We start from the raw sequence: 257,807 nt of genomic DNA, 5'->3' as shown, positions 1-257,807 counted from the left end.
CCAGTTCCGTGTTTCCCAGCTCTCCGGTCCATACACTCTCCCCTCCTCTCAGGATCCAGTTCCATGTTTCCCGGCTCTCCGGTCCATACACTCTCCCCTCCTCTCAGGATCCAGTTCCGTGTTTCCCGGCTCTCCGGTCCATACACTCTCCCCTCCTCTCAGGATCCAGTTCCGTGTTTCCCAGCTCTCCGGTCCATACACTCTCCCCTCCTCTCAGGATCCAGTTCCGTGTTTCCCAGCTCTCCGGTCCATACACTCTCCCCTCCTCTCAGGATCCAGTTCCATGTTTCCCGGCTCTCCGGTCCATACACTCTCCCCTCCTCTCAGGATCCAGTTCCGTGTTTCCCGGCTCTCCGGTCCATACACTCTCCCCTCCTCTCAGGATCCAGTTCCGTGTTTCCCGGCTCTCCGGTCCATACACTCTCCCCTCCTCTCAGGATCCAGTTCCGTGTTTCCCGGCTCTCCGGTCCATACACTCTCCCCTCCTCTCAGGATCCAGTTCCGTGTTTCCCAGCTCTCCGGTCCATACACTCTCCTCTGCTCTCAGGATCCAGATCCGTGTTCCCTGGCTCTCCGGTCCATACACTCTCCCCTCCTCTCAGGATCCAGATCCATGTTTCCCAGCTCTCTGGTCCATACACTTTCCCCTCCCCTTGGGATCCAGATCCATGTTTCCCAGTACTCCAGTCCATATATTCCCTCCTCCACTTGGGATCTGGGACCTCTGGTCTCTATATTCTTCCCTGGCCCCAGAGGGGAGGAAGCCAAACAATAGGGCTGCCTTCCTGTCTCCCTGCAGCAGGAAGTCACACCTCCCTCTGCCCCACTGCCCCTTACAAGCCCAGCTGGGGCGGGCAGAGCTTAGACAGGGAAGGGGGGGAGTAAAGACCAGGACATACCAGACCCCCTATCACAGAGGGGAATGGGAGCAACCTCAGATAGCAAAAGATGTCGGGAAGGGCCTGTGGAACTCCTTGCTACTGGGTCTCTGAACCTGAGGGGCCCTGGCGAGGAGGGCCCAGGGATGCGCCGGGAGGGGAGATTTCCTGCTGAGGCAGGAGATGGGGGCGTGGGGTGCAGCTCTCTGCTGAGGAAGGCTCCAGGGGGGTGGGGCTGAGAGATGACGAGGCCCAGGCAGGAGTTGGGGTGTCCCAGGAAAATAGCTTTATTTCTGGGGCCAAAGGCCCCACAGTGCAGAACAGCAGCCGCCACCTTTCCCAGAGCAGGCCGTGTGCCGGGGGGGGGGGGGGCGGGCAGCAGGGGAGGCATGGGGAAAGCAGGCCAAGAGGGGCAGGGGGAGCAGCAGGGGAGGCGGCTGCATGGTGAGGGAGGATGGGGGTGGGGCCTGGCGGCACAGCGGGCATAGGGGAAAGGAAATTGCCCTTCACTGTCCATTGAGCCCCACAACACTGGTTCCTGTCCTGGGGTCACAGTCTTGTTTTGGGGGTCACAGATCAGGCCCCAAAATCTCCGCTGCCCTTGGCATGTCTCACTCTGATTTCTGTGGGGAGAAGCGTCATGTAAGAATCACACCACAAAATCCAGGGGACACTGTGGGTCAGGAACTAACTGTGGGGGGAGCTCCTGGCCTTGCCCAGCAGGGGGTGCTGTGGGGCAGGGCACTTGGCTGGGGGAGAGAGCCCAGAGTCGCCCAGCAGGGGGTGCTGAGGGGCAGGACACTGGCTGTGGAGGGGGAGCTCCCAGTGTCGCCTAGCAGGGGGCGCTGTGGGGCAGGACACTGGCTGTGGGGGATAGGGGGAGGGGAGCTCCCCGCCTCATCCAGCAGGGGGTGCTGTGGGGCAGGACACTGGCTGTGGGGGATAGGGGGAAGGGAGCTCCGCGCCTCATCCAGCAGGGGGTGCTGAGGGGCAGGACACTGGCTGTGGAGGGGGAGCTCCCAGTGTCGCCCAGCAGGGGGCGCTGTGGGGCAGGACACTGGCTGTGGGGGATAGGGAGAGGGGAGCTCCCCACCTCATCCAGCAGGGGGTGCTGAGGGGCAGGACACTGGCTGTGGAGGGGGAGCTCCCAGTGTCGCCCAGCAGGGGGCGCTGTGGGGCAGGACACTGGCTGTGGGGGATAGGGAGAGGGGAGCTCCCCACCTCATCCAGCAGGGGGTGCTGAGGGGCAGGACACTGGCTGTGGAGGGGGAGCTCCCAGTGTCGCCTAGCAGGGGGCGCTGTGGGGCAGGACACTGGCTGTGGGGGATAGGGGGAGGGGAGCTCCCCGCCTCATCCAGCAGGGGGTGCTGTGGGGCAGGACACTGGCTGTGGGGGATAGGGGGAAGGGAGCTCCGTGCCTCATCCAGCAGGGGGTGCTGAGGGGCAGGACACTGGCTGTGGAGGGGGAGCTCCCAGTGTCGCCCAGCAGGGGGCGCTGTGGGGCAGGACACTGGCTGTGGGGGATAGGGGGAGGGGAGCTCCCCGCCTCATCCAGCAGGGGGTGCTGAGGGGCAAGACACTGGCTGTGGAGGGGGAGCTCCCAGTGTCGCCTAGCAGGGGGCGCTGTGGGGCAGGAGCGCCCAGCCTCGCCCAGCAGGGGGGCGCTGTGGGGCAAGGGGCAGGAGCGCTGTGGGGCACAGGCTGGGGGGTATTTACCTTGGTTTTCTCTTCAGCTCCGGCTGGGCAGACTGAAAAAGGAAGGGAGACAGGAGTGAGCCACCCCCGGCAGGAGCAGTGAGAACGGGGGGCAGGTGCTCTATAGCCCTGTCCATGGGGGTACAGGCGAGGCTGGGGGGTCTGAGGGACATTGGGACACAGCAGCTCTGGTGGAGAGAGGTGCAGGGGGCGGACTGGGATGCAGTGGGCAGGCCGGGGGTAGCTGGGGGAGAGGCAGGCACAGGGAGTCAGAGGGGGGGATATTGCAGAGGAGGCTGGCTGGTTGGGGGTGCAGTGGAAGATGGCAGGGGGCTGCTAGGAGGTGGGGCGGGTGAATGAGGCCAGGGAAGCACTGACCTTTGTAGCAGAGGATTTGCATGGGGGGAAGGGTGATGCTGGGGGGGACACCCTTGTTTTCGAGGAGGTGGGGGGCGTAGGTGGGACCTGGGGGGGCGTGACACTGGGGGGAGACGCACCCTTGTTTCCGAGGAAGCGGAAGAGCCCGTAGAGCAGGAACGCAGCCAGGAACATCCCGATGGCGTCCTCCAGGGAGGGGCCCGTGGCACCTGGGGCAGGTGCGTGTGTGAGACTGAGACACCCCCCCACGGCAGCCCTCCCCCCATGCCCTGTGCTACCCCCTCCATCCCCCCGATCCCCCAGCACCCACCTCCAGCGTCACCCCCTCCCTGCTCTCCCCTCCATCCCCCCGATCCCCCAGCACCCACCTCCAGCGTCACCCCCTCCCCGCTCTCCCCTCCATCCCCCCTGAGCCCCCAGCACCCACCTCCAGCGTCACCCCCTCCCCGCTCTCCCCTCCATCCCCCCTGAGCCCCCAGCACCCACCTCCAGAGTCACCCCCTCCCTGCTCTCTCCTCAGCCCGCCCATTGCCTGCCATGGCCCCTGGCCCCGGCCCCACCTGCCACACGGAGCTGGACACTCTTCCGGACAGGCGTGGCCAGGGCAGTGTGGGTCACGTGGCAGCTGTAGGTGGCTCCATGGTCGCTGGTCCGGATGGGCGCCAGGCGGGCAAAGCTGCTCAGGCTGTAGGTGCCGTCGGGGCCACGCCGATGCCCGGACTCCCAGGTCTCAGTCACGTACTCTAGGAGGTCGCCCCCCGTCTCGCCTGGGCCCCGGCGCAGCCAGCTCACCGCCACGTCCAAGGGGAAATAGCCCGAGATCTCGCAGGACAGCTCAGCCGGCGCCCCAGGGCTCACCATCAGGGGGTCAGGGCGCAGCGTCACCACAGGGGGCTCTGAGGGGAAAGCAGCTTAGAAACTGGTCCCGTACCGGCCTCCGCGGACCAGCCTTGTGCCCCTCTTCCCCTGGCAGGCCCAGACAGGGCTGGGGTGCAGGGTGACCTGGAGGGGGAGAGGAGCTACGCCCTCATGGGGGGCACAGGGTCCAGTGCCACCACAGGCAGCTCTGGGAGGAAGGAGGAATTCGCGATCAGTCCCATTCAACCCTGTCCAGCATCCTCAGCGCCTGTGTGTCTAGGGGTACTTGGGCCAATGTGGGTAGCTCTGGGACCCCTCCACCTCAGGGGTAAATATTGGGGTTCACAGCACAGGATGTGGGAGCATCGGCACAGAGTCAGACGTGTGTCACCAGGCTGGGGGGGCAGGAGACGCCCCGGGGCACAGAGGCAGGAGCGTGAGGCCCCCCAGACTCACCAGCGATGCGCAGCTCCAAGGCCTGCTGGGCGTGCAAGTGGGGCAGGTAGATGGTGCAGATGTAGGTGCCTTCGTGCCGCACCCCGACCTGGTGCAGCCGCAGGGAGACGTTGGTGTCCGTGCCCGCCTGCCCCTCCTCCAGGAACAGCTGCGCCCCTTCCTCGGCCACATGGGCCCGGGCTGCCCGCCCATCATAGGCCAGCACCACGCGCCCGGCCCCCCGGTACTGGTAGCGCCACTCCACCGAGAAGGGGCCGGGCGGGGCCGCAAAGCCACAGTCCAGCAGCACGTCGCGGCCCAGGCGGGAGCGCAGCTGGGGGGTGCGGGAGAACACGGAGAGCACTGCTGAGGGGAGAGATGGGGGGTTACCGCTGTGAGCACCACGGGAACAGTGCCACAGGGCAGAGGACCCTGCTGCGAGCTTCACGTAGTGCCCCAGGGGAGGGCAGGGCTGTGAGCACCATGTGGACAGTGCCCTGGGGATGCGCTGTGAGCCCCACGGCAGGAAGTGGAGCCCCAAGGAGACGGGAGGTGCCCACAGCAGGGTTCTGAGGGGCTCCCCCTGCTCCCCACCCTAGTTCCCCTGGTTACCAGTTGCCATGGTGACTGCTGGTGGCTGGGCCCCCGCTGCCTCCTCAGCCTTGAGGACGGTGCTGACCCCATAGCCCCGGGCGGGGGCCTGGACGCTGCTGATGAACCAGGGCCCCCCCAGGCCCGGGGGGCTGCGGTGCTCGGGGGTCAGGCCGGCTGCCCAGGGCACGTGGGCCTCCTGCGGCGCGTAGGCGTTGATCTCACAGGACGGCAGCTCCCCCTCCTTGGGGTGCCCCCCCGCTGGCAGGGGGACCCGGCGCAGGGCCCCTGCGGAGTCTGAGGGAGAGAGACAGAGACCCCAGTGCCCATCTCACCAGGGCACCGGACGCCGGGGGCGGGAGGCACTTGGGAGAATGGGAAAGACGGGGCTGTGAGAGGAGAGTGTGGAGGGGCAGAGGGGAGAAGCTGGGCGGTGTCAGGGGGCTGGCACTGGAGGAGCAGTGGGTGGGAGTACGGGGGGGCAGATGGGATGTGGGGGTATCCCGGGGGCAGTAGGGTGGTATCGGGGGGCTGGCACTGGAGGAGCAGGATGTGGGGATACGGGGGGGCAGATGGGATGTGGAGGTAACCTGGGGGCAGTAGGGTGGTATCGGGGGGCTGGCACTGGAGGAGCAGGATGTGGGGACACAGGTGGGGCAGATGGGATGTGGGGGTATCCCGGGGGCAGTAGGGTGGTATCGGGGGGCTGGCACTGGAGGAGCAGGATGTGGGGATATGGGGGGGCAGATGGGATGTGGAGGTACCCCAGGGGGCAGTAGGGTGGTATTGGGGGGCTGACACTGCAGGAGCAGGATGTGGGGACACAGGGGGGGCAGATGGGATGTGGGGGTAACCTGGGGGCAGTAGGGTGGTTTTGGGGGGCTGACACTGCAGGAGCATGATGTGGGGACACAGGGGGGACAGATGGGATGTGGGGGTAACCTGGGGGCAGTAGGGTGGTTTTGGGGGGCTGACACTGCAGGAGCATGATGTGGGGACACAGGGGGGACAGATGGGATGTGGGGGTAACCTGGGGGCAGTAGGGTGGTTTTGGGGGGCTGACACTGCAGGAGCAGGATGTGGGGACACGGGGGGGCAGATGGGATGTGGGGGTATCCCGGGGGCAGCAGGGCGATAGTGAGGGGGCTGGAACCGGGGGTACAGGAGAGGGCACATACCAGCAATATCGAACACCATGCCTGGCTCTAGGTCAGGGGGCAACTCGGGCTCCGTCTCAGGGTGCCCCGCTCTGGCCCCCCGCAGCATCAGCAGCGCCCGGCGCTGGGTCACAGCGCTTGGCATCACTCCCGCACCCCTGCCGGCCTCCTCCACGAACCAGCAGCTCAGCCGGGAAGGCCCCACTGCAGCCAGGCACAGAGCCAGCCCTGGGGGCCGGGAAGGGGGCGTTAGTGGGGATACACGGACCCTCCAGATGCCTCTCTCCAGCAGTGACTCCCCCGCCAATAAACAGCAGGCTCCCCACAAACAGCCCCCTTCTTCCCTGCCCCTTGGGAGCACAGCACCCCCTGCCCCCATGACCTATGGGGGGTGCAAGGCCAGGATAGGCAATGAGCTGGGCCCACGGGATGGGGCAGGACACCCGGCAGGTGGCCTCGCAGTGTCTCTCGGCAGGGGGGCGGGGGGAGCCGAGTTTCCGGACAGTAGGGTTGCCAGATACTTTCACAAAAAATACTGAACATGGCAGGGGAAAAAAATTGGTTGAGCAAAAAAACCCAAAAAAGCAACCAAGCCACAAAAGCAGCCCCCGTTAAATCCCCTGCGCCCCCCGCGACAGGGGAGACTGTCCCAAGCGGTTTTCTGTCCGAGAAAAGCAGAAAATACGGGACATGTAAAATGTACATTCTGGCTTTTTTACTGGACAGAGGCCACCAATATCGGACACCTGGCAGCCCTGCGGCTCAGGCTGCTCGGTGGAGGGGCGACCTGAGGCCAGACGGACAGAACTCCTGGCGGGGGCTGAGGCCAGACGGATGCAGCTACTGGGGGGGGGGGACTGAGGACAGACGGACACAGCTACCGGGGGGAGGGGGGACTGAGGACAGACGGACACAGCTACCGGGGGGAGGGGGGGCTGAGGACAGACGGACACAGCTACTGGGGGGCTGAGGACAGACGGACACAGCTACTGGGGGGCGCTGAGGACAGACGGACACAGCTACCGGGGGGAGGGGGGGCTGAGGACAGACGGACACAGCTACTGGGGGGAGGGGGGGCTGAGGACAGACGGACACAGCTACTGGGGGGAGGGGGGGCTGAGGACAGACGGACACAGCTACCGGGGGGCTGAGGACAGACGGACACAGCTACTGGGGGGCTGAGGACAGACGGACACAGCTACCGGGGGGCTGAGGACAGACGGACACAGCTACCGGGGGGGGGGGGGCTGAGGACAGACGGACACAGCTACCGGGGGGCTGAGGACAGACGGACACAGCTACTGGGGGGCTGAGGACAGCCGAGGGACGCTCCCGGACCGCACTCACCGGGCAGGAGCAGCAGGGCCGGGGCCAGGGGGCCGAGCGGAGCCATGGTGCGGGGTGAGGGGCGCAGCAGGGCTGGAAATACCCGTCCGGCTTCACTTTCGCTTTCGGGGAGCGGGCGGGACAGACAGACGGACACGCCCCGCCCCTCGCTCCTGCAGCCCCTCCCATCCCCCCCGCCCCTCCCCCGCAGCACCCCTCTCCCCGCCCCCCATCCCCCTGGTCCTCTCCCCTCTCCCCCGTGTGCTCCGCCCCAGTCGGGCTCCCGCTCTCTGCCCCCGGGGCAGACCCTTTGGGGCTCGGGGCTGCCATGCCCGCCCCCCTCCCGCCGCCCGGCTTTAGGGCCCCCCCAGAATTCACGCCTCGGACACAGGGCGGCCTCGGCCACTGGGCTTTATTGTGCAGGGGGGGGGGGGGCAGGCCGAGGGAGCTCGGACTTCGGCGCGTCTCGCTCCCCTTGGGTGACGGGGGGTGTCACTCTGGGGCGCAGCCCAGGGCCCCCAGCGCCAGGCGCCAGACCTCGTTGTGCCGGCCAAACAGCTTCATGGGGCTGCGGAGAGACATCGGAGCTGTCAGGACCCGGGGCGATCCCCCCAACCTGCCCCCCACTACCCCCTCCAACCCGCTGGAAGGGGAAACCGGCCCCCCACTAATCCCCCAGCTCCCGGGTAACAGGGAAACCAGCCCCCCCATTAATCCTCCAGAACCCACTGCCATGGGGAAACCAGCCCCCATTAATTCCCTAGTTCTGGGGGGGATCACAGGGAAACCTGCCCCCTCCCTAATAACACCCCCACCGGCTTGGGCAGCCACTCAGGAGAAATTCAACGGCACTGGACTGACGAGCAGAGAGCCAGCAGCAGCTGTTGCGGGGGTGGTACACATCACAGCTGCCTCGGTGCACAGAAAAAATGTATTCCACACAGGGATGGAAAAAAATGAGAGGGAACATTGCACACACAACATGTCCACCCAGGGAAACCCCCACCTCGTGAAGCGACAGGTAAATGTGCCCCCCCATCAACTTCCCCTCTGGTGTGATAGGTGAGTGTCCCTCCAGTAACCCTCCCTCCACCGACCCCAGTAACCATCCTTGGTGTGACAGTCCCCAGTGACTGTATCACACAAACAAGTCCCCCCCCCCAACCCTTTTCCTCCAGATCCTGATGTTAGAGCTGAGTCCTGAACACCCCCCTCCCCAGGTCCCAGTGACACCCACTACCCCCGCCCTGGGGTAACACATGCCCAGGGCCCAGGCAGCCCCAGCTCCCTTGTGGTGCAACGGGCCCCTCCCTGCCTGCTGCAGCTTGTACCCCGATGCTCCCCCCCACCGCGCCAGGGACCCTCAGCTGCTGGGGTTAGTGGCACCAGTGAATTGGAGCCCTTTGATTGGCTGCCTGCCCGCCCCACTAGCCCACCTTCTGGTGCAGAGCAACCAATCATAGCCACTGCAGGCCGAGCCCCCCCCCACACACACACACACCTCGCAACCCACCGCTTCAGACAGAGGATAACCCCCCCCCCACTTTGTGAGCAATGGGCCAGTGCACTCTTCCCCCCCCCCATGCCTCCTGTTATCAGTGGATCAGTCTGCTTTCTTCTCCCCATCTCCTGTGAGCAATGGGTCAGTCTGCTCTCCCCCCCCCCAGCAATGGATCCGTCTGTCCTCTTACCCTCACCCCCTCCCTGTGAGCAATGGGTCAGTCTGCTCTCCCCCCCCCAAGCAATGGATCCGTCTGTCCTATTACCCTCACCCCCTCCCTGTGAGCAATGGGTCAGTCTGCTCCCCCATAGCAATGGATCCGTCTGTCCTCTTACCCTCACCCCCTCCCTGTGAGCAATGGGTCAGTCTGCTCTCCCCCCCCCCAAGCAATGGATCCGTCTGTCCTATTACCCTCACCCCCTCCCTGTGAGCAATGGGTCAGTCTGCTCCCCCCCCATAGCAATGGATCCGTCTGTCCTATTACCCTCACCCCCTCTCTGTGAGCAATGGGTCAGTCTGCTCTCCCCCCCCCAAGCAATGGATCCGTCTGTCCTATTACCCTCACCCCCTCCCTGTGAGCAATGGGTCAAGCCTCTGCCCCCTCCCTAAGCAATGGATCCGTCTGTCCTATTACCCTCACCCCCTCCCTGTGAGCAATGGGTCAAGCCTCTGCCCCCTCCCTGCAGCTGCTCTGAGAAAGGGGGGGGCTAGAACCCCTGGAGCTGCCCCCACAGTCTGCCAGAGCAGAGGCAGGTTGGGGGCAGGCAGAAGGGGGCAAAGTCCCCCCCCGCTAGGTTTGAGGGGGTGGGGGTGGTAGCTCAGAGCAGCCCCCCACCCCCTACAGTGAGCAGATTGGGGGGAGGGGGAAAATAGGTGTCTATCAGAGACAGCCCCAAATCTGAGAACCCTCCCAGCCCCCAGCATGGGGCCATGCCCCAATGGTTTGGGCCTGACTCGGGGGTGCCCCCCCAGTGGCCCTGCAGCTGCACCTGGGGAGGGGGAGCTGGGGGGGAGGTGGCCCTGGCTCCAAGCGTTTCCATCCCCCACGGGGATCACTGGCTCTGCCTGGCCCAGCCTCCTGCCCCACCTGTTGTAGCCGGCCGCGTAGTGCCAGGTGCGCTCGAAGGGCCGGGCGTCCCGTTCCAGGGAGGCGTCCAGGGCCCGGACGTGGGCCCCACGGTTGGCATCTGTGAGCCACCCCCCAAAGGAGCGAACGTAGACAGGCAGAGCCGGGAACTGCTGGAGGAAAACCTGGGCCAGAGAGAGGCAGTGAGTCCCAGCCAGGCAGGGAGCTGTGGGGCAGCCCCCAGGTAGTGGGGTTGGGGCAACGAAGGGAACACGGGTTATTCACAGCAGCCTCCAAGGGTAGATGGGGCAGTCAGGGTCACAGAGCGAGTTTGGTGGGGAGCAGCGTGGGAGGGGGTCCCCGTGGGTAGCAGTGGGGGGGCTCCGTGAGGAGCTTGGGGAGGGTCACTTGGGGCAGGGCCTGTGGGGAGCAGTGGGGGGGGCTCCATAGGGAGTAGTGGGAGAGGGGCTCCATTGGGAGAGTGGGGGGGGGGGAGTCACTCGGGGCAGGGCCTGTGGGGAGCAGTGGGGGGGGCTCCATAGGGAGTAGTGGGAGAGGGGCTCCATTGGGAGAGTGGGGGGGGGGAGTCACTCGGGGCAGGGCCTGTGGGGAGCAGTGGGGGGGGCTCCATAGGGAGTAGTGGGAGAGGGGCTCCATTGGGAGAGTGGGGAGCAGCGTGGGAGGGGGTCCCCGTGGGTAGCAGTGGGGGGGCTCCGTGAGGAGCTTGCGGAGGGTCACTTGGGGCAGGGCCTGTGGGGAGCAGTGGGGGGGGCTCCATAGGGAGTAGTGGGAGAGGGGCTCCATTGGGAGAGTGGGGGGGTCACTTGGGGCAGGCCCGTGGGGAGCAGTGGGGAGCTCGGGGGGGTCACTTGGGGCAGGCCCGTGGGGAGCAGTGGGGAGCTCGGGGGGGTCACTTGGGGCAGGCCCGTGGGGAGCAGTGGGGAGCTCGGGGGGGTCACTTGGGGCAGGCCCGTGGGGAGCAGTGGGGAGCTCAGGGGGGGGTCACTTGGGGCAGGCCCGTGGGGAGCAGTGGGGAGCTCAGGGGGGGGTCACTTGGGGCAGGCCCGTGGGGAGCAGTGGGGAGCTCGGGGGGGGTCACTTGGGGCAGGCCCGTGGGGAGCAGTGGGGAGCTCGGGGGGGGGGGGGGGGCAGGCCCGTGGGGAGCAGTGGGGAGCTCGGGGGGGTCACTTGGGGCAGGCCCGTGGGGAGCAGTGGGGAGCTCGGGGGGGTCACTTGGGGCAGGCCCGTGGGGAGCAGTGGGGAGCTCGGGGGGGTCACTTGGGGCAGGCCCGTGGGGAGCAGTGGGGAGCTCGGGGGGGTCACTTGGGGCAGGCCCGTGGGGAGCAGTGGGGAGCTCGGGGGGGGTCACTTGGGGCAGGCCCGTGGGGAGCAGTGGGGAGCTCGGGGGGGTCACTTGGGGCAGGCCCGTGGGGAGCAGTGGGGAGCTCGGGGGGTCACTTGGGGCAGGCCCGTGGGGAGCAGTGGGGAGCTCGGGGGGTCACTTGGGGCAGGCCCGTGGGGAGCAGTGGGGAGCTCGGGGGGGGTCACTTGGGGCAGGCCCGTGGGGAGCAGTGGGGAGCTCGGGGGGGTCACTTGGGGCAGGCCCGTGGGGAGCAGTGGGGAGCTCGGGGGGGTCACTTGGGGCAGGCCCGTGGGGAGCAGTGGGGAGCTCGGGGGGTCACTTGGGGCAGGCCCGTGGGGAGCAGTGGGGAGCTCGGGGGGTCACTTGGGGCAGGCCCGTGGGGAGCAGTGGGGAGCTCGGGGGGGTCACTTGGGGCAGGCCCGTGGGGAGCAGTGGGGAGCTCGGGGGGGTCACTTGGGGCAGGCCCGTGGGGAGCAGTGGGGAGCTCGGGGGGGTCACTTGGGGCAGGCCCCGTGGGGAGCAGTGGGGAGCTCGGGGGGGTCACTTGGGGCAGGCCCGTGGGGAGCAGTGGGGAGCTCGGGGGGTCACTTGGGGCAGGCCCGTGGGGAGCAGTGGGGAGCTCGGGGGGGTCACTTGGGGCAGGCCCGTGGGGAGCAGTGGGGAGCTCGGGGGGGTCACTTGGGGCAGGCCCCGTGGGGAGCAGTGGGGAGCTCGGGAGGTCACTTGGGGCAGGCCCCGTGGGGAGCAGTGGGGAGCTCGGGGGGGTCACTTGGGGCAGGCCCGTGGGGAGCAGTGGGGAGCTCGGGGGGGTCACTTGGGGCAGGCCCGTGGGGAGCAGTGGGGAGCTCAGGGGGGGTCACTTGGGGCAGGCCCCGTGGGGAGCAGTGGGGAGCTCAGGGGGGGTCACTTGGGGCAGGCCCCGTGGGGAGCAGTGGGGAGCTCGGGAGGTCACTTGGGGCAGGCCCCGTGGGGAGCAGTGGGGAGCTCGGGGGGGTCACTTGGGGCAGGCCCGTGGGGAGCAGTGGGGAGCTCGGGGGGGGTCACTTGGGGCAGGCCCGTGGGGAGCAGTGGGGAGCTCGGGGGGGTCACTTGGGGCAGGCCCGTGGGGAGCAGTGGGGAGCTCGGGGGGGTCACTTGGGGCAGGCCCGTGGGGAGCAGTGGGGAGCTCGGGGGGGTCACTTGGGGCAGGCCCGTGGGGAGCAGTGGGGAGCTCGGGGGGGTCACTTGGGGCAGGCCCGTGGGGAGCAGTGGGGAGCTCGGGGGGTCACTTGGGGCAGGCCCGTGGGGAGCAGTGGGGAGCTCGGGGGGGTCACTTGGGGCAGGCCCGTGGGGAGCAGTGGGGAGCTCGGGGGGGTCACTTGGGGCAGGCCCGTGGGGAGCAGTGGGGAGCTCGGGGGGTCACTTGGGGCAGGCCCGTGGGGAGCAGTGGGGAGCTCGGGGGGTCACTTGGGGCAGGCCCGTGGGGAGCAGTGGGGAGCTCGGGGGGTCACTTGGGGCAGGCCCGTGGGGAGCAGTGGGGAGCTCGGGGGGGTCACTTGGGGCAGGCCCGTGGGGAGCAGTGGGGAGCTCGGGGGGTCACTTGGGGCAGGCCCGTGGGGCGCTCGGGGGGTCACTCACCGTGGGCTCGGTGGGCTGCGGGGGGTGGTCCCTCCGGGCTGCGGGCAGCAGGAAGGACACCGTGAACTCCTGCATCTCCCCAGCAGGCTGCTCCACGCGGGTCAGAACCGGGGCCGTCATGGGGATCTTCACTCCTGGGGGGGGGGGGGTTGGCACATTTGCTCGGATTCCACCCCCCCAGCCTGACCCCTTTTCCTCCTGGGCCTGCTCCACTCAACATGAAGCAGCCCGGGGGGGGAGGGGCGGCCCAGCCCCCAGCATTCCCCCCTTAACCTCGGGGGCCTCAGGTGGGAGGGGGAGGTTCTCGGGGTCATGGGGTCTCCGACACCTGGGTCATGGGGAGCAGTGGAGGCCTGGCAGATTCTTGGGCTTATTATGAGGGTGGGGGCCTGGAGGGTCTCCATGGGAGGTTGTGGGGCTTGGGGGAACCTGACAGGAATATGGGTGGGGACTGTGGGGGTCACAGAGGGGCATGTGGCTGGCCAGGGAATATGGGGGTTGGGGAGCTGTGGGCTCTCTGGGGGGGGTCAAACTGGGAGCAGAGGGGCATATGGCTGGGGCAATGGGGTGGGAATTACTTGGGGGGGTCAGGGAGCTGTTGGCTCTCGGGGGGGTCAGACAGGGAGGGGAGGGGCTGCAGGGCAGAGGGAGGGGCTACATGGGGGATCTCTCTGGGGGTGGGTCTGGGGCTGGCAGTGGGGGGCAGCAGGGGAGGGGCTACATGGGGGATCTCTCCGGGGGGCGGGGTCTGAGGCTGGCGGGGGAGGGGCGGCAGGGGAGGGGCTACATGGGGGATCTCTCGGGGGGGGGGGTCTGAGGCTGGCAGGGGAGGGGCTACATGGGGGATCTCTCCGGGGGGGGGTCTGAGGCTGGCAGGGGAGGGGCTGCAGTGGAGGGGCTACATGGGGGATCTCTCCGGGGGGGGGGGGGTCTGAGGCTGGCAGGGGAGGGGCTACATGGGGGATCTCTCCGGGGGGGGTCTGAGGCTGGCAGGGGAGGGGCAGCAGGGGAGGGGCTACATGGGGGATCTCTCCGGGGGGCGGGGTCTGAGGCTGGCGGGGGAGGGGCGGCAGGGGAGGGGCTACATGGGGGATCTCTCGGGGGGGGTCTGAGGCTGGCAGGGGAGGGGCTACATGGGGGATCTCTCCGGGGGGGGGTCTGAGGCTGGCAGGGGAGGGGCTGCAGTGGAGGGGCTACATGGGGGATCTCTCCGGGGGGGGGGGGGTCTGAGGCTGGCAGGGGAGGGGCTACATGGGGGATCTCTCCGGGGGGGGTCTGAGGCTGGCAGGGGAGGAGCGGCAGGGGAGGGGCTACATGGGGGATCTCTCCAGTGGGGGGGGGGGGTCTGAGGCTGGCAGGGGAGGGGCTGCAGTGGAGGGGCTACATGGGGGATCTCTGGGGGGGGGGTCTGAGGCTGGCAGGGGAGGGGCTGCAGGGCAGAGGGAGGGGCTACATGGGGAATCTCTTCGGGGGGGGGTCTGAGGCTGGCAGGGGAGGGGCGGCAGGGGAGGGGCTACATGGGGGATCTCTCCGGGGGGGGGGGGTCTGAGACTGGCAGGGGAGGGGCTGCAGGGGAGTGGCTACATGGGGGATCTCTCCGGGGGGGGTCTGAGGCTGGCGGGGGAGGGGCTGCAGGGGAGGGGCTACATGTGGGATCTCTCCGGGGGAGGGGGTCTGAGGCTGGCGGGGGAGGGGCTGCAGTGGAGGGGCTACATGGGGGATCTCTCCGGGGGGGGTCTGAGACTGGCGGGGGAGGGGCTGCAGTGGAGGGGCTACATGGGGGATCTCTCCGGGGGGGGTCTGAGACTGGCGGGGGAGGGGCTGCAGGGCAGAGGGAGGGGCTACATGGGGAATCTCTTCGGGGGGGGTCTGAGGCTGGCAGGGGAGGGGCGGCAGGGGAGGGGCTACATGGGGGATCTCTCGGGGGGGGGTCTGAGACTGGCGGGGGAGGGGCGGCAGGGGAGGGGCTACATGGGGGATCTCTCCGGGGGGGGGGTCTGAGACTGGCGGGGGAGGGGCTGCAGGGGAGTGGCTACATGGGGGATCTCTCCGGGGGGGGGGGGTCTGAGGCTGGCGGGGGAGGGGCTGCAGGGGAGGGTCTACATGTGGGATCTCTCCGGGGGAGGGGGTCTGAGGCTGGCGGGGGAGGGGCTGCAGTGGAGGGGCTACATGGGGGATCTCTCCAGGGGGGGTCTGAGACTGGCGGGGGAGGGGCTGCAGTGGAGGGGCTACATGGGGGATCTCTCCGGGGGGGGTCTGAGACTGGCGGGGGAGGGGCTGCAGTGGAGGTGCTACATGGGGGATCTCTCCGGGGGGGGGGGAGGGGGGGGGGGGCTGCAGTGGAGGGGCTACATGGGGGATCTCTCCGGGGGGGGTCTGAGACTGGCGGGGGAGGGGCTGCAGTGGAGGGGCTACATGGGGGATCTCTCCGGGGGGGGGGTCTGAGGCTGGCGGGGGAGGGGCGGCAGGGGAGGGGCTACATGGGGGATCTCTCCGGGGGAGGGTCTGAGGCTGGCAGGGGAGGGGCGGCAGGGGAGGGGCTACATGGGGGATCTCTCGGGGGGGGTCTGAGGCTGGCAGAGGAGGGGCTGCAGGGGGGATCTCTCCGGGGGGGGGGGGTCTGAGGCTGGCAGGGGAGGGGCTGCAGTGTAGGGGCTACATGGGGGATCTCTCGGGGGGGGTCTGGGGCTGGCAGGGGAGGGGCGGCAGGGGAGGGGCTACATGGGGGATCTCTCCGGGGGGGGGGTCTGAGACTGGCGGGGGAGGGGCTGCAGGGAAGGGGCTCCATGGAGGATCTCTCCGGGGGGGGGGTCTGACGCTGGCGGGGGTGGGGCTGCAGTGGAGGGGCTACATGGGGGATCTCTCCGGGGGGGGGGTCTGAGGCTGGCAGGGGAGGGGCGGCAGGGGAGGGGCTACATGGGGGATCTCTCGGGGGGGGTCTGAGACTGGCAGGGGAGGGGCGGCAGGGGAGGGGCTACATGGGGGATCTCTCGGGGGGGGTCTGGGGCTGGCAGGGGAGGGGCTGCAGGGGAGGGGCTACATGGGGGATCTCTCGGGGGGGGTCTGAGGCTGGCGGGGGAGGAGCTGCAGGGGGATCTCTCCGGGGGGGGTCTGAGGCTGGCAGGGGAGAGGCTACATGGGGGTTCTCTCCGGGGGGGGTCTGAGGCTGGCAGGGGAGGGGCGGCAGGGGAGGGGCTACATGGGGGATCTCTCCGGGGGGGGTCTGAGGCTGGCGGGGGGGAGCTGCGTGAGGGGCTCTGGGGGATCTTTCCGGGGGGGGGGGTCTGAGGCTGGCGGGGGAGGGGCTACATGGGGATCTCTCCGGGGGGGTCTGAGGCTGGTGGGGGAGGGGCTACATGGGGGATCTCTCGGGGGGGGTCTGAGGCTGGCGGGGGAGAGGCTACATGGGGGATCTCTCGGGGGGGGTCTGGGGCTGGCGGGGGGGGCTGCGTGAGGGGCTCTGGGGGATCTCTCGGGGGGGGTCTGAGGCTGGCGGGGGGGGCTGCAGGGCAGAGGGAGGGGCTGCAGGGGGGATCTCTCCGGGCGGGGGTCTGGGGCTGGCGGGGGAGGGGCTACATGGGGATCTCTCGGGGGGGTCTGAGGCTGGCGGGGGGGGGCTGCGTGAGGGGCTCTGGGGGATCTCTCGGGGGGGTCTGAGGCTGGCGGGGGGGGGGCTGCGTGAGGGGCTCTGGGGGATCTCTCGGGGGGGTCTGAGGCTGGCGGGGGGGGCTGCGTGAGGGGCTCTGGGGGATCTCTCGGGGGGGGTCTGAGGCTGGCGGGGGGGGGGCTGCGTGAGGGGCTCTGGGGGTCACCTTACCCAGCTGGTTCTGGCCCTGGATGTAGCGGAGGAGGCGCCAGAAGCCGGTCACCTTGGCCGCAGCGTAGGTGCTGTTCACGCGGGTGCTGACCCAGGCTGAGGGGGGGTAAAGCCGGCCCTGTGGGGCAGAGCATGGGGGAGTCCCTGCTCCCCCCCCAGAGATGGGGGGGGTCTCAGCAAGGTCTCCCTCTCCCCCGGGGCCTCACCTGGTAGTCAGGGCTGGTGCAGTTGAGGTCAAAGTTGAAACATTCAGCAACTTCCCTGCAGAATTCGGGCTTCTCCCTGCAAAGCCCCATAGGCAGAGTCAGGGCCCCCAGCCCCAGGACTGGCCCCGTGACCGCCCCTCCCTGTAACTGGTCCTGTTGCCCCTGGGGGTTGCGCAGGACTCGCTCTCCTGCCCCGTGGCATGGGGGGGGGAAGGAGTTTGGGGATTCCCCCCCCCACCCTGCTCACCTCTCTCCCCAGGCCTCCCATGCTAAGGCCAGGAGCAGTAGGGGGGCCATTCGCAGAGCCATCCTGAGGGGCGTCGTAACAGAAGCTGCAGGGAGAGACTCAGGCTGGTGAGAGCCGCCCCCCCCCGCACGCTCCCCATTGCACCCAAGGCCAGAGAACATGGGGTGCTACCACAAACCACGCAGCCTGTAGGCCCCTACACCCACTAGTCCCCCCAGCACCTGCCATCCAGTGGGATCAGCCCCCAGAGCCCCCCAAATCCAAACACCCAAGCTCTGACCCCACCAGTTCCCCCAGCCCAGTGGGATCAGCCCCCAGGGCCCCCCAACAGTCCCTCAGCCCAAAAGGATCAGCTTCCAGGACCCCTCCAAATCCAGAGACCGCAAGCTCTGAACCCCCACCCTCCTGCCGACTCACTGGGGTGGAGCGTTTGGAGTGTCACCCAGCTCTTCCCCTGCGTTTGGGCTCAAACCAGTTGTGGGGTTGCTTTTATCCTGTGCCCCACGGGGGGGGGGGGGTTATATAACCCCATGCCCAGCCCCTTTGGGCTGTGAATCTGGCTTGCTGTGCTGGTTGTGTAACGGGACCGGGTGTGTGTGATATAACCAGCAACAAGGACAGACAGGAACCTCAAAACAGCATGTGCCAGGGCGTTGGGGGGCCGGCTGCGTCCAGGGCCCCAGCTTGGCATAGAGGGGGACTTGGCCGGAGGGGATCCCAGCCGGGGGGACCTCATGCCATTTTGGGGTCCATTCCTGGAGGGGTGCTGCCCGTGGGTGACTATCCCCCTCGGGGGCACTGGAACAATAAGAGGCAGGAGCCAGGCGTCAACAGACCAATAAATATTTATAGACATTAAAAAACCAACAGAATCAAGTTACAAAAGGGACGAGACGGGAGCCACGGGGACGGGGACAGGGAACGGGGAGCCCTGCTCTGAGCACAGCAGACGTACCACACCCAGCTCCTCTGCACCAGGAGGGGGAGCCACGGGAACGGGGAGCCCTGCTCTGAGCACAGCAGACGTACCACACCCAGCTCCTCTGCACCAGGAGGGGGAGCCACGGGGACGGGGAACGGGGAGCCCTGCTCTGAGCACAGCAGACGCACCGCACCCAGCTCCTCTGCGCCAGGAGGGGGAGCCACGGGAACGGGGAGCCCTGCTCTGAGCACAGCAGACGCACCGCACCCAGCTCCTCTGCACCAGGAGGGGGAGCCACGGGAACGGGGAGCCCTGCTCTGAGCACAGCAGACGTACCACACCCAGCTCCTCTGCACCAGGAGGGGGAGCCACGGGGACGGGGAGCAGGGAGCCCTGCTCTGAGCACAGCAGACGCACCACACCCAGCTCCTCTGCGCCAGGAGGGGGAGCCACGGGGACGGGGAACGGGGAGCCCTGCTCTGAGCACAGCAGACGTACCACACCCAGCTCCTCTGCGCCAGGAGGGGGAGCCACGGGAACGGGGAGCCCTGCTCTGAGCACAGCAGACGCACCGCACCCAGCTCCTCTGCGCCAGGAGGGGGAGCCACGGGAACGGGGAGCCCTGCTCTGAGCACAGCAGACGCACCGCACCCAGCTCCTCTGCGCCAGGAGGGGGAGCCACGGGGACGGGGAGCAGGGAGCCCTGCTCTGAGCACAGCAGACGCACCGCACCCAGCTCCTCTGCGCCAGGAGGGGGAGCCACGGGAACGGGGAGCAGGGAGCCCTGCTCTGAGCACAGCAGACTTACCGCACCCAGCTCCTCTGCGCCAGGAGGGGGAGCCACGGGAACGGGGAGCCCTGCTCTGAGCACAGCAGACGCACCGCACCCAGCTCCTCTGCGCCAGGAGGGGGAGCCACGGGGACGGGGAGCAGGGAGCCCTGCTCTGAGCACAGCAGACGCACCGCACCGCACCCAGCTCCTCTGCGCCAGGAGGGGGAGCCACGGGGACGGGGAGCAGGGAGCCCTGCTCTGAGCACAGCAGACGCACCGCACCCAGCTCCTCTGCGCCAGGAGGGGGAGCCACGGGAACAGGGAGCCCTGCTCTGAGCACAGCAGACGCACCGCACCCAGCTCCTCTGCGCCAGGAGGGGGAGCCACGGGGACGGGGAGCAGGGAGCCCTGCTCTGAGCACAGCAGACGCACCACACCCAGCTCCTCTGCGCCAGGAGGGGGAGCCACGGGAACGGGGAGCCCTGCTCTGAGCACAGCAGACGCACCGCACCCAGCTCCTCTGCGCCAGGAGGGGGAGCCACGGGGACGGGGAGCAGGGAGCCCTGCTCTGAGCACAGCAGATGCACCGCACCCAGCTCCTCTGCGCCAGGAGGGGGAGCCACGGGAACGGGGAGCCCTGCTCTGAGCACAGCAGACGTACCACACCCAGCTCCTCTGCGCCAGGAGGGGGAGCCACGGGAACGGGGAGCAGGGAGCCCTGCTCTGAGCACAGCAGACGCACCGCACCCAGCTCCTCTGCGCCAGGAGGGGGAGCCATGGGGACGGGGAGCAGGGAGCCCTGCTCTGAGCACAGCAGACGCACCGCACCCAGCTCCTCTGCGCCAGGAGGGGGAGCAGCACCCCAGGCTGCAGCAGGGAAAACAGGCACAGAGGTACAACGGGGGGAGACTTACTCTGTAACGAGGAGAACCCAGGAGTCCTGGCTCCTCTCTCCCAGCCCCTTCACCCTACCGCACCCCACTGCTAACCCACGGCTAGGGAGAGAACCCAGGAGTCCTGGCTCCCCTCCCCCAACCCCTTCACCCTACCGCACCCCACTGCTAACCCACGGCTGGGGAGAGAACCCAGGAGTCCTGGCTCCCCTCCCCCAACCTCTTCACCCTACCGCACCCCACTGCTAACCCACGGCTGGGGAGAGAACCCAGGAGTCCTGGCTCCCCTCCCCCAACCCCTTCACCCTACCGCACCCCACAGCTGGGGAGAGAACCCAGGAGTCCTGGCTCCCCTCCCCCAACCCCTTCACCCTACCGGACCCCACTGCTAACCCATGGCTGGGGAGAGTCCTGGCTCCCCTCCCCGAACCCCTTCATCCTACCGCACCCCACTGCTAACCCACGGCTGGGGAGAGAACCTAGGAGTCCTGGCTCCCCTCCCCCAATCCCTTCACCCTACCGCACCCCACTGCTAACCCACGGCTGGGGAGAGAACCCAGGAGTCCTGGCTCCCCTCCCCCAACCCCTTCACCCTACCGCACCCCACTGCTAACCCACGGCTGGGGAGAGAACCTAGGAGTCCTGGCTCCCCTCCCCCAACCCCTTCACCCTACCGCACCCCACTGCTAACCCACGGCTGGGGAGAGAACCCAGGAGTCCTGGCTCCCCTCCCCCAACCCCTTCACCCTACCGCACCCCACTGCTAACCCACGGCTGGGGAGAGAACCTAGGAGTCCTGGCTCCCCTCCCCCAACCCCTTCACCCTACCGCACCCCACTGCTAACCCACGGCTGGGGAGAGAACCTAGGAGTCCTGGCTCCCCTCCCCCAATCCCTTCACCCTACCGGACCCCACTGCTAACCCACGGCTGGGGAGAGAACCCAGGGGTCCTGGCTTCCAGTCCTGCCCCTCAGGCCCCAGAGCTGGGGAGAGAACCCAGGAATCTGCAGGCCCAGAGCAGCAGCTTCCCCACTAGCCCAGCGCTGGGTGGGGGGGTGTTAGAGCCCCCCCTTATCCCTGCTCAGTTTGCTATGGGGGGATTACTAAAACAAATACCCGGGAACCAGCCCTTCCCCCTGGAATGCCCCGTGGGGCCGGGGAGGGTGTAGTACCAACCTGCAGCTTCTCTCTGTGGGAAGGGGGTGCGGGCCAGGCCAGCCCTGGAGGGGCTCTGGCCCCCAGGGAGGGAAGAGCTGGAGGGACGGGAGCAGGTCAGAAGGGGGCGCTGTTCCAGGGAGGGACAGAGGAACCCCCACTACAAAGTGAGGGGGACATGGGTCCTATCCCCCCCAGAGGCCAGCTCTGCTCTGGTCCCTGCCCCGAACTGACCCTGCTAATCCTGGTGAGCGCTCAGCCACCCACAGCCCACCTGGGCAGCTGCTCCTGGGCTGGGCGGGCTAGCGGGAGCACAGCAGCCCAGGGCGTCTCAGCGTGAGTCCCACAAGGCATTATACTTCTTCCCTGCCCTTCCAGCATGCTGCGGTCCATCTCCAGCGCCCCCTGCCCGCCTGCCGCTGGGCCCAGCCCCGGATCCCCCACGGCCAGGAGGCCCGGCTCCAGGGTGGAGGTGGGCTGGCCTGAGGGGAGATGGGGCCGGGCCCACGCTCAAGAAGGGACAGAGGAGTGGGTGGCAGATTCCATTACACAGACGAGAAAACGCAAGTAAATCACAGACGGCTGGATAGACAGGGACACAGACTCACCGACCCACAGGTCGGCCTGCTACATACAGCACAGAGGGGCACGCCCCATAAAGACCCCCCAGCTCCTTAGCCCATCATGTGCATGGGAGGAGTCCCCACCCAGCAAGGACGGGGTTAGTGTTACAAGTTCCTCAAGGACCCAGGAGTCCTAGCCTCCGCCCGGGCACACAGCTAGGGACCCACAAAGCCACAGGCCAAGGAATCCAGCCCCCTCCTAGCCCCAGAATGGCAGGGAAGGGTTCTTTCGGGGCCCGAGAGAGATTTCAGTCTGTACAATCATCACTGCTCCCGTCTCCCCCAGCTCCCCTCCCTGCCCCACAGCATAATGGGAAGAGGCGGCCAATGCGGGCAGGGGTCCATTCACTGGTAAGTCTGTGCAGCGGGTTCCAGGAGGCACCCTGGCAGCAGGAGGGGGCGTGTCTGCACCCCAGGGTCCGTTGGGGAGGGAGCTCCCCGCGGTCACATCTTGGCCCCAGTGCCCCCGCTAAAGCCCAGTTCGCTGCGGGGAGACCGCCCTGCAGCCTGGCCCTCCCGCAGCGCTGCCCAGTCGCCCTCCCCTGCCCCGCCAGCGTGCTCTTTCTTGGAGGGGGTGCCCGGGGCCGCCAGGCGGTGCCGCCGCTCGCAGTGCCCCTTGTGGCGCATGAAGCTGTCGCGCCACATGAACTTCTTGGCGCAGACGTCGCACTCGTAGGGCTTGAGACCAGTGTGGGTCTTCATGTGCTCCGTCAGGTGGTGCTTCATCTTGAACTTCTTGTTGCAGACGGGGCAGTCGAAGGGGCGCAGGTTGAGGTGCATGTTGACGTGCCGGTCCCGCATGCTCTTGTGGGAGAAGGCCTTGCCGCAGTGGCACATGAAGATCTTGTTGCCGTCACCCGAGCCAGCCGCCAGCTGCACGGCCCCATGCTCCACAGGCGCCTGCGGGGGGAAGACCAGGATCTGGTTGCCCTGCATGTCCATGGGCATGAGGGAGCGCTGGGCGAAGCTGCTGCCGGCCCCCGGCCCCTCCTCCAGGCCCTCGTAGGCCGAGGGGAAGTCCTCCGAGGACTCACAGAAGTTGACCTGCTCCTCCAGCTTGGCCCCGGAAGGCTGGGTCAGCGTGCGCACGTCACTGATGCTCAGGGGGGGCTCACCAGGGGCGGGCCCCACCTCCACCGGGTCCTCGTCCTCCTCGCAGGTCAGTACCAGGTCCTCCTGCGGCCGCTCCTTCTTGATGTACACCCACTGCTTTTGGGGCACGATGCTGGGCTGCACGTAGGCTGGGCGCCGCCCCCCGCCCCCACCGTCCCCGCCGCTGTCGCTCACGTCATCGTCTGTCTCCAGGAGGAACCGGCTGCCCCCAGAGAAGGGCTCAGGGCCGCGGGCAGGGCCCTTCTCGGCCTGGAAGATCACCTCCTCGTCTGGTCCCTCCGATCCGTCCCGTTCCACGCCGCCCGCCGCCCCCCGCAGAGGGTACTTTGCTGCCCCATGCTCTGGCCCCTCGCCCGTCTCCCGGGGGCTGAAGTAGTTGCTGCTGCTGGGGGACTGGTTCTCGCTTGTGCGACTGGAGTGGGCGCGGAAGGAGGAGGAGGGCGAGGGGCCGGCGGCGCCCCGCCCCTCCTTGAGCAGCTCCGTGCACTTGTCCACGATGTGCCACATCTGCAGCACGCTGCCCACGGTGAGGAAGTTGACGATCTCGTCCGAGGCCATGCTGAGCTTGCCGGTGTAGGCAGAGCCCAGCACGGTCTCGAAGGCACCCGGGTCCATGACATTGGGCAGCACGATGGACGTCATGTTCTTGAGCAGCACCTGGTCGTGGAAGTAGGGCGAGGAGGCGGCCAGCACGGCCCGGTGGGCCCGGAAGACCCGGCCCTGCACGTGGATGGAGATGTCACAGAGCTTGCCCTCCACCCGCTGCTGGTTCAGGTTCTCCAGCAGGGCGCTGGTGATCTCAGGGAAGTCTACGTGCACGATGGCCCCGCACGCCGGGTCCATGTTGCCGGCGATGCGCTGCCTGCAGGAGACAGAGGGGCAGAGCTGTGAAGTGCTGGGACACCCCCCCCCTTCCTCGATGCTGCACCCCACAGACCCCCCAGGGCCCGAGCGCTTGGCAGAAGTCAGCCTTGGCTTTCCACAGGCTGTTTGACAGGAACAGAGCAATGCCCCTGGACCTGGGAATGTGGAGGAGGGGTGCCACTGGCAGAGACGGGGTTTCTGGGTGGTGGGAGCAGGAGCAGGGTACTCTGATGGGAGACTCCAGTGCCCCTCTTCCCCATCTTGCCTTATTGCCAAATCACAATTCCCTCCCCATAGCTCCTGTCATAACCCTCCGCCCCACCCCACCAACAGCCATTCCTGCTCCCACGCCATCCCCAATGTGTGCCCCTCCTGCCAACACCTCTCCATACTCCCCCGCCCCGCCCGATTCCAATGGCTCCTAGTCCAGCCCACAACCCCTCCCCCGGGAAAGCAGCAAAACGTATGGCTGATGGAAAATGACTCCAGGTAAGTTAAACTCAAAGCTACCCAGAGACTGCACACAACTGGGTGAGCGGGTCCCAAACGGGCACCTGCAATTCAGCACCGCTACAAGCAGAACTCTACACACGGGAAACGTGATCCCCACTGGACCCCCAAACGAATGGGTCTCAGTTAGTTGGGACCACTCAGCGGAGGTGACTAGTGAGAGGACACCCAGGGCGGAGACAAGCTCCCTCCACCCCAGGCTCTGCCCCTCCTCGCAGACCAGAGGAACAACCGGCTGGGGGGCCAGTGGCGGCTGGGGGGCCAGTGGCGGCTGGGGGGCCACATTGCTCCGCTCCCCTGGGGAGTGAGGGACAAAGATCGCCTAGAACTGGAAGGGACCTCAGTCCAGCGCCCCCCCGCGGGACCAAGTACCATCCCTGGCAGATTCTGCCCAAAGCCCCAAAGGCCCCTCAAGCATCGAACTCCCAACCCTGCGTAGGCAGGCCCTGCTCCAACCCCTGAGCCACCCTCCCCGGGGGGGCACGTGCGGCGCCCACCCCGCAGCAGGGACCACGAGAGCCGCGCGCTCCTCGCTGGGCGGGGCCACTGGATCAGCCCCAGCGCCGGGCTGGGCGGACCATTGGTCTGACCCGGGGGCCGCTCCCAGCCCCCCCGCCTCCCCTCACCTACCCCCCAGCCCCCCCGGCCCGCCTCCCCCCACCCCCCAGGCCCCCTGCCTCCCAGCCCCCCCCCCCCTGCCAGCCACCCTGCCCCCCTGCCCCAGCCCCCCCGGCCCCCCCCAGCCCGCCCCCCCCTGCCCCCCTCCCAGCCCCCCCTACCCCCCACCCCCCCACCCCCCCGCCCCCCCCCCTGCCTCCCCTACCCCCCCCCCCCCTCCCCCCAGCCCCCCCCACCTACCCCCCCCCCCCTGCCTCCCCCCCTACCCCCCAGCCCCCCCGGCCCGCCTCCCAGCCCCCCCTGCCTCCCCTCACCTACCCCCCAGCCCCCCCCGGCCCCCTCCCGGCCCTGCCTCCCAGCCCCCCCTCACCTACCCCCAGCCCCCCTGCCTCCCCCACCTGCCCCCCCAGCCCCCCCTCCCTGCCCCCCCCCCCCCTCACCTCCCCCCCGGCCCCCCCGCTCTACCCCCCAGCCCCCCCCCCCCCCCCCCCCCCTCACCCCCCCGCCCCCCCTGCCTCACCCCCCCCCCCTCCCCCCCGGCACCTCCCACCCCCCAGCCCCCCCCGGCCCGCCTCCCCGCCCCCCCACCTCACCCCCCCGGCCCCCCCCGCCCCCCCCCCTACCCCCAGCCCCCCCCCCGGCCTGTCTCCCAGCCCCCCCTCACCTACCCCCCAGCCCCCCCTGCCTCCCCTCACCTACCCCCCAGCCTCCCCCGGCCTGTCTCCCAGCCCCCAGCCCCCCCCCGGCCTGTCTCCCAGCCCCCTCACCTACCCCCCCCGTCTCCCCCCCCCCTCCCCGTCCCCCCCCTCCCCCGCCCCCCGCCCACCCCCCCCCTCAGCCCCCCCCGGCCTGTCTCCCAGCCCCCAGCCCCCCCCAGCCCGTCTCCCAGCCCCCCCTCACCTACCCCCCCGTCTCCCCCCCGCCCCGTCTCCCCGCCCCCCTCACCTACCCCCCAGCCCCCCCCGGCCCCCGTTGCCCCGTCCCCGCTGCTCACCCGCCGCTCGCGCTCCGGGGCTCAGGCCGCCGCCGCCATCTTGTTAATCCCCCTCCGCCTCCGGCCCCGCCCCGACTTAAAGGGGCAGGCGCGGCGCCACGGGGACAGAGTCGGCCGACACCAAGACCTCCCCTTTAATGCGGCCCCCTCGCGGCGGCCCGGCCTCTTAAAGGCACAGGGGCGGGTGCCACCTAGGTTGGCCGACACCGCCGCCTCACCTTTAAATGCCGAGCCTGAGAGGCCTTAAAGCGCTGCGCAGGCGCCCTGGCGTCCCCGGGAAAGTGTCCTCCGACGGGCCCGCCCGCCCGGCCTTTAACGCTCGCCTCACTGACAGACAGGCAGCCTAGCCCCGCCCCCCTCCCACTGCCAGCCTAGCCCCGCCCCCACTGCCACCTGCCCTCCACTGCCAGCCTAGCCCCGCCCCCTCCCACTGCCAGCCTAGCCCCGCCCTGCCCCCACTCCCGCCCCCATCCCCTCCCTCAGCTACCTGCCCCCCACTGCCACCCCGTCACAGGCTAGCCCACTCCCCCCCCCCCCCCCGCGACACCAGCCCTTGCCCAGCCCCTCCCCAGGTCACTGCCCACTCCCCCCCCCCCCCAGAGACACCAGCCCTTGCCCAGCCCCTCCCCAGGTCACTGCCCACTCCCCCCCCCAGAGACACCAGCCCTTGCCCAGCCCCCCCATCACTGCCCACTCCCCTCCCCCCCAGAGACCCCAGCCCCCCCAGTCACAGCCTGACCCAGCCCCTCCCCCTCCCCGGGTCACTGCCCACTCCCCTCCCCCCCAGACACACCAGCCCTTGCCCCTCCCCGGGTCACTGCCCACTCCCCTCCCCCCCCAGAGACACCAGCCCTTACCCCTCCCCGGGTCACTGCCCACTCCCCTCCCCCCCCAGAGACACCAGCCCTTACCCCTCCCCAGGTCACTGCCCACTCCCCCCCCCCCAGAGACACCAGCCCTTGCCCAGCCCCCCCATCACTGCCCACTCCCCCCTCCCCCCCCCCAGAGACCCCAGCCCCCCCAGTCACAGCCTGACCCAGCCCCTCCCCCTCCCCGGGTCACTGCCCACTCCCCTCCCCCCCAGACACACCAGCCCTTGCCCCTCCCCGGGTCACTGCCCACTCCCCTCCCCCCCCAGAGACACCAGCCCCTCCCCCTCCCCGGGTCACTGCCCACTCCCCTCCCCCCCAGACACACCAGCCCTTGCCCCTCCCCGGGTCACTGCCCACTCCCCTCCCCCCCAGAGACACCAGCCCTTGCCCAGCCCCCCCCAGTCACAGCCTGACCCAGCCGCTGCACATAAGAAAAACAAGATTTTATTCCTTGCTGGGTTTTCACATTTCCTTTGTACAAATGCTCTCCGGGTGGGGGCCCCCCAGCCCCTCCGCACCCCTCCTTTCCCCAAGTCTGCAGCCCCCCCAGCAGAGGCAGGGTCTAGTCCGAATCTGACAGGATGATGATCTCCTCCGGGTCACACTGGGTTGCTACGCTGGCCTGCGGAGAGAGCAGGGCAAGGACACAGGGTCAGGCCACCTCTCCGCACCCCCGGACCTCCCGCCCCATCTGCCCCGCTGGCCCCTCACCTTGCAGGCCTTGGGCAGGTAGCGCTGACACTGCTGCGGACTGCCCTGGGAACTGCTGACCAGGCTCTGGAAGGGTGAGTCGGCCCGGGTGGAGTCAGGCAGGGAGCTGCCAGGTGGCCGGCCTGTGAGCAGCAGCTCTAAGTCCTCCTCCTCAGAGCCCACGCTGTGAACCTCCACACATCCACTGCCAAAGGCAGGAGAGAGGGTGTCAGGAAGAGAGGCAGCCTCTGGGACCCAGCCCCTTCTCCCAGCCCAATTCCTAGCAAGCCAAGAGGGAGGGGCCCTTGGAAGATGCTGGCACCCCCTTCACCCACAGGAGCTCGGATGGGGCCACCAGACGCCGACAGTGGCTGAGGCCCGTGGCTCTCCATCAGGAGCAGGACGAGAGGGAGGGACCCACCATGTTAGCTCTGCCTGGATGCACAGGGCGCCTGTTCACCTGCCACCCAGCGCACCCCCTTCCTCGCATGCTGCCTGGCCCCCACCTGTCACTGCAGGGCAGCTCCCGCCGTCCCCTCTTGCAGGCTGGGGGCCCAATGCTGCCGTTGAAGCTGGTGGAGCTGATGACGCTGCCCCCGTTCTCCAAGGGCTGGGCCAGGGGGCTTGCAGGGGCAGATGGCCGCCTTCTCTTGGCCGAGGGCCGAGTCCGAAGCCCCACGTCCCCCGTGCTGCCTCGCTCTTGTTTCACCCCCAGGCTCGCAGGCTCCGCCTGGGAAACCTGCTCAGTCCGGGAAGACCCCGTCTCGGGAGAGGGGGGACCCAGTGGGGTGGCCTCAGAGGGCTCTGGGGACAAAGGGACAGCCTTCGGGGTGGCCTCAGAGCCCCCAGGGATGTGGGGGGAGGGCGGAGGCGTCTCGCTGAGTTCCAGAGGCAGTGTCTCAATCTCCAGCACAAACAGCTCCTGTTCTGGGCTGGCCAGTGCCCTTTCCCCCTCCTGCTGTTTGTGGGGCAGAGGCCCATCGCCCTCTGCATGGGGCAGGGACTCCTCCTCCTCCTCCTCTTCTTCCTCCTCTTCTTCCTCCTCGTCGTCATCATCTTCATCCTCCCCGCCTGATGAGCAGGGCAGTGGCTCCACGCCCAACTCCATGCACTGGTCGTCCTGGTCTCGGGCCAGGTCCTCGTCTGCTGCTTCCGTGTCTAGGGGAGCGGTCACAGCATAGAACGAAGCTGGGAGAGAACCCAGGTGCCCTGGCTCCTAGCCCCCACCCCCGATCCTCCCAGTACCTAGATGCCCTGGCTCACAGCCCCCCGCGCTCATTATGACACCTCCCCCCCTCCCGATGATCCTCCCAGAACCCAGGTGCCCTGGCTCACAGCCCCCCCCACTCCTCCCAGAACCCAGGTGCCCTGGCTCACAGCCCCCCCCCCCCTCCTCCCAGAACCCAGGTGCCCTGGCTCACAGCCCCCCCCCCATGATCCTCCCAGAACCCAGGTGCCCTGGCTCACAGCTCCCCCCCCCATGATCCTCCCAGAACCCAGGTGCCCTGGCTCACAGCCCCCCCCCCACTCCTCCCAGAACCCAGGTGCCCTGGCTCACAGCCCCTCCCCCCACTCCTCCCAGAACCCAGGTGCCCTGGCTCACAGCTCCCCCCCCCCCATGATCCTCCCAGAACCCAGGTGCCCTGGCTCACAGCCCCCCCCCCCCACTCCTCCCAGAACCCAGGTGCCCTGGCTTTACTGGCAACATACCCTGCACAGCAGCATCCTCTTCCTCTTCCTCCCCCCCCTCTTGGCTCTGCTGCAGCTCCTTCTCGATGTCTGTGTCCGACGAGGGCTCTTCCTCCTCGGAGTCCGAGTCGTCGTTCTCAGGAGCCTGCTGGCTTGGTGTGCTGGTACTGCCCTGGGGAGGTGGAGAAGGGGGCGTCATGCCAGATGTGTCCCCACAGAGCTGCCGATCCGTGCCCTTTGCCTGCCCGCGCTGTGCAGCCGTGGGGCACAGCTGCGCTAGGAGCTGGAATACTGCCCACAGGAGGCTGAGTACAGCTTGGCAGCTTCCCCCCCATCCCATTCCTCTGGGCTGCAGGGCCAGATCCACTATCCCTTCACCTGCATGCAGGGTTGCCCCTCCCCTGGGTCAGATGCCATGGGGCAGGGTGGGGGCAGCAGTCCCTCCTGCTGCTGGGGGGTAGCGCTGCTCCGGGCCGCTCTCTTGCGCACACGCTCCTCCTCCTCGCTCTCGTCCTGCAGCTGGGCGTAGCGTGAAATGACGCTGTCCAACCGTGTCAGCGCCACCTCTCGGTTTTCCCGCAACCGCCGGGCCAGCGCAGTATCCCTCCGGGCAGGGTCCAGATCTGCACACACACAGGGGCGTCAGAGGGGCCCTGACCGAGACGTTCCCCTCCTGACCCCAGCTAAAAGAACCCCTCCCCTGCCATTCCCCTCAGGAACACCAGGCAGCTCTCCTCTGCCGTGCACGCCCTCCTGCACCAGTGCTCATCAGCCCAGTACGCCTCCGCCGCCCGGTCTTCTCACGGAGCCAGTACCAGTCAGTACCCCCTGCGGGCCCCCCGCGGGCTCTCACCGGGCCGGTACCGGTCAGTACCCCCTGCGGGCCCCCCGCAGGCTCTCACCGGGCCGGTACCGGTCAGTACCCCCTGCGGGCCGCCCGCGCGCTCTCACCGGGCCGGTACCGGTCAGTACCCCCTGCGGGCCCCCCGGGCGCTCTCACCGGGCCGGTACCGGTCAGTACCCCCTGCGGGCCCCCCGCGGGCTCTCACCGGGCCGGTACCGGTCAGTACCCCCTGCGGGCCCCCCGCGGGCTCTCACCGGGCCGGTACCGGTCAGTACCCCCTGCGGGCCCCCCGCGGGCTCTCACCGGGCCGGTACCGGTCAGTACCCCCTGCGGGCCCCCCGGGCGCTCTCACCGGGCCGGTACCGGTCAGTACCCCCTGCGGGCGCCCCGCGCGCTCTCACCGGGCCGGTACCAGTCAGTACCCCCTGCAGGGCCCCCCGCGGGCTCTCACCGGGCCGGTACCGGTCAGTACCCCCTGCAGGGCCCCCCGCGGGCTCTCACCGGGCCGGTACCGGTCAGTACCCCCTGCAGGGCCCCCCGCGGGCTCTCACCGGGCCGGTACCGGTCAGTACCCCCTGCGGGCCCCCCGCGCGCTCTCACCGGGCCGGTACCGGTCAGTACCCCCTGCAGGGCCCCCCGCGGGCTCTCACCGGGCCGGTACCGGTCAGTACCCCCTGCGGGCCCCCCGCGCGCTCTCACCGGGCCGGTACCGGTCAGTACCCCCTGCAGGGCCCCCCGCGCACTGTCACCAGGCCAATACCGGTCAATATGCCCCACAGGCCCCCTGTGAACTCACAGGGTGGGTCTCCCCTCCCTCCCCCCCACTGCGCTCTCATCGGGCTGGCAACTGTAAGCATGCCCCTGACCTCCCGCTGCTGTCACTATGCCAGTACCATTTGGTATGGCTCCCCTGCTCCATGGCTCTCACCAGGCCGGTACAGCTCTGTCCCTGTCCCTGCCCCCCGTGGCTCTCACCAGGCTGGTACGGCTCTGTCCCTGTCCCTGCCCCCCGTGGCTCTCACCAGGCTGGTACTGGTCAGTACAGCTCTGCCCCCACCCCCGCAACGGCTCTCACCAGGCCGGTACGGCTCTGTCCCTGCCCCCCCGTTCCCGTGGCTCTCACCAGGCTGGTACTGGTCGGTACAGCTCTGCCCCCCCCCCCCGCCACGGCTCTCACCAGGCCGGTACGGCTCTGTCCCTGCCCCCCCGTTCCCGTGGCTCTCACCAGGCCGGTACGGCTCTGTCCCTGCCCCCCCGTTCCCGTGGCTCTCACCAGCCCGGTACGGCTCTGTCCCTGCCCCCCCGTTCCCGTGGCTCTCACCAGCCCGGTACGGCTCTGTCCCTGCCCCCCCCCCCCCGTTCCCGTGGCTCTCACCAGGCCGGTACGGCTCTGTCCCTGCCCCCCCGTTCCCGTGGCTCTCACCAGCCCGGTACGGCTCTGTCCCTGTCCCCCCGTTCCCGTGGCTTTCACCAGCCCAGTACGGCTCTGTCCCTGCCCCCCCCCCCCCCCCCGTTCCCGTGGCTCTCACCAGCCCGGTATGGCTCTGTCCCTGCCCCCCGTTCCCGTGGCTCTCACCAGGCCGGTATGGTTCTGTCCCTGCCCCCCCGTTCCCGTGGCTCTCACCAGCCCGGTACGGCTCTGTCCCTGCCCCCCCCCCCCGTTCCCGTGGCTCTCACCAGGCCGGTATGGCTCTGTCCCTGCCCCCCCCGTTCCCGTGGCTCTCACCAGCCCGGTACGGCTCTGTCCCTGCCCCCCCGTTCCCGTGGCTCTCACCAGCCCAGTACGGCTCTGTCCCTGCCCCCCCGTTCCCGTGGCTCTCACCAGCCCGGTATGGCTCTGTCCCTGCCCCCCCGTTCCCGTGGCTCTCACCAGGCCGGTACGGCTCTGTCCCTGCCCCCCCCCCCCCGTTCCCGTGGCTCTCACCAGCCCGGTACGGCTCTGTCCCTGCCCCCCCCCCCCGTTCCCGTGGCTCTCACCAGCCCGGTACGGCTCTGTCCCTGCCCCCCCCCCCCGTTCCCGTGGCTCTCACCAGCCCGGTACGGCTCTGTCCCTGCCCCCCCCCCCCGTTCCCGTGGCTCTCACCAGCCCGGTACTGGTCGGTGAGGTGGCTCCCGAAGTTGTAAACCAGGTCGAGGTGGCGGCGCTCCTGCAGGCGGTTGCCCACCTCGCGGAAGGCATCCAGCGCCATGCTCTGCATCTGGCGCTTGGCCAGGCCCAGGCTGTGGCGGGTGCTGGCTTTCTGGATCACCTTGAGGATGTCGGTGTAGTCGGGGAAGGCGTCGGGCCGGTTGATGAAACGCTCGATGCGGCGGTTGACCTCGGGGTAGCGGGTGCCCCGGTAGGGGATGCGCTGCTCGATCACCCGGCCCGTCAGGCTGCTGCACTGCTTGAGCTGGCAGAGCCGCTCGAAGATGTGCATCATCTTGCGCTTCAGGCGGCTCTCCTGCAGGTAGGTGGAGTCCTCGTCGTCCAGCTCGGCCAGGTCCAGCTCCCGCTCCTGCAGCCGCCGGATCTCCCCCATGTAGACGCGCAGCAGGTTCTCCAGGTAACGGATCTGCCGCTTGGAGCCGGTGCCACGTGGCCCCGGGGACCCCTCCGCCTCAGCCTGCTCCAGGGCCGCTGCCGGCTCGGGCTGGCTGGGGGGGGCGGGGGCTGGGCCAAGCAGCAGCTTGCGGCGCTGGGTGTGGGCCTTCAGCACAGTGCATAGTTCGTTGATGTAGACGTAGACTTTGCTGCGCTTGCTCTGCACCCGTGTAAGGCAGCGCCCCAGCACGTTGCGGAACTCGGCCGAGGCCAGGAACTCGGCACTGGCCTTCTGGTGCCGGCTGGCTAGGAAGGGCATCACCTCGGGGTGCTCCTCCGTCAGCCGGCCGCAGCACTCCAGGAACTGGGGAGAGAGTCAGAGGCATGGGACTCAGGGCAAGGTGGAGACACCGACACGGTCACACAGACAACAAGGGGGGGCTCACAGGACAAACACTGTCACAGAGATGGCGGGGGGGCCCCAAAGGACACAGACACGTCACACAGACAACAAGGGGGGGCTCACAGGACAAACACTGTCACAGAGATGGCGGGGGGGGCCAAAGGACACAGACACGGTCACACACACAACAAGGGGGGCTCACAGGACAAACACTGTCACAGAGATGGCGGGGGGGGCCCAAAGGACACAGACACGGTCACACAGACAACAAGGGGGGGCTCACAGGACAAACACGGTCACAGAGATGGCGGGGGGGGCCCCAAAGGACACAGACACGGTCACACACACAACAAGGGGGGGCTCACAGGACAAACACGGTCACAGAGATGGCGGGGGGGCCCCAAAGGACACAGACACGGTCACACACACAACAAGGGGGGCTCACAGGACAAACACGGTCACAGAGATGGCGGGGGGCCCCAAAGGACACAGACACGGTCACACACACAACAAGGGGGGCTCACAGGACAAACACGGTCACAGAGATGGCGGGGGGGGGCCCAAAGGACACAGACACGGTCACACACACAACAAGGGGGGCTCACAGGACAAACACGGTCACAGAGATGGCGGGGGGGGGCCCAAAGGACACAGACACGTCACACAGACAACAAGGGGGGCTCACAGGACAAACACGGTCACAGAGATGGCGGGGGGGGGCAAAGGACACAGACACGGTCACACACACAACAAGGGGGGGCTCACAGGACAAACACGGTCACAGAGATGGCGGGGGGGGCCCAAAGGACACAGACACGGTCACACACACAACAAGGGGGGCTCACAGGACAAACACGGTCACAGAGATGGCGGGGGGGGGCCCAAAGGACACAGACACGTCACACAGACAACAAGGGGGGGCTCACAGGACAAACACGGTCACAGAGGTGGCGGGGGGGCCCCAAAGGACACAGACACGGTCACACACACAACAAGGGGGGCTCACAGGACAAACACGGTCACAGAGATGGCGGGGGGGCCCCAAAGGACACAGACACGGTCACACAGACAACAAGGGGGGGCTCACAGGACAAACACGGTCACAGAGGTGGCGGGGGGGGTTCCGCACAGACGGCAGGGGTGGGCCCCAAAGGGCACAGACACGGTCACATGGACAGTGGGGGTCCCGCAGGACACAGACATGGTCGGGGAGGCAGTGTCATAGCCCAGGGCAGCAAGGCCATGTCTCAGGGCTCTTTGGGGAGCAGACCCAGCTCCGGAGAGAGGGCTTGGCCCCATCCCATGAGGGGCTGGAGGGACAGGACCCTGCTTCACAGGCCCAGCTCCAGGCACTGGAGAAGAGCCCCCTCCCCACAGCTGCGTCAGCCCTGAAGAGCTGCTCTCAGTCCTCACAGAGGCCACAAGCGATGGACTGCCTGCGTCGTGGGCCCCATGCGCCTCCCTGCCAAGCCCTTTTCTCAAGAGTGAGGAGTGGGCCGGGCTCAGACTCACCGACCAGGCAGGGTCAGTCCAGCAGACTTAGGCCCGACAGACCATACACCCCAAGCCCCCCAGGCTGGCTGGCGAGGAAAATGGGGCACTCTAGGGGCATCAGTTCCCATACAGCCCCAGAGGCGGGGCCTGGCTGGCTGAGCTGGGCAGAGAATATGGAGAAGGGATACACGAGGACATGGCTGAGGAGTTAGGCGATACATGGAGGGTGGGGCCCTGCCAAGGGCTCTCACCTCCTCAAAGAGCCGCTCGTTCTCAGCCTTGAAGCTGCCACCATCCTGCGTCACAGGCTCTGGTCTCTTGTCTGAGGCCCCGCTGGGCTGGGGGGAGGCAGGGGTGGGCTCTGGAGACGTAGCTGGGGGCAGCCCCTCCTCCTCATCATCCAGGACAATGATGTTGCTTGCCACTGCAGTGGCCATGGGCGCAGGTACCTGGCCAAGTTGGGGCTCAGAGCTGCGGGGCAGGCCTGAGGGCTGGGCGCATCCTGGGGGCAGGTATGGGGAGTAACCCCCGGTGCAGGTGGTCTGAGTCACACGCCGCAGTGCCTATGTGGGGAGATGAATTGGTGAGTGCTGGTCCCTACATCTCTTCTTCACCCCATGCGCAGCACCCACCCCCAATGCCAATTCTACTCCCGTGTCCCAGCCAGGAACCAGAGTTTGTCCTAGAGCCACCATCCTGGAATCCAGCGCCTGCCTCTCCCTGCAGCCTCATACACAGCCTCTATCCTGTGCCATCCCAGATCCCAACCTCCCCCTGCCTGCCGAGTACTCTTCCTAAATCACCATCGGCAGACTTTACACCCCCCAGAGGCACAGGCATCCTACCCACCCCGTACAGAGTCCCAGCATGCAGACAAGGGTCCAAGATACCTGGCTTATGGAGGCTCTATCTTCCAAGCACTGCTCCTGGGATCTCTCTGATGACACCAAAGGGTGCCCCTCCCCCCCCCAGCAATCTCCTGCCTTGGGCCTCCAAACCAAAGGAAAACAGGGGTGGAAGAATAAGGACATACACAATATCTCCCACATGATGTATTATTTTGACAGCTGCAAGGTGGGGGACACACCTCAGAACTGAGCATGGACAAACCATCTGCCCAGGTCAAGAACAGCAAGACAGACTGGATACAGTCTCTCCCCACCCGAGTACCAAGGAAGTGTCTGCTCAGCTCCCCCCAGCCCTGCCCAGCACTGCCCCCAGTCTTGGCACTCACACACTGCCAAGAGGGACAGCTGTGATCCTCAGAACACAACTTCCCCCACACGGCTCCTGGGGCAGAGTTGTCAGCCAACATCCAATTCCGATCAAACACTGGCCCACGCCCAGGGAGACTACTCCCCTGGGTCTGGCCCTCAAGGTACAAACGTGTCCGTTACTGCCAACTGAATGGATCTCCCTTCAAGTCCCAGCCCTTTGGTCCTGGCAGATCTTCCTCCACTACACTGAAGACTCTATTGGCTTGTATGGAGGCACCCAGAGCCTGTTACCAAGACACTCCATTCATGGTCTCCTCCCAAAGCTAAACAGCTGGAACTCCTGGACCCTGGTTTTCCAGCCCTTCCTGTGGCTCCAGTTTTGCCACATCCATCCTGAACTGTGGGCTGCAGAGCTGGGCCCACGATGCTAGCAGCAGTGGCACCAGGGCTGGTGCAGAAGGAAAGTATCCCCTGTGCTCCTACCACACTCCCAGGTTTCCACATCCCAGGGGGCAGCCACCCTAAGAGCAAGTGTCAGGCTAGGAGCTCCAGGCCACTGATTATACACCCCCCCATCCCAGATTGATGGGCTGCCCCCCACTCCTGCCAGGCCCCCACCCCCATTTGCCCTGACCCTCCCTCAGTCCCACCACCATGCTTCCCCTCCCCCCTCTCCTTGCTCTGCCCCCCCCAGCCCTGATTCCCCTCCTTGCCCCGCCCCTCCCTCAGCCCCACCCCCACGCCAAGCCCCCAGCCCTGATTCCCCTCCTTGCCCCGCCCCTCCCCCACGCCAAGCCCCCAGCCCTGATTCCCCTCCTTGCCCCGCCCCGCCCCACGCCAAGCCCCCCAGCCCTGATTCCCCTCCCCCACTCCTTGCCCCGCCCCGCCCCACGCCAAGCCCCCAGCCCTGATTCCCCTCCTTGCCCCGCCCCTCCCCCACGCCAAGCCCCCAGCCCTGATTCCCCTCCTTGCCCCGCCCCTCCCCCACGCCAAGCCCCCAGCCCTGATTCCCCTCCTTGCCCCGCCCCGCCCCACGCCAAGCCCCCAGCCCTGATTCCCCTCCCCCACTCCTTGCCCCGCCCCGCCCCACGCCAAGCCCCCCAGCCCTGCCCCGCGCACCAGGCCCCCCCGCCCCCGCGCGCTCACCCGCCTCTTGGGCTGCTTTCTCCGCCGAAGCCCAGCACCGGAAAAACCGCCTTCCCCTGCCGCCCGGACTGCGCAGCGCCGGAAGTGGCCCTCTCACCACTGGGCGCCACCATTGCGGCGCACGGAGAAGGGTTCCGGATCTCGGGTCCAATCAGAACTGGGCGCTGCTTCCGGTCTGGCGTCACGCCCATGACGTGACGCCGTCCAGTCGTAGTTATCGCCTTCGTCTACGGCCCCTACGCTACACTCCCATGGTAGCGGCCATTTTCCTGTACGGAAAATACCTTCGCTCTCTTACGCCACGTGACCTTATTTCGCCAGCCAGAGGCCTGGAATCAATTAAAGAGCCCACCCCTGCAAGGAGCTGGTTGGCCTGTTCCATTCCATTTATAGGGGTGCTGAGTTATTCTATTCCCTCCGGGCGCCCCTGAAGGAGAGGCCGGGCTGAACCCGAGGGGAAGTCGCACAACACGGACAGCACAATTCTAGCACGCCACCCACTTAGTGCGCACGCGCGGTCTGAAGACAGCCGAGTGACAAGATGGCATCTGACAGTGGCGTTTGCGCATGTGCAGCAGACACCGAGATGGCACCCCGGCTCGGTAGCCTACGGCATGCCCCTTCCACGCATGCGTGGTTGTTCCGTACGCCACAAGTCTTCCCTCGTCGCTGCAGCTACTTCCGGGTTACCGTCAGCAGCCTGTATGCCGTACACGATGGCGGCCCCCAGAGGCCGCGTATGGAAGGGGAAGCGATCATCGATGCGCCCGTAGCAGATCGCTGGCGTGTAAGGGAAGGTGCGGAGAGTGGGTGGCTGGGTGGGCGGCCGGTGGCGTGAACATGAACAGCTGTTATTCCCCCACCCCCATCGTCGCTGGGGGAGGTAGAGAGGGGCTGACCACTGAGGCGCAGGAGGTGGGACAGGAGGCTCATGGTCTAGCTGCCAGCACTTCAGCCAAGGCCCAGCTGGCAACCACATCAGACAACCTTCCCCCCCACACACTGCCCCTCACCCTGTCCCCCACACAGCCAGCAGCTGCAAAACATGTTTTATTTACAAGACACTCCCCCCCACACTCCATACCACTATTAAAAACCAAGGGCATCTCCTCCCCCCCTCCGCTACAGCTTCCGGTGCTCACTTCCTGTTCACATGGGCTGTCCCGATGACACATTCATTCACCTGCAAAGGGAGAGAAGTGAAAGTGGGGGAGGGAACAGGGGATACACCACTGCCAGACAGCAGTGACACTGGGGGGGATGTAACACAAACAACCCCCTTCCCTTTGGTTCAGTTCTCCCCTCCTCTCCCCGCCCCACCACACAAACTCACTTTGCTGGCAAAGCGCAGAGAGTTGAGAGACTCTGAGAAGTTCTCCTCCAGGGGGGAGATGTTCACAAACATCAGCCTGGGGGCATGGGAAAGGCAGAAGTTAGAGCAGAAGCCCATTATCTGCTGTCCCAGCCCTGTTCTTCAACTCCCACCCCATCCTGCCCCATAGCCCTGCCCCTCACCCTATTATTCCCACTGCCCCCCCAATGTTACTCACATCTTAGAGTTTCCCCCCAGCGAGTTCTGCAGCAGGTAGGTGAGCTTACTGTTCCGGTAAGGTATATGGGGCTCCTGCAGAGTGGGAAGGGGCATGTTGGTCCTCTGGCCAGGGAGATTCCATAGCATGTACTTCAGACAGGCCTCCACCTCTCTGTGGCTCCCCTCTCCCAGTCAGGGAGAGAGCAGATACAGGGAGGACCAGTATTTGGATTGTGATGCACGTATGTGGTATGTGTCACTGTCTTCAACACTATGACTACTGGGCCAGGGAGGCTGCTGCTAATGGTGCATGGGATATCTGAGCTGTTACCTTGTTAGAAAGTGCCATGATGACCAATCCCAAGGTAGAGAGGCTAGTGTTGATGGCTTGGGTCTCCTTCAGCCGCTCCCCCTTGGAGAAGGACTTGTCCAGTCGCTCACTGCCTGCCAGATCCACCAGGCTTAGCACCGCTGCAATGAAAGATGAGGGACTGAACATGGGACAGGCGAAAGGGCACTCCATCCAGTAAGGCTGCTGACCCCAAGTGGTCCTGCCAACCAATCTCCTCAAGCTCTGCTTTTAAACAAGTTATTGTTTAGCTGCCCCAGCCTCCTCCTGCCCCACTCACAGCTACTGTGCAAGTCCCGGCTTGGGTTCCAGCCCTCGATGCGTAGCTGGAAAAGGCTGTGGCTGCGGGAGGAGTGGTCATTTAAAGCTGTCTTTGCCACAGAGCGGTTGGCCTTGGCTGTTCGCAGTAGCTTCAGCACCTGGGGGATACAGGATGTGTTTGCAGGGGTCAGAACTGCTCCCAAGCTCTCTGGCTCAAGCATAGCTACATCTTAGCTCACCTCATCCTCGGAGTTCACGGGCACATAGCGCAGGTTGGGCACATGCAGCTCTTCACTGCTCTGGCTGACCCGTTTGATCTCCAGTTCGGCACTCCGCTCCGGCCGTCCCACCAGTAGGTCCCGCAGCGACTCATTATAGATCTCCAAGAAGTTGGCTGTGAAATGGTACTGAGGTGTGGGTGGGAAACAAAATCCAGATCAGTGTCATGAGAACAGGTGTGGAACCAGGGATGCTGCCAGGATTCGGGGGGTAGACACAAAGGCCAGAGGATGCACAGCACTCACTTGCCAGCCCTTGGGCTCCAATTGCCGTGCCCCTTGGAAGACCTGCTGCACAGCCCGAGGAATCATACCTACAGTCTCTGGGTTCATGTCATCTGGCCCCTCCATGGTATAGGTCTTACCACTGCCTGTCTGCCCATAGGCAAAGATGCAAACGTGGTACCCATCCAGAGCGGACTGCAGGAAGGGAGGAGAAAGTGCTCACTGTGGGGGTAACCCCCAGATTCCCAGTCCCCCAGGCCTTGTGCCCCCCTCTGTACCTGCACCAACAGCGCGATCTCTTCAAACACCTCCTCCTGGGAGCAGGCAGGGGAGAACACCCGGTCAAAGCTGAAATCATATTTCACATCACCCTTGCGGTCACGCCCAATGTGGGACTGAGGGGAAAGAGACACAGAGGTCAAACTACAGGACTCCTTCCTAGGACCCAGGCCTACACTGGGGGAATTGACAGCCACCTCTGACAGAAGTCCCAAGGTGGTAATGAGAGCCACTGGTTGCAGAGGGTTCTTTAAGGCAAGAGATGGACTTGAGGGCCTCCAGAGGAGGAGCCATGCCAGGCAGTGGAGGGCTGGTTCAATGGCAGGAAAGTGCCCATGCGAATGGAACTACTTGAGGGATGGGCTGAGTTTGAGATTAACAAAGATTTTAGAGGAGGCCCCAGGTTTGTATGCACTGCCAGGGAACGGGGCAAGGGTATCACCTCTCCATGCATACCTGTGATTTATGGGATATGCTATATCAGTCTGGCAGCCACGCTACAAAAAGATGGGAACAAACTGCGAAAGGTTCAGAGAAAAGCTACAAGAGTCAAAGGCTGGAAACCCTGTCTCAAGTTTAAAGAGCTTGAAGGAACCCCCTCCTCCCAATCTGGCATACTGAAGGGCAAGTGAAGAGGAGACAATCGGGAGCATACGGTTCTGAACTAGTGACAAGAGGCAGAGGCCCCTAGACTCACCTCTTCCACTTTGGAAAGCACCAGGGCTTTGTTGTCCTGCACAGGGAAATGAAGGTGCTCCAGCCCCTTCTGCCGCTCCTTCTCCCAGGCCAGTAGGGGGCGCACACGACAGAACACACGGATGTTACCCTGGGAACAGGAGACATGTCAGTCCAGTGCTGGGAATGTTTGTCCTCACCCCCCCCCCAGGTGTTGTAACCTCTTCACCACACTTCTATGGCTTCCTGCCTCCCACCTTCTGCAGTGGGGAACAAATGAGAGCCTGTCACCTTGAGCTCCTGCACCAGGTTGTGTAGCCGCCTTCTCTCCATTTCCAGCTGGTGCAGCCGCTCCTCCTGCTGGGCCACGGTCTGCAACTGAGCTGCCACCTGGTCTCTTAGTTCCTTGTTCTCACACTCCCTCTGGGCCAGGTTCCCCTCCACCAGCTTCAGCTTCACCTGGAGTGGGATGGGGAGTTAAAGAGTTACTGCTAGTGGCTCACTGGGAGCTCTCCATGCTTGGAGGAGAGAGAACAGACTGTTGTCACACACCATGGGTCAAAGCTAGCATGTGAATCCCAGCTGAGAACTGACAGGGTTAGTAGGCAGAGTGGGGTTGATCACCTGGGCAAAGAAAAGTGGTTGTGGGAAATGCACACAGCGCTGCAAGAAAGCCATGCAATTGAAGCCAAGAGGCTGGGCTTTTCAAGGAGAGCTGAGTGCCTGAACACTGGGGAAATGCTCCTTGGAAGACCCTGGTGAGGCCAGCAGTTGCTTTTTGGGGACACAGTGACTAAAGCAGAACAGCCAGACACAGAAGTCAGTCTGAAAACAGGGTGGGCTTATGACACTGGCAGGGGAGGAATTTCCAGGAGACTGCAGAGCAGAACTGTGTCCCAGCAAATCTATGTAAAACCTTCTTAAGGCTTAACTGTTGCTATAGGAAACGCAGCTTTTGTCTAGGAGGTGCCAACGCATGGAAACTGCAGGGGCTGCTGCCTATGGCCTGGTTCCCCTCAGTAGGGCAGGCCAATGGCCCAAAGGGTGCATAACCTGTCCTCTGACCAGGAATTGGACAGGGAACGGCTGGGCTAATACAGCATGTTATGTGAGATCCAAAACATGCTGCTTTGTTTCCTGGCGCCCGCCACATGACCTGCATCAGTCAGGGCCCTCAGACTCCAGTGGGGAAGGTTAACATCACATCTCCCCCCTTCCCAGGCTCAAACCCACCTCTCTGGTCTCCAGCAGGGCTGACAAGTCCCGCTTGGTCCCCTCCAGCTCCCCAATGGTCCTGCTCTGGCAGGTGAGCTGGTCTTCCAGTTGCTTCTTCAGGCCTGACAGTTCCATTACCTCCTGGTGCCTCTGCCGTGCCTGCTCCTCAAATGTGTGCAGTGTGGAGCTCAGTGTGCTGCAGACAGTAGGGGCAGGGTGAGATGGGGCAGGGTCCATTCCCCTGAATCAGACCAACAGAGACACCACCCCTTCTGCCCCCAGGCTTCTCACCTGACCTGGCTGCTCAGTTCCTGGTTCTGAGCCACCTGCTCCTGCAGTTGCCTCTTGAGCTGCTGGTTCTCCTCATCCAGTCTCTGCACCTTCTCCTTGTAGCCGCTCATCTTGGCCCGCGTATCAGTCAGCTGGCCCTTCAGGTCCCAGGCTGCCCGCTTCTTCCCATCATTCCCTGCAGCTGGGGCAAGGGCTGCTGAGGGTACAAAGGGGAAAGAAGCTGAGGCTGGAGCCAGCAGGGCTATCCCTCTCCCCAAGGGCTTCACCCCTTCCCAACACCAGGTCCCCACTACTGCTGCCTTACCCCTCTTGGGAACTGCTGCCACAGGCACTGGCCTCCTGATGACCTCTGCAGAGGAAAAAGGGAGAGCATGTGTCATGGATCCACAGGACCAGTGCTCCTGAATGGCTTCAGCAGTCCCTGGAAGGCCCCCTTCAGCGTGGCAGCCCCCTCGGGGGGGGGGGGGGGGAAGAGTCCTCACTCACTGGGGCAGGTCTCTTGGCTTCACTGCATCCGGGGATCAACCCTGGGAGCCTTCAGCACCCACCCCTGCTTCACACTCTGAGAGTCTCTCTATGACTCCACCCAAACTGGACACCTGCCCTAGCCTTGCACCCCCAAAGGGAGCACTGCACTCCCAGCTCCCTTCATCTGGAATGCCTCTCAGCCAGTCATAGCAGAGAGATTTCTTAGATGGCTGAAATACGACATAGTTAGCCCTTAGTTAACACATGATGGAAAGTTAGTCAGGTCCACCTGGGTCAGTCCAGAGAGCTCTTTCTTCCCTACAGTCCCAGTCAGAAGCTGCTTTCCTGCCTCCAGTAGCCCACACCTAACAGGCCCCATCTGGCTCCTCCTGCGACAGCACGTCAGGGGGTCCACGACCCCTCTGCAGCCAGATGTGACTCTCAGATGGCCAGTAGAGTGGAAGGTTATATTGCCTCTCAGATACACATCGCAGCACAGGAGCAATGTTAACATAGGCACCGAGAGCGGACAGCCTTATTCCTCTTGGGGAAACAAAGGCATGCATAGGAATAAAAAAAAATAAGACAGCAAAAGCCCACTTCACTGGCAAACTCCTCCATTATTGGTCTTACTGGAGATACTCAAGGTGTAAGTTATTGGGAGGAGGAACAGATGAGCTGGGGTATTGTTATGCTAACAGGGATTCCTTAGTGCCCACAACCTGCAGTATGATATAGACAAATCCACAGGTGCTGGAAGATATGGCTGTGCCCCCCCCCCCCCCCGGCCAAGGAAAAAAAAAACAGCAGCAATTACATGAACCCTGCATTTCCACCCTCTTTTCCCCAAAGTTACTAGGGTTCTGGCCACTGCCACTTTGAACATTCCTCCAAGTTTTGAAACTGATCAGCTATGACATTCAGGAGTCCCGTGTTTGACAAAGAAACCCAGCTAAGCAGAGCACAAGGCCCATAGCTTTCTACAGACAGGGCCCAAAGAGGACTAAGCCTGGGGCTTCCAGCCAGCAGAGGCTGCTTAGCTCTTTAGTAAATACCACCTGCTAACATTCTTCCCAGCACTGGGTCCCACAGTGTGAGAGTGTGCTGAGTTTGACATGTAGCACCAGGTCACAAGGCCCTCCCCTCAAAGTGAAAGCCCAGTCCCACAAATACCTGCAACTGAGGCTGCTGGGAGGGCCAGTCCTGGTCGGAGTGAAGCCCGGCGACCTGTGGTGGACATGAAGGGTCATTATTAACAGTGGAACATCTGACCTCCTGTGCCAGCTCCCTGTTCTCATGCGTGCAAAGGGCCCTGCATCCTGTTGGCACACCTACCCTCCATTCCCTAACACAGACACCCTTCCCCTTGAGCTCACCTTCTCTTTGAGCCCTGGGCACTGCAGCTGCTGCCGAAACCCTGGAACAAGTGGTAGCAATGGAGGCTGCCACCCTCCTGGTGGGCATAGGGAGCCGTCGGGTACGTTTCTAGCGGGAGAGAGGAGAGTTACTTGGAGCAGAGCTCTGGAGAAATGGGCCAGGAAACAACCCCTTTCACATCTGCGTGCCACCACTCACTCACCTGTTCAATTGGAGGCTGGTTCTCATCACTGGCTCCTCTCTTGGCTCTCAAGCCAAGTACAGGCAGCTGGGAAAGGACCTTCCCTGAAGGCATGGCCTGCTGTCCATCAGCATTCCCCTTCTCCATGAGTGGGGCTTCTGGAAAGGAGAGAAGGGACTTGATCAGTCACATGTTATGCAGACATCTGGATACAGTGGTGAGCAACCTATGGCCCATCCGGGTTCGGTGTGTGACCTTCGAGACATTGGTACCCTTGTTCATGTACAGGATTGCAGATTCCACTAGTTTCCATTTTGCCCAACATTACTAAAATGACATGCAAGTAAAGCCAGGGAACATGAAATGAGGTTCATGCCTCACTAGTGACTGAGAGAGCCATGCACGCAATATGCATCCAACCAAAGCATTGCTCAATCCAACCAAAGCAGGTTCAATCAGCACACCTGCAAATTCTAAGTATATAAGCTCAGTAAGCACAACTACCCTAGCCGGGTACCCCCGCACAACTACCCCGCAGCCCTGCCCCCCCCCTGCAGGGATAACCCGCCCCGAGGCCTCTGCCCCATAGCCCTGCCTCCCCCCCTAGGAATAACCAGCCCCGGGGCCTCTACCCCACAGCCCTGCTCCCCCCCCCAGGGATAACCCACCCCGGGGCCTCTGCCCCACAGCCCTGCCTCCCCCCTAGGAATAACCAGCCCCACGGACTCTGCCCCACAGCCCTGCCCCCCAACAGGGATAACCCACCCCGGGGCCTCTACCCCACAGCCCTGCTCCCCCCCCCAGGGATAACCCACCCCGGGGCCTCTGCCCCACAGCCCTGCCCCGCCCCCCAGGGATAACCCGCCCCGGGGACTCTGCCCTGCAGCCCTGCCCCCCCGCAGGGATAACCCGCCCCGAGGCCTCTGTCCGCAGCCTTGCCCCCCCCACAGGGATAACCTGCCCCGGGGACCCTGCCCCACAGCCCTGCCCCCCTGCAGGGATAACCCGCCCTGGGGCCTCTGCCCCACCGCCCTGCCCCCCCCACAGGGATAATCCACCCCGGGGCCTCTACCCCACAGCCCTGCCCCCCCCCCCCCCCGCAGGGATAACCCACCCCAGGGCCTCTACCCCACAGCCCTGCCCCCCCCACAGGGATAACCCGCCCCGGGGCCTCTATCCCATAGCTCTGCCCCCCCGCAGGGATAACCCGCCCTGGAGCCTCTGTCCGCAGCCCTGCCCCCCCCCACAGGGATAACCCGCCCCGGGGACCCTGCCCCACAGCCCTGCCCCCCTGCAGGGATAACCCGCCCCGGGAACCCTGCCCCACAGCCCTGCCCCCCTGCAGGGATAACCCGCCCCGGGGACCCTGCCCCACAGCCCTGCCCACCTGCAGGGATAACCCGCCCCGGGGCCTCTGCCCCACAGCCCTGCCCCCCTGCAGGGATAACCCGCCCCGGGGACCCTGCCCCACAGCCCTGCCCCCCTGCAGGGATAACCCGCCCCGGAGCCTCTGCCCCACAGCCCTGCCCCCCCCCACAGGGATAACCCGCCCCGGGGTCTCTGCCCCGCAGCCCTGCCCGCCCCCCAGGGGTAACCCGCCCCGGGGACCCTGCCCCACAGCCCTGCCCCCTGCAGGGATAACCCGCCCCGGGGCCTCTACCCCACAGCCCTGCTCCCCCCCCCCAGGGATAACCCACCCCGGGGCCTCTGCCCCACAGCCCTGCCTCCCCCCCTAGGAATAACCAGCCCCACGGACTCTGCCCCACAGCCCTGCCCCCCAACAGGGATAACCCACCCCGGGGCCTCTACCCCACAGCCCTGCTCCCCCCCCCAGGGATAACCCACCCCGGGGCCTCTGCCCCACAGCCCTGCCCCGCCCCCCAGGGATAACCCGCCCCGGGGACTCTGCCCCGCAGCCCTGCCCCCCCGCAGGGATAACCCGCCCCGAGGCCTCTGTCCGCAGCCTTGCCCCCCCCACAGGGATAACCTGCCCCGGGGACCCTGCCCCACAGCCCCGCCCCCCTGCAGGGATAACCCGCCCTGGGGCCTCTGCCCCACCGCCCTGCCCCCCCCACAGGGATAACCCACCCCGGGGCCTCTACCCCACAGCCCTGCCCCCCCCCCCCCCCGCAGGGATAACCCACCCCAGGGCCTCTACCCCACAGCCCTGCCCCCCCCACAGGGATAACCCGCCCCGGGGCCTCTACCCCATAGCTCTGCCCCCCCGCAGGGATAACCCGCCCTGGGGCCTCTGTCCGCAGCCCTGCCCCCCCCCACAGGGATAACCCGCCCCGGGAACCCTGCCCCACAGCCCTGCCCCCCTGCAGGGATAACCCGCCCCGGGAACCCTGCCCCACAGCCCTGCCCCCCTGCAGGGATAACCCGCCCCGGGGACCCTGCCCCACAGCCCTGCTCCCCCCCACAGGGATAACCCGCCCCGGGGTCTCTGCCCCACAGCCCTGCCCGCCCCCCAGGGGTAACCCGCCCCGGGGACCCTGCCCCACAGCCCTGCCCCCCTGCAGGGATAACTCGCCCCGGGGCCTCTACCCCACAGCCCTGCTCCCCCCCACAGGGATAACCCGCCCCGGGAACCCTGCCCCACAGCCCTGCTCCCCCCCCAGGGGTAACCCGCCCCGGGAACCCTGCCCCACAGCCCTGCCCCCCCGCAGGGATAACCCGCCCCGGGGTCTCTGCCCTGCAGCCCTGCCCCCCCCGCAGGGATAACCCGCCCCAGGGACCCTGCCCCGCAGCCTTGCCCGCCCCCCAGGGGTGACCCGCCCCGGGGACCCTGCCCCACAGCCCTGCCCCCCTGCAGCGATAACCCGCCCCGGGGACCCTGCCCCACAGCTCTGCCCCCCTGCAGGGATAACCCGCCCCGGGGACCCTGCCCCACAGCCCTGCCCCCCTGCAGGGATAACCCGCCCCGGGGACCCTGCCCCACAGCCCTGCCCCCCTGAAGGGATAACCCGCCCCGTGGTCCCTGCCCCACAGCCCTGCTCCCCCCGCAGGGATAACCCACCCCGGGGTCTCTACCCCGCAGCCCTGCCCCCCCCGCAGGAATAACCTGCCCCGGGGTCTCTGCCCCCCCCGCAGGGATAACCCGCCCCGGGGTCCCTGCCCCGCAGCCCTGCCCCCCCTCAGGGATAACCCGCCCCGGGGTCTCTGCCCCGCAGGGATAACCCGCCCCGGGGTCCCTGCCCCGCAGCCCTGCCCCCCCCGCAGGGATAACCCGCCCCGGGGACCCTGCCCCGCAGCCCTGCCCCCCCCGCAGGGATAACCCGCCCCGGGGTCTCTGCCCCGCAGCCCTGCCCCCCCCCCGCAGGGATAACCCGCCCCGGGGTCTCTGCCCCGCAGCCCTGCCCCCCCCCCCCGCAGGGATAACCCGCCCCGGGGTCCCTGCCCCGCAGCCCTGCCCCCCCCCCCCCCGCAGGGATAACCCGCCCCGGGGTCTCTGCCCCGCAGCCCTGCCCCCCCCCCGCAGGGATAACCCGCCCCGGGGTCCCTGCCCCGCAGCCCTGCCCCCCCCCGCAGGGATAACCCGCCCCGGGGTCCCTGCCCCCCCGCAGGGATAACCCGCCCCGGGGTCCCTGCCCCGCAGCCCTGCCCCCCCGCAGGGATAACCCGCCCCGGGGTCCCTGCCCTCCAGCCCTGCCCCCCCCACAGGGATAACCCGCCCCGGGGTCTCTGCCCCGCAGCCCTGCCCCCCCCGCAGGGATAACCCGCCCCGGGGTCTCTGCCCCGCAGCCCTGCCCCCCCCGCAGGGATAACCCGCCCCGGGGTCCCTGCCCTCCAGCCCTGCCCCCCCCACAGGGATAACCCGCCCCGGGGTCCCTGCCCCGCAGCCCTGCCCCCCCCCCGCAGGGATAACCCGCCCCGCAGCCCTGCCCCCCCCCCGCAGGGATAACCCGCCCCGGGGACCCTGCCCCACAGCCCTGCCCCCCCCGCAGGGATAACCCGCCCCGGGGACCCTGCCCCGCAGCCCTGCCCCCCCCACAGGGATAACCCGCCCCGGGGTCCCTGCCCCGCAGCCCTGCCCCCCCCCCGCAGGGATAACCCGCCCCGGGGACCCTGCCCCGCAGCCCTGCCCCCCCCACAGGGATAACCCGCCCCGGGGTCCCTGCCCCGCAGCCCTGCCCCCCCCCCGCAGGGATAACCCGCCCCGGGGTCCCTGCCCTCCAGCCCTGCCCCCCCCACAGGGATAACCCGCCCCGGGGTCTCTGCCCCGCAGCCCTGCCCCCCCCGCAGGGATAACCCGCCCCGGGGTCCCTGCCCCGCAGCCCTGCCCCCCCCCCGCAGGGATAACCCGCCCCGGGGTCCCTGCCCTCCAGCCCTGCCCCCCCCACAGGGATAACCCGCCCCGGGGTCTCTGCCCCGCAGCCCTGCCCCCCCCGCAGGGATAACCCGCCCCGGGGTCTCTGCCCCGCAGCCCTGCCCCCCCCCCCGCAGGGATAACCCGCCCCGGGGTCCCTGCCCCGCAGCCCTGCCCCCCCCCCGCAGGGATAACCCGCCCCGGGGTCTCTGCCCCGCAGCCCTGCCCCCCCCGCAGGGATAACCCGCCCCGGGGTCCCTGCCCCGCAGCCCTGCCCCCCCCGCAGGGATAACCCGCCCCGGGGTCCCTGCCCTCCAGCCCTGCCCCCCCTCCCCCGCAGGGATAACCCGCCCCGGGGTCTCTGCCCCGCAGCCCTGCCCCCCCCGCAGGGATAACCCGCCCCGGGGTCTCCGCCCCGCAGCCCTGCCCCCCCCGCAGGGATAACCCCCCCCGGGGTCCCTGCCCCGCAGCCCTGCCCCCCCCGCAGGGATAACCCGCCCCGGGGTCTCCGCCCCGCAGCCCTGCCCCCCCGCAGGGATAACCCCCCCGGGGTCCCTGCCCCGCAGCCCTGCCCCCCCCCCGCAGGGATAACCCGCCCCGGGGTCCCTGCCCTCCAGCCCTGCCCCCCCCCCGCAGGGATAACCCCCCCGGGGTCCCTGCCCTCCAGCCCTGCCCCCCCCACAGGGATAACCCGCCCCGGGGTCCCTGCCCTCCAGCCCTGCCCCGCAGGGATAACCCGCCCCGGGGTCCCTGCCCTCCAGCCCTGCCCCCCCCACAGGGATAACCCGCCCCGGGGTCTCTGCCCCGCAGCCCTGCCCCCCCCGCAGGGATAACCCGCCCCGGGGTCCCTGCCCCGCAGCCCTGCCCCCCCCCCGCAGGGATAACCCGCCCCGGGGTCCCTGCCCTCCAGCCCTGCCCCCCCCACAGGGATAACCCGCCCCGGGGTCTCTGCCCCGCAGCCCTGCCCCCCCCGCAGGGATAACCCGCCCCGGGGTCTCTGCCCCGCAGCCCTGCCCCCCCCCGCAGGGATAACCCGCCCCGGGGTCCCTGCCCCGCAGCCCTGCCCCCCCCGCAGGGATAACCCGCCCCGGGGTCCCTGCCCTCCAGCCCTGCCCCCCCTCCCCCGCAGGGATAACCCGCCCCGGGGTCTCTGCCCCACAGCCCTGCCCCCCCCGCAGGGATAACCCGCCCCGGGGTCTCTGCCCCGCAGCCCTGCCCCCCCCGCAGGGATAACCCGCCCCGGGGTCTCCGCCCCGCAGCCCTGCCCCCCCCGCAGGGATAACCCCCCCCGGGGTCCCTGCCCCGCAGCCCTGCCCCCCCCCCGCAGGGATAACCCCCCCGGGGTCCCTGCCCTCCAGCCCTGCCCCCCGCAGGGATAACCCGCCCCGGGGTCTCCGCCCCGCCGCCCTTTAGGGGGCCCCTCACCGCGCGCCGTTCCCGTTCGACTCCTCTGGCGGCCCCGCCCCCGCTGGCCGTTCGAATTCAAACCGCCCGCCCCGACCCGCAGCGCGCGCCAGGCGCTCAGCCAATGGGCAGTGGCCGCTGCCCTCCGCCCCGCCCCCGTACGCGCGTCACCCCGAGGGCGGCCAGCAGGCGGTTACTAGTCGCGCGCCCAACTGGGCGAGGCAGGAGGAGGGGTGACAGGGGCAGTGGGGGAGGGGCAGGAGGAGGGGTGACGGGCAATGGGGGAGGGGCAAGAGGAGGGGTGACAGGGGCAGTGGGGGAGGGGCAGGAGGAGGGGTGACAGGGGCAGTGGGGGAGGGGGGCAGGAGGAGGGGTGACAGGGGCAGTGGGGGAGGGGCAGGAGGAGGGGTGACAGGGGCAGTGGGGGAGGGGCAGGAGGAGGGGTGACGGGCAATGGGGGAGGGGTAAGAGGAGGGGTGACAGGGGCAGTGGGGGCAGGGCAGGAGGAGGGGTGACAGGGGCAGTGGGGGAGGGGCAGGAGGAGGGGTGACAGGGGCAGTGGGGGAGGGGTAAGAGGAGGGGTGACAGGGGCAGTGGGGGAGGGGCAGGAGGAGGGGGGCAGTGGGGGAGGGGCAGGAGGAGGGGTGACAGGGGCAGTGGGGGAGGGGCAGGAGGAGGGGTGACAGGGGCACTGGGGGCGGGGCAGGAGGAGGGGTGACAGGGGCAGTGGGGGAGGGGCAGGAGGAGGGGTGACAGGGGCAGTGGGGAGGGGCAGGAGGAGGGGTGACAGGGGCACTGGGGGCAGGGCAGGAGGAGGGGTGACGGGCAATGGGGGAGGGGCAGGAGGAGGGCTGACAGGGGCAGTGGGGGAGGGGCAGGAGGAGGGTGATGGGCAGTGGGGGAGGGGCAGGAGGAGGGGTGACAGGGGCACTGGGGGCGGGGCAGGAGGAGGGGTGACGGGGCACTGGGGGCGGGGCAGGAGAAGGGGTGACAGGGGCAGTGGGGGAGGGGCAGGAGGAGGGGTGACAGGGGCAGTGGGGGAGGGGTAAGAGGAGGGGTGACAGGGGCAGTGGGGGAGGGGCTGGAGGAGGGGTGATGGGCACTGGGGGCGGGGCAGGAGGAGGGGTTACGGGGCAGTGGGGGAGGGGCAGGAGGAGGGGTGACAGGGGCACTGGGGGCAGGGCAGGAGGAGGGGTGACGGGCAATGGGGGAGGGGCAGGAGGAGGGGTTACAGGGGCAGTGGGGGAGGGGCAGGAGGAGGGGTGACAGGGGCAGTGGGGGAGGGGTAAGAGGAGGGGTGACAGGGGCAGTGGGGGAGGGGCAGGAGGAGGGGTGATGGGCACTGGGGGCGGGGCAGGAGGAGGGGTTACGGGGCAGTGGGGGAGGGGCAGGAGGAGGGGTGACAGGGGCACTGGGGGCAGGGCAGGAGGAGGGGTGACGGGCAATGGGGGAGGGGCAGGAGGAGGGGTGACGGGCAGTGGGGGCAGGACAGGAGGAGGGGTGACAGGGGCAGTGGGGGCGGGACAGGAGGAGGAGTGACGGGAAATGGGGGAGGGGCAAGAGGAGGGGTGACAGGGGCAGTGGGGGAGGGGCTGGAGGAGGGGTGACAGGGGCAGTGGGGGAGGAGCAGGAGGAGGGGTGACAGGGGCAGTGGGGGAGGGGCAGGAGGAGGAGTGACAGGGGCAGTGGGGGTGGGACAGGAGGAGGGGTGACAGTGGCAATGGGGGTGGGACAGGAGGAGGGGTGACAGGGGCAATTGGGGAGGGGCAAGAGGAGGGGTGACAGGGGCAGTGGGGGCGGGACAGGAGGAGTGGTGACAGGGTAATTGGGGAGGGGCAAGAGGAGGGGTGACGGGCAGTGGGGGCGGGACAGGAGGAGTGGTGACAGGGGAAGTGAGGGAGGGGCAGGAAGGGGGTGACGGGCAGTGGGGGAGGGGCAGGAGGAGGGGTAATGGGCAGTGGGGGTGGGACAGGAGGAGGGGTGACGGGCAGTGGGGGAGGGGCAGGTGGCGAGGTAATTGGGGCAGGAGCAGGGGTGATAGGGTCAGTGGAGGCGGGGCATGAGGAGGGCTGACAAGGGCAGTGGGGGCAAAGCAGGCGGAGGGTGACGGGCCGTGAGGAGGGGTGACAGGGGCAATGGGGGCAGGACAGGAGGAGGGGTGACGGGGCAGTGGTGGAGGGGTAGGAGGAGGGGTAACAGGGGCAATGGGGGAGGGGAGGAGCAGGAGTGAGAGGGGCAGTGGTGGAGGGGTAGGAGGAGGGGTAACGGGGCAATGGGGGCGGGACAGGAGGAGGGGTGACAGGCAGTGGGGAAGGGGCAGGAGGCGAGGTGACGGGGTAATGGGGGCTGGGCAGGAGCTGCGGTGACGGGCAGTGGGGGAAGGGCAGGAGGGGGGTAACGGGGCAATGGGGGCAGGAGCAGGGGTGATGGGGCAGTGGAGGCGGGGCATGAGGAGGGGTGACAAGGGCAGTGGGGGCAAAGCAGGCAGAGGGTGACGGGCAGTGAGGAGGGGTGACGGGCAACGGGGGCAGGACAGGAGGAGGGGTGATGGGGACAGTGGAGGAGGGGCAGGAGGAGGGATGAGGAGGCAGTGGGGGTGAAGCAGGAGCAGAGGTGACGGGCAGTGGGGGAGGGGCAGGAGAAGGGGTGACAGGGACTGTGGGGGAGGGGCAGCAGTAAAGTTGGCAGGGTGGGGAGGGGCAGCAATAGGGTGACAGCCGGGAAGAGGCAGAATAGGGAGGGAGAGTGTAGCAGGCTGAGGGGGAGAGGGAGGAGCTTGGCGCACTGGCGGGGCAGAAGGAGGGAAGCAGAAGGCGGGGCTGGGGGGCAGGAGTGACAAGGGAGAATGTGAATCCGGAGGGAAGGAGGCAATGGTGGGAGGGGCTGGGGGCAGTTAAGGGGGAGCCGGGCAGGGCAGTGGGTGGCTGAAGGGGAGGGCGGGCAGAAAGTCATTGAGGGATGCAGAATGGGCTCCGTGGACGTGGACGGGCAGTAGCGAGGAAAAGAGACAGAAGTGACCCTGCGCCTGGATGCAGAAGGAGACATGGGGCATTTCCCCTCCAAGGGATGTCGCTTGGGGGCTGGCTGGCTCCAGGGGGCCGGGAAGGGGCACAGGGCCTGGCCCCTCTCGTGGGGCTGGCTCTGAGCCCACCCAAAGGTGGGGCTGGCTCCCTGGGTAGGGAAGGGAGGCTTCCCCCTCCCTATCTGTCTAGTGCTGCACTCCACTGTCAGTGCAGATCCGGGGAAGCGGGGGATCCTGAGGGGGGTGCTGAGGGCCTGCTCTGCAGGCAGCGCCAGGAGGGGGGGTGTTAGGGGGGTCCCCTCCCCCCGGCGTCTCTCCGCATCCCCCCTCGTTCCTCCCCGCTCTGGCAGCCGCTGCTGCTGCGTCACTGGGCTCAGCTCTAGGATGGAGCCGCAGAGGGGCCTGCTCTTTACCCCCTGAGGGCCCGGGCAGCCTCCTCAGCCCTGAGACACCCCCCCCTCCCCAGACTGGGGAGGGGAGAGAGCCGGCCCCCACCCTCACAGGAGACTCGGAGACCTGGTAAGGGCAGGAGAGGCTGAGAGAGACGGAGCATTCCCTCCCCCATGCAGGGGAGAGAGATGGGTGCCCCAGCTACAGACAGCCCCTCCATCCTCCCAAAAGGAGACACCCCCAAATCAGACATCCTTCATGCCACATCTGAGAGCTCACACAACTGAGATGCCCTCAGTCTGAGCGAGACTTGATCCCAGACCCACCCCGGGGGCCCTCCTGAATCCGAGACACCCCTAGATCCCAGATTCTCCTCAGAGAATGCCCCCTGAATCTGAGATACTTCAGAAAGGGACCCTGAGTCCAGGATACCCCCAGATCCCTGGATTCTCTGAATCAGAGACTGTCTCAGAACCATCCCTGAGGGCCCTCGTGTGCCCCCAAACCTAGGCCCCCCCCATCCATGATTGTGAACTTCCAGAGAGGGCCTCTTGAATCCAAGACACCCCAAAATTCCAGAATCCCCTCAGACTCCCCAAATCTGGAACACCCCAGATTTTAGATCCTCCTGAGAGACCCCTTTTAAATCAGACACCCTCAGATCCCAAAGACGGTGCCCCCTGAACCTGCAACACCCCCAGCTTCTCCAAAGAGGCCCTCCAAATTAAATTCAAGACACCCCCAGATCTCAGACATGCCCAGAGAGGGCCTCCTAAATCTGGGACACTCACAGATTCTAGATCCTGCAGAGAAAGTACCCCAAATCCAAGACCTCCATGGCCCTAGACTCCCTGAAAGTGACCCCCACCTCCAAGACAATCCTGGATCCCAGACACCTTGGTGAACTCCCTGAATTTCAGATCCCCAAGACTGGACTCCTCAGACCTGAGAAACTGTCAGATGCCAGAGCAGGTCTGAAGCATCCCCAGATCCTCCCAGAGAAGACAGCCTAGGATGCCAGACACCCTAGCGTTAGGTCCATGAGATCTGAGACATCACAGAGAGGGACCCCTGAATTTGGAACACCCCCAGTTCAGGCCAATTAGGTCTGAGATGCTCCCAGAGAATCCCTTCCTGGTTCTGATCTCCCTCCAAGGACTGACTCCTAATAAATGGAACCCAATCCAAGGCTAGCTCCCAGACATGTGACCCTGGCCATGTACAGGAACCCCACAGGAAGGGAGAATCCTGGGATGACTAACTCTCTCCCCTCCCATGGCAGACTGGTCACAATGTGATGGCGAGCGAGCCAACTGCTCAGACTTCTCGGGTGACACGCACAACCTCCCGCTTGACCTCTGGCCCTTGGAAACGCCCAGCTGCCCCAGCCCCTGCTGCAGCTGCCAGTCGGCCCCGCTTCTGGGAGGGGCAGGATGTGCTGGCCCGCTGGACTGATGGCCTGCTCTACCTGGGTACCATCAAGAAGGTGAGTGAGCCCCCCCCCCACACACACACAAAGGCTCCCTTCACTCCCTATCCCTGCACTCACCCTCTCTCCTCTGGCAGGTGGATGCTTCACGGCAGGTTTGTCTGGTGCAGTTTGAGGACAATTCCCAGTTCCTGGTGCTCTGGAAGGACATTAACCCTGGTGAGCCTTGCAGTTCTGATATAGTCTCACTCTCCGCCTGCTACGCCCCCTGTGCTTGCCCAGCTCCACAGCTTTGCCAGTGATCCTCAGCCTTTACCCACAGACGCTCAGGTCTGCTGACACCCCTATTCCCAATCTACTGCCCCTCCCCACGCTATCCCTTCCTTGGGCTTCCTCCACACATATCTCTACTGGTACTGCCCAGTCCTGATTGACAGCCTCCTGCTCGCCCGGCCCTGGGCTTTACCAGTGCCCCTCCTGTCCCAGCCCTGGGCTTTGCCAGTGCCCCTCCTGTCCCAGCCCTGGGCTTTGCCGGTGCCCCTCCTGTCCCAGCCCTGGGCTTTGCCGGTGCCCCTCCTGTCCCAGCCCTGGGCTTTGCCAGTGCCCCTCACTCTCAGCCCACACCCCCTGCTCGCCCAGCCCTGGGCTTTGCCAGTGCCCCTCCTGTCCCAGCCCTGGGCTTTGCCGGTGCCCCTCCTGTCCCAGCCCTGGGCTTTGCCAGTGCCCCTCCTGTCCCAGCCCTGGGCTTTGCCGGTGCCCCTCCTGTCCCAGCCCTGGGCTTTGCCGGTGCCCCTCCTGTCCCAGCCCTGGGCTTTGCCGGTGCCCCTCCTGTCCCAGCCCTGGGCTTTGCCAGTGCCCCTCACTCTCAGCCCACACCCCCTGCTCGCCCAGCCCTGGGCTTTGCCAGTGCCCCTCACTCTCAGCCCTGGGCTTTGCCAGTGCCCCTCACTCTCAGCCCTGGGCTTTGCCAGTGCCCCTCCTGTCCCAGCCCTGGGCTTTGCCAGTGCCCCTCCTGTCCCAGCCCTGGGCTTTGCCGGTGCCCCTCCTGTCCCAGCCCTGGGCTTTGCCAGTGCCCCTCCTGTCCCAGCCCTGGGCTTTGCCAGTGCCCCTCCTGTCCCAGCCCTGGGCTTTGCCAGTGCCCCTCCTGTCCCAGCCCTGGGCTTTGCCAGTGCCCCTCACTCTCAGCCCACACCCCCTGCTCGCCTAGCCCTGGGCTTTGCCAGTGCCCCTCCTGTCCCAGCCCTGGGCTTTGCCAGTGCCCCTCACTCTCAGCCCTGGGCTTTGCCAGTGCCCCTCCTGTCCCAGCCCTGGGCTTTGCCAGTGCCCCTCACTCTCAGCCCACACCCCCTGCTCGCCTAGCCCTGGGCTTTGCCAGTGCCCCTCCTGTCCCAGCCCTGGGCTTTGCCAGTGCCCCTCCTGTCCCAGCCCTGGGCTTTGCCAGTGCCCCTCCTGTCCCAGCCCTGGGCTTTGCCAGTGCCCCTCACTCTCAGCCCACACCCCCTGCTCGCCCAGCCCTGGGCTTTGCCAGTGCCCCTCACTCTCAGCCCTGGGCTTTGCCAGTGCCCCTCACTCTCAGCCCTGGGCTTTGCCAGTGCCCCTCCTGTCCCAGCCCTGGGCTTTGCCAGTGCCCCTCCTGTCCCAGCCCTGGGCTTTGCCGGTGCCCCTCCTGTCCCAGCCCTGGGCTTTGCCAGTGCCCCTCCTGTCCCAGCCCTGGGCTTTGCCGGTGCCCCTCCTGTCCCAGCCCTGGGCTTTGCCGGTGCCCCTCCTGTCCCAGCCCTGGGCTTTGCCAGTGCCCCTCCTGTCCCAGCCCTGGGCTTTGCCAGTGCCCCTCCTGTCCCAGCCCTGGGCTTTGCCGGTGCCCCTCCTGTCCCAGCCCTGGGCTTTGCCGGTGCCCCTCCTGTCCCAGCCCTGGGCTTTGCCAGTGCCCCTCACTCTCAGCCCACACCCCCTGCTCACCTAGCCCTGGGCTTTGCCAGTGCCCCTCCTGTCCCAGCCCTGGGCTTTGCCAGTGCCCCTCACTCTCAGCCCTGGGCTTTGCCAGTGCCCCTCCTGTCCCAGCCCTGGGCTTTGCCGGTGCCCCTCCTGTCCCAGCCCTGGGCTTTGCCAGTGCCCCTCACTCTCAGCCCACACCCCCTGCTCGCCTAGCCCTGGGCTTTGCCAGTGCCCCTCCTGTCCCAGCCCTGGGCTTTGCCAGTGCCCCTCACTCTCAGCCCTGGGCTTTGCCAGTGCCCCTCCTGTCCCAGCCCTGGGCTTTGCCAGTGCCCCTCACTCTCAGCTCACACCCCCTGCTCGCCCAGCCCTGGGCTTTGCCGGTGCCCCTCCTGTCCCAGCCCTGTGCTTTGCCGGTGCCCCTCACTCTCAGCCCTGGGCTTTGCCAGTGCCCCTCCTGTCCCAGCCCTGTGCTTTGCCGGTGCCCCTCACTCTCAGCCCTGGGCTTTGCCGGTGCCCCTCCTGTCCCAGCCCTGTGCTTTGCCGGTGCCCCTCACTCTCAGCCCTGGGCTTTGCCGGTGCCCCTCCTATCCCAGCCCTGGGCTTTGCCGGTGCCCCTCCTGTCCCAGCCCTGGGCTTTGCCAGTGCCCCTCCTGTCCCAGCCCTGGGCTTTGCCAGTGCCCCTCCTGTCCCAGCCCTGGGCTTTGCCAGTGCCCCTCACTCTCAGCCCACACCCCCTGCTCGCCCAGCCCTGGGCTTTGCCAGTGCTCCTTCTGTCCCAGCCCTGGGCTTTGCCAGTGCCCCTCACTCTCAGCCCACACCCCCTGCTCGCCTAGCCCTGGGCTTTGCCAGTGCCCCTCACTCTCAGCCCTGGGCTTTGCCAGTGCCCCTCCTGTCCCAGCCCTGGGCTTTGCCAGTGCCCCTCACTCTCAGCTCACACCCCCTGCTCGCCCAGCCCTGGGCTTTGCCGGTGCCCCTCCTGTCCCAGCCCTGTGCTTTGCCGGTGCCCCTCCTATCCCAGCCCTGGGCTTTGCCGGTGTCCCTCCTGTCCCAGCCCTGGGCTTTGCCAGTGCCCCTCCTGTCCCAGCCCTGGGCTTTGCCAGTGCCCCTCACTCTCAGCCCACACCCCCTGCTCGCCCAGCCCTGGGCTTTGCCAGTGCCCCTCCTGTCCCAGCCCTGGGCTTTGCCGGTGCCCCTCCTGTCCCAGCCCTGGGCTTTGCCGGTGCCCCTCCTGTCCCAGCCCTGGGCTTTGCCAGTGCCCCTCACTCTCAGCCCACACCCCCTGCTCGCCTAGCCCTGGGCTTTGCCAGTGCCCCTCCTGTCCCAGCCCTGGGCTTTGCCAGTGCCCCTCACTCTCAGCCCTGGGCTTTGCCAGTGCCCCTCCTGTCCCAGCCCTGGGCTTTGCCAGTGCCCCTCACTCTCAGCTCACACCCCCTCCTATCCCAGCCCTGGGCTTTGCCGGTGCCCCTCCTGTCCCAGCCCTGGGCTTTGCCAGTGCCCCTCACTCTCAGCCCACACCCCCTGCTCGCCCAGCCCTGGGCTTTGCCAGTGCCCCTCCTGTCCCAGCCCTGGGCTTTGCCAGTGCCCCTCACTCTCAACCCACATCTCCTGCTCGCCCTGCCCTGGGCTTTGCCAGTGCCCCTCCTGTCCCAGCCCTGGGCTTTGCCAGTGCCCCTCACTCTCAACCCACACCCCCTGCTCGCCTAGCCCTGGGCTTTTCCAGTGCCCCTCACTCTCAGCCCACACCCCCTGCTCGCCCAGCCCTGGGCTTTTCCAGTGCCCCTCACTCTCAGCCCACACCCCCTGCTCGCCCAGCCCTGGGCTTTGCCAGTGCCCCTCCTATCCCAGCCCTGGGCTTTGCCGGTGCCCCTCCTGTCCCAGCCCTGGGCTTTGCCGGTGCCCCTCCTGTCCCAGCCCTGGGCTTTACCAGTGCCCCTCCTGTCCCAGCCCTGGGCTTTGCCAGTGCCCCTCACTCTCAGCCCACACCCCCTGCTTGCCCAGCCCTGGGCTTTGCCAGTGCCCCTCCTGTCCCAGCCCTGGGCTTTGCCAGTGCCCCTCACTCTCAGCCCACACCCCCTGCTCGCCCAGCCCTGGGCTTTGCCAGTGCCCCTCCTGTCCCAGCCCTGGGCTTTGCCAGAGCCCCTCACTCTCAGCCAACACCCCCTGCTCGCCCAGCCCTGGGCTTTGCCAGTGCCCCTCCTGTCCCAGCCCTGGGCTTTGCCGGTGCCCCTCCTGTCCCAGCCCTGGGCTTTGCCAGTGCCCCTCCTGTCCCAGCCCTGGGCTTTGCCAGTGCCCCTCACTCTCAGCCCACACCCTCTGCTCGCCCAGCCCTGGGCTTTGCCAGTGCCCCTTCTGTCCCAGCCCTGGGCTTTGCCAGAGCCCCTCACTCTCAGCCAACACCCCCTGCTCGCCCAGCCCTGGGCTTTGCCAGTGCCCCTCCTGTCCCAGCCCTGGGCTTTGCCGGTGCCCCTCCTGTCCCAGCCCTGGGCTTTGCCGGTGCCCCTCCTGTCCCAGCCCTGGGCTCTGCACAGGCACAGCAGCACCCTCAGGCCTTTCCTCCAGCCCCCTGCTGTCCCAGCCTTGGCCTGCCCCCACAAGGCATTCGTTGGACCAGTTGCATTCTTTCTCACAGCCGCCGTGCCTGGGGAGGAGCAGCTCTGCTGCGTGTGCTACTCCGAGTCCGTGAGCCCAGAGAACCAGTTGGTGCGGTGTGAGAAATGTGGGCACAGTAAGTGGTGCTGCCCTGTGCTGCCGTCCCCTGGCCTGTCTAGGCACTGCCTTCTCCTCTCTCACTAGCTCTCTCCCCTTGCAGCCTACCACCAGGAGTGCCACCTGCCCAGAGTGCTGGATGCCAGCAGCGAAGGAGCGGGGGGGCTCGCCGCATGGATGTGTCGGCAGTGCGTCTTTGCTGTGGCCACCAAGGTGAGCACGGGGCTGGCAGCTGCAACAGGCCAGACTGCAACAGCATCCCCTTGTGTCCCTAGGGATGTCTCTGATGTCCTCCCAGTTCCCATTGTCCTCCATCCACAGGTGTCCCACTACCTCCCACATCCCCCCAGCAGGTGTATCCCTCTGGCTCAAGCCCCTGTTCTCCTATAGTTGCATCTGATTTGTGTCCTCCTTCCCTCCCATCCTCACTCTCTGCCTCTCTTCCACAGAGGGGCGGTGCACTCAAGAAAGGCCCCTATGCCAAGGCCATGTTGAGCATGAAGCTGGTACTGCCCTATCAGCTCAAGGCTTTGGAGTGGGACCCTGCGCACCTGACCAATCGGCAGCAATGTTACTGCTACTGTGGAGGCCCTGGAGAGTAAGTTCCCCTGCAGATGCCTGAGGTCATTGCATCTGCTTCCTTGTGGTAAAGGGCAGGAATCAGGAATGTTCCTGCCCCTCCTAAAGTGAGTGCCTTGAGCAGCAGGAGGTCAGATCTGGATTGCAACTAGGCCCCTCAGTTTGGATCCCAAGAGAGCAGGCAAACCCGACCCCACTGCTTCTGCTTCAAAGGGGTTTCTAACTTTAGAGCTAAACTGATCTAGAGCCAGCAAGGCCATTTGGGTTTGAATGTCTTGAGCTAGTTCTGGACTGGGAGGAGGTTTGGAATTGGGAGAGGTATCCAGAGCAGCGTTCAGGCAAGGAGATCAATTTCCAGAGCCAGTGTGGAAGCCAGAGATTTCTACAGCAGGCTGAGAACAGGAAGGCTATGTCTACACTCGCGGCTCCTTGTGTGAGTAATAGGCAAATGAGGCTAAGCGTGGAATATCGCCGAGCCTCATTTGCATACCTAATGAGCCACCATTTTTTTCAGAAGAGGCTCTTGCACAAGAAGGAGCCTCTACACTGCCCCTCCTAGCGCAAGAAAAACCCAATGCCGTTATACCTATTACTTGACAGGAAGAACAGCATTGCGCAAGAAGGGGCCGTGTAGACGCTCCTTCTTGCGCAAGAGCCTCTTCTGAAAAAAATGGTGGCTCATTAGGTATGCAAATGAGGCTCGGCGATATTCCACGCTAAGCCTCATTTGCATATTACTCGCACAAGAAGCCGCGAGTGTAGACATAGCCGAAGTGTGTTTTTCAAAGTGGCTAAAGGAGGCCTCACAGCCATGTCCATAGTGGGGTGGGGGTTTTTCTATGGGTGAAACGTTTTTCTAGGGCCTGTTCTGGCTTAGGAGGATAGTTCTGAACAAGTGTGTTTCTCAATGGGGTTCTGACATTAGATGCAGTTTCAAGAAGAGTCTGGAACTGGATGTTGAGCATGGGAGTAGGACAGGGTTTATGAGGTCAGGTTTTCAGAGGCATCTGAAGCAGCTTGTGTTGAGCCAGGCTCTTTTTTAGAGCCATTTCCAGGCTGGGTGTTTCTAGAGCAGGCTGGTCTTTGTAAAACAAAGGCCCCAAATAACTTGCAGCATGAGATTGCTCCAATAAAAGTTCCAGATTGGGTGGTTGCAGACTGGGATGAGATTTGTACAGTGAGTTGTGTCTGGAGGCGCCGGGTTTCTACAAAGGCCTCCCTCAGGGAGGGAGATTTTTCTAGGCAGTCCCGGGCTGGATGAGATGGGGTTTCTGGAGCTGCTCATGGGGTGGAGAGGAGGGCAGTTCTAGAGCTGGCTGGGGCCTGTAGTGGGTTAGCAGCTGCCCCAGATGAACTCTTTTCTCTCCAGTTGGGAGGGTGCTGGGCCCCCTGCCCAGCCCAGGCTGCCCGCCTCAGATATGTTCTCACTCTCTGCCTCCCTTTGTCCCCCAGGTGGAACCTGAAGATGTTGCAGTGCTGCAGCTGTGCCCAGTGGTTCCATGAGGCATGTACCCAGTGTCTGAGCAAGCCACTGCTTTATGGAGATAGGTAAGGGGGTGTGGGAGGCTGAATTCCACCCTATCCCTTGTGGAGACAGGTGATGGGACATGCAGGAACTGGGGAGGGAAGCGAGATCCATCCCATTGCCCTGTGGATGCAGGTGAGGGGCACAGGGCAGATTTGGGGGTGGGGCTCAGAATGTCTCACTCCCCCACACAGAGAGGTGAGGGCGCAGGGGGAGAGGTCCCTGAGAGCCAGGATTAATCCCCCCCCCCACACACACACACCTTGAATCTCTTCCAGATTTTATGTCTTTGAGTGCTGTGTCTGCACTGGGGGCCCCGAGAGCGTACGGAGACTTCCTCTGAGATGGTGAGTCTGGTCCCCCCACCACATGTTCACGTCCCCACTGGGCCAGCCCTGAGCCTCTCTCCTCTCTCCACAGGGTGGATGTGGCCCATCTCATTCTCTATCATCTTAGCATCTGCTGCAAAAAGAAATACTTTGACTTTGAGCGGGAGATCCTGCCGTTTGCCAGCGAGAACTGGGACAACCTGCTCCTGGGAGAGGTGGGGCTGGACATGGTGGGGAAGGGGCTAGAGCTGAGCAAGGACTGGGATGGAAATGAAAGAGGGAAGGGGTGGTACCCAGGCAGAGAGTGGAGTGGGGTGGGAGGGAGCTGAGGATGCAGAGACATTGCGAAGGCAGGTGGAGAATTCAGTAGGCAATGAAGGGTCCCTAATCCTCATTGATCCCTCCTCTATTCTCATTGTTCCTTGTAGCTCTCGGATACACCCAAGAGGGACCGATACAGCCAATTGCTGAGTGCCCTGAGCAGCCACAAAGACAGGTGGGAAGAGCTTCTGTAACACTCTGCCACGTTCCACCAATGTCCCCACTTCTTGGAGCCACTCTGGCTCTCGCTTGTGCTGCCACGGCCTCGCCCCCATGCTGCATCCCAGTGCCCCGTCCTCCACCTGCCACGCCCTCGCCCCTACGCTGCATCCCAGTGCCCCGTCCTCCACCTGCCACGCCCTTGCCCCTACGCTGCATCCCAGTGCCCCGTCCTCCACCTGCCGCGCCCTCGCCCCTACGCTGCATCCCAGTGCCCCGTCCTCCACCTGCCGCGCCCTCGCCCCTACGCTGCATCCCAGTGCCCCGTCCTCCACCTGCCGCGCCCTCGCCCCTACGCTGCATCCCAGTGCCCCGTCCTCCACCTGCCGCGCCCTCGCCCCTACGCTGCATCCCAGTGCCCCGTCCTCCACCTGCCGCGCCCTCGCCCCTACGCTGCATCCCAGTGCCCCGTCCTCCACCTGCCGCGCCCTCGCCCCTACGCTGCATCCCAGTGCCCCGTCCTTCACCTGCCTCGCCCTCGCCCCTACGCTGCATCCCAGTGCCCCGTCCTCCACCTGCCACGCCCTCGCCCCTACGCTGCATCCCAGTGCCCCGTCCTCCACCTGCCTCGCCCTCGCCCCTACGCTGCATCCCAGTGCCCCGTCCTCCACCTGCCGCGCCCTCGCCCCTACGCTGCATCCCAGTGCCCCGTCCTCCACCTGCCACGCCCTCGCCCCTACGCTGCATCCCAGTGCCCCATCATGCCCTGGCATTCACCTGGACCCTCGCCAGTCCTTGCACATGCTGCCACCATCTCACCATGCTGCTTCCTCCCACATGGCTTGCTGGCCCATACATGCTCTGCCAGTCCCTCCCACTGCCCTGGACCCACGCAGCCCCCACTTGTGCTGCTGCTCCCTCGGCCCTTGCATACACTAGCACGCTGGCCCTCACATCCTGCAGCAGCCCTTGTATGCCCCTCCACCTGCCTGTGCTCTCAGCCACCCCTGCATTGCCACAGCTGGAGGCTGGAGCTTCTTCCTGCAGGGTTCAGGCTCGGCTCTCTGCTTCTCCAGGTTCATTTCAGGGAAGGAGATCAAGAAGCGGAAGGGTCTCTTTGGGCTCCACATGCGAGTGCCGCCTCCTGCACCTCAGTGCCCTGCCGATGCCACAGCCCAGCAGCCCCAGGGGCAGCCCTCACTTGCTGACAGTCGGTGAGCAGCCTCCCTGCCCCACACGTGCCCCCACCAGCAGGGGGGAAGGGCAACACAAGCGCAGGGACCCCCACGGAGGTGCTGTGCTGGGGGACTGAGGGAGAGGACAATGGAAGCACCTGCCACGTATTCTCCCTGGGGAAGTTTGGGGGCCACAGAAGCAGAAACAGTGTTGTCGGGAGGGGCTAGTCTCCACCCTCTCATGCTTACCAGGGGTCACTGACCCAGCCCCCTTGGGCTCCCAGTGGAGCCGGCCGGCGCGGCCCCCTGCGTGCTGTGCAGATAAGGAGGGTCTCTTACAGCTTCCTTTCAGGGCAGGGCAGCAGTGGGGCAGGGCGCCGGAGGCTACGGAGGCGGAAGGTCCCTCTGGAACCCGCAGACACCATGGAGCTGAGGAGCAGCAGGGAGAAGTGGCAGCTGGACAGAGCCCTCCCCCAGGTAGGCCAGACAGAGCCCCAGCCTCCCACATTGCCCCAGGAGGCCCCCTTTGGATGCCTTCCTGATGGCCTTTCCCTGCAGGAGGGGGTGGAGCCTCCCGTCAGTGCTAGCCAGACCTACTGTGGCTACAGTGGCACTTCCAGCACCTACAACTTCCGCCGCACAGACGCCCGCTGCCTGGAGAGGTGAGTGGGGAGCAGCAGGGTGTGTGGGGGGGGTGCCTTGCCAGCCCTGCATACACCTCATCTCTCACACTTCTTGCCCACAGTGCTCCCATCAGGATGTTCGCCTCCTTCCACCCCTCTGCCAACACCGCCCGGCCCCTGAGGTGAGAGGAGCAGAGCCCGGGGCATTGCTCTCTGGAGCCTGGGCTGCAGCGGGAGGTGCTTTCTGGGGGGCCGCCCCTCTCTTTTAAAGGCAGCTCAGAGGCCCTAAAGCAGGCCCCTAAGGGATGGGACGGTCTAGAACCAGGGCAGCCGATTCTGGGCTGTCAGCGGTTGTAGAGCAGGGGTGGGGAGGGAAAGGGGCTCTAACTGGGTTTGGAGGGGGATCTTTGCAGGTTCTTTCTGGAGCAGGCCATGGCTTGTGAGTCCGGGGGGGGGGGGGGAGGGAGAAGCCTTTCACGGTCCAGCCTCCCCTGACACTCCTTGTTTTGTAACAGGAGCACCACTGTCAGCCCGGACCCCAGAGAAGTACCTGCCCTGGAGAGCGAGAGCCCTGAGCAACCCCCTGCCCCATCTCCGCTGCCCCATGTCAACTGCCCAGCCCCGAGCACCAAGCACCAGCCAGAGCCCCTGGCCTCGCCCTCCTCCTGCAGCTCTTTGTGCCCAGGCCCTGCCCCCTCCACCAGTAGCTACTTTGGAGCCATGGGGCGCCTGGCCCGTGGGGAGGCTGTCCGCATCCTGGCCCGAAGAGTCACCCTGGATGGCACAGTCCAGTACCTGGTGGAATGGGGTGGAGGGAGCATGTTCTGAGGGGGGGTAGAAATGCCAGAGCAACACCTCCTCTCCTGGGGCTGCAGAGTTGTCAGCATCCCCCCTCTCCCTCCACTGAACAGAACGCACCTCCCGGGAGCCCCCAGGACAGTGCAGGGTCAGGCTTCTCCCGTGGAAGGGGGTGGATTTGCCCCTCTCTGATGGGGGGGGGTCTCACCTTCAGCTTGGATGTAAGGCAGGAACGGCTTAGTCCTGCTCAGAGAAGGGCCCCAGGGTGGAGAGGGGCGCCCCTCCCTCCCCAGGGCAAATGCTTCATTTTAGTCAAAGGGTTTATTTTCTTGTTGCATTTGTAGGGTTCTGTAAAAACTATTTAAACGAGGGGGAGAGCAGAGCATGGGGCACCCCCCGAGATGGGTCTGGCCAAGGCAGAATGGGCAGCTCAGCAAGGCCTGGGAGGAAAGGGGTGCCCCCCCGTCACCCATCCTGCTTTCCCTGCTGTATGGAGGGCACCGGTTCTGCTCCCCACAGGCCAGCTGTGCCCTCTCCCCCCAGCGTGCTGCTGCCGCCACACTGCCATTCTGACTGTAAAACCACACCTGCAATAAACAGCTTGCTGCAGCCAGACTCCGCCTGCTCATTGGGCAACGGGTGGCTCGAGCCGAGGCGGCCAACTCCTCCTCCCCAGGCCAGAAAGGGAACCGGCTTCCAGGCACCACCCCGGGGCTGGGCGTGACGCGAGCGAGACACGGACCCTGCCAGGTGATGCTCCGGGGCACTTTATTGGCTACAGCATGCGTGGGGCGAGGCGCGTTGCTGCGGGGTCTCACTCCGGCACCGTCTCCCCAACCCACTGCAGGTAGGGCGCATTTCCCTGCTGGATGGGCAGTGCAATCACTTCGGCCACTTCGTAGGGGTGCACCGACCTGTGGGGAGATGGGGGAAGGGCTTCTCAGCAACTCCCCGCTTTGCCCCTGCCCCCGCCCCAGGGACTGACTGACTGCTCTGCCCCTGCAGCCTCCTCCCCCTCCTGCCATGCCCCAGGAGGCAGGGAAGCAGACAGCGGACACTGGACTGACCGGACAAAGTCGGTCAGTGCTGGGATCCGGGAACTCCGGGTTTTGATCATCTGTGGAGAGACAGGTGGTAAGAGGTGAGGGCTGCCCACTCCGCTGGGGGAGACAATGCAGGGCAGACGGCAGGAGCCTCCCCTGGCCAGAACATGCGCGCACCCCCCCCCGCCCCGCCCCAGAACGTACGTGCACCCCCCCGCCACGCCCCGCCCCAGAACGTACGCGCACCCCCCCGCCCCTCGCCAGAACGTGCGCGCCCCCCCCCGCCCCGCTCCTGGCCAGGACGTATGCACCCCCTGTCCTGCCCCTCGCCAGAACGTGCGCGCACCCCCCCCCCGCCCCTGGCCAGAACATGCGCGCACCCCCCCCGCCCCGCCCCAGAACGTACGTGCACCCCCCCGCCACGCCCCGCCCCAGAACGTACGCGCACCCCCCCGCCCCTCGCCAGAACGTGCGCGCACCCCCCCCCGCCCCGCCCCAGAACGTACGTGCACCCCCCCGCCACGCCCCGCCCCAGAACGTACGCGCACCCCCCCGCCCCTCGCCAGAACGTGCGCGCCCCCCCCCCCCCCGCCCCGCTCCTGGCCAGGACGTATGCACCCCCTGTCCTGCCCCTCGCCAGAACGTGCGCGCACCCCCCCCCCGCCCCTGGCCAGAACATGCGCGCACCCCCCCCGCCCCGCCCCAGAACGTACGTGCACCCCCCCGCCACGCCCCACCCCAGAACGTACGCGCACCCCCCCGCCCCTCGCCAGAACGTGCGCGCACCCCCCCGCCCCGCCCCAGAACGTACGTGCACCCCCCCGCCACGCCCCGCCCCAGAACGTGCGCGCACCCCCCCGCCCCGCCCCAGAACGTACGTGCACCCCCCGCCACGCCCCGCCCCAGAACGTACGCGCACCCCCCCGCCCCTCGCCAGAACATACGCGCACCCCCCCCCCGCCCCGCCCCTCGCCAGAACGTGCGCGCACCCCCCCGCCCCGCCCCAGAACGTACGCGCACCCCCCCGCCCCTCGCCAGAACGTGCGCGCACCCCCCCGCCCCGCTCCTCACCAGAACTTACGCACCCCCCGCCCTGCTCCTCACCAGAACGTACACACCCCCCCGCCCCGCTCCTCACCAGAACGTACACACCCCCCCGCCCCGCTCCTTGCCAGAACGTACACCCCCCCCCCGCCCCGCTCCTCACCAGCAGCACCTCCCCGTCCTCTTCAATCTTCCCCTTCCACTCGTATCTGAAAGCAGCAGCAGAGGGAGTAGGTGAGAGGGAGGCAGAGGGAGCGGGTGAGAGGGAGGCAGAGGGAGCACCTGCCCCAGTTGGGGAGGCCAGGGGGCTCCCCCACCACCCCCCATCCAAGTCCAGCACGAGGCCTTTGCTCCTGCACTCACATGGACGTGACCTGAGGCACGATGTTGACACAGGCAGCAAGGTGCTTCTCTACCAGCGCCCTGCTCAGAACCAAGATACAGACGTCAGTGCGCTCCAGCTCCAGAACCAGCTCAGGCCATGGCCCCCACTACCCCCCAGAGCCGACCCCAGGAACTCGGGCACCCAGCCCCCTGCTCTGACCCCCAGCCCGACTCCCCTCCCAGAGTCGATCCCAGGAACTCGGGCTCCCAGCCCCCTGCTCTGACCCCCAGCCCGACTCCCCTCCCAGAATCGACCCCAGGAACTCGGGCTCCCAGCCCCCTGCTCTGACCCCCAGCCCGACTCCCCTCCCAGAGTCGACCCCAGGAACTCGGGCACCCAGCCCCCTGCTCTGACCCCCAGCCCGACTCCCCTCCCAGAGTCGATCCCAGGAACTCGGGCACCCAGCCCCCTGCTCTGACCCCCAGCCCGACTCCCCTCCCAGAGTCGATCCCAGGAACTCGGGCACCCAGCCCCCTGCTCTGACCCCCAGCCCGACTCCCCTCCCAGAGTCGATCCCAGGAACTCGGGCTCCCAGCCCCCTGCTCTGACCCCCAGCCCGACTCCCCTCCCAGAGTCGATCCCAGGAACTCGGGCTCCCAGCCCCCTGCTCTGACCCCCAGCCCCACTGCCCTCCCAGAGCCGACCCCAGGAACTCGGGCACCCAGCCCCCTGCTCTGACCCCCAGCCCGACTCCCCTCCCAGAGTCGACCCCAGGAACTTGGGCTCCCAGCCCCCTGCTCTGACCCCCAGCCCGACTCCCCTCCCAGAGTCGACCCCAGGAACTCGGGCTCCCAGCCCCCTGCTCTGACCCCCAGCCCGACTCCCCTCCCAGACTCGACCCCAGGTACTCGGGCTCCAAGCCCCCTGCTCTGACCCCCAGCCCGACTCCCCTCCCAGAGTCGACCCCAGGAACTCGGGCTCCCAGCCCCCTGCTCTGACCCCCAGCCCGACTCCCCTCCCAGAGTCGACCCCAGGTACTCGGGCTCTGAGCCCCCTGCTCTGACCCCCAGCCCGACTCCCCTCCCAGAGTCGACCCCAGGAACTCGGGCACCCAGCCCCCTGCTCTGACCCACAGCTCCACTGCCCTCCCAGAGCAGACCCCAGCTATCTGGGCTCCCGGCCCCCTGCTCTGACCCACAGCCCCACTGCCCTCCCAGAGCAGACCCCAGCTATCTGGGCTCCCGGCCCCCTGCTCTGACCCACAGCCCCACTGCCCTCCCAGAGCAGACCCCAGCTATCTGGGCTCCCGGCCCCCTGCTCTGACCCACAGCTCCACTGCCCTCCCAGAGCAGACCCCAGCTATCTGGGCTCCCGGCCCCCTGCTCTGACCCACAGCCCCACTGCCCTCCCAGAGCAGACCCCAGCTATCTGGGCTCCCGGCCCCCTGCTCTGACCCACAGCTCCACTGCCCTCCCAGAGCAGACCCCAGCTATCTGGGCTCCCGGCCCCCTGCTCTGACCCACAGCCCCACTGCCCTCCCAGAGCAGACCCCAGCTATCTGGGCTCCCGGCCCCCTGCTCGCGGCAGACCCGGGCCGGCCCCACCTGGCGATGTCCTTGGCCACGCTCTCGTTGGGGCAGGTGACGAAGGCCGCCGAGAGGGTGCCGGGGGCGCAGGGCGGGGCCGCCATGGAGCAGAGTCGCCGGATCCCGGCCCGGAGCAGCGGGACCATGCACAGGGACAGCGCGAGCACCTGGGGGCGGAGCCAGTCAGCCGGGCCGCGAGAGCCAGGGGGCGGGGCCGGGGGCCGCACGCAGCCGAACTCACCCCGAGAGCCGCTCTCATGTGCGCGGGGATCCCGGCCGGGCTGCGCAGCGCTCGCCCCGCCCCGCCCCGCCTCTGCACGTGACCCAGGCCGGGCGCCTACGCCCCGCCCCCTAGAGTGCCCGCCCCCGGCCCTTCGCCACGTGCCTCCGAGAGGGAGGAGCTCAGCCAGGGCCCCCATCCTGCCCCACAGCCCCCTGCTACTCTGTCCTGCCCCCCCCAGCTCAGCCAGGGCCCCCATCCTGCCCCACAGCCCCCTGCTACTCTGTCCTGCCCCCCCAGCTCAGCCAGGCCCCCATCCTGCCCCACAGCCCCCTGCTACTCTGTCCTGCCCCCCAGCTCAGCCAGGCCCCCATCCTGCCCCACAGCCCCCTGCTACTCTGTCCTGGCCCCCCCAGCTCAGCCAGGGCCCCCATCCTGCCCCACAGCCCCCTGCTACTCTGTCCTGCCCCCCCAGCTCAGCCAGGGCCCCCATCCTGCCCCACAGCCCCCTGCTACTCTGTCCTGCCCCCCAGCTCAGCCAGGCCCCCATCCTGCCCCACAGCCCCCTGCTACTCTGTCCTGCCCCCCAGCTCAGCCAGGGCCCCATCCTGCCCCACAGCCCCCTGCTACTCTGTCCTGCCCCCCCCAGCTCAGCCAGGGCCCCCATCCTGCCCCACAGCCCCCTGCTACTCTGTCCTGCCCCCCCCAGCTCAGCCAGGGCCCCCATCCTGCCCCACAGCCCCCTGCTACTCTGTCCTGCCCCCCAGCTCAGCCAGGGCCCCATCCTGCCCCACAGCCCCCTGCTACTCTGTCCTGCCCCCCAGCTCAGCCAGACCCCCATCCTGCCCCACAGCCCCCTGCTACTCTGTCCTGGCCCCCCAGCTCAGCCAGGGCCCCATCCTGCCCCACAGCCCCCTGCTACTCTGTCCTGCCCCCCCAGCTCAGCCAGACCCCCATCCTGCCCCACAGCCCCCTGCTACTCTGTCCTGCCCCCCAGCTCAGCCAGGGCCCCATCCTGCCCCACAGCCCCCTGCTACTCTGTCCTGCCCCCCCCAGCTCAGCCAGGGCCCCATCCTGCCCCACAGCCTCCTGCTACTCTGTCCTGCCCCCCAGCTCAGCCAGGGCCCCATCCTGCCCCACAGCCCCCTGCTACTCTGTCCTGCCCCCCAGCTCAGCCAGACCCCATCCTGCCCCACAGCCCCCTGCTACTCTGTCCTGCCCCCCCCCCAGCTCAGCCAGGGCCCCATCCTGCCCCACAGCCCCCTGCTACTCTGTCCTGCCCCCCAGCTCAGCCAGACCCCCATCCTGCCCCACAGCCCCCTGCTACTCTGTCCTGGCCCCCCAGCTCAGCCAGGGCCCCATCCTGCCCCACAGCCCCCTGCTACTCTGTCATGCACCCCCCAGCTCAGCCAGACCCCCATCCTGCCCCACAGCCCCCTGCTACTCTGTCCTGCCCCCCTGCTCAGCCAGGGCCCCATCCTGCCCCACAGCCCCCTGCTACTCTGTCCTGGCCCCCCAGCTCAGCCAGGGCCCCATCCTGCCCCACAGCCCCCTGCTACTCTGTCCTGCCCCCCAGCTCAGCCAGGGCCCCATCCTGCCCCACAGCCCCCTGCTACTCTGTCCTGCCCCCCCCCAGCTCAGCCAGACCCCCATCCTGCCCCACAGCCCCCTGCTACTCTGTCCTGCCCCCCAGCTCAGCCAGGGCCCCATCCTGCCCCACAGCCCCCTGCTACTCTGTCCTGCCCCCCAGCTCAGCCAGGGCCCCATCCTGCCCCACAGCCCCCTGCTACTCTGTCCTGGCCCCCCAGCTCAGCCAGGGCCCCATCCTGCCCCACAGCCCCCTGCTACTCTGTCCTGCCTCCCAGCTCAGCCAGGGCCCCATCCTGCCCCACAGCCCCCTGCTACTCTGTCCTGCCCCCCCAGCTCAGCCAGACCCCCATCCTGCCCCACAGCCCCCTGCTACTCTGTCCTGCCCCCCAGCTCAGCCAGGGCCCCATCCTGCCCCACAGCCCCCTGCTACTCTGTCCTGCCCCCCAGCTCAGCCAGGGCCCCATCCTGCCCCACAGCCCCCTGCTACTCTGTCCTGCCCCCCCAGCTCAGCCAGGGCCCCCATCCTGCCCCACAGCCCCCTGCTACTCTGTCCTGCCCCCCCAGCTCAGCCAGGGCCCCCATCCTGCCCCACAGCCCCCTGCTACTCTGTCTTGCACCCCCCAGCTCAGCCAGGGCCCCATCCTGCCCCACAGCCCCCTGCTTCTCTGTCATGCACCCCCCAGCTCAGCCAGGGCCCCCATCCTGCCCCACAGCCCCCTGCTACTCTGTCCTGCCCCCCCCAGCTCAGCCAGGGCCCCATCCTGCCCCACAGACCCCTGCTACTCTGTCCTGCCCCCCCAGCTCAGCCAGGGCCCCATCCTGCCCCACTGCCCCCTGCTACTCTGTCCTGCCCCCCAGGTCATCCAGGGCCCCATCCTGCCCCACAGCCCCCTGCTACTCAGTCCTGCCCACCCCAGCTCAGCCAGGGCCCCATCCTGCCCCACAGCCCCCTGCTACTCTGTCCTGCCCCCCCCAGCTCAGCCAGGGCCCCCATCCTGCCCCACAGCCCCCTGCTACTCTGTCCTGCCCCCCCCCCAGCTCAGCCAGGGCCCCATCCTGCCCCACAGCCCCCTGCTACTCTGTCCTGCCCCCCAGCTCAGCCAGGGCCCCATCCTGCCCCACAGCCCCCTGCTACTCTGTCCTGCCCCCCAGCTCAGCCAGGGCCCCATCCTGCCCCACAGCCCCCTGCTACTCTGTCCTGCCCCCCCAGCTCAGCCAGGGCCCCCATCCTGCCCCACAGCCCCCTGCTACTCTGTCCTGCCCCCCCAGCTCAGCCAGGGCCCCATCCTGCCCCACAGCCCCCTGCTTCTCTGTCATGCACCCCCCAGCTCAGCCAGGGCCCCCATCCTGCCCCACAGCCCCCTGCTACTCTGTCCTGCCCCCCCCAGCTCAGCCAGGGCCCCATCCTGCCCCACAGCCCCCTGCTACTCTGTCCTGCCCCCCCAGCTCAGCCAGGCCCCCATCCTGCCCCACAGCCCCCTGCTACTCTGTCCTGCCCCCCCCCCCCCAGCTCAGCCAGGGCCCCCATCCTGCCCCCCAGCCCCCCAGTCCTGCCCCACAGCCCCCTGCTACTCTGTCCTGGCCCCCCAGCTCAGCCAGGGCCCCATCCTGCCCCACAGCCCCCTGCTACTCTGTCCTGCCCCCCCCAGCTCAGCCAGGGCCCCCATCCTGCCCCACAGCCCCCTGCTACTCTGTCCTGCCCCCCCCAGCTCAGCCAGGGCCCCATCCTGCCCCACAGCTCCCTGCTACTCTGTCCTGCCCCCCCCAGCTCAGCCAGGGCCCCATCCTGCCCCACAGCCCCCTGCTACTCTGTCCTGGCCCCCCAGCTCAGCCAGGGCCCCATCCTGCCCCACAGCCCCCTGCTTCTCTGTCCTGGCCCCCCAGCTCAGCCAGGGCCCCCATCCTGCTCCACAGCCCCCTACTACTCTGTCCTGGCCCCCCAGCTCAGCCAGGGCCCCCATCCTGCCGCACAGCCCACTGCTACTCTGTCCTGGCCCCCCAGCTCAGCCAGGGCCCCCATCCTGCCGCACAGCCCACTGCTACTCTGTCCTGGCCCCCCCAGCTCAGCCAGGCCCCCATCCTGCCCCACAGCCCCCTGCTACTCTGTCCTGCCCCCCAGCTCAGCCAGGGCCCCCATCCTGCCCCACAGCCCCCTGCTACTCTGTCCTGCCCCCCAGCTCAGCCAGGGCCCCCATCCTGCCCCACAGCCCCTTGCTACTCTGTCCTGGCCCCCCCCCAGCTCAGCCAGGGCCCCATCCTGCCCCACAGCCCCCTGCTACTCTGTCCTGGCCCCCCCAGCTCAGCCAGGGCCCCCATCCTGCCCCACAGCCCCCTGCTACTCTGTCCTGCCCCTCAGCTCAGCCAGGGCCCCCATCCTGCCTCACAGCCCCCTGCTACTCTGTCCTGGCCCCCCCCCAGCTCAGCCAGGGCCCCCATCCTGCTCCACAGCCCCCTGCTACTCTGTCCTGGCCCCCCAGCTGAGCCAGGGCCCCCATCCTGCCCCACAGCCCCCTGGTACTGTGTCCTGCCCCCCCCAGCTCAGCCAGGGCCCCCATCCTGCCCCACAGCCCCCTGCTACTCTGTCCTGCCCCCGCCCCAGCTCAGCCAGGGCCCCCATCCTGCCCCACAGCCCCCTGCTACTCTGTCCTGGCCCCCCCAGCTCAGCCAGGGCCCCCATCCTGCCCCACAGCCCCCTGCTACTCTGTCCTGCCCCCCAGCTCAGCCAGGGCCCCATCCTGCCCCACAGCCCCCTGCTACTCTGTCCTGCCCCCCAGCTCAGCCAGGGCCCCCATTGTGCCCCAGAGCCCCCTGCTATTCTGTCCGGGCCCCCCCAGCTCAGCCAGGGCCCCCATCCTGCCCCCTCTGTCCTCACAGGTGTGGGGTTAACAGTGCATGAGCAGGATCTGTCCCTCCCCAGAAGCTGCTTGGAGCTGGGGCAGGAAAGGGAACCCCCATGTCCAGGTTCTGCCTATCCCTGGCAGCAGGGGGAAGAGGCTGAGGATCATTAGCATCATCCAAATACAGACCCCCTAGTATACAGCACAACTTAAGTGCCCCTGTCTAACCAACAGACACATCCAAACACACACGCCCCAACCAGGGCTGGTGAGGCGGGAAGAGGGGGGCAATTGTGCCAAGGCCTGAGCCCAGGAGGTTCCTAAAACATTGGCAATGGGGTGAAATGGGAGCAGGTGGGAACGTGCCACATTTCTCTTCATGGGTCCATGCACATGTCCCCAGTGCTGACCACTCAGTGCGCATCCCTAAACACACAGTAATGTGCCCCACACATGCCACCATAGCCACTCCCCTGCGGAACACCCATCACACTGCCCTGACACACGCACACCCCTTCGCACCATCCCCCCGCCCTGACCGTGTGTGCACGTCCCTCAAACATGCCCACAGGCCAAGCCCCATCGGACACATCTCTGTGCACCCATCCCCCACCCTACCTCATCCCCATGGGTCTCAGCACCCCACTCAGAGACCAACGTGCACACACACCCTGCCCGCAGGAGTCAGGCGCTGCCCTAGAAATACTCACCGTGCGCCAGAGTGACCCATTAATGGGGGAGGAGCTGTTACACAACCATACACCGAGGCGTGGTCACACCCTCAGCTCACAGAGCTGGGGAAAGCCAGCTGCCCTCCCACCCTTACCCTGCAAGAATATTTGTCTCTTTCACACTCATCTTGCACACTTGCTCCACACACGCCACTCTACACAAGCACCCCCCATTCCCACTAGCCCTGCACATGCCTGTCCAACGCACACAAACCCTACACACTGGCCTGCATTCTGCACGCACACTTCCTCCTTACACAGTCCCATGACTTATGTGTACACTTAGCCTGCCACCATACTTGTCCCAACTGCCGAGATGCTGCGGTCACACGCCCATTCCCCCTGCATACACACTGCCCCGTGCACTCACATCCACCCCAATCCCATTCCCCCTGCACAGACGCTCAGTCTCCTCGTGTCTTCACACGCCCATTCCCCCTGCATACACACTGCCCCGTGCACTCACACCCACTCCAATCCCATTCCCCCTGCACAGACGCTCAGTCTCCTCGTGTCTTCACACGCCCATTCCCCCTGCATACACACTGCCCCGTGCACTCACACCCACCCCAATCCCATTCCCCCTGCACAGACGCTCAGTCTCCTCGTGTCTTCACACGCCCATTCCCCCTGCATACACACTGCCCCGTGCACTCACATCCACCCCAATCCCATTCCCCCTGCACAGACGCTCAGTCTCCTCGTGTCTTCACACGCCCATTCCCCCTGCATACACACTGCCCCGTGCACTCACACCCACTCCAATCCCATTCCCCCTGCACAGACGCTCAGTCTCCTCGTGTCTTCACACGCCCATTCCCCCTGCATACACACTGCCCCGTGCACTCACACCCACCCCAATCCCATTCCCCCTGCACAGACGCTCAGTCTCCTCGTGTCTTCACACGCCCATTCCCCCTGCATACACACTGCCCCGTGCACTCACACCCACCCCAATCCCATTCCCCCTGCACAGACGCTCAGTCTCCTCGTGTCTTCACACGCCCATTCCCCCTGCATACACACTGCCCCGTGCACTCACACCCACCCCAATCCCATTCCCCCTGCACAGACGCTCAGTCTCCTCGTGTCTTCACACGCCCATTCCCCCTGCATACACACTGCCCCGTGCACTCACATCCACCCCAATCCCATTCCCCCTGCACAGACGCTCAGTCTCCTCGTGTCTTCACACGCCCATTCCCCCTGCATACACACTGCCCCGTGCACTCACACCCACCCCAATCCCATTCCCCCTGCACAGACGCTCAGTCTCCTCGTGTCTTCACACGCCCATTCCCCCTGCATACACACTGCCCCGTGCACTCACACCCACTCCAATCCCATTCCCCCTGCACAGACGCTCAGTCTCCTCGTGTCTTCACACGCCCATTCCCCCTGCATACACACTGCCCCGTGCACTCACACCCACTCCAATCCCATTCCCCCTGCACAGACGCTCAGTCTCCTCGTGTCTTCACACGCCCATTCCCCCTGCATACACACTGCCCCGTGCACTCACATCCACCCCAATCCCATTCCCCCTGCACAGACGCTCAGTCTCCTCGTGTCTTCACACGCCCATTCCCCCTGCATACACACTGCCCCGTGCACTCACACCCACTCCAATCCCATTCTCCCTGTACAGACGCTCAGTCTCCTCGTGTCTTCACACGCCCATTCCCCCTGCATACACACTGCCCCGTGCACTCACATCCACCCCAATCCCATTCCCCCTGCACAGACGCTCAGTCTCCTCGTGTCTTCACACGCCCATTCCCCCTGCATACACACTGCCCCGTGCACTCACATCCACCCCAATCCCATTCCCCCTGCACAGACGCTCAGTCTCCTCGTGTCTTCACACGCCCATTCCCCCTGCATACACACTGCCCCGTGCACTCACATCCACCCCAATCCCATTCCCCCTGCACAGACGCTCAGTCTCCTCGTGTCTTCACACGCCCATTCCCCCTGCATACACACTGCCCCGTGCACTCACACCCACTCCAATCCCATTCCCCCTGCACAGACGCTCAGTCTCCTCGTGTCTTCACACGCCCATTCCCCCTGCATACACACTGCCCCGTGCACTCACACCCACCCCAATCCCATTCCCCCTGCACAGACGCTCAGTCTCCTTGTGTCTTCACACGCCCATTCCCCCTGCATACACACTGCCCCGTGCACTCACACCCACCCCAATCCCATTCCCCCTGCACAGACGCTCAGTCTCCTCGTGTCTTCACACGCCCATTCCCCCTGCATACACACTGCCCCGTGCACTCACACCCACCCCAATCCCATTCCCCCTGCACAGACGCTCAGTCTCCTCGTGTCTTCACACGCCCATTCCCCCTGCATACACACTGCCCCGTGCACTCACACCCACTCCAATCCCATTCCCCCTGCACAGACGCTCAGTCTCCTTGTGTCTTCACACGCCCATTCCCCCTGCATACACACTGCCCCGTGCACTCACACCCACCCCAATCCCATTCCCCCTGCACAGACGCTCAGTCTCCTCGTGTCTTCACACGCCCATTCCCCCTGCATACACACTGCCCCGTGCACTCACACCCACTCCAATCCCATTCCCCCTGCACAGACGCTCAGTCTCCTCGTGTCTTCACACGCCCATTCCCCCTGCATACACACTGCCCCGTGCACTCACAACCACCCCAATCCCATTCCCCCTGTACACACGCTCAGTCTCCTCGTGTCTTCACACGCCCATTCCCCCTGCATACACACTGCCCCGTGCACTCACACCCACTCCAATCCCATTCCCCCTGCACAGACGCTCAGTCTCCTCGTGTCTTCACACGCCCATTCCCCCTGCATACACACTGCCCCGTGCACTCACACCCACTCCAATCCCATTCCCCCTGCACAGACGCTCAGTCTCCTCGTGTCTTCACACGCCCATTCCCCCTGCATACACACTGCCCCGTGCACTCACAACCACCCCAATCCCATTCCCCCTGCACAGACGCTCAGTCTCCTTGTGTCTTCACACGCCCATTCCCCCTGCATACACACTGCCCCGTGCACTCACATCCACCCCAATCCCATTCCCCCTGCACAGACGCTCAGTCTCCTCGTGTCTTCACACGCCCATTCCCCCTGCATACACACTGCCCCGTGCACTCACATCCACCCCAATCCCATTCCCCCTGCACAGACGCTCAGTCTCCTCGTGTCTTCACACGCCCATTCCCCCTGCATACACACTGCCCCGTGCACTCACACCCACTCCAATCCCATTCCCCCTGCACAGACGCTCAGTCTCCTCGTGTCTTCACACGCCCATTCCCCCTGCATACACACTGCCCCGTGCACTCACACCCACCCCAATCCCATTCCCCCTGCACAGACGCTCAGTCTCCTCGTGTCTTCACACGCCCATTCCCCCTGCATACACACTGCCCCGTGCACTCACACCCACCCCAATCCCATTCCCCCTGCACAGACGCTCAGTCTCCTCGTGTCTTCACACGCCCATTCCCCCTGCATACACACTGCCCCGTGCACTCACACCCACCCCAATCCCATTCCCCCTGCATACACACTGCCCCGTGCACTCACACCCACTCCAATCCCATTCCCCCTGCATACACACTGCCCCGTGCACTCACACCCACCCCAATCCCATTCCCCCTGCATACACACTGCCCCGTGCACTCACACCCACTCCAATCCCATTCCCCCTGTACACACGCTCAGTCTCCTCGTGTCTTCACACGCCCATTCCCCCTGCATACACACTGCCCCGTGCACTCACACCCACTCCAATCCCATTCCCCCTGTACACACGCTCAGTCTCCTCGTGTCTTCACACGCCCATTCCCCCTGCATACACACTGCCCCGTGCACTCACAACCACCCCAATCCCATTCCCCCTGTACAGACGCTCAGTCTCCTCGTGTCTTCACACGCCCATTCCCCCTGCATACACACTGCCCCGTGCACTCACACCCACTCCAATCCCATTCCCCCTGTACACACGCTCAGTCTCCTCGTGTCTTCACACGCCCATTCCCCCTGCATACACACTGCCCCGTGCACTCACACCCACCCCAATCCCATTCCCCCTGTACACACGCTCAGTCTCCTCGTGTCTTCACACGCCCATTCCCCCTGCATACACACTGCCCCGTGCACTCACACCCACTCCAATCCCATTCCCCCTGTACACACGCTCAGTCTCCTCGTGTCTTCACACGCCCATTCCCCCTGCATACACACTGCCCCGTGCACTCACACCCACTCCAATCCCATTCCCCCTGTACACACGCTCAGTCTCCTCGTGTCTTCACACGCCCATTCCCCCTGCATACACACTGCCCCGTGCACTCACAACCACCCCAATCCCATTCCCCCTGTACAGACGCTCAGTCTCCTCGTGTCTTCACACGCCCATTCCCCCTGCATATACACTGCCCCGTGCACTCACATCCACTCCAATCCCATTCCCCCTGCACAGACGCTCAGTCTCCTTGTGTCTTCACACGCCCATTCCCCCTGCATACACACTGCCCCGTGCACTCACATCCACCCCAATCCCATTCCCCCTGTACACACGCTCAGTCTCCTTGTGTCTTCACACGCCCATTCCCCCTGCATACACACTGCCCCGTGCACTCACACCCACTCCAATCCCATTCCCCCTGCACAGACGCTCAGTCTCCTTGTGTCTTCACACGCCCATTCGCCCTGCATACACACTGCCCCGTGCACTCACAACCACCCCAATCCCATTCCCCCTGCACAGACGCTCAGTCTCCTTGTGTCTTCACACGCCCATTCCCCCTGCATACACACTGCCCCGTGCACTCACACCCACTCCAATCCCATTCCCCCTGCACAGACGCTCAGTCTCCTCGTGTCTTCACACGCCCATTCCCCCTGCATACACACTGCCCCGTGCACTCACATCCACCCCAATCCCATTCCCCCTGCACAGACGCTCAGTCTCCTCGTGTCTTCACACGCCCATTCCCCCTGCATACACACTGCCCCGTGCACTCACACCCACTCCAATCCCATTCTCCCTGTACAGACGCTCAGTCTCCTCATGTCTTCACACGCCCATTCCCCCTGCATACACACTGCCCCGTGCACTCACATCCACCCCAATCCCATTCCCCCTGCACAGACGCTCAGTCTCCTCGTGTCTTCACACGCCCATTCCCCCTGCATACACACTGCCCCGTGCACTCACATCCACCCCAATCCCATTCCCCCTGCACAGACGCTCAGTCTCCTCGTGTCTTCACACGCCCATTCCCCCTGCATACACACTGCCCCGTGCACTCACATCCACCCCAATCCCATTCCCCCTGCACAGACGCTCAGTCTCCTCGTGTCTTCACACGCCCATTCCCCCTGCATACACACTGCCCCGTGCACTCACACCCACTCCAATCCCATTCCCCCTGCACAGACGCTCAGTCTCCTCGTGTCTTCACACGCCCATTCCCCCTGCATACACACTGCCCCGTGCACTCACACCCACCCCAATCCCATTCCCCCTGCACAGACGCTCAGTCTCCTTGTGTCTTCACACGCCCATTCCCCCTGCATACACACTGCCCCGTGCACTCACACCCACCCCAATCCCATTCCCCCTGCACAGACGCTCAGTCTCCTCGTGTCTTCACACGCCCATTCCCCCTGCATACACACTGCCCCGTGCACTCACACCCACCCCAATCCCATTCCCCCTGCACAGACGCTCAGTCTCCTCGTGTCTTCACACGCCCATTCCCCCTGCATACACACTGCCCCGTGCACTCACACCCACTCCAATCCCATTCCCCCTGCACAGACGCTCAGTCTCCTTGTGTCTTCACACGCCCATTCCCCCTGCATACACACTGCCCCGTGCACTCACACCCACCCCAATCCCATTCCCCCTGCACAGACGCTCAGTCTCCTCGTGTCTTCACACGCCCATTCCCCCTGCATACACACTGCCCCGTGCACTCACACCCACTCCAATCCCATTCCCCCTGCACAGACGCTCAGTCTCCTCCTGTCTTCACACGCCCATTCCCCCTGCATACACACTGCCCCGTGCACTCACATCCACCCCAATCCCATTCCCCCTGCACAGACGCTCAGTCTCCTCGTGTCTTCACACGCCCATTCCCCCTGCATACACACTGCCCCGTGCACTCACACCCACTCCAATCCCATTCCCCCTGCACAGACGCTCAGTCTCCTCGTGTCTTCACACGCCCATTCCCCCTGCATACACACTGCCCCGTGCACTCACAACCACCCCAATCCCATTCCCCCTGTACACACGCTCAGTCTCCTCGTGTCTTCACACGCCCATTCCCCCTGCATACACACTGCCCCGTGCACTCACACCCACTCCAATCCCATTCCCCCTGCACAGACGCTCAGTCTCCTCGTGTCTTCACACGCCCATTCCCCCTGCATACACACTGCCCCGTGCACTCACACCCACTCCAATCCCATTCCCCCTGCACAGACGCTCAGTCTCCTCGTGTCTTCACACGCCCATTCCCCCTGCATACACACTGCCCCGTGCACTCACAACCACCCCAATCCCATTCCCCCTGCACAGACGCTCAGTCTCCTTGTGTCTTCACACGCCCATTCCCCCTGCATACACACTGCCCCGTGCACTCACATCCACCCCAATCCCATTCCCCCTGCACAGACGCTCAGTCTCCTCGTGTCTTCACACGCCCATTCCCCCTGCATACACACTGCCCCGTGCACTCACATCCACCCCAATCCCATTCCCCCTGCACAGACGCTCAGTCTCCTCGTGTCTTCACACGCCCATTCCCCCTGCATACACACTGCCCCGTGCACTCACACCCACTCCAATCCCATTCCCCCTGCACAGACGCTCAGTCTCCTCGTGTCTTCACACGCCCATTCCCCCTGCATACACACTGCCCCGTGCACTCACACCCACCCCAATCCCATTCCCCCTGCACAGACGCTCAGTCTCCTCGTGTCTTCACACGCCCATTCCCCCTGCATACACACTGCCCCGTGCACTCACACCCACCCCAATCCCATTCCCCCTGCACAGACGCTCAGTCTCCTCGTGTCTTCACACGCCCATTCCCCCTGCATACACACTGCCCCGTGCACTCACACCCACCCCAATCCCATTCCCCCTGCATACACACTGCCCCGTGCACTCACACCCACTCCAATCCCATTCCCCCTGCATACACACTGCCCCGTGCACTCACACCCACCCCAATCCCATTCCCCCTGCATACACACTGCCCCGTGCACTCACACCCACTCCAATCCCATTCCCCCTGTACACACGCTCAGTCTCCTCGTGTCTTCACACGCCCATTCCCCCTGCATACACACTGCCCCGTGCACTCACACCCACTCCAATCCCATTCCCCCTGTACACACGCTCAGTCTCCTCGTGTCTTCACACGCCCATTCCCCCTGCATACACACTGCCCCGTGCACTCACAACCACCCCAATCCCATTCCCCCTGTACAGACGCTCAGTCTCCTCGTGTCTTCACACGCCCATTCCCCCTGCATACACACTGCCCCGTGCACTCACACCCACTCCAATCCCATTCCCCCTGTACACACGCTCAGTCTCCTCGTGTCTTCACACGCCCATTCCCCCTGCATACACACTGCCCCGTGCACTCACACCCACCCCAATCCCATTCCCCCTGTACACACGCTCAGTCTCCTCGTGTCTTCACACGCCCATTCCCCCTGCATACACACTGCCCCGTGCACTCACACCCACTCCAATCCCATTCCCCCTGTACACACGCTCAGTCTCCTCGTGTCTTCACACGCCCATTCCCCCTGCATACACACTGCCCCGTGCACTCACACCCACTCCAATCCCATTCCCCCTGTACACACGCTCAGTCTCCTCGTGTCTTCACACGCCCATTCCCCCTGCATACACACTGCCCCGTGCACTCACAACCACCCCAATCCCATTCCCCCTGTACAGACGCTCAGTCTCCTCGTGTCTTCACACGCCCATTCCCCCTGCATATACACTGCCCCGTGCACTCACATCCACTCCAATCCCATTCCCCCTGCACAGACGCTCAGTCTCCTCGTGTCTTCACACGCCCATTCCCCCTGCATATACACTGCCCCGTGCACTCACATCCACTCCAATCCCATTCCCCCTGCACAGACGCTCAGTCTCCTCGTGTCTTCACACGCCCATTCCCCCTGCATATACACTGCCCCGTGCACTCACATCCACTCCAATCCCATTCCCCCTGCACAGACGCTCAGTCTCCTTGTGTCTTCACACGCCCATTCCCCCTGCATACACACTGCCCCGTGCACTCACACCCACTCCAATCCCATTCCCCCTGCACAGACGCTCAGTCTCCTCGTGTCTTCACACGCCCATTCCCCCTGCATACACACTGCCCCGTGCACTCACATCCACTCCAATCCCATTCCCCCTGTACACACGCTCAGTCTCCTTGTGTCTTCACACGCCCATTCCCCCTGCATACACACTGCCCCGTGCACTCACATCCACCCCAATCCCATTCCCCCTGCACAGACGCTCAGTCTCCTCGTGTCTTCACACGCCCATTCCCCCTGCATACACACTGCCCCGTGCACTCACATCCACCCCAATCCCATTCCCCCTGCACACACGCTCAGTCTCCTTGTGTCTTCACACGCCCATTCCCCCTGCATACACACTGCCCCGTGCACTCACATCCACCCCAATCCCATTCCCCCTGCACAGACGCTCAGTCTCCTCCTGTCTTCACACGCCCATTCCCCCTGCATACACACTGCCCCGTGCACTCACACCCACTCCAATCCCATTCCCCCTGCACAGACGCTCAGTCTCCTCGTGTCTTCACACGCCCATTCCCCCTGCATACACACTGCCCCGTGCACTCACACCCACTCCAATCCCATTCCCCCTGCACAGACGCTCAGTCTCCTTGTGTCTTCACACGCCCATTCCCCCTGCATACACACTGCCCCGTGCACTCACACCCACTCCAATCCCATTCCCCCTGCACAGACGCTCAGTCTCCTCGTGTCTTCACACGCCCATTCCCCCTGCATACACACTGCCCCGTGCACTCACACCCACTCCAATCCCATTCCCCCTGCACAGACGCTCAGTCTCCTCGTGTCTTCACATGCCCATTCCCCCTGCATACACACTGCCCCGTGCACTCACATCCACCCCAATCCCATTCCCCCTGTACACACGCTCAGTCTCCTCGTGTCTTCACACGCCCATTCCCCCTGCATACACACTGCCCCGTGCACTCACACCCACCCCAATCCCATTCCCCCTGCATAGACGCTCAGTCTCCTCGTGTCTTCACACGCCCATTCCCCCTGCATACACACTGCCCCGTGCACTCACAACCACCCCAATCCCATTCCCCCTGCACAGACGCTCAGTCTCCTTGTGTCTTCACACGCCCATTCCCCCTGCATACACACTGCCCCGTGCACTCACACCCACTCCAATCCCATTCCCCCTGCACAGACGCTCAGTCTCCTCGTGTCTTCACACGCCCATTCCCCCTGCATACACACTGCCCCGTGCACTCACACCCACTCCAATCCCATTCCCCCTGCACAGACGCTCAGTCTCCTTGTGTCTTCACACGCCCATTCCCCCTGCATACACACTGCCCCGTGCACTCACACCCACTCCAATCCCATTCCCCCTGCACAGACACTCAGTCTCCTCGTGTCTTCACACGCCCATTCCCCCTGCATACACACTGCCCCGTGCACTCACACCCACTCCAATCCCATTCCCCCTGCACAGACGCTCAGTCTCCTCGTGTCTTCACACGCCCATTCCCCCTGCATACACACTGCCCCGTGCACTCACACCCACCCCAATCCCATTCCCCCTGTACACACGCTCAGTCTCCTCGTGTCTTCACACGCCCATTCCCCCTGCATACACACTGCCCCGTGCACTCACACCCACTCCAATCCCATTCCCCCTGTACACACGCTCAGTCTCCTCGTGTCTTCACACGCCCATTCCCCCTGCATACACACTGCCCCGTGCACTCACATCCACTCCAATCCCATTCCCCCTGTACACACGCTCAGTCTCCTCGTGTCTTCACACGCCCATTCCCCCTGCATACACACTGCCCCGTGCACTCACACCCACTCCAATCCCATTCCCCCTGCACAGACGCTCAGTCTCCTTGTGTCTTCACACGCCCATTCCCCCTGCATACACACTGCCCCGTGCACTCACATCCACCCCAATCCCATTCCCCCTGTACACACGCTCAGTCTCCTCGTGTCTTCACACGCCCATTCCCCCTGCATACACACTGCCCCGTGCACTCACATCCACCCCAATCCCATTCCCCCTGTACACACGCTCAGTCTCCTCGTGTCTTCACACGCCCATTCCCCCTGCATACACACTGCCCCGTGCACTCACATCCACCCCAATCCCATTCCCCCTGCACAGACGCTCAGTCTCCTCGTGTCTTCACACGCCCATTCCCCCTGCATACACACTGCCCCGTGCACTCACACCCACTCCAATCCCATTCCCCCTGTACACACGCTCAGTCTCCTCGTGTCTTCACACGCCCATTCCCCCTGCATACACACTGCCCCGTGCACTCACATCCACTCCAATCCCATTCCCCCTGCACAGACGCTCAGTCTCCTTGTGTCTTCACACGCCCATTCCCCCTGCATACACACTGCCCCGTGCACTCACACCCACCCCAATCCCATTCCCCCTGTACACACGCTCAGTCTCCTTGTGTCTTCACACGCCCATTCCCCCTGCATACACACTGCCCCGTGCACTCACACCCACCCCAATCCCATTCCCCCTGCACAGACGCTCAGTCTCCTCGTGTCTTCACACGCCCATTCCCCCTGCATACACACTGCCCCGTGCACTCACATCCACCCCAATCCCATTCCCCCTGCACAGACGCTCAGTCTCCTCGTGTCTTCACACGCCCATTCCCCCTGCATACACACTGCCCCGTGCACTCACACCCACCCCAATCCCATTCCCCCTGCACAGACGCTCAGTCTCCTCGTGTCTTCACACGCCCATTCCCCCTGCATACACACTGCCCCGTGCACTCACACCCACCCCAATCCCATTCCCCCTGCACAGACGCTCAGTCTCCTCGTGTCTTCACACGCCCATTCCCCCTGCATACACACTGCCCCGTGCACTCACACCCACTCCAATCCCATTCCCCCTGCACAGACGCTCAGTCTCCTCGTGTCTTCACACGCCCATTCCCCCTGCATACACACTGCCCCGTGCACTCACACCCACTCCAATCCCATTCCCCCTGTACAGACGCTCAGTCTCCTCGTGTCTTCACACGCCCATTCCCCCTGCATACACACTGCCCCGTGCACTCACACCCACTCCAATCCCATTCCCCCTGTACACACGCTCAGTCTCCTCGTGTCTTCACACGCCCATTCCCCCTGCATACACACTGCCCCGTGCACTCACAACCACCCCAATCCCATTCCCCCTGCACAGACGCTCAGTCTCCTCGTGTCTTCACACGCCCATTCCCCCTGCATACACACTGCCCCGTGCACTCACACCCACTCCAATCCCATTCCCCCTGCACAGACGCTCAGTCTCCTTGTGTCTTCACACGCCCATTCCCCCTGCATACACACTGCCCCGTGCACTCACACCCACTCCAATCCCATTCCCCCTGCACAGACGCTCAGTCTCCTCGTGTCTTCACACGCCCATTCCCCCTGCATACACACTGCCCCGTGCACTCACACCCACTCCAATCCCATTCCCCCTGCACAGACGCTCAGTCTCCTTGTGTCTTCACACGCCCATTCCCCCTGCATACACACTGCCCCGTGCACTCACACCCACCCCAATCCCATTCCCCCTGCATAGACACTGCCCCGTGCACTCACACCCACTCCAATCCCATTCCCCCTGCACAGACGCTCAGTCTCCTCGTGTCTTCACACGCCCATTCCCCCTACATACACACTGCCCCGTGCACTCACACCCACCCCAATCCCATTCCCCCTGCATACACACTGCCCCGTGCACTCACACCCACTCCAATCCCATTCCCCCTGCACAGACGCTCAGTCTCCTCGTGTCTTCACACGCCCATTCCCCCTGCATACACACTGCCCCGTGCACTCACAACCACTCCAATCCCATTCCCCCTGCACAGACGCTCAGTCTCCTCGTGTCTTCACACGCCCATTCCCCCTGCATACACACTGCCCCGTGCACTCACAACCACCCCAATCCCATTCCCCCTGCACAGACGCTCAGTCTCCTCGTGTCTTCACACTGGCTCTGGGCACACACCATTCACTCTGTGAACACACTGCCCCTCACCCTCCACTCTCATGCACTTGCTGCCCCATTAAAGGCAGGCAGCCCGGCTCCACACTCAGCACGCAGACAGCCACAGGGATGGCTCAGGGCAGTACCAGGGGCCAGGGATGGTGGCAGGGTCGGGGAACAAGACCCAGGGAGTTCTGGGGGGCAGGAGGGGATGGTAAAAGGGCAGGAGGCACCTGGGAGGCAGGCCAGGGCAATAAATCTGGAGAGGAGTCAGGATCCCTAGACGGGGGGGGGGGGGCAGTAGGGATGGTGATGCGGGGGCAGAAGGCTCTGGGAAGCAGGGGCCATGAGGCTGCTGAATGGGACAGGGTAGAGGGCTCTGGGCAGCAGTGGCTATGGGGCTGGGTGGGGGACACTGGTGGGGCAGGGTCTATAGCGCTGAGGGTTCTGGGGGGAGAAGGAGCCATGGGGCTGGGGGAGGTGGAGGACACTGGGGTCAGGGCCATAGGGCCAGTTCCGGGGCCCCGCAGCACCTGGATCGGGAGCCACGTGCCCCCGCCCCCAGGCTGAGGGGGACTGGGGTGGGTGAAGGGGGGAGCGATGTTTAAAGGGGACGTGGCCGCTCCCTTTTCTGTCGGCAGCACGCGGCGCCCACCCCCACTGCAGCTGCCGCGCGGCCGCCTTTAAGAGTGTGGGGGCAGCGCGGCCCGGGTGCGAGGCTGGAGCGGCCGCAGCTCCGGCACCGGCAGCAGCATCCTCCGGCGGCGGGGCCCGGTGGGGCCCAGCCCGGCAGCGTGGGAGGGAGGCGGCCGCTGCTGCGCCGCCCGCTGCTGCCGGGTCCCCGATCCCCTGCATCCCTCTGCGCCCGTTCCCCCGATCCCCTCTTCCCCCGACCCCCCTGCATCCCCAGCATCCCCGGTTCCCCCGACCCCCCTGCACCCCCGGTTCCCCCGAACCCCCTGCATCCCCGGTTCCCCCGACCCCCCTGCATCCCCAGCATCCCCGGTTCCCCCGACCCCCCTGCACCCCCGGTTCCCCCGACCCCCCTGCACCCCCGGTTCCCCCGAACCCCCTGCATCCCCAGCATCCCCGGTTCCCCCGACCCCCCTGCATCCCCCCCCCAGCATCCCCGGTTCCCCCGAACCCCCTGCATCCCCAGCATCCCCGGTTCCCCCGACCCCCCAGCATCCCCCGGTTCCCCCGAACCCCCTGCATCCCCCGGTTCCCCCGACCCCCCAGCATCCCCCGGTTCCCCCGACCCCCCTGCATCCCCCGGTTCCCCCGAACCCCCTGCATCCCCAGCATCCCCGGTTCCCCCGACCCCCCTGCATCCCCCGGTTCCCCCGAACCCCCTGCATCCCCAGCATCCCCGGTTCCCCCGACCCCCCTGCATCCCCCGGTTCCCCCGAACCCCCTGCATCCCCAGCATCCCCCTGCATCCGCCTGTTCTCCCGGCTCCCCGCATCCCCCTCTTCCCCCGACCCCCCTGCACCCCACTCTCCTGACCTCCTGGTTCCTCTTCTCTGGCTCCCCCTGGGGTCCTTGCCCCCTGCAGCAGCCCCCTGTCTTCCCCCTTTCTCTTGGGTCGACTTCTCCCCCCCTCGCTTCCTCCATGCCAAGCGCCAGGGACTAGGCGGCTGAAGGAACCATGTCCTATGTCCCCTTTCGAGGTAATGGATGGGGCGGGGGGGGCAGTGCCTGAATGCCCCCTGGGCGCGGGAGGACTGTGGTTCAGAGGTGATGGGACTCACCTAGAGCAGGGCAGGTGGGGGATACTGGAGCCTGGGCAGGAAAGGGAGGGGTCACCAGGGCAGGAGAGGGGGCTGGGAGGGCCAGGGCTCTGCAGGAGTTGTGGGGTGGCCATGAGGGTGGAAGGAGATGGGGCTGCACTGGGTGGTGACTGGGGCCTGTGGGAGCAGATGGGGGGCAGTTCTGGGGGGCACTGAGGCCCGTGGCTGTGGAGAGCTTCACTCAGGGCTGGGGGCTTGGGCCTGATTGGGGAAGGGGTCTCAGCTTGGCCCAGAGGGTTTGGGCCTGGGTGGGGCAGGGAAGCCTCCGGGTGCAGCCTGGGGCGGCAGTGAGAGGCTGTCTGGTCCATGGGGTGCTGGCGGTTGCCCTGCGGCCTGAGGAGCACTGGAGGGTCCCGGGGGGTCAGGTGTCTAGAGCAGGAGGTGGTGGTACTGCGCTGTGCTCCGGGCTGAGTGCAGGCCGGGGGCGGCAGTGAGGGGCTGTCTGGTCCATGGGGTGCTGGCGGTTGCCCTGCGGCCTGAGGAGCACTGGAGGGTCCCGGGGGGTCAGGTGTCTAGAGCAGGAGGTGGTGGTACTGCGCTGTGCTCCGGGCTGAGTGCAGGCCGGGGGCGGCAGTGAGGGGCTGTCTGGTCCATGGGGTGCTGGCGGTTGCCCTGCGGCCTGAGGAGCACTGGAGGGTCCCGGGGGGTCAGGTGTCTAGAGCAGGAGGTGGTGGTACTGCGCTGTGCTCCGGGCTGAGTGCAGGCCGGGGGCGGCAGTGAGGGGCTGTCTGGTCCATGGGGTGCTGGCGGTTGCCCTGCGGCCTGAGGAGCACTGGAGGGTCCCGGGGGGTCAGGTGTCTAGAGCAGGAGGTGGTGGTACTGCGCTGTGCTCCGGGCTGAGTGCAGGCCGGGGGCGGCAGTGAGGGGCTGTCTGGTCCATGGGGTGCTGGCGGTTGCCCTGCGGCCTGAGGAGCACTGGAGGGTCCCGGGGGGTCAGGTGTCTAGAGCAGGAGGTGGTGGTACTGCGCTGTGCTCCGGGCTGAGTGCAGGCCGGGGGCGGCAGTGAGGGGCTGTCTGGTCCATGGGGTGCTGGCGGTTGCCCTGCAGCCTGAGGAGCACTGGAGGGTCCCGGGGGGTCAGGTGTCTAGAGCAGGAGGTGGTGGTACTGCGCTGTGCTCCGGGCTGAGTGCAGGCCGGGGGCGGCAGTGGGGGGCTGTCTGGTCCATGGGGTGCTGGCGGTTGCCCTGCGGCCTGAGGAGCACTGGAGGGTCCCGGGGGGTCAGGTGTCTAGAGCAGGAGGTGGTGGTACTGCGCTGTGCTCCGGGCTGAGTGCAGGCTGGGGGCGGCAGTGAGGGGCTGTCTGGTCCATGGGGTGCTGGCGGTTGCCCTGCAGCCTGAGGAGCACTGGAGGGTCCCGGGGGGTCAGGTGTCTAGAGCAGGAGGTGGTGGTACTGCGCTGTGCTCCAGGCTGAGTGCAGGCCGGGGGCGGCAGTGGGGGGCTGTCTGGTCCATGGGGTGCTGGCGGTTGCCCTGCGGCCTGAGGAGCACTGGAGGGTCCCGGGGGGTCAGGTGTCTAGAGCAGGAGGTGGTGGTACTGCGCTGTGCTCCGGGCTGAGTGCAGGCCGGGGGCGGCAGTGAGGGGCTGTCTGGTCCATGGGGTGCTGGCGGTTGCCCTGCGGCCTGAGGAGCACTGGAGGGTCCCGGGGGGTCAGGTGTCTAGAGCAGGAGGTGGTGGTACTGCGCTGTGCTCCGGGCTGAGTGCAGGCCGGGGGCGGCAGTGAGGGGCTGTCTGGTCCATGGGGTGCTGGCGGTTGCCCTGTGGCCTGAGGAGCACTGGAGGGTCCCGGGGGGGGTCAGGTGTCTAGAGCAGGAGGTGGTGGTACTGCGCTGTGCTCCGGGCTGAGTGCAGGCCGGGGGCGGCAGTGGGGGGCTGTCTGGTCCATGGGGTGCTGGCGGTTGCCCTGCGGCCTGAGGAGCACTGGAGGGTCCAGGGGGGTCAGGTGTCTAGAGCAGGAGGTGGTGGTACTGCGCTGTGCTCCGGGCTGAGTGCAGGCCGGGGGCGGCAGTGGGGGGCTGTCTGGTCCATGGGGTGCTGGCGGTTGCCCTGCGGCCTGAGGAGCACTGGAGGGTCCCGGGGGGTCAGGTGTCTAGAGCAGGAGGTGGTGGTACTGCGCTGTGCTCCGGGCTGAGTGCAGGCCGGGGGCGGCAGTGAGGGGCTGTCTGGTCCATGGGGTGCTGGCGGTTGCCCTGTGGCCTGAGGAGCACTGGAGGGTCCCGGGGGGGGTCAGGTGTCTAGAGCAGGAGGTGGTGGTACTGCGCTGTGCTCCGGGCTGAGTGCAGGCCGGGGGCGGCAGTGGGGGGCTGTCTGGTCCATGGGATGCTGGCGGTTGCCCTGCGGCCTGAGGAGCACTGGAGGGTCCAGGGGGGTCAGGTGTCTAGAGCAGGAGGTGGTGGTACTGCGCTGTGCTCCGGGCTGAGTGCAGGCCGGGGGCGGCAGTGGGGGGCTGTCTGGTCCATGGGGTGCTGGCGGTTGCCCTGCGGCCTGAGGAGCACTGGAGGGTCCCGGGGGGTCAGGTGTCTAGAGCAGGAGGTGGTGGTACTGCGCTGTGCTCCGGGCTGAGTGCAGGCCGGGGGCGGCAGTGAGGGGCTGTCTGGTCCATGGGGTGCTGGCGGTTGCCCTGCGGCCTGAGGAGCACTGGAGGGTCCCGGGGGGTCAGGTGTCTAGAGCAGGAGGTGGTGGTACTGCGCTGTGCTCCGGGCTGAGTGCAGGCCGGGGGCGGCAGTGAGGGGCTGTCTGGTCCATGGGGTGCTGGCGGTTGCCCTGTGGCCTGAGGAGCACTGGAGGGTCCCGGGGGGTCAGGTGTCTAGAGCAGGAGGTGGTGGTACTGCGCTGTGCTCCGGGCTGAGTGCAGGCCGGGGGCGGCAGTGGGGGGCTGTCTGGTCCATGGGGTGCTGGCGGTTGCCCTGTGGCCTGAGGAGCACTGGAGGGTCCCGGGGGGTCAGGTGTCTAGAGCAGGAGGAGGTGGTACTGCGCTGTGCTCCGGGCTGAGTGCAGGCCGGGGGTGGCAGTGAGGGGCTGTCTGGTCCATGGGGTGCTGGCGGTTGCCCTGTGGCCTGAGGAGCACTGGAGGGTCCCGGGGGGTCAGGTGTCTAGAGCAGGAGGTGGTGGTACTGCGCTGTGCTCCAGGCTGAGTGCAGGCTGGGGCGGCAGTGAGGGGCTGTCTGGTCCATGGGGTGCTGGCGGTTGCCCTGTGGCCTGAGGAGCACTGGAGGGTCCCGGGGGGTCAGGTGTCTAGAGCAGGAGGTGGTGGTACTACGCTGTGCTCCAGGCTGAGTGCAGGCCGGGGGCGGCAGGAAGTGGGAGAGACTCAGGGTATCCTGGGAGCTGTGAGAAAGGGCCAAGCAAGCTGGCTCAGAGGCTGGGTACAGGGGCTCTGTGGGGTTGGAGCAGGGGGGCCATGTGGGTGTTGTCTGGGCAGACAATGGTGAGGGAGGGGTTCCCACTGCAGGGCTTGGGGGCTCAGAGCCCATCTGGGGTGGGGCATGGAGGGTCAGGCTCGGTTGGGGAGGGGATGTGCGTGGGGTGGGTTCCCCAGGAGTCAGTGGGGTGGGGGAAGTTTCAGGGCCTGTGGGGTCTGAAGAAGAAGGAAGTGGAAAGTCTGGGGGTGGAAATGGAAGGGGGTAGCCCAAGGCAGGTATTGGGGGTTGTTATGTGGTGGGCTGATTGGTGGCTGCAGAAGGGCTATACCTGGGGCTGGGGGGAGACGGAGGAGGTGCCAGGCCAAGCTGGGAACCTTCCTGTTGCCCTTGGGTTGAGGGTAGTAGAGGGTCGCAGGAGAGTTGCTGCTGGACCAATGAGAGGTGGACCATTGCCTGGGGCCTGTAGGTGAAAAGAGGGATTGGGTGTCGTAGAGGGTAGTGGAGACCTAGAGTAGGCCTGTGGGGCATTGAGGTCCTGAGGGTGTTTGGGGGGGTTCTGTAGAGGGCAGTGGGGCTGCTCGGGGGGATGTGCCGTAGAAGGCAATGGAGTTGCTGGGGAGGGTCCCATAGAGGGCAGTGGGGTCACTGGGGGGTGGTTCCATTATGGGGCAGTGGAGTTGCTGGGGAGGGTCCCATAGAGGGCAGTGGGGTCACTGGGGGGTGGTTCCATTATGGGGCAGTGGAGTTGCTGGGGAGGGTCCCATAGAGGGCAGAGGGGTCACTGGGGAGTGGTTCCATTATGGGGCAGTGGAGTTGCTGGGGAGGGTCCCTTTGAGAGCAGTGGGGTCACTGGGGGGTGGTTCCATTATGGGGCAGTGGAGTTGCTGGGGAGGGTCCCATAGAGGGCAGTGGGGTCACTGGGGGGTGGTTCCATTATGGGGCAGTGGAGTTGCTGGGGAGGGTCCCATAGAGGGCAGTGGGGTCACTGGGGGGTGGTTCCATTATGGGGCAGTGGAGTTGCTGGGGAGGGTCCCATAGAGAGCAGTGGGGTCACTGGGGGGTGGTTCCATTATGGGGCAGTGGAGTTGCTGGGGAGGGTCCCACAGAGGGCAGTGGGGTCACTGCGGGGTGGTTCCATTATGGGGCAGTGGAGTTGCTGGGGAGGGTCCCATAGAGGGCAGTGGGGTCACTGGGGGTGGTTCCATTATGGGGCAGTGGAGTTGCTGGGGAGGGTCCCATAGAGGGCAGAGGGGTCACTGGGGGGTGGTTCCATTATGGGGCAGTGGAGTTGCTGGGGAGGGTCCCATAGAGGGCAGTGGGGTCACTGGGGGGTGGTTCCATTATGGGGCAGTGGAGTTGCTGGGGAGGGTCCCATAGAGGGCAGTGGGGTCACTGGGGGGTGGTTCCATTATGGGGCAGTGGAGTTGCTGGGGAGGGTCCCATAGAGGGCAGTGGGGTCACTGGGGGGTGGTTCCATTATGGGGCAGTGGAGTTGCTCGGGAGGGTCCCATAGAGGGCAGTGGGGTCACTGGGGGGTGGTTCCATTATGGGGCAGTGGAGTTGCTGGGGAGGGTCCCATAGAGGGCAGTGGGGTCACTGCGGGGTGGTTCCATTAGGGGGCAGTGGAGTTGCTGGGGAGGGTCCCATAGAGAGCAGTGGGGTCACTGGGGGGTGGTTCCATTATGGGGCAGTGGAGTTGCTGGGGAGGGTCCCATAGAGGGCAGTGGGGTCACTGCGGGGTGGTTCCATTATGGGGCAGTGGAGTTGCTGGGGAGGGTCCCATAGAGAGCAGTGGGGTCACTGGGGGGTGGTTCCATTATGGGGCAGTGGAGTTGCTGGGGAGGGTCCCATAGAGAGCAGTGGGGTCACTGGGGGGTGGTTCCATTATGGGGCAGTGGAGTAGCTGGGGAGGGTCCCATAGAGAGCAGTGGGGTCACTGGGGGGTGGTTCCATTATGGGGCAGTGGAGTTGCTGGGGAGGGTCCCATAGAGGGCAGTGGGGTCACTGGGGGGTGGTTCCAATATGGGGCAGTGGAGTTGCTGGGGAGGGTCCCATAGAGGGCAGTGGGGTCACTGGGGGGTGGTTCCATTATGGGGCAGTGGAGTTGCTGGGGAGGGTCCCATAGAGGGCAGTGGGGTCACTGGGGGGTGGTTCCATTATGGGGCAGTGGAGTTGCTGGGGAGGGTCCCATAGAGGGCAGTGGGGTCACTGGGGGGTGGTTCCATTATGGGGCAGTGGAGTTGCTGGGGAGGGTCCCATAGAGGGCAGTGGGGTCACTGGGGGGTGGTTCCATTATGGGGCAGTGGAGTTGCTAGGGAGGGTCCCATAGAGAGCAGTGGGGTCACTGGGGGGTGGTTCCATTATGGGGCAGTGGAGTTGCTGGGGAGGGTCCCATAGAGGGCAGTGGGGTCACTGGGGGGTGGTTCCATTATGGGGCAGTGGAGTTGCTGGGGAGGGTCCCATAGAGGGCAGTGGGGTCACTGGGGGGTGGTTCCATTATGGGGCAGTGGAGTTGCTGGGGAGGGTCCCATAGAGAGCAGTGGGGTCACTGGGGGGTGGTTCCATTATGGGGCAGTGGAGTTGCTGGGGAGGGTCCCATAGAGAGCAGTGGGGTCACTGGGGGGTGGTTCCATTATGGGGCAGTGGAGTTGCTGGGGAGGGTCCCATAGAGAGCAGTGGGGTCACTGGGGGGTGGTTCCATTATGGGGCAGTGGAGTTGCTGGGGAGGGTCCCATAGAGAGCAGTGGGGTCACTGGGGGGTGGTTCCATTATGGGGCAGTGGAGTTGCTCGGGAGGGTCCCATAGAGGGCAGTGGGGTCACTGCGGGGTGGTTCCATTATGGGGCAGTGGAGTTGCTGGGGAGGGTCCCATAGAGGGCAGTGGGGTCACTGGGGGGTGGTTCCATTATGGGGCAGTGGAGTTGCTGGGGAGGGTCCCATAGAGAGCAGTGGGGTCACTGGGGAGTGGTTCCATTATGGGGCAGTGGAGTTGCTGGGGAGGGTCCCATAGAGGGCAGTGGGGTCACTGGGGGGTGGTTCCATTATGGGGCAGTGGAGTTGCTGGGGAGGGTCCCATAGAGAGCAATGGGGTCACTGGGGGGTGGTTCCATTATGGGGCAGTGGAGTTGCTGGGGAGGGTCCCACAGAGGGCAGTGGGGTCACTGCGGGGTGGTTCCATTATGGGGCAGTGGAGTTGCTGGGGAGGGTCCCATAGAGGGCAGTGGGGTCACTGGGGGGTGGTTCCATTATGGGGCAGTGGAGTTGCTGGGGAGGGTCCCATAGAGGGCAGTGGGGTCACTGGGGGGTGGTTCCATTATGGGGCAGTGGAGTTGCTGGGGAGGGTCCCATAGAGAGCAGTGGGGTCACTGGGGGGTGGTTCCATTATGGGGCAGTGGAGTTGCTGGGGAGGGTCCCATAGAGGGCAGTGGGGTCACTGGGGGGTGGTTCCATTATGGGGCAGTGGAGTTGCTGGGGAGGGTCCCATAGAGGGCAGTGGGGTCACTGGGGGGTGGTTCCATTATGGGGCAGTGGAGTTGCTGGGGAGGGTCCCATAGAGAGCAGTGGAGTCACTGGGGGGTGGTTCCATTATGGGGCAGTGGAGTTGCTGGGGAGGGTCCCATAGAGGGCAGTGGGGTCACTGGGGGGTGGTTCCATTATGGGGCAGTGGAGTTGCTGGGGAGGGTCCCATAGAGGGCAGTGGGGTCACTGGGGGGTGGTTCCATTATGGGGCAGTGGAGTTGCTGGGGAGGGTCCCATAGAGGGCAGTGGGGTCACTGGGGGGTGGTTCCATTATGGGGCAGTGGAGTTGCTGGGGAGGGTCCCATAGAGGGCAGTGGGGTCACTGGGGGTGGTTCCATTATGGGGCAGTGGAGTTGCTCGGGAGGGTCCCATAGAGGGCAGTGGGGTCACTGGGGGGTGGTTCCATTATGGGGCAGTGGAGTTGCTGGGGAGGGTCCCATAGAGAGCAGTGGGGTCACTGGGGGGTGGTTCCATTATGGGGCAGTGGAGTTGCTGGGGAGGGTCCCATAGAGGGCAGTGGGGTCACTGGGGGGTGGTTCCATTATGGGGCAGTGGAGTTGCTGGGGAGGGTCCCATAGAGGGCAGTGGGGTCACTGGGGGGTGGTTCCATTATGGGGCAGTGGAGTTGCTGGGGAGGGTCCCATAGAGGGCAGTGGGGTCACTGGGGGGTGGTTCCATTATGGGGCAGTGGAGTTGCTCGGGGGGGTCCCATAGAGAGCAGTGGGGTCACTGGGGGGTGGTTCCATTATGGGGCAGTGGAGTTGCTGGGGAGGGTCCCATAGAGGGCAGTGGGGTCACTGGGGGGTGGTTCCATTATGGGGCAGTGGAGTTGCTGGGGAGGGTCCCATAGAGAGCAGTGGGGTCACTGGGGGGTGGTTCCATTATGGGGCAGTGGAGTTGCTCGGGGGGGTCCCATAGAGAGCAGTGGGGTCACTGGGGGGTGGTTCCATTATGGGGCAGTGGAGTTGCTGGGGAGGGTCCCATAGAGGGCAGAGGGGTCACTGGGGGGTGGTTCCATTATGGGGCAGTGGAGTTGCTCGGGAGGGTCCCATAGAGAGCAATGGGGTCACTGGGGGGTGGTTCCATTATGGGGCAGTGGAGTTGCTGGGGAGGGTCCCATAGAGAGCAGTGGGGTCACTGGGGGGTGGTTCCATTATGGGGCAGTGGAGTTGCTGGGGAGGGTCCCATAGAGGGCAGAGGGGTCACTGGGGGGTGGTTCCATTATGGGGCAGTGGAGTTGCTGGGGAGGGTCCCATAGAGGGCAGTGGGGTCACTGGGGGTGGTTCCATTATGGGGCAGTGGAGTTGTTGGGGAGGGTCTCATAGAGGGCAGTGGGGTCACTGGGGGGTGGTTCCATTATGGGGCAGTGGAGTTGCTGGGGAGGGTCCCATAGAGGGCAGTGGGGTCACTGGGGGGTGGTTCCATTATGGGGCAGTGGAGTTGCTGGGGAGGGTCCCATAGAGAGCAGTGGGGTCACTGGGGGGTGGTTCCATTATGGGGCAGTGGAGTTGCTGGGGAGGGTCCCATAGAGGGCAGTGGGGTCACTGGGGGGTGGTTCCATTATGGGGCAGTGGAGTTGCTGGGGAGGGTCCCATAGAGGGCAGTGGGGTCACTGGGGGGTGGTTCCATTATGGGGCAGTGGAGTTGCTGGGGAGGGTCCCATAGAGAGCAGTGGGATCACTGGGGGGTGGTTCCATTATGGGGCAGTGGAGTTGCTCGGGAGGGTCCCATAGAGGGCAGTGGGGTCACTGGGGGGTGGTTCCATTATGGGGCAGTGGAGTTGCTGGGGAGGGTCCCATAGAGGGCAGTGGGGTCACTGGGGGGTGGTTCCATTATGGGGCAGTGGAGTTGCTGGGGAGGGTCCCATAGAGGGCAGTGGGGTCACTGGGGGGTGGTTCCATTATGGGGCAGTGGAGTTGCTGGGGAGGGTCCCATAGAGAGCAGTGGGGTCACTGCGGGGTGGTTCCATTATGGGGCAGTGGAGTTGCTGGGGAGGGTCCCATAGAGGGCAGTGGGGTCACTGGGGGGTGGTTCCATTATGGGGCAGTGGAGTTGCTGGGGAGGGTCCCATAGAGGGCAGTGGGGTCACTGGGGGGTGGTTCCATTATGGGGCAGTGGAGTTGCTGGGGAGGGTCCCATAGAGGGCGGTGGGGTCACTGGGGGGTGGTTCCATTATGGGGCAGTGGAGTTGCTCGGGGGGGTCCCATAGAGGGCAGTGGGGTCACTGGGGGGTGGTTCCATTATGGGGCAGTGGAGTTGCTCGGGGGGGTCCCATAGAGGGCAGTGGGGTCACTGGGGGGTGGTTCCATTATGGGGCAGTGGAGTTGCTGGGGAGGGTCCCATAGAGGGCAGTGGGGTCACTGGGGGGTGGTTCCATTATGGGGCAGTGGAGTTGCTCGGGAGGGTCCCATAGAGGGCAGTGGGGTCACTGGGGGGTGGTTCCATTATGGGGCAGTGGAGTTGCTGGGGAGGGTCCCGTAGAGGGCAGTGGGGTCACTGGGGGGTGGTTCCATTATGGGGCAGTGGAGTTGCTCGGGGGGTCCCATAGAGAGCAGTGGGGTCACTGGGGGGTGGTTCCATTATGGGACAGTGGAGTTGCTGGGGAGGGTCCCGTAGAGAGCAGTGGGGTCACTGGGGGGTGGTTCCATTATGGGGCAGTGGAGTTGCTCGGGGGGTCCCATAGAGGGCAGTGGGGCTCCTTACCCAGGCCTGTGGGGGCAGATGGGAGACAGACGCGCAGTGGGAGGGGAACAGCACATGCTGCCAGAGGGCTGCCTCTGTTGTCCGGGGGGTTCTTTGGGTCCTGGGACCCTGGCATCCAGGGAGGTTCCAGGGATTGCTCTGTGCAGTTCACCTCCTCCCACATGCTGACTGTCCCCTGGGCCTGCAAGGATGGCGCTGGCTCGTGGCCAGGGTGGACTCTCAGGGGAGCCCAGGTCCTTGGCATGAGGCTGGTGCGATCCCCAGAGGACCTGTGTGACCCACTTTCCCAGCCACTGGCCCAGAAAGGGTGGGGGTGGGGGTGAGGTTTGCATGCCACTTGTGCCGTCACAGGCATTGTTTGCCCAGAACCAGGGTCCAAACACCTTCTGTCCTCGTGTCCGTGAGCTCCTCTGAGCCCATCGCCCACACTTCTCATTATGGAGTGCACCTCGATCCCAAGCAGGGCTGGGATCCCCCAAGGCTAGCACAGCTGGGGCTGTGGGGGCGGAGAATCTCCTCTTAGTGCAGTGCCGGGGAGCAGGGCTGCAGGCTCCCATCTGAACTGCCCCATCATCTATTATGCTAATTTATTGTGGGCCCAAAATAGCAATATTAACGAGGCACTAAACGAAGCACCCTACTCACTAGTAAAAGGGGCCTTTAAACACACAAATGCTCTCCATGCTGGCACCAGCTACACCCTTCCCGCCGCTCACAGCCAAAGCCCTGCCCCCCACAGAGCCCCCTGCTGGGCAAGGCTGATCCCCTGTCCCATCCAAGGCTCTGCCCCCTATAGCGCCCCCTGCTGGGCAAGGCTGGATCCCCTGTCCCATCCAAGGCTCTGCCCCCTACAGCGCCCTCTGCTGGGCAAGGCTGGATCCCCTGTCCCATCCAAGGCTCTGTCCCCTACAGCGCCCCCTGCTGGGCAAGGCTGGATCCCCTGTCCCATCCAAGGCTCTGCCCCCTACAGCGCCCCCTGCTGGGCAAGGCTGGATCCCCTGTCCCATCCAAGGCTCTGCCCCCTACAGCGCCCCCTGCTGGGCAAGGCTGGATCCCCTGTCCCATCCAAGGCTCTGCCCCCTACAGCGCCCCCTGCTGGGCAAGGCTGGATCCCCTGTCCCATCCAAGGCTCTGCCCCCTACAGCGCCCCCTGCTGGGCAAGGCTGGATCCCCTGTCCCATCCAAGGCTCTGCCCCCTACAGCACCCCCAGCTGGGCAAGGCTGGATCCCCTGTCCCATCCAAGGCCCTGCCCCCCACAGAGCCCCCTGCTGGGCAAGGCTGGATCCCCTGTCCCATCCAAGGCCCTTTCCTGCTCCCCACAACACCCCATCTTGGGAGAAGCTGGGTCCCCCCTCATAGCTAATGCCCCGCCCTATCCCCCCACAGTGCCCCCTGCTGGGCAAGGCGGGATCTCCCCTCACAGCCAATGCCCTGCCCTCCCCTCACAGCGCCCCCTGCTGGGCAAGGCTGGATCTCCCCTCACAGCCAATGCCCTGTCCTATCCCCACAGCGCCCTCTGCTGGGCAAGGCTGGATCTCCCCTCACAGCCAATGCCCTGCCCCATCCCTCCACAGTGCCCCCTGCTGGGCAAGGCTGGATCTCCCCTCACAGCCAATGCCCTGCCCCATCCCCCCACAGTGCCCCCTGCTGGGCAAGGCTGGATCTCCCCTCACAGCCAATGCCCTGCCCTCCCCTCACAGCGCCCCCTGCTGGGCAAGGCTGGATCTCCCCTCACAGCCAATGCCCTGTCCTATCCCTCACAGCGCCCCCTGCTGGGCAAGGCTGGATCTCCCCTCACAGCCAATGCCGTGTCCTATCCCTCACAGCGCCCCCTGCTGGGCAAGGCTGGGTCTCCCCTCACAGCCAATGCCCTGCCCCATCCCTCCACAGTGCCCCCTGCTGGGCAAGGCTGGATCTTCCCTCACAGCCAATGCCCTGCCCCCGCCTCACAGCGCCCGCTGCTGGTCAAGGCTGGATCTCCCCTCACAGCCAATGCCCTGTCCCATCCCGCACAGCACCCCCTGCTGGGCAAGGCTGGGTCTTCCCTCACAGCCAATGCCCTGTCCTATCCCTCACAGCGCCCCCTGCTGGGCAAGGCTGGGTCTTCCCTCACAGCCAATGCCCTGTCCTATCCCTCACAGCGCCCCCTGCTGGGCAAGGCTGGGTCTTCCCTCACAGCCAATGCCCTGTCCTATCCCCACAGCGCCCTCTGCTGGGCAAGGCTGGGTCTCCCCTCACAGCCAATGCCCTGCCCCATCCCCTCACAGCACCCCCTGCTGGGCAAGGCTGGATCTCCCCTCACAGCCAATGCCCTGTCCTATCCCCACAGCGCCCTCTGCTGGGCAAGGCTGGGTCTCCCCTCACAGCCAATGCCCTGCCCCATCCCCTCACAGCACCCCCTGCTGGGCAAGGCTGGATCTCCCCTCACAGCCAATGCCCTGCCCTCCCCTCACAGCGCCCCCTGCTGGGCAAGGCTGGATCTCCCCTCACAGCCAATGCCCTGCCCCATCCCCTCACAGCACCCCCTGCTGGGCAAGCCTGGATCTCCCCTCACAGCCAATGCCCTGTCCTATCCCCACAGCGCCCTCTGCTGGGCAAGGCTGGGTCTCCCCTCACAGCCAATGCCCTGCCCTCCCCTCACAGCGCCCTCTGCTGGGCAAGGCTGGGTCTCCCCTCACAGCCAATGCCCTGCCCTCCCCTCACAGCGCCCTCTGCTGGGCAAGGCTGGGTCTCCCCTCACAGCCAATGCCCTGTCCTATCCCCACAGCGCCCTCTGCTGGGCAAGGCTGGGTCTCCCCTCACAGCCAATGCCCTGCCCCATCCCCTCACAGCACCCCCTGCTGGGCAAGGCTGGATCTCCCCTCACAGCCAATGCCCTGCCCCATCCCCTCACAGCACCCCCTGCTGGGCAAGGCTGGATCTCCCCTCACAGCCAATGCCCTGTCCTATCCCCACAGCGCCCTCTGCTGGGCAAGGCTGGGTCTCCCCTCACAGTCAATGCCCTGCCCCATCCCTCCACAGTGCCCCCTGCTGGGCAACGCTGGGGCTGCAGTAGCCGGGCATCCCTCCCTCCCACAGCCAGCTCCTGCCCCCCCACAGTGCCCCCTGCTGGGCAAGGCTGGGGCTGGAGTAGCTAGGAACCCCCCAGCCAGTGCCCTGCTCCCTACAGTGCCCTCTGCTGAGTGAGGCCAGAGCTGGAGTAATGAGGGGCTCCCCCCTGCTTTGGGGAATGCTGGGATGAAATACCCCCCCACAGTCTCTTCTCTCCATTCAGTGCGTGGAGGTGGCAGGATGCGGTTGCTAGGTAACCCCATTGGAGGATGCTCCTCCTCCCTCCCCATCCCAGGAGTGGGGGGACTGTCATGAATCGAATCCCCAGAGCGTGGTAGTGTCGTGAGCTGCAGGGGGTGCTGGGGTCCCTCCCCATTTCAGGATAGGGAACCCTCTGCCCAGCTCAGTCTGTGGAAGGACTTGTCACTGGTGAGAGAGATGGGGCAGGGACTGTAGCTGTATCTTTGTGGGGAGAGGGGTGGCTGTTCTCTCCACCAGTCAGGACCCCCCCCCCCCATGCTGTCACTTCCCAGCACGGTTCTTTAGGCTCCTTGGGATCTGAAGGGACAGTCACACACCACCCCCTCCCAGCAACGCCCACGCTGCAATGCCAGGGCTGGGGGGAGGGGGCCAGTGCTAAGGAAGTCCTTCCCCAGGATGGAGTGCTGCCTAACAAGGGTACCAGCTTGTAGGAGTGGCCAACGCCTTGGGATACTTGGATATGTTATGCAAATGAGCAGATTTGCATATCCACAGGCAGGTCAGCTGAAGCAAGGAAGCGTTGTGCATTTGCATATGATTTGCATGTCACTGTAATACCCGGCTTTGTGTGGGTTCAGCACTGGAGAAGCCAACTCTGTCTCTGCTGCCTGAAGCCCTGCACAGCATGACTGTCCCCCAGCTGGTTGGGCGCTGGGCTTGTGGGGCAGTCTGGGGCCCCCCAGAGAGCCTACCATGCCAGGCAGAGCTGAGTCCCAGCAGGCCCTAAGGCTAGAGGCCTGCTGCTTTGCTTGGTCTGGCCCTGCCCCATGGCTGGGCATGGAATCCCCTCCCCTTAGGGCTTGGGAAGAGCCGGCTCTCAGGAAATCAAGGCCTGGCCACAGCTGGCTGGACATGCTCTGCCAGCGGGTGCCCCCAGGTGCACCTTCATCACAACATGTGCAGCCCTGGAAACACAAAGGCAGGAATTTGGAGTCAGTGCCAGGATGGTGGGTGTGGGCAGGAGCTTGATGGTCTCCCACCCATTCATTTACAACCTTTCCTGGCCCTGGCCCTGGCCCTGGTCCTTTGTCCTGTACTCCCTTCTTTCCCTCCATCCTTCCCCATGGCCCGTCCGCCTGTCCAGCTCCACATGCGCCTCTCCCCACAGGCTGCTTCCTCCCGCTGCCTTGCAAAAGAAGAGCTGGGAATGGGGAGATGGCCAGGGTTGGGGTAACCCTACCCTTCCTTCCATCTCCATGTGCAAACGCAAGATGATATGGTCCAGACTGTTGTCTTCCCCCCTCCCAACCCACCGTCTGCTAGCGCCACAGCGTGGCCCTCGCCCAGGTGGCTGAAGGATTAATTGGCAGTAGTAGTAGGTTATTAGCCTCTGTGTGACCAGCTATGGAGAAGTGGCAGATGCTTTGCTGGAAGTTTGCACAGACATTAGCAAAATAGCAGCAGAAATCTGGGAGCCAGGACTCTTGGCATCTCTGCTCAGTGAGGGAGGGAAGTGGTGGCTAGTGGTTACAGCAGATGACTGGGAGCCAGACTCCTGGGTTCTCTCCCTGGCTCTTGGAGTGGGGTGGGGTCTGGTGGGTTACAGGGATGTGCGGAGGAGTTAGGACTCCAGCTGTGTGCTGCCCCCCATCCTATGTGATGCTGGCAGGCCTTAGGCTGCATTCCATTGGAGATGGAGGGGATGCAGAGGGGAATTCAATAGCCTGCTATGTCCAACAATGACCACTGGGTGGCAGCACTGCGCTACCACAGCCCTTTCTGCTTCTCCCTCTTTTGGGGCCTGGCCACTTCCCAGTGTGAAGGGACCCCCCAGTCCCCCCACATTGTCTGTGCTGGGATGGGGGTGGAAGTTGTACTCTGCCTGCAGGGCTGAATCCCCCTGGGGCTCAGGGTGGCTTGTTCTCCATGGGACCGGTCCTCTGCTCCCCACTAGTGTGAGGGCCTCCTGCCCTGTACTCTGGGCATGGGATCAACGGGGTGCCCTGCCCTTGCAGCCCCCGCCGGGAGCAGCACCATGTGCGCCCAGTGCCCTGTGGACACACCACCAGACAGCCTGTGGCCTGGCTCTGCAGGGGAGGGGTGTGTGGCTGACCAGAGCCCTGGGGCGGGCTCAGATGTGTTACAGCAGTGCAGCCCCTGGGAGCAAAGCGGGAATCGGTCAGACTGGACCCAAGCAAAGACCTGGCAGCTCTGAGCATTTCTGCCAGCAACGCTGGCGCCCCAGAGCCTGGAGTCACGGAGTGGCTTGTGCTGCTTAGAAATCAAACCCGTGTCTGGGCGTCGTGGCTGTGTGCTGAACCCCATGGCCATGCAGGCCCTAAGCCAACCCCCCAGTGAGTCAAACTAGGCAGATTTTAACCTCTCCAGGCTTTTTTTCAAGTCAATGAGGTGCCCTCGCAGGCCCTGGCATGTGGGGTCACAATGCGTGGCCGTGGCAATGTCCCCCACGGGTTCCCAGATGAGTAGGAAGATGGCCTTACCCTGTGGCCTGCCCTGAAGAGGAGGTGCCTGTTCTGGTGCCCATGTGGCTGAAGGGTGATGGAGGAATGGGCGAGGCTGAAGCAGCACTCTGCAAGGTTGGAGAGAATGCCTGGTTCAGCTGATTTAAGGGAGAGGACAGAGACATGACTTGATCCCTGGGTGGAAGGGCCACCCAGGCTCCCCAACTTAGTGGAGAAAGGCAGATGAGCCCCTGGCTGGGAGCAGAATCCAGATCAATTCCACTTGGAAATAAGGCCTACAATGGAGGTTAATGAGGGGAGGGGGTTTAATCCTGGGAGCAGGGAGGGGACTGGCATCTCCTGAGCGTGCCCAGCGCGATGCTATAGTCCAGTGGGTTCTTGGGCTCGGTCTTGGCTGGGGTGTTGTTCTCAGATGCATTGCATGAGAGGCTGGGCAGTAGGGCGCCTGGTGCTTTCTGGTCTCGCTGTCTCAGAACCAGTATGTGGGCAGTGATCCTACCCTGGCAAGGGCCGAGTGGGGTGAGGGCTTAGCCTGGGCAGGGGCAGGGGCAGGGAGAGAGGTGTAATCTGGCTGGGGATGGTCTAGGGCTTCCCTTCCTGGAGAAGGGTGTATCCAAGTTCTAGGTGCTGTCCTGGAATCTTCAGCATCTTGCTTGGGTTGTTGGGTCCTTGGGCCGCTCTGAAGCGCGAGCTGTTGGGGATTGGGGTGGAACATCTCTGGGAGTGAGTCTGTCCTAGGAGGGCCCTTCACGGGCCTGGGAAGGCTAGGCTGGGGCCAGGAGTGATGGGATGCAGGGGGAACGAGAGCTGCAAGGCCCAATGGGCCAGACTGGAAGTGGGGTATGGGAGGAGGGGCCCTTTTCTGAGGTATCAGTAGGGAAGTTGGGCCCATTTCTGAGCCCAGCCACAAGTCATTCTGAGCAAGCCATTTCTTGCCATAACCCCATGGGTCAGTTCCACAGGGTTTGTGGGGACCATGGGAAAGAGAGAGATGGGGGGGGGCAGGGGTGGAGGAAGTATCATGCTGAGGATGGATGGGGGGACTGAAGGGTGCATCAGGGCTGGGAGGGAGGGGCATGCTGGAGGAACAGGGGGTCATGCTGATGGGAGGAGTGCGCTGGGGAGGGACAGGGTGTGTGAAGGGTGTGGGGGAGAAGGGAGAGGCAGGGTGGGTGGATGAGGGGGAGCAGCATGCTGGGGGAATGGGGAGGGGTGTGCGGGTGGGAGGGGTGCCTGCGGGAGGAAGTGAAGGGAGGAGCGCACTGGGGGAACAGGGAGGGGGAGCTTGCTGGCTGGAGGGGTGCACATGGGGAGGGAGCGCATGTGTGGGGATGGAAGAAGGGTTCTGTGCATCTGGGAAGACTCCTCTCTCCATGGCCTCATCTCTAATCCTCCCCCCAGATGTGCGAGGAGCCCCGCTGCACCGCATGCCCTATATGCACTCTCCCTACGAACGCCCAGCCTGGAATCCCCGCTTCTGCATAATCTCGGGAAACCAGCTGCTTATGCTAGACGAGGACGAGGTGAGACCCACAGGGCAAGGGCAGGATGTTCGGGTGAGAGAGAGCATGGAGCTTGCAGGGAGGTCCTGGGGGCCCACCCACTCCACCAGGGCAGTGACCTCTGCCCTCTAGCACAGAGAGAAGCCCCTGTTCCCTCGACCAGGGGCCCAGACCTGCCCCAGCCATGAGGTCTCTCCTATGCCTGAGCATGGGCAGGGCTTGTCCGGAATCCATCAGGGGAGGCTGCAGGCCTGGTGCTGTACAGCCTGGTCCCCTGAGATCCCACTGCCTCCCATGCCTCCCACACAGGGCAAAGCCTCACCTTGGGGGTGGTAGATTGTCGATCTGACAGCTGGGGAGGGCGTGGAAGGGGGCAGTGCTAACCCCATCTCTCCTCCCCGACTCCACGCCTGGGGGGTGGCAGGTTGTGGATCTGACTCCTGCCTTGACACTGACCGTGGAGGAGGGTGGGAGAGGGGACAGCGGTAACCCCTCCTCTTCCCTGTCTGCAGATACACCCATTGCTGATGAGGGAACGGCGAAGCGAACCCTGCCGGACCAAGCTGCTACGACGCACGGTCAGCGTCCCTGTGGAGGGGCGGCCCCACCCTGAGCACGGTATGGCAAGGGGCAGAGACTGGAGGCTGGGGGTGCTGCATTGGGTGGGGCAGGGTTGTTGGGGTCCAGGGTGCAGATGTGGGGGCCATGGCACTGCACAGTGTGGGGGCAAGGGGAGGGAGCCCAGGTGCAGACGTGGAGGTCACGGGCATGGCATTGCATGGTGTGGGGTTGAGGGGAGCCCAGGTGCAGACATAGGGGTTGCAGCACTGCACGGAGTGGAGTGGTTAGGGGCTGGGGTGTGCTGCCCTAGGGACATGTGTCCAGTGGCACCCAGTGCCAAGCAGATCCCCAGAAATACACCCTGGCACTCTGGGCAAATACAGAAATAAGGGCCCAATCCCACAGATGAGTGATCCACAAATGCATCTGAATTGGCTTGCTTCCTAATGCCCCCAGATCCCACAAAAATAGTCCCCTTTCAGTGTCCCCCCCGGGTGCCCGATCCCCTAGAACTTCAGAACGGCCAAAGGTCCACCTCCCCCCGTGTCCTGTCTGCTGACGGGCCAGTGCTCTGTGGTCCAGAGGGAGGGGACAGAGCAGGGAACCACCCAGAGATCCCTCCCCCTCGCCCCTTCTCAGCCTCTGACCCACAGACGCCATGGACACCATTTCTACCTACCTGAGACCCACCATCCCCTGGAACCTCCAGGCACACGCGCCTCACGCCTCCGCCCCACAAGCTCCCACAGACCTCCTAAGTCCCACGTGATCCCACAGCCAGTATGCTGTGGCGTCCTACCCTGAGACACTCTCCCTTCACACATACAGAATGGGAAGCGACTGTCTGGGAAGGAGTACAGCAGAAAGGGATCTAGGGGTTATAGTGGACCACAAGCTGAATATGAGTCAGCAGTGTGATGCTGTTGCAAAAAAAGCAAACATGATTCTGGGATGTATTAACAGGTGTGTTGTGAGCAAGATACGAGAAGTCATTCTTCTGCTCTACTTTGCACTGGTTAGGCCTCAGCTGGAGTATTGTGTCCAGTTCTGGGCACCGCATTTCAAGAAAGATGTGGAGAAATTGGAGAGGGTCCAGAGAAAAGCAACAAGAATGATTAAAGGTCCAGAGAACATGAGCTATGAAGAAAGGCTGAAAGAATTGGGTTTGTTTAGTTTGGAAAAGAGAAGACTGAGGGGGGACATGAGAGCCGTTTTCAGGTATCTAAAAGGGTGTCATAAGGAGGAGGGAGAAAACTTGTTCATCTTGGCCTCTGAGGATACAACAAGAAGCAATGGGCTTAAACAGCAGCCAGGGAGGTTTAGGTTGGACATTAGGAAAAAGTTCCTAACTGTCAGGATGGTCAAACACTGGAATAAATTGCCCAGGGAGGTTGTGGAATCCCCATCTCTGGAGATATTTAAGAGTATGTTGGATAAAATGTCTATCAGGGATGGTCTAGACAGTGTTTGGTCCTAACATGAGGGCAGGGGACTGGACTCAATGACCTCTCGAGGTCCCTTCCAGTCCTAGTATTCTGTGATTCTATGATTCTTTGCCTGGTGCTTTGCCTGGAGATTCCACTGAGACCCAGGGCACCCAGTGACCCCAAAACTGCACAGCCCTATGGGATCCCAGCAGGCTGTGCAGCCTACAGATCCCATAAGGGATCCCTAATTCCCTATTGTCAGGGGTGAAAGTTATGTAAGTTCCTATTGCAAGCCCCTGAGGGGCAGGGCAGAAAGTGTGTGTGTGTGGGGGGGGGGGGGGAGGTTGTGATAGGACAATTCCATGCTAGTGGAAATGGAGTAGTTTTAGAAGTTGAAAGAATAAGTTAAAAATGACTTAGAAAAGTGAGATGTCTGCAAGTCACCAGGGCCTGATGAGATGCATCCTAGAATACTCAAGGAGCTGACAGAGGAGGTATCTGAGCCTTTAGCTATCAACTTTGAAAAGTCATGGAAGGCAGGTGAGATTGCAGAAGACTGGAAAAGGGCAAATCTAGTGCCCATCTATAAAAAGGGAAATAAGAACAACCCAGGCCCTACAGACCAGTCAGTTTAACTTCTGTGCCAGGGAAGGTAATGGAGCAAGTAATTAAGAAATCCATGTGCAAACATCTGGAAGACATATGATAAGTAACAGCCAGCATGGATTTGTAAAGAACAAATATATTTCTTAGATAGGATATCAAGCCTTGTGGATAAGGGAGAAGAGGTGGATGTGGGATACCTAGACTTTAGTAATGACCTTCTCAGTAAACTAGGGAAATGCAAGCTAGATGGGGCTACTATAAGGTGGATGCATAACTGGCTGGATAACCATTCTTAGAGAGTAGTTATTAACAGTTCACAATCCTGCTGGAAAGGCATAACAAGTGGGGTTCTGCAGGGGTCTGTTTTGGGACCAGTTCTGTTCAATATCTTCACCAACGATTTAGCTCTTGGCAAAGAGAGTATGCTTATTAAGCTTGCAGACGATACCAAGCTGGGAGGGGTTGCAAGTGTTTTGGAAGATAGGGTAAAAATGATCTGGACAAACTGGAGAAATGGTCAGAAGTAAGTAGGATGAAGTTGAATAAGGACAAATGCAAAGTACTCAGCTTAGGAAGGAACAGTTAGTTTCACATGTACAGAATGGGAAGTGATTTGTCTAGGAAGGAGGACTGCTGAAAGGGATCTAGGGGTCAGAGTGGACCACAAGTTAAACATGAGTCAACAGTGTGACACTTGCCAAAAAAGCAAACATGATTCTGGGCTGTATGAACAGGAGTGTTGTGAGCAAGACACGAGGTCTTAGGGGAGAGTGACCGCTTCTCTTCAGCCAGCAGCCTTCTGCTCTACTCTGCGCTGGTTAGGCCCCAAGTGGAGGAGTGTGTCCAGTTCAGGGCACCACATTTCAAGAAAGATGCGGAGAAATTGGAGAGGGTCCAGAGAAGAGCAACAAGAATGAGGAAAGGTCCAGAGAACAGGAGCTAGGAGGGAAGACTAAAAGAACTGGGCTTGTTCAGTTTAGAAAAGAAGAGGGAGAGGGGACATGACAGCAATTTTCAAGTATCTAAAAGGGTGTTATAAGGAGGAGGGAGAAAAATGGTTCTCCTTGGCCTCTGAGGACAGGACAAGCAGCAAGGGGCTTAAACTGCAGCAAGGGAGGTTTAGGCTGGACACTAGGAGAAACTTTCTAACTGTCAGGGGGGTGAAACACTGGAATAAATTGCCCAGGGGGGTTGTGGAATCCCCATCCCTGGAGATATTGAAGAGCAGGTTAGACAGGCACTTGTCAGGGATGATCTCCAGGGCTACTCAACTTTGGAAGCCCTGGGGGCCACAATGATATTCACAGCACATGCCAAAGGCTGCAACTTAAGTGTGGTTGCATGCAAGTATATATGCAAATTTATGCAAATAGTTTTTCACACTGACGGGCATGAATACACAGATTAAGGCAAGACCACACAACATGCAGGCCCCATTTAAGTCTGTTCTGTTGATATTAATAAAATGCAATATTTACCCGGTTTCCACCCGTAGGACAGCACTTTTAATGGGCAATGACAGTCCAGAAATTTAACTACTAAAATGCATATTAACAGAAGATCATTATATTGACCACTTTTTTGTTTTGGCTCCCACCTGAGGGCCACGTGTTGAGCCCTGCGTAAACCCAAACCACACTGTAGGCCACAAACAAACAGGCCACAGGCCACATGCGGCCCACGGGTTGTGTGTTGAGTATCCCTGATCTAGACAGTGCTTGATCCTGCCATGAGGGCAGGGGACTGGACTTGATGCCTCTTGCGGTCCCTTCCAGTTCTGTGATTCTGTAAGAAATGTTAAGTGTGGGATGGAGTGTGCTAGGGGGAGGAGCCAGGGCAGAGAGTTTTAGGGGGGTTCATGGCAGAGGATTGGGGTGTGTGGGGAGCTTGGGTGCAAGACTGCAACCACTGCTGCCTAGCCACTGGAACCTCAGGGCTGGCTGGAGAGGTGGGGATGGCATGGCACAGCTGCTCGAATACCAGGCTGGACTATCCAGAGCTGGCCAGTCTCTTACTGGTGCACTGTGCTGGCTTGTGTTGACCTTCGCTGCGGATCCTAACATGAGGCACAGCTATGGTGTCTGAATGCCAGCGGTGCCCATTGCAAAATGGTTCCCAGGGAATCTCAGGGACACACACCTCCTAGCTCCCCCATCCCAGAAGATGCTGAGAGGAAGAAAACTCACTGTGAGATCCAACAGCATCTCCTTGGTAGAGCCAGTAATGCAATTGCTCGCAATGCCTGATGCACAGCAGAGGTTGTAGTGAGATGCTCCTGGATTCCCGGTAGGTGCTAGCCTGATGCCCTGGTCCCCATGAGAGAGTTGTACTTTGAGATGGGATCTGTCTATTTTGTACTTTGTGAATGGTGTGCGTGCATGTGTGTTCTCCGAGGGAGACTGTCTTGGATGTTGCTAGCTCGGTTCTGCAGCGTCCTGGGACAGAGGGGGCGGAGGCCTCAGGACTCCTGGGTTCTATCCCCCTGTGCTGGGAGGAGTGTAGAAGCAGGGAGTCACGTACTGTGGTCCTGTACTGAGGAAGTGCAGGGTAAATTAATAGACCTCTGGGTGGAGCTCCTGCTTTCAGAACTCAGTAGCTCTGAGGTGGGGCAGCTGTGGGGAGTGTATGGCTGGGAGTCAGGCCTGTCCCCTCTGCACTCTCTCTACCCCATGCTCCCAATGTGTGCGCCCCCCCCAGTGCCATCTGGCTCCTGCCAGGAAAACCTGTTCCTTCTCCACACTCCAGACTGGGCTGCTCACCGGCCTGTGGGGAGATGACATGTGGTTGGGGAGGGTTGGGGGCTCTGTACAAGGGTCTTGGGGAGGAGGTGGTGACTGCCGTGGGAGGAGTGGGGGCTCTTGATGGGGGGGAGTGTCTGGCAGGATTGAGGTGGATGGGGGCAGGTACTAGCCAGGGTACCTGTACTGGTAGAGAAGGATTGGGGTCGCCATTGCCCATTTCTGCAGCCTGCTACATCCTAGTGGTCGCCCCCCCACTCTCCCGATGCTGCCTGGTGCCGTGCCAAGGAGGCAAAAAGAACCATCCCATAATAAGCAGCTCAACTGAGTTGCAGCCACGCATGGGTGCTTGGTTACAGTTGCTAGGGGAACCCTTTGGCAGAAATGCTGGCCGGTGGCGCTGTGAGATTCCCTGCCCCCAGGTGGCGCCAGCGGGCACCCAGCTGCAGGGTCCCCTCCCAGAGCTGGGACCCAGGAGTCCTGGCTCCCCACAGCATCCCTGCTGGGACCCACTAGACCCCACCGCCCTCCCAGAGTGGAGGCTGAAACCCAGGAGTGCAGGCTCCCAACCCTCTGCCTCCCAATCCACAGGACCCCATGGCCCTCCAGAGCCATGGAAAGGAGGGAATGTGGAACACTCAGGCTGGTGTGCTGTGTCTACCCTCCTGACCCCTCAGTTCCCTCCCGATTGGGGCCCCTGAGCCCCGTGGGGACTGATGTGTCCCTTCCCCCTTTCCTCACAGCGTTTTAAAAAAAGAATTTTGTCTCCCTGAGAAGTTGGCTTAAAAGGTTTCCATGGAAACCCCAAGGAGAGATGAAGGGAGGTGACGCAGACTCACTGCCGTGGGGATAATGAAGCCCCAGCACCCATCCGGTGCCACGCAGCATGGCACCGTCTGCTGGACTCCTGGAAGCCCCTGCTGGGCTCCCGGTGCCATGCAGCATGGTGCACCTCCATGCACTGTCTGTGCAGCACAGCACCCCCTAGTGCCGCACTGCAATCAGCACTGACTGCCGGGGAGAGCACCCCCTACTGAACACCCCAACACCAGGCAGCACGGTTCCCCTTACTGCACTCACTTTCTGCACCTTGGTGCCCCCTAGTGCTGCACTGCGATCAGCACTGACTGCCAGGGGAGAGCACCCCCTACTGAACACCCCAACATCAGGCAGCACGGTTCCCCTTACTGCACTCACTTTCTGCACCATGGTGCCCCCTAGTGCTGCACTGTGATCAGCACTGACTGCCAGGGGAGAGCACCCCCTACTGAACACCCCAACATCAGGCAGCATGGTGCCCCTTACTGCACTCACTTTCTGCACCATGGTGCCCCCTAGTGCTGCACTGTGATCAGCACTGACTGCCAGGGGAGAGCACCCCCTACTGAACACCCCAACACCAGGCAGCACGGTTCCCCTTACTGCACTCACTTTCTGCACGTTGGTGCCCCCTAGTGCTGCACTGTGATCAGCACTGACTGCCAGGGAGAGCACCCCTTACTGAACACCCCAACACCAGGCAGCACGGTGCCCCTTACTGCACTCACTTTCTGCACCATGGTGCCCCCTAGTGCTGCACTGTGATCAGCACTGACTGCCGGGGAGAGCACCCCCTACTGAACACCCCAACACCAGGCAGCACGGTGCCCCTTACTGCACTCACTTTCTGCACCTTGGTGCCCCCTAGTGCTGCACTGCGATCAGCACTGACTGCCGGGGAGAGCACCCCCTACTGAACACCCCAACACCAGGCAGCACGGTTCCCCTTACTGCACTCACTTTCTGCACCATGGTGCCCCCTAGTGCTGCACTGTGATCAGCACTGACTGCCAGGGAGAGCACCCCCTGCTGAACACCCCAACACCAGGCAGCACAGTTCCCCTTACTGCACTCACTTTCTGCACCATGGTGCCCCCTAGTGCTGCACTGTGATCAGCACTGACTGCCGGGGAGAGCACCCCCTACTGAACACCCCAACACCAGGCAGCACGGTTCCCCTTACTGCACTCACTTTCTGCACCATGGTGCCCCCTAGTGCTGCACTGCGATCAGCACTGACTGCCAGGGGAGAACACCCCTTACTGAACACCCCAACACCAGGCAGCACGGTTCCCCTTACTGCACTCACTTTCTGCACCTTGGTGCCCCCTAGTGCTGCACTGTGATCAGCACTGACTGCCAGGGGAGAACACCCCTTACTGAACACCCCAACACCAGGCAGCACGGTTCCCCTTACTGCACTCACTTTCTGCACCTTGGTGCCCCCTAGTGCTGCACTGTGATCAGCACTGACTGCCGGGGAGAGCACCCCCTACTGAACACCCCAACACCAGGCAGCACGGTTCCCCTTACTGCACTCACTTTCTGCACCATGGTGCCCCCTAGTGCTGCACTGCGATCAGCACTGACTTCCGGGGAGAGCACCCCTTACTGAACACCCCAACACCAGGCAGCACGGTTCCCCTTACTGCACTCACTTTCTGCACCATGGTGCCCCCTAGTGCTGCACTGTGATCAGCACTGACTGCCAGGGGAGAACACCCCTTACTGAACACCCCAACACCAGGCAGCATGGTGCCCCTTACTGCACTCACTGTCTGCACCATGGTGCCCCCTAGTGCTGCACTGTGATCAGCACTGACTGCCGGGGAGAGCACCCCTTACTGAACACCCCAACACCAGGCAGCACGGTGCCCCTTACTGCACTCACTTTCTGCACCATGGTGCCCCCTAGTGCTGCACTGTGATCAGCACTGACTACCGGGGAGAGCACCCCCTACTGAACACCCCAACACCAGGCAGCACGGTGCCCCTTACTGCACTCACTTTCTGCACCTTGGTGCCCCCTAGTGCTGCACTGCGATCAGCACTGACTGCCGGGGAGAGCACCCCCTACTGAACACCCCAACACCAGGCAGCACGGTTCCCCTTACTGCACTCACTTTCTGCACCTTGGTGCCCCCTAGTGCTGCACTGTGATCAGCACTGACTTCCGGGGAGAGCACCCCTTACTGAACACCCCAACACCAGGCAGCACGGTTCCCCTTACTGCACTCACTTTCTGCACCATGGTGCCCCCTAGTGCTGCACTGCGATCAGCACTGACTGCCAGGGGAGAACACCCCTTACTGAACACCCCAACACCAGGCAGCACGGTTCCCCTTACTGCACTCACTTTCTGCACCTTGGTGCCCCCTAGTGCTGCACTGTGATCAGCACTGACTGCCGGGGAGAGCACCCCCTACTGAACACCCCAACACCAGGCAGCATGGTGCCCCTTACTGCACTCACTTTCTGCACCTTGGTGCCCCCTAGTGCTGCACTGCGATCAGCACTGACTGCCGGGGAGAACACCCCCTACTGAACACCCCAACACCAGGCAGCACGGTTCCCCTTACTGCACTCACTTTCTGCACCATGGTGCCCCCTAGTGCTGCACTGTGATCAGCACTGACTGCCAGGGGAGAACACCCCTTACTGAACACCCCAACACCAGGCAGCACGGTTCCCCTTACTGCACTCACTTTCTGCACCTTGGTGCCCCCTAGTGCTGCACTGTGATCAGCACTGACTGCCGGGGAGAGCACCCCCTACTGAACACCCCAACACCAGGCAGCACGGTTCCCCTTACTGCACTCACTTTCTGCACCATGGTGCCCCCTAGTGCTGCACTGTGATCAGCACTGACTGCCGGGGAGAGCACCCCTTACTGAACACCCCAACACCAGGCAGCACGGTTCCCCTTACTGCACTCACTTTCTGCACCTTGGTGCCCCCTAGTGCTGCACTGTGATCAGCACTGACTGCCAGGGGAGAGCACCCCCTACTGAACACCCCAACACCAGGCAGCACGGTTCCCCTTACTGCACTCACTTTCTGCACCTTGGTGCCCCCTAGTGCTGCACTGTGATCAGCACTGACTGCCGGGGAGAGCACCCCCTACTGAACACCCCAACACCAGGCAGCACGGTTCCCCTTACTGCACTCACTTTCTGCACCTTGGTGCCCCCTAGTGCTGCACTGTGATCAGCACTGACTGCCAGGGGAGAGCACCCCCTACTGAACACCCCAACACCAGGCAGCACGGTTCCCCTTACTGCACTCACTTTCTGCACCTTGGTGCCCCCTAGTGCTGCACTGTGATCAGCACTGACTGCCGGGGAGAGCACCCCTTACTGAACACCCCAACACCAGGCAGCACGGTTCCCCTTACTGCACTCACTTTCTGCACCATGGTGCCCCCTAGTGCTGCACTGTGATCAGCACTGACTGCCGGGGAGAGCACCCCCTACTAAACACCCCGACACCAGGCAGCACGGTTCCCCTTACTGCACTCACTTTCTGCACCTTGGTGCCCCCTAGTGCTGCACTGTGATCAGCACTGACTGCCAGGGGAGAACACCCCTTACTGAACACCCCAACACCAGGCAGCACGGTTCCCCTTACTGCACTCACTTTCTGCACCTTGGTGCCCCCTAGTGCTGCACTGTGATCAGCACTGACTGCCGGGGAGAGCACCCCCTACTGAACACCCCAACACCAGGCAGCATGGTGCCCCTTACTGCACTCACTTTCTGCACCATGGTGCCCCCTAGTGCTGCACTGTGATCAGCACTGACTGCCGGGGAGAGCACCCCCTACTGAACACCCCAACACCAGGCAGCACGGTTCCCCTTACTGCACTCACTTTCTGCACCATGGTGCCCCCTTGTGCTGCACTGTGATCAGCACTGACTGTCAGGGGAGAGCACCCCTTACTGAACACCCCGACACCAGGCAGCACGGTGCCCCTTACTGCACTCACTTTCTGCACCATGGTGCCCCCTAGTGCTGCACTGTGATCAGCACTGACTGTCAGGGGAGAACACCCCTTACTGAACACCCCAACACCAGGCAGCACGGTTCCCCTTACTGCACTCACTTTCTGCACCTTCGTGCCCCCTAGTGCTGCACTGTGATCAGCACTGACTGCCAGGGGAGAACACCCCTTACTGAACACCCCAACACCAGGCAGCACGGTTCCCCTTACTGCACTCACTTTCTGCACCTTGGTGCCCCCTAGTGCTGCACTGTGATCAGCACTGACTGCCGGGGAGAGCACCCCCTACTGAACACCCCAACACCAGGCAGCATGGTGCCCCTTACTGCACTCACTTTCTGCACCATGGTGCCCCCTAGTGCTGCACTGTGATCAGCACTGACTGCCGGGGAGAGCACCCCTTACTGAACACCCCAACACCAGGCAGCACGGTGCCCCTTACTGCACTCACTTTCTGCACCTTGGTGCCCCCTAGTGCTGCACTGCGATCAGCACTGACTGCCAGGGGAGAACACCCCCTACTGAACACCCCAACACCAGGCAGCACGGTGCCCCTTACTGCACTCACTTTCTGCACCTTGGTGCCCCCTAGTGCTGCACTGTGATCAGCACTGACTGCCGGGGAGAGCACCCCCTACTGAACACCCCAACACCAGGCAGCACGGTTCCCCTTACTGCATTCACTTTCTGCACCATGGTGCCCCCTAGTGCTGCACTGTGATCAGCACTGACTGCCGGGGAGAGCACCCCCTACTGAACACCCCAACACCAGGCAGCACGGTGCCCCTTACTGCACTCACTTTCTGCACCTTGGTGCCCCCTAGTGCTGCACTGTGATCAGCACTGACTGCCGGGGAGAGCACCCCCTACTGAACACCCCAACACCAGGCAGCACGGTGCCCCTTACTGCACTCACTTTCTGCACCATGGTGCCCCCTAGTGCTGCACTGTGATCAGCACTGACTGCCGGGGAGAGCACCCCCTACTGAACACCCCAACACCAGGCAGCACGGTGCCCCTTACTGCACTCACTTTCTGCACCATGGTGCCCCCTAGTGCTGCACTGTGATCAGCACTGACTGCCGGGGAGAGCACCCCCTACTGAACACCCCAACACCAGGCAGCACGGTTCCCCTTACTGCACTCACTTTCTGCACCTTGGTGCCCCCTAGTGCTGCACTGTGATCAGCACTGACTGCCGGGGAGAGCACCCCTTACTGAACACCCCAACACCAGGCAGCACGGTGCCCCTTACTGCACTCACTTTCTGCACCATGGTGCCCCCTAGTGCTGCACTGTGATCAGCACTGACTGCCAGGGAGAGCACCCCCTACTGAACACCCCAACACCAGGCAGCACGGTTCCCCTTACTGCACTCACTTTCTGCACCATGGTGCCCCCTAGTGCTGCACTGTGATCAGCACTGACTGCCAGGGGAGAACACCTCAACCTGGTTCCCTGCTGCTCTGGGGTTTTCTCTCCGAGGCAGGGGGTGAGGCTGCTGTCTGGAACATGTAATGTCCTGGAGGTCTTGACTTGGCCCTTCCTATTGGGGTCGTTCACCTCCTCCAGTTTATCCTCCATTCTCAAGGCTGTTTCCCTCCCCCCCCATTCCTCTGCTCCCTCTGTCAGCAGGTTCCTGCAGGCCTGTCCTACTGTCCTTCCTGTCCCCAGCTGCACGTGCCGGGGAGGAGCTGAGGCTTGGTAGGGCAGTGAGGGTGAAGGCCTAGGGCTGGGGTTTGGGCAGGGCCTAGGGCAGAGTCAGAGTTTGCAGGGAGCTGGGCTTAGGGAGAGGAAAGGTAAGGTTAAAAGTAGGGGGCTAGGTTAGGGGTGGGGCTGGTGTATGAAGTAGATAGGTGGCTCTAGTGGTCGCCTTAGAGAGGGACTGGGGAAGGGGAAGGTTCAGGGCCCCTGACATGTTTGTCTCACCATCACATCTGCCGTGTTCACTAGCTGCTGAATGTGATGGGGAATCCTTGTGCAGAGGCTGAACACGTGACCTCTGCCTCCAAGTGAGTGTAACTGGGTGGGGGTGCAGGAAATGTTCCCCTCCTGGAAGCTGGTTGTGGAGTGTTTGCACCAAGGCCATGCCTTGTAGCCTAGTTTCAGGAGTTGGTTGGTGCACCAGCCAGTCCCAAGTGTGTTTCCACACCAAAATAGGCATGTGCTTAACTTTATACTGGGGTAGAATAGCAGTGAAGCCCTGGGACCTGGGCTTTTCACATGGGTTCTCAGCATGAGTTCAACCAGGCACCCTGGCAGCTTGAACTCAAACTGCAACATCATGCTGCTTTAAACCGAGAGCTGCCTGGCCTAACTGACTTAAGAACACAGCTGTATGGGTTTTTTTCCATGTCAAGTACCTTGTTACCTCTGCCTGCTAACAGACTGAGATGCAAATAACCTGTTTACACTAGGATTTTCACCGGTCTGCAGAGAACCCCTTCTCCTGAGTTTGTGTTTAAGGGCAAAGGCTTTTCCAGCATGCATCTGCTGGCAGCCTCCCTTCCAGCACAGGTTGGCGGAGCAAAGATGCCCCCAGGGTGTGAGGGGGCAGGGCTACCCATGCCTAGTTGCTCCAGCCAGGTAAGAAGTACAGATGCCTTGTCCCTGCTAGGCTCTTGCAGGGAGCAAGCTTGATGTAAACCCCCCTTGGTGTGCAGTGCAGACATGGCCTAATGGTGTGGCATTTACACTGGGGTAGTGAATCCAGGGCTGCTGTGGCCACTTTTGTGGTTTTAAATGTGCTTTAGAGCAGTGTAGTTGTGTGGTCCAAAACTAGACTGCTGTAGGCCGTGAAAAACCACTCAGGCTGTCCACACTCACAGCAGCAGGGCCTGCGCTGACCCATCATAAAATAACCTGCTGGGATTTCTGGGGCACCCAAGGAATTTAGAGTTGGGTCAAGGGGGTGGGCAGGCTGGAAAGGAACTAGAGGTTAGGATGAGAGGTCAGGGGAGAAATTATGGCTGGGGTGATAAATTAGCAAGGGATGCAGACAGGTTAGGGCACATCTGGGGTAGGGACAAGGCAGGCATGGGATCCCATTGGATTCACCTGAGGAACAGCTGGGATTTTCTTCCTGCACCTCTCCTCATTTTTACCCCCAGCTCCTCCACACTTCTACTGCTAGTGCCCTGTCACTCCCCCCCGCCGACTCCCTGAACTTGCCCCTACTGCTAGTGCCCTGTCACTCCCCCCCGCCGACTCCCTGAACTTGCCCCTACTGCTAGTGCCCTGTCACTCCCCCCCCGCCGACTCCCTGAACTTGCCCCTACTGCTAGTGCCCTGTCACTCCCCCCCGCCGACTCCCTGAACTTGCCCCTACTGCTAGTGCCCTGTCACTCCCCCCCGCCGACTCCCTGAGCTTGCCCCTACTGCTAGTGCCCTGTCACTCCCCCCCCGCCGACTCCCTGAACTTGCCCCTACTGCTAGTGCCCTGTCACTCCCCCCCGCCGACTCCCTGAACTTGCCCCTACTGCTAGTGCCCTGTCACTCCCCCCCCCCCCCCCCCCCCCCCGCCGACTCCCTGAACTTGCCTCTACTGCTAGTGCCCTGTCACTCCCCCCCGCCGACTCCCTGAACTTGCCCCTACTGCTAGTGCCCTGTCACTCCCCCCCCGCCGACTCCCTGAACTTGCCCCTACTGCTAGTGCCCTGTCACTCCCCCCCCGCCGACTCCCTGAACTTGCCCCTACTGCTAGTGCCCTGTCACTCCCCCCCGCCGACTCCCTGAACTTGCCCCTACTGCTAGTGCCCTGTCACTCCCCCTGCCGACTCCCTGAACTTGCCCCTACTGCTAGTGCCCTGTCACTCCCCCCCCGCCGACTCCCTGAACTTGCCCCTACTGCTAGTGCCCTGTGACTCCCCCCCCGCCGACTCCCTGAACTTGCCCCTACTGCTAGTGCCCTGTCACTCCCCCCCCGCCGACTCCCTGAACTTGCCCCTACTGCTAGTGCCCTGTCACTCCCCCCCGCCGACTCCCTGAACTTGCCCCTACTGCTAGTGCCCTGTCACTCCCCCCCCGCCGACTCCCTGAACTTGCCCCTACTGCTAGTGCCCTGTCACTCCCCCCCCGCCGACTCCCTGAACTTGCCCCTACTGCTAGTGCCCTGTCACTCCCCCCCGCCGACTCCCTGAACTTGCCCCTACTGCTAGTGCCCTGTCACTCCCCCCCCGCCGACTCCCTGAACTTGCCCCTACTGCTAGTGCCCTGTCACTTCCCCCCCGCCGACTCCCTGAACTTGCCCCTACTGCTAGTGCCCTGTCACTCTCCCCCGCCGACTCCCTGAACTTGCCCCTACTGCTAGTGCCCTGTCACTCCCCCCCGCTGACTCCCTGAACTTGCCCCTACTGCTAGTGCCCTGTCACTCCCCCCCCGCCGACTCCCTGAACTTGCCTCTACTGCTAGTGCCCTGTCACTCTCCCCCGCCGACTCCCTGAACTTGCCCCTACTGCTAGTGCCCTGTCACTCCCCCCCGCTGACTCCCTGAACTTGCCCCTACTGCTAGTGCCCTGTCACTCCCCCCCCGCCGACTCCCTGAACTTGCCCCTACTGCTAGTGCCCTGTCACTCCCCCCCGCCGACTCCCTGAACTTGCCCCTACTGCTAGTGCCCTGTCACTCCCCCCCCGCCGACTCCCTGAACTTGCCCCTACTGCTAGTGCCCTGTCACTCCCCCCCGCCGACTCCCTGAACTTGCCCCTACTGCTAGTGCCCTGTCACTCCCCCCCGCCGACTCCCTGAACTTGCCCCTACTGCTAGTGCCCTGTCACTCCCCCCCCGCCGACTCCCTGAACTTGCCCCTACTGCTAGTGCCCTGTCACTCCCCCCCGCCGACTCCCTGAACTTGCCCCTACTGCTAGTGCCCTGTCACTCCCCCCCCGCCGACTCCCTGAACTTGCCCCTACTGCTAGTGCCCTGTCACTCCCCCCCCGCCGACTCCCTGAACTTGCCCCTACTGCTAGTGCCCTGTCACTCCCCCCCGCCGACTCCCTGAACTTGCCCCTACTGCTAGTGCCCTGTCACTCCCCCCCGCCGACTCCCTGAACTTGCCCCTACTGCTAGTGCCCTGTCACTCCCCCCCCGCCGACTCCCTGAACTTGCCCCTACTGCTAGTGCCCTGTCACTCCCCCCCGCCGACTCCCTGAACTTGCCCCTACTGCTAGTGCCCTGTCACTCCCCCCCCGCCGACTCCCTGAACTTGCCTCTACTGCTAGTGCCCTGTCACTCTCCCCCGCCGACTCCCTGAACTTGCCCCTACTGCTAGTGCCCTGTCACTCCCCCCCGCCGACTCCCTGAACTTGCCCCTACTGCTAGTGCCCTGTCACTCCCCCCGCCGACTCCCTGAACTTGCCCCTACTGCTAGTGCCCTGTCACTCCCCCCCGCCGACTCCCTGAACTTGCCCCTACTGCTAGTGCCCTGTCACTCCCCCCCGCCGACTCCCTGAACTTGCCCCTACTGCTAGTGCCCTGTCACTCCCCCCCGCCGACTCCCTGAACTTGCCCCTACTGCTAATGCCCTGTCACTCCCCCCGCCGACTCCCTGAACTTGCCCCTACTGCTAGTGCCCTGTCACTCCCCCCCGCCGACTCCCTGAACTTGCCCCTACTGCTAGTGCCCTGTCACTCCCCCCCGCCGACTCCCTGAACTTGCCCCTACTGCTAGTGCCCTGTCACTCCCCCCCGCCGACTCCCTGAACTTGCCCCTACTGCTAGTGCCCTGTCACTCCCCCCCCGCCGACTCCCTGAACTTGCCCCTACTGCTAGTGCCCTGTCACTCCCCCCCGCCGACTCCCTGAACTTGCCCCTACTGCTAGTGCCCTGTCACTCCCCCCCCGCCGACTCCCTGAACTTGCCCCTACTGCTAGTGCCCTGTCACTCCCCCCGCCGACTCCCTGAACTTGCCCCTACTGCTAGTGCCCTGTCACTCCCACCCGCCGACTCCCTGAACTTGCCCCTACTGCTAGTGCCCTGTCACTCCCCCCGCCGACTCCCTGAACTTGCCCCTACTGCTAGTGCCCTGTCACTCCCCCCCGCCGACTCCCTGAACTTGCCCCTACTGCTAGTGCCCTGTCACTCCCCCCCCGCCGACTCCCTGAACTTGCCCCTACTGCTAGTGCCCTGTCACTCCCCCCCCGCCGACTCCCTGAACTTGCCCCTACTGCTAGTGCCCTGCCACTTCCCCCCGCCGACTCCCTGAGCTTGCCCCTACTGCTAGTGCCCTGTGACTTCCCCCCCCGCCGACTCCCTGAACTTGCCCCTACTGCTAGTGCCCTGTCACTCCCCCCCCGCCGACTCCCTGAACTTGCCCCTACTGCTAGTGCCCTGTCACTCCGCCCCGCCGACTCCCTGAACTTGCCCCTACTGCTAGTGCCCTGTCACTCCCCCCCGCCGACTTCCTGAACTTGCCCCTACTGCTAGTGCCCTGTCACTCCCCCCCCGCCGACTCCCTGATCTTGCCCCTACTGCTAGTGCCCTGTCACTCCCCCCCCGCCGACTCCCTGAACTTGCCCCTACTGCTAGTGCCCTGTCACTCCCCCCCGCCGACTCCCTGAACTTGCCCCTACTGCTAGTGCCCTGTCACTCCCCCCCGCCGACTCCCTGAACTTGCCCCTACTGCTAGTGCCCTGTCACTCCCCCCCGCCGACTCCCTGAACTTGCCCCTACTGCTAGTGCCCTGTCACTCCCCCCCGCCGACTCCCTGAACTTGCCCCTACTGCTAGTGCCCTGTCACTCCCCCCCCGCCGACTCCCTGAACTTGCCCCTACTGCTAGTGCCCTGTCACTCCCCCCCGCCGACTCCCTGAACTTGCCCCTACTGCTAGTGCCCTGTCACTCCCCCCCGCCGACTCCCTGAGCTTGCCCCTACTGCTAGTGCCCTGCCACTCCCCCCCGCCGACTCCCTGAACTTGCCCCTACTGCTAGTGCCCTGTCACTCCCCCCCCGCCGACTCCCTGAACTTGCCCCTACTGCTAGTGCCCTGTCACTCCCCCCCCGCCGACTCCCTGAACTTGCCCCTACTGCTAGTGCCCTGTCACTCCCCCCCCGCCGACTCCCTGAACTTGCCCCTACTGCTAGTGCCCTGTCACTCCCCCCCCGCCGACTCCCTCAACTTGCCCCTACTGCTAGTGCCCTGTGACTCCCCCCGCCGACTCCCTGAACTTGCCCCTACTGCTAGTGCCCTGTCACTCCCCCCCGCCGACTCCCTGAACTTGCCCCTACTGCTAGTGCCCTGTCACTCCCCCCCGCCGACTCCCTGAACTTGCCCCTACTGCTAGTGCCCTGTCACTCCCCCCCCGCCGACTCCCTGAACTTGCCCCTACTGCTAGTGCCCTGTCACTCCCCCCCGCCGACTCCCTGAACTTGCCCCTACTGCTAGTGCCCTGTCACTCCCCCCCCGCCGACTCCCTGAACTTGCCCCTACTGCTAGTGCCCTGTCACTCCCCCCCCGCCGACTCCCTGAACTTGCCCCTACTGCTAGTGCCCTGTCACTCCCCCCCGCCGACTCCCTGAACTTGCCCCTACTGCTAGTGCCCTGTCACTCCCCCCCGCCGACTCCCTGAACTTGCCCCTACTGCTAGTGCCCTGTCACTCCCCCCCGCCGACTCCCTGAACTTGCCCCTACTGCTAGTGCCCTGTCACTCCCCCCGCCGACTCCCTGAACTTGCCCCTACTGCTAGTGCCCTGTCACTCCCCCCCCGCCGACTCCCTGAACTTGCCCCTACTGCTAGTGCCCTGTCACTCCCCCCCGCCGACTCCCTGAACTTGCCCCTACTGCTAGTGCCCTGTCACTCCCCCCCGCCGACTCCCTGAACTTGCCCCTACTGCTAGTGCCCTGTCACTCCCCCCCCGCCGACTCCCTGAACTTGCCCCTACTGCTAGTGCCCTGTCACTCCCCCCCGCCGACTCCCTGAACTTGCCCCTACTGCTAGTGCCCTGTCACTCCCCCCCGCCGACTCCCTGAACTTGCCCCTACTGCTAGTGCCCTGTCACTCCCCCCCCGCCGACTCCCTGAACTTGCCCCTACTGCTAGTGCCCTGTCACTCCCCCCCGCCGACTCCCTGAACTTGCCCCTACTGCTAGTGCCCTGTCACTCCCCCCCGCCGACTCCCTGAACTTGCCCCTACTGCTAGTGCCCTGTCACTCCCCCCCGCCGACTCCCTGAACTTGCCCCTACTGCTAGTGCCCTGACACTCCCCCCCCGCCGACTCCCTGAACTTGCCCCTACTGCTAGTGCCCTGTCACTCCCCCCCGCCGACTCCCTGAACTTGCCCCTACTGCTAGTGCCCTGTCACTCCCCCCCCGCCGACTCCCTGAACTTGCCCCTACTGCTAGTGCCCTGTCACTCCCCCCCGCCGACTCCCTGAACTTGCCCCTACTGCTAGTGCCCTGTCACTCCCCCCCCGCCGACTCCCTGAACTTGCCCCTACTGCTAGTGCCCTGTCACTCCCCCCCCGCCGACTCCCTGAACTTGCCTCTACTGCTAGTGCCCTGTCACTCTCCCCCGCCGACTCCCTGAACTTGCCCCTACTGCTAGTGCCCTGTCACTCCCCCCCGCCGACTCCCTGAACTTGCCCCTACTGCTAGTGCCCTGTCACTCCCCCCCGCCGACTCCCTGAACTTGCCCCTACTGCTAGTGCCCTGTCACTCCCCCCCGCCGACTCCCTGAACTTGCCCCTACTGCTAGTGCCCTGTCACTCCCCCCCGCCGACTCCCTGAACTTGCCCCTACTGCTAGTGCCCTGTCACTCCCCCCCCGCCGACTCCCTGAACTTGCCCCTACTGCTAGTGCCCTGTCACTCCCCCCCGCCGACTCCCTGAACTTGCCCCTACTGCTAGTGCCCTGTCACTCCCCCCCCGCCGACTCCCTGAACTTGCCCCTACTGCTAGTGCCCTGTCACTCCCCCCCGCCGACTCCCTGAACTTGCCCCTACTGCTAGTGCCCTGTCACTCCCCCCCGCCGACTCCCTGAACTTGCCCCTACTGCTAGTGCCCTGTCACTCCACCCCGCCGACTCCCTGAACTTGCCTCTACTGCTAGTGCCCTGTCACTCCCCCCCGCCGACTCCCTGAACTTGCCCCTACTGCTAGTGCCCTGTCACTCCCCCCCGCCGACTCCCTGAACTTGCCCCTACTGCTAGTGCCCTGTCACTCCCCCCCCGCCGACTCCCTGAACTTGCCCCTACTGCTAGTGCCCTGTCACTCCCCCCCCGCCGACTCCCTGAGCTTGCCCCTACTGCTAGTGCCCTGTCACTCCCCCCCCGCCGACTCCCTGAACTTCCCCTACTGCTAGTGCCCTGTCACTCCCCCCCGCCGACTCCCTGAACTTGCCCCTACTGCTAGTGCCCTGTCACTCCCCCCCGCCGACTCCCTGAACTTGCCCCTACTGCTAGTGCCCTGTCACTCCCCCCCGCCGACTCCCTGAACTTGCCCCTACTGCTAGTGCCCTGTCACTCCCCCCCGCCGACTCCCTGAACTTGCCCCTACTGCTAGTGCCCTGTCACTCCCCCCCCGCCGACTCCCTGAACTTGCCCCTACTGCTAGTGCCCTGTCACTCCCCCCCCGCCGACTCCCTGAACTTGCCCCTACTGCTAGTGCCCTGTCACTCCCCCCCGCCGACTCCCTGAACTTGCCCCTACTGCTAGTGCCCTGTCACTCCCCCCCGCCGACTCCCTGAACTTGCCCCTACTGCTAGTGCCCTGTCACTCCCCCCCGCCGACTCCCTGAACTTGCCCCTACTGCTAGTGCCCTGTCACTCCCCCCCCGCCGACTCCCTGAACTTGCCCCTACTGCTAGTGCCCTGTCACTCCCCCCCGCCGACTCCCTGAACTTGCCCCTACTGCTAGTGCCCTGTCACTCCCCCCCGCCGACTCCCTGAACTTGCCCCTACTGCTAGTGCCCTGTCACTCCCCCCCGCCGACTCCCTGAACTTGCCCCTACTGCTAGTGCCCTGCCACTTCCCCCCCGCCGACTCCCTGAACTTGCCCCTACTGCTAGTGCCCTGTCACTCCCCCCCGCCGACTCCCTGAACTTGCCCCTACTGCTAGTGCCCTGTCACTCCCCCCCGCCGACTCCCTGAACTTGCCCCTACTGCTGCCACCACTTCCTACCCCAGTGTGTGCTGAGCCTGACTTTTCTGCCTTCCCTTCCCCTGACCAGTGCCCGGCCTACGTGCTGCACCCATGTTCCCCCATCCTGTAACCCTGTCCACCTCCTTTGTCATGCTGCCCCGATCTCCTGTGCAGGCCTATTGCCTGGTCCCCCATCTTTCCTACCCTCTGTGCTGTTCCCTCAGGCTGCTCCCCTCACTGGATACAGGGCTGATAGGGCAGTGGGTGGGCAGCCTGGGGGGCACCATGACAGAGGTGTATTGGAGGATGGGAGTTTGGGGCAGGTAAGTGCCTCTGTGTAGGGGCAGGGGACTGCTTGGGTGGGTGGATAATTAGTGGGTGGCTGGGGAGGGAAGGGCAGGGCAGCTGGGGGAATGCCTGGGTGGGTGAGTGGTGGGGCAGTGATGCTGGGGGGGGAAGTGAGTGAGTGGGGGCCAGGGATGCTGGGAGGGAGTGAGTGGGGGCAGCTGGGGGATACCTAGGGGCGAGTGGGGGTAGCTGGGGGATACCTAGAGGGAAATGAGGGGCAGCTGGGGGATACCTAGGGGCGGGGGGGGGCAGGGATGCTGGGAGGGGGGCAGCTGGGGGATGCCTAGGGGCGGGGGGGGCAGGGATGCTGGGAGGGAGGCAGCTGGGGGATGCCTAGGGGCGGGGGGGGGCAGGGATGCTGGGAGGGGGGCAGCTGGGGGATGCCTAGGGGCGAGGGGGGCAGGGATGCTGGGAGGGGGCGGGGGGGCAGCTGGGGGATGCCTAGGGGCGGGGGGGGCAGGGATGCTGGGAGGGGGGCAGCTGGGGAATGCCTAGGGGCGGGGGGGGGGGGCAGGGATGCTGGGGGGGCAGCTGGGGGATGCCTGGGGGGGGCAGGGATGCTGGGGGGGCAGCTGGGGGATGCCTAGGGGCGGGGGGGCAGGGATGCTGGGAGGGGGGCAGCTGGGGGATGCCTAGGGGCGGGGGGGGCAGGGATGCTGGGGGGGGCAGCTGGGGAGGCCTAGGGGCGAGGGGGGCAGGGATGCTGGGAGGGGGGCAGCTGGGGGATGCCTAGGGGCGGGGGGGGGGCAGGGATGCTGGGGGGGCAGCCGGGGGGATGCCTAGGGGCGAGGGGGGCAGGGATGCTGGGAAGGGGGGCAGCTGGGGGATGCCTAGGGGCGAGGGGGGCAGGGATGCTGGGCGGGGGGGCAGCTGGGGGATGCCTAGGGGCGGGGGGGGCAGGGGATGCTGGGGGGCAGCTGGGGGATGCCTAGAGGCGGGGGGGGGGCAGCTGGGGGATGCCTAGGGGCGGGGGTGGCAGGGATGCTGGGGGGGGCAGCTGGGGGATGCCTAGGGGTGGGGGGGGCAGGGATGCTGGGGGGGCAGCTGGGGGATGCCTAGGGGCGGGGGGGGCAGGGATGCTGGGAAGGGGGCAGCTGGGGGATGCCTAGGGGCGGGGGGGGCAGGGATGCTGGGAAGGGGGCAGCTGGGGGATGCCTAGGGGCGGGGGGGGGGCAGGGATGCTGGGGGGCAGCTGGGGGATGCCTAGGGGCGGGGGGGGCAGCTGGGGGATGCCTAGGGGCAGGGGGGGGCAGGGATGCTGGGGGGGGCAGCTGGGGGATGCCTAGGGGTGTGGGGGGCAGGGATGCTGGGGGGGCAGCTGGGGGATGCCTAGGGGCGGGGGGGGCAGGGATGCTGGGGGGGGGGGCAGCTGGGGGATGCCTAGGGGCGGGGGGGGGGCAGCTGGGGGATGCCTAGGGGCGGGGGGGGGCAGGGATGCTGGGGGGGGGGGCAGCTGGGGGATGCCTAGGGGTGTGGGGGGCAGGGATGCTGGGGGGGCAGCTGGGGGATGCCTAGGGGCGGGGGGGGCAGGGATGCTGGGGGGGCAGCTGGGGGATGCCTAGGGGCGGGGGGGGCAGGGATGCTGGGAGGGGGGGGGGGGCAGCTGGGGGATGCCTAGGGGCGGGGGGGGCAGGGATGCTGGGGGGGCAGCTGGGGGATGCCTAGGGGCGGGGGGGGGCAGGGATGCTGGGGGGGCAGCTGGGGGATGCCTAGGGGCGGGGGGGGCAGGGATGCTGGGGGGGCAGCTGGGGGATGCCTAGGGGCGGGGGAGGCAGGGGGGGATTCTGGGGGGGGCAGCTGGGGGATGCCTAGGGGCGGGGGGGCAGGGATGCTGGGGGTGCAGCTGGGGATGCCTAGGGGCGGGGGGGGCAGGGATGGGGGGGCGGGGGGATGCCTAGGGGCGGGGGGGGCAGGGGATGCTGGGGGGGGGGGGGGTCAGCTGGGGGATGCCTAGGGGCGGGGGGGGCAGGGATGCGGGGGGATGCCTAGGGGCGGGGGGGGCAGGGATGCTGGGGGGGCAGCTGGGGGATGCCTAGGGGCGGGGGGGGCAGGGATGCTGGGGGGATGCCTGGGGGGGGGGGGCAGGGATGCTGGGGGGGCAGGGAGCTGGGGGATGCCTAGGGGCGAGGGGGGCAGGGATGCTGGGGGGGCAGCTGGGGGATGCCTAGGGGCGGGGGGGGGCAGCTGGGGGATGCCTAGGGGCGGGGGGGCAGGGATGCTGGGGGGGCAGCTGGGGGATGCCTAGGGGCGGGGGGGGCAGCTGGGGGATGCCTAGGGGCGGGGGGGGCAGGGATGCTGGGGGGGCAGCTGGGGGATGCCTAGGGGCGGGGGGGAGGGGCTGGGGGGGCAGCTGGGGGATGCCTAGGGGCGGGGGGGGGGGGGGGGGGGCAGCTGGGGGATGCCTAGGGGCGGGGGGGGGGCAGGGATGCTGGGGGGGCAGCTGGGGGATGCCTAGGGGCGGGGGGGGGGGGGATGGGGGGGGCAGGGATGCTGGGGGGGCAGCTGGGGGATGCCTAGGGGGGGCGGGGGGGCAGGGGGGGGGGCAGGGATGCTGGGGGGGCAGCTGGGGGATGCCTAGGGGCGGGGGGGGGCAGCTGGGGGATGCCTAGGGGCGGGGGGGCTGGGGGGGCAGCTGGGGGATGCTGGGGCGGGGGGGGCAGCTGGGGGATGCCTAGGGGCGGGGGGGGGCAGGGATGCTGGGGGGGGCAGCTGGGGGGGGGGGGGCCTAGGGGCGGGGGGCGGGGGGGGGGGCAGGGGGGGGGGGGGGGGGGGGGCGGGGATGCGGGGGGGGGGGGGCATGCCTAGGGGCGGGGGGGGGCAGGGATGCTGGGGGGGGGCAGCTGGGGGATGCCTAGGGGCGGGGGGGCTGGGGGGGAGCTGGGGGATGCCTAGGGGCGGGGGGGGCGGGGATGGGGGGGGCAGCTGGGGGGCCTAGGGGCGGGGGGGGGCAGCTGGGGGATGCCTAGGGGCGGGGGGGCAGGGGGGATGCTGGGGGGGGGGGCAGCTGGGGGATGCCTAGGGGCGGGGGGGGCAGCTGGGGGATGCCTAGGGGCGGGGGGGGGGGCAGGGATGCTGGGGGGGGGCAGCTGGGGGATGCCTAGGGGCGGGGGGGCAGGGATGCTGGGGGGGCAGCTGGGGGATGCCTAGGGGCGGGGGGGGCAGGGGGGGGGGGGAGGGGCGGGGGGGGAGCTGGGGGATGCCTAGGGGCGGGGGGGGGCAGGGGGGATGCTGGGGGGGGGGCAGCTGGGGGATGCTTAGGGGCGGGGGGGGCAGCTGGGGGATGCCTAGGGGCGGGGGGGGCAGGGATGCTGGGGGGGCAGCTGGGGGATGCCTAGGGGCGGGGGGGGGGGGCAGGGATGCTGGGGGGGCAGCTGGGGGATGCCTAGGGGCGGGGGGGGGCAGCTGGGGGATGCCTAGGGGCGGGGGGGCAGGGATGCTGGGGGGGGGCAGCTGGGGGATGCCTAGGGGCGGGGGGGGGGGGGGGCAGGGGGGGCGGGGGGGGGGCATGCTGGGGGAGCTGGGGGAGGGGGCGGGGGGGGGCAGCTGGGGGATGCCTAGGGGCGGGGGGGGCAGGGATGCTGGGGGGGCAGCTGGGGGATGCCTAGGGGCGGGGGGGGCAGCTGGGGGATGCCTAGGGGCGGGGGGGGCAGGGATGCTGGGGGGGCAGCTGGGGGATGCCTAGGGGCGGGGGGGGGGGCAGCTGGGGGATGCCTAGGGGCGGGGGGGGGCAGGGATGCTGGGGGGGCAGCTGGGGGATGCCTAGGGGCGGGGGGGGCAGGGAGCTGGGGGATGCCTAGGGGCGGGGGGGGGCAGGGATGCTGGGGGGGCAGCTGGGGGATGCCTAGGGGCGGGGGGGGCAGCTGGGGGATGCCTAGGGGCGGGGGGGGCAGGGATGCTGGGGGGGCAGCTGGGGGATGCCTAGGGGCGGGGGGGGCAGCTGGGGGATGCCTAGGGGCGGGGGGGGCAGGGATGCTGGGGGGGCAGCTGGGGGATGCCTAGGGGCGGGGGGGCTGGGGGGCCGGGGCGGGGCGGGGGGGGGATGCTGGGGGGGCAGCTGGGGGATGCCTAGGGGCGGGGGGGGCAGCTGGGGGATAGGGGCGGGGGGGGCCTGGGGGGGCAGGGGGGGGGGGCGGGGGTGGCAGGGAGGGGGGGGGGGGGGCAGCTGGGGGATGCCTAGGGGCGGGGGGGGGGGCAGGGATGCTGGGGGGGCAGCTGGGGGATGCCTAGGGGCGGGGGGGGCAGGGATGGGGGGGGCAGGGATGCTGGGGGGGGGCAGCTGGGGGATGCCTAGGGGCGGGGGGGGCAGGGATGCTGGGGGGGCAGCTGGGGGATGCCTAGGGGCGGGGGGGGGCAGCTGGGGGATGCCTAGGGGCGGGGGGGGCAGGGATGCTGGGGGGGCAGCTGGGGGATGCTTAGGGGCGGGGGGGGCAGCTGGGGGATGCCTAGGGGCGGGGGGGGCAGGGATGCTGGGGGGGCAGCTGGGGGATGCTTAGGGGCGGGGGGGGCAGCTGGGGGATGCCTAGGGGCGGGGGGGCAGCTGGAGGTGGGGGTGAGTGCAAGGGGGGGCTGCAGGCAGGGCGCGCGCGGAGGGGAGGGGCTATGAACGGGGGGCGGACACCTGCTGGGGAGCGGGAGGGGCTATGCGCGCGGGGGCTGGTGAACGGGTGGGGAGGGGGAGCAGGCTGCGCGCGGGGAGGGGCTGCCCGCGCAGGGGCGGGGCCGGCGCGTGGGCGGCGCGCGCGGGCGGGGGCGGGGGGGCAGCGAGCGCCCCCGGCCCCGCAGGGGTTAACGCGGCGCGCGGGCCGGCAGCGCGTCTCCTAGCAACCGCGCGGCGTGTGCGGGCGGGGGGAGGCGGCCGGGCCGGAGCCGCCCAGCCGCGCGCGCCGCCGCCGCAGCGGAGCCGCCGGGGCCCGGGCATGGGGCGCTGGCAGCCGGGCCCCACCGCCCGCCGGGCAGCCAGGGGGCCGGGGCCCGCCCGCCGCCGCCGCCGCCGCCGCGCCGCCTAGGGCCGGCCAGGTGAGCGGCTGCGGGGGCGGGCGGGGGCTGCGCGTGCAAGGGGCGCGTGTCAGTGCAAGGCGCGGGGGCTGCGCGTGCAAGGGGCGCGTGTCAGTGCAAGGCGCGGCGCTGCGTGTGCGAGGGGCGCGTGTCCCGGCCGCTGTGTCGGGCTGTGCACGTGGCGGGGTAGGAGCGTGTGTCGGGGTGTGCAAATGTCAGTGTGTGTGTTGGGGTAGGAGCATGTGTCAGTGTGTGTGTCGGGGGGTGTGTGTTGGGGTAGGAGCGTGTGTCGGGGTGTGCAAATGTCAGTGTGTGTGTTGGGGTAGGAGCATGTGTCAGTGTGTGTGTCGGGGGGTGTGTGTTGGGGTAGGAGCGTGTGTCGGGGTGTGCAAATGTCAGTGTGTGTCGGGGTGTGTGTTGGGGTAGGAGCGTGTGTCGGGGTGTGCAAATGTCAGTGTGTGTTGGGATGTGTGTTGGGGTAGGAGCATGTGTCAGTGTGTGTGTCGGGGTGTGTGTGTTGGGGTAGGAGCGTGTGTCGGGGTGTGCAAATGTCAGTGTGTGTCGGGGTGTGTGTTGGGGTATGAGTGTGTGTTGGGGTATGAGTGTGTGTCGGGGTGTGCAAATGTCAGTGTGTGTGTCATGCTGTGTGTTGGGGTAGGAACGTGTGTCAGTGTGTGTCGGGGTGTGTGTTGGGGTAGGAGCGTGTGTCAGTGTGTGTGTCGGGGTGTGTGTTGGGGTAGGAGCATGTGTCAGTGTGTGTCGGGGTGTGTGTTGGGGAAGGAGCGTGTGTCGGTGTGCAAATGTCAGTGTGTGTTGGGATGTGTGTTGGGGTATGAGTGTGTGTCGGGGTGTGCAAATGTCAGTGTGTGTGTCAGGCTGTATGTTGGGATATGAGAGTGTCAGGCTGTGCGGGTATCAGGATGTGTGTCTGTGTGAATGTCAGTGTGTGTCAGGCTGTGTGTTGGGGTATGAGAGTGTGTCAGGCTGTGCGGGTATCAGGATGTGTGTCGATGTGTAAATGTCAGTGTGCATGTCAGGCTATGCATATTGCAGGGGACTTGTATAAGAATATGTGTGTTGGGGTGCATGTGCCCCTGCTGGTGGCAGCGTATGAGAAAAGGGCTGCGATTGTGTCTGTGTACGTGTGTGTGTGTACGTGTGTGTGTGTGTGTGTGTGTGTGTGTGTAGGACTTGTGTGTGATTGTGTCAGTCAGAGGGAGCGTGACCAGGCAGCATGTGTGCGCAGCCATGTTAGTGTGTGCAGGCTTGTGTCATTGTGGCTGTGTCAACATGTGTGTCTGTCCATGTGTGTGAGACTGCCCATCAGTGTGGGCTACTTGGTCTGTGGGCTTGCCCCTGTGTGTGACAGGTTCTGTGTGCATGCTTGTGTCTGGGTGTGTTTGCAGGGTTGTGTGTTCAAATACATGATGGTGAATGTATATGGGATTGCGTGTGATCATTTCAGTGTGCATATAAAGGCTGTGTGTCTCTCCCTGTGGGATGATGGTAAAATTGTGTCTGTCTCTGTATCTTTGTGTGGGTGTATGTAGGGTTGTGTACCATTGACTGTCAGTGTGATTATGTGCATCTCCATGTGCGACTGTATGTCAGTAGGGTTGTGAGACTAAGTGTAGCTCTCTCCCTGTGAAAACAGGCAAGTGTGTGCAATTGTGTATGTGTGTGTTTTGGCTTGTTTCTCTTCCTGTGTGTGTGTGTGTGTGTGTGTGTGTGTGCTCACTCATCCCATTCACATTTCCTTTCCACTTTTGGCTTCTCTGAAGTGACAGCTCTGCTGCTGCCGCGTGTCTGTGTGCGCGTGCCCATGTGTGTAGGGTACTTGTGCAGGTCCATTTTTGTATCTTGTGTGTGCTGTGTGTAGAGGGTTGTGTCTCTGAAAGAAAGAGTATACAGTTGTGTGTGCTTAGAGTTATGCCTCTGCTTATATGCCTTTGGGTAGGATATATAGGGCTGAGGGTTGTCTCTGTGTGTGGTTCATACAGGGTTGGAGGGATGCCTTTCTCTGTAGGGGTGTGTGCATGGTTATGGCGGTGTGTCAGTATATAGGGCTGGGGTGGGGTTGTGTGTGATTGTGTATCTGGGTGTAGCTGCTGCAACATGGGAGCAGCCCACATATCCAGAGGTGGCCATAGGGTGGGGGGGTCCCATAGGAGTGCTGCCTAGGAGCTCCCCAGGGCAGGTGTTTCACGCTAGCGCCTAGGGACAGCAGTTGGTCTGGGGGAAGGAGCCTTCCGTGTCCTTCCCCACTGTGCTGCAGGGAGTGGGGCAAGAAGAAGCAAGGCTCAATAAGAGTTACTCTCCCCTGGCTGGCAGGGCTGAGCCCAGAGCCCTGGGACATGCTCTGCTCCATTCTGGAGATTTCTTAAAATTCCTGTTGCTTTTCTGTTTGGGGGGAGCTTTTGGTTACTATGCCAGCTGTGTGGTGTGGCTGCTGAGCATCTTTCATGTCCCTCCTCAGAGGTGTCTGCGTCTCAAGGGATGCCTGTTTGCCCAACCCCTGAGCCCCACTTCAGAGGCAGCTGTATCCCTGTGCTGGGTATGGAGTCTGTAGCAGGACTGAGAAGGGAGGCTATGGTTGTACCAGGCCACAGGGTCTGGGCTGCCAGGTCAGTTGGCAGGGATCCAGAGTGGACAGGAAGGCATGGGGCTGCCCTGTGGGGATGCTTGTTGGGTGGGATTGGAGCTGCCCACCGGGGAGTCCATGGAGCTTGGAAGAGAGTTTTCAGAGCATGGCTCAGAGAAGGGGAGCCACCAGTGTGGTTGGCATTGCCCAGTCCTGGCTCATCCCCAGGCCTGCCACTCACTTCTGTAGGATTAGTTACATTGGTTAGTGTCTTGAGCTGTCTGCTGCAAGACTCAGGCAGCTGCACGGTTTGGGAGGCTTGTCAGGCTGAGGGGTGACTCCCCCCTTCCCTCCCTGCTGCAGCTGTCAGCACTGGGGGCAGCTCTGCTCTCTAATATCAGCCCAGGTGAAGGACTGAAGATGCAACCCCCAAGGAAGTCCCTTCCCAACTCCAATTCAACTCTGCTCTGTTTCCTTTCATGCCCCGACCCATCTTTGGGTGGCCTGAAGGCTGCTTGAATGAGCCTCTAATTAGTTGCACTATGCAGGAGCAGTGCTAAAATCCTGTGTCCCCAGTTCACAGAGGCTTGTGCTCCTTATCTCTGCCTCTGTCTCGTTAGGGTGGTAGAGTGGGATGGGACCGATGCAAAGCCAGGTGGAGCTGACCTCTCCATGCAGCTGTGCAGAGCTTGGGGGGGGGGGGGGAATGGTGAAGTTGCTGTCCCACAGAGGCGCTTCTTGGGGCCAGGGATGCCAGGGGACAGAGGGAAGGCGGGGGGGGGGGGGGAAGAGATGTGTCTGTCCTTGCATGAGTGAACAGGTTTTACCTTATCATGCTTGACTTATTCTGAGGCTGTGGGAAGCCTAGCTCTGCTTGGGCAGGGGGCAGGATGCAGTTTAGGGTGGACTGGATGTGGTGACAGAGCAAAGGAATGCTGGGGGTCTGGAGGGAGAGCAAGGCTCTAGGCTGGAAAGGATCCCCCCCCCCATCTCCCTATCCTGCTCCTGGCTTCACATGGATGGATCAGACCTGTGTGTAATGGGGCAGAAGGGTCAAATGACACTGTGGCTGGGGTGACCGGACAGTGGGGAAGGATGGTGGTCGTGGAGGGTCTGGAGGACTGTGTAGGTTGATGCAGGGAGGGGTGGCAGAAGGTATGGCTGGATATAGATGTGTGGTTTAGGATGGATGGATAGAAGGGTGAACCCAGAAGCAGAAAGATGTATGGATGGGTGTGTAAGGTGGTGAGAGATGGGAAGTTGGCTGTGTTTGATGGGAGAGGTAGATGGGTGTGAAGGAGAGTGATAGTGGAGAGCTGTGCATGGAGGCAGACAGTGCTGGAGGGGTGTACAGGGATGAATGGTTAAAATGCAGGGGTAGATGTGTGTGAATGAGTATGCATGGAGATTTATTGTGTTGGGCAGGTTTACAGGGATGAACGGATAGAATGGTGAACATAAAAATGGCCATACTGGGTCAGACCAAAGGTCCATCTAGTTCAGTATCCCATCTTCTGACAATAGCCAATGCTAGGTGCCCCCAGAGTGAAAATACTATATACAAAAAATGATGCATACAAGGAGAGGTAAAGTGTGTGTTGATGAATGGAGGAGTGTGCATGCGGATAGATTGTGTTGAAGGGCTGAGTGGATAGCACAGTGCATACAGGAAGAGGTAAATGGATGTGAAGGAGCGTGTGTGGTGATGCATGGTGGGCTGTGCATGGAGACGGGTGGACAAGGAAGAATAGATACAAGGAGAGAAATTACGTGTGTGAAGGGGTGTATGGTGATCGATGGAAGACTATGCATGGGGATAATGGTGGTGGAGAAGCGTACAGAGATATAACAGAAAAGTAGATATGTGTGTGTGTGTGTGTGTGTGTGTGATGATGGATGGAAGATAGTGCATGAGGACAGGTGGTGCTGGAGGAGTATTAAGGGATGAATGGTTAAAACGCAGGGGTAGGTGTGTGTGAAGAAGTCTGTGGGGTGTTGGATGGAGGACCGTGAAGGAGACAGGTGGTGTTGGAAGGATGAATGGATAGAACTGTGCGTACAGGGAGAGGTGGTTGTGAGTGTGCATGGTGATGGATGGAGGGGTGTGCATAGGGATAGACAGTGTTGGAGGAGATGTATGGAGATGAACAGTTAAAATTCAGGGGCAGATGTGTGTGAGAGAGTATGTGTGGTGATGGATGGAGGGACATGAATGGAGCCAGGCAGTGTTGGAGAGACGAATGGATAGAACTATGCCTACAGGAAGAGGTGGTTGTGAGTGTGCATGGTGATGGATGGAGAACTGTGCATGGGGATACACACTGTTGAATGGATAGAATGGTGCATACAGGGAGAGGTGGTTGTGAGTGTGCATGGTGATGGATGGAGAGCTGTGCATGGGGATACACACTGTTGAATGGATAGAATGGTGCATACAGGGAGAGGTGGTTGTGAGTGTGCATGGTGATGGATGGAGAGCTGTGCATGGGGATACACACTGTTGAATGGATAGAATGGTGCATACAGGGATGGAGAGATGTTTTAGAGGGATGAGATCTTAGGTGTGTATGTATGAGGTACAGGAAGTACGGCAATGGACAGACATTTATTACTTAGGGATGATGGACAGTCAGGGGACAGATTGGTATGGATGGTGTGTTTGGAGGAGTGGCTGGGGCATCTGTCCTGGGATAGGCAGAGAGTGAGCCATCTCTGGGAATGGATGCTGAGGGATTTTGGCCCCTGGAGGCAGGATTGTCCTCTGTGGTAGTGTTGGGGGAAGTGAAGGGTTAACTGGAGCTAGTGTCTCTTTGACACTAATTGTTTCCCTTTGGTTCTCATTCACATGCTCCCTGCAGCCTCCCTGCCTACTTGTCCATCAATCGCCTGTCACTCTGTCAGGGCCGCTTCCTAACTGACACGCTCTGGTGCGGCTGAGCTCCCTCCCAGAATACTGACCTAGTAAAGAGTGGGGGGCTAGCCCCCCACCCTGTGACTCTCTAAGGTCAGGGAGCATGAGGAAAACATGCTTACGAAAGAACATTGTTGAGTTAGCTTTATATTCTGCTACCCAGGGATATGTGCCAGCTCTTTCCCACAGTCCTGACCAGGGGTTCCCCCTCTGTCCACGTCCCTCAGTCCAAACCCACAGCCCCACACTGTTCCAGACTGGGCTCCTTCCTCTCTGCCCACATCCCTCAATCCTGACCCACAACACCCCCACTCTCCCAGCTAGACCTTTTCCACTGTGCCCACATCCCTCAGTCCTGACCCACAACCCCCCTCTCTCCCAGCTGGCCCCCCTCTGCTCTGCCCATATCCCTTAGTCCTGACCCAAAGCCCCCCACAGTCCCAGCCAGGACCCCCTCTTCTTTGTGTACATCCCTCAGTCCTGACTCTCAGCCCCTCGCAGTCCCATCCTGGGCCCCCTCCTCTCTGCCTCTGTAACTCAGTCCTGACCCACAGCCCCCTGCCTGGGACCTTCTGCTCTGCCCATGTCCCTCAGTCCCTACACCCAGCCCGCCCTGCTGTCCCAGCCTGGACCCCATCCGCCCTGCTGGCATCCCTCAGTCCCAACCCATAGCCCCCCGCTGTCCCAGCCTAGGTCTCCCCTGCTCTGCCTACGTCCCTCAGTCCTGACTCACAGCCCCCCATTGTCCCAGACTTACATCCCCTTGATCTGCCCATGTCCAGTTCTGACCCACAGCCCTCTGCTGCCCGAGCTAACCATGTAAGAGTGTAGTTGATTAACCGATAAGCAAAAGCTTATCGGTTAATATAGACTACATGCATTCCCCCCCCCCCCCCGCCCTCTTTGCCAGGAAATATTTTAGCAGGCTGGCCAGCAGTCTGACTCAGTCCTGCCTTGCAATTGGTCTGGGACCTACCTCTGCTGTGGTTCTGCATTTAAAGTGCACTAGGAGGCAGGCAGCCTGGCTCAGTTCTGGCTTGCACCGTGTCCGGGAGCTTGGAGCCCCATCCTGGACAAGGGCTGCTGCCACCCCACGCTGCTGCCTTTATACCAGAGGCAGCAATGCAGCGCAACAGGCAGCCAGTCCACGAGTGGAGCTGGTTTTTAAACTGGCTCCCCTCATGGACCAGCTCCTGCCTGGCACCCACGCTGCTACCTCCAATAGAGAGACAGCACTGTGGAGTGGCAGGGGGCTCCCCAGGAGCGGGGCCAGAGTGCACTGGCTGCAGGCCCCTCCCCCGGAACTATAGAATAGTCATGTAACTGATAAGAATTCATGAGGTTACTCTACTATTCAATTAACCGATATTTAACATCCCTAGGCCCAGCCTGGACCACCTCCACTCTGCTCACATCCCTCAGTCCTGACCCCCAGCCCCCCGCTGTCCCAGCCTGGACTCCATCCAGTCTGCCCACATCTCTGAATCCAGACCTGCAGCCTGCCCCTGATGTCTAAGCCATGCCCATGCCCCTCAATCCCATTCCACATCCTCCCCCTACCTTTTTAGTCTATTTTAAGAGGCAGATACAAAAGCTCTGCAGCATTTGATGGCTACAAAGGGCTCTCGGGGCTTCAGGTTTGAGGCGAGTGAGGCATGAGGAATGTGTATGCGTTGGTGACCCCATGTCAGCAGCCGCCGTGCTCTGTGCTGGGATCAATTGCTTGCATGAGTCACTGAGCAGGGAAAGTAGGACGCAGGCAAGTCCTGGCAGGATTCTGCCCCAACGGGGTGGGTGGCCAGTGCTGGCCACTGCACATGGAGCCTGACAGGGCCCTAGGAACCAAGTATTAGATGGTGGGGAGATGCTAGCCACGCACACAGCAAGGGTCTCAGTCCTCAGGTGGTAGGCGGAGGGACAGCTGTCCTGAGCACGGGAGACATTGAAACCAAACCAAAGTCAGGCAGAGCTGGGGTAATGAGCACCTAGGAGTCAGGACTCCTGGGTTCTCTGCCAGACATGGCACCCTATCTCTGTGTCTCGGGGCATGATCTGCCCTCTGCCCCAGAGCAGCTTGCAGTCTGGATTGGATGTATCCCGACACCCCCATGTTGGCAGGGAGGGCCATTCCACGTGTGTCACAGTGTGACTGAGGCTAAAGGACTAACTCAGGGTCACAAGAAAAGTGTGTGGCAGAGCTGGGTGCTGCCTAGTGCTCCACAGTCCTAGGTTTGTGTCTGGTATGAGTACCTTGTCCCCCAGCCTGGATGCTGTCATTGCTGATGTGTCCCTGCCTTGGGGAATTCGGTGTCTTGCAGGATCCAGGTGATGGGCAAAACCCATCTCTAGTGATAAGGGCATCTAAGGAACCTGTTGGGTGCCTCTTATGCTCTGATATCCCCCAGCATCCTAACCAAATCACCTGTGCCCCATCCTAGACATGGCTGCGTCTCAGCACCAGGCAGGGAATCTGTTTATGAGCAGCCCCTGTGCCCCACCCCAGAGGGGCCTGCATCTCAGCACTGGGCAAGGCATCCCGGTATGAATGGCCACAGTAGGGATGTTAGATAGTGATTAATTTAATAACCATGTAACCACATCAAAATGTAGCAGTTACACAATTATTCGATAGTCCCCGGGGGTGTGGCCAACAGCCAGTGCGCTCCCGGGGAGCCCCCTGTCACCCCGTGCTGCCTGTGTATCAGGGTGGCAGCAGCCTCTGTCTGCGGGGAGCCCAAGCCCACCACAGACAGAGGCTGCTCTGCAGCAGCCTTCCCTGCCCTCTTCCCTTGCACTTCTGCCAAGCACTGGATCCTGCCCGCCCTCCCCCTCCACTACCTCTGTGGGAGGCAGCAAGAGGGAGCAGGTAGTTCCACAGAGCTGGTCTGTGCGGGGCCAGCTCCATGCGCATATTGGTTCTCGTCTGCCCCTTCCCTCGAACAGGCAGCAGAGCAAGGGAGACAAGCAGCTCCATTGGAGCCCATAGGTGCGGGCAGCTGGCTGGAAAGACGACTTCTCGTGTACCCCCCTCTCACCATCCATGCTGCTGCCTCTCTATCAGAGGTAGCAGTGTGTGGGGGGAGGAGAATCTCCAGGGGACCCGGTGCTCATGGGGAGCTGGCTTAAAATGTGTGTAGTCCAGGCTAGGGCCGGACGGAGGCATGGGTGAGCCGGGCAGCTGGCTGGAAAGCCGGCTTCTTGTGTACCCCCCTCTCACCATCCATGCTGCTGCCTCTCTATCAGAGGTAGCAGTGTGTGGGGGGGGGAGAATGGCTCCAGGGGACCCGGTGCTCATGGGGAGCTGGCTTAAAATGTGTGTAGTCCAGGCTAGGGCCGGACGGAGGCATGGGTGAGCCGGGCAGCTGGCTGGAAAGCCGGCTTCTCGTGTACCCCCCTCTCACCATCCATGCTGCTGCCTCTCTATCAGAGGTAGCAGTGTGTGTGGGGAGGAGAATGGCTCCAGGGGATCCGGTGCTCATGGGGAGCTGGCTTAAAATGTGTGTAGTCCAGGCTAGGGCCGGACGGAGGCATGGGTGAGCCAGGCAGCTGCCCAGGGCACCAACCGATGGGGGGTGCCTGATGGCAGCTGTTAGGGGCGTGCGGCATCCCTTACAGCTGCCATCAGGCGCCGCGTGCCCGGCTCCCACAGCGCCGGCCCGCCTGCATCCCTGCGGCACCGGCCAGCAGCACCCTTCTGCCCACAGCTGTGAGGCCCTACACGGCCTGGCGTGTGCGTCAGCAGCGACAGCTGGGTTGGACTGGGCTGCGCATGCGCCGTGCGCCCTGGGGGCGGGCCCTGGGCTGCGCGCCAGTGGCCATAGCTGGGCTGCGCATGCGTCTCGGGCTGCCCTGGTCCAGGCTTATCGGTTAATTGTGTAGTCAACTACACGGTGACGTCCCTATGCCCCAGAAGCAGATGCATCTCAGCACTGGGTGAGGGAGAGGGATGCTGTTGAGTTGCTGGGGAACAGCTGCATCCCCCTCCTGGTGCTGCTACCACTCCCTGTTAATGAGACAGCATCCGAGGGGAAATGGCAGGGTGTTTTCCATGGAGACCTACTGTGGGAGGAGCAGGCTCTGGCTGGGCTGCCGTAACCAAGGGCTTTTCACAGCAAAGGCAGAGGGGCTGGGGGAGCCAGAGGCTCCACCTCCCCTCCCTGCGTCCCTGAGAGCGGGGGAGGTTGCATTGAACTGGCACAGCCGGTGTGTTCCCGGCTCCCAGTTGATCCCTTTCAGCCTGAGAGGGGCCTGTTACTAACAGCATGTGAGGCTACTCCCCTGCCCCCACAAGTGTGGCCACCTCTGAGGCAGAGCATGTCAGCCAGGGAACAGCCACTCAGTAAAGCTGTAGAGGACTGCCAAGTCTGCATGACTGGGAGAAAAGGACCCTCTACCTATTCCCTAAAGCATGGCATAGCCCCCTAGCACTGCCCAGGGCCCTGCCTGCCAGGAGAGAGCCCACTGTTGTCCCCCCCATCCCTCCCAGAGCCACCCTGGGCCTGAGTGCCTACTCTAAACACCCCACTGATCCCCCCCACCCATGAGTACCTACACCCAACAACCTCTGATCCCCCATCCATGGGTACCTACCCCCAACACTCCACTGAGCCACCCCCGTAAGCACATACCCAGAGAAACTCTTTTCTCCCCACCCCAGGATTACACACCAGCTGTTCTAGCCTCCATCTTGAGGATCATATCCTGGCCCTGACACTCACCCTGCCGACATATCCGGGTGCAATTCTGCCTTCTCTTACCCACATCCCAATGATCTCCCCCTTCTTCTGCCTGAGGATTAATGAGCTGATGCAGTCCTGGGGGAGGCTAGTAGCTTGGCCCCTCTGCAGTAGCTGACATGGCTGGGAACAGGTTTTGTGATCTGGCCTGGGGTTTAAGATATCTGGCCTGTCCAGAAATGAGCTGAATTCCCCTCAAACTTGTAATGCATGTGTGGGGAGGCGGGATGGTCCTGGCACCCACCTGGCAAGGAGAGTTGTGACCCAATGATAGGGGGCAGGGGCAAGGTGTTTTATCTGTTCCTGTAGTAGGTTATTGGGGGAAGGCATCAGGCCAGTGGGGTTCCATTCCTGGCTCTGGGAGAGCATTGGGGGGGCTGGGAGGCATGATGGTGTCCAAGCACATTGGGGAGGTCCATGTGGTGCTGGGGGTGAGTGAGGTCAGGACACTGGGCTGTCTCAATCTCCGTGTTGTGATTCTGTGAGATTTCTGCACCTTCTTCCATGGTTTAGTGCCAGAGCAGGTCTTCCATCCTCCCTGCTCTCTGCCGTCCTCATGCAAGGGAGGCTCTGTGAGCAACTATAGAGCAGTGAGAAAGACGTGGTTGGGGAGAGAACCAGCACCTGGGGTGCAGGAGGACTGGCTGCCAGACTCCCATATGGATGGAGGGGGGTGCCTCCTTTGATGCTGGCAGAAGCTCTGTTCCCCCAGCTGTCACACGCAGTGTGCTCCCAGGACCTGGCTTTCCTGGTGGGGTGGGCTCATCCTGAGCCTCCCAGTCAGTCTCCCCATCAGGGTCACATGGGAACCGGTACCCCCGGAGGGGACAAGGTCCTGCATCCCTTCCCTGCTCCCCTGAGCCAGCACAGCCCTGCCTGGGGCTGAATGGGAGCTGTCATGGCCTCAGGGAAGAAGACCCATGTCCCATTCCTTGAGCTGTGCACAGTGCTAAGTGGGCTCATCTCAAAAAAGATCTCTTGGCATTGGACAAGGTTGAGAAAAGGGCAACAAAAATGATGAGGGGTTTGAAACGGGTCCCATATGAAGAAAGATTTAAAAGACGGGCTTTTCAGCTTGGAAAAGAATGGATGAAGAGGGCATATGATAGAGGTCTATAAAATCATGACTGGTGCAGAGAAAGTGAATAAAGAAAAATTATTTACTTATTCCCACAATATAAGAATTAGGGGTCACCAGATGACCTCACTCAGCACACAGTCAACCTGTACAACTCCTTGCCAGAGGATGTGGTGAAGACTAGGACTTCAACAGGGCTCAAAAAAGAGCTAGTTAGATTCATGGAGGTTAGGTCTATCAATGGCTATTAGCCAGGATGGGCAGAAATGGTGTCCTCAGCCTCTCTTTCTCTGGATGTGGGTGACAGGAGAGGGATCAAGTGAGGATTACCGGTTCTGTTCCCTCCCTCTGGGGCATCTGGTATTGGCCACTGTCGGCAGACAGGACACTGTTGGTCTGACCCATTATGGCTGTTCTTATTGGTTCCCTTCAGGGTCTTGGCTGGGCCAGGGCACCCAGTGTGGAGCTCTGAGCCCTGCATAGTAACCCCATCTCCTGTTTTCAGATCATCACGTCAGCCGCTCCCGGAGGAAGAGCGTCCCTGCAGGGAAGCAATACAGCATCAACATGGATGCACCCCCGGCACCCCCATTCCGACCCTCGGTGAGAGACCTCCCCTGCCCTGACACACACGGAGATGCTCTGTCACTCGCTCACGAACACGTGGAGCTGCGTTCATGTGGGCACCTCTACTCACAGATTCACACCCCCCGGATTCACACTCTCCTGACAGAGGGACTGAGATGCGCGTACTCACGCACGCTCCTTCCCCCTCTTCCTGCTGATCTGTCCTGTGTGCCTCGTGCCCTGGCCAGCCAGCTGCTGTGTTGAGTTGTGCCATGCTGGGCTCTGCAGAACAGGGGACCAGTGCAGGTACCCTGAATTTCCTAAATACACCAAGGTGCCTTTGTTCTCTGAGAAGATGTGGGGTCAAGTGGGTAAGACGGGGAGCCCTCATTCCTTTCCCAGTGAGGGAGCTAGAACTCCTCATTCATGGCTCTCAGATCCCCACAAGCCACGAGCCCCTATTCCTCTCCCAGAGCCAGAGGGAACCCAGGAGTCCTGGCTCCCAGCCCCTCCCCACCCCATCTCACTCTGTTCCCCACTCACAGCAGGGCTTCCTGAGCCGGCGATTGAAGAGCTCCATCAAACGGACAAAGAGCCAGCCCAAACTGGACCGGACCAGCAGCTTCCGCCAGATCCTGCCCCGGTTCCGGAGTGCCGACCATGACAGGTGAGAGTCCTGCCCCGGTCCATACGAGGGATGTTAAATGTCGGTTAATGGAATAGTCAGGTAACCTCATGAATTATCGGTTAGCCAACAATTCTGTAGTCCCTGGGGGCGGGGCCAGCAGTCAGTGCGCTCTGGCCTCACTCCCAAGAAGACCCCTGCCGCTCTGCACTGCAGCATCACAGGGTGCCAATTGGGAGCTGGTCTGCAAGGGGAGACAATTTAAAACCCAGCTCTCCTTGTGGACCTGTGCTATCGCTCTGTGCTGCTGCCTCTGATAAAGAGGCAGTGGTGCAGGGTGGCTGCAGCCCCTGCCTAGAGGGGTGGTCTGAGCTCCCAGATCTGGCATGAGCTGGGCTGCCGGCCAGCCTGCTAAAAAATGTACTGGCAAGGAGATGGGGGAAATGCGTGTAGTCTATAGCATTAACCAATAAGCTTTTGCTTATCGGTTAATCAGTTAATACACTACACTTGTACATCCCTAGTCCACATCCCACCTCACGCACCGCTGCAGCTTCAAGCAGAAGCCCAGTCTGGGGCCCCCAGCTCCAGGCACACGTAAGGTCATCTCTCTCTTCCTCATGGGAGCAGCTGCCCCACACCAGAAGCAGCGGCATCTCAAAAGATTCCTGTATTAACAGACCCAGCAAGCATATCTGTAGCAGGCGTGATGGGCAGACAGCTGCAAGGCTTTGTTAATAACTCTTTGGTTTGGCCTCGATTGGGGACTGTCCCTCCAGTCTGTTCTCTGGGGCTGGCAGAAGAGGAATCTGCGTCTTGCCCTCCTGCCACCTCTCTGGAGTTGCTTGTATCCCTTCCAGAGCTGTGCTGTTCTGGGGAGAGCATGCAGGGTGAGCTGGGCCTATGGAAGGAAGGAGTGTGAGGAGGGAAGAGAAGTGGGAGCAGTGACCTGGCCACACCCAAGGGTTGGAAGGATGCAGAGATAGATGGTGTGCAAGGAGGAAAGAGGAGTGGAAGGTAGTGGGCATTGGGGGGAGGGGGCAGCTGGCCAGGGGGAGTGGGATACAGGAGGTGAGGCAGCTGGTGGCGGGGATGAGAATAAGGAAGCTGAGCAGAAAGGGAGCCAGGGGGATGAGAGGTGTGGGGAGGCAGCCAATGAAGGGAACAAGGGTGGGAGTAGAAAGGGATCCGGGAGTATTAGAAGTGTAGGGAGGCAGCCAGTGAAGAGAATGGGGGTGGGGGTAGAAAGGGAGCCGGGGGGATGAGGGGTGTGGGGAGGCAGCCAGTGAAGAGAATGGGGGAGGGGGTAGAAAGGGAGCCGGGGGGATGAGGGGTGTGGGGAGGCAGCCAGGTGAGGGGAACTGAGGTGAGAGTAGAAAGGGACCCCGGAGTATGGGGTGTGTGGGGAGGCAGCCCATGAAGGTCCAGGAGGGAGGTAACCAGGGAGAGGGATGGGGGTGTAGAGTAGGAAGGGGATTGGCAATGAGGGGAAGCAGCCAGGCGGTTGAACTGGAACAGGGCGCGCAGGAAGGGCGCCAGGGGGTGGTCAAAAGGAGTGTGGGATGGGCATTCGGTGAAAACAGGGATAAAGTGGGTTTGGAAAGAGCCAGTGGGGGGATGAGGGTAGAAGGAGGCAGCCAGCGGGGAAGAGGGAGTGGGGGAGCTCATCCAGCGTGGGGCTGGCAATTGGAATGCAGGAGGCAGCCAGTGCTGGGGCTATTGGAGTTCAGAAGGCAGCCAATTGGGGGTTGGGAGTGTGAGGCAGTGGGGGGAGGACAGCAGGAGAAAGGGCACAGGAGGCAGCGGGGGGGGGGGGTGTGAGTGGGGGCGTGGAAGGCATCTGGGGCAGGGTGGTGGTACGGGAAGCAGCCAGGGGCTGGAGTGCGGGTGTGTGAGGTAGCCAGAACAGGAATGAGGTGTGGGAGGCACTGTGGGGAGAGGGAGACAGCTGTGGTAGGAGTGGGGGCACAGGAGGCAGGGGTTGTACAGGAGTGGGGGTGGGGAAGTGGGGGTGTGGGAGTGGAGGCATGGGAGGCAGCTGGGGTGGGAATGCGGGTGAAGGAGGCAGTGGAGAATGCAGGAGTGGAGGACTCAGGAGAGAGCTGTGGCAGGAGTGGGGGTGTGGGAGTGCAGGTACGGGAGGCAGCTGGGGTGGGAATGAGGGTGCAGGAAGCAGTGGGGATGAGGGAGTGGGGTTGCAGGAGAGAGCTACGGCAGGAGTCGGGATGTGGGAGTGCAGGTACGGGAGGCAGCTGGGGTGGGAATGAGGGTGCAGGAAGCAGTGGGGATGAGGGAGTGGGGTTGCAGGAGAGAGCTGTGGCAGGAGTGGGGGTGTGGGAGTGCAGGTACGGGAGGCAGCTGGGGTGGGAATGAGGGTTCAGGAAGCAGTGGGGATGAGGGAGTGGGGGTGCAGGAGAGAGCTACGGCAGGAGTGGGGGTGTGGGAGTGCAGGTACGGGAGGCAGCTGGGATGGGAATGAGGGTGCAGGAAGCAGTGGGGATGAGGGGGTGGGGTTGCAGGAAAGAGCTACGGCAGGAGTCGGGGTGTGGGAGTGCAGGTACGGGAGGCAGCTGGGGTGGGAATGAGGGTGCAGGAAGCAGTGGGGATGAGGGAGTGGGGTTGCAGGAGAGAGCTACGGCAGGAGTGGGGGTGTGGGAGTGCAGGTACGGGAGGCAGCTGGGGTGGGAATGAGGGTGCAGGAAGCAGTGGGGATGAGGGAGTGGGGTTGCAGGAGAGAGCTGTGGCAGGAGTGGGGGTGTGGGAGTGCAGGTACGGGAGGCAGCTGGGGTGGGAATGAGGGTGCAGGAAGCAGTGGGGATGAGGGAGTGGGGGTGCAAGAGAGAGCTACGGCAGGAGTGGGGGTGTGGGAGTGCAGGTACGGGAGGCAGCTGGGGTGGGAATGCGGGTGAAGGAGGCAGTGGAGAATGCAGGAGTGGAGGACTCAGGAGAGAGCTACGGCAGGAGTGGGGGTGTGGGAGTGGAGGCATGGGAGGCAGCTGGGGTGGGAATGCGGGTGAAGGAGGCAGTGGAGAATGCAGGAGTGGAGGACTCAGGAGAGAGCTGTGGCAGGAGTGGGGGTGTGGGAGTGGAGGCATGGGAGGCAGCTGGGGTGGGAATGCGGGTGAAGGAGGCAGTGGAGAATGCAGGAGTGGAGGACTCAGGAGAGAGCTACGGCAGGAGTGGGGGTGTGGGAGTGCAGGTACGGGAGGCAGCTGGGGTGGGAATGAGGGTGCAGGAAACGGGGGATGAGGGAGTGGGGGTGCAGGAGAGAGCTACGGCAGGAGTGGAGGTGTGGGAGTGCAGGTACGGGAGGCAGCTGGGGTGGGAATGAGGGTGCAGGAAACGGGGGATGAGGGAGTGGGGGTGCAGTAGAGAGCTACAGCAGGAATGGGGGTGTGGGAGTGCAGGTACGGGAGGCAGCTGGGGTGGGAATGAGGGTGCAGGAAACGGGGGATGAGGGAGTGGGGGTGCAGGAGAGAGCTACGGCAGGAGTCGGGGTGTGGGAGTGCAGGTACTGGAGGCAGCTGGGGTGGGAATGAGGGTGCAGGAAGCAGTGGGGATGAGGGAGTGGGGGTGCAGGAGAGAGCTACGGCAGGAGTGGGGGAGTGGGAGGTAGTGGGAGGTGCAGGAGTGGGGGCATGGGAAGCAGTTGGGGCATGTGTGGGGATGTGGGAGGCAGCCAGGATGAGAGTGGGGGCTTGGGGAGCTGGGGGGGGGTGGGGCACAACCAGCTGGGGAAGAGGGCTGGGAGGCGGAAGTGGTGCTGCTGGGTGCCGGGAGCTGTTTATAGCCGGAGATGGTGGGTGGGAGCCGGGAGCAGGAGCCGGATCCGGCTTGGCACAGATCCCAGCTCTGGCCTGACTCGTCCATTCTGCTCTCTGGGTGCCGGAGCCTGGCACAGCCTGGAGCGTCCTGGGTGGCCCAGGGGCCCCGGTTCATGTGCATGTCAGTGTGTGGCTGTGATGTGGCCCCAGTGCGTGTGCACATGCTTATTGCCTGGGAGCACTGTTCTGGGATAGGTGTCTGGCCTGTGTGATGCCAGGGAGCAGACATCACTGGGGGAAGGGGGGCTGGGTGATCCTAGATGGTCCTATCCCAGTGTGCCCCAAAAGGGAAGGGGGGTCGGGGTGTAGGGTGCGCACTGATGAGCATTGGTAGGGGGTGCTGTGCTCCAAGGAGGGAAGGAAACCCACCAGGGCCCGGGAGCCTTGCCAGGGAATTTGCTGGGTGCAAGTTTCTCCTGCCTGTCTCCTCTCTCACTCTGCCATTTCTAGAGTTCCATTGCCCCCGGCCAGAGGTGGCTGCATCTCATGGTCTGTAGACTGTGCAGGCTCTCTGTATAGGAGGGGCAGGCATGTGGGTGGAGGCTGAATGCAGGCATGGGGTGGGTTTATGATCTGCCCCCCTTTGCAGACCCAGCCATGTGGGGGGAAGCTGTCTTGAAATCTCCCCCGCCTTTCTCCTTTCTCCTGTTGTCCCCAGCCTGGCTCTCCCACAGTGTCCTCAGGTGCCCTTCCCCCCCTTGTATCTCTTGCTCCCCCAGCCTGGGTTTCCCCATTTCCAATGTCTCTGGCTCCTCTGCCCCAGCCTGGGCATCTCCTTCCTTGCACACCTGCCTCCCCACCCTGCCTAGGCTTCCCCCTCTTTGTGCCTGCCCCACTTCCAGCTGGGCTCCGTCCCTTTCCTGTGCCCTGCAAGGGATCACCCCGGGCCCCCTGCTCTTCCTGGCACCCCAGGCCCACTGCCGGCTTGTCCCTGCCTGGCTGGGTGAGTATTTTTAGCGACGCCCGCCCCCACTCCACTCCAATGACGGCAGAGCCAAGCCCAGCCGAGCTCTGAGTCGCTGCCTCCCGGAGACGCAGGGGCCTCTCTGCTTACGCAGCCTGGGGGCTAAAAATAACCTGCTGGGGGCGGCTGCTCACCTGCGCCAGCTGGGGGCTGCCTTGTGTGTCCTCGCCAGCATGTGGTATCCACAGGGGCGGGGAGCCCGAACTCCTGGGTTCTCTCCCTGGCTCGCAGGATTGGGAGGGGCGTTGGGTTCTAGTAGGTGGGTAGGGAGCCAGGACTCCTGGGTTCTCTCCCTGGCTTGGAGGATCTGGAGGGGAGGGGGTTGGGTTCTAGTAGGTGGGGGCGGAGCTGGGAGCCAGGTCTCCTGGGTTCTCTCCTTGGCTTTTGCCAGAGACTAGTATGATTTGGGGGTTAAATCCCTTCCCTCTCTGTGCCTCAGTTGATTGCTCTGGAAGGGAGTAATGGGGCTGGCCCCCCAGCCCTGCTGTGATGTGTATGAAAATGCCATGGGATCTCCCTGGGGTCACAGCCTCTGGGTGACACCCAGTGACCCTGTGGGGCCCCTCCCACTCAGGGAACCAGTGTGTGTCTCTTACTCTTGCTTTCTTTCTCTCTCTTGTTCTGCGGTCCAGCCCCCCTGGCAGTGCAGAATTGTCTCTGGGGGCCCCTCCCATGGCCCGAGGCTGAACCCCCAGGTACCCCCGCCCCGGGCACCAGCTGTCTGTGTGGTCTCACCAATGCCATGGCCACAGTCTGGCATGTTCTGCTCACGCCCCGGGAAGTAGAGGACCCCCGAGCTTGGCTGCCCACACGCTCTCCTTAGCAGCTCCAGAGCCCATGTCTCAGTCGTCTTCCCCTCCCTCCCTTTCCCTGTCCCATGCTTGTGTCATGGCACCGGATTCACTGTGTTTGCCCCCCTGCACGGGACTCACTCCAATGGCACGAGCCCCGGCCGCCAGCTCCCCTCTCACCGCTGCCCTCCCCTGCAGAGCCCGCCTCATGCAGAGCTTCAAGGAGTCGCACTCCCATGAGTCACTGCTCAGTCCCAGCAGCGCTGCAGAGGCCCTGGAGCTCAACCTGGACGAGGACTCTGTCATCAAACCCGTGCATAGCAGCATCCTGGGCCAGGAGTTCTGCTTCGAGGTGCCCAGCCTTAGCACTGGTGTGGGGCGGGAGGGCAAGGCGCTGGGAGCCTGGACGCTGGATCTGTCTCAGCTCTGGGAGTGAGGCTGGTGGGTCGGAGCAGGACTCCTGGGCTCTCTCCTGTCTCTGGGAAGGGAGTGGGGGCTGGTGGGTCAGAGCAGGGGGCTAGGAGCCAGGACTCATGGGCTCTCTCCTGTCTCTGGGAGGGGAGTGGGGGCTGGTGGGTCAGAGCAGGGGGCTAGGAGCCAGGACTCCTGGGCTCTCTCCTGTCTCTGGGAGGGGAGTGGGGGCTGGTGGGTCAGAGCAGGGGGCTAGGAGCCAGGACTCCTGGGATCTCTCCTGTCTCTGGGAGGGGAGTGGGGGCTGGTGGGTCAGAGCAGGGGGCTAGCAGCCAGGACTCCTGGGGTCTCTCCTGTCTCTGGGAGGGGAGTGGGGGCTGATGGGTCAGAGCAGGGGGCTAGCAGCCAGGACTCCTGGGCTCTCTCCTGTCTCTGGGAGGGGAGTGGGGGCTGGTGGGTCAGAGCAGGGGGCTAGGAGCCAGGACTCCTGGGCTCTCTCCCGTCTCTGGGAGGGGAGTGGGGGCTGGTGGGTCAGAGCAGGGGGCTAGGAGCCAGGACTCCTGGGCTCTCTCCTGTCTCTGGGAGGGGAGTGGGGGCTGGTGGGTCAGAGCAGGGGGCTAGGAGCCAGGACTCCTGGGCCCTCTCCTGTCTCTGGGAGGGGAGTGGGGGCTGGTGGGTCAGAGCAGGGGGCTAGGAGCCAGGACTCCTGGGGTCTCTCCTGTCTCTGGGAGGGGAGTGGGGGCTGGTGGGTCAGAGCAAGGGGCTAGGAGCCAGGACTCCTGGGATCTCTCCTGTCTCTGGGAGGGGAGTGGGGGCAGGTGGGTCAGAGCAGGGGGCTAGCAGCCAGGACTCCTGGGGTCTCTCCTGTCTCTGGGAGGGGAGTGGGGGCTGATGGGTCAGAGCAGGGGGCTAGGAGCCAGGACTCCTGGGCTCTCTCCTGTCTCTGGGAGGGGAGTGGGGGCTGGTGGGTCAGAGCAGGGGGCTAGGAGCCAGAACTCCTGGGGTCTCTCCCGTCTCTGGGAGGGGAGTGGGGGCTGGTGGGTCAGAGCAGGGGGCTAGGAGCCAGGATGCCTGTGTTCTGTTCTGGCTCTGGGAGGGGGTAGGAGCTGGTGGTTGAAGAGGAGTGGGGTTTATGGCTGGGCACTTCGACAGGGAATGCAGAAGGGACTTGTGGCCCTGCTCAACCACTCCCCATTCTCTCCTTTTCAGGTCACCACGGCATCCGGCACCAAATGCTTTGCCTGCCGCTCAGCTGCTGAGCGCGACAAGTGGATTGAGAACCTACAGCGGGCCGTGAAACCCAACAAGGTGGTGGGGGCAGGGAGTAATGGGTGACGGAGCTAAAGGGTGGGAGGCTGGCTTCAGCACCCCTGGATGGCAGCATGGGCACCCATCTGTCCTCCTCCCCTCCACATTCATCATGTGTACCCCATCTCCCTCCTTGCTCACCCACAGCTCCTCAGGAGTCACGTTACCCCAGGGCCTCAGCACCCCAAACCCTGTGCCTGGAGATCCGCTGCACTTGCCCACAGAGCACTCCTGGGCTACGTCTACACTGGCCCCTTTTCCGGAAGGGCATGTTAATTTCAGAGATCGCAATAGGGAAATCCGCGGGGGATTTAAATATCCCCCGCGGCATTTAAATAAAAATGTCCGCCGCTTTTTTCCGGCTTTTAGAAAAGCCGGAAAAGAGCGTCGACACTGGCCCCGATCCTCCGGAAAAAGCGCCCTTTTCCGGAGGATCTTATTCCTACTTTGAAGTAGGAATAAGATCCTCCGGAAAAGGGCGCTTTTCCCGGAGGATCGGGGCCAGTGTAGACATCTTATTCCTACTTTGAAGTAGGAATAAGATCCTCCGGAAAAGGGCGCTTTTCCCGGAGGATCGGGGCCAGTGTAGACATCTTATTCCTACTTTGAAGTAGGAATAAGATCCTCCGGAAAAGGGCGCTTTTTCCGGAGGATCGGGGCCAGTATAGACGCTCATTTCCGGCTTTTCTAAAAGCCAGAAAAAGGCGGCGGACATTTTTATTTAAATGCCGCGGGAGATATTTAAATCCCCCGCGGATTTCCCTATTGCGATCTCTGAAATTAACATGCCCCTTCCGGAAAAGGGGCCAGTGTAGACGTAGCCCTGGTGCACCACAGCACTGACCCCAGCCTGCGCCTGTTCAGCCTGCCGATCCACAACCTCCCAGTTCTCCATGAGCCCGTGTTTACCCTATGCGCATGTCAGAGTAACACCCAGCCTCCTGTCTGAACCCTGAGCTCCCAGAGTAACACCCAGCCCCCAGTCTGAACCCTGAGCCCCCAGAGTAACACCCAGCCTCCTGTCTGAACCCTGAGCCCCCAGAGTAACACCCAGCCCCCAGTCTGAACCCTGAGCCCCCAGAGTAACACCCAGCCTCCTGTCTGAACCCTGAGCCCCCAGAGTAACACCCAGCCTCCTGTCTGAACCCTGAGCCCCCAGAGTAACACCCAGCCCCCCGTCTGAACCCTGAGCCCCCAGAGTAACACCCAGCCTCCTGTCTGAACCCTGAGCCCCCAGAGTAACACCCAGCCCCCTGTCTGAACCCTGAGCACCCAGAGTAACACCCAGCCTCCTGTCTGAACCCTGAGCCCCCAGAGTAACACCCAGCCCCCCCGTCTGAACCCTGAGCCCCCAGAGTAACACCCAGCCCCACGTCTGAACCCTGAGCCCCCAGAGTAACACCCAGCATCCCCGTCTGAACCCTGAGCCGCCAGAGTAACACCCAGCATCCCCGTCTGAACCCTGACCCCCAGAGTAACACCCAGCATCCCAGTCTGAACCTTGAGCCCTAGAGTAACACCCAGCCTACCCGTCTGAACCTTGAGCCCCAGAGTAACACCCAGCCCCCTCTCTGAACCCTGAGCCCCCAGAGTAACACCCAGCCTCCCTGTCTGAACCCTGCCCCCCAGAGTAATACCCTGCCTCCCCGTCTGAACCCTGAGCCCCTACAGTAACACCCAGCCTCCCCGTCTGAACCCTGAGCTCCCAGAGTAATACCCTGCCTCCCTGTCTGAACCCTGACCCCCAGAGTAATACCCTGCATCCCCGTCTGAACCCTGAGCCCCGAGAGTAACACCCAGCCTCCTGTCTGTACCCTGAGCCTCAGAGTAACACGCAGCCTCCCCGTCTGAACCCTGAGCCACCAGACTAACACCCAGCCTCCTGTCTGAACCGTGAGCCCCCAGTGTAACACCCAGCCCCGCGTCCGAACTCTGAGCCACCAGAGTAACACCCAGCATCCCCGTATGAACCCTGAGCCCCCAGAGTAACTCCCAGCCTCCTGTCTGAACCCTGAGCCCCAGAGTAACACCCAGCCTCCCGTTTGAACCCTGAGCCCCAGAGTAACACCCAGCCTCCCGTCTGAACCCTGAGCCCCAGAGTAACACCCAGCCTCCCGTCTGAATTCTGAGCCCCAGAGTAACACCCAGCCTCCCGTCTGAACCCTGAGCCCCAGAGTAACATCCAGCCCCCCGTCTGAATCCTGACCCCCAGAGTAACACCCAGCCTCCTGTCTGAACCCTGAGCCCCCAGAGTAACACTCAACCCCCATCTGCACCGTGAGCCCCCAGAGCAACACCCAGCCTCTCGGCTGAACCTTGAGCCCCCAGAGTAACACGCAGCCTACCCGTCTGAACCCTGACCCCCAGAGTAACAACCAGCCTCCTGTCTGAACCCTGAGCCCCGAGAGTAACACCCAGCCTCCTGTCTGTACCCTGAGCCTCAGAGTAACACCCAGCCTCCCTGTCTGAACCCTGAGCCACCAGACTAACACCCAGCCTCCTGTCTGAACCGTGAGCCCCCAGTGTAACACCCAGCCCCGCGTCCGAACTCTGAGCCACCAGAGTAACACCCAGCATCCCCGTATGAACCCTGAGCCCCCAGAGTAACTCCCAGCCTCCTGTCTGAACCCTGAGCCCCAGAGTAACACCCAGCCTCCCGTTTGAACCCTGAGCCCCAGAGTAACACCCAGCCTCCCGTCTGAACCCTGAGCCCCAGAGTAACACCAAGCCTCCCGTCTGAACCCTGAGCCTCAGAGTAACACCCAGCCTCCCGTCTGAATCCTGACCCCCAGAGTAACACCCAGCCTCCTGTCTGAACCCTGAGCCCCCAGAGTAACACTCAACCCCCATCTGCACCGTGAGCCCCCAGAGCAACACCCAGCCTCTCGGCTGAACCTTGAGCCCCCAGAGTAACACGCAGCCTACCCGTCTGAACCCTGACCCCCAGAGTAACAACCAGCCTCCTGTCTGAACCCTGAGCCCCAGAGTAATATTCAGCCCCCCGTCTGAACCCTGAGCCCCCAGAGTAACACCCAGCCTCCCCATCTGAACCTTAGCCTCCAGAGGAACACCCAGCCTCCCCGTCTAAACCCTGAGCCCCCAGAGTAACACCCAGCCTCCTTTCTGAACCCTGAGCCCCAGAGTAACACCCAGCCCCCCGTCTTAACCTTAGCCCCCAGAGTAATACCCAGCCGCCCGTCTGAACCCTGAGCCCCCAGAGTAACACCCAGCCTCCTGTCTGTACCCTGAGCCTCAGAGTAACACCCAGCCTCCCCGTCTGAACCCTGAGTCCCCAGAGTAACACCCAGCCTCCTGTCTGAACCCTGAGCCTCCAGAGTAACACCCAGCCTCCTGTCTGAACCCTGAGCCCCCGGAGTAACACCCAGTCTCCTGTCTGAACCCGGAGCCCCCAGAGTAACACCCAGCCTCCCCGTCTGAACCCTGAGCCCCCAGAGTAATACCCTGCCTCCCTGTGTGAACCCTGACCCCCAGAGTAATACCCTGCCTCCCCATCTGAACCCTGAGCCCCTAGAGTAACACCCAGCCTCCCCGTCTGAACCCTGAGCCCGCAGAGTAATACCCTGCCTCCCCATCTGAACCCTGACCCCCAGAGTAATACCCTGCCTCCCCATCTGAACCCTGAGCCCCTAGAGTAACACCCAGCCTCCTGTCTGTACCCTGAGCCTCAGAGTAACACCCAGCCTCCCCGTCTGAACCCTGAGCCGCCAGATTAACACCCAGCCTCCTGTCTGAACCCTGAGCCCGCAGAGTAATACCCTGCCTCCTGTCTGTACCCTGAGCATCCAGAGTAACACCCAGCCTCCTGTCTGAATCCTGACCCCCAGAGTAACACCCAGTCTCCCCTCTGAACCCTGAGCCCCCAGAGTAACACCCAGCCCCCCCGTCTGAACCTTAGCCCCCAGAGTAATACCCAGCCGCCCGTCTGAACCCTGAGCCCCCAGAGTAACACCCAGCCTCCCTGTCTGAACCCTGAGCCCCCAGAGTAACACCCAGCCCTCCGTCTGAACCCTGACCCCCAGAGTAACTCCCAGCCTCCTGTCTGTACCCTGAGCATCCAGAGTAACACCCAGCCTCCTGTCTGAATCCTGACCCCCAGAGTAACACCCAGTCTCCCCTCTGAACCCTGAGCCCCCAGAGTAACACCCAGCCCCCCCGTCTGAACCTTAGCCCCCAGAGTAATACCCAGCCGCCCGTCTGAACCCTGAGCCCCCAGAGTAACACCCAGCCTCCCTGTCTGAACCCTGAGCCCCCAGAGTAACACCCAGCCTCCCTGTCTGAACCCTGAGCCCCCAGAGTAACACCCAGCCTCCCCGTCTGAACCCTGAGCCCCCAGAGTAACACCCAGCCCCCTGTCTGAACCCTGAGCCCCCAGAGTAACACCTAGCCTCCTGTCTGAACCCTGAGCCCCCAGAGTAACACCCAGCCTCCTGTCTGAACCCTGAGCCCCCAGAGTAACACCCAGCCCCTCATCTGAACCCTGAGCTCCCAGAGTAACACCCAGCCCTCCATCTGAACCTTAGCCCCCAGAGTAACACCCAGCCTCCTGTCTGAACTCTGAGCCCCAGAGTAACACCCAGCTTTTCCATCTGAACACTGAGCCCCCAGAGTAACAGCCAGCCTCCTGTCTGAACCCTGAGCCCCCAGAGTAACACCCAGCCTCCTGTCTGAACCCTGAGCTCCCAGAGTAACACCCAGCCTCCCCGTCTGAACCCTGAGCCCCCAGAGTAACACCCAGCCTCCTGTCTGAACCCTGAGCCCCCAGAGTAACACCCAGCCTCCCCGTCTGAACCCTGGGCCCCCAGAGTAACACCCAGCCTCCTGTCTGAACCCTGAGCCCCAGAGTAACACCCAGCCCCCCGTCTTAACCTTAGCCTCCAGAGTAACACCCAGCCCCCCGTCTGAACCCTGAGCCCCCAGAGTAACACCCAGCCTCCCCGTCTGAACCCTGAGCTCCCAGAGTAACACCCAGCCTCCTGTCTGAACCCTGAGCCCCAGAGTAACACCCAGCCCCCCGTCTTAACCTTAGCCTCCAGAGTAACACCCAGCCCCCCGTCTGAACCCTGAGCCCCCAGAGTAACACCCAGCCTCCCCGTCTGAACCCTGAGCTCCCAGAGTAACACCCAGCCCCCCGTCTGAACCCTGAGCCCCCAGAGTAACACCCAGCCCCACGTCTGAACCCTGAGCTCCCAGAGTAACACCCAGCCCCACGTCTGAACCCTGAGCTCCCAGAGTAACACCCAGCCCCCCGTCTGAACCCTGAGCTCCCAGAGTAACACCCAGCACAACCCTATCTGACCCTTGTGCATGTGAGAGTAACACCGAGCTCCCTCATCTCATCCGTGTACCCCCCGTGGGTAACTCCCAGTCGCCTTGTCTCACCCCTAGGTCCCCCGTCTAACACCCAGCTCCTTTATCTCGTCCCTGTTCCCCCCCTCGGGTAACTACCAACTGCCTTGGCTCACCCCATGACCCCCGTCTAACACCCAGATCCCCCAAGGTAACAGCCAGCCTCCCGTCCCATTCCCTGTGCCCCCAAGGGTAAGACCCAGCCCCCTCTGACCCAGTCCCCCCAGGGTAACACGCAGCCCCCCTCCCTCATCTGCCCGTGCCCACAGGATAACAGCCGGCGTGTGGATAATGTGCTGAAGCTGTGGATCATTGAGGCGCGGGACCTGCCCCCCAAGAAGCGCTATTACTGCGAGCTGTGCCTGGATGACATGCTCTACGCCCGCACCACCAGCAAGATGCGCACGGACAATGTCTTCTGGGGCGAGCACTTCGAGTTCAACAACCTGCCCGCTGTGCGCACCATCCGCCTGCATCTCTACAAGGACACGGACAAGAAGCGCAAGAAGGACAAGAGCAACTATGTGGGCATGGTCAGCATCCCGATCGCTAGCGTGACTGGGCGCCACTTTGCCGAGCAGTGGTACCCACTCAGCCAGCCCAGCACCAGCAAGAGCAAGGCCGGCTGCCCCGCAGTGCGTGTCAAGAGCCGCTTCCAGACCATGAGCATCCTGCCCATGGAGCTGTACAAGGAGTTCGCCGAGTACGTGACCAACAACTACCGCATGCTGTGCGCTGTGCTGGAGCCGGTGCTGAGCGTCAAGAGCAAGGAGGAGGTGGCCTGTGCGCTGGTGCACATCCTGCAGAGCACTGGCAAAGCCAAGGTACAGGACAGCGGGAGCCTCGGAGGGCAGAATGCCTCTCAGGCCCTGTCGGACATGGGGAGGGAAGGGAGCTGTGGGTGTGGGTCCCCTTGCTAACCAGCCCGGGCATGACCCCTGCAGGATTTCCTCTCGGACATGGCCATGACGGAGGTGGATCGGTTCATAGACCGGGAGCACCTGATCTTCCGGGAGAACACCCTGGCCACGAAAGCCATCGAGGAGTATCTGAAACTCATTGGCCAGAAATACCTCAAGGATGCCATTGGTGAGTGCAGGCGGGTGTGGGTGGGGCGCTGGTGGGGAGGCTGGGTCCTGAGCATGTGCCCTGCTTGCTGGGAGGCAGGGGTGGTGGTTTTTGAGCCCCGTACCCAGCCCATAGATGGGGTGTGATACTCAGCCCAAGAGCTGGCCCTGGCCCTGGGACAGACTGGAGCTGGCAGCTCCCTCCATCTGGCTTCTGGAGAGGCTGGTGCAGCAGCTCCAGGCCCCGATGGCTAGCACGGGTGTGCAGAGTGGTAGGAGCTGGTTCCTAGGGCAGTGTCTAGCCTGCCCCCCTCCCTGCCCCACTAGCTCTCTGCCCCCCAACCTGCAGGTGAGTTCATCCGGGCGCTGTACGAGTCAGAGGAGAACTGCGAAGTGGACCCCATGAAATGCTCCTCGTCCACCCTGCCGGACCACCAGGCCAACCTGCGGATGTGCTGTGAGCTGGCGCTCTGCAAGGTCGTCAATTCGCACTGGTGGGTGTGGCTCTGCCGGGTTAACCGCTCACACTGCTCGGAGTGGCAGGGAGATGGTGGGAAGTGGGAGGGTGGCCCAGAGGGGGAGGAGGCATTTCTAGTTCAGGCTGGAGCTGAACAAATGCTTTGCCCTGTGGAGGGATGCGGAGAACTCTGGAGGTCAGTGGTGTCCCTGCCACCCACGGGAGCAGAGGGGGGTCCGTATTTGGGGGAGCGTATGGACTCGGGGAGGACGTACGACTTGGGGGCACTGACAGCCCCGGTCTCCCTGCAGTATGTTCCCATGGGAGCAGAGGGGGGGGTCCGTATTTGGGGGAGCGTATGGACTCGGGGAGGACGTACAACTTGGGGGCACTGACAGCCCCGGTCTCCCTGCAGTATGTTCCCACGGGAGCAGAGGGGGGTCCGTATTTGGGGGAGCGTATGGACTCGGGGAGGACGTACGACTTGGGGGCACTGACAGCCCCGGTCTCCCTGCAGTATGTTCCCACGGGAGCAGAGGGGAGGTCCGTATTTGGGGGAGCGTATGGACTCGGGGAGGACGTACGACTTGGGGGCACTGACAGCCCCGGTCTCCCTGCAGTATGTTCCCATGGGAGCAGAGGGGGGGTCCGTATTTGGGGGAGCGTATGGACTCGGGGAGGACGTACGACTTGGGGGCGCTGACAGCCCCGGTCTCCCTGCAGTATGTTCCCACGGAAGCAGAGGGGGGTCCGTGTTTGGGGGAGCATATGGACTCGGGGAGGACGTACAACTTGGGGGCGCTGACAGCCCCGGTCTCCCTGCAGTATGTTCCCACGGGAGCAGAGGGGGGGTCCGTGTTTGGGGGAGCGTATAGACTCGGGGAGGACGTACGACTTGGGGGCGCTGACAGCCCCGGTCTCCCTGCAGTATGTTCCCACGGGAGCAGAGGGGGGTCCGTATTTGGGGGAGCGTATGGACTCGGGGAGGACGTACAGCTTGGGGGCACTGACAGCCCCGGTCTCCCTGCAGTATGTTCCCACGGGAGCAGAGGGGGGTCCGTGTTTGGGGGAGCGTATGGACTCGGGGAGGACGTACGACTTGGGGGCGCTGACAGCCCCGGTCTCCCTGCAGTATGTTCCCACGGGAGCAGAGGGGGGTCCGTATTTGGGGGAGCGTATGGACTCGGGGAGGACGTACGACTTGGGGGCGCTGACAGCCCCGGTCTCCCTGCAGTATGTTCCCACGGGAGCAGAGGGGGGTCCGTATTTGGGGGAGCGTATGGACTCGGGGGGGACGTACGACTTGGGGGCACTGACAGCCCCGGTCTCCCTGCAGTATGTTCCCACGGGAGCAGAGGGGGGGTCCGTGTTTGGGGGAGCGTATGGACTCGGGGAGGACGTACGACTTGGGGGCGCTGACAGCCCCGGTCTCCCTGCAGTATGTTCCCACGGGAGCAGAGGGGGGTCCGTATTTGGGGGAGCGTATGGACTCGGGGAGGACGTACAGCTTGGGGGCACTGACAGCCCCGGTCTCCCTGCAGTATGTTCCCACGGGAGCAGAGGGGGGTCCGTGTTTGGGGGTGCGTATGGACTCGGGGAGGACGTACGACTTGGGGGCACTGACAGCCCCGGTCTCCCTGCAGTATGTTCCCACGGGAGCAGAGGGGGGGTCCGTGTTTGGGGGAGCGTATGGACTCGGGGGGGACGTACAGCTTGGGGGCGCTGACAGCCCCGGTCTCCCTGCAGTATGTTCCCACGGGAGCAGAGGGGGGGTCCGTATTTGGGGGAGCGTATGGACTCGGGGAGGACGTACAGCTTGGGGGCACTGACAGCCCCGGTCTCCCTGCAGTATGTTCCCACGGGAGCAGAGGGGGGGTCCGTGTTTGGGGGAGCGTATGGACTCGGGGGGGACGTACGACTTGGGGGCACTGACAGCCCCGGTCTCCCTGCAGTATGTTCCCACGGGAGCAGAGGGGGGGTCCGTGTTTGGGGGAGCATATGGACTCGGGGAGGACGTACAGCTTGGGGGCACTGACAGCCCCGGTCTCCCTGCAGTATGTTCCCACGGGAGCAGAGGGGGGTCCGTGTTTGGGGGAGCGTATGGACTCGGGGGGGACGTACGACTTGGGGGCACTGACAGCCCTGGTCTCCCTGCAGTATGTTCCCACGGGAGCAGAGGAGGGTCCGTGTTTGGGGGAGCGTATGGACTCGGGGGGGACGTACGACTTGGGGGCGCTGACAGCCCCGGTCTCCCTGCAGTATGTTCCCACGGGAGCAGAGGGGGGTCCGTGTTTGGGGGAGCGTATGGACTCGGGGAGGACGTACAGCTTGGGGGCACTGACAGCCCCGGTCTCCCTGCAGTATGTTCCCACGGGAGCAGAGGGGGGGTCCGTATTTGGGGGAGCGTATGGACTCGGGGAGGACGTACGACTTGGGGGCGCTGACAGCCCCGGTCTCCCTGCAGTATGTTCCCACAGGAGCAGAGGGGGGTCCGTGATTGGGGGAGCGTATGGACTCGGGGGGGACGTACAGCTTGGGGGCGCTGACAGCCCCAGTCTCCCTGCAGTATGTTCCCACGGGAGCAGAGGGGGGTCCGTGTTTGGGGGAGCGTATGGACTCGGGGGGGACGTACAGCTTGGGGGCACTGACAGCCCCGGTCTCCCTGCAGTATGTTCCCACGGGAGCAGAGGGGGGTCCGTGTTTGGGGGAGCGTATGGACTCGGGGGGGACGTACGACTTGGGGGCACTGACAGCCCCGGTCTCCCTGCAGTATGTTCCCACGGGAGCAGAGGGGAGGTCCGTGTTTGGGGGAGCGTATGGACTCGGGGAGGACGTACAGCTTGGGGGCGCTGACAGCCCCGGTCTCCCTGCAGTATGTTCCCACTGGAGCAGAGGGGGGTCCGTGTTTGGGGGAGCATATGGACTCGGGGGGGGGACATACGACTTGGGGGCGCTGACAGCCCCGGTCTCCCTGCAGTATGTTCCCACGGGAGCAGAGGGGGGTCCGTGTTTGGGGGAGCGTATGGACTCGGGGGGGACGTACGACTTGGGGGCGCTGACAGCCCCGGTCTCCCTGCAGTATGTTCCCACGGGAGCAGAGGGGGGGTCCGTGTTTGGGGGAGCGTATGGACTCGGGGAGGACGTACAGCTTGGGGGCGCTGACAGCCCCGGTCTCCCTGCAGTATGTTCCCACGGGAGCAGGGGGGGTCCGTGTTTGGGGGAGCATATGGACTCGGGGGGGGGGGGACATACGACTTGGGGGCGCTGACAGCCCCGGTCTCCCTGCAGTATGTTCCCACGGGAGCAGAGGGGAGGTCCGTGTTTGGGGGAGCGTATGGACTCGGGGGGGACGTACAGCTTGGGGGTGCTGACAGCCCCGGTCTCCCTGCAGTATGTTCCCACGGGAGCAGAGGGGGGTCCGTGTTTGGGGGAGCGTATGGACTCGGGGGGGACGTACAGCTTGGGGGCGCTGACAGCCCCGGTCTCCCACAGCGTGTTCCCGCGGGAGCTGGAGGAGGTCTGTGCTGGGGGGAGGGAGGGCGGGTGTATGGGCTCGGGGGTTGTACGAGGTCCAGGGCACTGACAACCCCGGTCTCCCACAGCGTGTTCCCGCGGGAGCTGAAGGAGGTGTTCGCCTCATGGCGGCTGCGCTGTGCGGAGAGGGGCCGCGAGGACATCGCTGACCGGCTGATCAGTGCCTCACTTTTCTTGCGCTTCCTGTGCCCGGCTGTCATGTCGCCCAGCCTTTTTGGCCTCATGCAGGAGTATCCAGACGACCAGACGTCCCGCACGCTGACCCTCATCGCCAAGGTCATCCAGAACCTGGCCAACTTCAGCAAGTGAGAGCTGTGCCATGGGCAGGCCCTCTGGGGACAGCATGGGTTTGGAGAATGAGTCCTGTGTCCGCTGCCTTGGGGTGCTGACTCAGCTCAGCTGCACAGAGGGGGCTGGGTATTGTGTGGGGTGCTGTCCTCCTTGGACTCCTCTTCCCCGGCAGCATCAGCAGGAAGTTCAGCAAGAGCTGGAGTGGGCAGCCTGGGAGGGGGGAGATGAATGGCGTGGGAGTGCTGTCCCCGACTCAACCCCCACCCTACGCTAGGTTCGGCAGCAAGGAGGAATACATGGCGTTCATGAATGAGTTCCTGGAGCTGGAATGGGCCAGCATGCAGCAGTTCCTCTACGAGATCTCCAACCTTGACACCCTGACCAACAGCAGCAGCTTTGAGGGCTACATCGACCTGGGCCGTGAGCTCTCCACGCTGCATGCTTTGCTCTGGGAGGTCATGCCCCAGCTCAGCAAGGTACGAGGGCTTCCGACATGCGGCTGGGCGCCGGGCTGTGGGGACTGGTGGGATGGAGCTGGGGAGTGTTGGGAGGCAGGACACCTGGACTCTCTCCCAGCTCTGGGAGGCGAGTGGGGACTGGGGAGTTAGAGCTGGGGGGGGGGGGGGGGCTGGGGAGTGTTGGGAGGCAGGACACCTGGACTCTCTCCCAGCTCTGGGAGGGGGGTGGGGACTGGTGAGTTAGAGCTGGGGGGGGGCTGGAGAGTGTTGGGAGGCAGGACACCTGGACTCTCTCCCAGCTCTGGGAGGGGAGTGGGGACTGGTGAGTTAGAGCTGGGGGGGGCTGGAGAGTGTTGGGAGGCAGGACACCTGGGCTCTCTCCCAGCTCTGGGAGGGGGGTGGGGACTGGTGAGTTAGAGCTGGGGGGGGCTGGGGAGTGTTGGGAGGCAGGACACCTGGGCTCTCTCCCAGCTCTGGGAGGGGGGTGGGGACTGGTGAGTTAGAGCTGGGGGGGGCTGGAGAGTGTTGGGAGGCAGGACACCTGGACTCTCTCCCAGCTCTGGGAGGGGAGTGGGGACTGGTGAGTTAGAGCTGGGGGGGGGGCTGGAGAGTGTTGGGAGGCAGGACACCTGGGCTCTCTCCCAGCTCTGAGAGGGGAGTGGGGACTGGTGAGCTAGAGCTGGGGGGGGGGCTGGGGAGTGTTGGGAGGCAGGACACCTGGGCTCTCTCCCAGCTCTGGGAGGGGAGTGGGGACTGGTGAGTTAGAGCTGGGGGGGGGGCTGGGGAGTGTTGGGAGGCAGGACATCTGGGCGCTTTCCCAGCTCTGGGAGGGGGGTGGGGACTGGTGAGTTAGAGCTGGGGGGGGGGCTGGGGAGTGTTGGGAGGCAGGACACCTGGGCTCTCTCCCAGCTCTGGGAGGGGAGTGGGGACTGGTGAGTTAGAGCTGGGGGGGGGGCTGGGGAGTGTTGGGAGGCAGGACACCTGGGCTCTCTCCCAGCTCTGGGAGGGGAGTGGGGACTGGTGAGTTAGAGCTGGGGGGGGGGCTGGGGAGTGTTGGGAGGCAGGACATCTGGGCACTTTCCCAGCTCTGGGAGGGGAGTGGGGACTGGTGAGTTAGAGCTGGGGGGGGCTGGAGAGTGTTGGGAGGCAGGACACCTGGGCTCTCTCCCAGCTCTGAGAGGGGAGTGGGGACTGGTGAGTTAGAGCTGGGGGGGGGCTGGGGAGTGTTGGGAGGCAGGACATCTGGGCACTTTCCCAGCTCTGGGAGGGGAGTGGGGACTGGTGAGTTAGAGCTGGGGGGGGGCTGGGGAGTGTTGGGAGGCAGGACATCTGGGCACTTTCCCAGCTCTGGGAGGGGAGTGGGGACTGGTGAGTTAGAGCTGGGGGGGGGCTGGGGAGTGTTGGGAGGCAGGACATCTGGGCACTTTCCCAGCTCTGGGAGGGGAGTGGGGACTGGTGAGTTAGAGCTGGGGGGGCTGGAGAGTGTTGGGAGGCAGGACACCTGGGCGCTTTCCCAGCTCTGGGAGGGGAGTGGGGACTGGTGAGTTAGAGCTGGGGGGGGGCTGGGGAGTGTTGGGAGGCAGGACACCTGGGCTCTCTCCCGGCTCTGGGAGGGGAGTGGGGACTGGTGAGTTAGAGCTGGGGGGGGGGGCTGGGGAGTGTTGGGAGGCAGGACATCTGGGCACTTTCCCAGCTCTGGGAGGGGGGTGGGGACTGGTGAGTTAGAGCTGGGGGGGGGGGGCTGGGGAGTGTTGGGAGGCAGGACATCTGGGCACTTTCCCAGCTCTGGGAGGGGAGTGGGGACTGGTGAGTTAGAGCTGGGGGGGGGGGCTGGGGAGTGTTGGGAGGCAGGACATCTGGGCACTTTCCCAGCTCTGGGAGGGGAGTGGGGACTGGTGAGTTAGAGCTGGGGGGGGCTGGAGAGTGTTGGGAGGCAGGACATCTGGGCACTTTCCCAGCTCTGGGAGGGGAGTGGGGACTGGTGAGTTAGAGCTGGGGGGGGCTGGGGAGTGTTGGGAGGCAGGACACCTGGGCTCTCTCCCGGCTCTGGGAGGGGAGTGGGGACTGGTGAGTTAGAGCTGGGGGGGGGGCTGGGGAGTGTTGGGAGGCAGGACATCTGGGCACTTTCCCAGCTCTGGGAGGGGGGTGGGGACTGGTGAGTTAGAGCTGGGGGGGGGCTGGGGAGTGTTGGGAGGCAGGACATCTGGGCACTTTCCCAGCTCTGGGAGGGGGGTGGGGACTGGTGGGATGGAGCTGGGGAGTGTTGGGAGGCAGGACACCTGGGCTCTCTCCCAGCTCTGGGAGGGGGGTGGGGACTGGTGGGTTGGAGCTGGGGAGTGTTGGGAGCCAGGACACCTGGGCTCTCTCCCGGCTCTGGGAGGAGGGTGGGGACTGGTGGGTTGGAGCTGGGGAGTGTTGGGAGCCAGGACACCTGGGCTCTCTCCCGGCTCTGGGAGGGGAGTGGGGACTGGTGAGTTAGAGCTGGGGGGGGGGCTGGGGAGTGTTGGGAGGCAGGACATCTGGGCACTTTCCCAGCTCTGGGAGGGGGGTGGGGACTGGTGAGTTAGAGCTGGGGGGGGGCTGGGGAGTGTTGGGAGGCAGGACATCTGGGCACTTTCCCAGCTCTGGGAGGAGGGTGGGGACTGGTGGGATGGAGCTGGGGAGTGTTGGGAGGCAGGACACCTGGGCTCTCTCCCAGCTCTGGGAGGGGGGTGGGGACTGGTGGGTTGGAGCTGGGGAGTGTTGGGAGCCAGGACACCTGGGCTCTCTCCCGGCTCTGGGAGGGGGGTGGGGACTGGTGGGTTGGGGCTGGGGAATGTTGGGAGCCAGGACAGCTGGGCTCTCTCCCGGCTCTGGGAGGGGGGTGGGGACTGGTGGGTTGGAGCTGGGGAGTGCTGGGAGCCAGGACACCTGGGCGCTCTCCCGGATCTGGGAGGGGGGTGGGGACTGGTGGGTTGGAGCTGGGGAATGTTGGGAGCCAGGACACCTGGGCTCTCTCCCGGCTCTGGGAGGGGATTGGGGACTGGTGGGTTGGAGCTGGGGAGTGCTGGGAGCCAGGACACCTGGGCTCTCTCCCGGCTCTGGGAGGGGGGTGGGGACTGGTGGGTTGGAGCTGGGGAATGTTGGGAGCCAGGACACCTGGGCTCTCTCCCGGCTCTGGGAGGGGATTGGGGACTGGTGGGTTGGAGCTGGGGAGTGCTGGGAGCCAGGACACCTGGGCGCTCTCCCGGCTCTGGGAGGGGGGTGGGGACTGGTGGGTTGGAGCTGGGGAGTGCTGGGAGCCAGGACACCTGGGCGCTCTCCCGGATCTGGGAGGGGAGCAGGGATCCCAGGTCTCATGTTCACCCCTCCCCATCTTTGTGCATCTGGCCCCAGGAAGCCCTGATCAAGCTGGGCCCCCTGCCTCGGCTGCTCAACGACATCAGTGTCGCCCTCAGGAACCCGCACATCCAGCGGCAGCCAAGTCACCAGGGGGAGCGGCTGCAAACCAAGCCCCTCATTCTGCGGGGTCCCTCCTCCGACATGCAGTCCTACATGATGCGGGACCTCAACAGGTGAGCCCCTCAGCGACCTCTCCAGCTTCCCGCACTCTCCCAGGTAGGGGCTGCCCAGTGCTAACTGCTGCCTCTGCTCCTCCTGCAGCTCTGTGGATCTCCAGTCCTACATGGTGCGGGGCCTGAACAGGTAAGTCCTGGCCCGAGACGGCATGGCACACTGCCTCCCCCCCTTCTTGCTGTGGAGCAGCTCTGTCATTTCCCTTCCTTGCCCTGCACATGGCCTGGGGGGCTGCCCTGCTCAAAGCTGGCTCTGCCTGAGGCCTGGGGAGTGCCAGGCTGGGCCTTTTCCCTCCTTCGGGGGCCCCTGCAAAGTCTGCATGCAGGGAGCTGAGAGAGAACCTCCGCCACCCTTGGGAAAGGATCATAGAATACTAGGACTGGCAGGGATCTCGAGAGGTCATCGAGTCCAGTCCCCTGCCCTGACGGGAGGGCCCAGCACCGTCTAGACCATCCTTGACAGGTGTGTGTCCAACCTGCTCTTCAACATCTCCAGAGATGGGGATTCCACAACCCCCTGGGCAATTTATTCCAGTGTTTGACCACCCTGACAGGTAGGAAGGTTTTTCCAATGTCTGACCTAAGTTCTTGTCCTACCAGGCTTTTTGGTTGATCATGTAAACGGGTCCACACTAACATCCCGAGTTAAAATCAAATCTAGAACAGCCTCTCCCCCCAGTAGCTTTCTCCACATTCTGAAATAAGAAATATTTCCATTACATTGCAAGAACTTGTTGGATAATCAGTGTCCTGCTGTGTTATTTGCCCATCCGATGTCTGCATAGTTGAAATCCCCCATCACTACTAAGTCCTGTGCTTTGGATGATTTTGTTAGTGTAAAAAGAGCCTCATCCACCTCTTCTTCTTGGCTAGGGGGTAACAGAGCTCTCCCATGACATCATCCTTGTTTTTACCCCTTTTAACCTAACCCAGAGAGTCTCAACAAGTCTGTCTCCTACATCCACCTCAACCTCAGCCCAGTGTATACATCTGCAATATAGTTGAGAGAGTTTGTTTGTCCGTTACTGAGTGAGTCTGTCTGTCCATCCGTTTGTTCAAAAACTCCTCCTAAACAGTAAGACTTAGGACTACCAAATTTGGTAGGTTGCCTCCTCTTATCCTACCTTAGGCAAGCCCTGCCCACGAATCACCAGGCTGGTGAAAGGAGACATCCAGGACTGTCCCAGCTCCAAGCCTCCTACCCTCCAGATGCCCTTCAAGGAACATTCATACGGGAACATTACTGGCTGCTCCCCTTGGTCAGGGAGCCAGGGAAAAGTGCCCCGTTTGCTACATCCCTGTCTTTCTGCGGAGCGCAGGGGGCAGATGAACATGGACATGCCACTCTCGCACAGCAGTGCCTGCTGGAGCTGCAGTGGCCATAGAAGGGTGCTTTTCACCTGGCCCCAAGCTGTTGCAGTGAGACCGGGCTGGAAAGTCCTCTTTCTCCAGGGCAGCCTGCACACTGAACCTCTCATCCTCAGCCCTGCCCCAGAACCATGATTTAAATGAAGAACAACAAACATTATTGGAGTTAAGGACCCGAGTGATGCCGGGTAAAACTTCTAGTTGTTAATGTAGAAGGCAACACCTCCTCCCTTTTCCCTGCCTGAGCAAGCTGTGCCCTTCCATCCCACTATTTCAGTCAAGTGTATTATCCCACCAAGCTGCTGTGCTACCAAGTCAGAGTTGTGTTTCTTTACCAGCACTTCAAGTTCTTCCTGCTTATTCCCCACACTTCTTGCATTTGGATACAGATAACTAGATACTGATTTGATTTTGCTCCCCAGTTCTGCCATGTCACTTCTTGATCCTACTATAACAGCCCGTGCACCCCCCAATTTCTGATCCATTTCCCAGGTCTCATGTTTTTTCACTTCCCTGTGGGTTTTGGTCACCTGTCCCTGTGGGACCTCATTTTAAAGCCCTCCTCACTAGGTTAGCCTCACAGCTGATCTGCTCAGAGACTGCACCGTCATTTATCACCTGGAGGCCCTGGTCTAGGGGTGTTCATCAACTTCTCCATTTCCTGGCACCCCCTCCTCATCTGCTCCCCCCAAGGGCTGCTCACCAACACCCCCATTCCCCAGGACTCCTGGGCTGGCACCTCTCCCCCCATCCGACTCCAGGGTTGCTCACTGATGCCCTCATCTCTTTGGCCCCCTTCTCTCTCCACCCTCTGTGGAGCACTGGGCCTAGCCCTGACCACTTGTCTCTTCTGCCCCCAGCTCCATGGACATGACCCGGTTGCCTTCGCCCACCAAGGAGAAGGGCTCCAAGGACATGTTCTTCGTGACACGCCCACCCCTGGCCCGCTCCTCGCCCGCCTACTGCACCAGCAGCTCAGACATCACAGAGCCCGACCAGAAGATGCTGAGCGTCAACAAGAGTGTCTCTATGCTGGACCTGCAGGACAGCCGCATGAACAGCGTCTCCAACCTGCAGAGCGTGGGTGACATGCTGAACAGCAGCCAGGCCTCCATCACTGCTGCCATGGGACTGCGGCCCAGCCGCCTCTCGCAAGGCAGCGGCTCCAGCATCGCCGCCGGCCTCCGCCTCAGCCACATGGGGGTCACCACCGACGGGGCCGCTGCCCAGCAGCTGCGGGTGCCCCTCTCCTTCCAGAACCCTCTCTTTCACATGGCCTCCGACGGGCCCTCCGCAGCTCCCTCGCACCGCCCTGCCGAGGGCAATCCCGACACCTTCGCCCCCTTCCACGGCTACAGCAAGAGCGAGGACCTGTCTGCCAGCAAGCACATCATCCACAGCCACAGCTACAGCGACGAGTTCACCCGCCAGGGCTCCGAGTTCACCAAGCGCCAGCTCTCGCTGCAGGAGAACCTGCAGAACATGCTCTCCCCTCCGCAGATCACCATCGGGCCCCAGCCGCAGCCCCCATCCCAGCCCCAGCCCCCGCTCCAGCGCGGCAAGTCCCAGCAGCTGACCGTCAGTGCTGCGCAGAAGCCTCGGCCCTCCAGCGGCAACCTGCTGCAGTCACCCGAGCCCACCTACGGGCCAGCCCGCACCCGGCAGCAGTCCGTCACCAAGGAGACGCCCTCGGCGCTCAAGCCAACCATTACCAAGCAGGTGTGGGGAGGGCAGGAAGGGAAGGGAGGGGTGTCAGGGAGTGGGGAGATAGGGCAGGTGGGGAGAGGTACAAAGGGGAGCAGTGAGGGGGCAGATGGGGTCAGGTGGGGAGAGGTACAAAGGGGAGCAGTGAGGGGGCAGATGGGGTCAGGTGGGGAGAGGTACAAAGGGGGGCAGTGAGGGGGCAGATGGGGTCAGGTGGGGAGAGGTACAAAGGGGAGCAGTGAGGGGGCAGATGGGGCTAGGTGGGGAGAAGTAGAAAGGGGGGCAGTGAGGGGGCAGATGGGGCCAGGTGGGGAGAAGTACAAAGGGGGGCAGTGAGGGGGCAGATGGGGCCAGGTGGGGAGAAGTACAAAGGGGGGCAGTGAGGGGGCAGGTGGGGAGAAGTAGAAAGGGAGGCAGTGAGGGGGCAGATGGGGCCAGGTCGGGAGAGGTACAAAGGGGGACAGTGAGGGGGCAGATGGGGCCAGGTGGGGAGAAGTACAAAGGGGGGCAGTGAGGGGGCAGGTGGGGAGAAGTAGAAAGGGAGGCAGTGAGGGGGCAGATGGGGCCAGGTTGGGAGAGGTACAAAGGGGGGCAATGAGGGGGCAGATGGGGCCAGGTCGGGAGAGGTACAAAGGGGGGCAGTGAGGGGGCAGATGGGGCCAGGTTGGGAGAGGTACAAAGGGGGGCAATGAGGGGGCAGATGGGGCCAGGTCGGGAGAGGTACAAAGGGGGGCAGTGAGGGGGCAGATGGGGCCAGGTCGGGAGAGGTACAAAGGGGGGGCAGATGGTACCAGATTGAGAGGGGTACAAAGGGAGGGCGGCTGACCGTCATGCTGAGGCACTGGTCTGTGTTGCAGTGCCCGCCACAGGGAGGGTGGGGGAGTCTCTGGGTCAGGGAAGGGGTCTCAGTCCATGCTTTTTCCCTGCAGCCTTCCCACACACCTTCCACGCTGAACCCCGTCATGCCGGCCTCGGAGCGCACAGTGGCCTGGGTCTCTAACATGCCGCACCTGTCGGCTGACATTGAGAGCTCCCACATTGAGCGTGAGGAGTACAAGCTGAAGGAGTACTCCAAGTCCATGGATGAGAGCCGGCTGGACCGGGTGAGAGCCCAGGCAGCTGCCCGTACGGTCCCCAAACTCCGGCCTGGTGCCGGGCGTGGCCCTCACACTGCCTTTCCCTGCAGGTGAAGGAATACGAGGAGGAGATCCACTCTCTGAAGGAGCGACTGCACATGTCGAACCGCAAGCTGGAGGAGTATGAGCGACGCCTCATGTCGCAGGAGGAGCAGACCAGCAAGATCCTGCTGCAGTACCAGCAGCGGCTGGAGCAGAGTGAGAAGCGGCTACGCCAGCAGCAGGTGGAGAAGGACTCACAGATCAAGAGCATCATTGGCAGGTGAGGGGCGGATCGGAGCGGCGGGGCCTTTCGGCAGGGTCACCTGGGCCTGGCCATGTGCGGGGAAGGTGGGGGCCGTGGGGTCCCTGGCACATGTTGGGGGGTCACAGGGTCCCTGGCACGCCTGGGGGGCGGCTCATGGCAGAGGCCAAGGGTCCCTGGCATGTATGGGGAGATGGGGATCACAAGGTCTTGTCATGAGGCCCCCAGCACACCTGGGGACTGTGAAGTGTATCGCAGGATTTTAGGCAGATCCCTGATGAGATCAGGCCAGGAGGGAAGAGTCCCTCTGGGAGCTGCCTCCCCTAGGTACCTGCTGTGGCCTCTGCCCCCCAAGGACCTGCTCAACCTCCCCCCTGCCCCCTGGGCGTGAGCTGTCAGGGACCCTTGGCCTCCCCCCGCGGGAGCCCGGATTGACTCCAGTGAAGCCTGTCCCTGCAGGTTGATGCTGGTGGAGGAGGAGCTGCGCAGGGATCACTCGGGCGCCCACGACGTCTCCGAACCCCGGAAACGCCTGCTCGACGCTCAGGTGGAAATTACAATGTCATTGTTCTTTTCCGTGTCTCCATTTCCCATCCCATCTCGTCTGCCGTCTGTCCCGCGGGCAGGCTAGTGCTGGGGGAAGCCAGAGGGATGGCCACGCTGCGGGGAGGGGGAGGGAGAAAGAGAAAGGAGGAGACACACACGCACTTGCCACCACAGCATGCACAGGACCTGGAGAAATTGCCAGAGAGCAGGGCTAGGACTGGGAGGGCACAGACTTCTTGCCCCTTGGGGACATAGGAGCATCGTGCTTACAGGCTGAGGGGGCCAGTGCCCCCTTACAGGGTCCTTAAAGCAGGCCTGGGAGTCAGTTCCCCCTCCAGGGGACAAAGGCTGAGAGGGGCCCAGAGCGGTGGGAATTTCTTGGGTCCATGGCGTTTAGGGTGAGGTGATGCCATCTGGATGCCCCATCCCTTCTGCCCTGGCTTTGAGCAGCTCCACAATAAAGCACTTTCTTCGAGAGATTGCTCATGTCCATGCAGCGTCAGTGTGCACGCTCGCCACGTGCACTGGTGCCAGCAGTATCTGTAGGGGACCAGGTCCCAGTGCCCCTGGAGTGGCGCACGCGCCATGCTACGTGGGACGCTTCCAAGCCCCTCCCTCTCCAGTTCCTTCTTGCCACCAGTGATGGTGCTTAGAAATGCTCCAGCAGAACTGTAGTGATCTTTGCTGTTTCCCTCTTTCCAAGAGTAAACAGGTTTACATAGTTACAGTTGATAGTGTTGGTCTGTGCGACCCTCCACTGTTTGCGGGAGGGCCAGAGCAGCGAGACATGCTGCATTTGTAGGTCCTTCTGCCCTAGGACCTGGAAGGAGAGAGACGTTGTGCCAAAGGCACTGCTGATGGAGTTGTCTTTAGCTCCGCAAGACCAATGATCTGATGTGTGGAGTGCCGACGTCTTGACACCAAGAGTCTTTGGTGATTCCCACAAAGTGGAGCAGGAAGCAATCAATGGCTCAGTTTGAGTCCTCTCTACTGGAGAACCCCAGGAAGGCGTTCAGGGTGCTGGTAGAGGAAGGGGCAGTGGCAGCTAGAGCAGCATTTGACTCAGCAGTCTGATCCATGGCCTCAGCCATTTCCATGTGCTGGTCAGTCTGGTTCCTGCTCTCGGGCTTGTCCATGGAAGCCCAGAGCTCGCGTCAGGACCTCCCATTCGACAGCCAGGCACTGTTCTCAGAGAACACAGACCCTAAACTGCATGCTCTGAAAGACTCTAGAGCCACTCTGAAGACTCTGGAGTAGTATGTCCTCGGAACAAAGAGGAGGAGCTTAAAACCCCTTCCTCTCAATCCCGTGGGGCCTGTCCTCAGCAAGACCCAGCCCAAGGAAGGTCTAAGCTATGCAGGAGGAAGCAGGACAGGCAACCTCCGTCGGCCACTCTACCTGCCCCAAACCCACAGGCAAGCACTCTTTCTAAGGGTGCGCCCTCTCAAGCCAGAACCTTCTCTTGTGTTTTCATCCCGCCTCTGCCCTACCTCTTGACTTGGAGGGCCTTTACCTTGGATCGCTGGGTCCTGACCATAATAGAGCATGGCTATACTTTACAGCTCTCCTCTCCCTCCTACTTTCCACCCACCTTCCCCATCCCTCTTCAGGGACCCTTCTTACAACACCCTTCTCGCACAGGATGTGGGGGAGTGGTGCAGGAGGTCTCACTCCAATACAGAAACTGGGGCTTTTATTCCCGTTATTTTTTAATCCCAAAAGCCAAGATGTCCTAAACGCCATTCTCAGCCTGTGAGGTCTGAACTGCCATCTCTGGAGCCTCAAGTTTTGCATGGTCTCTCTGGCTTCGACCATCCCTGACCTGGGTCCGGGGGATTGGTACGCTGCCCTCGACCTCAAGGAAGCGTACTTTCACATCGTGCTCTTCAGGGACACAGGTGCTTCCTGAGGTTCACGGTAGCTGCAAATCATTGCCCGTTTGCTGTCCTTCCCTTCGACCTTGCTACGCCCCCAGGGCGTTCGCCACACGTATGTCAGTAATGGCAGCGTACCTGAGACACAAGGGGGTCCAGGAGTTGCCCAACCTCAGCTGGCTGGTCAGAGGCCTGTCGGGATGGTGCTCTCTTGTCGGACATGGGTTAGCAGCTGGGTCTCCTGCCAAACAAGGAAAAGTCTGCGTCTGTTCCAGCTCAGAGGGTCGAGTTCATCGGACTCAGTAGCAGCTCCAAACAGGTTTGAGTTGCTCGTGAGCCTCATTTCCGAGTGTCAGCCACGTGGCATCATGCTCCTTTGCTGTGCTCTTTGCCAGACTCACTTTGCTACCTCTGCAGCTGTGGTTGGTGTCGGTTTACCCCCCCAGCATAGCATCCACTGGACAGATCGGGGACCATCCACACACACGTGGTGGTGGATGGCAGTGGCCAACATCTTGGCAGGAATTGCGTTTTGGCAGCCATGGCACTATCTGGAGTTGGTGTGTGATGCCTCGGATCGGGGTTGAGGGGCGCACCTTGGCATGTTGTAGACGCAGGGAATGTGGAGCCTTGCAGAGGTGGGTCTGCATGTAAATGTCAAAGAGTTCAGGGCAGTACGCAGGGCGTGCAAAGTGTCCCTCCCGCACCTGTCACGCAGGATGGTCAGGGACCTCACGGACAGTGTTCTATATCCGTAGGCAGAGAGGGACCCGCTCTGCAGCCCTCTGGCAGGAGGCACACGCTCTCTGGGAGTTTTGCGTCAGACACAGTATATCCCTGGAGGCCTGTCACCTCCCCGAAGCCAAGAGCACCGTGGCAGGTGACCTGAGCAGGCGGTTCTCCTCTCGCCTGACTTGCAGGTTCTTCCACGAATGGGGATCTCTCCCCGAGTCAATCTGTTTGCTAGCAGGCCGAATGTGAAGTGTCCTCTGTTCTGCTCCCAGCTGGGGCTAGAGGAGGGTTCCCTGCAGGGCGCCTTTCTCCTGCCTTGGTCAGGGGGGTCTCATGTATGCCTTTCCACCTTTTCCTCTGGTTGGCAAGATGCTGCCAAAGATCAAGCCGGATTCAGTGCAGTAACCCTCATCACATCTGCCCAGTCTCATCAGCACTAGCTTGGCACCCTTGTCGGCCTGCTGGAGAGGTGGCCGTGGCTGCTGTCAGCCTGCCCGGACCGTCTCTCGCAGGACCAGGGCCGACTGCTGCACCTGAACCTTCATGGCATGTTAAACCCACAGTAACAGGTGTGCTCGTCCTTTTGGGGAGCAGGAAGCCCTCTATGCCAGTGGTTCCCAACCCTTTATACTGTGGGCAGGCAAACCTATTCACAAACTTTTGGCGGACTGGTAACATTTTAATTACATATTTGCATATTCATCATATTCAACAATGAATATGCAAATATGAAAATAAAATGTTACTGGTCCTCCAAAAGCCCCGTCTCCCAGAGCTGTAGTGAACAGCCGGCTTCAGCTCTGGTAGTCGCTGTGTGGCGGGTGGCTGCAGCAGCTGAAGCCAGCTGTTTGTGGTGGCTCTGGGGACCACAAACCCTAGCCCTCTGAGCCCCCAGCGCCAGCCCTAACCCCTAGAAGTCCCTCCACTACTCCCTAGCGCCAGCCACAGATTCCAGATTCCCCTGCGTCCAACCCCCCCAGTGCCAGCCTCCCACCTCTTAGAGCCCCCGCCACCAGACCCCTCAGTGCCAGCCTCCTGTTTCCAGAGCCCCACTGCACCCAGCCCTCCCCCAGTGCCAGCTTCCCACCCTGGAGTCTCCAGTGCCCTCTAGTGTCAGCCTGCTGCCTCTTAAAGCTCCCCATCCCGTAGAGCTCTCCAGTACTAGCCTCGCCCCCAGCCCCCCTCCAGTATTCGCTTTGCCACCAGCACTAGCCTCACTCACCCCTGGAGCCCCCAGAGTCCCCAGTCACCCCCTCACTTAGTCCTTTGCTGCCTCCCAGCCTCCAGGTGCGTGCTGCTGCCCTGGTCGTGGCTGCTCTAAGGCTCCCTGCAGCCCTCCTGTGAGCTGCTCTTCCTCGTCTGGGAGGAAACCCCACCTCTCCACAACACTGGTTAGCTCCTCTCCCCACAGCCGCAGTGGGTGATGTACCCTAGCCCTGGCCCCCAGAGCTGCCACAGAGAACCTCTGCTCTACGTCTTCTGTTTACATGGCAAAATGGACCCAGTTCTTGGTTTGTGTGGAGCAGAAGGGAGTTAACGCCCCCCTGCAGACAATATTGGACTACCTGGAAGCACTCAGGTCTGGCTTTTTCTTCGATCAGAGACCACGTAACCACAGTTTCCATTGCGGCCTTTTACCCTCCATTTCAGAGCCGAGCTGTACTCTCCATGACCTCACGGCTAGATTCCTGAAAGGCCTAGAGAGGCTTTTTCCACAAACTTTCCTCCTCTTCCCCAGTGGGACTCAAATCTGGTTCTGTCTCGGCTGACAGGTCCTTTATTTGAGCCACTGGCCTTGTGTTCTCTGTCATTTGTCTGCGAAGGTGGCCTTGGTAGCCATGGCATGGATCAGGAGGGTATCCAGGCTTCGGACACTCACCTTGGAACTGCCTTACGCAATTTTTAAGGGTGAGGTTCAGGTAAGCTGCTTTCTTCCCTAAGGTGTTTTCAGCCTTCCATTTGGTCCAGGCCATCTTCTGACCCATCCGCTATCCTAAACCACATGAGACGCCTCCATGCCTTGGACGTTAGGCAGGCGCTCGCCTTTTACCTGGAGTGCATGAGACCCTTCCATACATCCTCTCAGCTCTTTGCAGCCTTCACAGAATGCATGAAAAATCTTCTGGTTTCTTCCCAGTGGCTCTCCAGATGGATCACCCTATGCATCACCATGTGCTATGATGTCTAACCTTTGCCGTGCACAAGGCGCACTTCACCAGCGCGCAAGCCACTTCACCCACCATCCTGGTGAATATCCCAATCGCCAACATCTGTACGGCTGCAACGTGGACCTCAGTCCATATGCTCATGTTCCACCACTGTGCTACGCAGCAGGCCAGAGGAGACATGGCATTCGGCAGGGCATGTGCATGAACAGGAGACCAGAAAGAAAGCTGAAGGAAACTCCTACCCGCCTCCGCAGATACTGCTTGGGGTCACCTACATTGAATGTGCATGAGCAAGCGCTGGACGAAGAAAGGGCAGGGACGTGTTTCTGTAACTGCTGTTCTTTGAGACGTTGCTCACGTCCATTTAACACCATTCCCTCCCCTGTTGTGGCTTTTGGCAAGAAGGAACTGGGGAGAGATGGACCAGGGAGTTCCCTATGTAGCTCGGTCACTCCAGGGGGCGTTGGGACATGGTCCCCTACAGGTACCGCTGAGGCAAAACCTTCTGGTGCTGAGCGCGCACACCTACCCTGCATGGACATGGGCAAACAGGTCACTTGTCTTTTCCCCAGTAACCCTCCAGACACTCCCCCACAGCTCACTCTTATGGCTCCCCCAGCCTCTAAGCTGTATCACAGGGCCCCCCGAAGTCCCCTCCCACAGTTACCCTGACACACACATACCTCACGGCTGCTCCATCACCTGCTTGTACCAAAACCCTGAGTGTTAGCTGGCACTTGCCACCTGTGCCACAAGGTACGTAGGCCTGGGAAGAGAAGGCTCCAAAGTCAAGGGCTATGTGTGAAGTCCTGGCTGTATGCAGGGATGGGGGCCCAAGGAGCCCGTGGAGCTGGCCCTGGGCTAGTGAGGCATGGGCAGGGACGGGGACCCGAGGAGCCCGTGGGGCTAGTGAGGCGCTGGCAGGGACGGGGGCCCGTGGGGCTAGTGAGGCGTGGGCAGGGACAGGGGCCTGAGGGGCCCGTGGGGCTAGTGAGGCGTGGGCAGGGACAGGGGCCTGAGGGGCCCGTGGGCTAGTGAGGCGTGGGCAGGGACGGGGACTCGAGGAGCCCGTGGGGCTAGTGAGGCGTGGGCAGGGACGGGGACTCGAGGAGGCCGTGGGGCTAGTGAGGCGTGGGCAGGGACAGGGGCCTGAGGGGCCCGTGGGGCTAGTGAGGCGTGGGCAGGGACAGGGGCCTGAGGGGCCCGTGGGCTAGTGAGGCGTGGGCAGGGACGGGGACTCGAGGAGCCCGTGGGGCTAGTGAGGCGTGGGCAGGGACGGGGACTCGAGGAGCCCGTGGGGCTAGTGAGGCGCGGGCAGGGACAGGGGCCTGAGGGACCCGTGGGGCTAGTGAGGCGTGGGCAGGGACAGGGGCCTGAGGGGCCCGTGGGGCTAGTGAGGCGTGGGCAGGGACAGGGGCCTGAGGGGCCCGTGGGCTAGTGAGGCGTGGGCAGAGACGGGGACCCGAGGGGCCCGTGGGCTAGTGAGGCGTGGGCAGGGACAGGGGCCTGAGGGGCCCGTGGGCTAGTGAGGCGTGGGCAGGGACAGGGGCCTGAGGGGCCTGTGGGCTAGTGAGGCGTGGGCAGGGACGGAGGCCCGAGGAGCCCGTGGGGCTAGTGAGGCGTGGGCAGAGACAGGGGCCTGAGGAGCCCGTGGGGCTAGTGAGGCGTGGGCAGGGACGGGGACCCGAGGGGCCCGTGGGCTAGTGAGGCGTGGGCAGGGACAGGGGCCTGAGGGGCCCGTGGGCTAGTGAGGCGTGGGCAGGGACAGGGGCCTGAGGGGCCCGTGGGCTAGTGAGGAGTGGGCAGGGACAGGGGCCTGAGGAGCCCGTGGGGCTAGTGAGGCGCGGGCAGGGACAGGGGCCTGAGGGGCCCGTGGGGCTAGTGAGGCGTGGGCAGGGACAGGGGCCTGAGGGGCCCGTGGGCTAGTGAGAAGTGGGCAGGGACAGGGGCCCGAGGGGCCTGTGGGGCTAGTGAGGCGTGGGCAGGGACAGGGGCCTGAGGGGCCCGTGGGCTAGTGAGAAGTGGGCAGGGACAGGGGCCCGAGGGGCCTGTGGGGCTAGTGAGGCGTGCGCAGGGACAGGGGCCTGAGGGGCCCGTGCGCTAGTGAGGCGTGGGCAGGGACAGGGGCCTGAGGGGCCCGTGGGCTAGTGAGGCGTGGGCAGGGACAGGGGCCTGAGGAGCCCGTGGGGCTAGTGAGGCGCTGGCAGGGACGGGGGCCCGTGGGGCTAGTGAGGCGTGGGCAGGGACGGGGACCCGAGGGGCCCGTGGGGCTAGTGAGGGCGTGGGCAGGGACAGGGGCCTGAGGGGCCCGTGGGGCTAGTGAGGCGTGGGCAGGGACGGGGACTCGAGGAGCCCGTGGGGCTAGTGAGGCGTGGGCAGGGACGGGGACTCGAGGAGCCCGTGGGGCTAGTGAGGCGTGGGCAGGGACGGGGACTCGAGGAGCCCGTGGGGCTAGTGAGGCGTGGGCAGGGATGGGGACTCGAGGAGCCCGTGGGGCTAGTGAGGCGTGGGCAGGGACAGGGGCCTGAGGGGCCCTTGGGGCTAGTGAGGCGTGGGCAGGGACAGGGGCCTGAGGGGCCCGTGGGCTAGTGAGGCGTGGGCAGGGACGGGGACCCGAGGAGCCCGTGGGGCTAGTGAGGCGCGGGCAGGGACAGGGGCCTGAGGGGCCCGTGGGCTAGTGAGGCGTGGGCAGGGACAGGGGCCTGAGGGGCCCGTGGGGCTAGTGAGGCGTGAGCAGGGACAGGGGCCTGAGGGGCCCGTGGGCTAGTGAGGCGTGGGCAGGGACAGGGGCCTGAGGAGCCCGTGGGGCTAGTGAGGCGTGGGCAGGGACAGGGGCCTGAGGGGCCCGTGGGCTAGTGAGGCGCGGGCAGGGATGGGGACCTGAGGGGCCCGTGGGCTAGTGAGGCGTGGGCAGGGACAGGGGCCTGAGGGGCCCGTGGGCTAGTGAGGCGTGGGCAGGGACAGGGGCCTGAGGGGCCCGTGGGCTAGTGAGGCGTGGGCAGAGACGGGGACCCGAGGGGCCCGTGGGCTAGTGAGGCGTGGGCAGGGACAGGGGCCCGTGGGCTAGTGAGGCATGGGCAGGGACAGGGGCCTGAGGGGCCCGTGGGCTAGTGAGGCGTGGGCAGGGACAGGGGCCCGAGGGGCCCGTGGGCTAGTGAGGCGTGGGCAGGGACAGGGGCCTGAGGGGCCCGTGGGGCTAGTGAGGCGTGGGCAGGGACAGGGGCCCGAGGGGCCCATGGGCTAGTGAGAAGTGGGCAGGGACAGGGGCCTGAGGAGCCCGTGGGCTAGTGAGGCGTGGGCAGGGACAGGGGCCCGAGGGGCCCGTGGGCTAGTGAGAAGTGGGCAGGGACAGGGGCCTGAGGAGCCCGTGGGGCTAGTGAGGCGTGAGCAGGGACAGGGGCCTGAGGGGCCCGTGGGCTAGTGAGGCGTGGGCAGGGACGGGGACCCGAGGGGCCCGTGGGGCTAGTGAGGCGTGGGCAGGGACAGGGGCCCGAGGGGCCCGTGGGCTAGTGAGAAGTGGGCAGGGACAGGGGCCTGAGGAGCCCGTGGGGCTAGTGAGGCGTGAGCAGGGACAGGGGCCTGAGGGGCCCGTGGGCTAGTGAGGCGTGAGCAGGGACAGGGGCCTGAGGGGCCCGTGGGCTAGTGAGGCGTGGGCAGGGACGGGGACCCGAGGGGCCCGTGGGGCTAGTGAGGCGTGAGCAGGGACAGGGGCCTGAGGGGCCCGTGGGCTAGTGAGGCGTGGGCAGGGACGGAGACCCGAGGGGCCCGTGGGGCTAGTGAGGCATGGGCAGGGACAGGGGCCTGAGGAGCCCGTGGGGCTAGTGAGGCGTGGGCAGGGACAGGGGCCTGAGGGGCCCGTGGGCTAGTGAGGCGTGGGCAGGGACGGGGGCCCGTGGGGCTAGTGAGGCGTGGGCAGGGACAGGGGCCTGAGGGGCCCGTGGGCTAGTGAGGCGTGGGCAGGGACAGGGGCCTGAGGAGCCCGTGGGCTAGTGAGGCGTGGGCAGGGACGGGGGCCCGTGGGGCTAGTGAGGCGTGGGCAGGGACAGGGGCCTGAGGGGCCCGTGGGCTAGTGAGGCGTGGGCAGGGACGGGGGCCCGTGGGGCTAGTGAGGCGTGGGCAGGGACAGGGGCCTGAGGGGCCCGTGGGCTAGTGAGGCGTGGGCAGGGACGGGGACTCGAGGGGCCCGTGGGGCTAGTGAGGCGTGAGCAGGGACAGGGGCCTGAGGGGCCCGTGGGCTAGTGAGGCGTGGGCAGGGACAGGGGCCTGAGGGGCCCGTGGGCTAGTGAGGCGTGGGCAGGGACGGGGACTCGAGGAGCCCGTGGGGCTAGTGAGGCGTGGGCAGGGACGGGGACTCGAGGAGCCCGTGGGGCTAGTGAGGCGTGGGCAGGGACGGGGACTCGAGGAGCCCGTGGGGCTAGTGAGGCGTGGGCAGGGACGGGGACTCGAGGAGCCCGTGGGGCTAGTGAGGCGTGGGCAGGGACAGGGGCCTGAGGGGCCCTTGGGGCTAGTGAGGCGTGGGCAGGGACAGGGGCCTGAGGGGCCCATGGGCTAGTGAGGCGTGGGCAGGGACGGGGACCCGAGGAGCCCGTGGGGCTAGTGAGGCGTGAGCAGGGACAGGGGCCTGAGGGGCCCGTGGGCTAGTGAGGCGTGGGCAGGGACGGGGACCCGAGGGGCCCGTGGGCTAGTGAGGCGTGGGCAGGGACAGGGGCCTGAGGGGCCCGTGGGCTAGTGAGGCGCGGGCAGGGACAGGGGCCTGAGGGGCCCGTGGGCTAGTGAGGCGTGGGCAGGGACAGGGGCCTGAGGGGCCCGTGGGCTAGTGAGGCGTGGGCAGGGACAGGGGCCTGAGGGGCCCGTGGGGCTAGTGAGGCGTGGGCAGGGACAGGGGCCCGAGGGGCCCGTGGGCTAGTGAGAAGTGGGCAGGGACAGGGGCCTGAGGAGCCCGTGGGGCTAGTGAGGCGTGGGCAGGGACAGGGGCCTGAGGGGCCCGTGGGCTAGTGAGGCGTGGGCAGGGACAGGGGCCTGAGGGGCCCGTGGGCTAGTGAGGCGTGGGCAGGGACGGGGACCCCAGGGGCCCGTGGGGCTAGTGAGGCGTGGGCAGGGACAGGGGCCCGAGGGGCCCGTGGGCTAGTGAGGCATGAGCAGGGACAGGGGCCTGAGGGGCCCGTGGGGCTAGTGAGGCATGAGCAGGGACAGGGGCCTGAGGGGCCCGTGGGCTAGTGAGGCGTGGGCAGGGACAGGGGCCTGAGGGGCCCGTGGGCTAGTGAGGCGTGGGCAGGGACGGGGACCCGAGGGGCCCGTGGGCTAGTGAGGCGTGGGCAGGGACGGGGACCCGAGGGGCCCGTGGGCTAGTGAGGCGTGGGCAGGGACAGGGGCCTGAGGGGCCCGTGGGCTAGTGAGGCGTGGGCAGGGCCAAGCAGCATGAGGACTGCTGGGCAGTTGTGGTTTGGCTGGCCTGGTGAGTCCGCAGTCGCTGCAGGGGAGGGTCGGGAGGTGGCTCGGTTTGCTGTAGGGTTCATCCCTGCGCTGTGCTTGGAGGGGTGTCCCCTGAGTTCACGGGGCTTGGGCCTTCGGTGCTCCCGGTGCCATGTGTCCAGATGAACTGACGTGTCGGAGAGGGAGCAGTCCCGTTCTAAACATCACAGGGACCTGGGTTCAGCAAGGAGGGAGTAGAGATGCATGCTCCAGGGATGTGTGGATGATGTGCAGGAGATGTGGTGCTTCCCTAGTGGTTTTTAAATCAAGCACCGTCCCTTCTGTGCCCCAGGCTTTCCCCTGATGGCACCCTCCGATGGTGGCAGCGTTTAGGGTTTGGGTCTGGATCTGGGGGCTTGGGTGTCTAGGGGTCAGTGCGCAGAGCCTGGGGGCATGTGAGGGATTTGGGGAGCAGTGTAGCTCTAACAGACATTCATTCCCCTGTGGCAGGAATGTCTGTCCCCTTCCCTTGGCTGTCCCTGTGTGCCCCAGAGCCAGGTCACGTTGTTCCCACTTCTGTGGGTGCAGCAAGGGGTTAGGGTGGGGTTTCAGTCATGATTTTCCCAGGCCCCTTCCCCCTGCTGCCCTCAGCACTTCCTGTTACCTCTTCCCTTCTGGGTCTATGTACCCCTCCCCTTTTTGGGGGGAGATGATGGAGCCAGTGCTGGGGTAATCCGTGCTCCCATCGGGGGGCACCAGTGCCGGGGCCCTGACCCGTCTGTTTCTCTCCTCTTCATCCTAGCTTTTCATCAGGTAACTCTCTCTGACTCTGCTTTTGTCACGTGGAGGGATCGGGGGCACTCTCGCCGTTTGGTAGCAGACCAGGTGGGTCCTTTCCTCTCCTCCCCTCCACCCCCCATCTGCACACGCACCCCTCCCCCTCTGTGCATCACCCTTTCCCGTAGAGACTAGAACACTTCCCCCTCCTTCCCCCCCAGGTTCAGTTAACTCCGTTGTCTGGTTGGTTCTATCCCCCGCACCGCACTGAGGGCCCAGCCTCTCCCTCCACAGCGGCCCGCTGTGTCCTGGCATTGCTGGGGGGATTGACCCTGGCACTGGAGACCGGGCAGGGCTTTCCGCAGATACTGTCTCTCTTGTGGGCAGCACAGGGATGCTGCCTCTGCTGTCTTCACCCTCCTCTTGGGACCTTTTCTCTTTTCCAGGCCTTTCCTTAGGCCTGTCGCTCTGGCTGGCTGTTTCTGGCAGCTGCTCCATGCCCCGCAGCGTCTGGGGGTCTCAGGCTGGAGCCGTTCACTCAGGAGGTGGCCAGTGGCTGAGAAGAGAACCTCGGCGTGCCCATGTCTTCACTGGCTGCAGCACCCAGCCTCAGAAGGCAGATTTGTCTGGGTGTAGCGTCGCCCCAGAGCCTGGCTCCCTGTAGGACACAGGTGGGGTGAGGCAAGGTGCAGTTTTGACTGGTGCTCCTCCCTGCACTGACTCTGGTGAGACAGCTTCTGCTGGCCACTAGCAGAGGCAGAACACGGCTTCCTGGGGTGACCTGCACCAGCACGAGGCCGAAAGCGAATCATGTGTCAGGAATAAACATCAGCTGTGAGCCTGTCCCCATCCTGTCGGCCTTCTTGCCCCCTTGCTGTCTGGCTCTGGGCTCATCTGACCCTGGCCTGGACTGCCTTCCTAGCCATCCAGCCCATAAACCCCTCTCTTGAGGTAGTGGCTGCACTTCTGTTTCCACCCCACAACACCTCAGGAGGACCCTTCCCCCCACTCTCCATCCCGTCTGCAGCACCAGACAGTGCCCAGCTCTTGTCCACCTAAGCACCCTTCCCCGATGGGGGGAGGAGGGAGCCGTGCTGAGAGGAGACGGGGGGGGGGGGGGGGGGGAGTAGAGCTGGGCTGGGCTCGAGGGGAGGAAAAGTTTCTCACCAGACAAGGGCAGTTTGTTAGTGTCTGTGAGCGTCTTCCCCAGCGCTAACCCCCAGTGTCATCCCCGTCTCGTTTCCACCTCCAGTCCTGTGTCTGTCTACACTGCATCCCACTGGAACCGGGAGCTCCTGTAGAATTGCTTAGCCGGAGGGGGGGGTTGCTCATCTCCCAGGGAGTCTTGGGAGGAGGTGGCTTGTGCCCACTTGTAGGAAGTCTCTGATTGTGGGTGTTCTGCCTGTCCTGGGGCCAGGCTGCAGTGGGAGTGTCTGAATCTCGTGTGTGTGTTGCGGGCGGCACGTGCAGTGTCACATGGCTGTGTGTGTCCATGTCCTGTGAGCATGTGTCTCAGCGATGAGAGAGCACAGTCCACCGACCAGAGGGGGCACCCCGGAACGCCTCCGGGTAGTGCCAGACGGCAAGTGTGAGAGGTTAGTGCCTGCGCAGGGAGGGCATGCATGGGAAGGCCGTTTGCTGTGGTGGGGGGGGGGGGCTAGGACAGACAGAACGTGGCTCCGCAGTGACTGGGCAGTGTCGCCCAAGGCAGGGTGAGACACTGACCCACAGACCTGAGCTGGGCTCCCATGTCAGCAGCTGCCGTGGCCTCATTCACAGCCCCTCGTGTCTTGCTCTAGAGAGGATACAGATAGTGGGCTAAAAGTGCCATAGACCCCTCTAGCTTACCCCTTCAGGAGGGCTGGCTGCTTGCAGCACCTTTCCGACCAGGCTCCCTGTGTCCGCCCAAGCAAGTGTGTTTGGTTTATACAGGCAGGACACTGTTCTAGAGGAGCTTGTAAGGAGAGCTGGGTCACCGGGAGGGAGGGAGGGAGGGAGGGAGGGAGGGGGCAGCATTTGCCAGGGGAGCTAAGTGCCTAAGTCCCATCTGTCAGGCTGGCCAGCAGTGACATGCCCAAGGTGAGAGAGAGCCTGACATTGAGCTGGGAGCAGCCAAACCACCGCCCAATGGGAGCTGGCGGTGCCCATGTGCTGGTAGAAGGTCACCACCCCTAACTTCCACAATTGCAGGTACAGCTGGGATAGCTCATCAGTGGGGTGTTTAAAATGCGGGGAGCTGGCTGTGCTGGACTGGGCTGGTCTCTCCAGCTGGGGACTAAGAGAAGTGATGAACTGTGGGGGAGTTAACACGTTCTTCGGGTGCTTGCTCATGTCCGTTCCAAGTAGGTGTGAGTGCTGCGTGCACAATGGTCGGAGGCTTTTCCCCTAGCGCTGCCCATTGGAGCCCCTGGAATGGCACCTCTGTGACTGTATATAGGTCCCTGCTGACCTATGGCCTCTTCAGTCCCTTCTTACAGCTAGGGACGGTCGCTGGAGCACCTCCTCTCTCGTGTTTGCACAGGGTTCCCTAGGGCTCTCCTCTTTCTGTAAGTAGCTGGCAGAGTTGTAGTGAGTTAAGTTCATGTGGGGGGTTCCATCCCCAGGACTAGGGCATGCCTCGGTCTCAGGGCTTCAAGCCACGCAGGGAGAGTCACACGCTGCCTGTTCCAAGTGCCTTGGGGAAGAACACCAGTCTGACAGGTGTAAAATGTGCAGGGGCTTTAGGCCCAGGACGAAGAAGGACTTGGGGCTGAAACGCCTTCTTTGGAGTCAGCCCTTCGCCCCCAGTCTGTCGGACCTGGCACCGGACACTTCGGTGCGTAGCTCTGAGAAAGGACTCGTCAGACCAGCCCTGGCTCTGCCATTTCCAGCGTGAGGCACTGTCCTTAGTCTGCAGTGCCACACAAGACGAGGGCAGACAGGAAACGCTCCCCTACTAAGGCAGCAGCGTGTGCGGGTACCAGTCCCGCTTGGGGACACCCAACCTTGGCCTGCTTTTGCCAGCACTGATGACTCCAGCCTGTCCGGCCTGCTGAGTCTGGTCCTGGTGTGAGAGGAGCTTGATCTTCCCTCCATGCCAGACATAGGGAAGAGTCAGTCTGAGGTGGCAAGGGATCTGCTCCCTATGATGGCACAGGATTCGAACGAGGGGCCTGGCTGCCCCTGCCGCTCCTGGTGGTTAGCTGTCTTACTGCCAGGGCCCCAGGCTGCAGGTGGGTGAAGAGTGTTACTTCCACTTCGATGACGCAAAAGGTTTTCGCTCAGAGCCCCTTGGCCACTGGCAGGCATTCACCACAGGGGCTTGGGGCTGGCCCATGGCAGCACTAGTGCTTGTCTGTCCTTGGGGCAAGCCTGCTATGATATGGCACCATTCCCCAGCACCGCTCTGGTAAGGCTGGAACTTCTCAGAGTCTGAGGTAGACTCCTGCACATTCTGGGAGAGCCAGCGCTGCTCTTGGCACTGCCTGAGGCAGAACAAAGGGCAGACGGTGCTTGTAATGTGGCGGGGGCTGGTGCCTGTCAGTGGTGTAGGAGGCTTGGATGCCTGCGTCAGACTCCTCTGTCACCCAGGGACCTCCCCATGGTGGGGATGCGGAAGCACAGGGCAATGAGCAGTTCAGGCTGGCTACCGACCCAGCGCCAGTACTTCAGTGGCCACGGCACCAAGCACTGCAGCTGCCACCTGCATTGCTCCAGGGACCGCCACGCAGGTGGAGGCTCAGGAAGACCCAGTGCCACCCAGGGCATTGTCTTCTTCCTTCCTGGTTGAGGTGAAGGGAGGGACCTATAGCTCCCTGCCTGCTCTGGACACCAGGGCCCATCAGGGGAGTGACACAGAACCTAACCTTGCTGGCAGAGGAGGTCTCTGAGGACACAGAACCAATGGGGGATATTCTGGCTCTTGACGGGCCCTCAAGGCTGGCTCTGTCCCTCATTAAAGTGATATAAAATACCACCGAGGCCCTGTGGTGCAGCCTGGGACCGTGGTGGTAGAGGGTTAACAACAAGGGACAACAGGGGCCTTTGCCCAAATCCAAGGATGCTAAGAAGGACCTCTTCAGTTAAAAAATCTTCATCACCAGGGAGCTTCTGCTTTGCATAGCAAATGAACAGGCCGCCCTGAGTTGCAATGCCTGTAACTCCTGGAGCTCTCCGGCCAAGGTCCAAGAATTGCTCCCAGCCGGCTCCCACTGAGTTCGGGGCAGTCATGGAGGAGGAAAAGATGGTCGCCAGGAGTCTTTTGGGTGCAGCTCTTGGCTTCAGGTCTCAGGGCTCCTGCATGAGATCCAGAACCTGCCTTTCGAATGCTCTGGCCTCTTTGGATTCAGTGACGACCCTCAAGTCTTCGGTGCTGAACACACCAGCCCCATAAAGGAAGCCAGTTAAACCTCAGGTTGCCGCACACTTCTGCTCTGCTTCTCATAGACAGGATTGCAGCAGGAAGTGGGGTAGGAGTAACAGGAAGTTCCTCTCTCTTGTTGCATTAGGAAGAGCATTTCTAGCAGCTCTAGAGAAGTGATTATTCCCCTTTATTCAGCACTGGTTAGGCCACATCTGGGCTGTGTCTAGACTGTCCAGTTTTTCCGGAAAATCAGCCGCTTTTCTGGAAAAACTTGCCAGCTGTCTACACCGGCCGCTTGAATTTCCGCAAAAGCACTGACTTCCTACTGTAAGAAATCAGTGCTTTTTGCGGAAATACTATGCTGCTCCCGTTCGGGCAAAAGTCCCTTTTGCGTAAAACTTTTGCGCGAAAGGGCCAGCGTAGACAGCTGAGATTTGTTTTCCTCAAAAAAGCCTCGATGGCGAAAATGGCGATCGGGGCTTTTTTCTGCAAAAGCGCATCTAGATTGGCCACAGATGCTTTTCCGCAAAAAATGCTTTTGCGGAAAAGCGTCCATGCCAATCTAGATGCTCTTTTCTGAAAATGCTTTTAACGGAAAACTTTTCCGTTAAAAGCATTTCTGGAAAATCATGCCAGTCTAGACGTAGCCCTGGAGTATTGCATCCAGTTCTGTTCCCCCTTCTACAGAAAGGATGTGGCCGTATTGGAGATGGTCCATCAGAGGGCAATCAAAATGATTCAGGGGCTGGAGCACATGACCTATGAGGAGAGGCCGAGGGAGTTGAGTTTGTTGAGTCTGCAGAAGAGCAGAATGAGGGGGGATTTGAGAGCAGCTTCCATCTCCCTGAAGGGAGGTTCCGAAGAGGAAGGGGAAAGGCTGTTTTCAGTGGGGGCAGATGGCAGAACAAGGAGCAGTGGGGGAGGTCTAGGTTGGCTATTAAGAAAAACTATTTCACTCTGAGGGGGGTAAAGCCCTGGGCTGGGTTCCCGAGGGAGGGGTGGCCTCTCCAGCCCTGGCTGGGTTGGTTGAGTTGGGTGGGTCCTGCTTTGGGCAGGGGGCTGGACTCGATGGCTCCTGCGGTCTCTGCCCGCCCCGGGATTCTGTGATCTTAGTCCTCCTCTGGTCAGGGCCAGGGCTCAGCTGAGCCGTCTCCGAGGACAGAGCCCAGTTCATTGCCCAGCCCCAGCCCCGCCCTGTCTCATTGCTGCTGGGCTTGGGCACAACTCACCTCGGACTGCTGGGTTCTGAGATTCTTCCCAGTCCTCTCCCTCCCACCTACCCCCACGGTCCCTCTTCGGGGACCCTTTTCATGAGCAATGCCTAGTGCAGGGCGTGCACATGCTTCTGCAGCTTGGGAAGGAGGGTAGAAGAGGTCCCTCTGGCCCATTGCAGATGCACAAAACCTCAACAGATTCACGAAGAAATGGAAGTTCCGCATGGTCTCGCCTCTCAGGATCTGGGGCATGGGCAGAGACCGCAGGAGCCATCGAGTCCAGCCCCCTGCCCAAAGCAGGACCCACCCAACCCAGCCAGGGCTGGAGAGTCCACCCCTCCCTTGGGAACACTGCCCTTGCCTCAAAGGATGCTGGGGTAGCTAGGGCCTGTGCCCAAATCCACACCTCTGTAATCCCGTCCCACAGATGGCTTGTGCCGCTTGTCCTGAGCCGCATGCACTAGCAGTTCACAGCCCTCCCTTTCAGCCTTTTGGTGGCCCCTCAGGTGGTCGTTGAGTGCACGGCAGTTGTGGTGGCTGCTCTTCGAAAGCATCAGGGGCGAGTCTTCCCTTACCTAAGCGACTAGCTCTAGGGCTGGTCTAGAGCCCAGTGGATGGACAAGTGCACTGATGCGTGCAGCGTTCCTGTCCTCAGTGGTGAAGTCGACCTTCACTCCCACTAGAATTCATCGGGGCTGCCTTGGTCCCTGCCTGACTCTTTTTCTGGCCATAAGGCCTGCACTGCCGAGCAGGCCTGCATCAGTTCCCCAACGTGACGCCCAGAAGTAACCTAACGCTTCTGGGACATATGGCAGCCTGCACTTGCCTGGTGAAGCTGTGGCTGGCCCCAGTGTGCAGGCTGAACCAGGACCACCTAAACAGACTGGTCATGCCCAATCTGCGGGCTCTTGAGTCCCTCTGGTTGTGGTTCAATCCAGTCTGCACGGGAGCGCCCTTCTCCAAACCCCAGCTGCTAGTCACAGACACATCTGGGTGCCCTCAGGACAAATGGTCTGTGGTTCCAGACGGAGCTATTGCTCCATGGCAACATCAGGGATCTGCCTGCGATGCATCTAGCTTGCCAGACACTTCAGGCCCATCTTCAGGGCAGATGTGTATTGGTGTTGACAGACACCATCACAGCAATGTTCTGTGTAGCTGCTTGCTCCTCGTTCCTGTGCCCGGAAGCCCTCAGGCTCAGGGGCATGCATTGCCCATTTGATGTAGTTGGAGGTGTCGGGCTCACAAAACAACGTGCCCAGTCACCTGAGTAGGTCCTATCACGGCCACGAATGGTCTCCTGTGGTCCTATGGACGTGGTCTGCCTTGTCTCCCAGAGGTGGAGCTATCCTCGGGTAAACCCGTTGATGACATGGAGCACCAGACGTGCCACAGTTCTGCTCCTTCCTGAACTACGGACACCTTTCTCCTCTCATGACTGGGGCGCCTGCTGTATGTGTTCCCGCCTTTCCCTCTCATCCACAAGGCCTTCCTCACTGATTGTCATAGCACTGCCATGGCCCCTCCACTAGATCTCCTGGGGGACAGGCCCATGGCCTTGCCTCCTCACGCAGGGCCACAGTTGCCTCCAGCATCCCATCCTGTAGCCCCTCCATCTCACTGTGCAGACTCCATGGCTAAACCTGTTAGTTTAGTTCAGGAAGTTCTCCTTGCAGTCGAGAATCCTTCACCGGCATCACTTACCTGGCAGGAGAGCACCTTCTGCTGCAGTCTTCACTCCCCTTTCTGCTGTACTGTGTGCTGTACGGAAAGCAGCAGGGGACGGCATCTTGTCAGCATGGTGCGCCTGGCGGCTGCGGCTGCTTGTTGCCCAGGTGCAGTGGGGTCTGTCAGGATCTGCTAGGTCCATGGCTGGACATTTCCTTAAGAGGCTAGACAGTCGGTACTCCCAGGTGCAGCAACCAATCCCCCCATGGAACCATAATCTGGTCCTCTCCAGGCTCATGCCTCCCCAACCTCTAGCTACTTGTTTGCTGCTTTGCCCCTCTGGGAAAGTGGAGTTCTTCATGGCTATAACGTCAGTCAGATGAATGTCTAAGCTCAGCGTTTAACATCTGAGCCTCCTTGTACAGGCCAGCCCTGCTATACATTGCCCCAGTCTGCCAGCTCCACACTGACGACACTAATGAATTTAGGAACTGTTTCATCAAGTCCTCCCATTTCCCAATCTTGTCGCTCAAAAAAAATTTGCTCAGATGAAAGTCAGCTATTTGAATGCAAATCAGAGACATTCCCCGCTTGACGTTGTTTCGTTGTACGTCCACGTTTTTTGGAACGCATCATGGACATACAGCAGGGATGGCTTGTACAATGTTATATAAGGACAAGGGATAATTGTGGCTGCACCCACCTTTCACAATTTCGTGTGCATCAGGACATCTTCATGTCCCATTCCTTGGATGTGAGATTAGCCCTGGCTATTTACATGGAGTGGACAAAGCCGTTTAGGAAATCAATGCAACTCTTCATTGCCATCTCAGAAAGGGCGCGCGGACTGCCCGTCTCATTCCAGCAGATCCCTTCTAGGATCGCAGGCTGTATCAGAACACGCTACAGCTTGGCAAAGCTTCCAGCCTTAGGGGTAACAGCGCACTTCACGAGGGCACGGGCTTTCTCTGCGGCATTCCCGGTGCTGGTGCCCATCCAGGACAACCGCAGGGTGCCAATGTGGTCGTCTGTTGGCACCTTGATGTCACGCTACCCCATCATACAGCAAGCTGGAGACAACGCTGGGTTGACATAGCAGTGCTTCAGTCTATAACTCTGGGGGGGGGGCCACTTGGAAGCCCCATGCATGGAATTGACACGAGTGCTCATTCAAAGAGGAAAAAACTGTGACCTGCTTTCCATAACAGTTGTTTTTCAGGATGTGTTCAAGGCCATTCCAACCCCCACCTGTCTTGTCTCTGTCACAGTATCCAGCAAGAAGGACCCGAAGGGGCGGTGGCTTGGCAGGAGCCTATAGACAGGGTCGTGATGGTGCCACTCCGGGGGCTTCGAAGCCGACCCAACCAGTGCCACTAAGACAGTGGTTCTCAAAGTGTGGTCCATGACTGTCTTGCAGGTGGGCCACGAGCTCCAGTCCTGCACTGGGGCTCCAGCCCTGCACCCCTCCCCTCATGGGGTTGGGGTGCCAGTGCCAGCCTCCTGCTGGGGGTCTGAGCCTCGTGGGCTGGATCTGGCTTGTGGCAGGAATTGACACTGTGCATTGGCTTTCCCTGCTGCTCCCATTGGTTGGAATCTTGGCAGTGCCTGGGAACAGCTTGAGGGCATAGAGCCAAGTAAGCACCCCCCCCTTCCCCTTCATGCTCACATCAGCCTGCTCCCACACCCTCAGCCCAATCCTGCATCCATTTTGTCAGCATGGGTGTTGGCTGGTGGTCTGTGGAAAGTTTTGTGTTGAGCAGGGTGGGCCCCAGGCCAAAATGTTAGAGAACTATGGGTCTGGGGGAAAAGCCTTCTGCCAGCTGTGCACGCGGCACATGCAGACATGAGCATTCAGCTCCAAGGACAGTTACAAAAGGTAGGTAACTGCTATTTTCCCAGTAGGGAGCCTTTTTCTTTGCCCCTTTCTTCCTTTGGCCTGGGGAACAGTTAGTGAACATGCTCCCCATGAACGGCCAGGCCAGAAGAAACCTGGGGCCAGCCTCTCCTCCTATGAAAAAAGTGGCAAACTCTCAGGTGAACTCCTCCTGTTCCTGGGTTGGTGCTGGGGCTTCTGGCCCACCGTGGCCCCATGGGCTGAGCTGCTGCGATGGGGGTAGGCATTGGGGCAGGGGTTGCTCTCTGGGGGGCTAGTGAACGGGGTTGCAGTTTGAGTGGCTGAGCCCGCGTAACGTTAATAAATAAGCCTTTGCTCTGTGGGTCTGTGTTGCAGGAGAGGCAGCTTTCCGCCGTGGGTACAACAAACCCGCGTTTGAGCGGCGCCCTGGCCCAGCCATGGAACGGGATCCTACCCGCCCAGCCACCGCCTCCGCCCCCGCGACTCCAGATCACGGAAAATGGAGAGTTCCGCAACACCGCTGCTGAGCACTAGCCGCCGCCCCCGCCAGACGCGGTCCTGGGGAGATGGGGGGGCCCCCCCAGCCCGCAGCTCGGCGGGAGCAGCAGAGACGCTGGCAGGGACAGAGGCCCTCCCAAACAAATAGACCTGCACGGGGGGGCACCCTTTTGCCCCCTCCCCTTGCACCAGCGCCCCTTCGAACCAGCCCTCCCCGGCCCTCCCCCACACACCTGCCCTGTTCTTCGGGGACAGTATGATGCTTTGAACTCAACTTCAGGGTGTTTTATAGCAGAACACAGATGACAATCTTACACCCCTCCTCCCATGCACCTTCTCTCCCCTCCCAGGGGGAGCAGGTCTGACTTCCTCTCTCCTGTGCCATGGACCTCCGCCTCCCCTTGAAGGAAATGGGGACAATACCTCTTCCCCCTCCCTATTTCTCAGGAGTGGTCTCGCCCTGGCAGCCATTTTATTGCATTGTCCCTCCTTGCCTGGGGGGCAGGGAAACCCCTCCAGCCTGCCCACGGGGGCAGCTGAAGGGCTCATTTTGGTTGGTTGGCCGCATTCCTGGAGGTTTCGTCACATGACATAATCTTTAATACCCGGAGACTCCAGGACAAGCCTGGAGGGTTGGAAACTCAAGGGGCAGCAGAGACTGGTGGCAGCTGGAGGCAAAGCTCTCCCCATTTTGCTGTAGGGGGGGGCTCTGTGCCTGGCAGGAGGGATTCTCAGGGGGCGAGGGCTCATAGCTCTTTGTTCCAGTATTTCTCTCTTCCCTCCAGCATGGGATTTGGGTCAGGGTCGAAGACTTGTGGAATAGCAAGTACTAGCCCTGCCCCACCCATCACATACCATCCTCGCTCCCCACAGCCCTGCCCTGGCCGAGGGAAAGACCACCCCTTCTGTCCTTCCTGGCTAGGCTCAGGCCTAAGGTTTGCCATGGCCTCTGCCAGTCCTGCCTGGTGTCAGCATTGGGGATCTCTCCCCATCTCTCAGCTGGTCCCAGTGGTGGGATCCCACCTTCCTCTCCCACTGCTCTCTGCGCTCTCTATACTCTCATAAAGGGCTTTGCCTGCTCAGCCCCATCCCCGTGTCCTGCACCCCCCCTCTGTCTTTGGAAATGATGATTATCTAGACATTGATTGGTTTTTTTCTGGGGAGGGCAATGAGGGAGGGGCCTTTTCTTTCTTTCTTTCTTTCTTTCCTTCTCCCTGTTCTCAGACCCCCTGTCCCCCCAGGCTGGGGTTGTTGGGGGGGAAACAACCAACAAAATAATGAAGAAGCCATTTCTCTGCCCACCCGCCAGCGCGTGCAGGGCACCGGGGCGGGGGAGCGACCCCCCCCACCTGAGCACGGAGAACTGGAGGGGACTCTTGTGGCTATTCACCGTTGTGCTATGGTCTGAGCTGCTGGGTGAATGTGGTCAGCGCAGTGATTGTACTGGGTGTTTCTTTGCTGTTTGTGTCTCTATTTCAGACTCGCCATTAACCAGCCCTCCCTTGCCCCCTCCTGCACCTCAGTCCGTATTTCTTTTGTAAGGACTCTCCCTGTCCTCCCCCACCCCCAGACAGCGGCGACTCGGGTGGCGCCATGATATTTATACGTATTAATTATTATTATTATATAAAAGTTTGTACATATGTGAAATTTCCTCTACCCTTCCCTACCTCCCCTGGCCACATCGCCCCCAGGCTGGGCGCTGTAATTACCACTGGATTTGTACTGTATATAGACCTCTCTGGACCTCATTCTCTGTACATATCCCCTTGGGAAGGGAGTTCAGGTCACGAGCGCCCGCCCTGACGCTGTGTCGGACCACCTGGGCGTCTCGCTCTCCGTTTTATTTTATGTCGATTTTATTTTTTCTCATTTTTCTGGAGTGTGTGGTGCCAACGGAGAAACGTTTAATAAACAGCGATTGTTCTTTTATGCCACCTTGGCCTGAAGCCCCAGGGCATGGCCCGTGGGGGCCAGGGAGGCTCCTGCGTGGGGCCACAGGGCACCGTGTGTGGGGGTTCTGCGTGGGGCCCAGGAGGCTCCTGTGTGGGGCGCAGGGTAGTGTGTGTGGGGGTCCCACGTGGGGCCCAGGGCACAGCCCGTGGGGGCGGGAAGGCTCCTGCGTGGGGCCACAGGGCACCGTGTGTGGGGGTCCCATGTGGGGCCCTGGAGGCTCCTGCGAGGGGCCACAAGACATCGTGTGTGGAGGTCCCATGTGGGGCCACAGGGCACCATGTGTGGGGGTCCTGTGTGGGGCCCTGGAGGCTTCTGTGGGGCGCAGGGCAGCGTGTGGGAGGGTTCCGCGTGGGGCCCAGGGCACGGCCCGTGGGGGCGGGGAGGCTCCTGCGTGGGGGTCCCGCGTGGGGCCCAGGGCACGGCCCGTGGGGGCGGGGAGGCTCCTGCGTGGGGGTCCCGCGTGGGGCCCAGGGCACGGCCCGTGGGGGCGGGGAGGCTCCTGCGTGGGGGTCCCGCGTGGGGCCCAGGGCACGGCCCGTGGGGGCGGGGAGGCTCCTGCGTGGGGGTCCCGCGTGGGGCCCAGGGCACGGCCCGTCGGGGCGGGGAGGCTCCTGCGTGGGGCCACAGGGCACCGTGTGTGGGGGTCCCGTGTGGGGCCCTGGAGGCTTCTGTGGGGCGCAGGGCAGCGTGTGGGAGGGTTCCGCGTGGGGCCCAGGGCACGGCCCGTCGGGGCGGGGAGGCTCCTGCGTGGGGGTCCCGCGTGGGGCCCAGGGCACGGCCCGTCGGGGCGGGGAGGCTCCTGCGTGGGGGTCCCGCGTGGGGCCCAGGGCACGGCCCGTCGGGGCGGGGAGGCTCCTGCGTGGGGGTCCCGCGTGGGGCCCAGGGCACGGCCCGTGCGGGCGGGGAGGCTCCTGCGTGGGGGTTCCGCGTGGGGCCCAGGGCACGGCCCGTGGGGGCGGGGAGGCTCCTGCGTGGGGGTTCCGCGTGGGGCCCAGGGCACGGCCCGTGGGGGCGGGGAGGCTCCTGCGTGGGGGTTCCGCGTGGGGCCCAGGGCACGGCCCGTGGGGGCGGGGAGGCTCCTGCGTGGGGGTCCCGCGTGGGGCGCCCGGCAAGTGGCGGGGACGCGGGGGGGCGGGGTTGGGTCGCAACGTCGCCCAGCCCTGCCAGTCAAGCACAGGACGCTCCCGTGGCCAATTGGAATGCGAAACGGAAGGGGGCGGGAAGACAGATCTGTCCACCAATCGGACGCGGGCTGCGGGGCGCTGTCCTCGGATTGGCTGACTGGAGATCAGGCGCCCCGGCTCCCAGGGGGTTGTGCTAGCCGGCGTGGGCGTGTCCCGGGGGCTGAGCGCTGGTTGGCCCGCCTGTGGGACAGGCTCGGGGCGGCGCGTGGCCACGGTCCCGCCAGCGATTGGCTACGTGCTGCAGGGCGGGGGCAGCGGTCGCTTTTGGTTGGTTGATGGCCCCCCGGTGGCGTGTCCTTCCCTGGTTGCCCGGGGGACCAGGGGCAGAGGGCGGGGTTTCCTGGGCTCCATTTCGGTCGGCCCGGGCGGAGGGGGCGGGGTTTCCCGGGGCTCGAGCTCGCTGAGCCCGGGCCGCTGGGACTCGCCCTGCTGCGCGCGGCCCGCAGGTGAGCCCTGGATCCGGCCCGCGCGCGGGGGATGGGCGGGGCGCTGTGGGGCAGGGCAGGGGGCACTGGGGATGGGCGGGGTGCTGTGGGGCAGGGCAGGGCGGGTTGCTGGGGATGGGCGGGGCGCTGGGGGGCAGGGCAGGGGGCGCTGTGGATGGGCGGGGCGCTGTGGGGCAGGGCAGGGGGCACTGGGGATGGGCGGGGGCGCTGTGGGGCAGGGCAGGGGGCGCTGTGGGGCAGGGCAGGGGGCGCTGTGGGGCAGGGCAGGGGGCGCTGGGGATGGGCGGGGCGCTGTGGGGCAGGGCAGGGGGCACTGGGGATGGGCGGGGGCGCTGTGGGGCAGGGCAGGGGGTGCTGGGGATGGGCGGGGCACTGGGGGACAGGGTAGGGGGCACTGGGGATGGGCGGGGCACTGGGGGACAGGGTAGGGGGCACTGGGGATGGGCGGGGTGCTGTGGGGCAGGGCGGGGGCGCTGTGGGGTAGGGGGTGCTGTGGATGGGCGGGGTGCTGTGGGGCAGGGCAGGGGGCGCTGTGGATGGGCGGGGGCGCTGTGGGGCAGGGCAGGGGGCGCTGGGGATGGGCGGGGTGCTGTGGGGCAGGGCAGGGGGCACTGGGGATGGGCGGGGCGCTGCGGGGCAGGGGGCGCTGTGGGGTAGGGGGCACTGTGGATGGGCGGGGTGCTGAGAGGCAGGACAGGGCGGGTTGCTGGGGATGGGCGGGGCACTGGGGGACAGGGCAGGGGGTGCTGGGGATGGGCGGGGCGCTGGGGGGCAGGGCAGGGGGCACGGGGGATGGGGGGCGGGGCGCTTCGGGGCAGGGCAGGGGGCATGGGGGATGGGCGGGGCAGGGCAGGGGGCACTGGGGATGGGCGGGGTGCTGTGGGGCAGGACAGGGCGGATTGCTGGGGATGGGCGGGGCGCTGCGGGGCAGGGCAGGGGGCACTGCGGGGATGGGCGGGTTGCTGGGGATGGGCGGGGCACTGGGGGACAGGGCAGGGGGCACTGGGGATGGGTGGGGGCGCTGGGGATGGGCGGGGCACTGGGGGGGCAGGGGGCACTGGGGATGGGCGGGGCACTGGGGGACAGGGCAGGGGGTACTGGGGATGGGCGGGGCGCTGTAGGGCAGGGCCGGGAAGGGGGCACTGGGGCTGGGCTGGGTGGGGGCAGAGGTGGGAGCAGTTTCCAAGAGGTGCTGCCATGGGGTAGCTGCTGTATGCTGGGGGGTACAGGTTCCTACTTCCAGGAGCCTGGGCTGTGAAGTCCCTCATTCTCCCTCTGTCCAAATCCCTGGGATCCCTGGCGGGGGTGGGAGGGCTGTAGTCCTGGGAACACAACTTCTACACCAGTCTCCCCTCCAGTGGGGCTGGCCCTGCACCTGCCTCGCTGTTGTGGGAATGGGAGTTCTCTTACCACAAGGGGTAGTGAACATTTCCCTCTCTCCCAGGGGCAGCAGCATCGCAGGGGGGGTTCCCTTTACTCCCTGTCTCTGCCATTGCAGGTGCCCGCCCTGGGCAGGCGGTGCCATGGAGCCCGAGACCCGCAGCATCCAGATCGAGTTCCCCCATTACGCGGCTGTGCTGCTGGAATCTCTCAACAAGCACCGCTTGGAGGGCAAGTTCTGCGACATTTCCATCCACGTGCAGGGCCGGGTCTTCCAGGCTCACAAGAGTGTCCTGGCCGCCTCCTCGCCCTACTTCCATGACAAGCTACTCCTCAATGACACCAACTGCATCGTGCTGCCCAGCGTCATCGAGCCTGACGCCTTCGAGAACTTACTGCAGCTCATCTACTCCGGCCGCCTCAAGCTCCTGATGGAAGCGCTGCCCAGCCACCTGCTGGTGGCTAGTGGACTGCAGATGTGGCAGGTGGTGGACCAGTGCTCGGAGATCCTGAAGGAGTTGGAGGGGGGCCCCTGCCGGCCCTGGTCCAGCAGGGCAAGTGAGAACCAGTCCCCCAGTAGCAGCAATTATTTTGCTGTGAAGGATGATGGAGAGCCGGTGGGTGGAAGCTCAGAGGGGCCTGGCCATGGCGGGGTATCGTCAGGCCGGGCAGCACCCGGCTGCCCTGACAATGAGGTGATGAAGATCCGGGTGTCCCAGGAGGAGGAAGAGGAGGAGGAGGAGGAGGAGGAGGAGCACGAGCACCAGGCCCGGATTTTTAGTGGCTCTGTGGACAAGGCAGTGAAGATTGTCCTGGAGGAAGATGGAGAGGTTGGTGGCAGAGGCGGCTCCAAAGGGCCATCTTCTGGGGAGCTGGACGGCCCCTTTCATGCCCCCCGCGATCACCCCAAGATCTTCTACATCAAACAGGAGCGCTTTGACCCAGATGAGGCTGCAGGGGCTGCGCTGGGAGGAGGCCTGAGTGCAGCCGGGGAGGCCAGCTTTCTCAAGTCATTGGCACAGGAGCGGGCATTGGCCATGGCTGAGGTGCGGGGTCTGTGCCAAGCAGACTTCCAGCCAAGCAGTGAAGTCAGCTACATAATCCCTGCTGCAACCACAGGTGCCGCCTCCTCCATCCCCACCCCTGGCTTCACCATTAAGGCCCAGCCCCTCTCCTCAGATGAGGCCAGCTTCCCCCAGAGCTCCTGGAAGCCAGTGGACCTACATGGCAACGAGATCATTGCCCACGCGGTACATGGCCAGGTGGTGCACGCACCTGTCAAAATTGTGGCAGCCCCTGATGGGAAGAAGTTTGGTTGTCTGTGCGGCAAGCGCTTTGCTGTCAAGCCCAAGCGAGACCGGCACATCATGCTGACCTTCAGCCTGCGCCCCTTCGGCTGCTCTGTCTGCAACAAGAAGTTCAAGCTGAAGCACCATCTGACAGAGCACATGAAGACCCATGATGGGAACCTGTACTCCTGCGAGGACTGTGGGCGCAAGTTCCGTGTGCAGAACTGCTTCCTCAAACACAAGGAATTGTGCAAAGGCCAGGGCTGGGCCACTGCTTGCTGGACCTACAAATAAACCTTGGATGGGGGCTGCAGGGAGGACTCCTACCACCCTTCTTGAGGCTGGTTTGAGCCCCTGAGCAGCTCAGAACCCTGCTCCATGGCCCGGTGGACACCAAAGTATGAAGGGCAGCTGGGCAGGCCAAGGGATTTGGGCTCTTGTGCTGCTCCATGGTGTGGCATTTGTTACAGACCTTGCCCTGGTGTAAGGTGGAGGAACTTGGGGCAGGAGGCAGGAGCATGGGGCTGATGGGAACCTCAAGGAAAGGGATTAAATCTGCCCTGCTGTGGGCACTTTGGGCCAGCGACAATAGGGCAGGTGAGAGAGGAGCACTGGTGCAGCAGATTGCTTAATCGCAGACCCTGATGGCAGCAGTGGCAGGTTGGGCCTGTGAAAACCACAGTCCCGAGCTGCCCTCCTGGGAGTCTGACTTCTGGGCAATGTCCCAGCCAAGGCTGAGTCCCTCATGCCTGCTCCAGCGGCGGGTGGTGGGGGGCGACCTGCCCTTTTCTGGGAGCACTCCTCTGGAACCTGGTCTCTGACACTTTGAGGCCATGTGCCCAACCTGGGGTATTCCAACCCCCTGCCACAGGAGACTCAATAAAAGAGATCTGTGCCTCCCCCCGCCCCCAGCCTTGGACTCATCCTCTGCAGCCTCCTGCATCCCTCCCTGGCAGGACAGTGACTGGCCTTGTCAAAGTCAGGCTGGCTTTTCAACAGTGCTCTCAAAATGATTGAGAGGCACAAACCAGAGCTCACCGCTGAATCCAGTACTGTGGTGGGGGCATGGGCAGGATAGGGGAAAGCTTCAAGGAGATGATGTGGCCAGCTCAGCTGAATGGGATGGAACTAGGTCTGGAAGGGAGGCTTTTGTCTTTGTGGCTCCCACTACCTCCCTACTCTCCCTCAAACAAGGCCCAGCGTGAGCTCCCCTTTATGCTGGAGCAGCTGAGTCATTCCACTGTGCTGGGCTGCAGGTCCCAGGCCTGGGGCCCAAGATTCTGCAGTGAGCCCCAGCATCTGGCCAGCTTGGGTTGGGACCTGGCTCATCCTTTTGGGCAGTGACTGGTGGGAGGGTGCTTTGAGCTGGAGTGAATGGGTCTCTGTGCTGGCTGGAGCACAAAGCAGGGAGCAGTGTGCCATGTTCTGTAGAGCCAAAGTCCCTGAGTAGTTCACACCAAGACTCATGTGGGGGTGGGCTTGCCAGCCTCTCTGCAGTCTCCTTAGCCTGCTTTCTGGCTTCAGCAGCCTCTGCCTTTCTTGGCCCTGTCATGGGGGTATCTCTTAGTGCCTTTGTTTTATTTGACCTCTTTTTTCCTATCAGTTCCCTGCTGTAGTTCATGCCCCTTCCCACAAGGCATCATGAGCTGGGGGTGGGGGGTGGGGGTGTGGGTGTGTGTGTGTGTGTGTGTGTGTGTGTGTGTGTGTGATGTTGAGTCAAACAGGGCAAGCCAGGCCATTGTTTATAACTATAGGCACCTCCCTATAGGCATCTGCTATTGGAGCAGCCTGGGTGGGTCAGAACATGTTTCTGATTAGCCAGTGCCAGATACTTCAGAGGGAATGAACAGAATAAACAACTTAAGGGCCATCCCCAGCCAGTCAGAGACTAGGGCATACCCCTGCCCAATAGCCATTGGTGGCCCTGAGCTCCAGGATCTTCTCCAGCTCTTTTCTCAACTTAGTTATACTTTTGGCCTTCACAGCATTGGGACAGTGAGTTCCACAAGATACCTGCCCGTGAGTTGAAGAAATGCTGCCTTCTGTTGGCTTTAAACATGCTGCCTATTCATTTCAGTGAGCAACCCCTAGTTCTTGTGTTATAGGAACAAGTAAACATTTCTACATTGACTTTCTCTGCACCAGTCCTGGTTTTATGGACCTCTCTCATATTCTCCCTCCCCAGCTGTCAACTCCAGTTTGCACACTCGCAGTCTTTTTACTCACTTCATCTGGAAGCTGTTCTATAGTCCTGACGGTTTTTGGAGTCCTTCTCTGTAGTTTTTGCAATTCTAATATCTCTTTTTGCGGAAGGAGACCCAAATGGCATACAGCATTCAAGGTGTGGCCCTACGGGAGACTTAATTAGTAGTATTAGGACATTCTCTGTCTTCTTATCAAGCCCTTTCCAAATGGACCCCAATGTTCTATAGTATCTGGGGTTTGGGTTTGAGGATTTTCATTCATTCCCCTTTGCCTGTAGCATTGACTAGCTCAGAAACACTCTGGCTGTGTCTAGACCGGCCAGTTTTTCCGAAAAATCAGCCGCTTTCCCTGCCCGTGCCCTGCTAGTAACGGCATTACCGGGGCTGGGCGCTGGCTAGAGGAGAGGAGCGGGGCGGGAGAAGGGACGTTGTGTGCGGTGTGCCCGGCCCTGCCCGTGCCCTGCTAGTAACGGCGTTAGCGGGGCTGGGCGCTGGCTAGAGGAGAGGAGCGGGGTGGGAGAAGGGACGTTGTGTGCGGTGTGCCCGGCCCTGCCCGTGCCCTGCTAGTAACGACGTTACCGGGGCTGGGCGCTGGCTAGAGGAGAGGAGCGGGGCAGGAGGAGGGACGTTGTGTGCGGTGTGCCCGGCCCTACCCGTGCCCCGCTAGTAACGGCGTTAGCGGGGCTGGGCGCTGGCTAGAGGAGAGGAGCGGGGCGGGAGAAGGGACGTTGTGTGCGGTGTGCCCGGCCCTGCCCGTGCCCCGCTAGTAACGGCGTTAGCGGGGCTGGGCGCTGGCTAGAGGAGAGGAGCGGGGCGGGAGAAGGGACGTTGTGTGCGGTGTGCCCGGCCCTGCCCGTGCCCTGCTAGTAACGGCGCTAGCGGGGCTGGGCGCTGGCTAGAGGAGAGGAGCGGGGCGGGAGAAGGGACGTTGTGTGCCGTGTGCCCGGCCCTGCCCGTGCCCTGCTAGTAACGGCGTTAGCGGGGCTGGGCGCTGGCTAGAGGAGAGGAGCGGGGCGGGAGAAGGGACGTTGTGTGCCGTGTGCCCGGCCCTGCCCGTGCCCTGCTAGTAACGGCGTTAGCGGGGCTGGGCGCCGGCTAGAGGAGAGGAGCGGGGCGGTAGAAGGGACGTTGTGTGCGGTGTGCCCGGCCCTGCCCGTGCCCTGCTAGTAACGGCGTTAGCGGGGCTGGGCGCCGGCTAGAGGAGCGGCGCGGGGCGGGAGAAGGGACGTTGTGTGCGGTGTGCCCGGCCCTGCCCGTGCCCTGCTAGTAACGGCGTTAGCGGGGCTGGGCGCTGGCTAGAGGAGAGGAGCGGGGCGGGAGAAGGAACGTTGTGTGCGGTGTGCCCCGCCCTGCCCGTGCCCTGCTAGTAACGGCGTTAGCGGGGCTGGGCGCTGGCTAGAGGAGAGGAGCAGGGCGGGAGAAGGGACGTTGTGTGCGGCGTGCCCAGCCCTGCCCGTGCCCTGCTAGTAACGGCGTTAGCGGGGCTGGGCGCTGGCTAGAGGAGAGGAGCGGGGCGGGAGAAGGGACGTTGTGTGCGGCGTGCCCGGCCCTGCCCGTGCCCCACTAGTAACGGCGTTAGCGGGGCTGGGCGCGGGCTAGAGGAGAGGAGCGGGGCGGGAGAAGGGACGTTGTGTGCGGCGTGCCCGGCCCTGCCCGTGCCCCGCTAGTAACGGCGTTAGCGGGGCTGGGCGCTGGCTGGAGGAGAGGAGCGGGGCGGGAGAAGGGACATTGTGTGCGGCGTGCCCGGCCCTGCCCGTGCCCTGCTAGTAACGGCGTTAGCGGGGCTGGGCGCTGGCGAGAGGAGCGGGACGGGAGAAGGGACGTTGTGTGCGGCGTGCCCGGCCCTGCCCGTGCCCCGCTAGTAACGGCATTAGCGGGGCTGGGCGCTGGCTAGAGGAGAGGAGCGGGGCGGGAGAAGGGACGTTGTGTGCGGTGTGCCCGGCCCTGCCCGTGCCCTGCTAGTAACGGCGTTACCAGGGCTGGGCGCTGGCTAGAGGAGAGGAGCGCGGCGGGAGAAGGGACGTTGTGTGCGGTGTGCCCGGCCCTGCCCGAGCCCTGCTAGTAACGGCGTTAGCGGGGCTGGGTGCTGGCTAGAGGAGAGGAGCGGGGCGGGAGAAGGGACGTTGTGTGCGGTGTGCCCGGCTCTGCCCGTGCCCTGCTAGTAACGGCGTTAGCGGGGCTGGGCGCTGGCTAGAGGAGAGGAGCAGGGCGGGAGAAGGGACGTTGTGTGCGGTGTGCCCGGCCCTGCCCGTGCCCTGCTAGTAACGGCGTTAGCGGGGCTGGGCGCTGGCTAGAGGAGAGGAGCGGGGCGGGGGAAGGGACGTTGTGTGCGGTGTGCCCGGCCCTGCCCGTGCCCCGCTAGTAACGGCGTTAGCGGGGCTGGGCGCTGGCTAGAGGAGAGGAGCGGGGCGGGAGAAGGGACGTTGTGTGCGGTGTGCCCGGCCCTGCCCGTGCCCCGCTAGTAACGGCGTTAGCGGGGCTGGGCGCTGGCTAGAGGAGAGGAGCGGGGCGGGAGAAGGGACGTTGTGTGCGGTGTGCCCGGCCCTGCCCGTGCCCTGCTAGTAACGGCGTTAGCGGGGCTGGGCGCTGGCTAGAGGAGAGGAGCGGGGCGGGAGAAGGGACGTTGTGTGCGGTGTGCCCGGCCCTACCCGTGCCCTGCTAGTAACGGCGTTAGCGGGGCTGGGCGCTGGCTAGAGGAGAGGAGCGGGGCAGGAGAAGGGACGTTGTGTGCGGCGTGCCCGGCCCTGCCCGTGCCCCGCTAGTAACGGCGTTAGCGGGGCTGGGCGCTGGCTGGAGGAGAGGAGCGGGGCGGGAGAAGGGACATTGTGTGCGGCGTGCCCGGCCCTGCCCGTGCCCTGCTAGTAACGGCGTTAGCGGGGCTGGGCGCTGGCTAGAGGAGAGGAGCGGGACGGGAGAAGGGACGTTGTGTGCGGCGTGCCCGGCCCTGCCCGTGCCCCGCTAGTAACGGCATTAGCGGGGCTGGGCGCTGGCTAGAGGAGAGGAGCGGGGCGGGAGAAGGGACGTTGTGTGCGGTGTGCCCGGCCCTGCCCGTGCCCTGCTAGTAACGGCGTTACCGGGGCTGGGCGCTGGCTAGAGGAGAGGAGCGCGGCGGGAGAAGGGACGTTGTGTGCGGTGTGCCCGGCCCTGCCCGAGCCCTGCTAGTAACGGCGTTAGCGGGGCTGGGTGCTGGCTAGAGGAGAGGAGCGGGGCGGGAGAAGGGACGTTGTGTGCGGTGTGCCCGGCCCTGCCCGTGCCCTGCTAGTAACGGCGTTACCGGGGCTGGGCGCTGGCTAGAGGAGAGGAGCGGGGCGGGAGAAGGGACGTTGTGTGCGGTGTGCCCGGCCCTGCCCGTGCCCTGCTAGTAACGGCGCTAGCGGGGCTGGGCGCTGGCTAGAGGAGAGGAGCGGGGCGGGGGAAGGGACGTTGTGTGCGGTGTGCCCGGCCCTGCCCGTGCCCTGCTAGTAACGGCGTTAGCGGGGCTGGGCGCTGGCTAGAGGAGAGGAGCGGGGCGGGAGAAGGGACGTTGTGTGCGGCGTGCCCGGCCCTGCCCGTGCCCTGCTAGTAACGGCGTTAGCGGGGCTGGGCGCTGGCGAGAGGAGCGGGACGGGAGAAGGGACGTTGTGTGCGGCGTGCCCGGCCCTGCCCGTGCCCCGCTAGTAACGGCATTAGCGGGGCTGGGCGCTGGCTAGAGGAGAGGAGCGGGGCGGGAGAAGGGACGTTGTGTGCGGCGTGCCCGGCCCTGCCCGTGCCCTGCTAGTAACGGCGTTAGCGGGGCTGGGCGCTGGCGAGAGGAGCGGGACGGGAGAAGGGACGTTGTGTGCGGCGTGCCCGGCCCTGCCCGTGCCCCGCTAGTAACGGCGTTAGCGGGGCTGGGCGCTGGCTAGAGGAGAGGAGCGGGGCGGGAGAAGGGACGTTGTGTGCGGTGTGCCCGGCCCTGCCCGTGCCCTGCTAGTAACGGCGTTAGCGGGGCTGGGCGCTGGCTAGAGGAGAGGAGCGGGGCGGGAGAAGGGACGTTGTGTGCGGTGTGCCCGGCCCTGCCCGAGCCCTGCTAGTAACGGCGTTAGCGGGGCTGGGTGCTGGCTAGAGGAGAGGAGCGGGGCGGGAGAAGGGACGTTGTGTGCGGTGTGCCCGGCCCTGCCCGTGCCCTGCTAGTAACGGCGTTACCGGGGCTGGGCGCTGGCTAGAGGAGAGGAGCGGGGCGGGAGAAGGGACGTTGTGTGCGGTGTGCCCGGCCCTGCCCGTGCCCTGCTAGTAACGGCGCTAGCGGGGCTGGGCGCTGGCTAGAGGAGAGGAGCGGGGCGGGGGAAGGGACGTTGTGTGCGGTGTGCCCGGCCCTGCCCGTGCCCTGCTAGTAACGGCGTTAGCGGGGCTGGGCGCTGGCTAGAGGAGAGGAGCGGGGCGGGAGAAGGGACGTTGTGTGCGGTGTGCCCGGCCCTGCCCGTGCCCTGCTACTAACGGCGTTAGCGGGGCTGGGCGCTGGCTAGAGGAGAGGAGCGGGGCGGGGGAAGGGACGTTGTGTGCGGTGTGCCCGGCCCTGCCCGTGCCCTGCTAGTAACGGCGTTAGCGGGGCTGGACGCTGGCTAGCGGAGAGGAGCGGGGCGGGAGAAGGGACGTTGTGTGCGGTGTGCCCGGCCCTGCCCGAGCCCTGCTAGTAACGGCGTTAGCGGGGCTGGGCGCTGGCTAGAGGAGAGGAGCGGGGCGGGAGAAGGGACGTTGTGTGCGGTGTGCCCGGCCCTGCCCATGCCCTACTAGTAACGGCGTTAGCGGGGCTGGGCGCTGGCTAGAGGAGAGGAGCGGGGCGGGAGAAGGGACGTTGTGTGGGGTGTGCCCGGCCCTGCCCGTGCCCTGCTAGTAACGGCGTTAGCGGGGCTGGGCGCTGGCTAGAGGAGAGGAGCGGGGCGGGAGAAGGGACGTTGTGTGCGGTGAGCCCGGCCCTGCCCGTGCCCTGCTAGTAATGGCGTTACCGGGGCTTGGCGCTGGCTAGAGGAGAGGAGCGGGGCGGGAGAAGGGACGTTGTGTGCGGTGTGCCCGGCCCTGCCCGTGCCCTGCTAGTAACGGCGTTAGCGGGGCTGGGCGCTGGCTAGAGGAGAGGAGCGGGGCGGGAGAAGGGACGTTGTGTGCGGTGTGCCCGGCCCTGCCCGTGCCCTGCTAGTAACGGCGTTAGCGGGGCTGGGCGCTGGCTAGAGGAGAGGAGCGGGGCAGGAGGAGGGACGTTGTGTGCGGCGTGCCCGGCCCTGCCCGTGCCCTGCTAGTAACGGCGTTAGCGGGGCTGGGCGCTGGCTAGAGGAGAGGAGCGGGGCGGGGGAAGGGACGTTGTGTGCGGTGTGCCCGGCCCTGCCCGTGCCCTGCTAGTAAGGGTGTTAGCGGGGCTGGGCGCTGGCTAGAGGAGAGGAGCGGGGCGGGAGAAGGGACGTTGTGTGCGGTGTGCCCGGCCCTGCCCGTGCCCTGCTAGTAACGGCGTTAGCGGGGCTGGGCGCTGGCTAGAGGAGAGGAGCGGGGCGGGGGAAGGGACGTTGTGTGCGGCGTGCCCGGCCCTGCCCGTGCCCTGCTAGTAACGGCGTTAGCGGGGCTGGGCGCTGGCTAGAGGAGAGGAGCGGGGCGGGAGAAGGGACGTTGTGTGCGGTGTGCCCGGCCCTGCCCGTGCCCTGCTAGTAACGGCGTTAGCGGGGCTGGGCGCTGGCTAGAGGTGAGGAGCGGGGCGGGAGAAGGGACGTTGTGTGCGGTGTGCCCGGCCCTGCCCGTGCCCCGCTAGTAACGGCGTTAGCGGGGCTGGGCGCTGGCTAGAGGAGAGGAGCGGGGCGGGAGAAGGGACGTTGTGTGCGGTGTGCCCGGCCCTGCCCGTGCCCTGCTAGTAACGGCGTTAGCGGGGCTGGGCGCTGGCTAGAGGAGAGGAGCGGGGCGGGGGAAGGGACGTTGTGTGCGGCGTGCCCGGCCCTGCCCGTGCCCCGCTAGTAACGGCGTTAGCGGGGCTGGGCGCTGGCTAGAGGAGAGGAGCGGGGCGGGAGAAGGGACGTTGTGTGCGGTGAGCCCGGCCCTGCCCGTGCCCTGCTAGTAACGGCGTTAGCGGGGCTGGGCGCTGGCTAGAGGAGAGGAGCGGGGCGGGAGAAGGGACGTTGTGTGCGGTGTGCCCGGCTCTGCCCGTGCCCCGCTAGTAACGGCGTTAGCGGGGCTGGGCGCTGGCTAGAGGAGAGGAGCGGGGCGGGAGAAGGGACGTTGTGTGCGGTGTGCCCGGCCCTGCCCGTGCCCTGCTAGTAACGGCGTTAGCGGGGCTGGGCGCTGGCTAGAGGAGAGGAGCGGGGCGGGGGAAGGGACGTTGTGTGCGGTGTGCCCGGCCCTGCCCGTGCCCTGCTAGTAACGGCGTTAGCGGGGCTGGGCGCTGGCTAGAGGAGAGGAGCGGGGCGGGAGAAGGGACGTTGTGTGCGGTGTGCCCGGCCCTGCCCGTGCCCTGCTAGTAACGGCGTTAGCGGGGCTGGGCGCTGGCTAGAGGAGAGGAGCGGGGCGGGAGAAGGGACGTTGTGTGCGGCGTGCCCGGCCCTGCCCGTGCCCTGCTAGTAACGGCGTTAGCGGGGCTGGGCGCTGGCTAGAGGTGAGGAGCGGGGCGGGAGAAGGGATGTTGTGTGCGGCGTGCCCGGCCCTGCCCGTGCCCTGCTAGTAACGGCGTTAGCGGGGCTGGGCGCTGGCTAGAGGAGAGGAGCGGGGCGGGGGAAGGGACGTTGTGTGCGGTGTGCCCGGCCCTGCCCGTGCCCTGCTAGTAACGGCGTTAGCGGGGCTGGGCGCTGGCTAGAGGAGAGGAGCGGGGCGGGAGAAGGGACGTTGTGTGCGGTGTGCCCAGCCCTGCCCGTGCCCCGCTAGTAACGGCGTTACCGGGGCTGGGCGCTGGCTAGAGGTGAGGAGCGGGGCGGGAGAAGGGACGTTGTGTGCGGTGTGCCCGGCCCTGCCCGTGCCCTGCTAGTAACGGCGTTACCGGGGCTGGGCGCTGGCTAGAGGTGAGGAGCGGGGCGGGAGAAGGGACGTTGTGTGGGGTGTGCCCGGCCCTGCCCGTGCCCTGCTAGTAACGGCGTTAGCGGGGCTGGACGCTGGCTAGAGGAGAGGAGCGGGGCGGGAGAAGGGACGTTGTGTGCGGTGTGCCCGGCCCTGCCCGTGCCCTGCTAGTAACGGCGTTAGCGGGGCTGGGCGCTGGCTAGAGGTGAGGAGCGGGGCGGGAGAAGGGACGTTGTGTGCGGTGTGCCCGGCCCTGCCCGTGCCCTGCTAGTAACGGCGTTAGCGGGGCTGGGCGCTGGCTAGAGGAGAGGAGCGGGGCGGGGGAAGGGATGTTGTGTGCGGTGTGCCCGGCCCGGCCCGTGCCCTGCTAGTAACGGCGTTAGCGGGGCTGGGCGCTGGCTAGAGGAGAGGAGCGGGGCGGGGGAAGGGACGTTGTGTGCGGTGTTCCCTGCCCGTGCCCTGCTAGTAACGGCGTTAGCGGGGCTGGGCGCTGGCTAGAGGTGAGGAGCGGGGCGGGAGAAGGGACGTTGTGTGCGGTGTGCCCGGCCCTGCCCGTGCCCTGCTAGTAACGGCGTTAGCGGGGCTGGGCGCTGGCTAGAGGAGAGGAGCGGGGCGGGGGAAGGGATGTTGTGTGCGGTGTGCCCGGCCCGGCCCTGCCCTGCTAGTAACGGCGTTAGCGGGGCTGGGCGCTGGCTAGAGGAGAGGAGCGGGGCGGGGGAAGGGACGTTGTGTGCGGTGTGCCCGGCCCTGCCCGTGCCCTGCTAGTAACGGCGTTAGCGGGGCTGGGCGCTGGCTAGAGGAGAGGAGCGGGGCGGGGGAAGGGACGTTGTGTGCGGTGTGCCCGGCCCTGCCCGTGCCCCGCTAGTAACGGCGTTAGCGGGGCTGGGCGCTGGCTAGAGGAGAGGAGCGGGGCGGGAGAAGGGACGTTGTGTGCGGTGTGCCCGGCCCTGCCCGTGCCCCGCTAGTAACGGCGTTAGCGGGGCTGGGCGCTGGCTAGAGGAGAGGAGCGGGGCGGGAGAAGGGACGTTGTGTGCGGTGTGCCCGGCCCTGCCCGTGCCCCGCTAGTAACGGCGTTAGCGGGGCTGGGCGCTGGCTAGAGGAGAGGAGCGGGGCGGGAGAAGGGACGTTGTGTGCGGTGTGCCCGGCCCTGCCCGTGCCCTGCTAGTAACGGCGTTAGCGGGGCTGGGCGCCGGCTAGAGGAGAGGAGCGGGGCGGGAGAAGGGACGTTGTGTGCGGTGTGCCCGGCCCTGCCCGTGCCCTGCTAGTAACGGCGTTAGCGGGGCTGGGCGCTGGCTAGAGGAGAGGAGCGGGGCGGGAGAAGGGACGTTGTGTGCGGTGTGCCCGGCCCTGCCCGTGCCCTGCTAGTAACGGCGTTAGCGGGGCTGGGCGCTGGCTAGAGGAGAGGAGCGGGGCGGGAGAAGGGACGTTGTGTGCGGTGTGCCCGGCCCTGCCCGTGCCCTGCTAGTAACGGCGTTAGCGGGGCTGGGCGCTGGCTAGAGGAGAGGAGCGGGGCGGGAGAAGGGACGTTGTGTGCGGTGAGCCCGGCCCTGCCCGTGCCCTGCTAGTAACGGCGTTAGCGGGGCTGGGCGCTGGCTAGAGGAGAGGAGCGGGGCGGGGGAAGGGACGTTGTGTGGGGTGTGCCCGGCCCTACCCGTGCCCTGCTAGTAACGGCGTTAGCGGGGCTGGGCGCTGGCTAGAGGAGAGGAGCGGGGCGGGAGAAGGGACGTTGTGTGCGGTGTGCCCGGCCCTGCCCGTGCCCCGCTAGTAACGGCGTTAGCGGGGCTGGGCGCTGGCTAGAGGAGAGGAGCGGGGCGGGAGAAGGGACGTTGTGTGCGGTGTGCCCGGCCCTTCCCGTGCCCTGCTAGTAACGGCGTTAGCGGGGCTGGGCGCCGGCTAGAGGAGAGGAGCGGGGCGGGAGAAGGGACGTTGTGTGCGGTGTGCCCGGCCCTGCCCGTGCCCTGCTAGTAACGGCGTTAGCGGGGCTGGGCGCTGGCTAGAGGAGAGGAGCGGGGCGGGAGAAGGGACGTTGTGTGCGGTGTGCCCGGCCCGGCCCGTGCCCTGCTAGTAACGGCGTTAGCGGGGCTGGGCGGGCGGGAGCCCTGGCAGGGGCCTGGGGGGGGGGATGTGCGGGGGGGGGGGTCGCACCTGGCAGCACAGCGGCCTCTGGGCAGCAGCCGCACCGCCTCCCGCCAGCAGGGCGCGTCCCCGCGGGCATCCCTGAGACCTCTGACCCCCTACACAGGCTCTCGGGCTGGTTGCCGAGTGACTTGCGGCCTCTTTTCCATCGAGCCAATGGCCGCGCCGCTTTCGCTTTCCGACCAATCAGGAGCCGCGGGACCATATACGTGGGGGATGGGCCAATCCACGGGCCGCAATCGCTCTGTCGTCACACGACGGGGGGGACTGGGAAGGGCGCAGGGGTTCTAGACCAATAGCAGCTGTTGCGGCCAGGGTTGCCATAGCGACAGTTTGAGTCAAGCCCGGGAGCCGGCGGAAGCGAAAAAAAAGCCGGGGGGGCCTGGCTGTCTCTCTGGTAACCCCCCCTCTCCCCGCCAACTGCTCCCAACCGCCCCCTCAAAACCGCCCCCCCCGGAAACTGCCCCCAACCGTCTCCCCCGGTAACCGCCCCCCCCCGCCAACTGCTCCCAACCGCCCCCCCCGGAAACTGCCCCCAACCGTCTCCCCCGGTAACCGCCCCCCCGCCAACTGCTCCCATCCGCCCCCTAAAAACCGCCCCCCCCCGCCAACTGCTCCCAACCGCCCCCCATAACCGCTCCGTCCCCCCGGAAACCGCTCCCAACCGCCCCCAACCATCGGTCCCGGTAACCGCCCCCCCAACCGCTCCCCCATTGCTCCGTCCCCCGGAAACCGCCCCCAACAACCCCCCGCCCCCTGGACCCCCCGGCGGCGCCCGGCCATGGCGCGGCGGCGGCTGGAGCGGGCGCTGCTGGAGGCGCGCGGCGGGGAGCGCGAGGAGGGGGCCCGGGGCCCCGCGCGGCTCCGTCTCCGCCAGCAGGTGCCGCTGAGCCGGGACGCGCACGGGATCTACAGCCTCCGCTTCGCGCCGGGCGGGGCGCGCCTGGCCGCCGGCTTCGGCAACGGGGCCGTGCAGGTACCGGGGGCGGGGCTGCCCGCAGGGCAGGGGCGTGTCAGGCTGGCGGTGTCCTACGAGGGGGCTGCGCGGGGCGGGGGGGGGGGGTCGCTGTGGAAGGAGGACGAGGGGGCTGCGCGGGGCGGCGGGGGGGGGGTCGCTGTGGAAGGAGGACGAGGGGGCTGCGCGGGGCGGCGGGGGGGGGTCGCTGTGGAAGGAGGACGAGGGGGCTGCGCGGGGCGGCGGGGGGGGGTCGCTGTGGAAGGAGGACGAGGGGGCTGCGCGGGGCGGCGGGGGGGTCGCTGTGGAAGGAGGACGAGGGGGCTGCGCGGGGCGGGGGGGGTCGCTGTGGAAGGAGGACGAGGGGGCTGCGCGGGGCGGCGGGGGGGTCGCTGTGGAAGGAGGACGAGGGGGCTGCGCGGGGCGGGGGGGGGTCGCTGTGGAAGGAGGACGAGGGGGCTGCGCGGGGCGGGGGGGGTCGCTGTGGAAGGAGGACGAGGGGGCTGCGCGGGGCGGGGGGGTCGCTGAGGAAGGAGGACGAGGGGGCTGCGCGGGGCGGCGGGGGGTCGCTGTGGAAGGAGGACGAGGGGGCTGCGCGGGGCGGGGGGGGTCGCTGTGGAAGGAGGACGAGGGGGCTGCGCGGGGCGGCGGGGGGGGTCGCTGTGGAAGGAGGACGAGGGGGCTGCGCGGGGCGGCGGGGGGGGTCGCTGTGGAAGGAGGACGAGGGGGCTGCGCGGGGCGGCGGGGGGGTCGCTGTGGAAGGAGGACGAGGGGGCTGCGCGGGGCGGGGGGGGGGGGTTGCTGTGGAAGGAGGACGAGGGGGCTGCGCGGGGCGGGGGGGTCGCTGAGGAAGGAGGACGAGGGGGCTGCGCGGGGCGGGGGGGGTCGCTGTGGAAGGAGGACGAGGGGGCTGCGCGGGGCGGCGGGGGGGTCGCTGTGGAAGGAGGACGAGGGGGCTGCGCGGGGCGGCGGGGGGGTCGCTGTGGAAGGAGGACGAGGGGGCTGCGCGGGGCGGCGGGGGGGTCGCTGTGGAAGGAGGACGAGGGGGCTGCGCGGGGCGGCGGGGGGGGTCGCTGAGGAAGGAGGACGAGGGGGCTGCGCGGGGCGGGGGGGTCGCTGAGGAAGGAGGACGAGGGGGCTGCGCGGGGGGCGGGGGGGGTCGCTGTGGAAGGAGGACGAGGGGGCTGCGCGGGGCGGCGGGGGGGGGGTCGCTGTGGAAGGAGGACGAGGGGGCTGCGCGGGGCGGCGGGGGGGGTCGCTGTGGAAGGAGGACGAGGGGGCTGCGCGGGGCGGCGGGGGGGGGTCGCTGTGGAAGGAGGACGAGGGGGCTGCGCGGGGCGGGGGGTCGCTGTGGAAGGAGGACGAGGGGGCTGCGCGGGGCGGGGGGGTCGCTGAGGAAGGAGGACGAGGGGGCTGCGCGGGGCGGCGGGGGGTCGCTGTGGAAGGAGGACGAGGGGGCTGCGCGGGGCGGGGGGGGTCGCTGTGGAAGGAGGACGAGGGGGCTGCGCGGGGCGGGGGGGGGTCGCTGAGGAAGGAGGACGAGGGGGCTGCGCGGGGCGGAGAGGTCGCTGTGGAAGGAGGACGAGGGGGCTGCGCGGGGCGGGGGGGGTCGCTGTGGAAGGAGGACGAGGGGGCTGCGCGGGGCGGGGGGGGTCGCTGTGGAAGGAGGACGAGGGGGCTGCGCGGGGCGGGGGGGGTCGCCGTGGAAGGAGGACGAGGGGGCTGCGCGGGGCGGGGGGGGGGTCGCCGTGGAAGGAGGACGAGGGGGCTGCGCGGGGCGGCGGGGGGGTCGCCGTGGAAGGAGGACGAGGGGGCTGCGCGGGGGGCGGGGGGGTCGCCGTGGAAGGAGGACGAGGGGGCTGCGCGGGGCGGCGGGGGGGTCGCCGTGGAAGGAGGACGAGGGGGCTGCGCGGGGCGGGGGGGGGGTCGCCGTGGAAGGAGGACGAGGGGGCTGCGCGGGGCGGCGGGGGGGTCGCCGTGGAAGGAGGACGAGGGGGCTGCGCGGGGCGGCGGGGGGGGTCGCCGTGGAAGGAGGACGAGGGGGCTGCGCGGGGCGGCGGGGGGTCGCCGTGGAAGGAGGACGAGGGGGCTGCGCGGGGCGGCGGGGGGGTCGCCGTGGAAGGAGGACGAGGGGGCTGCGCGGGGCGGCGGGGGGGTCGCCGTGGAAGGAGGACGAGGGGGCTGCGCGGGGCGGCGGGGGGGTCGCCGTGGAAGGAGGACGAGGGGGCTGCGCGGGGCGGCGGGGGGTCGCCGTGGAAGGAGGACGAGGGGGCTGCGCGGGGCGGCGGGGGGGTCGCTGTGGAAGGAGGACGAGGGGGCTGCGCGGGGCGGCGGGGGGTCGCTGTGGAAGGAGGACGAGGGGGCTGCGCGGGGCGGCGGGGGGGTCGCTGTGGAAGGAGGACGAGGGGGCTGCGCGGGGCGGCGGGGGGGTCGCCGAGGAAGGAGGACGAGGGGGCTGCGCGGGGCGGCGGGGGGGTCGCCGAGGAAGGAGGACGAGGGGGCTGCGCGGGGCGGCGGGGGGGTCGCCGAGGAAGGAGGACGAGGGGGCTGCGCGGGGCGGCGGGGGGGGTCGCCGGAAGGAGGACGAGGGGGCTGCGCGGGGCGGGGGGGGTCGCTGTGGAAGGAGGACGAGGGGGCTGCGCGGGGCGGCGGGGGGGTCGCTGTGGAAGGAGGACGAGGGGGCTGCGCGGGGCGGCGGGGGGGTCGCTGTGGAAGGAGGACGAGGGGGCTGCGCGGGGCGGGGGGTCGCTGAGGAAGGAGGACGAGGGGGCTGCGCGGGGCGGGGGGTCGCTGAGGAAGGAGGACGAGGGGGCTGCGCGGGGCGGGGGGGGTCGCTGTGGAAGGAGGACGAGGGGGCTGCGCGGGGCGGGGGGTCGCTGAGGAAGGAGGACGAGGGGGCTGCGCGGGGCGGGGGGGGGTCGCTGTGGAAGGAGGAGAGGGGGCTGCGCGGGGCGGGGGGGGTCGCTGTGGAAGGAGGACGAGGGGGCTGCGCGGGGTGGCGGGGGGGTCGCTGTGGAAGGAGGACGAGGGGGCTGCGCGGGGCGGGGGGGTCGCTGTGGAAGGAGGACGAGGGGGCTGCGCGGGGCGGGGGGGGTCGCTGTGGAAGGAGGACGAGGGGGCTGCGCGGGGCGGGGGGGTCGCTGTGGAAAGAGGACGAGGGGGCTGCGCGGGGCGGCGGGGGGGGTCGCTGTGGAAGGAGGACGAGGGGGCTGCGCGGGGCGGCGGGGGGGTCGCTGTGGAAGGAGGACGAGGGGGCTGCGCGGGGGGCGGGGGGGTCGCTGTGGAAGGAGGACGAGGGGGCTGCGCGGGGCGGCGGGGGGGTCGCTGTGGAAGGAGGACGAGGGGGCTGCGCGGGGCGGCGGGGGGTCGCTGTGGAAGGAGGACGAGGGGGCTGCGCGGGGCGGCGGGGGGGTCGCTGTGGAAGGAGGACGAGGGGGCTGCGCGGGGCGGCGGGGGGGTCGCTGTGGAAGGAGGACGAGGGGGCTGCGCGGGGCGGGGGGGGCGGGGGGGTCGCTGTGGAAGGAGGACGAGGGGGCTGCGCGGGGCGGCGGGGGGGTCGCTGTGGAAGGAGGACGAGGGGGCTGCGCGGGGCGGCGGGGGGGGTCGCTGTGGAAGGAGGACGAGGGGGCTGCGCGGGGCGGCGGGGGGGTCGCTGTGGAAGGAGGACGAGGGGGCTGCGCGGGGCGGCGGGGGGGGGTCGCTGTGGAAGGAGGACGAGGGGGCTGCGCGGGGCGGGGGGTCGCTGAGGAAGGAGGCGGGGGGGTCGCTGTGGAAGGAGGACGAGGGGGCTGCGCGGGGCGGCGGGGGGGGTCGCTGTGGAAGGAGGACGAGGGGGCTGCGCGGGGCGGCGGGGGGGGGTCGCTGTGGAAGGAGGACGAGGGGGCTGCGCGGGGCGGCGGGGGGGTCGCTGTGGAAGGAGGACGAGGGGGCTGCGCGGGGCGGCGGGGGGGGTCGCTGTGGAAGGAGGACGAGGGGGCTGCGCGGGGCGGCGGGGGGGTCGCTGTGGAAGGAGGACGAGGGGGCTGCGCGGGGCGGTGGGGGGGGTCGCTGTGGAAGGAGGACGAGGGGGCTGCGCGGGGCGGGGGGGCGCTGAGGAAGGAGGCGGGGGGGTCGCTGTGGAAGGAGGACGAGGGGGCTGCGCGGGGCGGGGGGGCGCTGAGGAAGGAGGCGGGGGGTCGCTGTGGAAGGAGGACGAGGGGGCTGCGCGGGGCGGCGGGGGGGTCGCTGTGGAAGGAGGACGAGGGGGCTGCGCGGGGCGGCGGGGGGGTCGCTGTGGAAGGAGGACGAGGGGGCTGCGCGGGGCAGGGGGGGGGTCGCTGTGGAAGGAGGACGAGGGGGCTGCGCGGGGGGTGGCGGGGGGGGGTCGCTGTGGAAGGAGGACGAGGGGGCTGCGCGGGGTGGCGGGGGGTCGCTGTGGAAGGAGGACGAGGGGGCTGCGCGGGGTGGCGGGGGTCGCTGTGGAAGGAGGACGAGGGGGCTGCGCGGGGCGGGGGGGTCGCTGTGGAAGGAGGACGAGGGGGCTGCGCGGGGCGGGGGGGTCGCTGTGGAAAGAGGACGAGGGGGCTGCGCGGGGCGGCTGGGGGGTCGCTGTGGAAGGAGGACGAGGGGGCTGCGCGGGGCAGGGGGGTCGCTGTGGAAGGAGGACGAGGGGGCTGCGCGGGGCAGGGGGGTCGCTGTGGAAGGAGGACGAGGGGGCTGCGCGGGGTGGCGGGGGGGGTCGCTGTGGAAGGAGGACGAGGGGGCTGCGCGGGGCAGGGGGGTCGCTGTGGAAGGAGGACGAGGGGGCTGCGCGGGGCAGGGGGGTCGCTGTGGAAGGAGGACGAGGGGGCTGCGCGGGGTGGCGGGGGTCGCTGTGGAAGGAGGACGAGGGGGCTGCGCGGGGCGGGGGGGTCGCTGTGGAAGGAGGACGAGGGGGCTGCGCGGGGCGGGGGGTCGCTGTGGAAGAGGACGAGGGGGCTGCGCGGGGCGGCGGGGGGGGTCGCTGTGGAAGGAGGACGAGGGGGCTGCGCGGGGCGGCGGGGGGGTCGCTGTGGAAGGAGGACGAGGGGGCTGCGCGGGGCGGGGCGGGTCGCTGAGGAAGGAGGACGAGGGGGCTGCGCGGGGGGCGGGGGGGTCGCTGTGGAAGGAGGACGAGGGGGCTGCGCGGGGCGGCGGGGGGGGGTCGCTGTGGAAGGAGGACGAGGGGGCTGCGCGGGGCGGCGGGGGAGTCGCTGTGGAAGGAGGACGAGGGGGCTGCGCGGGGCGGGGGGGGGTCGCTGTGGAAGGAGGACGAGGGGGCTGCGCGGGGCGGCGGGGGGGTCGCTGTGGAAGGAGGACGAGGGGGCTGCGCGGGGCGGCGGGGGGGTCGCTGTGGAAGGAGGACGAGGGGGCTGCGCGGGGCGGCGGGGGGGTCGCTGTGGAAGGAGGACGAGGGGGCTGCGCGGGGCGGCGGGGGGTCGCTGTGGAAGGAGGACGAGGGGGCTGCGCGGGGCGGCGGGGGGGGTCGCTGTGGAAGGAGGACGAGGGGGCTGCGCGGGGCGGCGGGGGGGTCGCTGTGGAAGGAGGACGAGGGGGCTGCGCGGGGCGGCGGGGGGGGTCGCTGTGGAAGGAGGACGAGGGGGCTGCGCGGGGCGGGGGGGCGCTGAGGAAGGAGGCGGGGGGGGGGGGTCGCTGTGGAAGGAGGACGAGGGGGCTGCGCGGGGCGGCGGGGGGGTCGCTGTGGAAGGAGGACGAGGGGGCTGCGCGGGGCGGCGGGGGGGTCGCTGTGGAAGGAGGACGAGGGGGCTGCGCGGGGCGGCGGGGGGGGTCGCTGTGGAAGGAGGACGAGGGGGCTGCGCGGGGCGGCGGGGGGGGTCGCTGTGGAAGGAGGACGAGGGGGCTGCGCGGGGCGGCGGGGGGGTCGCTGTGGAAGGAGGACGAGGGGGCTGCGCGGGGCGGCGGGGGGGGTCGCTGTGGAAGGAGGACGAGGGGGCTGCGCGGGGCGGGGGGGCGCTGAGGAAGGAGGCGGGGGGGTCGCTGTGGAAGGAGGACGAGGGGGCTGCGCGGGGCGGGGGGGCGCTGAGGAAGGAGGCGGGGGGGTCGCTGTGGAAGGAGGACGAGGGGGCTGCGCGGGGCGGCGGGGGGGGTCGCTGTGGAAGGAGGACGAGGGGGCTGCGCGGGGCGGCGGGGGGGGTCGCTGTGGAAGGAGGACGAGGGGGCTGCGCGGGGCGGCGGGGGGGTCGCTGTGGAAGGAGGACGAGGGGGCTGCGCGGGGCGGCGGGGGGGTCGCTGTGGAAGGAGGACGAGGGGGCTGCGCGGGGCGGCGGGGGGGTCGCTGTGGAAGGAGGACGAGGGGGCTGCGCGGGGCGGGGGGTCGCTGTGGAAGGAGGACGAGGGGGCTGCGCGGGGCGGGGGGTCGCTGAGGAAGGAGGACGAGGGGGCTGCGCGGGGCGGGGGGGGTCGCTGTGGAAGGAGGACGAGGGGGCTGCGCGGGGCGGCGGGGGGTCGCTGTGGAAGGAGGACGAGGGGGCTGCGCGGGGCGGCGGGGGGGTCGCTGTGGAAGGAGGACGAGGGGGCTGCGCGGGGCGGGGGGGGGTCGCTGTGGAAGGAGGACGAGGGGGCTGCGCGGGGCGGGGGGGGTCGCTGTCGAAGGAGGACGAGGGGGCTGCGCGGGGCGGGGGGGGTCGCTGTGGAAGGAGGACGAGGGGGCTGCGCGGGGCGGCGGGGGGGGTCGCTGTGGAAGGAGGACGAGGGGGCTGCGCGGGGCGGAGGGGGTCGCTGTGGAAGCAGGACGACGGGGCTGCACGGGGCGGGGGGGTCTATCAAGCTGGCGGTGTCACCGGGGGCTGTGTGGAGAAGGGGTGTCGCTGTGGAAGGAGGATAAGAGGGCTGCACAGGACGGGGGGGTGTATCAGGCCGGTGGTGTCACTGGGGGGTTGTCTGGAGAAGGGGGGTCGCTGAGGAAGGAGGATGAGGGGGCTTTACAGGGACAGGGAAGGTAAGAAAGGTAACAGGGCAGTGAGGGGGCAGCTGCAGCCTGAGGGGTTAGGGGAGAGGGGAAGGAGGGTGGTATGGCTAATGAGGGGAGGGGAGAGTAACAGGGCGGTCCATGGGGGTACTCAGGGTAACAGGACAGGGTCACACTAACATTCCTATTGAATCACCCATCCCATTTTCCATTTCCCCTTGGGTCACAGATTGTGAATGTGGCCACAGGTTCCCTGGCCTCGTCTCTCTTCCCAGGACACCGTTCGCGCCATGCGATCACTGCCTTGGCCTACCACCCAGGGAGATCCAATCTGCTCCTGGCTGTGGGGGCAGATGGCATCATCTCTCTCTATAGTGTGGATTCCGGGAAGCTGCTGACGACGGTGACAGGTGTCTGAAGGTTCAGAGGGTAGCCGAGTTAGTTTATAGAGGATAAACTTAAAAACCCCCAAATAGTCTGGTAGCACTTTAAAGACTGACAAAACATGTAGATGGTATTGTGAGCTTTCGTGGGCACAGCCAACTTCTTCAGACTACCCCCCTTGCTCACCATGTGCCCCAGGTTTGGGCCTTTCCCATGGGCAGAAGTGAATTCATGGTTTGGGGAGGCAAGCCTGCCAGCTCCATCCCTTCTACTCAAGGTCCCAGCCCCACAAACCGGAGCTCTGAAGCCACTGTGCCCCCATAAAAAGTCCCTGAGGGGTCTCTTGGACTGGAGACACCCCCCTCTAGCACCACCAAGCCTCCAGTTCCCTGGCCCCCGAGCACTATGCCAAACCCAGTGCCACCACAGTTTGGCTGGGTCCAGCTGGCATCCTCTCTAAGCCCCAGCTCCTTCCGCCTTGAAGGTCTCGCCTCCTCGCTGAGTCCCTGGCCCCAGCAGTCTTCTCCCAGTGAACCCTCCGCAGTCCTCGGGCTTTTCACATCACTCCTCACTCCCCTGTCTCCAAGAGGAGGGACCTGGTGAGGGGCGGGGGAGAAGTGGAGGAGGTGGTAGAGTTCTCAGGGAAGGGGGCAGCATGGTCCATTGTCCAGCAGTGCCTTCCCTAGCTTATTATACCCACCGCTAATGGCCGTTCCCGTCTCTTCCTATGGGAAGGCTGCGAGGGGTCTCTTCTCCCAGGAGCCCTGGCACTGTGGTGCAGGGGGAATCCCATCCTCACAGGTGACCTTGTGTCTGGGATAAAAGCCTTGCTCATGGCTCTCTTGTGTCTGTCCCACTCCAGAGAAGGAGAATGAGATCAATGCCATGGATTTCTGCATGGATGGCAGCACCTATGCCACAGCTGGCAAAGACCGGCACATTCGGCTCTATGACAGCCACACCAACCAGGCGAGTGGGGCGGGTCTGGCAGGCAGCTTGGCAGGGGGAGGGGCAGAGAATGGTGTGGAGGGGTGGGCAGCAAGGATTGGGTGTGCTGTCTTGGGGAAGAGCCATGCCTGGGGTTGGGGATGTGAACCCCAACTCTAAGAGATGGGTTCTGTTCACGCCCTAATTCAGAGTATGCTTCCCTCGCTACAGCTGTCCCACATTCTGCAGGCTCCTGACTTCATGACTGGGGACGTGACACCAATCAGTGGCCATTCTCGCCGAATCTTTGCCCTCCGCTTCCACCCTGGGGAGCGCCATGTGTTCCTGACAGGTGGCTGGGATGACTGTGTGAAGGTGAGGCCCTGCATTGTAGCAGGAGGAAGGGAGAGGGCAGCATCTCCTCCCTCTGGTGAATGGGGAGGGGTTCTGGATATGGCCAGTGTTAACTTTATCTTATCTGTGCCTAGATCTGGGACAAGCGGATGACTAAGGAGGCCCAGAGGGTGATTAATGGGCCTCATATCTGTGGCCCAGGCCTCGACATCCGGGTGAGATATGGAAGGTGGCGGTAGGACAGGGATGCAGAATCCTGGACAGGGCTGGTCTGGGCTGCCTTTTCTTGGAGCTTCTGCACTGACCCTGAACCAATAGCTCTGGGGCCAGTCACCTGTCCCCAATACCCCATCTGCCCTTTCCCTCATCTTTGCAGCTCCTGCATACCCCAGAGTAGAGGTAACTTCCCCCGTCTAAAACTGGCTCCTTCCCCCCCCACCCTCCAGGGGAACCACGTGCTTACTGCCTCCTGGGTGGCCCACAATGCGCTTCAGCTCTGGGATCTGCGGACCTCTCAGCTGCAAAAGAACCTCCCCTTTCCTGGGGGCCCCATGCAGGGCCAGTTCCTCTATGCAGCCCGCTTCTGTGACCAGGACGTGGTGGTGGCTGGGGGCAGCGGCACCAGTGGAGCCAGTGCCATCCATGCTGGCACTAACCAGGTGAGCTGGGGGCAGATACTTCTCTGCTTGGGAGGAAAGATATTCCTCACTTGTGGGGAAACCAGTGAGAGCCAGGGGAGCAGGGTTACCTCTTGGGGACTGGGAGTCAATGTGAGACAAGGAACAGAATGGGGGGATGTTTGGGGGTCTTAGCCAGTATGAGCCAGGGGAGCGGGGTGGAGGGATGCGGTGGCATGAGCCAAGGATGGAGGGGCGGGGCTTGGGGAGGCCAGGGATTGGATGGCATGAGCCAGGGCAGTAGATGCACCTCGTGCTCTTTATCCCCAGGTGCTCGGCGAGATCCCGCTGCCCAACAAACCAGTGCAGGCTGTGGCAGTAGCGTCTGGTGGGCGGGTAGTGGCTGTGGCTGGCGTGGGAGGGAATCTCCACATTGCGGACCTGCACTGAGCCCCAGCAGCGAGCGAGGGGGTGAGAGAGGTGCCAACCTGGGAGCCACAGCCCCCTCCCTACCTTCCATCTATCGGTCCTCTGATCTATGGCCCTCCCATCCCATTGCTCCAGGACTACAGTCTCTGCAGTGTCAGGGAACGCAGGCCCCCCTCTTCATCTCTCCTGCACCCTTCTCTGAGACCAGGAGCCGCCCCACCCCTGAGCACCTGCTGGAATCTAATAAACTGCCTGCACCCTTGGAGGAGGCTCCTGGGGTCTGTGAATGCGGAGGCCTGGCTCTGGGAGGGACTGTGTGGAGGGAGGAGAGGCCAGTGCTCTGGGACTCACTGGGATCCCTGGTGGCTGTAACCCACTTCCTGCCACAGCTTTGTGCAGGGTGGTGGGAGTCCAGTGCTATGTTTCCCCCAGTTCAATGGGGTCACCCCCAGATCTGGGTCCAGCCAGCCTGTGTCCCAAGCAGTGGCTTCTGGAAACTCAGTGGGAACAGCCTTCCCAGCCCAGGTAGGCTTATGATAGGTGCTAATGCGAGCTGTGGGGGCATTGACAGAGGCTCCTGCTAGACAGCTAGCATCCATACAGCTGGTTTAGCTCGCTGTCAGCTGCAGTGTGTCCTCGGACCAGACAGCTTCTGCCCTACCTCCCTGCCCCCTTGCTGGAGGGGGACCATCTCTTCTGGGCAGAAGGGAGCACCTGGGCCATAGCAGCCGAAAGGAGCAGCCTGTGATGCCCTGCAGGACTTGGGGGAATCCCCTGGAAGGAGTCTGGTGGTCAGAAGACCGTGAGGGCCCTGATCCCTCGTGCACAAGGGAGTGGGGAGGGAGCAGGAACGCAGGCATGAGACACTCTCAGTGCTGCTGGCTCCCCATTGCCTCCCCTCACTGGGGTCGTGCCTTTTGGCCTCTGTTACAGCCAGTTTCCAGATGATGCAAGAAACTCTCCAGCATTCCTGGGAAATTCAGCCTGGCCTTTGGGATAACCCTTCTGATTGGCTGCTCTTCCCAGGAGGTTGAAAGACAGCCAATCAGGGCTGTTGCAGAAGCAGCTGAAGCTCTTTCCTCCCTCTTCAGAGCCCAAAGCTCTGTAGGTGGAGAGGGAGGAGCCAACCCCATCCTGGCAGGAGGGGAAGGAATAAAAAGAGCTGCCCCCTCCCTGGATCTGGAAAGGGAGAGAAGAGAGGAAGGATTAGGAGAGAGTATGACGACCCCCTGGAGCACCCAATAAGGAATAGGCATAGGGGAGGAGCTCTGGCCCCTGACCCCCCCTACTGCAACCTGCCAAGAAAGGCAGGAGCTGTGCGCTGCAGCTGCGGTGCTGTGAACAGAGGGAGAGAAACCTGCGGGCTCTGGCACCGGAAATCCCCGTGGCTTACAGCTATAGCGATGCTAACCCCTGGGCACAGCCAGAGCTGCTTTCTCAGCAAGATGAGAGAGGGAGGGTCTCTGCTAGGCCTGGGGAAATGAAGCAGTAAGACTGGTGCCATCAGGATCGTGGCAGGAGACGTTGCCTGGATCCAATCTGGAGCAGCTGCAGCCAGCGTGGGCGTCTGCCCTCAATCCGGAGTGACTCCACCTGGGATCAGGGCTCTTTTGCCATAAGAGAAAATCGTGTCTCCCTATGGGCTCCTCCGTCTGCAACTGCAGTGAGATTTCAGGTAAGTCCAGGGTTGCTGGACTGAGTGGAGAGGATCAAACACCTCCACCAGGCTGGTGGCTGTAAAGGGAAATGAGGCCATCCCTGTGCCTCAGAGCAACATATGGCCTCCGGGAGCATGGAGGGAACATCCCCGCACTGGATCTGATGGTTGCTGGAGCCTTCGCTATTTGCAGCATGAGGTCATGATCCAGGAGAGTCAATGTAGCACCAGCAAACTGGTGCCAGGAGGCCAGGGTCTCCAGGCACCCTGACAGCTCAGTCAAGACTCTGCAACGAACTGTCTGGGAGCCAAGCTTTAACCTGCTGGGGCTGGAGGACAGTGCCAGTGGGGCAGGCCCCAGCCAGGTCAGGGCTCTCTGCAGACAGTGGGCCCCGTGCTTCCAGCAGCCCCTCTGTTTTGCAGGCCATGGAGCAGTGCAAGGCACTGGTGCCATGTGGGGGCTTGTTGGGGCGCTGGCCCTGTCGCACCTGGTGTCCTTGTTGTGGAACATTCTCTGCTGTGTGAGGCGCACACCACAAAGAGGTAAGTCCCTCACTGAGTCCCTCTCCTCCTACACGGCTGCCTGCCACACCCCAGTGGCGGCACCATCGTCCCCAAGACCTGGCTGTGGAGCTGATCTCTCTCTTTCTCTCTCTCCTGCCCTGCCTACATAGATGTGTCCAGAAGGCTCAGGAGAAGGTGAGTCCAGAGGCAGAAACAGCAGGGGCAACACATCACTGCATTGTCTGAGTCCCTGGCTGTCCCCACTGCGGTTCCCTCCATGTTGGGAGGGGCAGGGAAGGGGGCAGCTCTCCCCTCTTGCTCTCGGCCCCTTGGTGCCACTCCCCTGCCAGAGCTGGCACAAATCAGGGGTATTTGTTTCCCCATCCTGCCCGTTACCACCAGTTCAGCTCAACTCTGGCTGGACGGGCCTCTGGTCTGACTTCAGGGGCCTGTTATGGATTGAGCCCACACATGCATTTCTTCCCTTTGGATGTGTACCACCACCACTGCCACATATCCCCGTGCTCCTCAGCCTGACCCCAGTGTGTCCACCTCTGCCCCGGCACCGATTCATTTACTGGCATTTTGGTTTCCATCCCAGTGTGAAGCATGCGCCTGAGGAGAGCCCCCTGTATGGCAACATCAGTTACTTGCAGACAGGTGAGTGGCACCAGGGTCCCTCCCAGGATCAAGCCCCTTTTGGCTGAGGCTGCCCAGGCTCTATCCTGTGTAAAAGAGCACACAGGCGTGCACTTGCTCCTACGTGCATGCACACACATGTGCCTGCACCAGCAAGTACTCACACACCTCATGGAGGGGAAATAATCCTGTCACCTGTTCTGTGACACACTAGTTGGGTCCCCAGTTTGTGGAAAGCATCTCAGCATCATCAGGGCTGGTGTGCACCTGTTGGGACCCCGGCCCTTTGGCTACAGCCGCAGGCTCTGTCTCAGACGGGCCACTCATGGGCTTGTTTCAGGTGGGTGTTGTAGGGAGGTGTTTGAAGCGGCTTGGTCCATCAGTGTTGCATGTGAATGGGGACTCTGGCTGCTCAGTACCTCTTCACACTGGAGCCAGCTCATGTCTCTGTTCTGGTTCTGGACTAGCTGTACCAGCAGTCACCTTCCCTCTCCCTCTGCCCTTAGGGTACAATGCTGGATCTGAAAACTCCATGGTGCCAGAGCCCCAAGAGCAACAGGAATCCAGCCCCAAGGTGAGCCAAGGTCTTGGTACAGCTGTGGCCAACAACATCTGTAGCCACAGAACCCGCAGCCCACAGTGCAGGGGCTGTCCCCACTGGCTGGCTGACCTGTAGCATGAGATAGTGGGTGGGGCTAAGGGGCACAAGCAGAGCAGTGTGGGGAAAATAGGGCTGGGATATGAGGGGGCTGGTAGTTGTGACTGAGGGCACCAGAAAAATAGCTGGACATGGGGGACAGCCAGGGTTGGAATAGCAGGTCCAGGCTGAAGGCCACAAGCAGAACTGTGAGTTGAGTAAGCTGGAGCTCTTGGGGCAAGAGAATTGCAAGTGTTATATTAATGTGTTCAGGGGCTGTGTGCAGAGTCTATCTGTGTGCAGAGCCGCAGGAAGCGGTGAGTTATCAGCCCTGAGCATCTCTGTGCTCAGCCTATTTCCTCTCCTCCACCTCCTTTCTGACTGCTCTGTGCCCCACTGCTGTGTTTGCCTTCAGCAAGCAGCAGGAATGCCAGGCCTGGAATGGGAACGTGGTCTGCAGCCAGGGGGTGGGGCAGGGGGTTAGCTGTGGTGGGCAGAGCAAGCAGCAGGCACGAGGCCTGGAGGGGGCATTGGGACTGGTGGTAGGCCTGGCCAGGCAGAGGGGCAGGAGAACTGCTGGGGGTGGGGCTTAAAAGCTGGCTCACTCCAGCTCCGTGAAGCCACCTGCCCCTCCCCCCCAAAAGGCAGCAGTGCGAGGTGGTAGGGGGTTCTCTGGGAGTGAGTCCAGGAGCGCACTGGCTGCTGGCCCTGCCCCTAAGGACTATCAAATAGTCATGTGACCACTAACATTTTATGCAGTTACTTGACTATTCAGTTGCACACTATCTCACTGAATAGGGGAAAGGGGGTGCATGAGTGAGGCTGCCTCAGAACTCCGTCACACACTTGGGGGCTGATGGGAGCAGGTTCTAGTGAATTGAGCAGCAGTTCTAACTATGTTTGTGTCTCAGTAGTGCAGGCTTTGTGATGAGGGGGCTGAGGCATCCTCTGCAAGGGGAGGGATGAGTGGCAGCTCTGGGGAAGGTGAAAGCCCCAGGGAACAGGGGCACAATTCCCCAGATACAGATGGTGGAGGAGGCTCTGGGTGTTTCCCACTTTGGAGCCAACCTGGTCCTTGAGTGTCCTGGGGCTGTTTGTTCCCTGCAGCCTTTTCAAGAGGGAGCAAAGGACCTTACTAGCAGGGCAAAGCCACACAACTCTCTAGCATGTTGTAGTGGTTGTCTGCCTTCTGCTTTCCCTGAAACCTATTGCCAGATGCTGCAATGGTTAACCTGCCCCTCAAGTCCCCTTCCCCACACACCCTGCTCTCCCCCAAAAGACTGCTCAGTCCTAGTGCCTTCCAGCTCTTGTTTCTCTCTGCTCCCATCCATCCCAGGCACCCTCAGTCTCCTGGACCAGCCAGAATCACTGTGCTGATGCAGGGAGCAGTCAGCACAATTTCACAGTAGGAGCAAAACCCATCCCATGGGAAACTTGTTGGTTACAAGAAAGGGGGAGATTAGGGCTGAGCCTCCAGCAAACACACATGCCACCCTCCTGGTGACACCTCTGCTTTGTCCCCAGAAGCCGACATGCTATGCCAACCTCAAGACTCTAAACCCCCAAGGCCGGCAGCTGCCAGAACCATCAGCGGGGGGTGCTGAGATCCAGTACACAGATGTGATGGTGATAGGGCCCAGGCGCTCAGAACCAGAGATTTGGGACGGGGCATCCCTGATAGGCAGAGAGGCTCCTCGGCCCCAGTCTGAGCTTTATGCGTCTGTCCACGCAGACCGATATGCAGCCACGTTTGAGAATCAAGACTATGCTAACAACCATGCGCTGCCCAGCTGAGAGGTGGGGGGTTCACGGAGTGCAATCCAGAGCAATAAATACGACTTTCACTGGCCACTGCCTCTGCCTCCTGTGCTGCTGAGCGGGTGGCAATGTCCCGGGAAAGGTGAGGGAGAGGGATACTTCCTGAAGCAGAGGGACAAAGGAGCCTTTGGTTACTAGCACGGTTTAGGAGTAGGGGGGGCAGAGGCGTTGGAATGCTCCCAGCTGCCTGAGCTAGCAGATCCCTGTCCCAGGCACGGGTCTGCCTGCTCACTGCCACAAGCTAGGGGGTCCCTGCCTCCAGCCTGGGCCTGGGCCAGTGGGACTAGGAGGTGGGCCAGGCTGGGCAGAGCAGTGTGGGGGGGGGGGAGCAGGGAGACTGGGGATGTGGTCTGGCAGAAGGATGGGGGAGGCGGGCGGAGCCAGCCAGGGGAGTGGGGGAGGCGAGCAGGTGCAGGGCAGCCCCCCAACTGCACAGGCTAGTCGGAGCCACAGGCGGGAGGGGCCAGCGGCAAGGTTCCGCCCCCTGCCCAGACTCCGCCCCCTCTGCCCTGCCCTGCCCTGCCCGCGGGCGGGGGATCAACTTCACCACTCGCCCAGGGTCAGGCGGAGAGCTGTAGTTCAGGAAGGGCGGAAGTGACGTTTCCTGTTGGGCGTTTCCATACGACGAGAGGCGGAAGTGATCTGCCGGGAGGAGCAGTTCGCTCAAACGCGCGGCTTCCCATTGGCCGGGAAAGGTGAGCGCAGCGAGGTCTCGTGACGGGAAAGGGGGCGGGGCCGCTTCCTTCCGCCCCCTAACTCGCCGGCTCTGGCCGAGTTGGTCACGTGACCCCCCCCACACTTGCCCCTTCTTCCCGGGCAGAAAGCGAAATGGGAGGGGCAGCTCGGGGGGGGGGTCACGGGGGAGCCCCGCAACGCGCCTGCTAGTGAGCTGCGCCCCCCCCGCTGGCCCCGCCGTGAAGGGGGAGGGGGGATTTGGGGGGAGGGTTAAGGGGGAGGGTTTTAGGGTTCGGGGGAGGGTTAAGGGTTTGGGTTAAGGGTGGAGGGGGGGGGAGGGTTTAGGGGGAGGGGGAGGGTTTAGGTTAAGGGGGAAGGCTCTAGGGTTCGGGGGAGGGTTAAGGGTTTTAGGATTTGGGCGAAGGGGGAGGGTTTTAGGGGGGGGGAGGATTTAGGGTTAAGGGTTTAGGGGGAGGGGGAGGGTTTTAGGGGAGGGGAGGGTTAAGGGTTTAGCGGGAGGGGGAGGGTTTAGGTTAAGGGGGAAGGCTTTAGGGTTCTGGGGGGTTTAGGGTTTTAGGGTTTGGGCGAAGGGGGAGGGGAAGGTTAAGGGGGTGGGGGAGGGTTTAGGTTAAGGGGGAAGGCTCTAGGGTTCGGGGGAGGGTTAAGGGTTTTAGGATTTGGGCGAAGGGGGAGGGTTTTAGGGTTCGGGGGAGGATTTAGGGTTAAGGGTTTAGGGGGAGGGGGAGGGTTTAGGTTATGGGGGAAGGCTTTAGGGTTCGGGGGGGTTAAGGGTTTTAGGATTTGGGCGAAGGGGGAGGGTTTGGGGGAGGATTTAGGGTTAAGGGTTTGGGTAAAGGGGGAGGATTTTAGGGGGAGGGTTTGGGTTAAGGGTTTTAGGGTTCGGGTTTTAGAGCGTTTTTGAGGTGTGGACGTGCTCTTCCGCTAGTTTTTGCAGAAGATCTTGTCTGCAAAAAGCTTCTTATGCAAAAACCCTGCAGTGTAGACAAAGCCCTGGAGTCATCATCTGGATTGGGCCAATCTAGGGCCTTCTTGAAATAGCAGGCACCTGCTGCTGTGCCTGTGCAGCAGTGACGGGGGTGGGGAGTGTCCAGAGGGGCCACTGCAGAGCTGGGAGGGACAGTGAGTGGGAAGAGGGTACATGGGATCCCCAATGACTGATCCTAGTGACCCTGTCGATGGCTTTCCACAGGATCACTCCTCCACAGCCCTCCCTGTTTTCTAGCGTGGGATCACACCCACCCCATCCCCTCTCTTCCTTCCCTACAGTCCCCCATGCCTTACAGCCCATCTCCTCCTGCAGACAGGGAGGGTTCACTGCTCCCCACTCACCCCATGTCAGGGATGGCATGCCATCTCCTCAGCCTACATCCTGCCCCCCATATCAGAGACAGGATTGCCATCCATCCCCACTGTTCCCCCAAACTGGGTATCAGATTCCCCCCTCCGCCCATCCCCCCTTCCTATACTGTTCCCTCAGCCCTGCCCTCTCTGCCTCCACAACCCATCGATCATTCACCTTCCTTGGATAGGCCCAGCATCCCTGCTTTCCTTTCTTGGGATGGGCTCTCAACCCCTCCTCCACTTCCTCCGGGGTGGGATAGGCCCTACAAACAAGCATCCCATTCCTAGTGGCAGGATTACCAAGTCTCAATCTCGTCAATGTCAGTCATCACTGATAATCTTCAACTTTTGTTTTGGGGCTTCCTGCAGCAACCCCTCTGCCATCATCCCTGCTCTCTGCGGCATTTCTCTGTGCAAAGTCCCCTGGGCCTGGTAGGGGAGCTGCTATGTCACTGCAGGCAGCGAGCAGGGATGGATAGTCAGCCTGGCCACCATTGCCTCCTGCAGGAAAACAAGTAGTATCAGGGGCTTATGGGCAAGCAGAGCCATTCCTAAAGTGTTCCCTTTGGAGTCAGGCTGTTCACAGATGTGAGCTCCATGCTGGCAGAGGGCAGGTGGACTGTGCTCAATGTATTAATAAACTTGCAGATATACAAGAGTTCCTATAACTGACTGTTCTTTTCCCATTTTTCCTCCTTTCCTTTCCCTCCCCATCCCCCTCTTTCTCTGCTATTTATGTGGAACTTGAACCCCTTATACTCCATTCATCGGAAGAAGAGGGCTGTGCCCACGAACGCTCATGGTACCATCGGCATGTTTTGTTAGTCTCTAAGGTGCTGCTGGACTATTTGTTGTTTTTTAAGGTTTTTTTTCCTGTAGTGTGAGGGTTCCCAACCATATAATAATTGAATACTGGGCCTGATCCTGGGACAAAGGACCTGTCAATCCTAAAGGTGACAACTGGAAATTCATAAGCAATCTTACATCAGGCAACACCTGACACAGTGACCCGGCCTCCCCAAGAGCTAGCTGACTGTAAACAATACCATTAACGGATAAACATCAGCTTATCGATTACATGGTTAATCAGTTATACGCTAACTTCCCCACTTCTCAGAGGGCTACCCGGTGCAGCTGGAGGTGTGATCAGTGATTTAAAAAATACACAACAATTGAATGTTGACAAGTTTATGAAGATCCAGAATGGTCCCCTTCCCCTGTTTCTTTCACTGACTATTCCATCCCTACTGCAATATGTTGGTGTCCAGTAGGAAAAATTATCCTAATTAAAAAAAATCAATGTAAATGTTAATTCTGTGCCATGGTTAACTGGTGTGAGTGGTCCTCTGATTGTAAACATGCCCCAATATGGTTAACAGCACATGCATATTCCTAAAGTATTTTCATGATCAGGGCCAACCTCTTCATGGATTCAGTTGCAGAAAGGATAGAGTTTTGCTATCTAGAGTCAGACTTTATATATTGGAGCTCTTTGAGCACACAAGTACTGATGTGAACTACATGGGCATCATATTAACAAAATGAGACCAGATTAGATTTAAACGGAGGAAGATGTAATCCATAACTTTCTACAGATGGAAAACAAGTACAGTTGAGACTGAACAATCATACCATGAAACATTACAGAAGATGTTAATTGCATATAACTGAGTTCTTCAGTATCTTGCTCATGCTTACCCCATTGGATGTATTCTGATGTTTGATTATTATTTTTTAAAAAGGTGGCTGTGGACTGTGCATTCTAGCAACACTAATTCCAATGTACCTTTGTACAACAGTGCTACTTAATCACTCTAATAATGTATGGAGAGATCTGATTTTCTACTTGTACCATTTCAGGAGGTGTGGGTTTTTTTTTCCCCCCATCAGAGATGACTAAACATGGGGACAAGAGGCAGGTTGCTCCTCTTTCCCTTCCCTGGAAAACACATGTACCTACCTGATGGGGCCAAGGAGCATCTGCAGATATCCTGGGATATCTCCCCATCTCTATACAGATAGAGATACAGAGGCAGCAGCTGGGCTGGGGCTGGGGCTGTGTGTAATCATGCAGGTTAACCAATAACCCCGGGCTCATCAGCTAACCATGTAAGTGGTTAAACTTTCACATCCCTTACCTGCCCCCCCTCACTACCTTCCCCTACATCCATCCTTCCACACCTAATGCCCTCTCAGCCACCCTGCTTTTCATCCCCAACAGCTCCCATCCCAACCCACACTCCTGACCCTTCCGGTCCATCCGCTTTTCTTCCTTTCAGCACCCCCAACCCATGGCAACCTGCACTCCTGACTCTGCCTTTCCCCCATCCATGCCTACTCCCATAGGACCCTTCAGCCTGCCACATGCTCCTCCATCCCCACCTCCATAGCCCATCCCAACCCAACCTGTTGTCTCCCTTCGCACGTCACAGATGGGTCTGCTGGGTTTGTATCCCCACAGCCTTAGTCTCAGAAGCCATGAACAAATAGGGGAGAACAAGTCATCTGGGGCAGTAAGTGCTAGAGTGGGGTGGTGACTGCTGTTGACTCACTATCTGCTCTTTGAGTGAGGCTGATGAGATGGGAGAGGGAGGCAGGAATGAGGACACCAACATTTCACACACCAAGGCTGTGTCTAGACTGGCCAGTTTTTCTGGAAAATCAGCCGCTTTTCCAGAAAAACTTGCCAGCTGTCTACACTGGCCGCTTGAATTTCCACAAAAGCACTGACTTCCTACTGTAAGAAATCAGTGCTTTTTGCGGAAATACTGTGCTGCTCCCGTTCAGGCAAAAGTCCCTTTTGCGCAAAACATTTGCGCAAAAGGGCCAGGGTAGACAGCTCAGATTTGTTTTCTGCAAAAAAGCCCCCATAGCGAAAATGGCAATCGGGGCTTTTTTGCGGAAAAGCGCATCTAGATTGGCCACGGACGCTTCTCCGCAAAAAGTGCTTTTGCGGAAAAGCGTCCTGCCAATCTAGACGTGCTTTTCCTAAAATGCTTTTAACTGAAAACTTTTCTGTTAAAAGCATTTCCGGAAAATCATGCCAGTGTAGACGTAGCCCAATAGTGCTTAGTGTAGTGACAGTGCAAGCCAGGGGATCTAGGGGTGAGAATGGACCACAAGCTAAATATGAGTCAATGGTGGAACACTGTTGCAAAAAAAGCAAACATGATTCTGGGCTGCATGAACAGGAGTGTTGTGAGCAAGACACACAAAGTCATTCTTCCGCTCTACTCTGCTCTGATTAGGCCTCAATTGGAGTATTGTGTCTGGGCACCACGTTTCAGGAACAATGTGGAGAAATTGGAGAAGGTGCAGAGAAGAGCAACAAGAATGATTAAAGATCTAGAAAACATGAGCTATGAGGAAAGACTGAAAGAACCGGGCTTGTTTAGTTTGGAAAAGAGAAGACTGAGAGGGGACATGAGAGCAATTTTCAAGTATCTAAAAGGCTGTCATAAGGAGGAGGGAGAAAAATTGTTCTCCTTGGACTCTAAGGATAGAACAAGAAGCAATGGGCATAAACTGCAGCCAGGGAGGTTGAGGTTGGACATTAGGAAAAACTTCCTGCCTGTCAGGCTGGTCAAACACTGGAATAAATTGCCTGGGGGCGGGGGGGCGGGTTGTGGAATCTCCATGGGTATGTCTACACTGCCACCCTAGTTCGAACTAGGGTGGCTAATGTAGGCATTCGAAGTTGCAAATGAAGCCCGGGATTTAAATATCCCGGGCTTCATTTGCATCTTGCCGGGCACCGCCATTTTTAAATCCCCGTTAGTGCGGACTCCGTGCCCGCAGCTACACACGGCACGAAGTAGGTAATTTGAATTAGACTCCCTAATTTGAACTACTGTTACTCCTCGTGGAATAGTCTACTCCGATCATGCGATGGAAAGAGAACAAGAGCACCAAGCCTGGACGCATGATCGATGCGAGGCAACAGCTACCCAGCTGGAAGTGGAGCAGCCACAACTGTCACTGAGATAAGTGTCTGGTTTGGAGAGGTTTCTCCTATGGACCACCTGGATCCAGGTAGAATTGCCCCCTTTGTTTAGAAATGCAGCCCCAGCTGAGGTTCCTGAATAGCTACAGTGGTTACATGAGAAACAGGGTCCGTTTTTCATGGACAGCTCATTTTTCTAGAACAGGGTGTCCTCAGCAGAGAGCTGGATCCAGCAGGCTGATGCCAGGTGATGAATGCTTGCCTTTCTCTCATGTGTTTCTCTTTCTCTCCCTCTGTCTCTACCCTGTGGTGTTGGCCAATACACACTCTGCCTTCCTCTGTCTCTTGGTCCTTAGCTCTGCTTCTGCCACCTCCCTCTACAAGATTCTTGCAGGCATTCTAGGTGTGCATTTCCACAGACAACATTTCGGGAACCTCAGAGCGTAGAAAGGGAAGTAAGTCATGTGAGACCGTGAGCATGAACGTGGAGTTGTGGCTGTCATTGCCAACCAGTCTCTCTACATAGAGCGGGACCAATACAGAAGGAAGAGGGAAGCAGGAATGAAGACAAAATTTCACACACTAATAGAACTTAGCATAGTGATGGCTCATGCTGGGCTTTTCCCCTCTGTGCTTTTTAGAGGAATCATCTAGAGGCCCTGACTGGAGGAGAAACGGGTAGTGTGGAGCTGAGGAGCCGTGATGTAGTTCTGAGGAGATACGAATGGTCCTCTGCTCTCTGCCTTCCGTCTCTCCGCTTGCGAGTAAGCAGTCAGTAGTTTGAATTCTTCATATGTACTTGGCAGCAGGTTTCTTCACAGACCATGAGCTTCCTGTTTTGGCAGGGGGTCTTGGGGAACTGAAGGTGGAGAAGGGACGGTAGTTTGCTGTGTAGAGGTATTTCTTGGGATGTAGGTTCCACAGGGTTCTATCTGCTTGTTGTCCTATTGTGGAAATGGGAGATGGATTGGTCAATGTTAGAGCCCCCCATGGTGATTTAGATAGGAGGAGAAGAGGTCATGCGCTGTTGCTGACTTAGATGCTTACTGGTGTGTCTTTTCTCCCTTGTATTGCGTTTAGTAGTGAGGAACAAGGAAGTCAGCTGTCAGAATCTCCTTCCCTTCTGCAATGGAAAGCAATCGTGATGAGCGAGTCCATGAGCATGATCAATGTGAGGCATGAACCGTCCAGCCAGATGAGGAGCAGTTGCTGTCATCACTGAGATATGCATTTGGTTTGCTGAAGGCTCCGCTCCTGGCCTACCTAGGTCTCAGTAGGGACAGACATTTAGCCAGGGCTGGCTTTGAAAGGAGAGAGACAAGGTCCCCATTTTCAGTGGTGGCTTATTTCTCTGGACACAACTGGAGTGTCCTCCACAGCAGAGAATTGGAGGCAAGCAGATGACTTCAGGTGGTGAGTAGCTTTCCTTTAGCCAATGCGAGACTGTCTGTCTCTCTGTGTGTCTTCTCTAGTGTGTTGGCCATCACGCTCTTTCTCTGTCTCTTTGTCCTTGCCTCTGTTTGTGCGCTCTCCTTCTGTTGGACAGTCGTAGATGTTCCAGGTGTGCATTTCCACAGGAAAGGTGTCAGGAGCCATGGGGGTTAGGAAGGGAGGTAAATGTGGCGGAGCTCTGTCATTGTTGACTCAGTCCTAGCTTGAATGGGGCTGATAGAGTTTGGAAAGGGAGGAGGGCTGAAGAAGAGATTTCCCACCCCAATAGAGCTTAGCATAGTGATGCCTCATGCTGGACTCTTTCTGTTGTTCTTTTCAGGGGAATCATGCAGAGGCCCAGGTCAGAGGAGCACTAGGCAGCGGAGGACATGAGTAGCCTTGAACCCTTCAGACAACATAAACGATACTCTGCTTTCTGCCTTCCACACACCTGGCTCTGAGTAAGTACTCAGTGCTTTGAATTCCTCATTTATACTGGCATTAGGATTCTTCACAGGCTGTTAGCTTCCTGTTGCAGCATAGGGCCCTGGGGAATGGAGGCTGCAGAAGGGACAGTAGTCTGCCATGCAGAGTGACTATTTTGGATGGTAATAGAAATGTAGCCGTGTTAGTCTGGTGTAGCTGAAGTAAAATACAGGACTATGTAGCACTTTAAAGACTAACAAGATGGTTTATTAGATGATGAGCTTTCGTGGGCCAGACCCACTTCCTCAGATCAAGTCTGATCTTGATCTGAGGAAGTGGGTCTGGCCCACGAAAGCTCATCATCTAATAAACCATCTTGTTAGTCTTTAAAGTGCTACATAGTCCTGTATTTTGGATGCAACTTCAACAGGCTCCTTTCTATTTTTATTCATACAGCAGTAGTGGGATGGGGTGGCCGACGGATCCCCACAACGTGATTTATAATATATAAGAGATTATGCAACACTGCCGACTGAGTTTCTAACTTGTTTCTTTTCACCCCTTGTGCAGAGTTTAGTAGCAAATGAAAAGAAGTCCACCAACAATCTCTTGTCATGCAATGGAAATGGAGCGAAAGCAGTGACTACATGAGGATATTCAATGTAAGACAAGAGCCATGCAAAACAGCCCCCATTGTCACTGAGATAGGTAGGCTGTGAACAGAGCACTCACCAGGCCAGATACTTAACTCCAGGCAGGAACATAGAATCATAGAATACTGGGACTGGAAGGGACCTCGAGAGGTCATCGAGTCCAGTCCCCTGCCCTCATGGCAGGACCAAATACTGTCTAGACCATCCCTGATAGACATTTATCTAACCTACTCTTAAATATTTCCAGAGATGGGGATTCCACAACCTCCCTGGCAATATATTCCAGTGTTTGACCACCCTGACAGTTAGGAACTTTTTCCTAATGTCCAACCTAAACCTCCCTTGCTGCAGTTTAAGTCCATTGCTTCTTGTCCTGTCCTCAGAGGCCAAGCTGAACAAGTTTTCTCCCTCCTCCTCATGACACCCTTTTAGATACCTGAAAACGGCTCTCATGTCCCCCCTCAGTCTTCTCTTTTCCAAACTAAACAAACCCAATTCTTTCAGCCTTCCCTCATAGGTCATGTTCTCTAGACCTTTAATGATTCTTGTTGCTCTTCTCTGGACACTCTTCAATTTCTCCACATCTTTCTTGAAATGCGGTGCTAACATCTGGTTAGTGAAGGCTGGCTTTGTAAGGAGCGGTTCTGAGGGATAGCAAGTCCCCGTTTTTAGAGACTGCTCTGTACTCTGGGCAGAAGCAAGTGCCTGCCCCAGCAGATAGATGGACTTAGGAAGAGGACTCCAGATGGCAAGTGGCTTGCCTTCCTCCCACATGTTTCTCTCTCTCCCCTAGCATATTGGCCAATCCAATCTCTTTCTCTCACCCTCTTCCTTTTGTCTTTGTCCTTTTCTCTGCTCTTGCCATCTCCTTCTACAGGACACTTGTGGGCATTCTAGGTGAACATTCCCACAGGCAAAGTCTTGGGAGCCAAGGGGAAGTAGGAAGGGATTTAAATCGTGCAGGGTAGGGTTCTCAAAAGCAGAGCTCTGTCATGGTTGACTCAATCTCTGTTCATCGAGTGGGGCCAATATAGATGGGAGACGGGGGCAGGATTGAAGCCAAGATTTCACACATCAATGGAGCTTAGTGTAGTGATGGTAGAGTATGGGCTTTTCCTGCTGTGTTAGTGAGGCAAGCATCCAGCAGCTCTGACCAGAAGAGATGATGACAGAAGGTGACCTGAGAAGCATGAATATTCTTCTAAGGAGAGACTGGAAAGATCCTGAGCTTTCTGCCTTCCTCATAACTGGCTGTGAGTAATCAGAATTTTGAAGTCCTCATTTGTGCTCGCTGTCATTCCCTGACAGGTCGCCAGCTTCCTGTTTGGGCAGGCAGGAGACCCTGTGGAATTGGGGCAAGTTGTATTCCCACTGTGGGAATGGGAAGGAGAGGCCATCTCCCTCAATGTGTTAGATGCAAGAAGCAGCGGCCACCTGAGTTGTTAATTTATTTTCTCCCTTGTGCTGGATATAGTAGTAAAGGGAAAAGCAGTCACCTGTCAGTCTCCTCCCATTGCGAGACGGAAAGAGATCCAGATTAGCGAGCGTGGTCGAGTAAAGGCAAGAGCCGTCCAACTGGGAGCAGAGCAGTTGCCATTCTTATCTCAGTAAGTGACTGTTGTGGCAAGGGCTCTGCTCACGGCCCTCTAGGCTCCAGGTAGGGATGCTTATCTTCCCAGGCAGATAGATGGATCTAGGCGGATGAGTCCAGGTGGTGAGTCACTTGCTTTTCTCCCATGTGTTTCTTTCCCTCTTCTCCATTGTGTTGGCCAACACACTTTCTCTCTTTCACTGTCTCATTGTCTTGGCACAGAGGAAAGGACAACTTGCAGGCAGTCAAGTTGTGCATGTCCACAGGCAAAATCTCAGGACCCATGAGGAGGTAGAAAGGGAGAGGGCAGTGAGCGTGAGACTGGAGTTGTGACTGTGGTTGACTGTCTCTGTTCATGTAGTGGGGCCAATGTAGATGGGAGTCAGAGGCAGGGATGAAAGCCAGATTTCACACAGCAAGAGAGCTTAGTGGAGCAATGGTTCATGCTGGGGTTTTTCTGCCGCACTTGCAGAGGAATCATCCGGGAGCCCAGAGGAGAAGCTGGCAGAAGGGGACCCAAGCAGCCTGGATATCCTTCTAAAGAGACATGCACAGTCCTCAGTTTTCTGCCTTCTTCATAACTGGCTGTGAGTAAGAGATCAGGTTTTTGATTTCCTCTCCTGTTTTCACTCTAGGTTTCTTCACAGGCTGTTGTCTTTCTGCTTTGGCACAGGCCTGTGGAATCGAGCCTAGAGAAGGGACAATAGTCTGCTCTGCAGAATGACTTTTTGAACATGTGTTCCATGGAGTCCTTTCTAACTGTAGTCCTACAGCAGTAATGGGAGGAGGTGGCAGTGCCCTGGAACGTGGTAGATGCGGGAAGAGGAGGTTACGTGACACTGCCAACTGAGATGATTACTGGTTTTTATTTATTTATTTATTTATGTTTGCTTGTGCTGGGTTTAGTAGTAAGGGAAAGAAGTCAACTGTCAGAGTCTACTCCATCATAGGATGGAATATAAGCAAGAGCAGTGAGTCCATGTGCATTATCGATGCAAGACAAGAACTATCCAGCTGGGACTGGAAAGCAGGGCTGCCCCTAGCGATGGCACAAAAGGAAGGGTGGCAGGAGCAGACTCTACTACCCTTCCTTCTGTGCTGCTGGTGGTGGCTGGCTGCTTCTGCGCTTGATGCCCGCACTTTCTTACTGCCCAGCTTAGAAGTTAGAGCCGCCAGCAGCAGCAGCAGCACAGAAGGAAGGGTTGGGATACCACACCCTGCCTCCCTTCCTTCCTGCTGGCAGCAGGATTGCCATCTATGTTGGGCATCTGACCACTTGCCACCTCCCACTGCCAACCCCTTAGAAGGCAGTGCCTCTGCCAGCTGTAGCAGAGAAGGAAAGGAGGCAATACTGTGTCATGCCACCGTATCTGCTCCATTGCTGCTGGTGGTGGCACTGCCTTTCCAGCTGCCCAGAGTAGAAGACAGAACTGGCAGCAGCAGTGGCGCAGGAGGAAGGACAGCAATACCATACCACGCCACCCTTCCTTCCGAGCTGCTGCTAGTGGTGGTCTTGACTTCTGAGCCAGGCATCTGGCCGGCGGCCACTGCGCTGTGGCCACACAGTTCAAAAGGCAGCTCCACTAGCAGCAGCAGTGCAGAAGGAAGGGAAGCAAGGTGATATCAGTCCAACCTTCCTTCTATGCTGCTCCTGGGAACGGCGCTGCCAGCTGAACAGGGCATGTAACAAGAGATTGTTCCTCTGTGACCACTTCTCCCCTCTCCTCCTCCCGCAGAGAGGGAAAAGGGGTCTGAGTCCGCTCCATGGAATGGGTGGTGACTGTGGGATCCTGCTTTCCCAGCGGTCAGCACAGGGCCTGGTGCTTCCTGATTAGGTGGAGGAGGCTTTTTGCCATTACAGCATCCATTAGGGGCAGCTAACAGGGAGTTTCGAGAGGGAGATCTCCAGGTGAAAGAGAAGCGAACACAGGACCTTTGAGGCAAATGGCTGTCTGTCGTGTGTGTGTGTGTGTAGGTTACCTGCTAGTTGCCGAAAGAAACTTTGTGCTGAGCTTGTCCGTCTGTCTGTCTGTCTGGAGATACAAGAGCTGAGCTGTTTGTTTGAAGGACCACGTGCTGTGGTCGGCAGTTGGAAGCTGTGAGCTTCTAAATGAGGATTTGAAATCTAGAGCCCTCTGTTCATTTGTTGAGCCTTACCCAAGGGGTGATGCTGTCAGGATGGCCAGGGCTTTATAAAGCCCGTGAGTAAGCAACCAGGGGGCTTTGAGAACAGGGGCAGCTAACAGGGAGTTTCCAGAGGGAGTTCTGAAGGGGAATTAGAAGGGGGTGAGGTACACTTGCCATTCTTTAAAACTTTTACACTAAACTAAAAATAAAACTTCCTGATTTAAATATCTGTCAATAACCTAAATAGCTGTAGGGGAGAATGCAGGCAGAAGCCCAGCAGCAGAGTGGGGGCTCTCCCGTTCATTGCACTCAGTGTAGCATGTATGGTTACCCGCTCTGTGGGCGGGTGGCGTGTGTGTGCATTCGGTACAAGGAGCTCCTGGCCCTCAGAGACCGCATATGGGCTTTGGAGGCCAGGGTGGTTGAACTGGAGGAGCTGAGGGAGGCGGAGAGGTACATAGATGTGGCTTTACAGGACACTGTAGAACTGTCCCACCTGCAGCCAGACAGCCCCTGTGCTGTTAAGGAGGATGAAAGGCTCAGGGAAGGAGAATATTCAACTGGAGCAGAGGGAAATGATCCCATAGTTGGGACCCACCTTCCAGAGGATGCCCTGGTACCTCTCGCACTGAGGATACATCTCTGGGGGAGGGAACTCCAGTCATTAGGAAAAGGCAGGTGTTAGTAATGGGGGATTTGATCATTAGAAACATAGATAGCTGGGTTTGTGATGACCAGGAGAACTATATGGTGATTAGCCTGCCTGGTGCAAATATTGCAGATCGCTCGAGACATCTAGATAGACTTATGTGCAGTGCCAGCGAGGAGCTGGTGGTCGTGGTACCTGTAGGTACCAGTGACATAGGGAAGGGTAGGGGAGAGGTTCTGGAGGCTAAATTTGGGCTGCTAGGAAAGAGATTGAAATCCAGGACCTCTAGGGTGGCATTCTCAGAAATGCTTCCAGTTCCACGCGCAGGGCCAGGTAGGCAGGCAGAGCTTCAGAGTCTCAATGCCTGGATGAGATGGTGTAGAGCAAAGAGGTTTAGATTTATTAGGAACTGGGGAAACTTTCGGGATACTGGGGGCCTATACAGGAAGGATGGGCTCCACCTAAACCAAAATGGAACCAGAATGCTGGTACTTAACATTAAAAAGGTTGTAGAGCAATTTTTAAACTAAGAGCTGGGGGAAAGCTGACAGGTGTGGAGGAGCACATGGATTGAACAGAGACATCTATTAGAGGAGGTTCTATTAACAGAGACGCTCTATGTTCTAGTCAGGAGGAGAAAATGGACGTATGAGTCAGATCAGATGACACACAATCCAAAGAAAAAGAGTCTAACACACACATCAAGAAATGGAGGACGTAAATAGTGACAAATTATTAAAGTGCTTGTACACAAATGCTAGAAGTCTAAAGAGTAAAGTGGGTTAACTAGAGTGCCTAGTTTTAAAGGAGGATATTGATGTAATAGGCATCACGGAAACTTGGTGGCATAAGGACAATCAATGGGACACAGTCACACCAGGATACAAAATATATCAGAAGGACAGAACAGGTCATGCTGGTGGGGGTGTGGCACTATATGTGAAAAAATGTAGAATCAAATGAAGTAAAAATCTTAAATGAGCCAAAATGTTCCATAGAATCTCTATGGATAGTCATTCCATGCTCCAATAATAAGAATAGAGCAGTCGGGATGTATTATCGACCACCTGATCAGGACAGTGATAGTGACTATGAAATGCTAAGGGACATTAGAGAGGCTAGCAAATTAAAAAAACTCTATAATAGTGGGAGATTTCAACTATCTCCATATTGACTGGGTACACATCACCTCAGGACAGGATGCAGAGAAAATTTCTTGATACCTTAAATGACTGCTTGTTGGAGCAGCTGGTTCTGGAACCCACAAGGGGAGAGGCTATTCTTGATTTAGTCCTAAGTCGAGGACAGGATCTGGTTCAAGAGGTAAATACACCTGGCCCACTTGGAAATAGTGACAATAAAATTTAACATCCCGGTGGTGGGAAAAATATCTCTGCAGCTCAACACTGTGGCATTTAATTTCAGAAAGGGGAACTACACAAAAATGAGGAAGTTAGACAGAAATTAAAAGGTACAGTGACAAAAGTAAAATCTTTGCAAGCTGCATGGAAACTTTTCAAAGACAGCATAATAGAGGCCCAACTTAAATGTATACCCCAAATTAAAAAACACAGTAAGAGAACCAAAAGTGTGCCACCGTGGCACTTAACAACCAGGTAAAAGAAGCAGTGACAGAGAAAAAGATATCTTTTACAAAGTGGAAGACAAATCCTAGTGAGGAAAATAGAAAGGACCATAAACTTTGTCAAATTAAGTATAGACATATAATAAGAAAAGCCAAAAAGGAGTTTGAAGAACAGCTAGCCAAAAACTAAAAAAAAAAAAAAAAAAAGTAAAATGTTTAAGTACATCAGAAGCAGGAAGCCAGCTAAACAACCAGTGGGGCCCTTGGATGATTGAAATGCTAAAGGAACACTCCAAGACTATAAAGTCATAACGGAGAAGCTAAATGAATTCTTTACTTTAGTCTTCATGACCGAGGATAACGGAGAGATTCCCAAACCTGAGCCATTTTTTTTAGGTGACAAACCTGAGCAATTGTCCCAGATTGAGGTGTCATTAGGGGAGGTCTTTGGAACAAATTGATAAACTTAACAGTAACAAGTGACCGGGACCAGATGGCATTCACCCAAGAGTTCTGAAAGAACTCATATGTGAAATTGCAGAAATTAACTGTGGTTTGTAACTTATCCTTTAAATTGGCTTCCGTACCTAATGATTGGAAAATAGCTAATGTGACACCAATATTTAAAAAGGGCTGTAGAGGCGATCCTTGCGATTTTTAGACCGATAAATCTAACATACATACTGGGCGAATTAGTTAAAACGATGGCAAAGAATAAAATTGTCAGACACGTTGAAGAATATAATTTGTTGGGGAAAACTCAACATGGTTTCTGTACAGGGAAATGCTGCCTTACTAATATGCTAGAGTTCTTTGAGGGGGTCAACAAACATGTGGACAAGGGGGAATCCAGTGGATATAGTATTCTTAGATTTCCAGAAAGGCTTTGACAAGGTCCCTCACCAAAGGCTCTTAAGTAAAGTAAGTTGTCATGGGATAAGAGGAAAGGTCCTTTCATTGATTGATAACCAGTTAAAAGACAGGAAACAAAGGGTAGGAACAAATGGTAAGATTTCAGAGTGGAGAGAGGTAACTGGTGGGGTTCCCCCAAGGATCTGTCCTGGGACCATCCTATTCAACTTATTTATAAATTATCTAGAGAAAGGAGTAAACAGTGAGGTGGCAAAATTGGCAGATGATACCAAACTCCTCAAGACCGTAAAGACCAAAGCAGACTGGGAAGGGCTTCAAAAAGATCTCAGCAAACGAAGTGATTGGGCAACAAAATGGCAAATTAAATTGAATGTTGATAAATGTAAAGTAATGCACATGGGAAAACATAATCCCAGCTATATATACAATATGATGGGGACTAATTTGGCTACAACTACTCAAGAGAAAGATCTTGGAGTCATTGTGGATAGTTCTCTGAAAACATCCACTCAGTGTGCAGTGGCAGTCAAAAAAGCAAATAGAATGTTAGGAGTTATTAAAAAAGGGATAGAGAATAAAACAGAGAACATCTTATTGCCTCTGTATAAAACTATGGTACGCCCACATCTTGAATACTGCAGACAGATGTGGTCTCCTCATCTCAAAGAAGATCTCTTGGCATTGGAAAAGGTTCAGAAAAGGGCAACAAAAATGCTGAGGGGTTTGTCACGGGTCCCATATGAAGAGAGATTAAAAAGACTTTTCATCTTAGAAAAGAGGAGACTAAAGGGGGATATGATACAAATCTATAAAATCATGACCAGGATGGAGAAAGTGAATAAGGAAAAATTATTAGTCCCACAATACAAGAACTAGGAGTCACTAAGAGTAAGTCTAGACTACATGCCTGTCGCCAGAGGCATGTAGATGAGGCTACCAGGCATAGAAAAATGAAGCGGCGATTTAAATAATCGCCGCTTCATTTAAATTTACATGGCTGCCGAGCTGAGCCGATCAGCTGTTTGTCGGCTCAGCGCGGTAGTCTGGACGCGCGAGTGTCAAAATCTAAGGCATTTGTCGACCACCCAGGTATGCCTCCTGGGATGAGGAGCCACGTACATTTAAATGAAGCGGCGATTATTTAAATCACCGCTTCATTTTCCTATGCCTGGTAGCCTCATCTACATGCCTCTGGCGACAGAGGTATGTAGTCTAGACGTACCCTAAATTAAATTAATAGGCAGCAGGTTTAAAACAAACAAAAGAAAGTTTATCTTCACGCAGCGCACAGTCAATCTATGGAACTCCTTGCCAGAGGCTGCGGTGAAGGCTAGAACTTTAACAGGGTTAAAAAAAGTGCTAGGTAGATTACTAGAGGTTAGGCCCATCAATGGCTATTAGCCAGGATGGGTAGGAATGGTGTCCCTAGCCTCTGTTTCTCTGGAAGTAGGAGATGGGAGGGATCAAGTAAGGATTACCTGTTGTGGTCCCTCCTTCTGGGGCTTCTGGTACTGGCCTCTGTCGGCAGACAGGACACTGGGCTAGATGGACCTTTGGTCTGACTTAGTATGGCTGTTCTTATGTTCGTATGTTTGTAGAGTGGGACAGAAATTGTTGGAAGAGGAAGTGACATGAGCTATCTGGACGCCAACCCCGGTATGCCAGAGTTCTGCCCATTTGCTCCCAGCATGAATGATGCATCCTGTGAGTTGTAGTTTTCAAATTTCTGCCTCCTCAGATACTTGAGTCACTGTCACGACACAGCCAGTGGCCCCCACCTGGCCCCCTTGGGAATTCTCAGCCCCCCCCCCCCCGCCCCAATGCTATCCTGCTAGCCATGGGATCCCTCAGGCTGGAGGTGGCTAAGGAAGCGAGGAGAGAGGAGGGCTAACTGTACCCCTGTTCTCTTCACTCCCCCAGACCCTTTCAACACCCTGAGCCCAACCCAACTGTACCCTCATCTGTGCCCTTTTCCCCAGTCCGCACCCTTACCTTGGGGGCCTTCAGTTTCCTTCCCTTCTCTCCACAAAAACAAGCCCAACCTGCACTCCCAGACCATCCATACATTCATTGGGCCCATCAGCCTCCCTTTCTCCTCCCTACAACACCCTCCAGATCACCTCATCCTACACCTTATCCCTAACCTTCCCCTGTACTTGGGACCCCTCAGCATCCCTAGTTACTGTCTTCCTAACCCATCCTCCCTCCCTCTCCACCACCATCCTCCCAGATGTGGGACCTGTCAGCCCCCTTTTTCCTCCTTCCCTAGCCACCTCCGACTTGCAACCTCTCCTCCTCAGCTCCCTTTGCTGTCCAAGACCCCCAGTCTTGCCATATCCTTCCCCAACCTGCCCCTTCAGTTCATCCCTCCATTTGACACCCCTTAACCTCTCCCAGTTCACCCCAATTGTGACCCTAGTTTTACCTTCTCCCTATTCATCTTTCTACACCCAGGGAAGAAGCAGAGGGTAGGTGATGGGTTCTTAGCCCCCATCCCAATACACACTCCCAATCCTCCCAGTTTACCCCTCCTTTCTCTTGCTTTTAACACCCCCAATCAATGGCCACCTGCTCTCTTAACCCTCCCCTTCCTCTACCCATACATACACCCATAGGGCCAAGGGCACCATTTTTGGGGAGGCTAGGAGGGCAGTAGCCCTCCTCCCGAGTTTGAACCCCTGGATTTCTTGCATGAGGTCTGCCTAAAGCCCATGTCCTGGCTCCAGAGGCAGCTCTTAAATGCAGCCGAGTTTGAGCTCTGCCTTTGGGACGTGGACATTGTTATAAAAGAGGGAGGCAGGGTGATCAAGAATGGCTGGCCATTCTAGCAATTGAAGGATCATTTGATCGTTCATGCAGTTATGAAGGATCACCATAAAAACATTGCCGGGCACTCCACTTAAAAGGCAGGAGCAGAAGAGCATTATGCTTCTGGGATCTGCATTTGGACCACTGCTGCTACACGCCTCATAAATGTTCTCCTTGAGAGCAGAAAGATGCTTGTGATTTCCATGGGGTAGGTCCTGGGGAAGGCAGAGCTCTGCCTGTGGCTGGTCATTGTCTGGGATCATCCTTTCTTCCCCATAACTAGCTGCATGTGGGTCACCGTCCTTCACCCAGAAAGATGTTCCGTAGTTTGTAGCCCCTCCCTCTCCCCACATCACTGTATTTGATCACTGGACCATGGAACTGGAGAACAGTTACCACTTTCCTCAGAGGACCAGAGTATTCTGGGTAGGGGTGGGTATAGAGGACTGAGGGTGTGGTGAGGTGGGGAGGGCTGTAGTTTCTTATAAATGATGAGCATTTTTGGCCCTGGGTGGCTGGAGAGGAATAAAGAAGGGGTCTGCAGTGAACAGCAGCCAGGTGATGCATCTTTGTCTGTGTTTCAGCCACCAGCAGTGGCCTTGTTTTACAAGTGTTCTCTCGTTCTCTTTTCAGTTCTCAATGGGGTAGAAGAAAGAATGGCCGACACGTGGCAGAGAATTAAAGAAGTGGCAGCTGCCTGGAGCCCATCACTAGGGATGGAAGCAAGATAGTGAGATGCAGAATAAGAGCACGTGGAAATTTGCAGTCCTCCCTCAGTACTTCACTTTAAAAGATTCTCCCATTGATGCATCTCAAGCTCTTAGTTTTGGGGGAGTGCTGGACGAGATATTGGGCTAGATGGGCCTTTCATCTGACCCAACAGGGCTGCTCTTATATTCTTATGTTCTCATGCCTGCACACTTCTTTAAGGCTGCCACAGAGGAACTCCACATTCCCTTGCAGCAATGCAGGCACAGTTCTGAAATAGAACAACAGTGACACTAAGTGGAAATTTAAGAAACTACAAATAGTCTTGCAGTACCTTGGAGACTAACACAAAATGTGGATGCTATCACGAGCTTTCGTGGGCACAGCACAGAAGCTGATGATACCACTGTGACAGACGGCTGGCTAAGCCGAGCTCTGTCACTATAGCCTGGCTAAAGCGGCTGAGGGGAGACAGCTGAGCAAGCCCAGGCCTGAAGGGCAATTAGAAACAGCTGTGTGCCTCACTGGGGGAGGGCTATTTAAGGCAGCAAGAGGGGACATGAGGAAGCCAGGAGAAGGAGTGGCTGTGTGCGTGCTCCTTGCAGATGGAGGAGCTGGCTGAGTTTGCTGTAAGCTTTGTAAATAGAAGGTGGTGGGAACTGACAATGAAAGCACTGGTGACAGCATCAAAAGGGTCTCCAGCTGATATGTGGACCAGAAGGTGTCCCAGGGCAAGGGGCCTGAGTGAGGACCCTGCAACAATCATCTACATTTTTTGTTAGTCTGTAACTGAAAAACTTAAACAAATCATCTTGTAGCACCTTAGGTACTAACACAGCTAACTTGGGAAATGTAAGGTAATGAATACACAACTCTATAATAGAGCAACAGGGACATTTGGTGGCCGTTTAAGATAATGCATGCACAATTTTGTAATGCAGCAACTGTGACACTTGGAGTTCTCTCACGGTAATGCATGCACATTTCTGTAATGAAGCAACAATGGCACTCAATGGTCACTCGGGGTAATGCATGCACATTTATTAACTTTTCTAAGTAATCTTTTTCTGGTTACCATGGCCTGATTAAATGAATCCTAGAATACTCAAGGAGCTTAAGAGAGGAAATATCTGAGCCATTAGCATGCACAATTTTGTAATGCACAATTCTTTAGTGCAGCATGGTCTTCGTGGCTGAGAATATTGGGGAGATTCCCAAACCGGAGCCAGTCTTTTTAAGTAAGAAATCTGAGGAATTTCCCCATATTGAGGTGTCATTAGAGGAGGTTTTGGTACAAAGTGATAAACTTAATGGTGGTAAGTCACCAGGAGCAGATGGCATTCACCCAAGAGTTCCAGAAGAACTCAGATGTGAAATTGCTTAGCTATATTAACTGTGATTTGTAACCTACCCTTTAAATCAGCTTTTGTACTTAATGACTGGAAGATAGCTAACGTGACACCAATATTTACAAAGGGCTGTAGAGGCAAGCCTGTTAATTACAGACAGTAAGTCTAATGTCTGTACCGGGCAAATTAGTTGAAACTATAGTAAAGAATAAAATCATCAGACACGTAAATGAACATAATTTGTTGGGGAAAGTCAACATGGTTTTTGTAAAGGGAAACCATGCCTTTGTAATTTACTAGAGTTCTTTGAGGGACTCAGCAGACACATGGACAAGGGGGATCCAGTGGATATAGTGTAGTTAGAGTTCCAGAAAGCCTTTGATAAGGTCCATCAGCAAAGGCTCTCAAGTAAAATAAGTTGTCACGGGATAAGAGGGAAGGTCCTCTCATGGACTGGTAACTGGTTAAAACACAGGAAACAAAGGGGAGGAATAAATGGTTGATTTTCAGAATGGAGAGACTTCTGTTGTCCCCAAAGTGTCTGGCCTGGGACCAATCCTATATGCTCCTTTCTCCAGATCATTTATAAATATGTTAAACAGTCAGGTAGCAAAATTTGCAGGTGATACTAAAGTGCTCAAGATTGTTTAGGCCAAAGCAGATTGTGGAAAGCTTCAAAAAGATCTCAAACTAAATGATTAGGCAACAAAATGGCAAATGAAATTTAATGTTGATCAAAGTAAAGTAATGCATACTGGAAAGAAATAGTCCCAACTATACATACACTGTGATTGGGATTAATGTAGCCATAAACACTTGAGAGAGCGATATCTTGGACTCATTGTGGTTAGTTCTTTGGAAACAGCCACTCAATGTGCAATGACAGTCAAAAAAGCAAACAATGTCAGAAATCATTCTCTGTCTTATTCTCTATCCCTTTTTGATATCTTATTGCCTTGCTATACAACCATGGTACACCTATAGCTTGAATACTGCATACAGATGCAGCCACCTCATCTCCAAAGAGATATATTGGCATTTGAAAGGTTCCAAAAAGGGAACAAAAAATGGTGAAGGGTTTGGAATGGGCCCCATATGAAGTGAGATTAAAAAGACTGGGACTTTTCAGTGTAGAAAAGAGGAGACTAAAGGGGGATATGAGACAGATCTATAAAATCATGACTGGTGTAGAAAAAGTGAAAAAGAAAAAGGTAGTTATTTGTTCCCATAACTAAGAACTAGGGGGTCACCAAAGGTAATTAATAGGTAACAGCTTTAAAACAAACAAAAGGAAGTTTTTTTTCTCACAGCACACAGTCAAACTGTGGAACTTCTTTCCAGAGCATGTTGTGAAGACCAAGACTTTAACAGGGTTTAAAAAAGAACTAGATAAATGAATGGAGGTTAGGTCCATCAATGGCTATTAGCCACGATGGGTAGGAATGGTGTCCCTAGCCTCTATTTGTAAGAGGTTGGAAATGGACGACAGGAGAGGAATCACTTGATGATTAGCTGTTCTGTTCATTCCCTTTGGGGCATCTGTCATTGGCCACTTTTAAAAGACAGGATAATGAGCTAGATGGACCTTTGGTCTGACCCAGAATGGCTTGTGAAACACTGACAGTCGCTGGCCACTTGTAGAAGCGTTTTCACAATTCTGCAAGGGTACGTCTGCACTTCAGAGCTCTTATGGGATACCGGAAGTACCCTGAAATAGCTATTCCGCATCTATTGAAGCAGCTCATTATTTCAAAATAGATTTTGAACTAACGAGCGGCTTAGTCCGATGTCCCGGGATCTCTCATTCCACGAGGGTTAAGAGGAATTTTGGAATAGTGTGGTATTTCAAAATTTGGTGCTGTGTTGACAGCGCCAAATTATGAAATAAGCTATTTTGAAATACAATCAAAATAAGTAACACAATTTGCGTAGCACAGATTGCATAGCTTATTTTGAGCTAAGGCTGTCATGTAGGTGCACCTTCATGGAGCAACTTTGACACTCAGTGGCCTCTCACGGTAATACATGCACAAATCTGTAATGGAAAAACAGCAACATGTAGTAGGCACTCCTGGAAATGCATTCACATTTCTTGAATGGAGCAACTGTGACACTCCATGGCCACTTGCGGTATTGTGGGCACTATGCAGCAATGTAGCAAAAATAACATTTGATGGCCACTGGTGGTAATGCAGGCACAATTCTCTAATGCAGGGGTCTGCAGGAGCAGGTTGAGAGTAGGGTGTCTGGCCCGGGGCAGGGGGCAGAAGCAGGGTGCAGGTAGGTGTCTGGCCTGTGAAAGGAGGCAGGAGCAAGTTTTAACTCTTCTGCCCTGGACTCTGCCACTCTCCTGGGACAGGGTTGGGGGAAGGGCTCTCTCCACTGCACCTCCCACTTGGTCTATGCCTTGAGCACCGCTCCAGCTTTTCCTGTGAGGATGGGAGGAGCAGCATGCGTGCACTTCCCCCCGATTTGTATGCAGGATTGGTGTGGGAGGTAGAGTGCAGGAGCAGGTTGAGAATAGGGTGTCTGGCCAGGGGGACGGGGCAGGAGCAAGGTGCAGGTGGGTGTCTGGCTGGTGGCAGGAGGGAGAAGCAGGGGGTGGGTGCAGGTTCTTAGCATGGGGGGCAGGGGTGGCATGCTGGGCCTGGGTGGCACTTACAATAGATAAACTCTGTTACAGACACTAGAAAACAAGTAACAGTCACTGCCATATGGCAGCCAGATGCTGCTCCACACAAGGAGTAATTTAGCATCCAATGGGCAGAGTGTGGAACGGAAGCCATGGCTTGCCAGTAGTGCAGGGAGTCTGGCTGGCAGATCCAGAAATCGAGCCTGCTGGCATCTGATTGATGGAATGGGGCTCTCTAGCAGGTGTAAGTACATGGTGCAGGCATGAGGTGGGGGTGGTGGAGCAGGGACACAGCGATGGGAAAGATGGCTGACCCTTGCTCTAAGGCTATATCTATACAGGGAAAATAGTCTGAAATAACTTAGTTATTTTGAGACGTTATTTTGAAATATTTCAAAATCCCATGTCCACGCTACAGGGAAGTCTGAGGTAGGCTCCCTTAATGAGGGTGTGCTACCGTGATTTAGAACCCCCCAGATGGCACTGGAGAGTAGTTATTTTGGAATAACAGCTGATCATACACACTAAAGCTATTTAAAAAGGACAATTTTGACGTTAGGGTATTTTCCCCTTACAAAGAAGAGCTATTTGAAATTAATTCAAAATAACAAATTTTGAAATAGGCATTATTTTGCATGAAATGAAGATTTATTATTCTAGAATAAGAAGCTTTTTATTTTGAAATAATTTCAAACTAAGGGGCTTGCTGTGTGAACACACCCCTTGCTATTTTGAAATAACACTGTAGTATACAGTGCCTCAAGAACACTGGGGATTCATTACTTTGAATTACTCTGGGGAGTAGTTATTTTGAAATAAGAGCAGCTGAGCATATACGCTAACACAATGGTCTCCAATCTTTTTACACCCAAGATCACTTTTTGTGTTTGAGTAAGCCAAGATCTACCACCCCTCCCCAAGATCCCACCCGTTCCTTGAGGCCCTGCAGTCTCTTTTCTCCTCGTCTCCATCATTTGCTGTGCCCAACTCTTACTCACTCTCACTGGGTTGAGACAGGTGGTGTGGGCTCTGGGGTGGGAATGAGAGATTTGGGTGTGGGAAGGGGTGAGAGGTGCAAGCTATGAAGGCAAAACTATGGGAGGGAATTTGGGTGCAGGAGGAGGTGGCGAAGAGGGGCGTGTGCGCTTTTTTTGGTAAATGTGTACAGCAAGGGTGTGACGGCACCCATCACAGTCCCCCAAGTAAGCAGGAAAATCAGCCACAGCCTTCCCTTGGCTGGTCAGAGCATGGAGGAGGGAGGCTCCTGCCTTCCCCTGGCCATCTGGAGCATGCTTACTTGGAGAATTATGGGGGGTGCTTTTGTGCATACACACCCCCTGCACACGGGCCCACTTAACCTCCTGCTCCCCTCCCCCCTGCGCACGGGCTCGCTTAACCTCCTGCTCCCCACCCCCCTGCGCACGGGCCCGCTTAACCTCCTGCTCCCCTCCCCCCTGCGCACGGGCCCGCTTAACCTCCTGCTCCCCTCCCCCCTGCGCACGGGCCCGCTTAGCCTCCTGCTCCCCTCCCCCCTGCGCACGGGCCCGCTTAACCTCCTGCTCCCCTCCCCCCTGCGCACGGGCCCGCTTAACCTCCTGCTCCCCTCCCCCCTGCGCACGGGCCCGCTTAACCTCCTGCTCCCCTCCCCCCTGCGCACGGGCCCGCTTAACCTCCTGCTCCCCTCCCCCCTGCGCACGGGCCCGCTTAACCTCCTGCTCCCCTCCCCCCTGCGCACGGGCCCGCTTAACCTCCTGCTCCCCTCCCCCCTGCGCACGGGCCCGCTTAACCTCCTGCTCCCCTCCCCCCTGCGCACGGGCCCGCTTAACCTCCTGCTCCCCTCCCCCCTGCACACGGGCCCGCTTAGCCTCCTGCTCCCCTCCCCCCCGCGCACGGGCCCGCTTAACCTCCTGCTCCCCTCCCCCCTGCGCACGGGCCCGCTTAACCTCCTGCTCCCCTCCCCCCTGCGCACGGGCCCGCTTAACCTCCTGCTCCCCTCCCCCCTGCGCACGGGCCCGCTTAACCTCCTGCTCCCCTCCCCCCTGCGCACGGGCCCGCTTAACCTCCTGCTCCCCTCCCCCTCAGGTGCACCCCCCCCACGCACCTCGACCCAGCCCACTAATTAAGGCTGTATCAGCCACCCAGAAGAGTTCGTTGTTCTATGCTCTGCTGCTGGGGGCGGCTCCTTCCCCACCACAGGCGCAGGGTCCTGCCAGCGGGGCCGCAGTAGGAGGGGGTGGGGGGGTTAACCTTACAGAACCCCGCCCCCGCGTCACCCCTCCCCCTCCTGCCCATGGCCCCCAGCGAGTCCCAGGCTGCCGCTCCCTCCCCGGGCCCCCCGAACCCCGCCGGCCCTGAGCGCCCCCGCCCAGCTACAGCCCGAGCGACTGTCGGGAGGGCGGAGGGTGCCGCAGTGGCTGGTGGGAAATGTAGTGTGCCCTTGCCTACATCTCCCATCAGCCCTTGCAGGGCCCGCGGCCCAGAGAAGCGGTGGGCCCGGCGTTCCTGATTGGGCGAGGGGCCTTTGCCCAAAGCTTCCGTTCCAACAGCGACGGGCGGGGCGGAAACGGAAGTGGGTGAGCAAGGAAGTGACATCGGCCCGGCACAGCCGGGAGTTGTAGTTTCCACAGTGGCCTGTTCCGGTACGTAGAGAGCGGCTCCCTTGGGGTAGCGCGCTCTGATTGGCACGAGGGCAGGCACCAGCTGCCGGAAGTAGCACAGTCCTCCAGGGGCAGCTCCCTAACTCCGCCCCCGCAGGAACGGCCTGATTGGCAGGGGTAGGGAGCCGCTCCCGTGCCTTGTGCTGCTGCCGGAAGTGGCGCAGTCCTCTAGCTCCGCCCCCGCAGGAACGGCCTGATTGGCAGGGGTAGGGAGCCGCTCCCGTGCCTTGTGCTGCTGCCGGAAGTGGCACAGTCCTCTAGCTCCGCCCCCGCAGGAACGGCCTGATTGGCAGGGGTAGGGAGCCGCTCCCGTGCCTTGTGCTGCTGCCGGAAGTGGCGCAGTCCTCTAGCTCCGCCCCCGCAGGAACGGCCTGATTGGCAGGGGTAGGGAGCCGCTCCCGTGCCTTGTGCTGCTGACGGAAGTGGCGCAGTCCTCTAGCTCCGCCCCCGCAGGAACGGGCTAATTGGCAGGGCTTGGGAGCCACTCCCGTGCCTTGTGCTGCTGCCGGAAGTGGCACAGTCCTCTAGCTCCGCCCCCGCAGGAACGGCCTGATTGGCAGGGGTAGGGAGCCGCTCCCGTGCCTTGTGCTGCTGCCGGAAGTGGCGCAGTCCTCTAGCTCCGCCCCCGCAGGAACGGCCTGATTGGCAGGGGTAGGGAGCCGCTCCCGTGCCTTGTGCTGCTGCCGGAAGTGGCGCAGTCCTCTAGCTCCGCCCCCGCAGGAACGGCCTGATTGGCAGGGGTAGGGAGCCGCTCCCGTGCCTTGTGCTGCTGCCGGAAGTGGCGCAGTCCTCTAGCTCCGCCCCCGCAGGAACGGCCTGATTGGCAGGGGTAGGGAGCCGCTCCCGTGCCTTGTGCTGCTGCCGGAAGTGGCGCAGTCCTCTAGCTCCGCCCCCGCAGGAACGGCCTGATTGGCAGGGGTAGGGAGCCGCGCCTGTGCCGCTGCCGGAAGTGACGCAGTCCCACGTTCCATGCAGTTCCTGGTGTGGAGCTGCTCCCTGTGCAAATGGGCCCCGGCCCCCCCGGAGCTGCTCGGTTTCGTCTCTGCGCCCTGCGCACGTGCGGTCCCGGGGCAGGGCCCCGCACACAGGTTCTCCCCGGGAGCCCTGTCCCCTCAGGCCGGCTCTGGGCCTGGTGGCTTTTAGGTTTTCTGCCCTCGCTGCGGGGGCGACGGCTCCAGGGGAGGGTGCTGGTGCCTGTCGGCTCTGGCGCCGGCCGCACGTTGCTTCCTACATTCTGCTGCATCCAGACTGGCAGGATTTTGCACAACATCGCGCCGCCTGTCTACCCTGGCCGCGAGTGTTTGCACAAGAGCACTGACTCTGTGATGTACAAAACCAGCGGTGCTTGTGTAAATACTGACGCTCCCGCTCAGGGGCGAGCCCCCTTGCGCAAGAGGCCACTGTAGACAGCAATGTTAATTTATTGCGCAAGAAAGCCCGATGGCTAAAATGGCCATCGGAGTTTTCTTGTGCAAGAGAGTGTCTACACTGGCATGGATGCTTTTGCACAAAAGCAAATCTTTTGCGCAAAGCCACATGCCAGTATAGATACTCTCTTGCGCAAATACTTTTAATGAAAATATTTTCTGTTAGAAGTATTTGTGCAAAATCATGCCAGTCTAGATGCAGCCTCTGTATATATCCCAGTACAGACACCCCCTTCAGCATTTCTAAAGTAGCTACTTTAGCATGCGCTAGCTATGCACACCCTCACAACTCCCCTTTCTGTGGGCAGCAGTTTCTTTTTAGGAACCTGAAATAGAGTAACTGTAGCCTCACCTGGTCATAAAGTTTGAGGCCTGTGGAGATTATTAGTTGTTAGAAGAACAGTTGATTAATATATCAGCATGAGTGGCACTTGCTGCAGCTAACACATAAATGAAGTGTATTGTTCATGAGTCTACATTTATAGCTTCCTTTGGCCTGCAAGGCATGTTGGGACATTGAGGGGTGGGGCTTATGGCAGGATTTAAGCTGGGCCTCCAGGCACAGAGACTCATTCAGCTTTTAGTTGCTGCAAAAAGATGCAGATAGGCACTTGTATGGTCATGGTGAGTATAGATATTGGGTAACAGTTGGGTTTATTTTTGGTTCATATGCTATTCTTCTGTTCTCATTTTTGTAATGTACTTTAATTTCATTTTAGCTTGTTTGTAGTGTGTTTGATGCTTGTATTTTCTCTGGGGGATGTTATGGGGGGGTTGTCTCTGCTAAACACACATAATTTAGTATTGATAGTATGTCTACAGTGTCAGACTGCTGTAGAAGCATAGGAGGCTTATAGATGGGTTAGGTGGGGGCTAATGTGAGAGTACTGTAATGGCGGTTCTTTTGCTAACTTCAGCTATACATTTTGTTATCTCTTCTGTCATGTTCAGCTGTTTAAAGCCCTGTGAGTAGAAAACTAGTAAATCAGGTTTGTAGTGAAGCTTTCTTTGCACTTCCAAATACCTTCCAATTTTGTATGGACTAGTATTCTCATTTTAGAGAAGTATGAATATTTTCTGTGGCTTTTCTTGTAGCACCATACATCTGCAAGTCAGTGTGACATGGGAACAAAGCCCCGACTATAGAGGAGAACGAGATATTGATGGGTAATTATCAAAGTTAAGTATCTGCTGAAGGATTTTATGGTCAGAAGAGTTATTGAGGTCGTGGCTTCTTGTTTACACACAGAAGCTCTCTAAACTGCAACCATTGCTAATGGAATACAAAAGTGCAGGTGGGAGGCCATTGTACAGAGGGACCATGCATTTCCTGTGGAAGAAACATTATTGCTGTGACAGTGACCCATCTGTAGCTAAAGATGATCCAGTCTCAGTTTCCCATCTCTTACACTGCACTAGGATTGCATAATTGGTCATGGCTACTTCCTTCTTCCATTCTCTACCAGGTGTTGGTTTTCTGCAGCGCATGTGAGCATCTTAGTTAATGATGGGCTCCTGTGGCAGTGAGAGGGAGGACAACCAGGTGTATGTAGAAGCATAGCCATTTTCTGTATCAACAAGCATTTGGGGGAGTGGGGATGCAATAGCAGGGCGAGGGGACTCTACTTTGTAGCGGATGTTTCCAGATGCGGATGGCAGTTATCTCATTCCACAGAGGATCGTGACCATTTCTTTGTTCATCTCGGAAGATGCTGTCGTACGTTGCCGACAGAGCGACGGCAACATACAGGAGCGAAAGCCTGCAAATAAAGGGAAAGAAGGTTATGCCAAAGTTAAGTTTGTCTTTAAGAATCAGACAGCGAGAGGTGTTTATAAGATTGAGATTTCTTTACATGCAGAAGGCTGCTAAAGGGCACCTATTGGCAACATGGGCAGGAGGTCATTGTTGGGGGGGGGGGGGGAGGAATATGCACATCTTCCATACAAAGATGGCTTGACAGGAGAGCGGTCCACACATAACTAGAGATGCTCCATTCTCAGCTGTGCTGTTATACTGCACTGGGCTCACATGTCTGGTCACCGCTTTCTCCTTCTCTTGTCCTGTACTTGGTTGTGGTTTTTCTGAGGAGGATGTGAGCATCCTAGTTAATGAGGAGACCCTGTGGTAGCGGAAAAGGGGGAGGATTGCCAGTATGTAGAAGCATTAGTTATTTTCTGCATGGGTGAAAATATTTTTTTGTTTGGGAGGGCAGTCTGTGGGAGCGTAGTGCATAGCAGCTATTGCTTTTCTCAAGGAAGTAGCAGGTAGGCGAGGTCATATTTAAGGTTGGGAGCTTTGCGAGCAGTGTTTATAAATGGGATACCCAGTCAAGTTTTTGTTTGCATTGGCAGACACACACACGTCCAGTATGACGTCCGCCCCTTCCTCCGAGGGACGACTTCTGCATTCATCTGTCACAACGTCGTCCTCCATCGCTGAACGAGGGTCGTCGACGTAACGGAGCGATGGCCTGTAGACAAAAGAAAAGAAGACCTTGAGAGCAGGCGGGGTTGTCAAAGTTAAGTGTTTTCCCAAGAGCAACGGTACAGATGCTTCTGACTGTCCCGAAGTTCATTGTTTTAAGAACAGGAATCCTGTCACACCTGCCCATTTTCAAAAGGGTGTGGGGGAGAGGTCATTATACGGAGGATGTGTTTATTTCTCCTGAGAGAGGTTGATCGCCAGAAGAGCGAGCCACACAACTAGAGATGTTCCATTCTCTGCTGTCACGTTTTACACTGCAGTGGATTTGCATGACTGGTCACTGCTAGGTCTGTCTCTAGGTCTGTCTCTGGTTCTATACACGGTTGTAGTTTTCTGTGGAGATTGTGAGCATCGTAGTTAACGTGGGAAGGGCCACCCACGAAGTCAGTTGCATCTTTGTCGTAGGTATGAATGAGTCGAGGCTCTTTGGGCCATTGGATCGGTTATTTTAGCAAAGGGAGAGCAATAACATGGACTCTCCCATTTATGTGTCATGGGAGGATCAGAGAGCAGAGCTGAGGGAGCGAGCCACAGCGAATCAATCACATTGGGTCCATGTGGTTCCGGCAACGGCGATTTGGGCGGAAGCAGAGCAACTGGCAGCGATGTTGGCGTACATTGCCGACCAAGGGATGGTGACATACGGGAGCAAAAGCCTGCAGATGAAGGAAAAGAAGACCTTGAGAGTCGGAGGGGATGTCAAAGTTAAGTTTGTCTGTAAGAGTCAGTCTGTGTGAAGTCTTTATAAGATTGAGACTTCTTTTTTACAAGCAGGAGTCTGCTAAAGGGAGGCTATTGAGAAAGCGGGCAGGAGGTCATTGTCTGGGGAAATATGCACATCTTCTGTACAAAGATGGCTTGCCAGGAGAGTGATCCACCCCCAACTAGAGATGCTCCATTCTCAGCTGTGTCGTTACACTGAACTGGGCTCGCACGTCCTGTCACCACGATCTCCTTCTTGTGTCCTGTACTTGGTTGTGGTTTTCTGAGGAGGATGTGAGCATCCTAGGTAATGACGAGCCCCTGTGGTAACGGGGAAAGGGGGAGGATTGCCAGTGTATAGAATCATAGCTATTATTTTGCATGGGTGAAAATGTTTTTGTTTGGATGGGGTGGAGGGTGACCTCAGGGGAGCATAGTGTGTAGCAGCTGTTTCTCAAGGAAGTAGCAGGTAGGTGAGGTCATATTAAGGTCGGGAGCTTTGCGAGCAGTGTTTATAAATGGGATACCCAGTCAAGTTTTTGTTTGCATTTGCAGATGCGCACACGTCCGGTACAACGTCCACTCCTTCCTCCGAGGGACTGCTTCTGCATTCATCTGTCACAACGTCGTCCTACATCGCTGAACGAGGGTCGTCGATGTAACAGAGCGATGGCCTGTAGACAAAGGAAAAGAAGACCATGAGTGCAGGCAGGGTTGTCAAAGTTAAGTATTTTCCCAAGAGCAGGATGGTCAGAAGCATTTGTGCCAGTGAGGTTCATTGTTTAGGAACAAAAGTTCTGTTACATGTGCCTATTAAGAGGGCGGGGGGGGGGGGGTCATTATATGGAGGATGTGTGCATGACTCCCAAGAGTGATGCGCACGTCACTAGAGATGCTCATTTGTCAGCTGTCACCTTTTACACTGCACTGGGTTTGCATGACCGGTCACCACTATCTCTGTCTTTGGTTCTATATGCAGATGTGAGCATCCTAGTTAGCAAGAGGCCCCAGTGGGGTGGGAAATGTGGAGGCTAAGTGCAGGAAGTGAGTTGCATCTCTGCCATAGGTAGGAACGAGTCGGCTCTTTGGGGCATCAGATTGTTTGCTAAAATAACCTGAGTGATAATGTAGCATCGTCGCTTTTAGAAATGTGGCATTTGTTGACGTGCCAGAGGAGGATTTGAGGGAGCGAGGCACAGCAAGTCCATCCCATTTGGTCCACACGGTTTGCGGCAACGGCGGTGCAAGCGTAACCGGTGGTGTCCATCAGGTAAGTCTAAGTTAGAGCTTTGAGTCCAACCTTGATGGGTATGTGGCCTCTGCTGCATTAGGTGAGGCAGAATAACTGTGAAAGGGTCCTTGGCTAATGACGTACGTTAACTCGGATGCTGTTTTTCCGCACCTGTCATTTCCTCGAAGGCGGCGTGTTATCGAAGACAGTTGCCCCTCGTTGGGTCATTAGCATGGTCGTCATCACATGATTGAACATGTTGAGTTTTTTGTCCATCTCTCCCCCCCCCCCCCCCCCCCCCCCATGGATCATCGCAGACATGCAATATAGGAATGGAAATGCATTGGTATTATCGGAAGCATGGGAATAACAGCGAGGAGGGCCGTGTGGAATGTGTGCGAGGGAGGTGAAAGTTGCAATATTAGCATGGCGAGGGATCTTGTGATGTGTGGTTGCTGAAGTAGTTACATTTATGGAAATGGCATCTATTCTTCCCCCCCCTCCCCTCACCCTTAAGTAACTGGCTTACTAACTTTAGTGCATAGGCTACTTGTCACGTTAAGTTTTTGCTGTCGTCATAGGTTCTGGATGCAGAACTAATCTAATTTGGAAGAGCAGCAACAAAGTTGACGAGCTGGGGACTTTTTTTTTCCCCTCACAGAAGTGGATTCGATTTCACATTTGCAAGTTAAGTATGGCCATAGATGAGGGCGTTTGTTTTTGCTTGCCCTGCATTGCACTTGGGGAAACGCGGTTCACTGGGTGCATGTCACTGGGGAAATTCACATATACAACATAGCACATGGGCGTTTCGGAAGCAGAGGTTTGGATTTGTGCAGGCCTTAACTGAGCATTTTTTTTTATTTCCATAGGAAGCGTGCCATATCAGCACAAGCTGAAGATTTCTTCATGAGCGGAGAAGAGTTCTGCGTGACTTAGCCGGTTTTGAAGATGTAGAGTTTACATAGGGTTCAATTTAACACGTGCAAGTTAAGTATGGTCCTTGATCAGAGGCTGGATTTTTTGTTGTGCATGCTCTGTTTCACTTGAGCAATGTGGTTCACTGGGTGCATGTCACAGGGGAAATACTGCTGTGCTGTCCTGTAGTGTGTGTTGGAAGCTGAGGTAGTTTGCATTTGTTGCGTGGGCCTTAACCATGAGCATTCTTTTTTTTTTATTATTTCCATAGGGAGTGTTCCATGTCAGAGTGCTCTGAAGATTTCTCTGTGACCAGAGAAGAGTTTGGCTCGTCTCTGCCAGTTTGGAAGATGTAAAATTTGCATAGGATTTGCTTTCAGATTCTCTAGTTAAGTATGGTCCTCTATCAGGGGTTTTGTTTTGGGCTTTTTGTATTTCACTTGAAAGGTTTCACCAGGTGCATGTCACTGGGGCAGTTTACCTGTGCTACTATGTATATGGCCCTTTTGGAAGCTGGGGCAGTTTGTGGTCTTGTTGTACAGGCCTTAACTGTGAATCGTTTTTCATTTCCATAGGAAGTGTTCTCAATCACTACCATATGAAGATTTCTACATGGCCGGAGAAGAATGTGGCATGTCCTTGCCAGTTTGGAAGGTGTAGAGTTTGCATAGGATTGGCTTTCAGATTTGCAAGTTAAGTACAGTTTCAATCAGGGGTTTTGTTTTTGCATTTTGCTTTGGAAACGTATTTCACTGGGTGCATGTCACGGGAAATTCACCTGCACTACATTGTATAAGCATGTTTTGGAAGCTGAGGCAGTTTGAGTTTGTTGTATGGGCTTTAACTGAGACAAAGTAGTTCTTTCTCTAGGAAGTCTTCCGCAGTGGTGCGATCTGAAGATTTCTATGTGTCCAGAGAAGAATTTGGCATGCCTTTGTTTGTTTGGAAGATGTAGAGTTTGTATTTCACGCTTTGATTTGCAGTGTCCTCTTGTCTTGATGGCTAGTACCAAAGTTCTGAGGTGGTATTGTTAATACTTTCACAGTCCCAATCAGTAGATACATCAAGTCAGCGCTGGCACACATTTGGACTAGGTGCACCAGTACATCTCAGTCCTGCAAGGGATGCAGGAGACATTTTAACCCGAGGATGCAGGCAGGGGGGCACAGTTGCTTGCTGGATGAGTTTGTGCAGCAGCGCACTGCTATTTGCACTGCTACTAGGGAGGCCATGGCGGCCTCTTCTTCCCCCCCCCCCCGTGTCTGCTCCTGCTCAGCCTACCCCCCCCCCCCCCCCCGGCCGTCCCAGTCCCAGGTACAGCTGCACCTCCTACCCATCCCCCTACTCTCCTAGCCCCTATGTGCAGCAAGCTCTGAGCAGGCCTCTGCAGTCAAGGTGGCAGGGGCTCATCATCCAGGTGGCACCCTCAGCCCTGAACCTCCCTTCCCAGTTGACATCCCCCTTCCCATCTGTGAGAGTTGGTAAGGGAAGCACTTTGTTAAACTTATTTTTCTGAACAAAAGCTTTATAGTTTTGGAAAGAACAGTGAAATAAACTCAACTTGTTTTCAACAATACCTGTCTGTTCTTAGTGTGAATGTGTACAATTTGAATGTGGGATAAGGAGGGGCTTTGGGCGGGGGCAGAGGCTCTGGGGACATGGGGCAACCCCTACATTTGGAAGGCCCTGGGGAAACTCATTGGGCTCCTTGGCAGAATCGCTCCCTCAGGGCTTTCTAAATGCACAATCCCACCTAGCGGGCTTGCTGGATGGCAGCTGTCTAGGGCTGCTCAAAATGCCTCCCCTCCACAGCACCCCCAGTCCCCCCATGCTGGGAGGAAAGCCTCTCCTTTCCTCTCAACTAGGTTGTGCAGCCCACATTAGGCATGTTGT

The 257,807-nt window shown here is 62.4% G+C and overlaps 10 protein-coding genes and 2 long non-coding RNA genes across 34 annotated transcripts; 6 read left to right on the top strand and 6 right to left on the bottom strand.

Annotated features, from left to right (window-relative positions):
- Positions 1-1,337: 1,337 nt before the first annotated feature.
- Positions 1,338-7,497, bottom strand: TAPBP (TAP binding protein). Of its 2 annotated transcripts, none has more exons than XM_075917439.2 (8): positions 7,340-7,497; positions 6,014-6,220; positions 4,857-5,132; positions 4,266-4,610; positions 3,512-3,847; positions 3,071-3,160; positions 2,595-2,626; positions 1,338-1,501 (listed from the first exon to the last, which is right to left on the bottom strand). In XM_075917439.2, exons 1-8 carry the CDS (start codon positions 7,383-7,385, stop codon positions 1,490-1,492), a joined length of 1,344 nt encoding a protein of 447 aa, XP_075773554.1. In that variant the 5' UTR covers positions 7,386-7,497; the 3' UTR covers positions 1,338-1,489. The 2 variants fall into 2 exon arrangements, with proteins under 2 accessions (XP_075773554.1, XP_075773555.1); XM_075917440.2 differs by having other exon boundaries at positions 4,266-4,607.
- A 181-nt stretch (positions 7,498-7,678) lies between these two features.
- LOC149521997 (heme-binding protein 2-like) lies at positions 7,679-17,594 on the bottom strand. Its single transcript, XM_089771549.1, has 7 exons — positions 17,553-17,594; positions 17,136-17,220; positions 16,889-16,964; positions 16,683-16,800; positions 12,866-12,999; positions 9,907-10,070; positions 7,679-7,886 (listed from the first exon to the last, which is right to left on the bottom strand). Exons 2-7 carry the CDS (start codon positions 17,195-17,197, stop codon positions 7,811-7,813), a joined length of 630 nt encoding a protein of 209 aa, XP_089627675.1. The 5' UTR covers positions 17,198-17,220; positions 17,553-17,594; the 3' UTR covers positions 7,679-7,810.
- Positions 17,595-21,722: 4,128 nt separating this feature from the next.
- Positions 21,723-25,950, bottom strand: ZBTB22 (zinc finger and BTB domain containing 22). 2 transcript variants are annotated; one of them, XM_075917438.2, is made up of 2 exons: positions 25,818-25,950; positions 21,723-23,475 (listed from the first exon to the last, which is right to left on the bottom strand). In XM_075917438.2, the coding sequence occupies exon 2, from the start codon at positions 23,454-23,456 to the stop codon at positions 21,945-21,947; it is 1,512 nt and encodes a 503-aa protein (XP_075773553.1). In that variant the 5' UTR covers positions 23,457-23,475; positions 25,818-25,950; the 3' UTR covers positions 21,723-21,944. The 2 variants fall into 2 exon arrangements, with proteins under 2 accessions (XP_075773553.1, XP_075773552.1); XM_075917437.2 differs by lacking the exon at positions 25,818-25,950 and adding an exon at positions 25,600-25,790.
- Positions 25,951-26,893: 943 nt separating this feature from the next.
- DAXX (death domain associated protein) lies at positions 26,894-36,989 on the bottom strand. Of its 5 annotated transcripts, XM_089771536.1 has the most exons (9): positions 35,350-35,366; positions 35,006-35,105; positions 34,367-34,678; positions 31,778-32,582; positions 29,229-29,473; positions 28,872-29,022; positions 27,668-28,319; positions 27,183-27,366; positions 26,894-27,093 (listed from the first exon to the last, which is right to left on the bottom strand). In XM_089771536.1, exons 3-9 carry the CDS (start codon positions 34,550-34,552, stop codon positions 27,034-27,036), a joined length of 2,283 nt encoding a protein of 760 aa, XP_089627662.1. In that variant the 5' UTR covers positions 34,553-34,678; positions 35,006-35,105; positions 35,350-35,366; the 3' UTR covers positions 26,894-27,033. The 5 variants fall into 5 exon arrangements, with proteins under 5 accessions (XP_089627662.1, XP_089627660.1, XP_089627661.1 ...); XM_089771534.1 differs by lacking the exons at positions 35,006-35,105; positions 35,350-35,366 and adding an exon at positions 36,479-36,989; XM_089771535.1 differs by lacking the exons at positions 35,006-35,105; positions 35,350-35,366 and adding an exon at positions 36,483-36,989.
- Positions 36,990-37,077: 88 nt separating this feature from the next.
- On the top strand, positions 37,078-64,924 carry PHF1 (PHD finger protein 1). Of its 4 annotated transcripts, none has more exons than XM_089771539.1 (15): positions 37,078-37,265; positions 54,016-54,219; positions 54,300-54,381; positions 58,724-58,819; positions 58,904-59,013; positions 59,250-59,398; positions 60,832-60,927; positions 61,183-61,251; positions 61,325-61,448; positions 61,662-61,729; positions 62,790-62,927; positions 63,230-63,365; positions 63,447-63,550; positions 63,634-63,693; positions 64,027-64,924. In XM_089771539.1, the coding sequence occupies exons 1-15, from the start codon at positions 37,218-37,220 to the stop codon at positions 64,337-64,339; spliced, it is 1,797 nt and encodes a 598-aa protein (XP_089627665.1). In that variant the 5' UTR covers positions 37,078-37,217; the 3' UTR covers positions 64,340-64,924. The 4 variants fall into 4 exon arrangements, with proteins under 4 accessions (XP_089627665.1, XP_089627666.1, XP_075771767.2 ...); XM_089771540.1 differs by having other exon boundaries at positions 37,153-37,275; XM_075915652.2 differs by lacking the exon at positions 37,078-37,265 and adding an exon at positions 52,059-52,478.
- Positions 37,516-49,490, bottom strand: KIFC1 (kinesin family member C1). 2 transcript variants are annotated; one of them, XM_089771538.1, is made up of 17 exons: positions 49,343-49,490; positions 43,630-43,766; positions 43,427-43,535; positions 43,224-43,277; positions 41,887-41,931; positions 41,583-41,778; positions 41,310-41,487; positions 40,368-40,535; positions 40,099-40,227; positions 39,401-39,517; positions 39,144-39,317; positions 38,859-39,026; positions 38,639-38,777; positions 38,341-38,480; positions 38,029-38,102; positions 37,812-37,887; positions 37,516-37,661 (listed from the first exon to the last, which is right to left on the bottom strand). In XM_089771538.1, the coding sequence occupies exons 2-17, from the start codon at positions 43,753-43,755 to the stop codon at positions 37,617-37,619; spliced, it is 1,938 nt and encodes a 645-aa protein (XP_089627664.1). In that variant the 5' UTR covers positions 43,756-43,766; positions 49,343-49,490; the 3' UTR covers positions 37,516-37,616. The 2 variants fall into 2 exon arrangements, with proteins under 2 accessions (XP_089627664.1, XP_089627663.1); XM_089771537.1 differs by having other exon boundaries at positions 41,583-41,931.
- A 136-nt stretch (positions 64,925-65,060) lies between the features above and the next one.
- On the bottom strand, positions 65,061-68,674 carry CUTA (cutA divalent cation tolerance homolog). Of its 2 annotated transcripts, XM_075915654.2 has the most exons (6): positions 68,549-68,674; positions 68,326-68,474; positions 66,760-66,819; positions 66,560-66,605; positions 65,377-65,426; positions 65,061-65,223 (listed from the first exon to the last, which is right to left on the bottom strand). In XM_075915654.2, the coding sequence occupies exons 1-6, from the start codon at positions 68,564-68,566 to the stop codon at positions 65,124-65,126; spliced, it is 423 nt and encodes a 140-aa protein (XP_075771769.1). In that variant the 5' UTR covers positions 68,567-68,674; the 3' UTR covers positions 65,061-65,123. The 2 variants fall into 2 exon arrangements, with proteins under 2 accessions (XP_075771769.1, XP_075771768.2); XM_075915653.2 differs by lacking the exon at positions 65,061-65,223 and having other exon boundaries at positions 65,230-65,426.
- Positions 68,675-87,507: 18,833 nt separating this feature from the next.
- SYNGAP1 (synaptic Ras GTPase activating protein 1) lies at positions 87,508-192,192 on the top strand. Of its 8 annotated transcripts, none has more exons than XR_012898971.2 (20): positions 87,508-87,698; positions 104,537-104,658; positions 105,150-105,255; positions 142,010-142,107; positions 142,617-142,738; positions 148,474-148,627; positions 149,896-149,994; positions 155,631-156,185; positions 156,306-156,450; positions 156,778-156,922; positions 160,488-160,724; positions 160,985-161,186; positions 164,544-164,722; positions 164,811-164,852; positions 166,951-167,809; positions 168,724-168,897; positions 168,981-169,192; positions 169,634-169,721; positions 180,709-180,791; positions 190,138-190,274. XR_012898971.2 is itself a non-coding variant. In XM_075915656.2 (20 exons), exons 1-20 carry the CDS (start codon positions 87,677-87,679, stop codon positions 190,294-190,296), a joined length of 3,813 nt encoding a protein of 1,270 aa, XP_075771771.1. In that variant the 5' UTR covers positions 87,508-87,676; the 3' UTR covers positions 190,297-192,192. The 8 variants fall into 8 exon arrangements, 7 of the variants coding, with proteins under 7 accessions (XP_075771771.1, XP_075771770.1, XP_075771775.1 ...); XM_075915656.2 differs by having other exon boundaries at positions 142,620-142,738; positions 169,621-169,721; positions 190,138-192,192; XM_075915655.2 differs by having other exon boundaries at positions 169,621-169,721; positions 190,138-192,192.
- A 3,177-nt stretch (positions 192,193-195,369) lies between these two features.
- Positions 195,370-198,646, top strand: ZBTB9 (zinc finger and BTB domain containing 9). The gene has a single exon (XM_006139673.5). It carries the CDS (start codon positions 195,370-195,372, stop codon positions 196,807-196,809), a length of 1,440 nt encoding a protein of 479 aa, XP_006139735.4. The 3' UTR covers positions 196,810-198,646.
- Positions 198,647-208,460: 9,814 nt separating this feature from the next.
- On the top strand, positions 208,461-223,713 carry LOC102450510 (THO complex subunit 6 homolog). Of its 3 annotated transcripts, none has more exons than XM_089771531.1 (11): positions 208,461-208,812; positions 215,946-216,126; positions 216,963-217,069; positions 217,259-217,402; positions 217,516-217,596; positions 217,828-217,939; positions 220,508-220,627; positions 220,759-220,783; positions 221,190-221,248; positions 221,734-221,801; positions 223,389-223,713. In XM_089771531.1, the coding sequence occupies exons 1-11, from the start codon at positions 208,618-208,620 to the stop codon at positions 223,656-223,658; spliced, it is 1,362 nt and encodes a 453-aa protein (XP_089627657.1). In that variant the 5' UTR covers positions 208,461-208,617; the 3' UTR covers positions 223,659-223,713. The 3 variants fall into 3 exon arrangements, 2 of the variants coding, with proteins under 2 accessions (XP_089627657.1, XP_075771779.1); XR_016347420.1 differs by lacking the exon at positions 223,389-223,713 and adding an exon at positions 219,935-220,102 and having other exon boundaries at positions 208,462-208,812; positions 217,828-218,040; positions 221,734-221,788; XM_075915664.2 differs by lacking the exons at positions 220,508-220,627; positions 220,759-220,783; positions 221,190-221,248; positions 221,734-221,801; positions 223,389-223,713 and adding an exon at positions 218,563-219,874 and having other exon boundaries at positions 208,462-208,812; positions 217,828-218,040.
- Positions 223,714-230,435: 6,722 nt separating this feature from the next.
- Positions 230,436-245,636, top strand: LOC106732609 (uncharacterized). Its single transcript, XR_012898972.2, has 6 exons — positions 230,436-231,075; positions 231,434-231,554; positions 232,090-232,181; positions 234,236-234,350; positions 240,596-240,701; positions 242,439-245,636. It is a non-coding gene; the product is annotated as an uncharacterized LOC106732609 (long non-coding RNA).
- A 3,060-nt stretch (positions 245,637-248,696) lies between these two features.
- LOC112544230 (uncharacterized) lies at positions 248,697-257,488 on the top strand. Of its 3 annotated transcripts, none has more exons than XR_012898965.2 (3): positions 248,698-254,072; positions 254,321-255,035; positions 255,578-257,488. It is a non-coding gene; the product is annotated as an uncharacterized LOC112544230 (long non-coding RNA). The 3 variants fall into 3 exon arrangements; XR_012898968.2 differs by having other exon boundaries at positions 248,704-251,567; positions 251,674-255,035; XR_012898963.2 differs by having other exon boundaries at positions 248,697-255,035.
- The last annotated feature ends 319 nt before the right edge of the window (positions 257,489-257,807 follow it).

This window comes from Pelodiscus sinensis, chromosome 19 (genome assembly GCF_052426305.1).
Source record: "Pelodiscus sinensis isolate ZL-2025 chromosome 19, ASM5242630v1, whole genome shotgun sequence".
NCBI lineage: Eukaryota > Metazoa > Chordata > Testudines > Trionychidae > Pelodiscus > Pelodiscus sinensis.
Note: the sequence above shows the minus strand (reverse complement) of the source record. Positions and strands in the feature narration are given on the sequence as shown.

What these genes read in the sequence shown, in the direction of transcription:
- TAPBP (XM_075917439.2), bottom strand. Translation starts at nt 7,385, where the DNA reads ATGGCTCCGCTCGGCCCCCTGGCCCCGGCCCTGCTGCTCCTGCCCG. An exon ending in CATGGTGTTCGATATTGCTG is followed by an intron (nt 5,133 to 6,013) that starts GTATGTGCCCTC and finishes TCTCTCCCTCAG; the next exon opens with ACTCCGCAGGGGCCCTGCGC. An exon ending in CTTGGAGCTGCGCATCGCTG is followed by an intron (nt 3,848 to 4,265) that starts GTGAGTCTGGGG and finishes CTTTCCCCTCAG; the next exon opens with AGCCCCCTGTGGTGACGCTG.
- LOC149521997 (XM_089771549.1), bottom strand. Translation starts at nt 17,197, where the DNA reads ATGGCTCTGCGAATGGCCCCCCTACTGCTCCTGGCCTTAGCATGGGAG. An exon ending in GCACCAGCCCTGACTACCAG is followed by an intron (nt 16,801 to 16,888) that starts GTGAGGCCCCGG and finishes TCTGCCCCACAG; the next exon opens with GGCCGGCTTTACCCCCCCTC. An exon ending in CGCAGCCCACCGAGCCCACG is followed by an intron (nt 10,071 to 12,865) that starts GTGAGTGACCCC and finishes TCTCTGGCCCAG; the next exon opens with GTTTTCCTCCAGCAGTTCCC.
- ZBTB22 (XM_075917438.2), bottom strand. Translation starts at nt 23,456, where the DNA reads ATGGACCCGGCGTGCGGGGCCATCGTGCACGTAGACTTCCCTGAGATC.
- DAXX (XM_089771532.1), bottom strand. Translation starts at nt 35,164, where the DNA reads ATGTGGGAGATATTGTGTATGTCCTTATTCTTCCACCCCTGTTTTCCT. An exon ending in ATAGAGCCTCCATAAGCCAG is followed by an intron (nt 34,679 to 35,005) that starts GTATCTTGGACC and finishes CTCCCCACATAG; the next exon opens with GCACTGCGGCGTGTGACTCA. An exon ending in ACGAGCGGCTCTTTGAGGAG is followed by an intron (nt 32,583 to 34,366) that starts GTGAGAGCCCTT and finishes CTCTCTCCCCAG; the next exon opens with TTCCTGGAGTGCTGCGGCCG.
- PHF1 (XM_089771539.1), top strand. Translation starts at nt 37,218, where the DNA reads ATGGAAGGGGAAGCGATCATCGATGCGCCCGTAGCAGATCGCTGGCGT. An exon ending in CTGGAAGGACATTAACCCTG is followed by an intron (nt 54,382 to 58,723) that starts GTGAGCCTTGCA and finishes TCTTTCTCACAG; the next exon opens with CCGCCGTGCCTGGGGAGGAG. An exon ending in TGGACAGAGCCCTCCCCCAG is followed by an intron (nt 63,366 to 63,446) that starts GTAGGCCAGACA and finishes CTTTCCCTGCAG; the next exon opens with GAGGGGGTGGAGCCTCCCGT.
- KIFC1 (XM_089771537.1), bottom strand. Translation starts at nt 43,755, where the DNA reads ATGGAGAAGGGGAATGCTGATGGACAGCAGGCCATGCCTTCAGGGAAG. An exon ending in TGGAGCCCAAGGGCTGGCAA is followed by an intron (nt 39,027 to 39,143) that starts GTGAGTGCTGTG and finishes CCCACACCTCAG; the next exon opens with TACCATTTCACAGCCAACTT. An exon ending in CTCTGCGCTTTGCCAGCAAA is followed by an intron (nt 37,662 to 37,811) that starts GTGAGTTTGTGT and finishes CTCCCTTTGCAG; the next exon opens with GTGAATGAATGTGTCATCGG.
- CUTA (XM_075915653.2), bottom strand. An exon ending in GTGGCCAAGGACATCGCCAG is followed by an intron (nt 66,820 to 68,325) that starts GTGGGGCCGGCC and finishes GGTTCTGAGCAG; the next exon opens with GGCGCTGGTAGAGAAGCACC. An exon ending in AGGACGGGGAGGTGCTGCTG is followed by an intron (nt 65,427 to 66,559) that starts GTGAGGAGCGGG and finishes GTCTCTCCACAG; the next exon opens with ATGATCAAAACCCGGAGTTC.
- SYNGAP1 (XM_075915655.2), top strand. Translation starts at nt 87,677, where the DNA reads ATGTCCTATGTCCCCTTTCGAG. An exon ending in AGAGCACTGGCAAAGCCAAG is followed by an intron (nt 156,186 to 156,305) that starts GTACAGGACAGC and finishes TGACCCCTGCAG; the next exon opens with GATTTCCTCTCGGACATGGC. An exon ending in GCCGTTTGGTAGCAGACCAG is followed by an intron (nt 180,792 to 190,137) that starts GTGGGTCCTTTC and finishes TCTGTGTTGCAG; the next exon opens with GAGAGGCAGCTTTCCGCCGT.
- ZBTB9 (XM_006139673.5), top strand. Translation starts at nt 195,370, where the DNA reads ATGGAGCCCGAGACCCGCAGCATCCAGATCGAGTTCCCCCATTACGCG.
- LOC102450510 (XM_089771531.1), top strand. Translation starts at nt 208,618, where the DNA reads ATGGCGCGGCGGCGGCTGGAGCGGGCGCTGCTGGAGGCGCGCGGCGGG. An exon ending in GAGGCGCACACCACAAAGAG is followed by an intron (nt 220,628 to 220,758) that starts GTAAGTCCCTCA and finishes CTGCCTACATAG; the next exon opens with ATGTGTCCAGAAGGCTCAGG. An exon ending in TCCAGAAGGCTCAGGAGAAG is followed by an intron (nt 220,784 to 221,189) that starts GTGAGTCCAGAG and finishes TTTCCATCCCAG; the next exon opens with TGTGAAGCATGCGCCTGAGG.